The sequence below is a fragment of the Musca domestica genome, unplaced genomic scaffold (genome assembly GCF_030504385.1).
Source record: "Musca domestica strain aabys unplaced genomic scaffold, Musca_domestica.polishedcontigs.V.1.1 19, whole genome shotgun sequence".
Taxonomy (NCBI): domain Eukaryota; kingdom Metazoa; phylum Arthropoda; class Insecta; order Diptera; family Muscidae; genus Musca; species Musca domestica.
The window spans coordinates 9693340-9981697 of record NW_026712245.1 but is presented as its reverse complement, the minus strand read 5'-3'; the positions used below and the strand labels follow the sequence as shown (position 1 = coordinate 9981697).

At 36.0% G+C, this 288358-nt stretch overlaps 23 protein-coding genes and 3 long non-coding RNA genes across 49 annotated transcripts; 11 read left to right on the top strand and 15 right to left on the bottom strand.

The window, feature by feature from the left end:
* Positions 1 to 3189: 3189 nt before the first annotated feature.
* Positions 3190 to 4517, bottom strand: LOC101893362 (tissue factor pathway inhibitor). The gene has a single exon (XM_005182628.4). It carries the CDS (start codon positions 3916 to 3918, stop codon positions 3412 to 3414), a length of 507 nt encoding a protein of 168 aa, XP_005182685.1. The 5' UTR covers positions 3919 to 4517; the 3' UTR covers positions 3190 to 3411.
* A 2629-nt stretch (positions 4518 to 7146) lies between these two features.
* LOC101893529 (kunitz-type serine protease inhibitor Hg1) lies at positions 7147 to 8003 on the bottom strand. 2 transcript variants are annotated; one of them, XM_020036460.2, is made up of 2 exons: positions 7750 to 8003; positions 7147 to 7691 (listed from the first exon to the last, which is right to left on the bottom strand). In XM_020036460.2, exons 1-2 carry the CDS (start codon positions 7862 to 7864, stop codon positions 7366 to 7368), a joined length of 441 nt encoding a protein of 146 aa, XP_019892019.1. In that variant the 5' UTR covers positions 7865 to 8003; the 3' UTR covers positions 7147 to 7365. The 2 variants fall into 2 exon arrangements, with proteins under 2 accessions (XP_019892019.1, XP_005182687.1); XM_005182630.4 differs by having other exon boundaries at positions 7147 to 7688; positions 7750 to 8000.
* Positions 8004 to 18976: 10973 nt separating this feature from the next.
* LOC101893980 (uncharacterized) lies at positions 18977 to 25566 on the bottom strand. The gene is made up of 2 exons (XM_005182632.4): positions 25091 to 25566; positions 18977 to 19450 (listed from the first exon to the last, which is right to left on the bottom strand). The coding sequence occupies exons 1-2, from the start codon at positions 25152 to 25154 to the stop codon at positions 19233 to 19235; spliced, it is 282 nt and encodes a 93-aa protein (XP_005182689.1). The 5' UTR covers positions 25155 to 25566; the 3' UTR covers positions 18977 to 19232.
* Positions 25567 to 31527: 5961 nt separating this feature from the next.
* Positions 31528 to 32429, bottom strand: LOC101893806 (kunitz-type serine protease inhibitor homolog beta-bungarotoxin B chain). The gene is made up of 2 exons (XM_005182631.4): positions 31899 to 32429; positions 31528 to 31830 (listed from the first exon to the last, which is right to left on the bottom strand). The coding sequence occupies exons 1-2, from the start codon at positions 31987 to 31989 to the stop codon at positions 31622 to 31624; spliced, it is 300 nt and encodes a 99-aa protein (XP_005182688.1). The 5' UTR covers positions 31990 to 32429; the 3' UTR covers positions 31528 to 31621.
* Positions 32430 to 39121: 6692 nt separating this feature from the next.
* LOC101896820 (chromosome transmission fidelity protein 18 homolog) lies at positions 39122 to 48486 on the bottom strand. Its single transcript, XM_005182650.4, has 11 exons — positions 48214 to 48486; positions 47201 to 48152; positions 46779 to 47137; positions 46366 to 46714; positions 46204 to 46306; positions 45796 to 45929; positions 45502 to 45736; positions 44719 to 44894; positions 44265 to 44655; positions 39649 to 39712; positions 39122 to 39400 (listed from the first exon to the last, which is right to left on the bottom strand). The coding sequence occupies exons 1-11, from the start codon at positions 48299 to 48301 to the stop codon at positions 39300 to 39302; spliced, it is 2952 nt and encodes a 983-aa protein (XP_005182707.1). The 5' UTR covers positions 48302 to 48486; the 3' UTR covers positions 39122 to 39299.
* Positions 48487 to 50362: 1876 nt separating this feature from the next.
* Positions 50363 to 80187, bottom strand: LOC101894158 (alpha-tocopherol transfer protein-like). Of its 2 annotated transcripts, none has more exons than XM_005182634.4 (7): positions 79958 to 80187; positions 53508 to 53737; positions 53358 to 53449; positions 51422 to 51575; positions 51050 to 51354; positions 50837 to 50987; positions 50363 to 50764 (listed from the first exon to the last, which is right to left on the bottom strand). In XM_005182634.4, exons 2-7 carry the CDS (start codon positions 53692 to 53694, stop codon positions 50718 to 50720), a joined length of 936 nt encoding a protein of 311 aa, XP_005182691.1. In that variant the 5' UTR covers positions 53695 to 53737; positions 79958 to 80187; the 3' UTR covers positions 50363 to 50717. The 2 variants fall into 2 exon arrangements, with proteins under 2 accessions (XP_005182691.1, XP_005182690.1); XM_005182633.4 differs by having other exon boundaries at positions 79818 to 80186.
* On the top strand, positions 74983 to 83478 carry LOC109612416 (uncharacterized). 3 transcript variants are annotated; one of them, XR_002194501.2, is made up of 6 exons: positions 74983 to 75615; positions 76445 to 76587; positions 82836 to 82884; positions 82962 to 83144; positions 83205 to 83307; positions 83364 to 83478. It is a non-coding gene; the product is annotated as an uncharacterized LOC109612416 (long non-coding RNA). The 3 variants fall into 3 exon arrangements; XR_002194500.2 differs by having other exon boundaries at positions 83359 to 83478; XR_002194502.2 differs by lacking the exon at positions 76445 to 76587 and having other exon boundaries at positions 83359 to 83478.
* Positions 83479 to 92427: 8949 nt separating this feature from the next.
* On the top strand, positions 92428 to 101834 carry LOC101894431 (retinaldehyde-binding protein 1). Of its 5 annotated transcripts, none has more exons than XM_011293837.3 (5): positions 92428 to 92704; positions 95641 to 95771; positions 95877 to 95987; positions 100972 to 101433; positions 101510 to 101834. In XM_011293837.3, the coding sequence occupies exons 2-5, from the start codon at positions 95646 to 95648 to the stop codon at positions 101690 to 101692; spliced, it is 882 nt and encodes a 293-aa protein (XP_011292139.1). In that variant the 5' UTR covers positions 92428 to 92704; positions 95641 to 95645; the 3' UTR covers positions 101693 to 101834. The 5 variants fall into 5 exon arrangements, with proteins under 5 accessions (XP_011292139.1, XP_005182692.1, XP_058977248.1 ...); XM_005182635.4 differs by having other exon boundaries at positions 92431 to 92704; positions 95635 to 95771; XM_059121265.1 differs by lacking the exon at positions 92428 to 92704 and adding an exon at positions 92848 to 93003 and having other exon boundaries at positions 95635 to 95771.
* LOC101894593 (dihydrolipoyllysine-residue acetyltransferase component of pyruvate dehydrogenase complex, mitochondrial) lies at positions 101826 to 108779 on the bottom strand. Of its 3 annotated transcripts, none has more exons than XM_011293838.3 (8): positions 108437 to 108779; positions 105732 to 105913; positions 105255 to 105662; positions 104959 to 105131; positions 104747 to 104895; positions 104477 to 104676; positions 102724 to 102826; positions 101826 to 102654 (listed from the first exon to the last, which is right to left on the bottom strand). In XM_011293838.3, exons 1-8 carry the CDS (start codon positions 108556 to 108558, stop codon positions 102525 to 102527), a joined length of 1467 nt encoding a protein of 488 aa, XP_011292140.1. In that variant the 5' UTR covers positions 108559 to 108779; the 3' UTR covers positions 101826 to 102524. The 3 variants fall into 3 exon arrangements, with proteins under 3 accessions (XP_011292140.1, XP_005182693.1, XP_005182694.1); XM_005182636.4 differs by having other exon boundaries at positions 104959 to 105179; positions 108437 to 108778; XM_005182637.4 differs by having other exon boundaries at positions 105351 to 105662; positions 108437 to 108778.
* Positions 108780 to 111173: 2394 nt separating this feature from the next.
* LOC109612418 (uncharacterized) lies at positions 111174 to 124809 on the top strand. The gene is made up of 3 exons (XR_002194504.2): positions 111174 to 114652; positions 124450 to 124589; positions 124666 to 124809. It is a non-coding gene; the product is annotated as an uncharacterized LOC109612418 (long non-coding RNA).
* Positions 124810 to 127474: 2665 nt separating this feature from the next.
* LOC101894865 (histone acetyltransferase KAT7) lies at positions 127475 to 158014 on the bottom strand. Of its 2 annotated transcripts, XM_059121263.1 has the most exons (6): positions 156264 to 158012; positions 155823 to 156195; positions 145377 to 145464; positions 129197 to 129354; positions 128971 to 129066; positions 127475 to 128884 (listed from the first exon to the last, which is right to left on the bottom strand). In XM_059121263.1, exons 1-6 carry the CDS (start codon positions 157922 to 157924, stop codon positions 128768 to 128770), a joined length of 2493 nt encoding a protein of 830 aa, XP_058977246.1. In that variant the 5' UTR covers positions 157925 to 158012; the 3' UTR covers positions 127475 to 128767. The 2 variants fall into 2 exon arrangements, with proteins under 2 accessions (XP_058977246.1, XP_058977247.1); XM_059121264.1 differs by lacking the exons at positions 127475 to 128884; positions 128971 to 129066; positions 129197 to 129354; positions 145377 to 145464 and adding an exon at positions 150883 to 151034 and having other exon boundaries at positions 156264 to 158014.
* Positions 158015 to 159470: 1456 nt separating this feature from the next.
* LOC101895139 (probable G-protein coupled receptor 158) lies at positions 159471 to 202710 on the bottom strand. Of its 7 annotated transcripts, XM_059121261.1 has the most exons (14): positions 202625 to 202710; positions 197463 to 197651; positions 184136 to 185559; positions 178112 to 178348; positions 176611 to 176789; positions 176464 to 176544; positions 176055 to 176403; positions 175918 to 175986; positions 175450 to 175851; positions 172832 to 173026; positions 169130 to 169308; positions 168855 to 168966; positions 166284 to 166304; positions 159471 to 163339 (listed from the first exon to the last, which is right to left on the bottom strand). In XM_059121261.1, exons 3-14 carry the CDS (start codon positions 185351 to 185353, stop codon positions 163142 to 163144), a joined length of 3240 nt encoding a protein of 1079 aa, XP_058977244.1. In that variant the 5' UTR covers positions 185354 to 185559; positions 197463 to 197651; positions 202625 to 202710; the 3' UTR covers positions 159471 to 163141. The 7 variants fall into 7 exon arrangements, with proteins under 7 accessions (XP_058977244.1, XP_058977245.1, XP_019892013.1 ...); XM_059121262.1 differs by lacking the exon at positions 197463 to 197651 and having other exon boundaries at positions 202625 to 202703; XM_020036454.2 differs by lacking the exon at positions 202625 to 202710 and having other exon boundaries at positions 197463 to 197745.
* Positions 172926 to 209087, top strand: LOC101895478 (small ribosomal subunit protein uS2m). The gene is made up of 3 exons (XM_005182642.3): positions 172926 to 172944; positions 208115 to 208189; positions 208252 to 209087. The coding sequence occupies exons 2-3, from the start codon at positions 208165 to 208167 to the stop codon at positions 209034 to 209036; spliced, it is 810 nt and encodes a 269-aa protein (XP_005182699.1). The 5' UTR covers positions 172926 to 172944; positions 208115 to 208164; the 3' UTR covers positions 209037 to 209087.
* On the bottom strand, positions 205232 to 207618 carry LOC101895309 (vacuolar fusion protein MON1 homolog A). The gene is made up of 3 exons (XM_005182641.4): positions 206809 to 207618; positions 206379 to 206732; positions 205232 to 206319 (listed from the first exon to the last, which is right to left on the bottom strand). Exons 1-3 carry the CDS (start codon positions 207432 to 207434, stop codon positions 205680 to 205682), a joined length of 1620 nt encoding a protein of 539 aa, XP_005182698.1. The 5' UTR covers positions 207435 to 207618; the 3' UTR covers positions 205232 to 205679.
* LOC101896992 (GATA zinc finger domain-containing protein 4) lies at positions 209077 to 210498 on the bottom strand. Its single transcript, XM_005182651.1, has one exon. It carries the CDS (start codon positions 210496 to 210498, stop codon positions 209077 to 209079), a length of 1422 nt encoding a protein of 473 aa, XP_005182708.1.
* A 1619-nt stretch (positions 210499 to 212117) lies between these two features.
* On the top strand, positions 212118 to 229181 carry LOC101895660 (KH domain protein). Of its 5 annotated transcripts, XM_020036457.2 has the most exons (11): positions 212118 to 212234; positions 216948 to 217563; positions 217632 to 217890; positions 218112 to 218183; positions 219953 to 220013; positions 220074 to 220375; positions 220442 to 220515; positions 220584 to 220839; positions 220911 to 221066; positions 223286 to 223404; positions 227977 to 229181. In XM_020036457.2, the coding sequence occupies exons 2-11, from the start codon at positions 217171 to 217173 to the stop codon at positions 228103 to 228105; spliced, it is 1821 nt and encodes a 606-aa protein (XP_019892016.1). In that variant the 5' UTR covers positions 212118 to 212234; positions 216948 to 217170; the 3' UTR covers positions 228106 to 229181. The 5 variants fall into 5 exon arrangements, with proteins under 5 accessions (XP_019892016.1, XP_005182700.1, XP_011292150.1 ...); XM_005182643.4 differs by having other exon boundaries at positions 220074 to 220515; XM_059121260.1 differs by lacking the exon at positions 212118 to 212234 and adding an exon at positions 215566 to 215586 and having other exon boundaries at positions 220074 to 220515.
* A 2077-nt stretch (positions 229182 to 231258) lies between these two features.
* LOC101897168 (putative uncharacterized protein DDB_G0282133) lies at positions 231259 to 246596 on the bottom strand. Its single transcript, XM_011293852.3, has 15 exons — positions 246446 to 246596; positions 246278 to 246391; positions 244580 to 244803; positions 244306 to 244513; positions 244028 to 244138; positions 243832 to 243965; positions 243580 to 243767; positions 242028 to 242313; positions 241633 to 241963; positions 241435 to 241509; positions 241323 to 241368; positions 233478 to 235007; positions 233365 to 233412; positions 231656 to 231905; positions 231259 to 231591 (listed from the first exon to the last, which is right to left on the bottom strand). Exons 1-15 carry the CDS (start codon positions 246509 to 246511, stop codon positions 231390 to 231392), a joined length of 3813 nt encoding a protein of 1270 aa, XP_011292154.2. The 5' UTR covers positions 246512 to 246596; the 3' UTR covers positions 231259 to 231389.
* Positions 246597 to 247331: 735 nt separating this feature from the next.
* On the top strand, positions 247332 to 249719 carry LOC101896120 (glutathione S-transferase C-terminal domain-containing protein homolog). The gene is made up of 2 exons (XM_005182646.4): positions 247332 to 248449; positions 248517 to 249719. The coding sequence occupies exons 1-2, from the start codon at positions 247679 to 247681 to the stop codon at positions 249489 to 249491; spliced, it is 1746 nt and encodes a 581-aa protein (XP_005182703.1). The 5' UTR covers positions 247332 to 247678; the 3' UTR covers positions 249492 to 249719.
* Positions 249594 to 255326, bottom strand: LOC101897344 (histone-lysine N-methyltransferase 2C). 3 transcript variants are annotated; one of them, XM_011293849.3, is made up of 10 exons: positions 254529 to 255326; positions 254336 to 254458; positions 254096 to 254265; positions 253847 to 254037; positions 251732 to 253784; positions 251603 to 251676; positions 251050 to 251531; positions 250777 to 250979; positions 250600 to 250717; positions 249594 to 250535 (listed from the first exon to the last, which is right to left on the bottom strand). In XM_011293849.3, exons 1-10 carry the CDS (start codon positions 255169 to 255171, stop codon positions 249808 to 249810), a joined length of 4785 nt encoding a protein of 1594 aa, XP_011292151.1. In that variant the 5' UTR covers positions 255172 to 255326; the 3' UTR covers positions 249594 to 249807. The 3 variants fall into 3 exon arrangements, with proteins under 3 accessions (XP_011292151.1, XP_011292152.1, XP_058977242.1); XM_011293850.3 differs by having other exon boundaries at positions 250621 to 250717; XM_059121259.1 differs by having other exon boundaries at positions 251741 to 253784.
* A 4864-nt stretch (positions 255327 to 260190) lies between these two features.
* LOC131801994 (uncharacterized) lies at positions 260191 to 261963 on the top strand. Its single transcript, XR_009341998.1, has 2 exons — positions 260191 to 260988; positions 261052 to 261963. It is a non-coding gene; the product is annotated as an uncharacterized LOC131801994 (long non-coding RNA).
* On the bottom strand, positions 261775 to 268025 carry LOC101895953 (major facilitator superfamily domain-containing protein 1). Its single transcript, XM_005182645.4, has 8 exons — positions 267870 to 268025; positions 265883 to 266601; positions 263648 to 264175; positions 263424 to 263589; positions 263052 to 263363; positions 262811 to 262929; positions 262646 to 262745; positions 261775 to 262461 (listed from the first exon to the last, which is right to left on the bottom strand). The coding sequence occupies exons 2-8, from the start codon at positions 266064 to 266066 to the stop codon at positions 262377 to 262379; spliced, it is 1494 nt and encodes a 497-aa protein (XP_005182702.1). The 5' UTR covers positions 266067 to 266601; positions 267870 to 268025; the 3' UTR covers positions 261775 to 262376.
* Positions 268026 to 268814: 789 nt separating this feature from the next.
* On the top strand, positions 268815 to 270899 carry LOC101896287 (etoposide-induced protein 2.4 homolog). The gene is made up of 4 exons (XM_005182647.4): positions 268815 to 268998; positions 269087 to 269385; positions 269465 to 270139; positions 270208 to 270899. The coding sequence occupies exons 1-4, from the start codon at positions 268984 to 268986 to the stop codon at positions 270590 to 270592; spliced, it is 1374 nt and encodes a 457-aa protein (XP_005182704.1). The 5' UTR covers positions 268815 to 268983; the 3' UTR covers positions 270593 to 270899.
* LOC101897509 (transforming growth factor beta regulator 1) lies at positions 270722 to 271994 on the bottom strand. Its single transcript, XM_005182654.4, has 2 exons — positions 271801 to 271994; positions 270722 to 271741 (listed from the first exon to the last, which is right to left on the bottom strand). Exons 1-2 carry the CDS (start codon positions 271912 to 271914, stop codon positions 270914 to 270916), a joined length of 942 nt encoding a protein of 313 aa, XP_005182711.2. The 5' UTR covers positions 271915 to 271994; the 3' UTR covers positions 270722 to 270913.
* Positions 271995 to 273911: 1917 nt separating this feature from the next.
* LOC101897682 (transcription factor grauzone) lies at positions 273912 to 276140 on the top strand. The gene is made up of 4 exons (XM_011293853.3): positions 273912 to 274240; positions 274296 to 275134; positions 275191 to 275385; positions 275442 to 276140. Exons 1-4 carry the CDS (start codon positions 274124 to 274126, stop codon positions 276112 to 276114), a joined length of 1824 nt encoding a protein of 607 aa, XP_011292155.1. The 5' UTR covers positions 273912 to 274123; the 3' UTR covers positions 276115 to 276140.
* Positions 276141 to 276923: 783 nt separating this feature from the next.
* LOC105261757 (transcription factor grauzone) lies at positions 276924 to 279159 on the top strand. The gene is made up of 4 exons (XM_011293851.3): positions 276924 to 277300; positions 277354 to 278156; positions 278226 to 278423; positions 278485 to 279159. The coding sequence occupies exons 1-4, from the start codon at positions 277196 to 277198 to the stop codon at positions 279134 to 279136; spliced, it is 1758 nt and encodes a 585-aa protein (XP_011292153.1). The 5' UTR covers positions 276924 to 277195; the 3' UTR covers positions 279137 to 279159.
* Positions 279160 to 280704: 1545 nt separating this feature from the next.
* LOC101896459 (kelch domain-containing protein 3) lies at positions 280705 to 284578 on the top strand. The gene is made up of 7 exons (XM_005182648.4): positions 280705 to 281028; positions 281106 to 281244; positions 281320 to 281452; positions 281516 to 282015; positions 282078 to 282273; positions 283630 to 283782; positions 283853 to 284578. Exons 2-7 carry the CDS (start codon positions 281145 to 281147, stop codon positions 283914 to 283916), a joined length of 1146 nt encoding a protein of 381 aa, XP_005182705.1. The 5' UTR covers positions 280705 to 281028; positions 281106 to 281144; the 3' UTR covers positions 283917 to 284578.
* Positions 284579 to 288358: the final 3780 nt, after the last annotated feature.

The following is a 288358-nucleotide window of genomic DNA, read 5'->3' as shown; positions in this document are numbered from 1 at the left end:
ACTTTATTGTTAACTACAATTAATTGTTGTGATTAAATTCCAATTAAATATTGTTGCAATTCTAAATCTTAAAAATTTCCAATCTTTGAACTATGTGATAAATTCGTTATAGCTTCAAAGAGGCCGCATTAATTTTTCTCTATATTAGAGTTATTTTGGACCGTTAATATCTCCTGAGAGTTTCTAAAACATATTTTCAGTCCACCCCCAAAGATTGCTTAGACACAAATTAGATAAGCAAGTGGATTAATATACCCTCAAACTTGTGGCTCCAGAGGATATATATTATTGGATAGGCTAAAATGTAAATTGTTTTCCGGATATTTATTGTCAATCCATGTGTCTGTCCGCTGCCCAAGATAATTTTTGAAGGGAGTAGCCGATGTCGTCCAAGTTTGGTACAACAAAATATTCCGAACTTGGTTTGAGTTCGGAATGTGGCCAAATCATACCTTCTCCACCCCAAAATGTTAACGTTTTCAAAGAAAATCTAATCAAACATTACAAATCTTAATATTTGAATCAGCCATAGGTTAGCTGAGAAAATAACCGCAATCGGTTCACGCCTTCTTTTACCTCTCCTACAAAAGAAAGAAATTTTACAGGAATATCGTATGACGCGTTTGTACCTCCCCCACAAAAGTTCAAAATTTTGAAAAATAAAAACTCTTTTAAAACGGGAAATAAATTTCCTATTCTCTTCTAATTTTTACAACACAATATATTGGGTAAGTTAGAACAGGTGTGAATAAGGAATGCAATGATTCACACTATCCGGCAAACTCCCCCAAATTTTTTTTTTTTTAAATGTCGAAATATGATGTCGTCGTCATTTATATCAAATTTAGATCAAAAAAGAGCCAAGGTAAATATGGGACAACTCTTTCTCGAACCTTAAAAAATAAAATCCATATAAAGAATAGCTTCAGCCCGACCACATTTCGTAGATTCATTTCCTAAAACTCCCTTCAGCTCTTAAAACTCCCTGCAGCTCGTCTATAAAGACTCCGCTTAGCTCGTCTAGAAGACTCCGCTTAGCTCGTCTAGAAGACTCCGCTTAGCTCGTCTATAAAGACTCTGCTCAGCTCGTCTATAAAGTCTTCGCTCAGGTCGTCCTGAGACCCCGCTTAGCTCGTCTATAAAGACTCTGCTCAGCTCGTCTATAAAAACTCCACTCAGCTCGTCTATGAAGACGGCCTTCAGCTCGTCTATAAAGGTTCCTTTCAGCTAGTCTAGAAATACTACATTTAGCTCGTCTAAAAAGACTTTCTTTAGAACGTCTATAAAGACTCCTTCCTTCCGCCAACAGCTCTTCGAAAAAGACTTGCTTTAGATTCACTTCAGCAAGTCTAATAAACCTCGCTTAAACTGCTTACATTTAATACTAAAAAGTTTGTCTTTAGCTCGCATAAAAACCGCCTTCAGCTCGTCGAAAAATACTACCTTCAGCTCATCTTAAATGATTTCCTTCACATGACCCAAAAAGGATCCTTCAGTTCGTCTATCAGCTAATCTATTCTTTAAACATGCCTATTAAGCCTATTAAGAGGTAATCGACACTTTGGTATTTTTTAGTGCCAACCTTGCTTTCCAAAATACTCCAGACACAATAGTCCAAGGAATATGGTATCCGGAGATTTTGGTGGCCATTGTGCGCTGGAATGTAAGCGAGGATCCCAATTTTGTAAACATTCTAGGGTGGCGCGTGCTGAGTGCGATGGTGCTGAATACTGTAGGAATGTCCAAAGTCTGCGACCAAAATGTTTGCGTGCCCAAGCCTTTAATACACCCTCCAGAATATTTCAGCGATAATATTCGGCATTTACTCTGATGCCACGGTTGATTAATACGAGCGGAGACCGACCATCGGTTGTTATGACGGCCTACACCATCACCATGGCCGGCGCTTGAGATCTGGTGGCCAACCGAAGGTGCACATTTTCAGCTGACCTCTTTGGCAATTAAACACCACCATTTTGTTTGTTTACAAACTGCTGGACAACGAATGTTTTCTTATCGGAGACGAAGAAAACCAAATTCGGCAGTTCACCACTTTCGACCAAGCAAAGTAACTCTTTAGCTCTTTTGAATCTATTTTCTTTCTGTTGCGGTGTAAGTTCTTGCACTTTTTGGAATTTCAATGGCTTTATCCTGAGCTCATTTATTCATACTTGCAGAATGGAACATTGCGATATGTTCCGCTCACGAGCCATTTTTCGGCCACTGCGACGCGTGTTTCGATCAAGTCGCTTCGTTAATTTTCGAACCATTTCTGCTGATGTTGCTGTTTTCTTCCGTCCACTTCCATGACGTCGGGCTACGCTACCAGTATCACGGTAACGAGCGATGGTACAAGACACAGAAGATTCATTCACATTTTAATGCTGGAACGCTCTAACGATAGCCTCTTGTGGTTTTCCAGCCAAATATAAAGAAATCACACTATCACGCTCAAATTCCATCACGAATAATTTTTTTTTCTGGAAAGTTCTCATCAAAATGCATTTGTACGCTTGTAAACAATATAATAAGCTGGAATAAGTTTAACAGCTGTCGGAAGAGTGGCTTAGAAATGACAGCAGTCTGAAGTCGTCTAAAAAGACTGCCTTCAGCTCGTAAAAAACCGCCTTCAGCTCGTCTAAAAATTCATCCTTTAGCTATCCTAGAAAGGCGTCCTTCAGCTCGTCTATAAACCTTCCCTCCAGCTCGACTAAAAAATCCTGTATCCAGCTAATCTGAAAGACGTTTTTCAACTCGCCTATGAAACCTTTTTTTTTAGTTCGCCTATAGAAACTAGTTTTATATCTTATTCGAAAACTTCATTCAGCCCACCTAAGAAGACTCTCTTCAGGTCTCTTATTAGGAAAACATTTGGCTTATATATGGAGACTTCCTACATCATCTGTAAAAACTGTCATCTCCAACTTGAGCTCATTTGTTAATGTTATAAGATAGCCTCCAAAAAATCCTTACATGTCATTTAAAAGATATATTTTGATAGTTTATACAACTACTTTCTGGTGGTCTATTAAGAACATTTCCTAAAGGCAATTATGTGTATTTTTTCCATATTGAAATTGAAATAGAAAGAATTGTACAGATCCTACGCTTTTAGTAAAGTAAATTCGATTATCCGACTTCCCTCAGATCCTATAACATTTCCCATTCATCAAAAATGTGTTTCTCGTTTTTAATTTTTTTTTTTTTTTTTTTGTTTATTTTTTAATTATTTACTCATTTTATTATTAACTTAAATATAACAATTATAAAATCACTTAGCAGGTAACAAACGTTATGGGCGATGGGCGAATGAATGAATGGAAAACACCTTTGCTTTTATCTATGTCATGATGTGTGTATGTACGAATGTGTAAGAATGTAATATTGCCAACAGAATGAAAAGTAAACACTTTACGATGATTCAGTTACGGCAACTTTCTCAGTGCTGCTCGTCTCAGCTTTGGGTTCCTCAGCCTTTTCGGGCAAAACGGTGGTTACAGCATCAACAGTTTCTTCCTCAGTTTTCTTTACTTCTTCCTCTGTTTTCTTTTCTTCTTCCTCAGTTTTCTTTTCTTCTTTCTCTTCCTTTAAATCTTCGGCCTTCTTCATGCACTTCTTTTCACAATCTTCCTTGGATTCGAAATTGTTTGAGTTACCGGCACAGCCGCCATAAATGAATTCGACACATTCACGTTTCTCGACGTCATAGGCGAAACGATAGAAAAGAGCAAAGCAACGGCCAGTTTCCTTGGGTTGGTGGCAATCTTCATCGATCACCAATTCCATTTCGGGGGCAGCTGTGGCAGCATCAGCTGGCTTCACATCGGTTTTCACCTCTTCGACGACGGGTTCCACTGCGGCAGCATAAATTCCGGCCACCAAACAGGAGCACAACAAGACACAGACAAACGATTTCATTGTTATCCAATTGATAAATAAACACGAAAATGCGGGAGGAAAATGGAAGCTTTGAAACTCTGTAGAAGTTTCTCTGAGGACTGACTAAGACGAAGTGTGTTCAACGCTAGCGTTCGGACCACATTAAATAGCCACTTATCGATTTGCCAAGCTCCCACCAATTGTTAATGAGCAAAATCAACAATGAAACGCTCGGTAGGTAGTTAGGCCCGTGATGATGAAGCAGCTCTGCCCCAGCTAGCCTACCTTGTTTGCTTAGCGTTTTGGGATTTTTGCCCATATTTTGGGCATGATTTTGTTTTTTTTTTTTATTTGTTTTTAAGAGCGCCATCACATTTGCATAATTCGAAGCTACGAAGAGAAAATCATAAATCCATTTAGCACGTCTCTTCTTGGCTATGAATGATCAAAACGATTGATGTTTTTGTTGTTGGCCGATAAGTAGTGACGTTGTGGCGAACGCATACGGGAAGTAATGTACCTAGAATTTTAATTGCGTGGCTTGAAGTTTAAATGACTTAGAATTTTTTCTGTTTTGGTTCAATTTCTTGTTGCCAATCAGGTGTTGGAGGCGAACAGAGACGTAGCTAACTTCCGGAATTGGAAGCGTGAATGGGATTGCTTGGAATTATTATTTCTTGTTAACTGTAAACCCAAGAACTTCAGACAGACAAAAATTACTAAACGAATACCGTTGGTCGGTAAAGTCTTCAAATCAAGTTATGACCGACTTATCTTTACAAAGTCACCCCTTAACAAACGCATAATGATGTCAGACGTACTTAAAATTCCCTTTGTGAGTTGGTAATAAAAATTCTCAATTTTTCAACTCCTTCTACGGATCTATAGACACTTCTTTCAGCTCGTCCAAAGATATTCCCTTTAGCTCCTCCATATAATCTTATATTGACCTTAAATTTGGATTCTTTCAGCTGGCCTATAGAAAGCCTCTTCAGATCGCGTATAAAAACTAAGGACTAAAGACTCGCTTTAACTGGTCTAAAAAGACTCCCTTCGCCCAACAGACTCGCTTCAACTCGTCTATAAAGACTCCCTGTCAGCTCGTCTATAAAGACTCCCTGTCAGCTCGTCTATAAAGACTCCCTGTCAGCTCGTCTATAAAGACTCCCTGTCAGCTCGTCTATAAAGACTCCCTGTCAGCTCGTCTATAAAGACTGCCTGTCAGCTCGTCTATAAAGACTCCCTGTCAACTCGTCTAAGAAGACTCCCTGTCAACTCGTCTATAAAGATTCCCTTTTAGCTCGTCTATAAAGACTCCCTTGCAGCTCGTCTATAAAGACTCCCTTGCAGTTCGTCTATAAAGACTCCCTGTAAACTCGTCTATAAAGACTCCCTGTCAACTCGTCTATAAAGACTCCCTGTCACCTCGTCTATAAAGACTCCCTTTCAGCTCGTCTATAAAGACTCCCTTTCAGCTCGTCTATAAAGACTCCCTTTCAGCTCGTCTATAAAGACTCCCTTTCAGCTCGTCTATAAAGACTCCCTTTCAGCTCGTCTATAAAGACTCCCTGTCAACTCGTCTATAAAGACTAACTGTCAACTCGTCTATAAAGACTCCCTGTCAACTCGTCTATAAAGACTCCCTGTCAACTCGTCTATAAAGACTCCCTGTCAACTCGTCTATAAAGACTCCCTGTCAACTCGTCTATAAAGACTCCCTGTCAACTCGTCTATAAAGACTCCCCTTCAGCTCGTCTATAAAGACTCCCCTTCAGCTCGTCTATATAGACTCCCCTTCAGCTCGTCTATAAAGACTCCCCTTCAGCTCGTTTATAAAAACTCCCCTTCAGCTCGTTTATAAAGACTCCCCTTCAGCTCGTCTATAAAGACTCCCCTTCAGCTCGTCTATAAAGACTCCCCTTCAGCTCGTCTATAAAGACTCCCCTTCAGCTCGTCTATAAAGACTCCCCTTCAGCTCGTCTATAAAGACTCCCCTTCAGCTCGTCTATAAAGACTCCCCTTCAGCTCGTCTATAAAGACTCCCCTTCAGCTCGTCTATAAAGACTCCCTGTCAGCTCGTCTATAAAGACTCCCTGTCAACTCGTCTATAAAGACTCCCTGTCAGCTCGTCTATAAAGACTCCCTGTCAGCTCGTCTATAAAGACTCCCTGTCAACTCGTCTATAAAGACTCCCTGTCAACTCGTCTATAAAGACTCCCTGTCAACTCGTCTATAAAGACTCCCTGCCAACTCGTCTATAAATACTCCCTTTCAGCTCGTCTATAAAGACTCCCTGCCAACTCGTCTATAAAGACTCCCTGTCAACTCGTCTATAAAGACTCCCTGTCAACTCGTCTAAAAATATATCCATCACTTTTTTTATAAATACTCATTTATCCTATCATCTCGCCTAAAAAATCTCTTCAGCTCGTCTAAAAAGATTATCTTCAACTCTTCTAAAAAAAATACCTTCGCCCATCAGACTCCATTAAACTCGTCTAAAAAGCTTCTTTTAAGTTAATCTATAAATACTCCCTCCAGCTGGTCTATGAATACTACCTTCAGCTCGACTAAAGAGTATTTAGTACCTCTAAAGCCCATCTATAGGGACTTCCTATTGTTAGTCAAAAACCACTTTGCAATTGCATCTCCGATTCGTCTTAAAACTCATCCTACAGCTTATCACAAAGACTCTCCTTACCTCGTCTAAAAGATTCCATTCAACTCGTTTAAAAAGATTCCCTTTAGCTCTATGAAATTCCCTTCAGCTGGTCTAAAACGAGTGCCTTAGTTCCTTAAAAAATCTGCTTCATCTCATTTATAAAGATTTCTCTTCGGTTTCTCTAAAGAGATTCCCCCTTCCTTTTCGCTACTACCTTTGGATGAGCTATTAACGTTCCTTTCTGGTCTTATGTTAAATTCCTAGTCTTCCTTCAAATGGTATAAGAGATTCCATACGGGTCTTCCACAAATAATCTCTTTTAATAACCCGTCTGAAATCCCATAAAAGATCTTCAAAACACAACTTGCTAATTTCAAAATATACCCCGCCCCTCCTAAGTCACGTTTCTGCTTAATGGCGTGTCAATCCAATAATATGAATTTAAATATGCTATTCCGGCTATAATTCCGAATATTCAATGAGGGACGGCTAAAACGTTCAATCAACTTTAGTGATGAGCATGGATTTTCGCACGATGCCATAGAGACGAGCTACTCCAAGCTTGGCGACAAACACTCAAGCAGCTCAAAAGTAAACAATCGTGATTCATGAAGATATCTGGGAATCGAGGCAAGTAGGTACGCATAACCACTACGGCACAATTGTTTATTTTATTAATTTATTTACGTTTTTTTTTTATTATTTTCGTAAAGCGTGTGACAAACATGGCGTATTTATCAAAAAAAAGGAAAAGAAAAACCCCAACATTTTCGTTGAAGCTTTTAAACAATTCTACCGAAAATCCCCTTCGCATGAATTCTGGTTTATTTCTTGACAGTGGTAGTACTTGGAGTTTTGGCTGTTGTAGTTGTCGACGTCGCACTGGCCACTGTTGGCTTCTCTGTAATGGGAGTGTTGGATGTCAGCGATTTCAAGGTGGACGGATTCATTTTCTTGGAAGTCAGGGGAGATTTTTTGCAAGCCGCTTCACAGGTCTCCTTGAAGCCAAATGAATTCTCATTGCCACGACAGCCTCCAAAAACAAAGGTTTCACAGGAATCTGTTTCGGCATTGTAGTAATAACGCTCCAAACGCATGCGACATGGCCCAGGTTCTTTGGGTAGCAGACATTTGGAATCTTTTTGCTCTGCTTGGATGGAAAGAGAATTATACAAATGTATATTCCAAAAATAAATGTCTTTATTTACCCTTGCTAGTTGCTGGAGTGTTGACCAAAGCTTTGGTTCCTGCCATTGCGGGAGTTATAGCTACCAAAACAATAGCCACCAAAATGGCAAAGTGAAAAGTTTTCAATGGCCACATATTTTTCGGGAAAATAATTTCAAATTAATTTTAGTTTTTAGCCGCTATCAAAGTGTGAATATGTTCTTCCGCTTTTCAAAATTAGGTCTGTGCTCTCTAGAATCTCAACCAGTGACTGCAGACAGAATTGTTGTTGGTTAGTTGTTTGGTTTGCCAGGGAAAGTATGTGGGACGTCGCGCTTTGTAGATTATGGTGATGATGATGACAATGATAATAATTGCTCTTCTAACACACACAAAAAATGTGTGAAAAACAATAACAAATAAAGAGGGGCTTATGGGAATTTTCGGAAAGACAAGCTAGAGGTAGTCATAATAGGAGAGGGAGTCTTTTTAGACGAGCTGAAAGGGAGTCTTTATAGGCGAGCTGAAAGAGTATTTTTAGACGAGATGAAAGAGTATTTTTAGACGAGATGAAAGAGAGTATTTTTAGACGAGCTGAAAGAGAGTCTTTTTTGACGAGCTAATAGGAAGTCTTTATAGACGAGCTAAAAGGGAGTCTTTATAGACGAGCTGCAAGGGAGTCTTTATAGACGAGCTGCAAGGGAGTCTTTATAGACGAGCTGCAAGGGTGTCTTTATAGACGAGCTGCAAGGGAGTCTTTATAGACGAGCTGCAAGGGTGTCTTTATAGACGAGCTTCAAGGGAGTCTTTATAGACGAGCTGCAAAGGAGTCTTTATTGACGAGCTGCAAGGGAGTCTTTATTGACGAGCTGCAAGGGAGTCTTTATAGACGATCTGCAAGGCAGTCTTTATAGACGAGCTGCAAGGGAGTCTTTATAGACGAGCTGCAAGGGAGTCTTTATAGACGAGTCTTTTGTAGACGAGCTAAGGAGAGTCTTTCTAGACGAGCTGAAGGGAATCTCATTGTAGACGACCTGAAAGGGAGCCTTTTTGGACGAGCTGAATGTGAGTCTTTTGTAGACGAGTTAAAGGGAGTCTTTCTAGACGAGCTGAAGGGAGTCTCTTTATAGACAACCTAAAAGGGAGTCCTTTCAGACGAGCTGAAAGGGAGTCTTTATAGCCGTGCTGAAAGGGAGTCTTTATAGCCGTGCTGAAATGGAGTCTTTATAAACGAGCTGAAAGGGAGTCTCTTTATAGACAACCTAAAAGGGAGTCCTTTCAGACGAGCTGAAAGGGAGTCTCTATAGACGAGCTGAAAGGGAGTCTTTCGAGACGTATTTGAAGCGAATCTTTCGAGACGAGTTGAAGCGAGTCTCTCTAGACGAGTAGAAGCGGGGTTTTCTAGACGAGTTGAAGGGAGTTCTTCGAGACGAGTTAAAGGGGTCTTTCGAAGCGAGTTGAAGGGAGTCTTTCGAGGTGGGTTCATGGGAGTCTTTTAGACGAGTTGAAGGGTCTTCATCTTAAACTTAAAGGGCATCTTATTCATTAGTCTATATACGAGCTGAACGAAGTCTTTCGAGGCGAGTCGAAGAATAAAGGGAGAATTTTGAGGAGAGTTGAAGGGAGTCTCTCGAGGTGGGTTGAAGGGAGTCTTGAGAGGCTAGTTAAGGAAGTCTTTTGCGGCGAGTTCAAGGCAGTTTTTAGAGGCGAGTTAAAGGCATTCTTCTTAGTCGAGTTGAAGGCAGTCTTTTTAGGCGAGTTGAAGGCAGACTTGCGAGGCTTTTTGAAGGCAGTCTTTCGAGGCGGGTTGAAAGAAGAGTTTCAATTTTAAGAATGTCTTACAAGGCGAGTCTTCTTCAGTCTCTATTCTATTATTGAGGAATGGAATTTAGTTTGTATTCAGAATCTTAAGACGATTCTCTGAGAAGATTCTGTTTAGCCCAACAAAATATTTGACATTGAATTCCTTTCAATTTTCAATTGAACTTTAAATTAAGAACTAAAATCGAATGCAGAGGTATTCATTTTCCTCTAATTCTCATATGACCCTCGTTTCCATTTATAAACAAGAGATTAGCTTATAATTGACACTCTGCACTCTTAGACCTTTTGCTGATGATGCAAAAGCGTTTCAATGAAATAAATTAATTTGTTGTTGTTTTTGTTGTACGGTCGTACAAGTTTGTATTTTCATCAGTTTATAAATGTTGACCACTATTTTGAAACTTTCAATTTTTCACTTTTATATTTGAGTGATTTGTTTAGATTTGAATAGTTCAGCATGGATTCAGAAAGGACTCATTTATCTGCCTTTGGTTTTCTGAGCATGGAAGTGGTCTATCAGTGTAAGCTATTCCGTTTTGCTACTGAATTTTCTTGACAGATTAATGGTCCCGATATGGTATTAATAATTGTGGGATAATGTTTTTAGTATAAATTGAGAGTAAATATTTCCCTCTACTTCTCCATATTAGTCCTTGAGGTTAAATATTTTGAATAGTCAACAAATATTCTTTATTTTCTGGTTTTGCAAACCAATTAAATTTAAGCCACAAAAATTACTTAATTTGAATCAATATTTTCCTTATTTTTCGACAATGATTTTCATTTTCAAATATATTTATCTGCATCGAAAATCTTCTACTTCCTTAATAACCAGATATTTTTTTTATTTTTTCATTTTTTTTTTCGAACATAACGAAGCCTTTATTTAATTACCAGAAATGTTTCTTAATTAAATATTATCTGTTGACGAATCTTTAGGGAATTTCGCAACCGTTTCCTTATTTCATTTTGAAACAAGCCTGTCTCTGACTTACACACTCGGCCTGATAGCAACCCATGATGACAGCTGTTATTTTTAAATAATTTGTCAGTTTGTCATTAATTTATAGCAGTTCTAGGCGGATTTGTTTTGTTTGGACAAGATCTGAATATTATGATTTAAAAAAAAATTCCATAAATTTTGAATATTTGGGAACATTGGGGATATTATAGAATTCTCAATATGAGTCCAGGATTTCAATTTATATTTTTGATTTCACAAACAAACATTGAACAATTGTTGTTTCACTCTCTCTCTCTCTCTTTTCTCTTTCAGCACACACGCTTGACTTTTATAATTTAATTAAAAAAAATAAAGTGACATGCGTTTTTATTAACGGCCTGGAAGTTTACTTTTTAATTGAAACAATTTAATGCAGCATTTAGTTTGAGTCAAGCGTGCCACACTTGTTGTAGTTGTCTGTTCGTGGCGACAGCAGGGACAGACACTAATTTTGTGCTATTGGAAGGATTTTTGAATTTTGTACGATGTCATGACCAATCGAATTGGAATCGTATTCCGATTTGAAGAAAATCTTATAGGGTCTCAACTTCAGGTTGTATGGAAGAAGGAGAAGAATATAAATTATAAAATGGGTTTTTTCGCTCGGCATTGAGAAAAACAACAAAAGGTGAGAATACATAAAATGTTTTTTTTTTTTTTTTGACTGGCTTAGGTCATTGGCTGGCTTCTTCGGAAAAAAACAAAGGAGCATACGGCCAAAATCGAACTAAATCAACCTAAAACTCCGTTATTCCTCTACGAAGAAGCCAGGCGATGATTTAAGCCAGTCAAAAAAGCTTTTTATGTACTCTCATCTTAAGACCTGCCACACATACAGCAATACTTCAGGTTGAATAGAAGAGGGGGGAGAATGTCAATTTTAAAATGGATTTCTACGCTCTGAATTCAGAAAAATTGCTAAGACCTACCACCCATATAACAATACCAAAGATTGACATAAACAACCAAGCAAAAACAAGAAAAAAGCAGCTAAGTTCAGCCGGGTCGAACTCCACCACTTTTAAGAATCTTGAAAAATTAAAAAAAAAACGTCGAAAAAATACCGCTTAAATGAAAACCATTAGATGGGAGCTATATGAAGACGAGGTCCTGCATAAGTAATTATTTGTATTAGGCTGTAGTACCGATTCCGAACTTTAAATACAAAATTTGAAACAAATCGTTTGAATAATGTCGCTAATATCAACAAAACACCGAATAAGGGAAGTACCGTTATATGTGGGCTATATATCATAGGCTGTAGTATCCATTACGAGATTTAAATACGAAATTTGAAACAATTCCGGTCAAATATGTCGCGAAAATCAACAAAATACCGAATATCGGGAGTACCGTTATATGGGAGCTATACGATATCATAAACCTATATAGTACCCACAAAGAACTCCTTGTGCGAATTTTCAGATCATTCCATTGAAAAATGTGGCTACAATCATCAAAATACCGAATATTGAGAGGTACCGATATACAGGGTGAGATAAAAAAACTGCAACAAAGTCAAACACCATAATTTTTACATTTTTTTTTTTTAAATTTTATTGAATTAAAGCAAAAGATGTCGAAATAGCATCAAATTTTAGAATTAGTTAAGATTTGTTCGAATTGGTCACCTTTGGCACGAATTATGTGTTTCCAACGGCCAATGAAACCGTCACACGTGCCCGAGTGTTGCTCTGCGGTATTTTGGCGGTATTCCCGGCGAAACGCTTGCTTGAGGTGATCGACACTTTGGTATTTTTTAGTGCCAACCTTGCTTTTCAAAATACTCCAGACATAATAGTCCAACGGATCGGTATCCGGAACCACATTTTGTAGCAATTCTTGGGTGGCGCGTGTCGAGTGCGATGGTGCTGAGCCCTGTTGGAATGTTCAAGGTCTGCGGCCAAAATGTTTGCGTACCCAAGGCTTTAATACACCCACCATAATATTTTCGCGATAATATTCGGCATTTCGAAGGTGCACATTTTTAGCTGACCTCTTTGGCGATCATTTTGTTTGTAAACAGCTGGACAACGAATGTTTTCTCATCGGAGACGGAGAAAACCAAATTCGGCAGTTCACCACTTTCGGCCAAGCGAAGCAACTTTTTAGCTCTTTTGAGTCTATTTTCTTTCCGTTGGGGTGCGGTGTAAGTTCTTGCACTTTTTGGAATTTCAATGGCTTTACCACTGCGTCACTGCGACGCGAATCATTTCTGCTGATCGAATCATCGAATCATTTCTGCTGATGTTGCTGTTTTCTTCCGTCCACTTCCTTGACGTCGGGCTACGCTACCAGTATCAAGGTAAAGAGCGATTGTACGAGTCACAAAAAATTTATTCACATTTAAATGCTGGAGTGCTCTTTCGATAGCCACTTGCGGTTTTCCAGTCAAATATAAAGAAATCACTCTATCACGCTTAAATTCCATCACGAATAACTTTTTTTCTGGAAAATTCTCACCAAAATGCTTTTGTACACTTTTAAACAATAAAATGAGCTGTCACTGGAATAATTTTAACAGCTGTCGAAAGAGTGGCTTAGAAATAACAGCAGAAGTTGGTTGCAGACAATAGACAATTTTCTGTCATAGGTTGAGGTACCATTATATGGAAGATATACGATATTGCGGACCTATATAACTAATTCTCTTACAGGCGGTAAAGTGCCCACAAAGAACAATTTCAGACAATTCCATTTAAAAATATGGCTAAAATCATTAAAATACCGAATATCGGGTGTATCTGATATAGGGGGGCTATACGATATGGTGGAAAGATATAGCCCATTTTCGAACGTGACATGCCTGCACACGAAAGTCTGATCTATGCAAAATTTTAGCTTCTTGTCTTAATTCGTTTGACTCTAGCGCGATTACAATTTTACGCTGATCAAGAATATATATATACTTTTTTAGGTCTAAAATTATTATTTCGATGAGTTACAAACGGAACGACGAACTCAATATACCCTCCATACTACGTAAGGTGAAGGGTATAAAATGATACCCTCAACCATTAGAGAATGACTTAATATACGAATACGTATAATTATATAATTCTACTGAAAACACTTGAATCCCCTCTCCCATGATAATCTATTTTAGAGCAAATTTCTTCGTTGCAGAAAGATTTCAATATCTAAAGTACTAAAAATAAAAAATAAATGCATTCTATATTTACTTTACAAAAATATATAATTAATTATAAATATATTTTCTATTTATGTCTAATTGATTAAACAAAAATCTATATTCATTCAAAAATACATCAACTCAAACACACAAATATAAACGTGCATATATATACACATACGAGTACATACTTCCATGTGTATGTAAGCATGTCGGTCGGTGTTCACATATTTACATTATTAATAATTGAAAAACATAATTTGATATTTGGCACGCTTCGAAGATAGATTTAATTACTAAATTAAGTCAATATTACAACAAAAGTAAAATTCAATTTTAACAACTTTTATTGTCGAACTGTTCGCAAAGCTTGTGGTGGGGGAGGGGCTACTAACATTGAAGGGCAGACAAAACCAATTTGTAGTAATTTACATAAAATAATAATAATTAATAATTCACATAAACATTTCTATGGAAAATATATGAGACTAGCAAGTACTTGCTACTTCGTCAGCGAAAAGTCCATCTTAAAATTATAGATCAGTTCCAACAGTTTATGGAAGGCCTCTTTAGGTACATAAAATGCACAATTTGCTCAGTTTGACAAAATGTTATAATTAAATCTTCATATATCGTACAAAATTTTAAGACTTTCAAGGTTTTATAGATTATTTAAGGGTTTCCTTTCTTGCTAAGAATAATTGGAAAATCTTTACCTTCTACAACAACACCAATTTTTAAACGTCTCTATATGTTTACCATAGAATCCAACAATGACCTCGATACAAATTTCAGAATTTCAGCTTTGTCCCCTCACCCAATACCCAATTTAGTACCACCTAGTTCTTCTCGAACAATTATAGCACACATTTCAATAACCACCTCCATCCATATCTTAACCACAGACACCTAATACCTAATTTAGTATCAAATAGTACTTTTCGTACAACTATATAGTACATATTTCAAACCACCTACATATCTCAATTCCAGATACCAAAAGAGACTTCAATATCAAATTTCAAACTTCAACCAATACAAAATTTAGTACCCTTTAGTACTTTTCATGCAAAATAGGACGCATTTTCAAACCACAGCCAAATCTCAAATACAGATATCATCACATATCAAATTTTTGAATTTTGAAAACCTATACCAAAAATAGTACCATTCAGTACTTTTCGAACAATTATATTATGCATTTGCGAAACCACATTCATAAGTCTACGCTACACATGAACAGCGACCTAATAACAAATTTCAGATTTTAAGCACTACCTGCTTACACAAAACCCAATTGTACCAAATATGGTACTATTTATTACTTTTCGTGCACTTGTAGTACTCATTTCCAAAACCATCTCTTTATGACATATCTACCAAAAGGCCCATCTTTATCCCTTAACCCTAAACGATCTATACCATCCGTTAACCCTAACCGATCTCTACCACCTTTATAACAGCTCTGCGTTGATGGAAATATTGAGATGTAGCAAGTCTGAATAGAGGTCAATTTTGCGTTTTATGAGCTTCATGGATATCCAAAATTTCGACCCTTTGTGAGGGAGGTACCAGAGGGAGGGTACCGATATACCCACATCTTCACAGCGGATCTTGAGTTAGTAGTAATACTGGGATTTGTGAAATATGAGGAGAAGTGGGTGCTTATTTCGGATTGTATAATCCTTTTGGATATTCGAAACGTTAACCCTTTGTGGAGGAGGTACCAGAAGAAATGGACCGATATCTACCATCACTATAACAGATCTTGTGTTGATAGAAGTATTGAGATGTACCAAGTCTGAATGGAACCGGATGTTAATTTGGCATTTTATGAGCTTCTCGAATATTTAAAATTTTGACTCTTTGTGGTGGAGGTACCAGAAGGAGTGAACCGATATATTCCATCGTCACACCAGACCTTGGGTTAATAAAAATATGGTGATGTGTGTAATTTGAAGACAATCGGACACTTTAATCGCATTTTATAAGAGTTATAATTATTCAACATTTTGAAACTTTGGGGGATAGGTACTTTATGGAGTGATGGAAAAATTAGGATTTGCAAAGCTGGAGCAAAATCGAATCATTCTTTCTGTGCAATAAAATAATTTTTTGACAATGTTGATCTTTTGTAGGGAAGGTACCAGATGGATTTGACCGATATTGTACATTTTCGCACCTGACCTAGCACTGATGGAAATATTAGAATTTGCAAAGGTGAAACAAAATGGGATTATCCTTTCTTTTTCTGTGCAATAAAATATTGTCTTTGAAAATGTCAATATTGTGGGGGGAGGTACCAGAAGGAGTGGACCGATATTGTCCATCTCCGAACTTGATCTAAGTTTGATAATAATATTACGATGTGCCAAGTTTGAACCAAATCAAATACTCCCTTCGAGAGTAATCGTTAGCACCTAGTCGCTAGATCGACACCAAATGTCCTAAAACGGATTTGCTCCAAAGAGACCTAGGGGTAAAATCGTTATTTCGACGAGGCACGTTTTGACCGTATCAAATGATATATACCCTCTTTAGATACGTAATGTAATTTTATGGTAGATTTATAGATTTTCTAGCAGAAGATCTGTAGATCTCCCTTTAGACCTGTAGGTCTTCCTATGTCTCATAAGATTTTTCTCGTAGAAAATCTTCTTGTAGAAGATTTGTAGATCAGCTCGAAGACCCGTGTATCTTGTCATAAATATACAGAAGATCTATACAATTTATAAAAGTATATCTGTAGATCTTCTCATAGAAGATGTGTAGATCCTCTTATAGATTATCGATGATATACATATCTTCTTATTCACATTGGTATACAAAGATCTTCACGTAGAAAATGTGTAGATCTTATTTCTGGTTTATAGATCTTTTCATAGATGTACAGAAGATGTGTAGATCTGATGGTAGAATATGTGCAAATCCTCTCGTAAAAAATCTGTAGATCTTATGGTAGAAGATATGAGGATAATTTTTTAAAAGATCTGCTTATAGATAGAACGGAAGAGTTTTAGATCTTCTCCTAGGAAATCAGTAGACCTTTTAGTACATACACATAAGATCTGTAAATGTCATGGTAGAAAAACTACAGATCTCTTTGAAGCTGATCGTATTGATATATCTGTAGATCTTCGCATTAGATTGCATCTGTAGATCCTCTGCTGGACTATCTGTAGATCTTCTCAACAATATATCCAAATTTCTTGAATCTTTTCTTAGAAGATAGGCAGATCTCCATGTAGATGATCTATAGATCTGCCGATAGTCTCGTAGACAATCTATGGATATTATCTCAAAAAATTTGTTGATCTTTTAACATGCTATTTATGGATCTTCTCATATAAGACATGGATGGTCTATTTGTTATTTCTATATGGGATGTAGTTGGTTTATTATAATTTTTTTGTGGAATACCTGTATTAAAGATCTGCACAATAATGAGAAGAAAATGTCAGATCATCCTAGCTAAGTGTTCTTGTGCAAAACTGCAACACATTTCAAAATTTTTAAAGATTTTAGATAATTATCGACCCACCCTAATATACATTAATAAAATAAAGAATGAACACCCTAATAAACAATTTCACATTATTATTGTTATTAAATACCTATTTACACTACACATAAATAAATATGTTTATGTGTTTTGGTTTAGCATGTTTGGCTTATGTGTGCCTACATAAATACTCACACACACATACACCCGTTACACACACACATATGTGATGACCATTTCGATATTAGTCGTTTAACTAAATTAATTAATATTAATTAAGTTGTAATTGCACAAGTGCAGGTGTTTGTAATGTAAAATTCAAAACATTCTTCGACACTGCAGGGCCCATATTCCTTCCCAGTCTCCGCCCTGGACCGCTTAGTCGGCATTCCAATGGCAATGGTGTTAATTATGTTAATGCCGATTGCAAACTGCATAATTGCATTGGCAATTAGAACCAAAGAATTCCATCAGCAGTGAAAAGCTAGGAAGCCCTTGTTGGAATTATGATAAGCAGGGAAATATGTGCGAAAAATAATGTGAATTAGTTATGAATTTTTGAGAAGATGTGAGTGGGTGGGTGAGTGTGTGTGTGTGTGTGTTTGTGTGTGAGTGCTGCTGCATGTGTGGTTTGTCCAAAGTGTTGTGAGGATAATGGTTATTAGGTACACTACTTCGATGTGATTGTATGTGGTTAAATGTAATATAATCTTCGAGGAAATTACGGAGAAAATTTAAATTTATTTTTAAGACATAAATTTTGGGGCTACTTCGACTTCAATACAAACAAATTTTAACAAGTAAAAAGCTGTAAGTTCGACTGGACCGAACTTTGAATATCCTCCACCATTTGGAACGGCTTTGGCAATTCCCAAGAACAATAAAATCTATTAAAAATTTGTTAAAACCTTAAAAATACCGAATGTAGCTATTATATTAGGGTCTATACGACGACATAGACCTGCATAGGTTGCTTTTGTCATAAGCCATTACAATATTCAAATGCGAAATTAAAAAAACGGGAGGTACCGTTATATGGGCGCTATACGAAGACGTGGACCTGCACAGATAATTTTCTGTCTTAGGCTGTAGTATCCATTACGAACAACAAATGCCAAATTTGAAAGAATTCCGATGAATATTGTCGCTAAAAATCAAAATACCGAATATCTGAAGGTACCGTTATATGGCAGCTATACCAAAACGTGGACCTACATGGCCCATTTTCAATACCAAAAGTCCTGCAGACATAATATACATTTGAGTAAAATTTTATCAATCTACTTCAATTCGTTCGGAAGCTAGAATGATTTCCACAGACGGACAGAGGGATAGACGGACAGACGGACGAACATCGATAAATCGATATAGAATTTTATGCTGATCAAGAATATATATACTTTGTGGGGTCTAAAATGTATATTTCGAGGTGTTACAAACGGAATGACCAACATAATATACCCTCCATACTATGGTGGAGGGAATAAAAAGGTCAACTTATTAAAAGGATTTGTAATTTTTAATAAATTTTTAGTACATATTTTTTTGGATGAATTTTTGAATAATTTCTGGTACACTTTCTTTTCCGCAGCTCCCTTAAAGGTGCAGATTATCATCAGACATAATTACATTACCACACGCTTTTGAACTAAAATGCCACAGCTATTGATAACATTTTAAGGATGAATCTTTACAATAGCAGTAATAATTATTTAAAAAAGAGGCAAACAAATCATTAATTATTATTAATTAAAAATCATATTTCATTTCACTTTTAAATCGGTCACTTCATTAAAACGTAAAAAATTGCATTCGTTCGTTATCTACAAAATAATAAATTACGATTTATTTATATTTTTTATTCTTCTCACACACAACAACAATAACATCAATACTCCGAAACTGTACAAAAACAATTGCAACTGCAACGGCATTTTGAAATCTAAGTCAGGGTCATCGGTAATACACGTCGTTTAACTTAAAACTCTACAAAAGTGTAGTCTAGGAGGAGTATATCTTTGGTATCCGTCATAGTTGACTAATTGGCTGCCTGCTGCGCCATCTATATTTGATTTCTCGATTGGCGATTTCGACGATTCCTTCTTCTCTTGCTATTGCAAATCTTCTCACAATCCTCCAGCGAGGTAAACAACTTCTTATCGGGACTGCAGCCAACATAGCGACAATGTTGCGTCTCAGCATCATAATAAATACCCAGGGTAGATGTCAAGCATAGACCGGTAATGGTGGGCTGACGATCACAAATGTCAACGGCAGGACCTGATAAGGGAATCGAATTTAAATTGGTAAAAATTGAAAAAAAAAAAAAAAAAAAAAACGTAAAATCGAACATGTGAAAAATGCAATGAACGTTGAGTATTCGATACCGGAGTAGTCAAGGGACACATAAGACACACCATATGGAAGCATATAAATGTTAACTCTGCAGAACTACAAATATTGGCAATTTTTAACGGAATGAGGGCAGTGCAATAAATGAACGAAGTGGACAAAAAGAGATTTTTATAGACTGAGTATCACTTGTAGACTTGTAAAATCTTCTTCTTCTGCGGAATGATTATCATACAAACTGACCTTTAAACTGACGAGCTCAGTCAATAAAAATTCACTGAAATGAACTTGGAAACTATGTTCAGATAAAATAGATATCCGAGTGACACATCCAAATCGATGAGCTATTGAATTAATGAGAAAAATATATTATCACAAATTCGACTAAAAAAGAAACAAGAATGTAAATGTCCACTATAAATTCGGGAAGAAATATTATGTTTGGAAAGCTAACCCAGGAAATGAAAAGAATATAATATAAACTATTTCAATTGACATGTGAACTAGTTTAAAGCCTCGATCTATGGGATAAAATTACGAAAGGTACGTTAGAACGAAGTTATAAGTAGGCGGTCAATTCGGCTGGAAGGAACTTAAATAATTTCAAAAAAAAAAATCTGTGAACCAGTTAAATGGAAACTGTTATATGGGGACTATGCCAAGACAGGGACCTGCATAATTACAGACATAGGCTGTAGTACGGATTCCGAACTTCAAATACGAAATTTAAAGCGATTCGCTGTATGAAAACGGCGACGGAAATGGCCCATTTATGAACATAACTCGGACACCTTTCATATAACACTGAGTGAATAAATGAAAAATTACCACTACAAGTGAGCCAGTATGGTGAAAACATCAACTGGAAAATGAACATTGTTGGACTGAAAGAACAGAACAACGAATTGTCAAAAGACTGACCAATAACGAAAATGAACTCATGATGAAGAAAGAGTTTTCGGAAGCAAATCTTCGAATGGTTCGAATTTGAGAATACAAAAATCTGATTTTAGCGGCATCTCGAAAGGAGGAGAAGTTTTCCTCATAATATTTGGCGCCACTGAGTTTTGGTGTTATATTGGAAATTGTCTCCCCTCTAGGAAAGTAAATTTTAATTAATCCTCGAGCACATTGAAAAGGTAGCATCCCCGCATTTAATGGTGAAAAGAACTTCAAATCGCTGTTCGATTATTGATACAAATTTGACAGATATTATAATGATGGTCTGAAAATTTCATGATCTCACAGATGTAGATGCTTACTAACCTAAGATTCACGGTTGAACGTTCAATACCCATTTTAGATTAACTCCGAGATGCAAGCTACCCTCGAGACAAATCATATATTTTTTGCTACACTTGGGGGAAATGGCGCCCAACGTTAAGCAAGCGTGCACGCACAAGCAACATTAAACCGAAATATGTCTTTCTAAACGCTAAACACGATTCGTGTGGAATCAAAATTACTCATTACCACAAATTACTTATTATCCAACTGAATCTGGTAATTGGTGTACAAATTCTAAAATAAGATTGTGAACTTAGGCCATTTGCGAAAACTGTTGGCGCCCAACATATTCCAAATTCTTACAACTAGAAACAACCACACTTTAAGTGTTACGATATAACTGCCCAGGAGATAAACATGATAATATACGCAACTGTCTTATGTGGCTAGGCAGGGGCACTTAGCTGAGAACACATTTGCTGTAGCAGTCGTCCATAATCTGACCTTAAAAAACACAAGAGAGGCGTTTACAAAAGCAATAATCTCTTTTTCTTCCTTTGTTAATATTGATCTCAATGTCGGTTTCAAATTTAGATATTTTGCTCTTGAGATTAAAAAATGAACATCTCGTGTAGTCATATTCCATAGAAATGCTTATTTATGTTCGTGGATGCTCTTATGAACCAATAAAGGTGGATGACTTTTGGTTCCAAAGTGCTATTCAGATTATTTGGCTTTAAACCGCCAAAAATTGCTGTAATCGTAAACCGCCAAAAATTGCTACGTTCTTAGGTGTCTAATTGTTCAGTAAAAATTAATGGCGCCCAATCGACGGCATCACTAAGAGAGGATAATAGATATCTTGAGACATTACAATGTCGTTAGAGCCTAAGGCCAATCAACTGGCCAGAATTTAATCGAAGCCAATGGACCTAATTAATAGTTTTATTGCAGATGGATTTAATATAAAACTCCAAACTATTGAAAGACAGTAATAAAGGGTTTCTAAATAGGATAGGAGCAATCCTTTAAAAAAGCAAGTGAGAAAGCCGACCATGTGATACTGTAGAACACTAAAATTTACCGCAAATGTTCGTAACTTAATTCATTTTGAGTAAAATATATTAAGAGACTAAAAATAACTCAAAAAATTATTCCAATTATATAATAATATCAGATTATTAGGTGCTATAAATAATGTGTCTATTTCCAATTTAAAATCAGATATTATGATTATATTGTCCTCCTTGGAAATCAACCTCATAGATCTTAAACTTATATATTCTAAGAAGCTAGGATCTCTAAAAAGTCCACATTCAAAACTAATTTTTCCCAGTAGTGATATAAGTGACTCGATAGACATTTCACGTCTATGTCTGTTTGTGGTCCATTTCATTCTTGAAATAATGTCATATAGTCAAGGCTTGGTTTCTGACAGGATCCACGGGATCATCAACGATATCTTAGCAATTGCGCTATAAATATGTCGTCTGTCATTCTAATGGGAATACTTGAAAATGTAGTTTCCGGTATATAGTTTCCTATAACTCAGAACTCTCTCTATATACCTTAACGAAATCAACATCGATTTCAAAATCAGAATTGCCCTTTTTATACCCTACAACACTATGTGTTGGGGGTATTATAAGTTTGATTGGGCCAGAATTTATGTAACACCTCGAAATATTGGTTTCCCATATAGGAAAGTATATATGGATCTTCCTAGCTCGCCGAGCTGAGTCGATCTAGCTATGTATGTCCGTCCGTCCGTCTGTCCGTCTGTCCGTCTGTCCGTCTGTCCATGTTAATTTGTAATCACTCTACAGGTCGCAATTATGGCCCGATCTTCACGAAATTTAGAATGGAGGTGGGGTTAAGGTCAGAATAGAACCCTATTTCTTTTGAAGATGATCGCATAATATTTAGGGGTTAAAATGGACCAAAAACTGAAAAAATGTCGGATTTTGCACTAGCTATACAGGTCGCAATTATAGACCAATCGACGCGGAATTTCGCATGTAGCTAGAGTTTAGGGCGGGGAAGAAGCCTACCAATTTTGATCATCGGATAATATTTAGCGGGTAAAATATACCATATCTTTTTTGTTGAAAAAATTCAATATTGTTCATTAAACCGCGAATATTTTAAATCCCGGCGAAATCACAAAATCATGACAAGGTTACTTCTGAACTTTACATTGATGTTCACATACAACAAATCGGATATATAGCAAAATATGTGCGATATATGTGTCTATCAAAGAAGATATGCTTGAAAGATCTCATATATGTCGAGAACGGCTGAACTGATTTCGACAGTTCTCATTAATTCAGAATGGCCTCTTGGCAGGAAAGAAAAAACGTCTAAAAAAATCGCATAAAAATATCTCTCTCAAGATGAAAATATTGATTTTGTAAAATTTTCTCATATTTTTTCAATTTTTGTCATATTTTTGGCATATTTTCATTTTGAATTAAACATTTGGTAATATTTCTACAGCTAACAAAACTAAGTAGTTAGGATATCAAGATATGATATACAGATCGCATTTATGGCCCGATCCTTACGAAATTTTGCAAGGGTATAAAATGAGGGTCAGAATAGAAGCCTACTCTTTTTGGAGATGATCGCCATATATTTAGCGGTTGAAATGGACCAACAAAACTGCAAAATTGCCAGCAGGTCGTAATTATCGCCCGATCCTCATGCACATTTGAATGGGTGTTACCGGTCATTGCAAAAGCCAAGCAGTTTTGGATGGCCATCCAAAAATATTCATTGTGTGAAATAGTTTGCCAACTTTTGTAGACAAAATAAGAAAATGTCCATTCCAGTGACTTTTTGGAAAGACGCACTTCTGACTATTTCGTTAACGCCGATTTCGTTGAAGAATATAGCCAAATGTCTGTATCTCATATAGATGCGTTTCAGTCAAAAACCAATAATAAATGTTAATCTTTCTGAGAGATTATAGGTCTTTGGGAAATATTGGTTCCAGAGACCATTTAAGTGCAACATCTACCAATAAATTGGAAATGAGCAAATTAGTTTAAGTTGCTATTATTCGAAAATTAGAGAACGAAACCTGATGGTTTTCTTTTATTATTTGTCACAATATCTTGTGGAATTCTTTCGAGTATCTCGCCTATATAAACTGTATCGTTTATTATAGTGTTGTAGGGTATTCAACGGTCGGCCACGCTCGACTGTAGCCTTTGCTTACTTGTTATAAATTTTGAGATTTAGTCGGGTTGTGACTTTCAGCATCAAAACTATCGGTGGTTAAATGGACAATTTTAAAAATTTTCACAAAAAAGTTTTGGCATGTCCCCCACCAACGACTATCTAAAATACAGGGCATCCTCCGTGTCCTCAACTCTTACTCCATGTAGAATTCTGAGTCGATTGGTCAATAATTTTGATCTGTAGAGTGACTGAAAAATCATGAAAAATTCTGTTTTGATACATTTTATCGCCTAAATATTTTGAGAATATCTCCAAAACTATAGGCTTCTATTCTGACCCTAACTCCATGCAATAAAATTGGATCATAACTGCGACCTGTAGAGTGGTTAAAAATTAATGTGTGGCAGACGTATGAACGGACACACAAAATTAGATCGGCTCAGCTCGGCTAGATAGGAAGATCGATAAGATGATTACATAGAGGGTCAAGGATCAATTTTTAAAGGTGACTTTTTAGGTATCATTACCCTCACAACATAGTGTTTTAGGGTATAAATATAAATTTACACCAAGTTCACTACCCCCAGAATAACAAACACCATGATTTCAAGATTTTCCGATTTAGGAAAAAAATATTTTTCATTATAATTCCAACGTTTTTGCGTAAAGTCAAAACGAATTAACCAATGAAAGGTCAGATACGAAAAAATTGAAGGGAACGCGAAATTGCAAAGCAAAAAAAAATCACTAAAAATCAATGCTTGGAGATCACACTGGCATTTACTACGCTGCAAGGACTAAGACGGATACAAATAAATCACAAGAAAAATAGGACAGGACAATGCTTACAATGGCAAAGCTTTGATTCACGAAATCACAATTAAATAAACGGCGTGAATATGGCGCCCAACACACAGTAGCATATGCTCCATTTCAAACGTTCATTGCTTTAAAGATTCTAATAATTTAAAATAGGAAATTTTGAGAATACCAATTAAGAAAAGTATTTTACGGTAGGAGTTTTATAACAATCGAATAAACTGGATCAAGTATGGCAACAGAAAGTATTCCAGACTTCTCTTTAAACATTCATTGCATTTTCGTTTTGTTTTTTTTTTTTTTTTACTATTTGCAGTTATATAAATAAACACTTACGAGATCTGGCTTCACTAAATCCGATCACTGCTAACAGGAAGTAACACAGTGTCATAAAATTCATGGTGGCTATATTTTTTTTGGCTTGTTGTTAAGAATACTGATTTACGGAAGGAGGCAGGATTTTATTACACAGGACCACTGTTATCTTCTTCTTTTTTTTTTAATTCCACAATATTTCGTTGCTGTTGCCTCAGGTTTTATAATACAAAATAATGTCTGATTTTCGTATGAATCGAAAGTGAAAACGATTTCCCATTTGAATTTCACTTTTCCCGCTTGAAATGTTTTTTTTTTTTTCGATTTTTATTTTTGTTGCTGTTCTTTTGTTTTCTTCCTTTCAACTATTTGAACAATCTCACGAATGCAAGCGTAATGCCATGGATTTCAGAAAAACGTTAATACTTATTTTTTTTCCTTTAGGCTTTACGCTGCCGCTCAGCTGCTGGATGATCACCATCACCAATACCAGCAGACATTTGAAGAGAGCTTTTTCGATAACCGAACATACATATGTAGTTAAATACAAGCTTGGCCTGCCAGTGGCGAACGATAGACATTCTTTGTTAGATGTTTTCTTTGATCGCTGTGATCAGAGCGTAAACTCGTGCTTCAAAACAGAGATTTGTGGTTGTCTGTTTTTTTTTTCTTTTCTCGCTCATGCTTCTTCTTGTTCTTTGGAAGCGATAAGAAGAGATCAATGGTACTGACTTGGTGGACTGTCACACACACATGTATGTAATGCATGACCACACACTTTTTGAAGAACCCGTATGTTTTGTTGGTGTATGTAACTACATAACAATGTAAAAAAGAAATGAAACTTATTTTACGGAATGTTCTCTGGTCGTGTGATAGATAATGTCACATTAAATGGTCCATCACAGATCAAAGATCACATTTGTATTGGGGCGAACCTAATGTCGCCATACTATCTGCTATCAGAGAACAGAATTAAAAAAGCAAAACAAACAATAAAAGAGATTAAATAACTGATTATAAGCGCCTGGCAACCGGTTATAACCATGTTTTGATAATTACTAAAATTTTTAAATTTCGGTCAAGATCAGAACGAACTTGGGATCCATGTCCGACCATGCCCTTCATGTATTGTTATACGTGACAAAACATCAACGAAAAGCGTAGAAGCTGTGCCGAAAATTAAAGTTTCAGGGTACTAACTAATATTCATCAAGCCGAATTGCTTTAGTATTATTATTTACGGTCACAGGTTCAAGATCTCGCATTGGACAAATATGCTACTTGACAAAAATGAAGTTTGGGTGGTCAGTAACAGGTGGCAGTAGTGCGAAAAAAAACTCGAAATCCAGCCACGGTCTAAATTGTTTGCATTTATTTAAAGGGCTCTGACGGCACTTGAATTCAAGCTACACAGGGTGATATAAAACAACTGCAACAAAGTCAAACGCCATAATTTTTACATTTTTTTAAATTTTATTGAATGAAAGCTAAAAATGTCGGAAATAGCATCAAATTTTAAAATAATTTAAGATTTTTTCGAATTGCTCACCTTTGGTACGAATTGTGGCCTTCAAACGGCCAATGAAACCGTCACACAATGCCCGAATGTTGCTCTGCGATATTTAGACACATTCCCGGCGAAGCGCATGCTTGAAGTGATCAACACTTTGGTATTTTTTAGTGCCAACCTTGCTTTTCAAAATAATCCAGATACAATAGTCCAACGGATTGGTATCAGGAGGTTTTGGTGACCATTGTACGCTGGACATGAAGCGAGGAACCTCATTTTGTAACCATTCTTAGGTGGCGCGTGCTAAGTGCAATGGTGCTGAGTCCAGTTGGAATGTCCAAAGTCTGCGGCCAAAATTTTTGCGTGCCCAAGGCTATAATACACCCTCCAGAATATTTTCGCGATAATATTCGGCATTTATTCTGATGCCAATACAAGCGAAGAGCGACCATCGGCTGTTATGGCGGCCCACACCATGACCATGACCGGAGCTTGAGTTCTGGTGGCCAACAGAAGGTGACCTCTTTTGCAAGTAAACACGATCATTTTGTTTGTTTACAAACTGCAGGACAACGAATGTTTTCTCATCGGAGACGAAGAAAGCCTAATTCGGCAGTTCACCACTTTCGGCCAAGCGAAGCAACTCTTTAGCTCTTTTGGGTCTATTTTCTTTCCGAAGCGGTGTAAGTTCTTGCACTTTTCGGAATTTCAATGGCTTTAGCCCGAGCTTATTTTTGAATATTTGCCAAATGGAATATTCTGATATGTTCAGCCGACGAGCCATTTTTCGGCCACTGCGACGCGGGTTTCGATCAAGCCTCTTCTTTACTTTTCGAACCATTTCTGCTGATGTTGGTGTTTTCTTCCGTCCACTTCCTTGACCTCGGGCTACTCTACCAGTATCACGGTTACGAGCGATGGCACGAGACACAAAAGATATATTCACATTTAAATGCTGGAGTGCTCTAACAATAGCGACTTGAGGTTTTCCAGCCAATATAAAGAACTCACAGTATCACGCTTGAATTCCATCACGAATAACATTTTTCTGGAAAATTCTCACCAAAATGCTTTTGTACGCTTGTAAACAATATAATGAGCTGTCACTGGAATAATTTTAACAGCTGTCGGACGAGTGGCTTAGAAATGACAGCAGTATACTACTTGACAAAAATTATTGGGTCGTAAGAACAGATGGTGGTAGTGCGAAAGACCCGCAGTGAATGTTAATCTGTTTAACCGCGGTCTAGATTTATTCAATTCATGTCGAGCGGTAGGTCGTCACTTAAACAAAATGCTCCAAATAAATTAAAGCTATATAGACCATGGTTAATAGATCCAAAAATCACTACCGCCATCTGTTGCTGACATTGTAGATTCTTATCAAAATTAAGATAGACTTCTCTTCATTCATCAATATCTCAGTAGAAGCCTTATGCATTGTAAATCTAAAGTAAATTTCGCAAACTTGAATGATGTCCTACCAATTTCTTGCATACACCCAATAAGCTACCTCTACTGATACGTCTGCTCGTAAATAATCTAAAATTTCATTTTCGATTTCATCTTCGAAAACAAAAGCAAAAGCATCGATAACAGACGTCAATATGAAACTGGCCAAAAGTGGAAATGACAAGACAAAACTAAGATGCTCAGCAAAGGAAGAGCAAACCATAATATCAAGATGAGAACAAACTGGAATTTCCTTTGAAACAATAACCCTGGACATAAATGCCTTGATGGGTGGCACTGAAAATGGCCAAGGCAAGAATGCATCCCCTTGTAATTGAGAGGGTTATACAACATTGGGCGCCAAATTTTAGAGTCCATGTATGGTTAGATAAAATCTATTTTAGAAGTCTTGCAATGGATCTACCTACGTCCATTGGTCTATCTTGCTAGCACAATTGAGTAAATTAAATAACATTAGTTTTAAAATAAGGGGTTATTTCTTAGAAAATGTAACGAAACACACCTTATTTTTCGCATTACCAAGTAATGGGTAACGTCTGGAGTGAGTTTGAGACTCGGCATCAGCAAAATTAAAAAGTATCAGTCGGTTGTGCCTACAGATGTATACCCTCAGCTTTGTGTTATGATTTTTTTAAACTGTTGACCCTTTATGCGGGGAGGTTCCGAAGTAGTATTGTCCATTTCGTATTTGACCTAAATCCGATATTAATCTTACAATGTGCCAGATTTGGAATATATGGACTTCTTCCTTTACAATTTATAAGGTATGTGATAATCTTTGTAAGATGATTGAATATGCATGAGACACCGAAGTGAAGTGGAATACCTTCATCTAATACTGATGAAAATATTGACATGTTCAAAATTTTAAGAAAATCGAACATTTATTTCCACTTTTATGTGAATAAGTGATAATCAAAATGTTGAACTTTTGGGGGGGTACCAGAAGGAAAGGACCGATACAATCCCCCTTAGCATCAGATCTTTCATTATTGGGATGTGTGAAATTTAGGGAGAATCGGATGCTTATTTCTTTTTTATGATTTTTTTTTATTCAAAATTTTGGCGCTTTGTGGGGGAGGTACCAGAAGGAGTGTGTCGAAATCTATCATCTTTACACCAGATCTTGTAATAATAAAAACATTTGTATGTTTATAAAGTTTGGATTGAATCTGATGCGTATTTTGCATTTTATGAGAGATACAATTATTCTAATTATTCAAAATGTTGATCCAGAAGGAGTGGTCCGATAAATTTAATCTTCATACGAAATTTTGTGTTGGTCAAAATATTGATATGCGCGAAACCCGAAGACAATCGGACACTTATTTCACATTTTTTAAGAGTTATAATTATTTAAAATGTTGACCCTTTGTAGGGGAGGTACTTCATGGAGAGGGTTGATATGGTCCATTTTTGGCATCGGCCCAACACTCATACTAATATTGAACAGAACTTGAACCTTTCTTGTTGTAATATATAATTTATATAAAAATTTTGAAACTTATTTAAGGCTTTTATACATGGTGATATGAAAAAACTGCAACCAATTTCAGACTGCTGTCAATTCTAAGCCACTCGTCCGACAGCTGTTAAAATTATTTCAGTGACAGCTCGTTACATTGTTTACAAGCGTACAAAAGCATTTTGGTGAGAATATTCAGGAAAAAAAAATATTCGTGATGGAATTTAAGCGTGATAGTGTGTTTTCTTTATATTTGGCTGGAAAACCACAAGTGGCTATCGTTAGAGCACTCCCGCATTTAAATGTGAATAAATCTTTTGTATCTCGTACCATCGCTCGTTACCGTGATACTGGTAGCGTTGTCCGGTGTCAAGGAAGTGGACGGAAGAAAACAGCAACATCAACAGCAATGGTTCGAAAAGTAAAGTAGTGACTTGATCGAAAAATGGCTCGTAAGCTGAACATATCGCAATATTCCATTCGGCAAATATTGAAAAATTAGAAAATCGGGGTAAAGCCATTGAAATTCCAACAAGTAAAAAAGCTGTTAGTCCGGCCGGGCCGAACTTTAAATACCCTCTACCATTTGGTACAAATTTGGCAATTTCCAAAAAAAAATAATAATAAAATCCGTTAAAAATTCTGTTAAAATATTAAAAATGCCGAATGCCTATACGACGACGTGGACCTGCATAGGCAACTTTTGTCATAAGTTATCACAATATTTAAATGCGAAACTTGAAGAAAAATCTGTTTATAATGTATGTTAAAAACGGAAAAAGGGCTGAATTCGAAGTTACAAATGTATCTAAAAGCATCAACATACCGAATATAGGGGGTACCTTTATATGGGGGCTATACGAAGACGTGGACCTGCACAGACAATTTTCTGGCATGGGCTGAAGTTACGAACTTCACATGCGAAATTTGAAACAATCCCGGTAAATAATGTCGCTAAAATCATCAAAATACCGAATATCGGGGGTACGGTTTATGGGGGCTATACGAAGACGTGGACCTACATGGCCCATTTTCTGTTTTACGTGGACCTACATGGCCCATTTTCTGTTATTTCAAACAATTCCGTTAAATAATGTCGCTAAAATCATCAAAATACCGAATATCGGGAGGTACCGTTTTATGGGGGCTTTATGATAACTTAGACCTACATGGTCCATGTACGAACTTAACCTGCCTACTGGCAAAATATACACGCCTGCAAAAATTTAGCCTTTTATCTCAATTTGTTCGAAAGATAGCGTGATTACAACAGACAGACAGACAGACGGACATGGCTAAATCGTCTTAGGATTTTACGCTGATCAAGAATATATATACTATGTTGGGTCTGACATGAGTATTTCGAGGAGTTACAAACGGAATGACAAATTAATATACCCTCCATGGAGGGTATAAAAAGTGCAGAACTTACACCGCAACAAAAAGAAAATAGACTCAAAAGAGCTAAAGAGTTGCTTCGCTTGGCCGAAAGTGATGAACTGCCGAATTTGCTTTTCTCCAACTCCGATGAGAAAACAAGAATAAATGCCGAATATTATCGCGAAAAAATTCTGGAGAGTCTATTATAGCCTTGGTCATGCAAACATTTTGGCCGCAGACCTTTCACATTCCAACAGGACTCAGCACCATCGCACTCAGTACGCGCCACCCAAGAATGGTTACAAAATGAGATTCCTCGCTTTATTTCCAGCGAACAATGGCCACCAAAATCTCCAGATACCAATCCGTTGGACACAAACATTCTTAATTAATATGAAATTTCGGAATGGTCAGATATACTTCAAACTGTTTTTATATATGAGGTCATAAGTTGAGGGTGTGCATATGTCGACCAAGCCAACAGATACATTCTAACTTTTTTTAATACATTGTACAGAATTTGGCCGTAGTTTTGGTAAAAACAAAAAATATATTAGCTCCATGAGCCATTATGAACAATCTGCATATCTATACAAATATACTCCGGTTCGACAATAAGATCGATGGTTCTCTACAACTGCAACATTTGGATTCACATTTATTTGTTTATATTTTGTTAAACTAATAAAACTTATTTCATAAACTGCCCACAAACCAAAAACTAATCATGTCGGATATCTTGAAGACGTCGGGTTCCATGGATGCAGGTGGCCAGGCAATCTTGTTGAGAGCCAAAACTTTGGCCACCGGTCAGACGGCAACCGCCCACTGTGTATTTCTCGCAGTTATTTTTCTGCAGGTCATAGTAGTAGCCCTCGATTTCCAGAGTACATACGCCTTCGGAGCGCGGTGGAGGTTGTAGACAAATATCTAAGACAAAAAAAAACATTTTCAGATTTATTAACAACAACAAAAAGACTCACAACAATAACACTTACTTGGAATACCCCATTTACGGGATTCAATGGAATTAACGCAGAGCAGAAGAATTGCTACTGCAACAACAATTCGAAGGAATTTCGTCATCATTTTTGTTTTTCGAACGAGAATTCAATCTGGATTTTACCGGCAATTTAATTAGCTTTAGTTTTCTATAAATGAAAATTGTTTTATTGAAAATAGTTTTTTTTTTCTTCCTCCTGATCGACGGCTTCTCGGCGATTAACGACGCAATCAACCAAACGACGCAACGAACTGAACTGTTTTTACTCTTTCTTGGAGAATGAATTGTTTCACTTTGAATATTACAGAAGGGGATTTCGAATGACAGACAGACTGTCGGACGGTGGGACGAATGTATGAACGAGCGGTCATTGGAAGTTCTTATCAGCAAGCAAGCAAGCAATACGTAAAGCAGTAAAAAATCTCCAACGGAAAGAATGAAACAAACCACAAGTTTGACGACGCACACGAATCTAGGCAGAGCTGTGGAAGGCACTTTTCTCTTACACCACACTGCAGTCGCAGCAGCAGCAGCTTTCTATGCCGTAGCCAGTGACTAACTATTTAGTTGGTTAAGCCACCGCTGACACTGCTTTGTTTTATTCTAAATATTTTGTTCAATGAAATTAACGCCTCCTCATTATTTACGCACAGGCACACTGGTCTACAGAAGCAGATCTAAACATTTGCAGTCAGAGGGGAGAATTTTAAATATAAACTTGAGTAACCAGGCGTTAATACAAAACAAATTGTCTCAAATCAGAGTTGTCGTTTAATGCAACATACACTCAATTACACTGTGCGACAGAAAATTGTTTCTAAATAATTAAGGGTAAATTATGAAAGTAGAAAATTTGCGTCCTAAATTGACCTAAATAGGGGGATGAAGTTCCTCCCTCCTCCACATATTTTTATTTTTTCGTTTTAAGATTCGTTTTGTTTTTCAAAAGAAGTGCCAGAAGGAGTGCGCCGATATATCCCATTTTCACAGCAGACCTTGTGCTAATAGAAATAATGGAATGTGTGAAATATGAAGAGAACCGAATGCTTATTTCGGATTTTATAATTCAGAATTTTGACGCTTTGTGGGGGAGGTACCAGAGGAAATGGTCCGATATCTACCATCTTTATAACAGATCTTGTGTTGATAGAAATATTGAGTCTGAATGGAATCGGATGTTAATTTCGCGTTTTCTCCTCGTGGATATTCAAAATTTGACCGTATGTGAGGGAGGTACCAGAAGGAGGGGACCGATATTGACAATCACCGAACTCTATCTAAGTTTGATAAAAAACAAGTAAAAAACATTAAGTTCGGCCGGGCCAAACTTTTAATACACTCCACCTTAGGGTAAAAGAAACATTAGAAGAAATGTGGCATAAACCGAATATCGGGAGGTACCGTTATATGGGGGCTACATCAAAACGTGGACCTATAATTACAATGTTTTGCCACACGGACTAGGACCCATTATGACCCACAAATACCAATTTTTAGACATATCAGTGAAAAAATGTGGCAAAAACCATCAAAATACCGAATATCGGGAGGTACCGTTATATGGGGGCTATACCAAATCATGGACCCATACATGCAATGTTTCGCCACCGGAGCTGGAACCCATTATAACCAACAAATACCAATTTTTAGACAAATCCGTGAAAAATGTGGCAAAAACCATCAAAATACCGAATATCGGGAGGTACCGTTATATGGGGGCTATACCAAATCATGGACCCATACATGCAATGTTTTGCCACACGCTCAGGGACCCCTTACGACCTACAAATACCAATTACCAGACAAATCCGTGAAAAACTCTGGCATAAATCATCAAAATACCGAATATCGGGAGGTACCGTTATATGGGGACTACACCAGAACGTGGACCGATATATCTCATTTTCAATACCAACCATCCTAGACACAATGCAAATAGCTCTGCTAAGTTTTGGCGCTCTACGTCAGATAATGTGGACTGTATCGTGACTTCAACAGACAGACAGACAGACGGACAGACAGACAGACGGACATTATTAAATCGACTTAGAATTTTATGCTGATTATGAATATATATACTTTATGGGGTCTAAGACGAATATTTAAGGATGTTACAAACGGAATGACAAAGTTAATATACCCTCCTTTCCAAGGTGGAGGGTATAATTACGATTTACAATTTGGAAACATTTTAAAATATTTCGTCGAAAAATAACGTTTAAATGAAACCTATTATATGGGAGGGCTAAACGAAGGCGATGATGATCTGCATAAGTCATTGGCTGTAGTACCGATTCCGAACTTCAAATGCGAAATTTAAAGCAATTTAAAATACCAAATATCGGGATGTACAGTTATATCGTGGTGATACGAAGACGTGGACCTGCATACGTATTCTTATACCCTACACCACAAGGTGGTCTGGATATTATGTCTTTGTGCATTTGTTTGTAACAGGCAAAAGGAAACGAGATAGACCCATAGTTCCTTTTGATGATCTGCATAGAATCACATTCTTAGTCGATTTATGCATGTCCGTCCGTCTGTCCATATATTTTTGTAAACAAAGTACAGTTCGCATTTATTACCCGATCCAGATAAAATTTAGCACAAATCATTTGTAATGGTAAAAAATTAGATATAGCTTGCATATATATATCTTCGTCCGAATTGCCTTTTATTGTGAACCAAACGTGTAATATCAGCCCGAATAGTATGGAATTTTGCACATACAACCAAATTAGGCCTGAAAATAAGTATGGCAAATTTGATCGAAATCGGTTCAGACATAGCTATAGCTCCAATATATATTGTACATCCGATTTGTTATTTTAGTCCTCCGCAGCCGAAATATGCACTCTGTAACAACAATATTTGGGGAAATATATCAAATACAGCTCAGAAATACCTTTGCTAAATTTTATCGAGATCGGTTCGGATTTGGATATATCTCCCATATATAGAACTTCGTCCGATTTAACTTTTATTGTGCACCAAACGTCTAATATTTGCCCAAATGGCATGAAATTTGGCACTTACGACCGAAGCTAGTACGCCAAATTTGGTGAAGATCGGTTCAGATATAGCTTTAGCTCCCATATATATTGTTCATCCGATTTGTTATATTTGTTACCCACAGCCGTAATATGCACTCCGTAACAACGATATTCAGGGAAATATATGAAATACAGCTCAGAAATATCTTTGCCAAGTTTTATAAAGATCGGTTCAGATTTGGATATGGGCAATACAAGTCCGAATTTAAAAGATACAAATGCTTCGGGTTTTTTTTGGTCTTTTGAACTTTAAATAAAGACTTTTAATTGTTATGTGGATCTCTACTAAATTAGCAAAGTGGTGTGGGGTATCATAAAGTCGGCCCCGCCCGACTTTAAGACTTTCTAGCGTGATTACAACAGACGGGTGGACATCGCTAAATTGACTTAAATTTAAGCCGATCAAGATTATATATACTTTGTTGGGTCTGACATAAGTACCCTCCATAGTATGGTGGAGGGTCTATAAAAGTTGACATTTTGTTCGGGAGGTACAGGGTTGCCAATATTCGACGGACCCAGCTGGCAACGCCATAACTTTTGACAGAGATGTCACATCGCTTAATGACATACCGCGTTTGAAGCGTCAGTCCAAGCAGATTTTTACCATGAACCAATACACGCCACGCGAGCGCTCTGAAATAGTTGAAATTTACATTCAACAGAAGAAGTCAATTGTGAAAACTCAGCGTGCTTTTAAAACATTAAAAAATGTGAGAAGTGCGCCTTCTAACAACACCATTAAGCGTTTATACGAAAAATTTTCGGCTGGTAAGGCTCTTTCTAATCCGAAGAGGCCATATAAAAGTCAACCAAGGCGATCGGCCGAGAATATCGCTGCCGTACGAGCCAGTGTTGAGAGGTTCCCAAGAACATCCCAAAAACGCCGTTCTCAACAGTTGGGCATGGCTCGGTCCACTTTACAACGGATTATTCGCATTGATTTGCATTTGTTCCCGTACAAAATTCAATTGACGCAATTGTTGCCTGCGGACAAGCCTCGTCGATTGGAATGGACCCAAAGGTCCGTCGAATATGGGCAACCCTGTACTTGTCCCTCATCCTGACGTATGTCTTATAGCCATAAGACTGGGGGTATAACGAACTCTGCTCTCAAAAACATTCCATACTGAAAAAAATCGATTTGTTCTGGTATAATGCATTGAACATACCACACGAAATATACCTAATGAGCCGCTTGGTCTACATCGTATTGTATGATTTTCAGAATATCAGAATTTACTGTCAATGACTCAAAACAAAAAAAATTGCCGGGATCGGCCACAAAGTCATTGACTCATTCATTGCTTGGATGCACTGAAAAAGTATTTTTGATTGGTTTCATCACTTGACGTTTCAATTTGCGATTCGTTTACCTGCCGATTGCTAACATTAATCTGTAGACTTAGATCAAAATGTCGAAAAAAATATTCCATTTCAACAAGAAGACAAAGTTCAGTAGATTAGACATGTTGTCGTTGTTGTATAAATTGATGGGAATTTTCCTCTTTCAACCAGTCCGGTCTGGTGAATTATTTGGCACTTTTATTCATAAGGAGATCCATAAAAAAGATTTTCACTTATTTATTGATGCAACTTGCGATGAAACATAATTGTCTAAAATTACAGTCTGTTTTGAATGCCTATAATAATTTTTCGATAGAGGTTAATGCTCTAGAAAGTTTTAAGTATACTGAAGGTCCGAAGAATTATTGGTCCCCTTCTTCTGGTACCTCCCACACAAAAGGTCGACATTTTCAAAAACAACATTTTACTGCACAGAAAGAGAAAGGATAATCAGATTATGCTACACCTTTGCAAATCCTAATATTTGCATCAGTGCTAGGTTAGGTGCGAAAATGGACAATATCGGTTCACTCCATCAAGTACCTTCCCCACAAAGCGTCAAAATTTTGTCTTCAAATTTCTCACATCCCAATAATTTTATTAACCCAAGTTCTGGTGTTAAGATGGAATATATCGTTCCACTCCTTCTGGCACCTCCACCACAAAGGGTCAAAAATTGAGTATCCATGAAGTTCATAAAACGCGAAATGACTCTCCGATTCCATTTAGGCCTGGCACATCTCAATATTTTCATCAACACAAAATCTTTTATAAAAATTGTAGAGATCGGACCATTCCTTCTGGTACCTCCCCCATATAAGGTTCGAGATTTTGAAAAACAAAACGCTCAAAGAAAGCGAAATAAGCTTCCAACTCTCTTCAAATTTCATAAACATAAACATTTTTGCTAACACAAGATCTGTTGTGAAGATGATATATATAGGCTAACCCTTTCTGGTACTTTTAGCTGTCAAAACTTGAGAAACAAGTTGAATGGAAGCAAAAAATGTCGGAAATAGCATCAAATTTTAGAATAAGTTTAGATTTGTTCGAATTGGTCATCTTTGGCACGAATTATGGCCTTCAAACGGCCAATGAAACCGTCACACGCTGCCCGAATGTTGCTCTGCGGTATTTTGGCCCATTCCCGGCGAAGCGCTTGCTTGAGGTGTTCGACACATTGGTATTTTTTAGTGCCAACCTTGCTTTCCAAAATACTCCAGACACAATAGTCAAACAGATTGGTATCCGGAGATTTTGGTGGCCATTGTGCGCTGGAAATGAAGCGTGGAACCTCATTTTGTAGCCATTCTTGGGTAACGCGTGCTGAGTGCGTCCTGTTGGAATGTCCAAGGTCTGCGGCCAAAATTTTTGGGTGCCCTAGGCTTTAATACACCCTCCAGAATATTTTCGCGATAATATTCCGCATTTATTCTGATGCCAAGGTCGATTAATACGAGCGGAGAGCGACCATCGGCAAATATGGCGGCCCACACCATCACCATGGCCGTCGCTTGAATTCTGGTGGCCAACCGAAGGTGCACACTTTCACCTGCCTCTTTGGCAAGTAAACACGATCATTTTGTTTGTTTACAAACTGCTGGACATCGAATGTTTTTCTCATCGGAAACGGAGAAAACCAAATTCGGCAGTTCACCACTTTCGGCCAAACGAAGCAACTCTTTAGCTCGTTTGAGTCTATTTTCTTTCTGTTGCGTTGTAAGTTCTTGCACTCTTTGGAATTTCAATGGCCTTATCCCGAGCTCATTTTTCTATATTTGCCGAATGGAATATTGCGATATGTTCAGCTCAAGAGCCATTTTTCGGCGACTACGACGCTGGTTTCGTTCAAGTCGCTTCTTTACTTTTCGACTCCCAGCGTCGTTGCTTCTGACACTTTTCGATAAAAGTAAACTGGCTTTGTTAAAATATATAAGTCAATCTTTGGGGTTAGATAATGTACACCTTATGGTCGTAGGTCATCAATCGAATTACATACTTAAAATCTGTTCTATTTGGAAATTTGAAATCAAATTCAGTAGTCAGAAGTGATTATTATTTAATTGGTGAAAATTGTGGACATTGAATTCCTATTATTTAATAAGTTTGGGTTGGGCCCCAAGTCATTCGCAATGGCAATTTCAGCTCACGAGCCATTTTACGACCACTGCGATGTGGGTTTCGATCGCTTTTTTACATTTCGAATCGTTTCTGCTGATGTTGCTGTTTTCTTCCGTCCACTTCCTTTACCGTTACCAGTATCAAGGTAACAAGCGATGGTACGAGTCACAAAAGATTTATTCACATTAAAATGCTGGAGTGCTCTAACTATAGCCCCTTGTGGTTTTACAGCCAAATATAAAGAAATCACACTATCACGCTTGAATTCCATTACGAATAAGTTTTTTTCTGGAAAATTCTCACCAAATGCTTTTGTATGCTGTCACTGGAATAATTTTAACAGCTGTCGGACGAGTGGCTTAGAAATGACAGCAGTCTGAAGTTAGTTGCAGTTTTTTCATCTCACCCTATACATCTGTCGGCAAACCCAACTGATACTTTTTAACTTGTTTTTAAGTGCAAATATAAATTTCTCTGACCACGAGTATAGTGTAGAACATTATTAATAATGTAGGTCTGTGTAATACGGCTAGTTAATCCACAACAACAATATGCAAACAACAATAAATGCATAATGTAAATAACTGAATGAAAATTGAATCATCAAAAGGCAAACAAAAACACATTCCGAGAAACATGTCTTTAACTTAAAAAAAAATTTACAATTTTTTGCTGCAAACATTCTAAGCAACAATTTCAGATATTAAAAAAGAATAAATAAACAAAACTTTATTCATTAAACGAAATACCTTAACATTACAATTATTGTTAGTATTATTATTTATTCGTATCAATAAAAAATAAAAGTGATTTAAAAAAAAACTTAACAAAACTAAAATAGCCACAGTTGCGAATTGTTTGTTTACAACATTTTACAACAATTCGTTCATGTGAATATCCTTGCGTACGGCATTGTTGAAACCCTCCTTGTAACGATACCAAATGGGACTCTTGACAATTGGATCAGATTTAGCTGGAAAAAACACACAGAAATGAGAGTGAAGCGTAAAATTAGTATTAAACAAACAAATAAAATGTTGCAAGGGGTGGCTGGATGGCAAGCAGGCGCACACCAATACAATTCTGATCTCGCCCGCAGTACAAAACAAACAAATGTAATACAAAATTATTGCATTGCAATGCTTGAGCTGATTTACACGAAGGTGTTTTATAGCCAGCCCTCCAACCAGCCACCCAACCAATACGATATACACCACTTACGTTCCTCCGCCAATTTTTGTGCTGGTGTTTTACGTTGTATGCGTCCAAAGAAATCCTTAGAGACCTAAAAGCAAAAAAACACACAGACACACAATCATACATTTGTTTCAGAAAACGAATTTGAGGAGCTATGTAGGTAGGTAGGTAGGTGAGTGTTGTGCTAAATGCATGTTTGCGAAACGAAATTGATAGCATTATTATTCGTACGTAAACCCGAGAAACAATGCCATTCATGATTCCTGGTGCCATCATCGTAATCATCAGCCTTGATTGTTGCTTTTGCTTATTCTACGAGAATGTATCATTTGATTTGAGGCAACTCCCAACATTGTTAGATTTCATAACAAATTGTAAATAATATTTTGTAAACTTTTTCTTATCATCCGCATCATCATTGTCATCATCTGTGTTCTTTCTGTCAATTGCCCGCCTCTGGGTCCTGTTATGGTTTTGCTTGGTTGCTTAGTTTTGATAACTTTCTTCTTTGTTTTTTTTTTATTTTGATTTTGTCTGAATAGAATTTTATTTCCAATTTAACTTTGAGCTGTGTATGTTTTGCTTGTTTTTTTCTCTCTTTTTGTTCTTTAACTGAAATGAAAACAAACGGATATTGTCGTCACTGATACACCAACCAACCAACGAGAACCAACCAACCTACCTTATTCCCAAGTAAATTCCACACTAACTTTCTTATTGGTTATTTCGTATTGCACACTGAGATTTGATTTCAATTTTATGGCTCAAGTTAATGGTTTTATAAATTTATTCCTTGAGAGGAGCGACATAAATATTTATCCAGCCAACAATTTTCCAATATTATATTTTCTTTTTTGTAAATTGAAATGTTTTTAGGTTATGCACGACTGATTATCCTTTAGGTGAAATTAGTTTTAACATTTTGATTTGATATTTTATTTGAACGTTAAACAAATACACAAAGAATAGACAAATGCAAATTGAGAATAGACTACTCAAATATAGTCCAGTGATTTATATCCTCAGTAAGTATTAAAAGAAAATAAATAATAAGAAATAAAATTTTTAAATAAATATTAACAAACATCAGGACAAAAAAAAACCCTATGAAAATATTCAAACCAGAGAAGTGCAAATATTTCTTATGTTTGACAATCAGGTGTACGATTTAAGACTCTCAAATTATCCTCAACCAATGACATTGTCCATTATGTAAAAAAAAAAAAAACAAATGCGATCCACTTTGATCCACGAAATCAAATTAATTTTGAGAAACTGTACAATTTAGATCTTACCCCTATCAATTTGATGGTATATTTACTAGGTCGCACTGACTGAGCTTCATAGTCCTGTAACCTATAGATATACTGGATATTTGTCCTTCGACACGCCAAATTATTGGAGGCGACACTTTCAATTGCAAAGCCTGGACCTATAATCAAGATATTTTACGGGGATGTGTTCTACTCATTAAGATTCCAAATTTGACCGAACGATATTTTTATTCTCGCCTATTGAGAACTAACAAATAACAAGCTGTAAGTTCGGCCGGGCCGAAGTTTGAATACCCTCCACCATTTGGGACGAATTTGGCAACTGCTTATATAACACCTTTTTGTGTTTTAAGAAAATCTTCCACGTGGAGTCAACAGTCTTTTTGAAGGATGTATTTGGAAGAGTTTCAGGGGATTTTTTATTATAGTTGTTTGGAATTATATCTATCTCTTCCACAAGAATATTAATTTTCCAATTGTCTCAGGACTTCCTTTATCTCCAATGATGGTAAAACCACTAAAAACTTAAATTGGGGAAATATATATCTTAATCGAGTCGAGTTATTTTTTTATCACTCGGACTCCAAATCAAGCAAAATTATTCCACACCGTCTCCGACACTGAAACCCTAGTAAGAACACCCGATCTCCAATCATTACCGACTCCCAGCGTCGTTGCTTCTGACACTTTTCGATAAAAGTAAACTGGCTTTGATTACTACTAATCAATCTTTGAGGTTAGATGATGTACACCTTATGGTCGTAGCACATCAATCGAATTCCATTCTTAAAATCTTTTCTATTTGTTCTGTTCTATTTGGAAGTTAGAAGTGGTTATTATTTAATTGGTGAAAATTGTGGACACTGAATTTCTATTATTTAAGAAGTTTGGGTTGGGCCCAAGGCATTTGCAATAGCAATTTTGAAAGAGCTAGAAGAGCCGGGAGTCAATTACTTTACTAAAGGCCCCAACTTGGAAAATGGAATGAAGATTTTCGAGGGAGTACTCCTCCTCGTCATTAGAGAAAACTAAAACATCAAAATCGATTCTTTCAGCCACGTAGTATCACAATAGCATCGAGTTCCATATCCTCACATATTAGTCAAGGACTCAACCAAACAAACCGTGCATTGAAATCCGTTTGATGGTGTCGACAAAACTATTCTTTGTCCGTGTTTAAAACGTTCGATATTTAGTTATGTATGGAAACCAGTCGTAGGTAAAATTCCGCTGGATCATATTGTTGATGGTAAGGTTGAAAACCATATCATAGATCTGGCTGCCTATCTTGAAGCGAAGAATAAAAAAATATCCCAATATCCTCCAGTTAATATATTGATATAGCGGAAAAGTTTTACAAAGTCGCAAGCCCACAGAAGTCCTTGCTGATTTCTTTCAACACGATGGACCGGTCTAGGTTTAGTTATGCGCCAAGTGTGGTCTGTGAATACTAGTGCTGACAGTAGAGAAGTATTCAAACCTGTCTGGATAAGCCGACGAAGACTCTTCCCATAAGTCAAAACGATCGGATGTTTCCGTATTCTTGGATGTTATCGTGTGAGTTATAAAAATCTGAGTAGAACATCAGCTCCACCACCAGAACATGACGCCCAGGCATGTAAAACAAGACCTTCATGATCTAGAGAAAGGTACGGAGGTATAAGAGAGAGTCTCTATATCGGCAGGCCTATCAAGCAGGACTAAATGGTATACACTTTGATGCAGTCACAGAATTCATGGAGAAATACTGAATGAATACCATAACTCAGATATGATCCCCCTACAATTGAAACTGAAGAGGGGTAGCTGCCTCGACAATTTCGATCCGGATGGTGCAGCCTCTTCAATTCGTACTGGGCTGAATTGATAGCAGTGGACAGACAACATGCCCAACATGTGGCACAAGCACACATGACACGCTGCACTTCAGTAACTACACAGCCCAACCCACTCACAAGACTAGGTTATAGAAGAAATAGGACGAAAACAGCAGTGGGAGGTGCTACAACAACAACTATCTGGAGAAAGGTGAGGTCCAACGTAATAGTAGATTCTCTAGATCAATAGACTAGTAAAATTCTCACCAATGCCAGAAAAACAAGGGTATGGGTTTTCAGTTTGTATTAGTCTCTATTCATACGCTGCATTTTTTCAACTGCCCAGCCAAACCTACACAACTCGCTCCTTAATTATATATGGCTATGAATTAGCTATCCTATTGAAGTAACTAGATTTTTTAATTTGGAGTTAGAGCGGACAATTACCTCCTGGTAAACCTTACCATCTTTCCCCACTAATAAACAAACGTTCTTTTTATAAAAACAACAATAATGAGATTAAGCCTGACTAGTTTGCAAGAGCAAAATACTACGGTATCCCGAACAAACATGCCAACACTGTCCTGCAAACAATTTGATATAACTGCTTAAAAATTACAATTTAGTGCAATTTGTACTATTTGTGGATCAATTTCGTCTACGTTCTTTTATACCAGTAAACATTGGCACCAATTGAAAACATTACAATTTCAAATTTTCTTAATATATACGCTTTCAATTAATAATTTTAATATACTAGAAAATATAAAAAAATATTTTAATTACAATTAGAGCAATTAAAGAACTCAATAACGCAAATCTTTCCGTTCAAGCATTCAAAAATGTTATATATCACAACAGAAGAAGTTTAAAAAAACATATTGCCAAAATAAAGAAACCAATGCAAAAATATTCTCACCCAGATCCTTTTACATCGAAAATTTATCAGTATTTTTTACACAAAAAATTTGCACACAAAAATTAATTCATTAAACAAATTATATATAAAACATGTATTCCAAATTAAACACATGTACAGTGTATGCATAAAAAAATATTCCTCTAAAATTCCCCAGATAAAAATTATGAATTAAAGCAATAATATTTTCAAATCCATTATTCAACAGTTATAATATCAAATATATCTAAAATTTCCATTTGCACATTGAAGCCGTTTAATCCATTCAAAATTCTGTTTGCTTTGTGAGAGTGGCAGGAAATAATTAAATCTTTTGCCCACTTAATGTTTCTACTTTGCCAATAAGTTCAAAATAATACTCAAACTTTCAATTCGTTCAGCTCCTAACATCAGTTGGTGTTACCAATTTGCGATTATGCATACAAAGCAAAATTCCAACAAAATATCCTTACTAAATGTTATATAAGGCAAGCGGTAGTTTGTTATGCAAATCCAATGCATCTTTTAGCTTCTCTTAGCCACTTTTCTTTGTAACAGTTTGATTTGTAATGACAGGCACGTAGTTGGTTTTTTTTTCATGAATGTGCATTGATGTTGAATGGAATGAATAAAATTGATTGAACTACTTACCGTTTCGCTAGCTGCCTTTGAACTTTCAATTCGTTTTGGTTTTAAACGTTGCAAGTGATTGGGTAAATTTGTGGGTGAAGTTGCATTGGTATTGGGTTTGGCTGAAGGTTTGCGTTCTTGAGGTTTCTTATCCGTTCGGGTGTGAGATTTGTCATTTTGCTCTATAGCCTTGGGTGTCGAACGATGTATACGTTCCAATTCAACTTCACGTGCTACTAGTTGTCGACCAAAATAGGAGAGGGTGACACCGGTATAACCAGGGAATTGAGCCAGTGCATCTAAATCTGGTTCCATACGGAAAATATAAGGGCCTTCGGCCGATTTCACTTGATGATATGTAATACCAAAATCTGCCATAATTTCCACACAATGTTTTAAGTCACTTTGTTCTCTGAAAGGAATAATTTCTTTTTAAATATTTCTTATTTTTCAATAAATCAGATTCATAACTTACTTTTGAGACAACAATTGTACAGCCACCGATCTCAGTTGTGGTGATAATATTTTCTTGAGAAGTGGCACCGTCTCCAGCAACACAACATGACCCTGACCCACACCAATTGCACCACATGTTAGGGATTTTCTCAAAGATTGGAAAATGTTTTTCTGTGTGGTTTGCTTTTGATTAAACTACAAAAATAACAAAGAGAAACAAAATGGATGCAATTTAACAAAAATGAAAGTTACAAACGATTCGATTAACGTTGAACAGGAAAGAGGCAGGCCTTTCAAAAGTCTGCGTAATTAAAAACATGCCAATGTAAACAAGCATTTGTTAAGTGTGACCACCACAAAAGCCCTGCTTAAGAAATTACAAAGTGTAATGAGAATGTGAAACAAATAACAACCACCGTTTCCTCTTTCATCGAGACCAGGCATAGAATTATGTTTGCATTATGTTTCTACACATTTAATCTCTTGATTGCATTTTATTCATTAAAATGATCATAAAAAATCTACTTATAAACTTCCTAAGGACGATGCAGCCCCTAAGCTAAAAATTGTACACACCATGCCGGGCAACTCACACACACACACACACACACTTGCTCATACAACTTAAAGCCCATTGAAAAAATATGAAAATGACATTTAGAGAAGGCAAACAAAAAAGCTGCACCTATTCATAAACGTTGAATTGAATTATAAAACATTAATGATATGATGCTAGCCTGGTCATACAAAAGAAAGACGGTCCATTGAATACAGAGAGACAGGAGATGAAATGCAATCTTACCTCAAACGATTTGCTGGGGAAATTTATTTTAGGCCAAGCCAATGAGGCAAACAACATGTGCCATATCACAAAGCCATACTGCAGATAGGGATATACTGTATAATTCTGCTGCTGATGTATTTGTCGTTGCAGTGTATCGGAGAAACAAAACCATTGGTTAGCCTCGACAATTCCATTTAGATTTGGATCGGGCATTTTTTGTTGCAAATAGTTTTCATAAACACCTTGCATTAGCCTGTAAGGAATGCAACAAAATTGATTATTTTATATTATTAATAAATAATATTGGCTTACCGTTCATAATCACCGCCCGAATGTACCACATCCAGAACATGCCGCACACGGGTACTCATTGACATATCTGTCATGGTGACTTGAGCCTCTTCATCACCTTTGGCTTGGGTCAACTGCTTCTTCGGCCTTTGAATCTAAAATTCAATAAAAATTAAAAAATATTTGTATAAATTTTTTAATAAGGATGGATTTTGGAATTCTCAATTTCCATAGAGACTAAACTATAAATTTATGAAACTTGATATGAATACTATACGAGGCATCAAAGTTGAAGTATGTACAAGAATTTTTTGAGCCGTTTCATAAACTGAAAATTTAAGCTATGGAAGTTGAGTATGTTTAACTTCATTATCCATATACTTCATTCCCATTCCATCGACTTAAAATAATATAGTCATTTCAATTTACCCTAAATATTGCACCCCACACTTCAAACAGGCCTTGATGTCGGTCTTTTTGTCCCAAGTTATTGTTGAGCACATCCTGAAGGGTCAAACCCTTCTTTTGGGCACTGAAATATTTAACAATTATTACAAGACTAAATTACTATTTCAAATCAAATCTACTTACTTAAAGAATTGCATTGTTGAAATGCAACAGCGGACATCATTGCCAGATTTTTCCGCCAGCGCTATAAGCGAACCAAAATCTGTTTTCATTCTTTCATTTTGCGCCACTTGCACTAAACGTTCAGCAAGGCGGGATGAATCAATTGGTGGGAAGGTAACAACAAAGGCTATTTGTCTCAAGGGTCTTAAGGCAGGGTCATAAATATCATTACAAATACAAATAATAGGACGCTTTAGAATATTATGAGCCCCTTTACCAGCACCCTTGCCTTTGCCCTTAACAGGCACACTGTCGGTTACGAATTTTACCAGAAATTCAATTGACTGACGTGGTGCACCATCGATTTCATCTGAAACAGAAATATAGTATTTTTGGTAATTTTCTTGGAATATTTGAAATGTTTTCGAACTTACCCAGTATAATACAATTCGGTTTCTTGCTCTCATTCATTACCGAAGACATTTGGGTACCGTTTTCGAGGGCCATCTTGAAGGCTTCTGGACTACGATCATCAGATGCATTTACTTCTCTCACATTGTAACCAGCATGTCGAGCTATGGTGTGTGCCAATGTTGTTTTACCCAAACCCGGAGGACCACATAGCAAAGCCACCTTTTGTATTGGCCTACCCATTTCATCAACATTGGTATTTAAAAATTGTTTTGTTTTGCGGGCACGCCAACCTCCATTTGACTCAAATTTGCCAGTACGCTTATTAAAGTTACTCATCTCGCCATTATTCGCAGCATTGGCCTGCAATGCTTTAAATTCTCTGAAAATGTAATTTAAATAATCTGTTAATTTGCTTATAATTTTCAGCAGATTATTGTCGTACTTGCCAAAAACAACTTTGTCCCACATTTTCAACCAATACAACAATGATCGATTGGTCATTTCGTCCGACAACAGATCAATGTATTTGCGGGGCTTATATTTTTCCACCCAAAGGCGTGTATCATCGTTCGATACAGGTTCCACAACAATGGGGGCATGTTCATGACTCGCGCCATCTTTGTTGGAGCTAAGTCTTTTCAGAACTAACTCATTAGCTTCTTCCCAGATTTTCTCCTTATGCTCTCCTAGAAGACCACCAAGTCCAGAGGCTGCATGTATTTCATTGATGGCCTTTGTCTCGTATTCCTCTGAATGGAAGCGCACATAAACACGTTCATCATCACTCCGTCGCAAAGGCAAAAACGGCCACTGTGGTATATTATAAGATAGATTACGCATTTTAAAGGCATGTAGAGCTTCCAATCGAGCCAAACTGTCTGGTCTAACAGCTTTACTTTGTTCACGTAACTTGCGCCTCGTCTCCAGGATTTTTTCAATGGCTTCCAAATCTCTTTCCTCTTCAGTACGAGCTTTTTTGGCCTCTGGATCTTCATAGGTATCATCACCAAACAAATCGCCTATATCGCCAAATAAATCTCTTTCTAACCGCTTGCGCTTGTTATTGGCCTTTTGCAATTCCTCGAGAGCTCTGTTGGCAGTCGATGGTCCCATATCCAGGTCTTCATTGTCCAGACCATTCAAATCCAACACCTCTTGAATGGGAGCCATTTTTTGCTTACTGACAAAAGGTGTTGAGGCTCCACGAGTAGGTGGCTGCTTGGGTGTACCAAATAGACGTCTGTTAACCGGTCCCCCACCACCCCCCAATGAAGACAAATGTGAGTCGTCAGCATTGAAACTTATTTGAGACAATTGAGGAGAGTTCAAACTGCCCTGAGATAGGATAGGCGCTGGATTTACAATAGTTTTGTTTGGCAAAGCAGGAACAAAATCTATGGGGATGCATTTTATTATTTATGATATCTTAACAATTGTGGAATATGCAACACATACCATTTTGCTCAGCAAATTCATCCATCAATTCCAGCTCCTCCTGATATTGTAACTCAAACTCTTCATTTTCATCGGGATATTGATCCATTTTGAAATGTTTGATACTTATTTTTTATCAGACAATGTTTCTTTTTCATAAACTCTTGAATTTATTGCTTAGTTCTTCGATTTTTCTTAATTTAACAAACTACTCTTCACTTTGTTTACATCGCAAAATTTGCGCCAAATGCAATAGTTCTTCTTGGCTATTCACATTGCATTGATAGCATTTGCAATGAATAGAAACTCACTTTGAAGTGTCATCACAAATAAGGGCTCCCAAAGCATGGAAATTAAGCAAATAAATTTTGTTTCAAATTAAATAAAACATTGGCTTTTTAATTCTCAAAATTTATTAGCGCTATGTTTACAATATACACATTATTTTCAAATATGTAACTCAGAACTGGATATTTAACATAAGAATAAACTTTGAATGCTTATTTTTATGCATTACTCATATGTAGATGGCGCAGGTGTAATCATAACTGTGGTGAAATAGAAAACACAATCCAAATACAAGGCTGGTTAAGATAACTGCGGGAATCTATAGCCTTTACCCTTTGTGGAATTTTCTAAATCAAAAGCTTAGAAAGTAAAAATAGTACACCTTTTGGGCAAGTTGAAGACTTTTCCACTCTCTGATATTTAAAAATGTAAGGGACAAGAGAGTTGTTATATTACTTTTACATTGGTATAACCACATATGAATTTATCTATTAACAAATGAGCTTATTTTCCCGTTTTAGGTTAGGCTTCTACCAGATGAGTAACGGAAATGCCCTTAACAATAAAACTGCAAAATATGGGAAAACATTAAAATTTTGTACCCAACACCATAGTATGTAGTTGTAGGGTATATTAATATTGTCATTCCATTTGTAACACCTCGAAATATACATTTTAGACACAACAAAGTATATATATTCTTGATCAGCATAAAATTCTATGTCGATTTAGCGACGTTCTTCCGTCTGTGGAAATCACTCCAGCTTTCGAACGAAATGAAGTAGTCTGATAAAATTTAACTCAAAAGTGTTTTATGTCTGCAGGACTTTTGGTATTGAAAATGGTCCACGATTTGGTATAGCCCCCATATAATAGTACTTCCCTTTTTCGGTATTTTGGTGATTTAAGCGACATTACTCACCGGAAATGCTTCAAATTTGGTATTTGAAGTTCATAACGGATACTGCAACCTTTGACAGAAAATTGCCTGTGCAGGTCCTCGTCTGCATATAGTAATAGTAACTCCCGATATTCGTTACCTTGATGATTTTATCGACATTATTTACCGGAATTGTTTCAAATTTGGTATTTGAATACCGATATTCGGTATTTGGATGATTTTAGCGACATTATTCACCATATTTTCTTATCCAAGTTTAGCATTTGAGTATTGTATTGGTTTATGACAGATCCACGTCGTCGTATAGAACCTAATATAACGACTACATTTGGTATTTTTAAGATTTTAATAGAATTTTTAACGGATTTTATGATATTGAAAATTGCTAAAACCCTTCCAAATGGTGGAGGGTATTCAAAGATCGGCATGGTCGAACTTATAGCTTTTTTACTTGTTTATAGTAATGTAGGTAAAATATTTCAAAGGGCAAAAGCAAAATTTTGGACAAGCATATCAATTCGTTTGAATTAAATCGATTTTAATATTTAATCTGTTCAGTGTATATCTATTTTTTAGGGTCTAATATTCGCACAACGTCGATATGCAAACGGAAATTGGGCATCAGTTAATGCGAAAAAAATTATCTACATTTTCAGATAATTGTGGATGTATATGAATTGTTGCATGGTTAAGACCCTAGTTCTTGGGCAATAAAAACTTATAATGTGTCCCATAAGGTGTATAGAACTTATAGGGTGTGTTTCTGTATGACGAAAGGAAGAGAAAATAGCAGTAACTTTTTTCTGCCCATATTTTAGCTTTTACATACCTTTCTCTTTTCAGTTTAAATTTTACGTTATTTACTCATTGTAACATGACGTAATTGCATGTTTAACTAAAATAAATTCTTCTACGGTGTTTGTTAAAAATAAGACAAAGATAATTATCACCCTAATAAAAAAAATTCCATTAAAAAAAACAAAAAGAAAAAAGATTAAAACAATTCAATTGTATTTACATATGGAAACTACATTGGTTCAGAGTTTCATTCACTTTTATTACACACTATTAACTAGAGGAAGTACGATAGAGATATAACATTGTATTGATGATAATTTCAAAATTAAATAACAACCCATACTTAATTTGTATGCACTAAGATCGGTATGTTTTGCTACCGAACAATCAAACAACATACATGCACTTAATTTTTAATGCGAACAATATCACAAAATACTATACAAATTAGAAAAAATAAAGAAAACAAATACATCTTAACAATTAGTGGGGATGAGAACCTAAAAAACGACACAATAATTTAAGGTACGCCAGGGCATTACTTTTTGATTTTGTAACCATCTTTCCAACCATAGCTGGCGGCCTCTAAAAAAAGAGAAATAGGGATAATGTATTATAAGATTTTTGAAAAATGGAATTATTTTATTTGGCACTTACTTTCAAAATCTGGTGTGTAGGATGTGAAAAATTCGCCCAACAATTTGCCAGGTGGCATTTCCCATGTAGCACTGCCACCATATTTGGCGGGTAGGACAGCAGCATCAATGTGTTTTGTCAAGGATTTCATATCCTTGCCATGGAAGAAAATCTAAAACAAATATAAGAACAATTAAAATCCATTTGTAAAATGAATAACTCTCCAATACATACCCTCTTCCTGAGTTTCTCCCGAATGAAAGGTTTGAAGATATTGAATAATATATTGAAAATATACGAATTATTGACAATGTGTACAGCTTTTAGACGCACACAAATACACTCCTGAACATAGTCCAATAACATGGCGGCGAAATTTGGTGTGAAATGCATAATATGACCCATGGGTAGACCTTCAACATCAATAATGACAACAGCACCGCAAATTTGTGACAATGGCTCAACCATGGAGCCCAAAACGGTAAGTTGTATGCCACGGAACATATCGACCAGCGAAACTTCAGAGGGTTTCCATTTTTCTGTTGGAAGACAGAAATTACTGCTGTAGTTGTTGCAATATTTTAAATTAGTTTTTATTTTACTTACTTCCAGCTTGCAATATCAATATTCTACGACCATGTTGATCACGATTGGGCAAAAGCGATAAGAGCTCAGCTTCAAAGACATGTTGCACTTTGGAAGGGACTATATCACGACAAGCTTCGCCGTATTTTTGTAGCATATTGTAAAAGTGTTTTATCTGGAAAAAAGGAAAGGGAATATATAAATATTGGTCTCTTTAAATTTTATACAGAGATATAGACAACTTCTAAAGGATTTTTAGTAAAATATGTGAGGTGATACTATTTTATGCGAAAAATGTATGCCTCCCGTGTTAAAAAAAAAAAAAACAAGATAACATCGTTTTTACATAGAGTAAACTTCTCCCTAAAAATGTATTCGGGGAGACCCCACTAAATCACAAACGAATCCGCAACATCTAAAATGGAGCAATGAAACTTCGAAAGGACTCGAAGCATATTTTGTGTTGAAAATCGCACCTCCCGATGTTCCGTATTTTGCACACCATAATTACCAACCAAATAAATTTGATATTTCTAGATTTCATTTGAATATCTCCTTGCAAAAATATACTACTAATTGTTGAGCGGTTTCTTTTGAATTAGCTATTACAAACCAGTGATACCCTACACCACCCACTGTGTATATTTTGTAGAGCTCCCGTAACAAAAGAAATTATTTAGAGCAGTTATAGTTTGTTTCAGAGGGAACTAAAATACGGGAGGCATATGCAATTCTGAAGAGGTCTCTTCGCTTGAACTCAATATATGATTTTGGAAATTTTTGTGATTCGATTTCAATTGTATTTTTATCTACGCGGACGTACATATTTCCATATTTCTCGCAGGGGAGAAGGTTCTACACCATAGTATGGAGGGTATATTAGGTTTATCATTCCATTTGTAACACCTCGAAATATACATTTTAGACCCCACAAAGTATATATATTCTTGACCAGCGTAAAATTCTATGTCGACCGTCTGTGGAAATCGCTATAGCTTCCGAACGAAATGAATTAGGTTGATAAAACTTTACTAAAATGTATATTTTTCCTGCAGGACTTTTGGCATTGAAAATGGGCCACGTTTTGGTATAGTCCCCAAATGATACCTCCCCATTTTCGGTATTTTGTTGATTTAAGCGACATTATTCATCGAAAATGTTTCAAATTTGGTATTTGAAGTTCGTATTGGAAAGGTCCACGTCTTAAATATTATGGTACCTCCCTATTTTCGGTATTTTGGGGATTTAAGCGACATTATTCACCGGAAATGTTTCAAATTTGGTATTTAAAGTTCGTAATGGATACTACAGCTTAAGACAGAAAATTGTCCGAGCAGGTCCCCGCCTTCGTATAGCCCTCATATTGTACCTCCCGATATTCGGAATTTTGATGACTTTCGCGACATTATTCACCGGAATTCTTTCAAATTTGGTTTTTGTGATTCGGAATGGATACTACACTCTATGACAGAAATTGTCTGGATAATTAGAATTTTCATGATTTAAGCCACATTATTCACTGGAATTGTTTCAAATTTGGTATTTGAAGTTCGTAATGGATAATACAGCCTTAGACAGAAAATTGTCTGTGCAGGTCCAGGTCTTCGTATAACCCCCATTATTCGGCATTTTGATGATTTTAGCGATTTTTTCAAATTGGGTATTTGAAGTTCGCAATGAATACTACAGCCTAAGACAGAAAATTGATTTTAGCTACATTATTCACCGGATTTTTTTCAAGTTTCGTATTAGTAATGGCTTATGACAAAAGTTGCCCATGCAGGTCCATGTCGTTTAGCAGCATTGTTAACGGATTTTATTTTTTTGAAAATTGCCAAAATCGTTCAAAATGGTGATGGGTATTCAAAAATCGGACCGGCCGAACTTACAGCTTTTTTACTTGTTATTTTAATAATCATATAGAAAATATGTTTTTTTTTTTTGCGAATTAACTCACCCTTTTCAAAGCACTCTCGGGGTAATAATGTGTTGGTCTCAAAAACATTTTCAAATAAAAATCATCTGTGGGCAAGTTCAGTTCAGTTTCAGCTGGAAAATACAATTTTAATAAATAACAAGTAACGCATCGGAATTTCACTCAACTTACCCTCAATCAATTCTTTCAACTTCTTTTTGGCTTCCTCAGCAATCTCGGGTGTTTCGCGCAATTCTTTGCGTGCAATTTCCAATGCCCATTGCGGCGGCTCCTCGGGTTCCATGCGGATAATTGCCGAGCCTAAATCAATCACAGCCATGTTATTGCTGTCGTATGATAATGATTTTGGATTTCCCATTGTTTAGCTTTTGAGAAGTGGTTGTTGTCGTTGTTTTTGTAATCTGAAAAGATAAAAATAACCATCATTATTTTGCTGTAGTTGTTGTAAAATAAAACATCTAAATAATCGTGTTTTACGTTTTAAGCGATCTTCATCAATTGGCAAAATGAGTATGTAAAGGCTTTTGAACCTCTGAATATTTGAACGAATTGTATTTCAGGGTTGAATGGTTTCATGAAAAATGGCGAAATGAATGTTTTAATTTTGCCGAGAATTTTTGTGCGGCAAATATAAATATATTTCGTTAAATGTATAAATTAAGTTTTTGTGACGGCTGGCATAGAAATTTCATATCATTTAATACCCATTAAACAATGGGGATGTGTCCAGTTAAAATCATTATTTTTTATAAAAAAATGACAAAATATATGTTGTAATGGTGATAAGAGGTTATACATATCTAAAATTATTGGTCAACCATATCAGCAAGGGGTTAGTAAATTTTAAATAAATATTGCTTAATACTTTATTTGTTATTGTTCAAAATGATCATATTTGATTTAATAATTGTGAACAACAATTGCAAAAAAGTGGAATTATTACAAACAAATAACAAAGTACTACAGTTTTGTTCCTTTTCGCCCACTGTAACCATGTGCCAATGAATATTCTCCAAAAACAATGTCAATTAGAATTTAAACTCATTTGAATTTGCGTATACCTAAAACACACACACGAATTTAATTATTTTCCGTTGGACTTGGAAAAAAACAGGTTCTGGACTTTACCGAAATAAGTTCGGTTTAGATTCGATAAAAATAAAAATGTATAATGACCCACATTTTCGAAGGCCTTGTTCTCTTTTGGCGAATATAATAGCAGTTTACGTAAAATATCTGAATGGAAGAACGCTTTCACCATTTTACAATATTATGTTGTCGTGAGAGGCTTATCGGATAGTGGAGTTAACGGCAAAATCTTTGCTAATAAATATTTTAGTTAAAATGCCTTAGGGCTCGGAGAGAAAAAAAATATTGGTAGAGAGCAAAGTTTACAGTCGATTAAAAACCTTAACCCTTAAAACATTCAATATTTATAGAAACCGTTATCATAGCCCCCACATACCAAGTGAATTGGTACAATTAATATGTTCTCTGCATACAGGTAGATGCAAATTTAGAAAAAGGTGGACAGAGTATTTTGTCTTTGTGCATTTGTTTGTAACCGACAAAAGAAAACGAGACAGACCAATAGTTCCTTTGATGATCTGCATAGAATCATATTCTGAGTGGAGTCACATGCCCGTCCGGCTGTTCGTGTATTTTTGTAAACAAAGTACAGGTCGTATTTATTGCCCGATCCAGATGAAATTTTGCACCAGTCATTTGTTTGACCCAAAGACGACCCCTATTGAATAATCGGCCAAAATTTAGATATTGCTCCCATACATATCTTCGTCCGATTTGCCTTTGTGCACCAAACGTTTTTTATGGTTACCTTTGGCACAAATTATGGCCTTCAAACAGCCAATGAAAACGTCACACGCTGTCCGAATGCGGTATTTTGCCCTATTCACGGCGAAGCGCTTGCTTGGGGTGATCGACACTTTGGTATTTTTAGTGCCGACCTTGCTTTCCAAAATTCTCCAGACACAATAGTCCAACGGATTGGTATCCGGAGATTTTCGTGGCCATTGTGCGCTGGAAATGAAGCGGGGAACCTCATTCTGTAACCATTCTTGGGTGGCTCTTGCTGAGTGCGATGGTGCTGAGTCCTGGAATGTCCAAGGTCGGGTTTAATACACCCTCCAGAATATTTTCGCGATAATATTCGGCATTTATTCTGATGCCACGGTCGATTAATACGAGCGGAGAGCGAATATCGGCTGATATTGTGGTCCACACCACCACCATGGCCGACGCTTGAATTGCGGTAGCCAACCGAAGGCGCCTATTTTCAGCTGACCTCCTTAGCAAGTAAACATGATCATTTTGTTTCTTTACAAACTGGTGGACCACGAATGTTTTCTCATCGGAGACGGAGAAAACCAAATTCGGCAGTACACCACTTTCGACCAAGCGAAGCAACTCTTTAGCTCTCTGGAGTCTATTTTCTTTCGGTTGCGGTATAAGTTCTTGCACATTTTGGATTTTAATGGCTTTACCCCGAGCTCATTTTTTAATATTTGCCGAATGGAATATTGCGATATTTTCAGCTCACGAACCATTTTTCAGCCACTGCGATGCGGGCTTTGATCAAGTCGCTTCTTTACGTTTCGAACCATTTCTGCTGATGTTGCTGTTTTCGTCCGTCCACCTCCTTGACGTCGAGCTACGCTACCAGGATAACGGTAACGAGCGATGGTGCGATACACAAACGATTTATTCACATTTAAATGCTGGAGCGCTCTAACAATAGCCGCTTGTGGTTTTCCAGCCAAATATTAAGAAATCACACTATCACGCTTGAATTCCATCACGAATAACTTTTTTTCTGTAAAATTCCCACCAAAATGCTTTTTTTCGCTTGTAAACAATATAATGAGCTATCACTAGAATAATTTTAACAGCTGTCGGACGAGTGGCTTAGAAATGACAGCAGTCTGCAGTCTCATCCTCCATTTGTTAGAAGAATACAGGTAAACGCATCGACACAGCTGCTGGGATAATTTTGGAATTGACATTTTTGAATCAAAAATTATTCAAATTTGTAAAAACTTTTGAAAAATTATAATTACCTCCGATTGACGGAGATATATTTGAAAAACATTTTAAAATTTTTTATATATCAATGTTGCCAAGTGTTAATGCATCTACCTGTATTCTTCTACCATGCTTTGATGTCACACTAATAGTATGTTTATAATAGAGCTATTTGTCAAAACTCCTGTGACATAGATGCAATGAAATTGACAATTATCATTCCATCATTTTTACCAAATCCGTTAAACTTTAAAAGCATTATTATTCTAATTTTCATGATTTGTCCCAGTATGCCCCCCTCACATTTAGCCAATAGATCTTAGCAAGTCATTTTTGATGTAAATAAATCCATAATTGAGTTAATACTCGCAATTAATACTTCACTAAATTTGAATAAAAATGTAAATCAAACAAATCGAAAGTTGATATATTTTTTATTATAACAAATGCAAATGTTAATAAACAAAGATGCGATAAATTATACATTTATATCATGCAGATGCGTTTCTGATTAATATTCCAACGTCACTTTTCGTTTTCATTTGCATTTTTTAAGTTAAGTTTAACGGCTACTTAAAATACGTTTAGGTAGTCACAAGAGATAATAAAAAAATGACAGATATACGAAAACTATTTTTTTAGACAAATTGATGTGTAGACAACGAAATGCACAATAATATCGTTTATATTTGAAAAAATCTCATTTAACAGATTTGGTGTTTTATGTCACTCAGCAAAATTATTAAAAATATTTAAGAAACAGAGATAAACCTAATAGGTTTTTGACACACTATTTGTTTTTCGACCACATTTGCCTTCGTTACACTCCAATATTCATTTAAATAACAACAACATTCGGTTCAATGTTTACTTTAGTGCAAATTCCTAAAACACTTCGTATTGCCATTGAATACTAATTAAATAAGTTACTTGGCCAGTTACTTATTTAATTTGCAAGTCACATTAAATTAAAACCAAATGAAATAAAAAACATTATTAAAAAATCTAACGATATTTAGAGTCGAGTTCTTACTAAAGATTTATTAAGTCAGTTCAAAGTCAAGGTCGAGAGAGATGTGATTACAAAGCCTGTTGGAATATTTTATATGTAAATGTAAGGTAAACACCTTGTCACACAAATTTCATTTTTACGTTTTACGCCGTGGATATTCCCACAAAAAAAAAAAAAAAAAAAAAAAAAAAAAAAAAAAAACAGTAAAAGTACGTTTACACTTACTAAATTGAGTGGATTTCAAATGTCGATCTCATTGCGTATAAGTCAAAGTAGATTTTTTATGTTTTCTTATACGATGCCAATCGGAGGTTGTTATGATAAATATTTTTCAACAATTTTTACAAATTTGAATAATATTTCATTCAAAATTTTAAATTCCAAAATTGGTTTGACAGTACATTGTTCCAACAGCTGTGTCGATGCGACTCCCTGTATTCTTCTATCATGCGTCAAATCATGGTCGAAAAATACAGATAGATGCATCGACGCTTGGGAACATTAATATGGCAAATTTTTTTGATTGATGCTTGGTCAAAACGACGCAAATCGGAGGTTGTTGTATGATATGCATTTTTCAACAATTTTTACAATTTTCAATAACTTTTCATTCAATATTTCCAATTCTAAAATCGGTTTGACAGTACATTGTCCCAATAGCTTTGTCTTCTACCGTGCGTCAAATGCACTCTCACTCTCTCCAATGGATTTCGTTTAACATATACGCAATGGAATTGACAGTTGAAATCCACTGGATTTATTATGTGTGCGTACGGCGTTTAAGTAGAGTACACATCATTGAACATGTGTTTACATTTTAACTATGGCATAATAATTAGGTATTCTACCTGGCACAATCAATATGGGCTCCATTTGCTGCAGCTGATCGCTTAGACTAGTTGTCAATGCATTTATTGTGATTGAAATCACAGTAAGAAAGGTAAACAAAATGTTGACGGTTAATTTGGATAAGCTGTAAGCTGGCAGCTGTTCGTTTATCCAAGTGTCTAGTAAGTGAGAGCGAAATGAGAGAGGCAATTTATTATTTATTAGTTTTATAATGAAAATGTAAACAGAAATAAACTGCATCAAAATAGTTCTGATGCTAAGATTTGACTCATAGCTGTTTTGATGGATCATCTGTTATATTTCAAATGTTTTTTTTATACCCTCCACCTCGGAAAGGAGAGTGTATTAACTTTGTCATTCCGTTTATAACATCCCTAAATATTCGTCGTAGACCCCATAAAGTTCATATATTCATAATCAGTGTCTGTCCGTCTGTCAAAATTTGTCAGAACAATTGTATTGTGTCTATGATGGTTTTTATTGAAAATGAGATATATAGCCCCATATAAAGATATCTCCCGACATTCGGTATTTTGAAGATTTTCGCTACAATTTGTTTAAAAATTTGTATTTGTAGGACATAATGGGTTCCAGCTCGGGTTGCGAAACATTGTATGTAGAGAGGGTGAGACGAAAAAAACTTCAACCTACTTCAGACTGCTGTCATTTCTAAGCCACTCATCCGACAGATGTTAAAATTGTTCCAGTAATAGATCATTATATTGTTTAAAAGCGTACAAAAGCTTTATGGTGAGAATTTTCCAGAAAAAAAGTTATTCGTGATGGAATTTAAGCGTTATAGTGTGATTTCTTTATATTTGGCTGGAAACCCGCAAGTAGCTATCGTTAGAGCACTCCAGCATTTAAATGTGAATAAATCTTTTTTTGTGTCTCGTACCATCGCTCGTTACCGTGATACTGGTAGCGTAGCCCAATGTCAAGGAAGTGGACGGAAGAAAACAGCAACATCAGTAGAAATGGTTCGAAAAGTAAAGAAGGTACTCCTGCTCCCGAGCTGAACATATCGCAATATTTCATTCGGCAAATATTGAAAAATGAGCTCGGGGTAAAGCCATTGAAATTCCTAAAAGTGCAGCAACTTACATCGCAACAGAAAGAAAATAGACTCAAAAGAGCTAAACAGTTGCTTCGCTTGGACGAAAGTGGTGAACTGCCGAATTTGGTTTCTCCGATGAGAAAACATTAATTGTCCATCAGTTTGTAAACAATCAAAATGATCGTGTTTACTTGACAAAGAGGTCAGCTGAAAATGAGCACCTTCGGTTGGCCACCAGAACTTAAGCGCCGACGATGGTGATGGTGTGGGCCGCCATAACAGCCGATGGTGGCTCTCCGCTCGTATTAATCGACCGTTGCACCAGAATTTATGCCGAATATTATCGCGAAAATATTCTGGAGGGTGTATTAAAGCCTTGGGCATGCAAACATTTTGTCCGCAGACCTTGGACATTCCAACAGGACTCAGCACGCGCCACCCAAGAATGGTTTCAAAAAGAGGTTCCTTGCTTCATTTCCAGCGCACAATGGCCACCAATTCCCCGGACTACTGTGTCTGGAGTATTTTAGAAAGCATGGTTGGCACTAAAAAATACCAAAGTGTCGATCACGTCAAGCAAGCGCTTCGCCGGGAATGGCCCAAAATACGCAGAGCAACATTCGAGCAGCGTTTGACGGTTTCGTTGACCGTTTAAAGGCCATAATTCGTGCCAAAGGTGACCAATTCGAACTAATCTAAACTTATCCTAAAATTTGATGCTATTTCCTACATTTTCTGCTTTCATTCAATGAAATTTAAAAAAATGTAAAAATTATGTCGTTTGATTTTGTTGCAGTTTTTTTTATCTCACCCTGTATTTTTGACTTGTCAAATAATGCCAATTTCAACACATCGCAAACAAATCGATTTCAATTTTCCAAAATCGAAAGTACAAAATATGAGTAACCTCAAAATTAAATCCCTAATAGTTTTTGGACGTAAAATCCCTTTACAGTTAGCTGTAACCAAAAAAGAATGACTAAGCAAACTGGCGATAAAAGCCGTTCTTTGTTCAAAACTCTGTTAACAACATGGACTTTGTTGCGCAAATTTGCAGTCTCATCACTTTAATTAAGCAATGACATTGTGATACATCGAAGATCAAACTGGTCTTGGCCCATTATTGTGCGGTAGACAGTCAGTCATTACGATCTGAAGTTACATTCTTCATACAATTCAGCCTTCATAATTTGAACGTACTCTGCTTTGGGCATGAGTTTTTTATTCTTCTTCTTCCCTCTGTTTGAACAATTCGGCTGAATGGCTGACTAAACGAAAAAAAAAAGATCTAAAGCGTCATTTAACATTAGCGCTAACTGTTGGGTGTTTTAGTCATCGTGTTGTTGTTGGTGTTGGTGTGGTGAAGTCAAGGTCAAGGTTTTTTGGACTCATTGACTGACTTTGCTGACTCGGAACATATTTTTACACAGTGACTGAGTGAGATGTATGTATGTGTGTGTGTGTGTGTGAATAGTCAATATTTTTGTTATTGTTGAGATTGTTCTTTTTTTCCGACAGCGGCGTTTTTAGTAACTTAGCTGGAGCTAGGGCCGGTTTAGTTTTTCTTGTTTTGTGTTCTGTTTTAAAGCCGTTAACTATGAAGTGTATACATATTGACGCCAATCAGCTGCTGGTAGGTGATAAAAGCTTGGCTTGCCATTCGGCACTAGTGCTGAGGTGTTCTCTCCACTGCGTCAAAATGAAACCAGTTTGGTTAAATGACCGGGAAGTTTTGTTTGACAGGCACTTCAAATTAAATTGTTTTGATTAATATTTGTTGAAAACATTTGTCAATCGCTTTTTTTTCTATTTCTTTTTTTATTCAATATTTGTATTTAAATTAACAACAAATTATCGTAGCTTCTTTCTAAATAATAAGATTTCTGATCTGTGTTGTGTTTGCCTCAAAGGGAATACTTGTGATATCCGCCTGAAAACTGTACGTGTGAAGTTATGGGTTTATTATAAATTTGTTTTATTTTTAATTTTTTCCTTAACATTTCCGGTTATGTAAATGGCCATCAACGCATGTTAACTCACATAAACACCCCACAATCTATTACATCAATTTTAATACACGAGTTCAATCACCTTTGTCCGAAGAGTTCAAGAATATATTTTTATATTGATATTCTTGTGTTTAAGGCAAATGCTCTGAGGTTATTTCGGTCTTTTTTAACTTTTGGAAATTAATGAAATGATTTAAATAATAAAACACGGCTTGGAAAATCGTTGTATCCTTTCATTAAATAGGTATTTTCGTTGATAATATTCTCAAGAAATTCCCACAAAAAGATTCGCGGAAACAAGGGAAGGGCAAGGTATACTCATTCGGGGCAAAAAACGAATTTTCGAATTCACCACAAAATGCCCCCAACGAATGTCACGAAAAATATATTTTTACACAGCTGATCGGCTAGACGAGTTGTCAAAATAGTTATTGCGGTTGGAATCACGAAAGATAAACAAATATTAAACAGAACGTAAACAAATTTTGACATTTCATCCATAAAATCCAATAATGACCCTTAATATTAATTCAATATTATCCGTTATATAATTTTTGAATTTTGGTTGTGTATTAATAAACAAACATGGTAAAAGAATGCATGTAGACGCATCAACGCTTGGGAAAATTGATATGTCAAAATTTTGAAAATGTCTTTCAAAAACTCGATTTTTATAAGTTTTCTTTGCGACACCAATGTGAGGTTGTTACGTTACAATATTGGTTTGTCAGTTCATTCTACGTCGATGCGACTACCTGCATTCTTCTACCATGTGCATAAACCATTAATATAGCCTATTTAGACCAGTAATTTAAATCGGTTCTACTTCTTCTACCTGTTTAGACCAGTTAAAAATAATATAAATCTCGTAGGGAGTATCCGATTTGGTTCAAACCTGGTATACGTAATATTATTATCAAACATAGATCGAGTTCGGAGATGGTCAATATCGGTTCACTCCTTCTGGTACCTCCCTGAGAAAAGGTCGACATTTACAAAGAACATATTTTACTGCCCAGAGAGAGAAAGGATAATCCGATTTTTCTCTAAATTTGCAAATCCTAATTTTTGCATCAGTTCTAGGTCAGGTGCGAAAATGGGCCATATTGGTCTACTCTAACAAGTACAACAATTTCGAATAATTATAACTCTTATACAAGTAAAAAAGCAGTAAGTTCGGCCGGGACGAACTTCGAGACACCCCACAATTTGGAACGAATTAGGAAATTTTCGAAAAAAAAAATAAAATCCATTAAGAATTCTGTTAAAATCTTAAAAATACCGAATATCGTAAGGTGCCGATATATGGGGGATAAACGATATTGTGGACCATACGTATGGTGGAGGGTATAAAAATATGATGTTCAATTATCTTCAAATTACCCACATCACAATATTTTTCTTAGCCCAAGGTATGGTGCGAAGATGGAATATGTAAACTCACTTCTTCTGGTACCTCCCCCACAAAGGGTCAGAATTAGGAATAGCCACGGAGCTAGTAAAACGAGAAATAAGCATCTGATTCTTTTCAAATTTCACACATCTCAATACTTTTACTAATACATGATCTGGTGTGAAAATGGGATATATCGGTCCACTTCTTCTGGTACCTCCCCCACAAAAGGTCACAATTTTGAGCATTCATTAGGCTCATAAAACGCGAAATTATCATTCGATTGCATTCAGACTTGGCATATCTCAATATTTCTATCGACACAAGATCTGATATAAAGATTGCAGAAATCTGACCTTTTCTTGTGGTAAGTTCCGAACTTCTTCAAATTCCACACAAGCAAATGCTTGCTAACACAATATCTATTGTGAAGATGATATATCTGCCAACCCCTTCTGGTACCTCACCTACAAAGGGTCAAAATTTTTGAAAACTTTTATCTCTTATATCTTGCAAAACAAGTCAGCGATTCTTTACAACTTTGTATATCTAAATGTTTCCTTCAACCAGAAACCTGAGATGAACATTGAGTTTATGATTTCGCAAAAAAATTAGATATAAATATTCGATTTTCTTGTAATTTTGTCAATTTCCATATTTTTATGTATATTAGATGAAGTATGAATATGGAATACTTTGGTCCGTTATATCTGGTACCTCACGTATATTTAATACTTTTTTAAACAATTATCACATATCTCATATACAGTCATGGAGATAGTCGATATAGTCCAAATCGGGCACATCGCAATATTTGTATCATATTTATTTAGGTCCGATACGAAATGGACAATATTGGTCCATTCCTTCAGAACCGACTCCATAGAGGATCGAAAATATGAATAATCATAACAAAAGTCAAAATATATTTAATTAATCGAACATTGGTTGAGGGTATGAATCTGTCGTCCATTGATACTTCTTAACTTGTTTTATATTATTTTTAATATAATAAGCATTTAGTATTGTATTATACTATTAAAAAAAATCATTTCCACTGTAACAAATATAATTTTGATTGGACTTTCTCAACAGTTTAAAAGTGTAAAGCATTCCCATTTTTGAAACAGCTGGTTTCTTGCTCTCAGTAGAAGTTACAGAGTGATATTTACTGGAAAAACTTTCGTACAAACCGTAATTTATTAATTTTCTGCAATTTCAGGTCATTGCGCTAATTTTGAATTAATAAACGAATATTTTTTCATCTAAGAAATTGAGCTGACTTTCAAAGTCGCCAACTCCACATTGCCATCATTTCATCCATTCATTGGCTTTATTTAGGTCTACCACGTTTTGTAGATATCGACCTCATTAAAAATGTGTAAAATACACTTTAGATAAATCTTGACACGTTTTTGTTTAAAGGTAGCATTGACCTTTTTGAGGCATTAAAGTCAACAAGTTTTCGTTTCAATTTGTAAAAAATGTTAAAAGATTCTCCGAATTCATTCGATTCACGTGGGCTTACGACTTATCTGACAGCATCTATTTTTCACATGTGGCTACAAAAAGTTTCAAACAAGTTAACTGAGGTTGGGAATAATTATCTTGGGCAAAGTGAACATCGGCTTGTCACCCTTGTTATACATTTTTTTTTAAATATATTCATTAATAATGTAAATGATCACGTGTTTTATTAAAGCACGTTTAAACTACTAAATCCCCTTGATTTTAAATGTCAATTTCACAGTGTATAGGTCACGTAAATCGTATGCATAAATCCAGTTGATATTGCTTGACGAAAACGCTATGGAATAGACATCTGAGTTCGAGTAGATTTTGTAAATTAAAAGTTATTTTTAGATTCAAACATAAAAAGACATTTGATCAGATATTGGCATAATAAATGGGCACATAACTAATCGCAGCTGATTATTTTACTTTTACTCATAGTACAAATACAACAAGAAAACATCATTTCAAAAAAATTGAAAATGAAAAAAGCATACATACAGGGTGAGATAAAAAAAACTGCAACAAAATCAAACACCATAATTTTTACATTTTTTTAATTTTTTAATTATTTTTTGAATGAAAATAAAAAATTTTTGGAAATAGCATCAAATTTTAGAATAAGTTTAGAATTGTTCGGATTGGTCACCTTTGGCACGAATTATGGCCTTCGAGCGGCCAATGAAACCATCACACGCTGTCCGAATGTTGCTCTGCAGTATTTTGGTCCATTCCCGGCGAAGCGCTTGCTAGAGGTGATCGACACTTTGGTAATTTTTAGTGCCAACCTTGCTTTCTAAAATACTACAGACACAATAGTCCAACGGATTGCCACCCGGAGATTTTTTGTGGCCATTGTGCGCTGGAAATGAAGCGAGGAACCTCATTATGTAACCATTCTTGGGTGGCGCGTACTGAGTATTTTTAGAATGTCCAAGGTCTGCGGCCAAAATGTTTGCATGCCCAGGGCTTTAATACACCCTCCAGAATATTTTCGCGATAATATTCGGCATTTATTCGGATGCCATGGTCGATTAATACGAGCGGAGAGCGACCATCGGCTGTTATGGCAGCCCACACCATCACCATGACCCGCGCTTAAGTTCTGGTGGCCAACGGAAGGTGCACATTTTCAGCTGACCTCCTTGGCAAGTAAACACGATAATTTTGTTTGTTTACAAACTGCTGGACAACGAATGTTTTCTCATTGGAGACGGAGAAAACCAAATTTGGAAGTTTATCACTTTCGGCCAAGCGAAGCAACACTTTAGCTCTTTTAAGTCTATTTTACTTCTGTTGCGGTGTAAGTTCATGCACTTTTTGGAATTTCAATGGCTTTACCCCGAGCTCATTTTTCAATATTTGTGTCGCGGGTTTCAAGTCGCTTCTTTATTTTTCGAACCATTTCTGCTAATGTTGCTGTTTTTATTGACGTCAGGCTACGCTACCAGTATCACGGTGACGAGCGATGGTACGAGACACAAAAGATTTATTCACATTTAAATGCTGGAGAAATCACATTTTGACGCTTGAATTCCATCACGAATAACTTTTTTCTGGAAAATTCTCACCAAAATGCTTTTGTACGCTTGTAAAAATTATAATGAGCTGTCAATGGAATAATTTTAACAGCTGTCGGACCAGTTGCTTAGAAATGACAGCAGTTTAAAGTTGGTTGCAGTTATTTCATCTCACCCTGTATGATTGCCGGCTACCTTCTGATGTTTCCATGTTTTTCAAAAATATTTTTGTGTAAGATATTTTGGTTTCAATGTAAACGACATCTAGTTGTCAGATATTTTTTGTTGCTACGTTGCTAATTAATGATTTCCCATTAACTGCGTCAGAATAAAAATACACCGCGAATTAAGTGAAACCTTTATTTTGGACTTTAGAATGCCACAATTATTGTATTAGCCGTAAATTATTTCATTAATTTTCGAATACTTCATTAAAAGGCAATTATTGGCGATTTTTACAATATTCTACTATTTTCTTACTTTGCGGAACTATTAAAAAAAGATAAATCGTTGTACCTCGTGAGATATACAATAAAAAATGTTTACTTAACTGGAACTTAATTGTTTACAACTTATGGTGAGGAAATATGCATTGAGATTTCGGACCTTATTTCCTTATGGAAGGAAAAATATGAAATTCTAAACTAAAAATTCTGCTCGACAAATTTAAGCAATTACAAATTAATAGCATAATTACCTAACTTATAAAGGATTAACATCAAGTTTTTATATTTTATAGCTAAATGGGAGCTATTGGAACATAGAACTTTAAAAACGTTTTCAGAAAGAGAAAGTTCATATTCATTACAAGCGCCATGCAAAAAATATTACGATTCCGAACTTCAAATACGAAATTCGAAACAATTCCGGAGAATAATGTCGCTAATCTTATCAAAATACCTAATAAGGGGAGAAACCGTTGTATGGGGGCGACGCTAAGACGTGAACCTGCATAGACAATTTTCCGTCATATGTTGAAGTACCCATTACGAACTTCAAATACGAAATTTGACGCAATTCCGGTGAATAATGTCACGAAAATCCTGCAAGTATCGAATATATCGGGGTAGCGTTATATGCGTGCTATACTAAAACGTAGGCTTATATAGACAATTCTCTTTCAGGTGGCAAAGTCCTGAAAGGAAACTGCTTGTGTGGATTTTCAGACTGTTCCATAGAAAAATGTGGCTAAAATCGCCAAAATACGATATCGTGGACCTATATAGACAATTCATATTCAGAGATAAAATACTCACAAAGAACTCCTTGTGTAGAATTTCAGACAATTCCATTGAAAAATGTGGTTAAAATGATCAAAATACCGAGTATCGGGGGTTACCGTTACATGGAGGCTATACGATATCGTGGACCGATATAGCCCACCTTCGAACTTGACCTGCCTGCAGGTAAAAGACTAATCGGAGCAAAATTTTAGTTTCCTATCTTTCTTCGTTTTGACTCTAGTGGGATTGCAACAGGCGGACGGACGGACAGAGCTAAATCGTCTTAGAAAATTGCAACCAACTTCAGACTGCTGTTATTTCTAAGCCACTCCTCCGACAGCTGTTAAAATTATTCCAGTGACAGCTCATTATATGGTTTACAAGCGTAAAAAAGCATTTTGGTGAGAATTTTCCAGAAAAAAGAGTTATTCGTGATGGAATTCAAGCCTGATAGTGTGATTTGTTTATATTTGGCTGGAAAGTGGCTATCGTTAGAGCACTCCAGCATTTAAATGGGAATAAATCTTTTGTGGGAATAAATTTTTGTGGTAACGAGCGATGGCGTTACCCTGATACTGGTAGCGTAGCCCGACGTCAAGGAAGTGGACGGAAGAAAACAGCAACATCAGCAGAAATGATTCGAAAAGTAAAGAAGCGACTTGATCGAAATCCGCATCTCAGTGGCCGAAAAATGGCTCGTGAGGTAGACATATTCCATTCGGCAAATATTGAAAAATGAGCTCGGGGTAAAGCCATTGAAATTCCAAAAAGTGCAAGAGCTTACACCGCAACAAAAAGAAAATAGACTCAAAAGAACTAAAGAGTTGTTTCGTTTGGCCGAAAGTGGTGATCTGCCGAATTTGGTTTTCTCCGTCTCCGATGAGAAAACATTCGTTGTCCAGCAATTTGTAAACAAACAAAATGACCGTGTTTACTCCCCAAAGAGGTCAGCTGAAAATGTGCACCTTCGGTTGGCCACCAGAACTCATGCGCCGGCCGCCATAACATCCGATGGTCGCTCTCTGCTCATATGAATCGATCGTGACATTAGAATAAATGCCGAATATTATCGCGAAAATAATCTGGAGGGTGTATTAAAGCCTTGGGCATGCAAACATTTTAGCCGCAGACCTTGGACATTCCAACAGGACTCAGCATCATCGTATTCAGCACGCGCAACCCAAGAATGATTACCAAATTAGCTTCCTCGCTTCATTTCCAGCGCACAATGGCCACCAAAATCTGCGGATACCATTCCGTTGGACTATTGTGTCTGGAATATTTTGGAAAGCAAGGTTGGCACTAAAAAATGACAAAGTGTCGATCACCTCAAGGTGATCGTTTGAAGGTCATAATTCGTGCCAAAGGTGACCAATTCGGACAAATTTAAAATTTGATGCTATTTCCGAAATTTTTGCTTTCATTCATTAAAATTAAAAAAAGGTAAAAATTATGGCGTTTGACTTTGTTGTAGTTTTTTTATATCACCCTGTATATAGTTCATTCGTGTCAAAAACTGCGATATTCGTAAAGCGTTTAAAAACAATTAATTATTAATAATAGACTTAAGAATGAAGCTGCAAAAAATCTACGAAAAGCTCTCTACAGAATACATGTAGTTAATACTAAACGTAGACGATAATTTTCCACTGCCTCCGATGAAAGGTTAATTTTTTTGCAATGAGTTGTTAAATTCTAATAATTAATCCGTTAACCGTTACAGCATACAAAAACACAACAAGTCGAATAAAAAATCTGTCATTTCATTGTCAAGTTTAAGAAAATAAAAACAAGACATTAATTTTGAAGTTAATTATCTTTCGGGTCTAGGTGAGCTATAATCACTGTAAAACTTTTTGCCAATAAAAACAACATGAGGTTTTGTTGTTCTGAAGAAATTGTTTTGTTGGTTTTAATATTAAAGCCATTAAAGTCATTAAAAATAACAACAAATATTAATTAAGGAACTGTTGTAGAAAATAAATGACCTTGTAAATCAAAATAGTTTTTTTTTACGATCGGAAGATTTTAGTCCTGCGATCCCATATATTTATTTTTTTTAAAAGAGCTTTTAAAATCATTTTCTGTTTTTTATTATTCTCCTAGTTTTGTAATGAAATATGGAAAATATTCCGCAAATAAACGAGTTTTGTAAACCGCAGAATACATCTTTAAATGAACGGATATTCATCGGTTTCTCATCTTGCATAGCAGTAGTTTCACTTTTAGTCACCGGTTTTCTACATTTCGTTTTTTTTTTTAATTAAATACAAATTTGCATAATTTGTGATTAAATAGAACTCAAACTGGGTAAGTCAATTTCCAAAGAAAGGCATGTGCTTTTCTTGTTCCCATTAAAAATATTCAAAATCGTATTTTAATTAAATACAAAATCAAAGTTCACAATTGCGAACTAGTTGCTAGTCGCTTAAGAAAGGAAGAAACAGGATATTTTCTAATTAAAAAAAAATATCAGGTTTAGACTGATATATATTTAATTGTTGCCATTTGGGATTCATATGAGTATTATTTAATTGAATAAATTTGTCTATAAAATTGTCTAGACTGCAAGAAGAAGAATTCATGCTAGTAATTAAAACATTGTTCTCTTGTTTTAAAATATTCTCAATTGAGACAAACGGTCCACACTTACGAGAGAAATAAGGGCTAATATCGCGTTTACATAGATGAGTTAGCATTGATAAATATAATCACAATAACCAGCATCAGATTTATTGTGATTGTTCAATTATCAGTGTTAACCCTGAAAAGGATTTATATGTAAACGTATTATAACCTTACATTTACAACATGGTAGAAGAATACAGGTAGATGCATCAACGATTGGGAACAATGATGTGTCAAATTTTCTTTTTTTTTCAAAAATAAATAGATTTTTATAAGTTTTCTTATACGACGCCAATCGGAGGTTGTTATGATATGCATTTTTCAAGAATTTGTACAAATTTAAATAATTTTTCATTCAACGTTTATTACAAAATCGGTTTGACAGATCATTGTTCCAGCATCTGTGTTAACGCGTCTACCTATATTCTTCTACGATGGTTTACAACATGGCATGGAAGAATGCAGGTAGTCGCATGGACAAAGTTGCTGGAAATATTAACTGTCAACCCAATTTTGGAATTAAAAACTTTAAATGAAAAAATATTCAAATTTGTAATAATTGTTAAAAAAACGCATATCATAATAACTTCCGATTGGCGTTGTATAAGAACACATATAAAAACACTTATCAAAAATATATTTTAAAATTGTTTGACATATCAATGTTCCCAAGCGTTGATGCATCTAAAAGAAGAGTGGCAATTGATTGCAAGAAGAAATTTGTACGGCAAGAGTTTGCAAACTCTCAGAAAAAGAACTGTCAAAAAACCGCTCTCCTTTTCAGAACCTGAAAATTAACAAACGACAACAGTTGTTACAAATTTTAGTGTGACCAGACACACCTATTGTATTGACTCAGAGTTGCATTTTCCTTCGCCATATTTACACCAAAGAAAGTTTTCATATAACGCGCTGTTTCGACTGTAAATTCCTTTGATTGTACGTCAAATAAATTATGGATCTTCGTAAAAAGCATAATTAGTTGTGGGTGTGAACATGATAAAATAATAGGGATAGCCGCATCAACACAGCTGGGGGTACAATGAACTGCCAAAATATTTTAGGAACTATATTTTATGAATGAAAAAGTATTAAAATTAGCAACATCTTTTGAAAAACGCAAATGTCAAAAGTCAAATTCGGAAAATAACTCTGCACAAGTTTCCGATTCTGATGTCGAATTCGGAACGAACTCGGAAGAAAATTGTGTGAGATTGTCCAAGATTCTGAAAGTTTTTTTTTTTGGAAAAATGTCGGAAAGTAAAGTAGGGTTTCGTGACGAATTTGATTAGAATTCGCATAAGAAGCCAGTAAGAAAAAGGCAAAAGTCGATCGGGGCCGACTACACCAATATGATCCCGTAACAAAAGAATTTGTTTGAAGTAGATCATACCACCTACCAACATTTGGTTTTAGAGCAGTTATTGTTGAGTTCCAGAGGGAACTACTATATGGGAGTCATATCCAATTCTGAACCGATTTTTACTAAATTTGATGGAGATCTTTTTATCTTTTATACCAAATAACATTGTTATAGAGTGCATGATATCACTTCGAGAAGGATTATATACGTTATAGGATATATAGGATTATTATACGTTCCGAAATTCACTCCATTTGGGATGGTACTAGCCATTATTTGGACAATAAACCTTAAATCGGATTAAGGATATATATGGAGCTATATCTAAACCTGAACCGATCTTGATAAAATTTGACAGAGGGATTTCTGGGTTGTATCTGCTATCTGGTACCATATATTATTCTTGTGGAGTGCATATAACACATAAATGGGAGCTATCTGCACAAATTTTCACAAAAGATGGTACATCTACATCTGATCCGATTTCAATAGGGTTCGTCCTTGGGCCAAAGAAATATTGTTTGGAAACTTTCATCTCAATCGGATAATAAATGCGACCTGCATTTTGTTCACAAGAATACTTTGACAGACGGACGGACGGACTTACATGCATAAATCGACACAGAAAGTGATTCTATGAAGATCTCCAAAAGTAATTATGGGTCTATTTCGCTTCCTTCTTCATGTTACGAACAAATGTATGTATGTGGTGTAGGGTATAAAAAGAAAAATTCGGAACGTTTTAGTATGTTTGAAACGAAATTCGCCAAATTGTCGGATGTTTGATCCGAAATTCAGAAAAAAATCTGAATTTGTTCTAAAGTTTTATCCGAAAATCATTCGAAAACCGGAAAAATATAGGATGTTTGATAAGAAATTCGGAAAGGTGTTGGATGTTTGATTCGAAATTCTGAAAATTCTCGGATGTTTGATCCGAAGTTCGGAAAACATTCGGATATTTAATTCAAAATGCGGAAAATATGAATATTTTCGATAGTTTTATCCGAAAATCCTGATAAAAATTCTTTAAATATGTTCGTACCAAGGCCAATTTAATAAGGTCGCATGTAGTAACAGTGCAGGCTTAAAGGTGGAGATACATAAGACAATTTATTTCTGTCATACGTCACCGGTTGGTTTTTTTAAATAAAAGTTATAAGTGGACATAGTCCAATTTTGGGATTGAGATTCTCTTATGTATGGCTATTAGAAGCTAATAATTACCATAAAGCCATGTCCAGTAATAAATCTTCTTGAACCGCTCAAATATTTTTATTTATTTATTTTTTTTTTTTTTTTTGGCAGAAAATTTTCCACTGTTTTGTTATTGTTTTGCAATAATTAGAATTACAAAACCGTGCATACAATAAATCTAATCGATTTATTACACTGTGTAAACAGTCTATGCAACGACGCAACAAAGTTTTCCAAAGCGTAGCGAAACCTGTCAGTCGTCAGGCTGTTGCAATTCCATTGGCTTAAGAAGTTGTCCCTGATATACTTGCTTACTTGGTTGTTTGAAGAGTTACAAAATCTGAAAGAACCACTCTTGGCATTAGACATACATACACACACACACACACGGATACGACAAATGATACAACAACGACTATTTGCGGACAATCTGTTGGTGTGTATGAATTGTGTGCAGACCGGAAGAGATTTTTTGGCAAATTGAATTAAGCCGCTTTAATGATGAACATAAAGGTACATATCTGATACAAAAGAATCCATTATCTTAGTAGAGACTCGGAAGCAGCCGTAGGTTTGGGAAGCCTTGGGTGAATTCTTAATATTATTTTCCAAATTTTTCATTTGGTATTATTTTATAAATGTTTTCATTTCACATTTTCATAAAATAACAATAGAATATCCCTTCGAAGAAAAAAAGGGTTTCACATTTTATAAAGAAAATGTGAAGTGACCTTTTAATACAGATTTGAACATTTCGTCTTATTTGTTGAATCCCAGACTAATAATACAGGGTGAGATGAAAAAACTAACCAATTTAAGTGGACGGTAGAAAAAAGCAACATCAGCAGAACTGGTTTGAAAAGTAAAGAAATGACTTGATTTAAATCCACGTCGCAGTAGCCGAAAAATGGTACGTGAGCTGAACATATCGCAATATCCCATTCGGCAAATATTGAAAAATTGAAATTCCAAAAAGTGCAAGAACTTACACCGCAACAGAAAGAAAATAGACTCAAAAGAGCTAAAGAGTTCCTCGCTTGGACGAATGTGGTGAACTGCCGAATTTGGTTTTCTCCGATGAGAAAACATTCGTGTCCAGCAGTTTGTAAACAAACAAAATGATCGTGTTTACTTTCCAAAGAGGTCAGCTGAAAATGTGCACCTTCGTTTGGCCACCAGAACTCAAGCGCCCCCCATGGTGATAGTGTGGGCCGCCAAAACAGCCGATGGCCGCTCTCCGCTCGTATTAATCGAACGTGGCTTCAAAATAAATGCCGAATATTATCGCGAAAATATTCTGGAGGGTGTATTAAAGCCTTTGGGCATGCAATCATTTTGGCCGCAGACCTCGGACATTCCAAAAGGACTCAGCGCCATGAGGTTCCTCGCTTCATTTCCAGCGCACAATGGCCACCAAAATCTCCGGATACCAATCCATTGGACTATTGTGTCTGGAATATTATGGAAAGCAAGGTTGACACTAAAAAATACCAAAGTGTCGATCACCTCAAGCAAGCGCTTCGAATGGGCCAAAATACCGCAGAGCAACATTCGGGCAGCGTGTGACGTTTCATTGGCCGTTTGAAGGCCATAGTTCGTGCCAAAGGTGACCGATTCGAACAAATCTAAACTTATTCTAAAATTTGATAATATTTCCGACATTTTTTGCTTTCAATCAATAAAACTTAAAAAAATGTAAAAGTTACGGGGCTTGACTTTGTTGCAGTTTTTTTTATCTCACCCTGTATAGGTCCACGATATCGGATAGCACACATACAACGGACTCCCTGATATTAGATATTTTGACGATTTTAGGGACATTCTTAACCTGAGTTGTTTCATATTTCGCATTTGAAGTTCGGAATCGGTACTACAGCATATGACAAAAAAATTGCGTATGCAGGCCCACTTCTTCGTATAACCTCCATATAACGTTAGCTCCCATATTCGGTATTTTGATGATTTTCGAAACATTATTCACCGAAATTGTTTCAAATTTCGTATTTAGAGGTCGTAGTGGGAACTACAGTCTATGACAGAAAAATTGTCTATGCAGATCCAGGTCTTAGTATAGCCCCCATATAATGGTACCTCCCAATATTCGGTATTTTGATGATTTTAGGTACAATATTTACCGAAATTTTTTGAGATGTCGTATTTGAAGTACCTAATAGGTACTACAGCCTGTGACAAAAAATTGTCTACGTTTTCATATAGCCCCCATATAACGGTTTCAGCGACATTATTCACCGAAATTGTTTCAAATTTGGTTTTTGAAGTTCGAAATGGATACTACAGCCTAAGACAGAAACTTGTCTGTGCAGGTCCACGTCTTCGTATGGGCTATATAACAGTACCTCCCAATATTCGGTATTTTGTTGATTTTAGCGTCATTATTTACCGGCGTATTTAGAGTTAGTAATGGGAACTACATTCTGCGACAGAAAATTGTCGATGGAGGTCCATGTCTTTGTATAAGCCTCATATATCAGTACCTAATAGGCACTACTGCCTGTGACAGAAAATATGATGGTACCTCCCTATATTCGGTATTTTAGTGATTTATATATATTTCACCGGATTTTTTTTTCAAGTTTGGTATTTGAATGTTGTTTATGAGAAAAGTGGTCTATGCAGGTCCACGTCTTCGTAGAGACCCCAATATAACGGTTATATTCGTTATTTTAAGATTTTAACCGAATTTTTAATGGATTTTATTTTTTTAAAAAATATCCAAATTCTTTCCAAATGGTTGGAGGGTATTCAAAGTTCAAACTTACTGCTTTTTTCGATTGTTGTGACTTATATTTGTGTGTGTGTGTGTGTGTGTGTGTGTCTTACCATATCAATGGCTATAGGAGAGAGATGCTCCCTCGAAGTTCAGTGTTTTGCTTATAACCATGATTCGATCTTTTTTTCTTATTTCATCATGACATTTCACTTCCCATCTTCATGCAAATCATCATGGAAATGAACAACGCTTTAGAATGTTGTTGGCGATTAGAAGCGTGTTATTTTTGCTGTTGTTGTTGTTTCGATTATTAAGACGCAATGGAAAGTCCAAAGTTGTTAAACCGATAAAACAAGTTATTGATAATAATGTTAATGCTTTTGTTGTTCCCCGGAACATTTTTTGTGCAATTTTCTAACAAATACTACAGAGAATTTTCAGTTGGCCACATTCATCGATTCAAACGTGCGCGCGCACACACACACACACACACATTTACATTTGACTACAATGGTCAGACAAGTTTACATTCTGAACCGCACAAAAATAGATATCAATGGCTACGAAAGTGAAACCAGACAAGTAATCGGAATATTTCCTAATACAAACTAGCACCATCGGAAGCAACAGCAACAAAACACAACATCATATGTCTTAAACGTGTCTTGGCAATAAGGTCGACAACGCTACCTTCTCTACTACCGCCGTGGCTGACTGGCTGGCTGGCTGGCTAAATCAGACCAAAAGTAAGCTGTATGAATGAGTGATGGTCATAAAATACAAACAAACCACAACAAAAAAAAAAAAAAATCATGGCGGCTTGGCTGACAGTGTTCAGATGGGTTTCTGGTTTTAATTGGCCACATTATTTGGCAACAAAAACCGTTAACCTAAAAATCATCTTTTGATTAATTATTTTGAACTTGAAAACAAGTAACAAAATCAGCAAAAATATGGATTAGTTATGAATTTCGCGTGTGTGTGTGTTTGTATTTGTTGTGACACATTTTGACATTGTCAACCAAGATGGAATGTTACTTCCTTGTGTTTGCCTACAGCTACAAGTCTTCGAATGGCCATTCAGCAATTGTGACTCATTTGTTTTCAAGAGACTTAATGTCATTAGCCACACATATGGCCATTAATATTCATGTTACATTTTATTCAGGTTAGGGTCAAAAGGTCATGGGTCATAGGTGTTGTGCCAATGAGGTCAGTTTTTAAAAAGACATTTATTAATTATTGTCCAGGTAATTGAAGCTGTGACTTATTTTTATTATATTAATTAAGGTAATTTCAGTTTTGTAACACTGTGAGTGGTAGCACAATAACTAAACAAACATTCGGAATTTCATAATTTCAATTGCGCTATGTCCGTTTTCAACAGCAATTTTTGTTTTAGTTTGGTTAAAATTAAATTAACAAAAACAATAATTGCAATTGCAGCATGAAAAATCACGCATTGGTCATTGTTAACTTGTGTGCCTACAAAGCACATGGAGAGTATACTATGTTTGCTTTTTCCTTTTGTAACAATGGGGAAATAATAGGTCTGTCTGGTTATTTTTTCTACAGGAATTGTCCAGCAGCTCTGGTAAACATACAAATGTTTGTCTAGCAAAAATTGGCGAGCACTCAGTGAAATAACTCTCTGGAATCACTCTCTTTTGCTAACCGACTATTTTTCAGTAAAATGTCTTAATCAAAGTTTTTACCGGGTGAGTTTTCAGACTGCTGTCATTTCTAAGCCACTCGTCCGACAGCTGTTAAAATTATTCCAATGACAGCTCATTATATTGTTTACAAGCGTACAAAAGCATTTCGGTGAGAATTTTTCAGAAAAAAAGTTATTCGTGATGGAATTCAAGCATGATAGTATGATTTCTTTATATTTGGCTGGAAAACCACAAATGGCTATCGTTAGAGCAATCCAGCATTTAAATGTGAATAAATCGTTTGTGTCTCGTACCATTGCTCGTTACCGAGATACTGGTAGTGTAGCCCGACGTCAAGGAAGTGGACGGAAGAAAACAGCAACATCAGCAGAAATGATTCGAAAAGTAAAGAAGCGACTTGGTCGAAGCCCGCGTCGCAGTGGCCGAAAAATGTAACGAATAATGTAAAAATATTTCATTTGGAAAATATTGAAAAATAAACTCGGGGTAAAGCCATTGAAATTCCAAAAAGTGCAAGAACTTAAACCGCAACAGAAAGAAAATAGACTCAAAAGAGCAAAAGAGTAGCTTCGCTTGGCCGAAAGTGGTGAACCGAATTTGGTTTTCTCCGTCTCCGATGAGAAAACATTCGTTGTCCAGCAGCTTGTAAACAAGCAAAATGATCGTATTCACTTTCCAAAGAGGTCAGCTGAAAATGTGAACCTTCGGTTGGCCACCAGAACTCAAGTGCGGACCATGGTGATGGTGTGGGCCGCCATAACAGTCGATAGTCGCTCTTCGCTCGTATTAATCGACCGTGGCATCAGAATAAATGCCGAATATTATGGCGAAAATATTCTGGAGGTGTATTAAAACCTTGGGCACGCAAAATTAGGAGGGTATATTAAAGCTTTGGACACAAAAAGAAAGGATAATGCGACTTTGCTCCAATTTTGCAAATCCTAATATTTCCATTAGCGCTGCGTAAGGTTTGAAAATTTACAATATCGGTCCATTCCATCCAGTACCTCCCCCACAAAGGGTCAACATTTTGAATAATTACAACTTACAACTTATAAAATGTGATGTAACTTGTCCGATTGTTTTCAAATTTCACACATCCCAAACATTTTATTAAACCAAGGTCTAATGTGAATATAGTATATTTCGGTCCACTCCTTCCGGTACCTCCCCCACAAAGGATAAAAATTTTGAATATTCGTGAAGCTCATATAACACAAAATAGACATCCGATTCCATTCAGACTTAACACATCTCAATATTTTCATCAACACAAGATGTGTTATAAAGATGGTAGAGATCGGACCATTCCTTCTGGTACCTCCCCCACAAAGGGTCAAAGTTTTGATTATCCAAAACGTTTATAAAATCCGAAATAAGCATCAGGTTCTCTTTATATTTCACACATACAAACATCTTTGCTAACACAAAATCTGTTGTGAAGATGGGACATATCGGTCCTCTCCTTCTTGTACCTCCCCCCACAATGGGTCAATGTTTTGAATAACCAAAACGGCCATAAAATCCAAAATATGCATGCGGTTCTCTTCATATTTCATACACCACATTATTTGTACAATAATAGATCAGCTGTGAAGATGGAACATATCGGTCCACTACTTCTGGTACCTCCCCCACAAAGCGTCAACATTTTGAATTTTAATTCTCACAAAATGTAATGTAAGAGTCCGGTCGTGTTCATATTACACATATAACAATATTTTCATTAACCCAAGGTCTGGTGTGAAGATGGAATATGTCGGTCCAGTCCTTCTGTTACATCCCCCACAAAGGGTCAAAATTTTAAGTATCCATGAAGCTCATATAACGTTTAACGATTTCTTTAAGACTTGGTACATCTTAATATTCCCATCAACACAAGATTTAAAAATAAAAAAAATGGTAGAGGTTGGACCATTTCTTCTAGTATCTTCCCCACATAGGGTTCAAAATTTTTAAAAAACAAAACGTTAAAAGAAATCGAAATAAGCATCCAACTTTCTTCAAATTTCACACATACAAATATTTCTGCTAATGCAAGATCTTTTATGAATATGATATATATCTGCGAACCCCTTCTGGCGCCTCACCCTAAAAGGGTCAAAATTTCCAATACTCATATCTGTCATAATTTGCGATTCTTATATCTAAATATATCTAAATATTTCTCTTAAACAGAAATCTGATATCGATATGTCATTTATCGAAATTTATGATTTCGCATAAAATTGGTTATAAATGTTCGATTTCCTTCCAATTTTGCACATACCAATATTTTTTATCTGGAATATTTCGGTCCGGTATATCTGTTACCTCACGCATATTTCCACATTTTCCAAAAATTTACCCATATCTCATATAAAGTATGGGAAGTAGTCGATATAGTCCAAATCTGGCACATTGCAGTATTTATATCAGTGTCAGATAAGGATTGGTCAATATTAGCCAACTGCTTCGGAACCTCCTCCCCCATAAAGGGTCAACAGTTTGAATAATCATAACTCAAGGCTGGGGGTACACATCTGTCGGCAAAACCGACTGATACTTTTTAATTTGTTTATTGTTTTAAACTGTTTAACCACCAAATAAATGACCAGGTTTGAATAATTTTCTACCCAAAATTAGTATTATGGATTATCAAAACGTCTTAACCAATGTAAACTTACTTCCTATTTGCTTTTTTGATTATATACCCCATATCTCAAATAAGTGTTTATATTCCAAACACAGAAAAAGTCTATAATATTTTCGACCCCACTAAACTTGGTCTCTAATTAACATTTAGCAGATGGACAGAGCAGCGTTTACAAATGACAGACCAAGAGTTCAAATGTTTTCCATTTGGGCATGAGAATGTCTGACAGAGAGAGGGTTAAAATACGTTTTACACGAATTGCGGTATTTGCTCAATTCAACGAACAAGTGGCATGTGTTTGTTTAGTTTTTGTTTTTTGGGTGGAGGGGACTACGTCATTCTGAGTCGGTTTGGCTGGCATATCGTCGTCGTCAACAACAACAATACACACGAATTACAAACAAAACAACACTTCATTCACCAAAACATGGCATAACATTTCCTCGCAGTAAACCCCAAATAGAAACGCCAAACAAAATTGTTGTTGTCATTACGGAAGTTTCGTAAATCCCCAAAACAGCTACAGCTATTTTATCCAGTAGGCCAATTATTTATTTATTTTTTTTTTTAATATTTCCAAAAGCACCAGCCGCAGCAATTTCCATTCAATTTAACCACTAAAGATAACTTCACTTACCTATCACAATATGTATTGGCGTATTGGCCACAACTGGCGGTGTTTTTGGGGTTTTGGATTTTTATTTCACCAACTCACTTAACTAGAATCACAACTTACAACTAGCGAACGACTTGTGTCGACAAGTGAACAGAACGTACCGAATTTATAAACAACGCACGCAGCAGCAACAGCAGCTAATCCAAATGCACTTTTAACTGGCTGGCTAGGCTAGGCTAACTATAATCAGAAAGAAACGTCTTATCCGCAACTGGAAGCAAAGCAATAAACAAATAGAACCGATGACCGATCAACAGGCGACAAGACGAACTAAACGCGTTTATGGCAAGCAGGTAACTGACGTTCTACTCCGGTGAACCGCTTCAGATGAAGGTAAAGCAAAACTCTGTTCGTTTATCTTTGAATTGAGTCAAGCTTAGAGTTACAACAATAATTCAAGCGTAATGCGAGTGAGCTGTGAACTGAGTGGCTCAGATAAAAAACACACACACACGCACACTCATATGTGTATTTGTTTTGAGTGTTTTGATATTTAATCAAAGTTACCAGATTGTATTAAATCTACTCATTTTAACTACTAACCGATAACCGATTGAGTTATTATCAGAAATAGAACATTTGTATAATCTTTCAAAGATTAGTTTTTTGCAAAACATGAGCTAATCTAGTTATCAAGTCCTTGAGATGTATAAGTACTTTTATGGCCATGTAGTTTTCTACACCATTTTCATATTTCAGGTGTAATTTAAGAGTTTGTATTCGAAAGCTGACAATTTTCAGAGAACAATTGGGGTTAATCCGCCCTATCATAATTATATAAATCTATAATATCCCTATTAAGTTTCCTTTCAATTTTAAAATTGTTACGAACGCCTAAAAGTATGTTATAAATAAAATGTGAAAAAGTAATTTTGTGAATGACTAACATAATGATTAAATCATGGTAGAAAACATACGGGTAGATGCACCAACGCTTGGTAACATTGAAATGTCAAACATTTTTAAATGTTTTTCAAATATAAGTAGATTTTTATAAGTTTTCTTATACGATGTCATTCGGAGGTTATTATAAGTCGCGTTTTCAAAAATTTTTACAAATTTAAATATTTTTTCATTCAACATTTTCAATGCCAAAATTGGTTTGACAGTTCATTGTCCCAGCAGCTGTGTCGATGCGTCTACCATAATTCTTCTACCATGGTTTAAACTGACCTTAACCTTTAACTGGCGAGGTGACATATTTTATAACATTTTATAACAAAAAAAAAAAAAAAAAACAAGTTAAAAATTATCAGTCGGATTTGCCGACAGATAAATACCCTCAGTCAATTATTTAAATACATTTGTACTTCTGTTATGATTATTAAAATGGTTAACCCTCTATGGAGTAGGTTCTGAAGGAATGGCCCAATATTGTCAATTTCGTATCGGACCTGAATAAATATTATATAAATATTGGTATGTGCCAGGTTTGGACAATATTGGTTACTTACTTCACTTTATATGAGATATGTGATCATTTTTATAGTCGACCGAAGTATTCCATTTCCATACTTCATCTAATACAGATAAAAATATTGGTATGGGCAATTACAAGAAAATCGTACATTTATATTCAATTTTATGCGATTTTTTTATTTACATCAAATTTCTATATTCACCCCAGACTTCTGGTTGAGAGAAATATTTAGATATAGAAAAGTTGTAAGGAATCGCTGATTTGTTTCGCAAGTTATGAAAAAGTATTGAAAATTGTGACCCTTTGTAGATGAGGCACCAGAATGAGTTCGCAGATATATATCATCTTCACAGAAGATCTTGTGTTAGCTAAAATGTTTAGATGTGTAAAATTTGAAGCGAGTTGGATGCTTATTTCGCTTTCTTAGAGCGTTTTGTTTTCTTGAACCCTACCAGAAGAAATAGTCCGATCTCTACAACAGTCCGATCATTATAACAGATCTTGTGTTGATAGAAATATTGAGATGAGCCACGTCATGTAAATGTAATCGGATATATATTTCGCATTTTATAAGCTTCATGGATATTCAAAATGTTGACCCTTTGTGGGAAGGTACCAGAAGGAGTAGACCGATATGTCCTATCATCACAGCAGATCTTCTGTTAGTAGATATAGAGAACCGGATGCGTATTTCGGATTTTATGATTGTTTTGGTTATTCCAAACTTTGACTCTTTGTGTGGATGGTACCAGAAGAAATAGTCTGATCTCCGTCATATTTATAATAGATCTTGTGTTTATGGAAATATAAAGATGTGCCAAGTCTGAATGAATTCGGATGTTAGTCTCGCGTTTTATGAGCTTCATGGATATTCAAAAATTTGACGCTTTGTGGGGGAGGTACCAGAAGGAGAGGACCGATATATTCCATCTTCACACCAGACCTTGGTTTAATAACAATGTTGTTATTTGTGTAATTTGAAGACAATCGGACCCTTACATCACATTTTGTAAGAATTATAAATATTCAAAATTTTGATCTTTTGTGGGGGAAAAACTTGATGGAGTATCCATTTTCGCACCCGACCTAGCACTGATACAAATATGAGGATTCGCAAAGTTTTAAAGCGTCCTTTTGGAGTATTCTTTCTCTTTCTGTGCAGCAAAATTATTTTCTTTGAAAATATTGACATTTTGTCTGGGAGGTGCCAGAAGAAGTGGACCGATATTGCCCATCTCCGATTTAATTTTGACAACAATATTACGATGTGAATTTCGTGAGTTATCGTGCGCACCAGCCAGACAGACAAACGGACTGACGAACGGACATCGCTAAATCGACTCCAAATGTCCTGAATCGGATTTGATCCAAAAGGGACCTAGGGTCTAAAACCGTTTTTTCGATGAGGCAAGGTTTGGCCATATCAAATGATATATAACCTCTCTAGCCATATATTTGAGGGTATAAAAAGGGGGAAAAATTGTAAAATAAATGATAATTTAAAAACTAATTGATTCATTAGATATACATAATAATATTATTTTCTGCTTCTCTTCTAGTGGCTTTAGAATCTTCAGGATTTTAAGATGTTGTCGCTTATTCCAAATTGTAAGTATGCGTATGTTTGTTGTGGTATCGGTCTTTTTAGGTTAAGGAAATACTTTACTTACTCAATTTTCTTGCAGCACTAGAAATATACCCACTTTGAACTTTTTAACCGGAATGTCATAAATTGGTTCAATTATAGACAAAGCCAATTTATTACCGTTGCTATCAGTACTAGACATACACATCATTACCTTGATGAGTAGATCGAGCTTACGTTTCCTTTGCTGAATTAATGAAAAATTTCAAAGTTTATATAAAATGTACGCATCAACTCTTAACCACATGAATAAATAAGTTTATTTTATAACCCTTTATTTCAGTTTTATCTTTTACTGGGGTCAATTACTCAATTTGAGTATGAGTTGTAGCTCAAAAGAGTATCGTATTTTGATAACAGCTTTTGTGTGAATTACTCTCCATAAAGTATGTATGTGTGTATGGAATAATATGTCTCTTAATTGTCATTCTCCATAGCAAAGATGACGATCGACACTTGACTCAAACCCCCCCCCCCTAAATGATCGCAAAACAATGTCTATAAAACTTGGAGATGTGACAAAAATTGAACTGGATTCTGTTGTGTGATGCGTATATAAGAATATAATTAAATAAACAATTGCAATTAAAATTATTTAATTTGTTTGTGGTTTATAATCAATCATATTGTTTTCTATCTTCCAGTTTAGTTTTTTCCTAACGATAGAAATAAAAACAAATTTATTTATTTACGGAATAGATACATCGGTAAGTACATAACCGACATTAGGCATTCAAGTCACGTTTAAAATTTTGAACGTGTTGTAAGAGAATTGTACCTGTATATACTTATACTATATGTATGATAGGCTGGATTATCAATTATTTATATACAAGTTTTTTTTTATGATAAAACTATATTTTTTATTATGTAACAATTTATTTTCGGACATTTTTACCCAGGTTTAGGTTTAATTTTCTCAAAACAATTTTTGCAGAATCACATAGTAACGTTAGTATTTCAAACGTATTTTATCTTCTTCTGTTTTCACCGACACTAAATTGTGGCCTGGCATGGACGATTTGATTACCAAAAACGATATGCTAGATACAAGTTACATATTGGCGTTATTACAACATTTGGGGAAAATGAATGGCATGAGGGAGTGAATAATATTGCAGACACCTTCGAAAAGACATATGTAAAGACGTCTTATGAAGTTCCTACTAAAATGCACTATATTCAGTTTTTAGAATTTTGAAGTTTGGAATGAGAATCACAGATGGAGTGTAGGATAAATGTTGAAAAGCTTATTTGGAAATTCAAACTCTAAGGTTATGAAAAGTCCATTCACGAAAAACACTAAATGATACAAAATTTGGTATTGAGTGAAGGGATTGAGGGTGAGATAAAAAAAAAAACTGCAAAAAAGTCAAATGCCATACTTTTTACATTTTTTTTTTTTTAATTTTATTGAATGAAAGCAAAAAATGTCGGAAATAGCATCAAATTTTAGAATAAATTTAGATTTGTTCGAATTGGTCACCGTTGGCGTTGGTTATGGCCTTCAAACGCCAATGAAACCGTCGCACGCAGCCCAAATGTTGCTCTGCGGTATTGCTTGAGGTGATAGTCACTTTGGTATTTTTAATTGCCAACCCAGCTTGCTTTCTTGCTGAGAAACCCCATTCTTGGGCGGCGCGTGCTGAGTGCGATGGTGCTGAGTCCTGTTGAAAGATCCAAGGTCTGCGTGCCCAAGGCTTTAATACACCCTCCAGAATATTTTCGCGATAATCGGCATTTATTCTGATGCCACGGTCGATTAATACGAGCGGAGAGCGACCATCGGCTGTTATGGCGGCCCACACCATCACCATCACCATGGCTGGCGCTTGAGTTTTGGTGGCCAACCGAAGGTGCATATTTTCAGCTGACCTCTTTGGCAAACACGATAATTTTGTTTGTTTACAAACTGCTGGACAATGAAGGTTTTCTCATCGGAGACGGAGAAAACAAAATTCAGCAGTTCACCACTTTCGGCCAAGCGAAGCAACTCTTTAGCTCTTTTTAGTCTATTTGCTTTCTTCTTGCACTTTTGGAATGGCTTTACCCCGAGCTCATTTTTCAATATTTGCCGAATGGAATATTGCGATATGTTCAGCTCACGAGCCATTTTTCGGCCACTGCGATGCGGGTTTCGATTAAGTCGCTTCTTTACTTTTCGAACCATTTCTGGTGATGTTGATGTTTTCTTCCGTCCACTTCCTTGACGTCGGGCTACGCTGTGCTCTAACGATAGCCAGTTGTGGTTTTCCAGGCAAATATAAAGAAATCACACCATCACGCTTAAGTTCCATCACAAATAACTTTTTTTTTCTGGGAAATTCTCACTAAAATGCTATTGCACGTTTGTAAAAAATATAATGAGCTGTCACTGGAATAATTTTAATAGCTGTTGTACGAGTGCCTTATAAATGACAGCAGTCTGAAGTTGGTTACAATTTTTTCACCCTGTACTCGTAAAGATAAGTGAAATCGAAAGTATCTGTAATTCTTTCCTGAATGAAACATGGATAAATCTTGTGAACCAAAGAAAATAATTAGGGGACTCATGAAATCCTTAAAAACCCCGGGGTTTCGAGATCGCTCTCAGTAATCGATACGTACTCCATGTAATTTTTTTAAGAAAAATTCGCGCTCTATGTCTTTGCTATTCTTTTATCGCTTTTATATTATTTTTAGTTATATTAAATTTATTTTGTTTGTTGATTGAAAATAACTAACTAATATTTATAGATTTACTATCTACCGATCTATAATCCCAAACAAACCATTATCAAAACTATTATTATTTTCTTGGTAAACAAAAGCATTTGCTCTCTATTAAAAACAACTTCATTGCTGGGGGTGTTTTGGCCCATTTTTTTGAAGGTGATCGAAATCACTTTCGCTGGAAATGATAATTTTCGTTCTTCATGCGATCTGCTCGTTCTTGCCACCTAAGAAAAAAACCCAAATAATAAATATATGAGCTAAGCGATAATTTTAAAGAAGTACCCATTTACTCAATGTTTACACAGTATTTATTTAACGAAATTAGGAAGAGATAAAGCAATGGCCGAAACAGCGAACATTTATACTCCTTCTTATCAGACATTGCCTGCTCGCTCGCTCAATTTCTTGTCGATAATAAACACTGCAAAAATTACAGATATGTAGGCATATACTTATACATATGTGTGAAGGAAGGTAGTGGTTGAAATGAAATATTGATAACTAAATTCAATTTGTTGACAAAACAAAAACAATGTCAAATTGGAACTGGAACTGGGGAATTGTGAAAAACAAAACGACAAGAATTTTTTATTTCATTTCAGCTTTTGGACTTTGCCCTATGAGTCTCTACGAGACCCCTTAGAATTTAAGTGGTTTTAAAGCGAATCTATCAGATACCACCCTGCAAGCAATTGTTCGGCGTGAAATAAAAACAAATAAATAATACTTATAACAAAACCCTTGCAATTATCAAAACACTCTTTGGGCATTCAAGACAAAGAGAGTTGGTCGGTGGCGATCGGCACATTTTCTCTAGTTCTATTGTTTCAAAAGTGAAATGAAATTTGAAAACAAAGGCTTGTCGTTGTGCTGCAATTACAATTTCGATAACAACAATACTAAATAATACGATCACGAATAGGGTATTTTGAGGGAATGGGAGAAGTTTTTTTTTTTCTGTAAATTTTAAATTTTTTATATGCCCTTAATTTAAAGAAAGAAAATTGCGAAACCAATATCATAATTTTGAGAGTAGATTTTAATATTTTACGCCACTTGAATGGGCATTAATAAAAATAACATAAAATTAGTCATTAAACCCAAAAACGTTCCATTGTAATAATAAGTGAATATGGGCATAAATTAAGCGCCCAGCGATAAAAATGTGTACAGGTCACACAGTGTAAACCAAATACTTGTATAGTATTAATATTATATTTGAAATTAAAAACTGTAATCTGAATTACATTGTTGCCTAAGAGAATCGAAAATATGATTTTTATGTCCCACACCACAAGGTGGTCAGGGTAGTATGTCTTTGTGCATTTGTTTGTAACAGGCAAAAGGATACGAGATAGACCCATAATTCCTTTTGATGATCTGCATAGAATCACATTCTGAATCGATTTATTAATGTAAACCAAGTACAGGTAGCAATTTATTGTCCGATCCAGATAAAATTTTGCAGAAATAATTTGTTTGACCCTAGGACGAACCCTATTTAAATTGGAGATAATCGGTCAACATTTAGATAGAGCTCCCATATATATCTTCGTCCAATTTGCCGTTTATTGTCCGCCAAACGTATAATACCAGCCCAAATAGTATGGAATTCTGCATATACGACCTGGAAATAAGTATGGGAAATTTGATCGAAATCGGCTCAGATATAGCTATAGCTTTCACATATATAATTTATCCTATTTGATATTTTTGTCCGAGTCCGATTGTCCTAAAATTACACACAACGCAATATTTTAATTAACCCAAGGTCTGGTGTGAAAATGGGACATATCGGTACACTCCTTCTTGTACTACCCCACCAAGGGTCAACATTTTGAATATCCATAAAGCTCTTAAAACGAGAAATTAATATCCGATTCCATATCCGACTTGGCACATCTCAATATTTCCATGGACACAATATCTGTTATAAAGATGTCCTTTTGTATTCCTTCTGGTAACTCCCTCACAAAGGATCGAAGTTTTGAATACTCAAAATGATCATAAAATCCGAAATAAGTATCCGGTTCTCCTCATATTCATTCATTCTTCATTCATGTCCCATTATTTCTAATGACACAAGATTTCCTGTGAAGATGAAATATATCGGTCCACGCCTTCTGGTACCTCCCCCACAAAGGATCAAAATTGTGAATATCCATGAAGCTCATAAAACGCGAAATTAACATCCGATTCCATTCGATTTGGTACATCTCAATGTTTCCATCGGAACATTTCTTCTGGTACCTCCCCCATATGGGGTTCAAGATTTTAAAAAACAAAATGCTCGATGAAAGCGAAATAAGCATCCGATTCTCTTCAAATTTCACACATACAAAGATTCACAGTTTTCAATACTTTTATCTGTCATAACTAGCGAAACAAGTCAGTGATTCTTCAAATCTGGCTATATCTAAAAATTTTTCTTAACCAGAAACCTGAGATGAATATGGAATTTATGAGTTCCCAAAAATGTTCGATTTTCTTATAATTTTGGCCGTACCAATATTTTTATCGGTATTATATGAATCATGAAAATGGAATATTTCGGTCGACAATATGTGGTACCACACGCACATTTTAACATTTTCTAAAAATTAGTTCATATAATGTGAAATAAGAACCAATATAGTCCAAACCTGGAACGTCGCAATATTTATATCGCATATATATAAGTCCGGTATTAAATTTACGATATTGACCCATTCCTTCGGAACCTACTCCATAGAGGCTCAACATCTTCACTTCTGTTATGATAGTCAAAATATATTTAAATAATCGATCATTGGCTGAGAGTGTCCATCTGTCGGCAAAACCGAAAGATATTTTTTAACTTGTTTTTTTCCCAAATTTCGTTTCTCAGTCCGAATTTCATAGGAATCGGACATACATAACTCGGCCGAAAATATATATGGGAGCTATATTCAAATCTAAAACGATTTCAATACAAGTTGACAAAATTATTTTTGCTCCAAATTCAGTTACGCACTCCAATTTTGAAGATAATATATGTAATCAGTCAATGTATATGTGCATTCAAAACCCAAATTTTATGAAGGTATCTTCAATTCTGAAGCTACATCTCCCGTTCGAACTGGAATTTCAAAATTGTATATAGCCTATGTTACTTTCTGACTATGCTGTAGTATATTTGGGAATTTTCAGGAAAATCTGTTCAGCAGTTTTTTGAGTCCATAAATTACAAACAAACAAAGGTACAAACAGTTTTCTATTTAATAGGTATAGAAGAAGATTCAATTTTCCAAATATGAATTGAATATTTTGAATACTTCTTCTTCAACCTATAAGTATTAAAAAAACTTGATTCTTCCCTAACAAAATATTCAAATATCGCATAAGCTTAATGTACAATTAGTAGCTAATTAATACACCTCACTATAATTTGTAATAAAATTTATGACGGTTTTTTGTAGTCCCTTTTTATCAATACTCGTAGCTACATTTCTAATTATTTCCTGGTTTCTAATTGCCGCTATAAAATACTTTCTTTGGCGCAACAGCTGTAAAGGTAATTGGAAAAGAAAATTTGGTGGTCAAGATATAAGAAGCGTGTTATAATAATGTACCTGACCAAATTGGACTTATTAAATACTCCAAAGTTAGCAACAAAACGATATGATTTGATAAAAAAGCCAACAGGTGAAAATGGTGTTTGGTCAGACGGGCCGAAACTTTTATAACTGCCACCTTAGGGCAGCTAATAAGGAAAAAAAAGCAATGATGGGCAGTACAGGCTATATGGTACCCTATGAAACTCTGAGTATGTGAAAGAAAGCTTAAAAAATATGATGTTTTAAAATCGGATAAAACATGTGTATTTTGAAGCTATATACAGGGTGAGATGGAAAAACTGAAACCAACTTCAAATTGCTATCATTTCTAAGCCACTCGTCCGACAGCTGTTAAAATTATTCCAGTGACAGCTCATTATATTGTTTACAAGTGTACAAAAGCATTTTGGTGAGAATTTTCCAAAAAAAAAAGTTATTCGTGATGGAATTCAAGCGTGATAGTGTGATTTCTTTATATTTGGCTGGAAAACCACACGTGACTATCGTTTTGTGTCTTGTATCATCGTTTGTTACCGTGATACTGGTAGCGTAGCCCGACGTCGAGGAAGTGAACAGCAACATCAGCAGAAATGGTTCGAAAAGTAAAGAAGCGACTTGATCGAAACCCGCGTCGCAGTGGCCGAAAAATGGCTCGTGAACTGAACATATCGCAGAATTCCATTCGGCAATTATTAAAAAATAAGCTCGGTGTAAAGCCATTGAAATTCAAAAAAATGCAGGAACTTACACCGCAACAGAAAGAAAATAGACTCAAAAGAGCTAAAGAGTTTCTTCGCTTTTCCGAAAGTGGTGAACTGCCGAATTTGGTCGTCTCCGATGAGAAAACATTCGTTGTCCAGCAGTTTGTAAACAAACAAAATGATCGTGTTTATTTGCCAAAGAGGTCAGCTGAAAATGTGCACCTTCGGTTGGCCACCAGAACTGAAGCACCGACCATGATGATGATGGTGTGGGCCGCCATAGCAGCCGATGGTCGCTCTCCGCTTATATTAATCGACCGTGGCATCAGAATAAATGCCGAATATTATGGCAAAAATATACTGGAGGGTGTATTGAAGCCTTGGGCACGCAAACATTTTGGCCGCAGACCTTGGACATTTAAACAGGACTCAGCACCATCGCACTCAACACGCGCCACCCAAGAATGGTTACAAAATGAGGTTCCTCGCTTCATTTCCAGCGCACAATGGCCACCAAAATCTCTGGATACCAATCCGTTGGACTATTGTGTCTGGAGTCTTTTGGAAATCAAAAGTGTAGATCACCTCTAGCAAGCGCTTAGCCGGGAATGGGCCAAAATACCGCAGAGCATCATTCGGGCATAATTGGCCGTTTGAAGGCCATAATTCGTGCCAAAGGTGACCAATTCGAACAAATCTAAACTTATTCTAAAATTTAATGTTGTTTCCGATATTTTTCGCTTTCACTCAATAAAATTTAAAAAAAAATGTAAAAATTATGGCTTTTGACTTTGTTGCCGTTTTTTTATCTCACCCTGTATATGGTGTTGTCGGAAATGTGTACTGTAATTGTTCGAAAAGTACTAAAGATAGTATTGGTTGAAGGAATAGAGCTGTAGTCCTAAAATTTGATAAAAACGTCACTTTTGGTGTCTTATTGAAGATATAAAGATGGTATTGAAAATGTGTACTATAATTTCTATAAATGTACTAAGTGGTACTAAATTGAGTATTGGGTGAAGGGATAGAGATATATTTCTGAAGTACTAAATTTGGTATTAGGTGAAGGAATAGACCGGCAATTTGATAAAAATGTATATGTTGGTGTGTTATTTATGACATGAATATGGTATGAGAAATGCCTACTATAATTTCTGAAAAAGTACTAAGTGGTACTAAATATATATTACTGATGGTATCTGGAATGGAGATATGGAGGTGGTATTGGAAATATGTATTATAATTGTTCAAAAAGTACTAAATGGTATTAAACTTGGTATTGGGTGCAGGGATAGAGCTGAAATCCTAAAAATTGATATGGATGTCACTGTTGGGGTCTGTAGTTGAGGGAAGGTGTCCGCTTTGGTAATGCTTACTATAATTGTACTAAACGGTAGTGTGGGAAATTACAGAGCAGAAATCCTGAACTTCGTCCACCCATTCGTCTCTGGGGAAAGCCAGAGAAAGTGAGTTTAATTTCTTTGGCAGGGTAAAATAAAGAAAACTTCATAGCTGTTTATGTTTACTTAAAATGAGGCTATCTTCAAATAATTGTACCATGGATCGTATATATGTCATATTTTTTATTGCTTCTAAATTGATTATTTCGATTAGTCACAAATTAGGTGGCAAAACTTAGTATACCTTCCACTTTATACAAATGGCTATAATTGAAAAAAAAAACAATGTCTTGCTCATTATTCTGCGAGTCCATAGATCAATTTGAAATGGGGAACCGCAAAATGTTCATTTTTGTTTCATTAGATAATGATAATGTGCGAAGGTGGTTGGAAGTAATCAATTTTAAACTTTTTTCGCCACTTTTGACTGATAAGCCATGGAAATATTCGATTGTTTCAGAAAGAGAGAGAGAGATTGGGAGAGAAAGCGAAAGCCGAATTTATTGATTGCTGAAATAATGGAACGCAGAATTGATAAGACGCTTCCTTGCTCAATTTTGAAATTAATTTTCAATTATGAAATTGAGAGTTGAATGTAAGTGTTCTTGATATTTATATATTATAAATGTTTCGCAAGACCTCGATGCTGTTTTGTTTTATTATTTCAGAAAAAATCTGTGGAAATATCAAAGTTCGTCATGGCATAACATTTAACTCAACTGGTTGTTTACATTTGTCATCGTGACCGAGGTAATGAGTGAACGCCTAACAATGTGAGTCTGCCTACCCTTTGGACTTGATGGTAAACCCAGCACCCGGTACTGAGAACAAGAACTGTGCTGGAGACATGTTGTTGGCAATTATCAAATGAATTTAATTGCCAATGGGAATGACCGGGTGATTCCCTCTCTCCCACTTTGCGCTGTTCTCTCTCTCATTCACATATTTATCAGGTTGCTCAAAATAATGTTATAGTTTCGCCACTTGATTTAATATTTGTTTGTTCATTTGTATTTTGAAAATAATTATTGCTGAATTTGATAAGAATTCAGAACAACAACACAAATCAGAGAACGACAACGACGGCGACGCCGTCTTATTGGACAATCTTCTTAAAGGCTGGACTACATAAACGTGCTGGCACAGCGTTTCAGAACTCACAAGGGATCAACATTCATTCCGAACAATTAGTCGGTTGAAACAACGTGTCGATCGATGATCAACTAAAATATCAAAGCCAAAGTAAAAAAAAAACACCAACGCCAATTCCGTCCATTAGAATCGAATTTTTCTATAGGACTCAGCCAACAACTGCCTAGAACCTTCCCCCCAAATCCTGTGATAATTTCGAACAAATTTTAGAAAATCTAAACCGAAACTAAAGAAAAAAACGTAAGTGGTGATCAAAACTCAACTCAAAGTGCACGCATTTGAATTAATTTGAAAACTAATCAAAGAATAATTTTGCATAATTTCCATTGCATGTGAAAACTAATTATTGAATCCGAAATAAAAACAAATGTTTGTTTTATTTTGCATTGTCAAGTAATTTTTGGTGATTTTCTATTAAACGACTCGACTTGACGACAAGTTTTGAAGTGTTCTTTAGACATTGTGATGTAGCGTGGAAATTGTGTCTGAAAATACAAAAACAGTTTCAAAAAGGATATTGTTCGGGTCACAAATCGTCGGTATTAGAGAAATAATATTTTGAATAAATAATAAATGTTTAACGGTCCAAGTATTTACAAAATTAAAGTGATATGCCAATAATATGGCACAGTTACAAAAACAAAAAGTTATTCCTAGCACAAAATGCTCGAGAATTTCAGAAAAGAGAAAATCCCAAAATTATTTGAAGAATATTTTTGAATAGATTTCAAAATTTTATGTGACATTTTTTTAATTTGACGATTAATTTTTTGTGAAATAAAAGATCCATATGTCCTTTTAACGGCATAAGGATATGAGGTTCATTGTGACAAGTTCAATTTGAACAGGCTCTTTGAGAACATTTCGATTTCTTTGAGAATAGATAGAATAAATTCCTTGAAGATTATAATTTTATCCTTAAGGATATGTATACGTGTATATATTAATTATAAGAGATAAATATTTCTGAAAAAGTTTTTAAAAATATTAATTTACTCCATATTGGAAAAAAGTTCTCAGTCTGAAAATTGTCGCATGAAATGGTTCTCTTTAAATAACTTTGCCTTTAAATCCAAAACACAATTTTTCTTTGAGAGTAAAGGTGGCAGTAAGCGCTTTTAAGGCTGGTTTTAGGTTGAATTAGTTCGATTTTAGATTACTGATGGTATCTGTGCTTGAGATTTGGCAAGTCTGGATAAAATCGTTTTTTTTTTTTTTTTGCATTTTATGAGCTTCATGGACATTCAAAATGTTGACCCCTTGTGGGTAGGTACCAGATGGAGGGGACCGATATATTCCATCTTAACGCCAGACCTTGGGTCTGGCGTGATGTGTGAAATTTAAAGACAATCGGAATCACAAACATCACATTTTGTAAGAGTTTTAATTGTTCAGAATTTTGACCCTTTGTGAAGGAATTATTTGCCCATTTTCGCACCTGACCTAGCACTGATGCAAATATTAGGATTTGCAAAGTTGGAGCAAAATCGGATTATCTTTTCTCTTTCTGTGCAGTAAATTATTTTCTTTGAAAATGTCGACATTTTGTGTGGGAGGTACAAGAAGGAGTAGACCGATATTGCCCACGTCCGAACTCGATATAAGTTTTGACAATAATATTACGATGTACCAAGTTTGGATAAAATCGGATACTCCCTTCGAGAGTTATCGTGCGCACCAGCCAGACAGACGGACGGACAGACATCGCTAGATCGACTCTAAATATCCTGAAACGGATTTTTATTCACAGAGACCTAGGATCTAAAACCGTTATTTCGATGAGACACCGATTTTTAGATTTATTTAAATTTTTAAAATCAATTCAATTTAAATTTTAAATCAATCAGGTTGAACGAAAGCATAACAAGTGGAGAAAGATGAAAATGTTTATAAGTGCGGTTGTAAGATTTAGAAGACTTTCCAAAAGAATTTTAGTTTTATTTAATTCTTTGGTTCCTCTTCTATTGAGCTTACGATCTCGTCACTTGGGTAAAAAATGTTTTTTGTCATAGAAGTTATTTTAAAATAACTTCTGGGGAGAATATCCCAGACAAAAAACAAGGGAACTGATGAGGATTGGTGACTCTTTCCGAAACCTAGGTATTCCCTGCCTTACCCCCTGGTAAACATTACCATCGTTCTCCACTAATAAACAAACGTTGTTTTTATAAAAACAACAATAAAGGGATAAGCCTGACCATTTTGCAACAACAAAATACTACGGTATCCCGAACAAACAAGCCACACTGTTCTTTTTAAATCAATCGAGATATCATTTGTGTGTTTAAATAAAAAAATAATTTCCTTGACTTTCTCTCCATGGCCTATGAAAAGTAAACTCTTTAAGTCGAACTGCTTTTTACAATGTTTTCTGCTTAAAATAATACGTATTTTGATAAACAAATTGAAAAGAATTGATTCAATTGTTTATGTTGAGGTAAATATTCACAAAGCCTATGCGTTATACCATTAACACGCTGTTGTCGTTATCTTATCGCACAGATTTATTCAAAAACAAAAACAAAATAGAAAGAATGAAAAATATTTTATCGTCTCGATAAAATATTAACATTGATTATTGAAATTTTAAATGTCTATATTTAAAAAAAATGTAAACATGTTTATGATATTTAAAATAAGTTAGGAACATGTGTCTTATCTTTTAGATATCATGCATAGGCATTACAAAAATATCATACGATCGAATAAGGTTGATGTTTTGTTCCATAAATTATATTACTACTGGAGCAGGTGTTATTCTTCGAAAATTAATTTGCCACCTGGTCCGAACATAACAAAATCGCTTGCTAGATCTTATCAAATCTACACTTGAACATAAAAAACTTCCCAGAGATTCGTTATAATAATAAAAACCCATTAGAAATTACCTACAATGCCTTTTAAAATAATTCAAAATTAGTTAATTTGAAACTGCTATTTGAAACACGATACTATATTACTATCGATTTTTATCATACACTCTCAATTCTAAGCTTTTTTCCCCTCAACACCATCTCATACTAATCGCATAATCTAAAGCCCCCATAATTGCACGTTAAAGCCTAACTTAAAGCTTAAACATTGTGTTGTTATTTTTGTTGTTTGGAATATTCAAAACATTATTTCAACGATCATTTTTGTGTTATTATTTTCATACCGTCCGAAAACAGCAACAGTCAACATGTCAAACACAAACAGTGAAGAAGCTTTCAATATTCGTACCGGCTTTGTTAAACCCGAAACCTTGGAAATAGCCAAAAATGAATTACGTGAGACACCAGAAATTAAAGAAGCAGCCATTAAAGAGGTAATTGTCGAAACATATTTTGGATTAACATTTGAAAAAAAAAATTCCATGACCATTTTTAAGAATCGTTCTTTAGATAGAAAAAATATTTTTTTTTAATTTCAGTTGCGTGAGCTGTTAAATGCCTGCCCCGATCTCAAATACAGAGATGATGATGAGTTTTTGATCATTTTCCTGAGAGCCTGCCACTTCTATCCACAGAGTGCATTTGAAAAGGTATGTAGGAATATGGAATATTTGCTAGAATAGCAGATAGGAAAAAATATATGAAACCCGGAAGTTTCTATCACCAACGGTAGTGATTGTTGCAATATGGCGTATATCGAAAGGATAATATTAGGATAATGTCATAAAACGGAGTAATTTGATTTAAAAACGGCAATCATTTTTATTTTACTTCAGGCAAGAAACTGACAATGTTTCATTTTGTATTCGACGGCTTTGGCCCTCTATCAAGGCCTTTATAAGGTCGGCCAGTAAGCCCATCTAACTACCAAGTTTGTTGTCAAACACACATAAATGGGATTTAAAATTCACAGAAAGTCTAAATTAAAAACTAGTAACTTTATTTTCAAAAATAGTCTTGTCCGACCTTATATGGGACATGCTCTCTACAGAGTGAGATAAAAAACTGCAAAAAAGTCAAACGAAATAATTTTTACATTTTTTTTCGGCAGTTCACCACTTTCGGCCAAGCGAAGCAACTCTTTAGCTGTTGAATTGGTCACAATGATATTTGCTACCAGATATTTTAGAGAGCTTGGATATACCTTTGCCAAATTTTATCGGGATCGGCTAAGATGTGGATATAGTTCCCATATATATCCTTAATCCGATTTCAGGTTAATTGTGCAAATAATGGCTCAGATGAAGTGAATTTCGGGACGTACATTTCGATTTTGTGGAACTCGGTCCGAAATATATTTTTTTAATATAATCCTTCTCGAAGCGATATCATGCATTCTATAGCAATATTATTTGGTATAAAAAATAAAAATGTCTCCGTCAAATTTAGTGAAAATCGTTTCAGAATTGGATATGCCTCCCATATATTATATATAAGTTCCTTCTGAAACCAAACTATAACTGCTCTATATCCAAATGTTGATAGGTGGTATGATCTCCTTCAAATAAATTGTTTTGTCACGAGAGCTCTACTAAATATGCATAGTGGTGTAGGGTATCATATAGTCGGCCCCGCTCGACTTTTGACTTTTCCTTACTGGTAGTATGTTTACATTAGAGATTTTTGTTCTTTTCAAAACTTTATCCGATCAACTCCAAATTCAGTTTTGTAAGTGAAAACCAATGGCTATTATAAATTGGACTCAGCAAATTCGAAAAATTGCTCAATATCGAAAAAATAATACAAAAATGCATCTGGAATAGGTTCTTTGGACAAATAATGCATTCTTCCCTTTTGATATGTGTGCATTTTTCTTGAATTATCACAGACTCTGAAGGTTTAGTTAAAATTCCATTCAAAGACATCATCTAACCTAGAGGTTTCTATTGTTTAGAAACAAATTTTAAGATTTTTGCATAAAAACGGTAGCAATTCTAGCATCATTTGCATTACCGGATAAACGAGTGTTTTTTCAAAACAAACCCAAACAGACATTCATCAAAAAAAAAAAAATTTGTCATATCAAAAACTAATTTTAGAAGTGGCCTCCTTTAAAAAGAATATTCACTTTTCACAATTGCATTGGCAGTTTAAATCAACCGGTTTTACTTAATTCGGTAAAATATAAACAAATTATTATTCTTAGTACGACTTTCTGAGACTAATTATCACAAACCCTTAAGTTTTACATAGAATTCCATTAAAAAACATCTTCTAACCTAGAGGTTTATAGTTTTTAAAAACAAATTTTAATATATTTGCATAAAAACGGTAGCAATTCTTGTGTCATTAGCATATACCGGATAAACTGGTGTTTTTTTTTTTTTTTCAAAAAAAAAAACAAACAAAACATTTATTAAAAAAAGCCTTGTCATATCAAAAACTAATTTTAGAAGTGGCCTCCTTTAAAAAGAATAACAATGCAATTGCATTGGCAGTTTAAATCAGCTGGTTTTACTGAATTCGGTAAAATATAAACATATTATTATTATTCTTAGTAAGACTTTCTGATACTATTTATCATTCATAGACCCTGAAATTTTAGTTAGAATGCCATTCAGAGACATCATCGAACCTAGAAGGTGAAATTGTTTTCAAAAACAAAATTTTAATTTCTTTGCATAAAATCGGTAGCAATTCTAGCTAGCATCATTAGCATATTGTTTATCCGGTGTTGGGTCAAAACAAACCCAAACAAGACATTCATCAAAAAAGCCTTGTCATATCAAAAAATAAAACAGCTTTTTAGAAATGACCTCCTTTCAAAAGAATATACATTTTTCACAATACGTATGTGTATTATAATTATAAACTGTTGAGACCATTTGATCTTTGTTGTCTTCTTTTTGGTTCAATTGGACAGACAGACGGACGGTGGTGATAAGAAAAACATTCTGTGTCTAACGACTGATATACAGTTCGCGTTGTTGCTACATGCATGTGTGTATGGCCATCATAATTAGCATTGATTCAAAATGGAATTTGCAATGCCGATAACGAGCCGAACCAATGAACGCTCCGCTCCGTGTACACCTTTGACATGGTTTAAGTCGATTCTGAGACATTAAGAATAAGAAGCAGAAGCAACGGTCACAGAAGAATCACAAAACATGAGATAAGAAACAGTCTATAAATAATAAAATAATTACACTATACCCATCAAAAAGGTGGTCGATAGTCTTGTCGTCGTCTTCGCTTTGACACTTCAACTAATGAGATCCGCATACATATATTATAATTTCGAAAACACTTTAAACATTTCGCTTATCAATAAACCAAGAAATTTCCATTGTTAGTTGTGAAAAACAATTACTAATCTTCAGTCGTTTTGATTTGTTTGCTTTTGATTTTGTTTTACTGTAACAAAATATAAATTACAGTAAAGAACAATTGAAAACAATTTTTATAACTTCAGAACGTATTGCTATGGAGAGAACATACACGAACCATACATATATATGTATAGCCGAAATCACTTTCAGAGAATTTGATGATTGGTAGACGGATACTCACAATACGTTTGGAAGGGTTTCCTACCTTTTGTTCAATTTTTTTTGTCCTGGGTAACTTCTGTTACCACCCCTAAAAAAGAAAAATAACAGACTCTTTTCTAAGAGTTATAAGAGACAACCACCTCTTTTTTTCTTAGGTCTCTTTAGTTTTCCCAATACCAATTTTGGAACGATCAACGATCGACACTTTGGCATTTTTAGTGCCAACCTTGCTTTTCAAAATACTTCAGACACAATAGTCCAACGGATTGGTATCCGGAGATTTTGGTGGCCATTGTGCGCTGGAAACGAAGCGAGAAACCCAAACTTGCCGAGGCATTTGTGCCTTTTTAATTCGGGCTTGTTCTATCCTTTTGGTGCACAATTAACTTGAAATCGGATTAATATATATATTGTTATATTGGAGCTATATCCAAATCTGAACCGATGTCGATAAAATTTGGCAAAGTTATTTCTGAGCTGTATTTGATATATTTCCCCGAATATCGTTACTACCGAGTGCATATTATGGCTGTGCAGGACAAATTCAACAAATCGGATAAACAATATATATAGGAGCTATAGCTATATCTGAACCGATTCTCATCAAATTTGACATACTTTCTGTTTCTAGACCCAATTTGGTCGTAAGTGCCAAATTCCATCCCGTTTGGTCCACTATAAAAGGAAAATCGGACGAAGATATATATGGGAGCTATATCCAAATCTGAACCGATCTCGATAAAATTTGGCAAATGTATTTCTGTGGTATATTTGATATATTTCACCAAATATCGTTACTACCGAGTGCATAATATAGCTGTGCAGGGCAAATTCAACAAATCGTATGAACAATATATATGTGGGAGCTATAGCTATATCTGAACCGATTTCGATCAAATGTGGAATACATATTTCCAGCCTTAAGTTGGTCGTATATGCAAAATTGCTTCCTATTTGGGCTAATATTACACGTTTGGTGCACAATAAAAAGGCAAATCGGAGGAAGATATATATGGGAGGTATATATAAATTTTGACCTATTATCCCCAAATTGAATAAGGTTCTTCCTTGGGTCAAACAAATGATTTGTGCAAAATTTCATCTAGATCGGGACAATAAATGCAACCTGTACTTCGTTTACAAAAATACATGGACAGGCGGGAAGACGAACGGACATGTATAAATCGACTCTGAACATGATTCTATGCAGATCATCAAATGGAACTATGGGTCTATCTCGTTTCCTTTTGCCTGTTACAAACAAATGCACAAAGACATAATACCCTGACCACCTTGTGGTGCAGGATATAAATATTTAAATAAACAAACAGTTCCTGAGGGTATACATCTATCAGCAAACCCATGATTTCAACTCAGGCAAATTTCTTTTTAGTTGTAGACCAATAAGAAGATGAGATAGTGGATAGTTCGAACTCTTTGCTACACAAAATTTCAATGTAGGGTCCCACATCTATTCAATGACCACGAACTAATATTTCGGGAATATGCCATCCTCACCTTTCCACTTTGCAAACAAAGTCTTTGTTATCTTGTTTACATGTCATAGCCCTAATAAAACAATCTTGGAAAATTTAAAGCCATTGCATTATACTAAACATCAACTATGTGATTATAACTCATAATTGCAAAATGAGTCGAAATTCTTCTAAAGAAAGGGTTATAAATAAATTTCTTTTCCGCTCTAAAAAAACTACTTTTATTTGCGAAAAACCCAACATTTATCTAAAAAGTCGAAATTCTTCTAAAGAAAGTGTTATAAATAAATTTCTTTTGCGCCCAAAAAAAACTACTTTTATTTGCGAAAAAACCCAACATTTATCTAAAAATTGCTACTTTATCTACAAAAATTTTCTTGAGCACAAATATAACGATAAATACCAGATGGTCATAATTGTCGGTTTTATGACTTCAATTTTCTAATCTACAAATGGCCAATGTGACTAAACTACTCAATATTGGCCATAATGGTTACGTCACAATGGTTATAAAAATAAAACAATAATTATTAATCGTTTGATAACCAATTACCTTTGTCCTTTTCGATATTTCTTTTTTGCAGATGAAGACCACTGCTTCGTTCCGCAAAGAAAATGCTGCTTTGGTACATGGCTTGTGTGTCGAACATGTTCGTGAACAATTCACCAATGGCAATGTCATCAACGTCCTGAAAAACTGTGATCAATTGGGTCGCCGTGTTCTCATTGTGAACTGTGGCGAATTATGGAATCCCAGTCAAGTGCCAGCCGATGATGTCTTCCGTATGCTGTACTTGGTGCACATTGCCGCCCAGCTAGAAATTGAAACACAAATTCGTGGTGTTGTATGCATTATGGATTTCGAAGGCTTGTCGATGAAACAAATCAAAGCCCTGTCGCCCACATTCTCGAAACGTTTGCTGACATTCATTCAGGATGCCATGCCATTGCGTACCAAGGAAATTCACTTTGTAAAGCAACCTTTCCTTTTCAAAATGGTTTGGTCATTGTTCAAGCCTTTTGTCAGAGAGAAATTGAATAAGAGAGTAAGTTGGATTTTTGAAAACGATTGCAGCCTTTGGCATCAATGACTAATTAAATTGTTTGTTTCTTCAAATTTAGATGCATTTCCATGGCAGCGACATGAAATCATTGCAAAAATTCCTTTCACCCGAAATCCTGCCTGAAAATTACAAGGGCAAATTACCAAAGATTGACTATAACGGCAAGGATTGGATTCAAGCTGTGGAAAAACACGAAGATTACATCAAAGAATGGTCTGAATTTGGACCTGCAAAATGGTAAATTTTACCATTCATCCATTGCTTTGTAGTTTTAAGTTTCACTAAATCATTCCTTCCTTAAGAACCTCTTATTAGATTTGAGTTTGTTGCTTATAAGTACCTAGAGTGTAAATAAAAAAAGAAAACGTTTTAAATAAATTTCATCTGAGTGTCTTTCTTTTTTTGTAACTAAATTTATTCGTACTTTCTCTGGGGTTTTCTATACGAAACATAACAACAATATTTTCTGTTTTAATATCTCTTGAAAATGCCAATGCTTTTTGTGAACAAATTTAATGTTTAGAAGAAACCACATTCTAGTTTTACCTAGCGCTGTAGGTATAAAATGAAAAAGTTAATAAATCTTAATGACAATATCCACCATTTCGTTATTTCAATTCATATTAATATTTCTATGAAAGGGGGAAATTGATTGGCATAACAATAATTGTTGATTGTTTCTGAGGGGGGTTTCTTTCACTTTGTTTTTTTTTTTTAAACAAAAAACTAGTATTAATAAATATGTATGTAGTACTTTGCTTTTGGCATAAAATAACAAAACAATAAAATAATTACAATAGATAAGCTAGTTCCAATTAGGCATTAAGAGTGGTTTCCACATTTTGCACATAACCTCAATTGTGTAGGTAATTGTTATTAGTTTGGGTTGCCGATGATGGTGGTGTTACATTATTCTAAAATGTGAGTGTTCCGTTGGAGTCTTTGTTGTTGTTGTATTTATGGTATTTATATTACTCCTCCCTCCTGATGATCGATGGCAGGTTTATTTCTTGTTGTTGTAATAATGGCATAATATCTATTCAAATGAGTTCTTCTTGTGGAGATTTTATGATTTATAGAATCATATTGGCTGGATCCTCAATAAAGTCACGGAAATATTGTAGCCATTTGGCTGCAACGGCACCATCAACGGTTCTGTGATCAGCGGAGAGTGTTACATTCATTACATTAACTTCTTTGAAGCTGGGGGAAAAAGAACAATTTGTTATTATTTACAAATCTAGAGAGCTGCATAATTTTCACAGCACTTACCCCTTAAGACTGTCTGGATCAGGCAAAAGTTTCTTGGATGTGGTGCCTACTGCCAAAATGCAAGACTGTGGTGGATTGATTACAGCACAAAATTGTGAAACGCCTAAAATTATGCAATAGAAACATAAATAAATCAATAGAGTTTTTTTTTTGCAAACAACCATACAGTGTTTAAGGATGGTACTGTATTGTCAGTGTCAACACATGTGGTGAATATATAGTTTTAATTCTATTCTAAAATACAGGGTGAGATGAAAAAACTGCAACGAAAACAGTGGCCGAAAAATGGCTCATGAGCTGAACATATCGCAACATTCCATTCGACAAATACTGAAAAATAACCTCGGGGTAAAGCCATTGAAATTACAAAAAGTGCAAGAACTTACATCACAACAGAAAGAAAATAGACTCAAAAGAGCTAAAGAGTTGTTTCGCCGAAAGTGGTGAAGTACCGAATTTGGTTTTCTCCGTCTCCGATGAGAAAAAATTTGTTGTCCAGCAATTTGTAAACAAACAAAATTATCGTGTTTACTTGTCAAAGTGGTCAGCTGAAAATGTGCACTATCGGTTGGCCACCAGAACTTAAGCGTCGGCCATGGTGATGGTGTGGGCCGCCATAACAGCCGATGTTCATATTAATCGACCGTGGCATGCATGAATAAATGCCGAATATTATTGCGAAAATATTCTGGAGGGTGTATTAATTTTGGCCTCAGACCTTGGACATTCCAATAGAAGTCAGCACAATCGCACTCAGCAAACGCCACCCAAGAATGGGTACAAAATGAGGTTCCTCGCTTCATTTCCAGAGCACAATGGCCACCAAAATCTCCAAATACCAATCCGTTGGACTATTGTGTCTGGATTATTTTGGAAAGCAAGGCTGGCATAAAAAATACCAAAGTGTCTATCACCTCAAGCAAGCGCTTCGCAGGGAATGGACCAAAATACCGCAGAGCAACATTCGGGCAGCGTGTGACGGTTTCATTGGCCGTTTGAAGGCCAAAGGTGACCAATTCAAACAAGTCTAAACTTATTCTAAAATTTGATGATATTTCCGACATTTGTTTTCGTTCAATAAAATTTAGAAAAAAATGAAAAAATTATGGCGTTTGACTTTGTTGCAGTTTTTTATCACACCCTGTATATTTGCCGCGTACATTTAAACTTCCAAGGCCGCACTTATAAGCTGACTTAATACCACTTTATATTATTCACAGACGACCTTGCATCGTATATTGTCTATAGAAGATCTTGGGGGGCTTTGTTGTCTACAGACTTTAAAGCCTATACAAGAACTTTGATCTCACTGAGTCTTCTATTGTCCCTATGAACTTCTATTGTCCTTGCAAGACATATTAGGGAAAAATTGTCACATTCGATATCGAAAAAAATTTGATAGGAATAAAATTAGCGAATGCGCATTTAATATTGATTATTATAAAAGTTATTTTTTTCTTATTTTTGACCCTAACATTCGAACTTTAGCCTATTACGATCGAATTTTTTTTAAAAACGCTCGTAGGAATTTAGCCTTTGCTTTTCACTTTTCATAAAAGAAGTCGAAATATCAAAGTGATTTTATAAAATAAGGAGATCTAATATTGTCCTCAGAAAAAGACGGAAACGATTTCTAAGAATTCGGGGCTTAACAAAAGACCTAAAGGCTCTCTATTGGTTACATAGACTTGACTTGTAAGAATGATTAAACGTCGTCTATTCTCGTGGAGTAAATCAATTGTTGCAGACTTACCGAACATGCCCAAATTGGAGACACTAACAGTGCCGCCTTGGAATTCTTGTGGTTTGAGTTTGTTTTCTCTGGCCTTGACGGCCAACTCCTTAATTTCCTTGGAAATGTCAATGACACCCTTGCGATCAGCACTGAAGACGATCGGGGTAATTAAACCACGATCGGTTGACACGGCAACAGAGACATCAACATTGTCGAATCTGCAAAAATTAAAAATATTGAACACAATAAATGCTAAATTGTTTTAATTATAACTCATTGCTTGCTTACTGTCTAATAACATTGCCCATCCAGTAGCTATTGGATTCAGGTACCTTGCGACAAGCAATGGCAGTGGCCTTGATAATGAAATCGTTGACGGATACTTTGACACCTTGCTTTTCATATTTCTTATTGATTTTCTCGCGGAGTTTCATGAGCTAAAAAATTTAAGAAAATATATGTGAAATTTTTAATATTTTTACGTGTGGATAGTAGCTTACATTGTCCACTTGGCATTCAACGGTAACATAGTAGTGAGGTATTTGTTGCTTGGACTCCAAGAGACGCTTGGCAATAACACCTCTAATGTTACTGACCGGTATATCGATATAGCCACCTTGTGGAGCAACTGGAGCAGCAGCGGCAACACCAAACGAGGGCGCAGCAGCCATGCCTGCAAGATCGGAGGATTTTATTGAGCCATAAACACCACTGCCACGACCTACATGCAAAGGTATGGAATTAGTCAATTCAAAGCGGCACAGTTAAAAACACAAAAAGGATTTCAATAGTAAACCTTCTAAACGTAATTGCTGGGCTTCGGCCAATTTCTTAGCCATTGGACTGGCGTAAACGCGAGGACCACGTTGTTCAACGGCGGTCATGGGCCTACCTCCGGCTGGGGCTGCGGCTGGTGGAGGTGGTGGGGGAGCAGCCACAACTACTGGTGGTGGTGGTGGTGGGGGTGCAGCAGCAGCGGGAGCTGGAGCGGCAGCAGGTTTGGGTGGAGCAGCAGCGGCTCCTGTATCCTTGAAGTCCTTAAATGCAGCAACATCGGATTCTTCTTGTACGATAATACACATCAATTTGCCAATTGCCACATCTTTTGTACCGGCAGGAATTATGATTTTGGCCAAGTAGCCTTCTTCAGGTGTCTCAAAACCCATAGTTGCCTTATCGGTTTCAATTTCGGCCAAGAGGTCACCTAAGAAAAAAATTTTAATTTGAGGCATTTTTTTGTAAAAATGGTACCAGGGGGGATTTAAACACGAACCTTCGTTCAGCTTGTCACCTTCCTTCTTTTCCCAACTGACAATTGTGCCCTGTTCCATGGTAGGCGACAATGCGGGCAGTGATACCTTTATGTGATCGGGATAATCGGCATAAGCACGCACCAAATTCACGCTCCATGCTCCCAATGGCTTAGTTGGTGCAACCAAAATTTGTCTTGAGGCTCTATAAAGAAAAAAAGGGGATCATTTTTATAAAATTAAAATAGAACAAGTTAAATGAAATCAGAGGGTATTAACGACAGCTGCATTCCCTCATCCCAATGTTCGATTATTTAAATATATTTTGAGTTATGTTATGAATATTTGAATTGTTGACCCTCATGGATATTCAAAATTTTGACCCTTTGTGGGGGAGGTACCAGAAGGAGTGGGCCGATATATCACATCTTCACATCAGATCTTGTGTTATAAGAAATAATGGGATGTGTGAAATAAGAAGAAAACCAAATTTCTATTTCGGATTTTATGATCGTTTTGGTTATTCAAAACTTTGACACTTTGTGTGGGAGGTACCAAAAGAAATGGTCCGATCTCTACCATATTTATAACAGATCTTGTGTTGTTGGAAATATTGAAATGTACCACATATGGAATGGAATCGGATGTTAATTTTGCATTTTATGAGCTTCACGAATATTCAAAATTTTTACCCTTTGTGGGGGTGATATCGGTGAAAGAGTGGACCGATATATTCCATTTTCACACCAGACCTTGAATTAATAAAAATATTACGATGTGTTTAATTGTGAGACATTCGGACACTTACACTGCATTTTTTAAGAGTTATAATTATTCAAAATTTCTCTCCCTTTGTGGGAGAGGTACTTGATGGAATGGACCGATATTGTTCATTTTCACACCTGACGTAGCACTGATGCAAATTTTAGGATTCACAAAGTTGGAACAAAATCGGATTATCCCTTATCTTTCTGTGCAGTAAATTATTTTCTTTGAAAATGCTGTGATTTTGTGGAGGAGGGACCAGAAGGAGTGGACCGATATTGTCCATCCCCAAACTCGATCTAAGTTTGACAATATTATTACGATGTATCAAGTTTGGATCAAATCCACAAGCCACCCAGCCAGACAGACGGATGGACGGACATCGCTAGATCGACTCCAAATGTCCTGAAGAGGATTTTGTCCAGTTAGCTAAGGCACTGAGTTCATTTAGTATACTTTATTATAATTATACCTTACATTTCTCCTTCGCTCAATTAAACTTCAGTTTTAAGGGACATAGTAGTAGTAGTATTTTGGAAAGGTAAGAGCAATAATTTGGCGTCAATTTGGTTGACCCCCATAATGGGCCCTTTTTCGACTTTTTGGCGGTTTTATAAAAAATCCTAGTCCAAGAAATAAATAATTTGACTACAACTACCGAACCGCTAAAAATTGGCGTTCCAGGTCCGTCCCCCAAGAAAATAAAAATTGTTTCCCGGAATCAGGGTAAAAATCGATGAATTTTTACTAGAGTAACATCTGAACATTTATTTTCCTATGTACATTGAAAGCCTCAACTTCTTGTAAAATTATGTATAGCAAAGGTCTACCACTCTCAAAAAAGTTATTTATAGGCATAAGCGTCGCCATTAGTACACTATTACAAGAGAAAAATCTCTTTCCGTAAACGGAAAACACACCTACTCAAAAAAATGTGGACTTGCCAATTCTGATTACTTTGTCATTTTCTCATTCAAAAAGATATTAAATCTATTGGCCAAGAATTGGATGTCAGCCATAGTTCACAAAGAAAGGCTAACAATGTAATCAAATGATTTAACATGGTCATCTTATTTAGATCTCTTTAGACAATACAATTTAGCAAATTCAATAAACTTAAAAGGATATATAAAGGATTCCTTTGTGCTTCCATGGGCCAACACCATGGTATCAGCTGATTTAGTAAATTGTTACAACGACGTCAGCGTCTTCCTCATCATATGTTATCACATATATTACAGAATATTGGAAAATTTTACCGGCTTTTTTTGATAATCCGCTAGTGGTACAATAAATAAATACATATCTCTTAAACAACCAATAATACATTATCGCATTATCAAATAAATATGTATGTGGGGCCACCAACTAAACAATAACAAAACAATATGTAAACAAATAAATTGTTTTAAGTAAACATATGTTATAAACTAGGAAAAGAAAAAAATAGAGAGATAGCAAACTACCTATGTAGACCCCCCCCCCCCCCATTCTGGCGCTTTTTCCATGCCACTAGCGAATGACATCAATGACGACAACACAATGTGACTGATAATAATCAGGCATCATTCGACTAACGAATGTTGTATCGAATCATTAATATGGAAAGCAGTTTTTGTCGTTATGCTTTTTTTACACTTCACCCCTTTCTGACCATAACATGCCCCTCAGCGATCAGCTTTCTATCAATTAACTTTGAAACAGCTATGCCGACTAAATGTTATTGCAAATTAGGGAAAACTAATATTTTTTGTTTGTTAGCAGACATCAACCCCACTCCGCCGTAGCGAAAAAATCACAATTTTCCCTGTCTTTCATCACCAACGACAACCGACTGACATTGAGATTACACAACAGTTTATAACCTTAAAAGTGCAACAAAAATTGCACTTGCACTCCCGGCCACCACAGAGGCCTCCTGGCAATCTATGCCGGAGTAATTACATTGTTAGTAGGAGCCCACCTGATTAAGGGCACAGTTCTGGCGACTTGTGAACTGAGTGCTCGAACAGCGGCTGAACGTGATGCCTTGGACGCAGCGCTGCGAAGAATCCATTCGTTACGGCTTGCGATTGTCCTCAACATTTTTGCACACGAGAACACTTCTTCCTTTCTAATCGAGTTATAACAGCACTTTTTCTCGTTACGTTTCGCTTTCTCGGCAATCGACACTTTTCGTTTTATCTACAATGTTTTTGTTGGTTGTTGGAAAGTAACCCAATCGAAACCCGATTTCCACCGACCTTATAAAACCAGCAGTAGGTCAAATTCGTATCGAACTACAAAAATTTTAGCAAAAAAACAGTTGTCAAATGACTGTCAGAATGTGCAAATTGATTATGCTGCTTCTTATTCTCGTTTAAATGGAACGTGAAACAGATAACACGAGCGCATAGCGTCCAATGAAGTGGCATTTGACGTGTGAATAGACGGCGCAGATGGGAAGTGTTAATTTCATAAAAAAAATATACTTTGACAGTGTTTCTTGTTTTTCGATATGACGCGGTGCAATAATTTTACAGCAAAGATCTAAACCAGGCCGATGCAATTGTCGGGCATTAACTAAGAGATGTCGCTAAGTGTCATGGTGACAATTATTTATTCAGCCCAATCATAAGTATATTCCCCGAATTCTTTTCTCACGGAAAACATATTTTTCGAAATATCATTCCCCTAATCAAAAATACTTGGAGAGAGATATTTATTGGGCAAACTTAAAATTAGAAAAAATATGTTATAATACCATATAACTTCTTATCAAAGTTATCCAATATAAAAATTGGACATCCTCTTACGATAACCGATAAATAAAGGGAGTAAAGGGGAAATCGGTTATCGTAGAAAAAAACTTTTACATCATTTCAGTTCTGGGACAGACTAGATTTATCCTCGCAAAGTCTGGTTTATTTGAGCTGCAAACATGGCACAATAAGGAGGTATAACAGCTTCGTAAAGCTACAGAAATGCAGCCCTGAGGTTAGGCCCGCTTCCTGTTAGACTCATTCAAAATTATTTGCAACAAGTTGTTTTAATTTTTTTCTTTATTTTTCATCATTTTTAAAATAAGTTAAATAGCGCAAAAACTGAATGAAATGCCTGGATTTTTGCTAAAAAAAAATATGATCCAAACTGTTCAATCTTTCAATTTCATGGTTAAACTGGGTTAAAAGCTTTAACGTGCGACGCGCAATCGACGTGTCTTGCAATTATTGTTTTTGAAAATATTTTGTTTTCATTTTTCATAACAATAAATACATACACAAAATTGGCAGAAGTCGGGTACACTTAGAAAAAAATGTAATCAGCTGTACCATGGATATTACCGAAATACGTATAGCGCATGGTAGAAGAATACAGGTAGTCGCATCGACACAGCTGCTGGGACAATGAACTGTCAAACTAATTTTGAAATTTACTATTTTAAATGAAAATTATTCAAATTTGTGCAAATTAAACAAAACATGGTAGAATAATACAGATAGACGTATCGACACAGCTGCTGGGATAATGAACTGTCAAACCAATTTTGAAATTAAAATTTTTGAATGAAAAATTATTCAAAAACACATAAAAATGTACTTATTTTTGTCAAAACATTAAAAAAAATTGAATGAAATTTCAATGTTCCGAAGTTAACTGTATTATTCTACCATGAAACAGAACAAAGCTTATAGTATGTTTACAATTGGTCTGTTCCAGACAGAACAAAGCTTTTAGCATGTTTACAGTTGTTCTGTTCCAGAATGTAAAAGCTTTTGCTACGATCACCGATTTTCTCTTTATGATATCGGAGAATATTGCAAAACTAGTAAATTATTGATGGTTCTGGAAGAGACCAAGTATATTTTGCTGAGATAACCTCATTTATCTTGGTATAAATATAGACAATAGACAGGTAACTACGTAACTACGACTGAAATACAACCCTGACAACATGTCCGTTTTTTGTCAGATTTATTAAAAATTACAAAAAAGTAAGTTTTCCCATTATTCATTTTTCTTCATTTTTAAAATTAACTAAAAATACTTTCGAAGCCATAAAATGACAACCAGCACAAATTCAATTAACAAAAAAGCACTTAAGACCGGGGGCCGGAACTTTTGATACCCTCCACCAATAAGAATACAAAACGAGAAACGAAAATACAGGGTGAGATACAAAACTGCAACAAAGTCAAACGCCATAACTTTACACATTTTTTTTTAAATTTTATTGAATGAAAGCAAAAAATCTCGGAAATAGCATCAAACTGCTGGACAATGAATGTTTTCTCATCAGAGAAACCCGAGCTCAATTTTAAATATTTACCGAATGGAAGATTGCGATATGTTCAGCTCACTAGCCATTTTTCGACCACTGCGACGCGTGTTTCGACCAAGTCGCTTCTTTGCTTTACGAACCATTTCTGCTGATGTTGCTGGTTTAATTATTATTTTTTTTTTCCAAACAAACAATTCATGGTGTATTGTAACGTATGATCTATATAATAACAAGATATTTTATCAAGTATTCGACAGTCGTCGATAGTTGCAAGGAATTCTGTTACAAGATTTCTTTATTCATAAGATTTGAGAGTATCACCCAACCACATCACATGTTTAGATTATTTATTTTTATCTTTCAGGTGTAACAAACAAGTTAAATCTGTGACTATTTTATAGTTATAAATAATTGATAAAAAAAAATCAATATAGGTACATTTTAATTTCAAATAATTGGAGAAAAATATTAATTTAAGATATTAACATTCATGCTAAGATTGCCACTTCTTTATATATATAAAATCAATTAATAATCAATGCATTTCTTAAAATTAGATATTCGCACAACTTATATTCACAATTTTTCTAAATTTTGTCTAAATCTTTTTTATTTGTTTTTGCATTTTTTGTCAATTGTATCCCATCATTTGGATTATCGACTTTACAATATTTAAAAGGGAAACCATATTGAATTTTTGTGAAGATTAGGTATTTGGTTATAGTCTGGATAATATCATGTACTTTCACTAGGATCCAATATTTCCGTAAAATGTGTACTTGGGGTGAAAACCAACATCATATCCATTTTTATAAGCAATGACTGCATATTCCGTTACATCTTCATTTGGGTGTTGGTTTAGGTAAGCAAAGACGCCGTGTCACATTAATTCCTTTTCTGTGAGGAGATGCCTAATTAAAAAAATAAATAAATTATAAGTTTTATTACACTTTTTTCGTTAAAAATAAAATCCAACAGTATCCATATACTTTACTTATTTACTTCCATAGTTCAACTCCTTTTAGTTCCGTTTAAGTATAGCCCCCATTTGCCACATACACTAAAAATTTGATATACGAAGGACATTTTTGATTTATGGAATCCATCCTTCATCCAATGAGTTTCGTCCCACATTGAATGTACTTCAACATGTGCCGGGTTGTAAATGCACCAGAGCACCTGATGAAGTACAATAGACATGGGACATCTGACTAGTTTGGTCACACTACATCCATAAAGCGCCAAGAGACTGAATGTCGAACTCCTTTTTTTGCATTTCACATTTTTTCTTTTGCAACGAAACTATTCATGTAGGCAGCTCCATGATGTCAGTGACTAAAACTTCGCGCGCTACTTCAGGTACCTGACTGCACTTTTCAATATTCAGCCCCGGTCTCTGATTAGCGCGCAGAGTGATAGACATTTTTATTAAGGAAGTCATTACTATTTTTTTTTTTTTTTTTTTGGTTTCTTCTATTTTTGGCACTAAACTTTGACACTCACATATATTGTAATCGGCCACACTTACGAACACACTCACCTGAAGAAATCGTAGTTATGTTAAGCTTTTTGAGTTGTGCCATTGCATACATACAGCGTGTGTGTGTGCGCGCCAGTGAGATGGAGAGATAGAGAGAGCAAGACTTATTATTCTCTTGTGCGGTTTGTTGTACATACGACCTTGTGTCCGCGCCTTGTAAAAATGGTTAAGGTCAACGATCTACACATTAAAAAAAGTTCGCGGCGGCAAAATTGCGCAGATCAATGCGCGTGCGGCATTTACTGGCTTCAACGTCGTCGGCAAAACCAAATGAGCAAAGACTCTGGGGTATATGTGCATTGACGTATGTTTTTCGCTGTTGCGGTTGAGGTTTCTGCGCTGTCCCCGACTTGTTTTTTTTTTACAAAACTCATGAGCCTTACTCACCACCATTCCTACAGTTCGTGTCAGTCGGCTGATTTACATTTGTGTGGAAAGCTTAGTTTTCGTTTCTTTCTTTTTTTCGTTTAAAAAAAGAGCTAAAGAGAGAGAGAGAAAGGGGAATTGTGTTAATGAGTCGATGCAGAGTTGCCAAAATTTGTATTTAATTAAACGAGTTTTAATCTTCCTCCCGGAAATGCCATTCACAACCGTACAAACCTATGTATTTTTGTTGTTGTTGAAATTAATTTGTGTTTCAAGTTAATGAACTACTTGTTTTTAAATTATTTTTTTACGATATTTTATGGTTCATGTGGTACTTCTATGGAAATTTGGTGTGTGTTGGGTTTATTGAAATATCTTTTCTCAATTGCTGTTTTTTTTTGCCTCCATTGGCAACGAAACATCGAGTTTTATACAGTCGACTCCGAATAATTTATGTTTGTAAATAGAGGTTTCCCAACAAGGGTTTTTTCAGGTGCAATTTCTTAACACAAATAAAATTTTTTTTGGCATCCTGCGTCTATTTTTAAATAAACAAAACACTTAAATTATTTATGTTAAAAAATGCAACATTTAAGGAATGTAGTGGCGTATTGCTGCAGGAATATAAAGGCGTATTGCAGCCGATGATTTAAAACAATAAAAAACTTGTTTTTTGTATTTTGCATCGTTTTTAGTCTTCGCCCGGGCCCTCCACCATTTCGAAGGAAATTGAAAAAATTAAAAAAAAAATCCGAAAACCGCTATATGGGGCTTTACGAAGACGTGGACCTGCATTTTTTTTTTTTTTTTTCATGGGCTGTAGTGCTCATTTCGAACTTCAAATACGAAATTTGTTACAATTACGGCGAATAATGTCGCTAAATTCATCAAAATACCGACTATCGGAAGGTACCGTATTTTGGGGGCTATACGAAGACGTGGACCTGCATACGAAATTTTTTATCATAGACTGTACCATCCGTTACGAACTTCAAATACCAATTTTGAAACAATTCCGGCGAATAATATCGCTAAAATCATCAAAATACCGAATATAGGGTGGTACCATTATATGGGGGGCTATACGAAGACGTGAACCTGCTCAGACAAATTTTTGTCATAGGCTGTAGTACTCATTACGAACTCCAAATACCAAATTTTAAACAATACCGGTAAATAATGTCGCTAAAATCATCAAATACCAAATATATATAGCTATACGAATATGTGGTAACGACCTGGCCCATTTACGAACTTAACCTGCCTACTGGTAAAGTATGCATCTATGCAAAATTTTAGCCTTCTATCTCAATTCGTTTCAAAGATAGCGTGAATTTTACGCTGATCCAGAATATCTATACATTGTAGGGTCTATTATGCATATTTCGAGGAGTTACAAACGGAATGACAAAGTTAATATACCCTCCATAAAAAAATGGTGGAGGGTATAAAAACCGTGCGTTTGACAATAAATAGAGTACGCAAACAAAAAGAGCTGGAGGGAAGATTACATGTTTGTGAGTGTGTTTTACTCAAAATTAAAGTTCCTCAAATAGGTCATGATAATGCAAAATAAACATAGGCGTATGGTGGTTATGCGTCATACGCTTTTCGCGTTATTGAATCTTTAGCCTCATTGGGAATCCCAACAGAGAGCATAGATTGCCATTTTTGTTGACATTTCTTTTTTTCTCATTTGACGTTTTTCGTGATACTCCACCCAAAAGAGAAGTAGGGGAAACAAATGTAACAAATCTCTGCTTTAAGTATCAATTGCTTCGCTGTAAAATGTAAAACTACAAATTAAATTCCCGTTGCAAAAGAAAAACCATTCGATTTCTGCCTCTTGACTATTTTTCCATTTTCTTCTTCTTGAAAACTAAAAGAAATTCCAATAATTTATATGCATTTCAATTAGCTGGAGTCGACTGTACACGAGCAAGAAGTTTATGTACAATGATCGCGAAATTTAGTGTTGGGCGGACAAACGATGTTGGAACACAGTAATTGCGGTGAGTAATACGAATTCTAAGTAATTGCGATAAAAGGATATGACGTCATGCCTTGAAAAAATAATGTACATATGATCACGCATGCACACATACACACACCCCGTTGAGTGTAGGGAAAATAAACTTCATTTGAAAAGTGATTAATTAAAGGAGATTTTTAATTGCTATCGATGTGATGATGCTGCTCTGGCCCATTGAAAATTATGTTTTTCATTTTCCTTTATTAACTTTTTTCACATGCTTAGCATATTTACTCTTGCCGACAAGGTAAACCCAGAAACGACCCTGATTTTCTAAATTTGAAACATTTGCATGCTGGCAAACACGCCAGTCAGCCTGCCTCCTATGCTTGGGAAAAACGACCAATAAAAAGATCACTTCTCTCTTTTTCATGATTCCCATGATATACCTACCACTTAGTAGCTAGTCAGCCAGCCAGCCAGTCCCAAGCACCACCACCAACCATATGGTTGGCTGACTGGTTTTCTTGCTGTACTCCTCCTTGCCGGTCTTCGGCTGTTGCACCAATCTTTCTTGTGGTGTCTTTCGCCGCCTTTCAGCGCTTGAATTTTTCAATAACCAAAAGAAATAAAGAAGAAATGTTCAAGTTTTTCTCGCCGTTGTTACCAGGCAGCGGAATACGTGAGCTGACTGACTGACGGCTGGCTGGTGGTAGCGGTGGCTGGCTGATCATGTTTTTTCTACACATTATTTCTGTTTTTTTGCTTTTTGCTTTTTGAAATGAGCACACAGGCGGCCTCAAACTTATTTCGCTTTACAGATAAAGATTCGCAATTTCTCTCACCAATACCAAGGCTCCAATAATACAAAACACGTGCCCCACTACATTGGCAAAAATGGCAAACATTTTATTTTATTTTTTTTTTTTTGTTTCTTTTCGTGGGTACTATTGTTTAAACAAAATTTCTCTGATAAAGTTGCTCTAGCTACAGATAGTTAGTTATTTGTTGTATTTTGCAAAATATCATTGGCAAAGAAGCCGAAGCAGAAGAAAAGCTCTGGTGGTGCTTAGTCATGAGCGAAGCAAAGATAAAATAAAATAGAAACTCCGGGTTTTTTTTTTGCACGAACTGACAAACATGTGGCTTTTCGAAAAGTTTGCAAAATGCCAGTGATCGTCAGCAGCAGCAACAGCAGTTAAGAGTTGCCAATTTTTTATTTTATTTGTTAATGGTTTGCATGGTTCGCAGCAGATGATAGATAGGTACGCATTGTATCTAATAATTATGTTGTTTGCAGAATACTGATAAACGGCTGTGTGGTTGTGTGTTTAATTTTTTACTGAAAAAATGGCAGCTCTTTCTCTTGCTGCTGCTATTTCTTCCATCGAATATGCCTTGTTTTATTTCGCCCAACAAATTTATTATATGTCCACATACATACCCCGCGAATGTACCATATGTATGTAGAACCATATAGCAATATATTTTATATGATAGATACAAATATATGTATGAAAACGATGTGTTGGTTTTTTCGATGATTCTTCGTAGCTTGACTGGGTGGGGCACTCGGATCTTTGGGGTTTTATAACCTCACATTATTTTTTCTTTCTTTGCTAGGTTTGGTAACTCTCACAGACAAACGAAAAGTTATTAACACTTGTTTCGCGTTTTCTTTTTTTCTTATTTTGTTTCGGAATTTTTCAGACACTTACCGGCAAATTTTTTCCCGAGATTTCAAATTACAGACTCTCACAATTGCAAATGCACACAGATACACTCTTTTGCCGTGCTGTCTTTAATTCTTACCCTTGCCGTCGACTTGACTTTTTTCCTTTTGTTCTGCAAGACCAGCGCAACCGTTGCTGCTCACAAGCAACCCAGCCATATGATTAGCTAACTCTAGACTGGTGGTGCTGCCTTGATATTCGCGAGAACTTAAGCCCACCGCACCTTATACGAAACAAAATAGCAACAACAATATTCATCATCGTCTTCGTCATCATCATAAAGCAAAAAAAGAAAAATAAAACGAAACGAAAAGACCGGTCGCCCGCTCACTCGTTTGTTCGTTCGCCTGTTCGGTCTCTCGTCGTTTCGCCAATAAGTAGCCGAAGAATGTTGAAATTTCGAACAATCCAACATCTATCTTTGAGCTATGGCACTCTTTTCATTTTGTTGTTGTTTTTTTTTAAAGAGTCTACATTTTGCGAGAGAGCAAATCGAGAGACAGGGATACCAACAGCTGTTGAAAAGAAATGTGGCAACTAAAATGGGGAATCATTTACAGGTCTATTAACTTTTGAATATTTCAAAACTTCTTGCTTCTGAAATGTGGGAATTTTCCAGGTTATTAAGAAGCTAAAAATATTGCAATATGACCTAGACTACTCAAAAATATTGAAATTGAAAAATATTTATTTTTTTAACAAATGTGCATTTAGTATTGTAAGTGATCTGACTTCCTTTACCGAAGGCAAGAAAACTGAAGTCAAACAATCAAAATGGCTCCCGAAAATTGCAAAACCACAAATCTTATGTGTCTTTCTACTGCTTTTATGCTTCTTTTTCCGTTCTTTTTTTGTTCCTATGCACATACGTGTAAAGTTTGCTGCAGCGATAATACGTGGAAACGCATGGAGTTGAATGAGGCTAATATTCCTTATTTTTCAAAATTCCGTCCCCCACAAAAACGTAGTTTTTTTTTTAGCAAACTTTGCATATTGGAGTAGGGATCTGACAAATTCCGATAACAGCTATTTATCGATATTTGAAAATGTCAAAAAAAATATTTTTTGTTGATTTCTATATACTGTGTGAACCTAATGTTAGACATTTTATAGAATCGATTTACACTTGGCAGTAATAATTGAAAAGTCAGATATCAGACACAAAAACAAGTTGAATTTATTTTCCTCACAATGCACTCTCTCTCTATTCAAATGACAACTGACAGATACAGAAAATTATATAAGGGAATAATGATAAATTCAATATCCGGAAAATTTCTATATCAGTTTTGCAATTTTTGATCCCCTATTCCCCCAAAAATATATAATTTTGTATATTTTTGCATCATTTTTAAGAGAAACATTGATGGCAGCCCATGTACGTTGTCATGACGGATTCCAACTTTGTATCTCATTTCTTTACTAATCGTTCTATATCAATGCTACATATCTCTTGAAGTCTGAAGGAATCACTCGTTGGCCTAACTTCATATTACTAAAGTTAAATCTTTGCAACATTTGCATGGATGGGCAAGTGGGGGCAATTATTTTATAGAAACAATTGTTAAAAATTATTACCGGCAAGAGAATGGTCACTTGGCTTATTCAGCTTTTCTCTTCTATTAAATATATATATATTTTTGCAAATTTATCGATATCTTATAAAACTTTAATATAATGCAAACGAATATGGCGTCCATGTTATTACTTCTTAGCAAAAAAAAAAAATGGATGGGTGAAAGATAGTAGCCTGATTTTCAACAGCTGATTGGCTATGACAGATATGTTGGTATTAAAAAATCATCATCTGGTTTTGAGACAATTGGTTTCCCCCATTGTAGAAGAAGACGGGTAGTTGCACCAACGCTGGGAACTTTGATATGTCAAATTTTTTAAAACGTGTTGTCAAAAATAATAAATTAATATGTTTTCTTATACGAGGCAAATCGGAGGTTGTTTCAATCATTTCAATTCCAAAATCGGTTTGACAGTACATTATCCCAGCAGTTGTGTCGATCCGACTACCTGTATTCTTCTGCCATGGTTTCCCCATTCCGTGTTGCCTTGGCAACTGAGTTCTCTTAGATCAGCAATGCGACTTTGTATCTAGTTCAGAATAATAAACAATGAGCATTATTTATAACTGCAATTTTTAATTGCATACATGTTCGGCAATTAATGACATTTTTCGGTAGGATAAAAAAAATACCGCTCAGATTTGACGTTAGGAACTATAATTTTAATTTTTTTTTATAATTTTAACACGATCCTTTATCTGACAAAACACAAAAAGTTAAAGAATCCGCACTAAAAAGTAAAAAAAAAAACAATGAAGTAATTTATTGTTATTCGATTTTAGCCAAGATTAGCATGAAGCTACTTTAGTCTACTCCAAAATGTCCAAGGTACTTGTAATTTGAATCTGAAAAACGTGGCGTGTTATTTTTTGCAAGGTATTTTTAATGAGTGGCTGTAAATAAAGACAATAAAACCTGTATTTTTCCAAAGCCGAAAACCCCTACCTTTCTAAAAACAATTCAATACGATTCAGACCCACTTTTAAAACTTTTTAAATTTATACAAGTACAGGTTTTTTATTAATTCACTGTTTTAAACGTGTGTATCCCACGAATGCTAGTCCTCAAATGCGGTGAAGTTTCTCCGATCTATGCCTACGGAGTATTTATAAGAATCTTGTTGAATCTAAAGTTGAGAGCACATAAGAAGCTTTTTTGGACGGGCTTAAGTCATCGGCTGGCTTCTTCGGAAAAGAACAAAGGAGCGTAGGGCAAAATTGAATTAAGTCAACTTAAAACTTCTTTTTTCCTCTACGAAAAAAAAAACAGACAATGACTTAAGCCATTCAAAAAAAGCGTTTATATACTCCAACCTTGAGGGTGTAAGTACATACGAAGCTTGAAGTCATGACTAGGCATATTTTGTGACATTTCATAAAGGGATTTAAGAGTCGCACTAAAATCCTGCCGTCGTTTTCCATTATAAATTGAAATTAATATATCTAGCCATGACTTCAAGCTTTTTATGTACTTGCACTTCAAGGGTTATTTTACTTATTGATGATAAACGTAATAAATGGACATAATATAAATGTATTTTAAAACATGCAAGGAATGCTAGCATTTAAATATTTAACAAATATTGACAATAAATGAAAGAAATCAGTAACAACATATCACTAAATATTTTGCGTTCGATTTCATAGCACATGTTACGTTAATTGTTTTTTAGTTTTTATAATGCAAAACTCCCGATTTAATAAAAAAAAATTACACTCACGGAGCTAGCAACGTAACTCTTGAAACCGCTTCGAGTAACTGTTTGCGGCCAAATGAAAGTTGATGGCTTGGCTCAAAAAGGACACATTTTTCTTGAATTTCCAACACCCCTCAATTTGCAAGCATTCCTCAAACTTGGCAACCCTTGCCAAAACAAACAACGATCACATTTTTGCAAATTAAACACACAAACCGAAGACATTTTTTCCAGGTTGGCAATCTCAACACAACTGCAACAGAGATCTCGCTATGCTCTCTGCGCTCTTAAGAAATGTTCATGTGTCACTCTCTTTTCATTAACACCCAGAGCCGGCATTTTTTCCATTCATTTTAATTTTTTTGTTTTTTTTTTTTTTTTTGCACTCAGACGACTTGTGGCGTACGACGTTGACGTCGTACAGCACTTCGAGATACAAAGGAAAGCACACAAAAAATAATGCGTAAGTGTGGGTAGGTTTGATTTTTCTTTCTTCGGCATTATTCAACCAGAATGTTTGAGAATGTGATTCGCAAACCAAATCCAAACAGATGATGTTATATGCAAAGAATTTGTTGTTATTGTGTTTAGCTATGCAAGCGATAGCAGCAACGACAAAAAACAACAACAACAACATCGGCAAACCTTGCACTTGCGTCATTTTTTTTTGTTTGTTTGTACCCAGCTAGCTAAGCGAGCGAGAGCAGCACCAGATAACTGTCGCCGACAGATGTTTGGGGCCATGACTGAGCGGACAGTGCCAAAATGATAGACAATGAATGTATCTTTTTGCCTGGCCTGGCCTGTCTGCTGTTGCTGTCTTTCTTTCATTTCATTTTCCCGTACACAATTAGCTTTTAATAAAACATTTTTGATAGAAAATGATGTGATGCGATGGTGGTGCTGCTTGTCGCCGATGCCCGCCTGTCGGCTATAAATAACCGATTTGCAAATGTGCTTCGATTTAACTTTTTCAATGAGTTATCGGGAAAGTTCCATATGAATGACCGACCGGCACCACAAACAAAAAAAACAACAACAACACAATACAACGACCGACGACCACATGCATACGTACACCATGAAATGAGAGCTTTGACTGTCTGTCAGCAGTTCAATGTTTTTATTGTTTTTGTGTTGCTTCTTCAACGGAGAGAAGTTTGAATGTTACTGTCGGTGGCCGTGGCGGCGGCGACAACGACACCGCGCCACTGTCCGTGTGGACGATGACAATTCATTTACTTGACTGTCTGTTGGATGGATGAAATGCCGGTTTGAATTTCACAATTCCACTTATTGCGTTTTCTTCTCAGCTGTAGTACATTGCCACTTTTTGGTATTTCTTTTATTATTTTTTGTTTAAGTCGCACACACACACACACAGTCTCACAGCCATTGAGTCAATAGATGCGTCACCAAACAGACATTTCTGTTTCCTTTTCATTTGTTCGGCTGGAATAAAGGTGTGGGTACATAAGCAGTTTGAAGTCTTCGCATGGCTTGAGGCATATCACAAAGGGATGCCAGAGCCGCACTCGAATTCTGTCCTCGTTTTCCTTACAATTTGACCAAGCTGCTTATGACCCCCCACACCTTAGCCGAAATTTGCGTTCAAAACGACAAGTCACATCGTTCAATATTGTTTTGTTCGATTTACAGTTCAAAATGTTTGTGTGCAGCAATATTTGGAAACACTGAATAATTTGGATACTTGAACAAATCTTATCGTTTTTTTTTTTAAGAACAAATCCACTGAGTATTTTTTTTTATTATTTTCTTAAAACAGAAACACCACAGACCACACATTGTCAACAAATTCTTGATAACCGGAGCTAACAAATTCCTTAAGACCGTTCAGACCCGCTGTTGGCGATCAAATGATGGTATTCAATGTCGTCGTTCAAATCAAAAGCCAAAAAGTTTGCAATATGCCAGCTTGCTCGCCTGCCTGCCTGCCTGCCATGCACACACATTGATGCCGGCACGCTGTCTCAGTCGACGTTGGCGCAGGCTGACGAAGCTCTTGCTCGCTCTTTGTGTGTTGTCGTCGTCATCATCGTCGTTGTCGTCGTCGTGCTTTGGCAAAAGTGAGTGGACTTGATGGTGATGATGATGACTACACCACGTTCGTTTCGCCTGGTTTATTCGTGGTTTCTGTTGTTGTTGTAGTCGTCGTCGTGTGTCATTCTTATTTCTCAGTGTGTGCAGCATAGCATTAATGTTGTTGCTGGCTGGCTGACAGGCTGTTGGCCGATGTTGCTGTTGCGACTACTGCTGCTACTGCTACTGCCAGTTGCGTTCTGTTCTGCAAGAGAAGATGGAAAGATGAATACCAGACACAGTCATCGAATCAGACAATAAAAACGCGAGCATATACTTTATAATACACTACACTTCCCGCATACGGTGCCAGTCAGCAGTACTGGCTGCTCCACACTCATCGCCGCCTGAGACCGCTGAGCATATTCATCATCCACGTTCGCGGTGTTCAGGTTCTCGCCCAGTTAGTTTCGACGGTCGGGCGCGTTGTGGCAAATATGATTGTATTTTATTGTAATTCATTTCTTTGTAAATCGCGTGCATACTTGGCTGCATACATACAGACAGCCATCCATCCATCCATCTATGTGCCTATGTATGTGCATGCACCGAGCAGCATGTACCATATGTACTAAGTGCAAGGTATTCCCATTCTGAAGGTTAGGCCCCATGTTTTCTTCTGTTTTTTGCCTTTGTTCACGGCAGCCAGACGACGGACAACGACTCGTGCTGGCTCGTTGGGGAGAAACTCAGCTGTTCAGCTTTAACGCCGCCATCGGTTCGATGGTGCTGGTGCAATGTAACATTCCTCGAATAATTGGGAAGCTATGATCGTTTAACCAAAATGCGAGAGGTATTTCGAACGATCTATGCTTGTAGGTATATGCTGCTTCATTTACTTGGTTGGAAATAATCGAAGACCAGCCAGGTATTTGGGTAGGAAATTTCTCAACTAATAATTATCATTAACATTTCAGCATACAGTTCCATAATTAGTTAAATGCCAATGGGAAGTGTAGCTAATTGAACATTATTCAAGAATTCGATTTGCGAGATTTGAAATTCGAGAGAATTGAGAGACATCGTAGCAGGCTTTAGCTCTTTTACACGTATAATGTCACTTGGGGGAATAATTCTTCTAAAGCTATGGTACAACGAATTATAACTTATCTTCTATGGGCAGAGGTCCTTTGGAAATACTTTAGACAAGTCTTCTAAATGGTGGCTCAAAAGAAATGTTATAAATTTTCCGATTGGACCCTAATGTCTTAATTACAGGCGAAAAACATCGGAAATTATTGTCAAACTTAGATCCAGTTCGGAGATGGGCAATATCGGTCCACTCCCCCTGGTACCTTCCACACAAAATGTCAACATTTTCAAAGAAAATAATTTATTGCACAGAAAGAGAAAGGATAATCCGATTTTGCTCCAACTTTGCGAATCCTAATATTTTCATCAGTGCTAGGCCAGGTGCGAAAATGGACAATATCGGTCCACTCCATCAGGTACCTGCCCCACAAAGGGTCAAAATTTTGAATAATTACAACTCTTATAAAATGTGATGTAAGAGTCCGATTGTCTACAAATTTCACACAAACCAATAATTTTATTTACCCAAGGTCTGGTGTGTAGATGGAACGTATTGGTTCACTCCTTCTGGTACCCCCACACACAAAAGGTCGAAATTTTCAAGAAAAATTTTTTGCACAGAAAGAGAAACGATAATCCCATTTTGCTCCAACTTTGCAAATCATAATATTTGCGTCAGTTCTAGGTCAGGTGCGAAAACGTACAATATCGGTTCACTTAATCAAGTGCCTCCCCCACAAAGGGCCAACATTTTGAATAATTACAACTCTTATAAAATATGATGTAAGAATTCGATTGTCTTAAAATTTCACACATCCCAATATTTTTATAAACCCAAGATCTGGTGATAAGATGGAATCTATGGGATCTGTTATAAAAACGGTGGATATCGGACCACTTATTCTGGTACCTACCTCACAAAGGGTCAACGTTTTAAATAACCAAAACGTTTATAAAATCCGAAATAAGCGGCAGATTCTCTTTATATTTCACACATCCCATTATTTCAACTAATACAAAATCTGTTGTTAAGCCTCCACAAAGGCTCAAAAATTGGAATATTCATGAAGCTCATATAAAACGAAATTAACGTGCGATTTCATTCAAGACTTGGTACATCTCAATATTTACATCAACGCAAGATCTGTTTTAAAGATGGACCATTCGGACCATTTATTTTGCTACCTGCCCCACATTGGGGTTAAGATTTTGAAAAACAAAACGCTCAAAGAAAGCCGAATAAACATTCAACACTCTTCAAATTTCACACATACAAACATTTTTGCTAACACAATATCTGTCGTGCACAAGATATGTATTTCAGCGATTCTTTACAACTTGCTATATATAAATATATCTCTCTTTGCCAGAAATCTGAGATGCATATGGAATTTAAGATTTTCCAATAATTGGATATAAATGCCGTCTTTTTCCATTACTTGGTATGATAATCCTAATGTATTTCAATTTGAAAATATTATAAAAATAACTCATTATTTAGGCATATACGTTTACCAATTTTTTACTGAATTATAAGGCTGTCCGAATTGTAATACATCTGCAATTTTTTTAGAAATGTTAATGATCTCTTAAAATTTTTTTATTATTTTTATTTTATAAATTAATTATAATTCTCTTTTCAATATACTTTCACATATTTCGGAGTTCAACACTTCTTTTCCTTCAACACCAAAACTAGATATTCCCACATGTTTATTTTTGGACGGATCGAACGATGCCACCAGGCAACAGTAGCAGCAGCGGCCACAGCGAATTATTAACAAACACAACATGGAGTATGGGATTTTGGGTTTGTCTGCACTCACACTTAACGTCGAGGTGAGTACGTGACATTCATATGTCACTATGTAGTCAAATTATAAAGATTCATCAAACCCATGCTGTCTGTACCTAGGTGGGTATGTGGAGAGTTTAAGGTAAAATTGCAAAGAGTATAAATCGCAAATTTGGCAACAATTTGGAGCGTGTCTGATGCAAAAGAACGTAAGCCCTCAATCAATATTGGATCATTTAGTAATAAATTATTATTTTTAATAATATGGTGAATTATACATTTTTAATTTCAATAAAATATTGTATTTTTTCGTTTTACGCTTTTAGTTTGTGACAATTTGATGTGTCACCTCAACGGATGTGTAGCCTAAAAGAACGGATGTGGGTATGTGTCTGGGTTTGTTTTACAACATTTTACAAAATATTCGTGTGTTTGTTTTCGGCAAATTTTAAACTTCATTGTGGTTTGAGCCCGCCGAATATTGTACGTAGAGAGTGGACAACACCCATACATATGTCCATATGCATTTGTATTAGTTGGGGGTATTAATCATATTCCATGCTCTGTACAAATGTCCTTTTTCTGTTAATTTGTCAAAGATGAAAAAAGGCGAACTGTACACTATATATATTATAAGCACTGTATATTTGATGGGAACACTTAAAATTAAATTAGCCTTGAGTTATGATTACTCTAATTGTTGACCCTCGATGGGGGAGGTTTCGAACCAGTTGGCTAATATCGTATCTGACCTAAGACTGATATAAATATTAGAACGTGCCATATTTCATGTACTTCCCATACTTTATATGAGATATGTGCAAATATTTTGAAAATGTGGAAATATACGTGAGGTACCAGTGAGGTAATACAGATAAAAACAGGTAAATACAGATGAAATCGAACATTTATATCCAATTTTATACGAAATCATATGTTCCGCTTAATTACATATTCATATCAGATTTTTGGCTAAGGGTAATATTTGGATATAGCCAGTTGTATAGAATCGCCGACTTCTTTCGCAAGTTATGACAGATATAAACATTGGAAATTGTGACCATTTCTGGTGGAGGTACCAGAACGGGTTGGCAGATATCTATCATCTTCACAATAGATTATGCGTTAGCAAAATATTTGGATGTGCAAAATTTGAAGAGAGTTGGATGCTTATTTCTCGTTTTATGAGTGTTTTGTTTTCTTTTTTTTAAGTTTTGAACCCTGTGTTGGGAAGTACCAGAAGAAGTACGCTGATATATCCCATTTCAGATCTTGCGTTAGTAAAAATAATGGTATATGTAAAATTTGAAGAGAACAAGATGCTTATTTCGGGTTTTACAATCGTTTTGGTTATTCAAAATGTTGACTCTTTGCGGGGGAGGTATCAGAAGAAATGTTCTGATCTTCCATCTTTATATCAGATCTTGTGTTGATAGAAATATTGAGATGTGTCAAGTCTGAATGGAATCGGATGTAAATTTAACGTTTTATGACCTTCATGAATAATAAAAATGTTGACGATTTGTGGGGGAGGTACCAGATGGAATGGGTCGATATATCCCACCTTCACAAGAGATCTTGTGTTAGTAGAAATAATGGGGTGTGTGAAATATGAAGAGAACCAGATGCTTATTTCGGATTTAATAATCGTTTCGGCTATTTGAACCATTCGCCTTTTGTGGGGGGATACTAGAAGAATTGGTCCGATTTCTACCATCTTTATAACGGATCTTGTGTTGATAGAAATATTGAGAGGTGCCAAGTCTGAATGGAATCGGTTGTTAATTTCGCGTCCTATAAGCTTCATAGATATTCAAAATGTTGACCCTTTGTGGGGGAGGTAACTGTAGGAGTTGACCGATATTGTCCAACTTCACAGCAGACCTTGGTTTAATAAAAAATATTGTGATGTGTGTAATTTGAAGACAATCGGACTTTTACATCTCATTTTATAAGAGTTATAATTATTCAAAATGTTGACCCTTTGTTGGGAAGGTACTTGATGGAGTGAACCGATAATGTCCATTTGCGGACCTGATCTAAAACTGATGAAAATATTAGGATTTGCAAAGTTTGAGCAAATTCGAATTATCCTTTCTCTTTTTGTGCAGTAAAATATTTTCTTTGAAAATTTCAACCTTTTGTGGGAGAGGTACCAGAAGAGTGGACCTATATTGCCCACCTCCGAACTCGATCTAAGATTAATAAGACCATTACGATGTATCAAGTTTGCATCAAATCGGATACTCCCTTCGAGAGCTATCCTGCGCATCAGCCAGCCAGACTGACGGACGGACATCGCTAAATCGACTTCAAATGTCCTGAAACGTATTTGGTCCAAAAAGACCTAGGGTCTAAAACTTTTATTTCGGTGAGACACGTTTTGGCCGTATCAAATGATATATAACCTTTTCTTGTTGCAAAATGGTCAGGCCTAATCCCTAATCTATATCTGAGGGTATAAAAGTTATGACAATGAGATGTCAAATGAACAATTTAAAAAAAATTGTAAACATATAATTGCATCACTTTACCTTCTTAATTCTACCATGGATTGCACTTTCAAATTAAAAAAGAGTTCTGAGAAAATCTTTAGAATTTTTTTCCAGAAATTTTCCGTGATCAAAATAAACAATGATGAAACAATGAACAATGATGATTAACGAAAAAATAATGTTGACCTCCCATGCAATGATGCCTGGTATAAAAACAACATTATCACCATTCAAAATATAATTAACATTTTAACTATTTTAATATTCGACCTAAGATCACATAAAGTTCCTAGAAATATCTGGTAGTTAAATCAAACCTTTTTACTTCAAAACTATTACAATCGATGACAACTAAAATTGGTCGAATGTCACACCTTTACACTCTGCTGTCAATTGGTCCCGGCAACATAACCTTGCAAAATAATTACAACATATTTACAATAGTTCTTATAATTTTATTACTATTATTTATTTATTTGCTGAAAAATATCAACGAATGAATTTACAAAATGTCTTTTTGTTGCTGTTCCTGTAAAAATCTACACCTAAAGAGTGAGTTTCGGCTTTCTTTATACTATTTTATGTTTTTGTTGTTAGTTAGTTATATTTCATTTTACTATATAATCATAAGTATATATATTTGTATGTAGTATATGTATACGGGGTATATGTAGGTATGTATCGACGCTATGTAACAATATTTTTATTATATACTATAAGTTCTGAGCTGCAACTTTGATAGTTTTTGGGCGGACTGCAGCACGAAGAAAATTTGTAAAAACCGGCAAAAGTTGAAAGAGACATGAAACCGAACCCGTAGGAGGAGAAAGACAGCGGGGAGGAATGAACTGACTTGAAACCAATGTTTCATTTCGTGCAGCAGTCAACAACAATGTAGGAGAAACCCATGTGCAGCAAGTGAGCTAGCGGTGATGTACTTATATGCAGGCAGGCAGGCAGGCGTTTATGTACCAACAATCCATGTGTACGAGTGGGTACATAAGTAGATGTACATCGGGTTGGTCGGCATGTACCTGAATAAGCGCATGTGTGACTAATCACTGCCAAATTCTCAGCACCACTGTTCAGTGCTTTGCTTTGTGTGTGCTTTTCGATGATGTATCTGTTCATTGTTCGTCCATTTGCTTTCTTGCCTGCCTGCCTGCTTGCCTCTCTGTTTGTCCAGCGAACGATTGGTGTCTGACTAAAGCTTCCATTGAATGCAAGCAATACACCATCCATGTAAAGCGAACAAAGAAACAAATAAAGAAACTCAAATGTGTGGTTGTTGCTGGGTACGGGGCAGTGCAGTGCAATGGAGTGAAGTGGAGTGGAGTCGAGGAACATGGGAGGATATTGTGTTGTGACCTTAAAGTTAAATATTTCTTTTGTTCATCAAATTCACAATTGGTTCTTTTGGTTACATACCAGCCGAAAAAACAACAAAAAACAAACAATAAATAATAATCGTTTGGAAAAATGAAGAACAGGAGAGAGAGAGAGAGTGGGCGACAATAAAAATAATTACACAGTGCTACATTGAAAATTGTAAAGTGTCGCATTAGTTTTCAAGTAACTGTGTTGTTGTTCATTTGTTTTCGAATATAAAAACTATTATTTTTCTTCAAATACTTCCACTTTGAAATTATTCGAAGATTTTCTCAAATTATGTAGCATTGTGTAACAGACAAAATAAAGACTTAATCATAGTTAGGAATAACCCTTTTTCAGGGGGAGCTATTGTTCTGTGCCGGCACAAAGGGAATCCAACGCAAACAGCTCTCATCGATTTTGGGGAAAGTGCCACGCCGTTTGATGCGTTCTTCATAGTCGTCCAGGACATCCTGTAATGAAGAATAAAAACCAAAATGCCGGGTTGAGTATTTAACTCTTTTCGCTTCTCGCTCTCTGGACACAAACAATACGTTACCTGTTTTTTGAGCACAATATGTTTGCCTTTCCAGTACTTCATCATACCCAGAGCTTGCAGAGTGCTGACAATGTCATATGAATAAATGGCCATTTCCTAGAATTTTGTAATGAATCAATGAGTGAGTGTTTGCATGGAGTGTTGTTATTGTTGTTATTCTATAAATTATCACTTTTGTTGTTATCAAGTCAAGTTTCATCTTTGTCTGCGGTTTTCATGGTCTTACCTGTGACACATCTTTAATACTTAAAGTATTTCCTGTGCGATTGCATAAATACTCCAGCAGTACATCTTTCCAATACGAACGATATGAGATTAATCCCAAATCCGAGAGGGGTTTTTCGGGCGAACCTATTTTTCCCTCCACCCTGGTCAGAAGATAACCTTAAATGAAAGAAGAGAAACATGAAATTAAAAAAACCAAGTAAAAAAATGTGTTTATTTTGATGTTCCATTTGGGATAATTATTTTTTAAAGAAGAAGCTAATCGTCCCACAAAATATCAAATTACTGCATAATTGTTTGGAAATAAGAGAGATGGAGAGAGAGAAAGAGAGAAGAGAAATTTTCCATATATCAGAAGGATCTATACCAAATTTGTAAGATTGATACAATTAAGAACGCTTTCTCAAAACCAACATCCTTATGTCAGGCAAGGTTTTTAACTTTGATTTCCAAAAAAAATTCAATATTTTAACTCCATTAATTAAAAACAACATGTTATCAAATTTACAGGGTGAAATTAAAAACAGCAACAAAGTCAAACGCTATGATTTTTACATTTTTTAAAATTTTATTGGATGAAAGCAAAAAATGTCGGAAGTAGCATCAAATTTTAGAATAAGTTTAGATTTGTTCGAATTGGTCACCTTTGGCACGAATTATGGCCTTCAAACGGCCAATGAAACCGTCACACGCTGCCCGAATGTTGCTCTGCGGTATTTTGGCCCATTCCCGGCGAAACACTTGCTCGATCGACGCTTTGGTATTTTTTAGTGCCAACCTTGCTTTCCAAAATATTTCAGACACAATAGTCCAACGGATCGGTATCCGGAGATTTGGATGGCCATTGTGCGCTGGAAATGAAGCGAGGAACCTCATTTTGTAACCATTCTTGGGTGGCGTGTGCTGAGTCCTGTTGGAATGTCCAAGGTCTGCGGCCAAAATGTTTGCGTGCTCAAGGCTTTTATACACCCTCCAGAATATTTTCGAGATAATATTCAGCATTTATTCTGATGCCAAGGTCGAGTGGAGAGCGACCACCGGATGTTATGGCGGCCCACACCATTACCATGACCGTCGCTTGAATTCTGGTGGCCAACCGAAGGTGCACATTTTCAGCTGACCTCTTTGGCAAGTAAACACGATCATTTTTTTTTTTGTTTACAAACTACTGCGCAACGAATGTTTTCTCATTGGAGACGGAGAAACCCAAGTTCGGCAGTTCACAACTTTCAGTCAAGCGAAGCAACTCTTTAGCTTTTTTGAGTCTATTTTCTTTCTGTTGCGGTGTATGTTCTTGCGCTTTTTGGAATTTCAATGGCGTTACCCCGAGCTCATTTTTCAATATTTGCCGAATGGAATATTGCGATATGTTCAGCTCACGAGCCATTTTTCGGCCACTGCGACGCGGGTTTCGATCAAGTCGCTTCTTTACTTTTCGAATCATTTCTGCTGATGTTGCTGTTTTCTTCCGTTCACTTCCTTGACGTCGGGGTACGCTGCCAGCATCACGGTAGCGAGCGATGGTATGAGACACACGAGATTTATTCACATTTAAATGCTGGAGAGCTCTAACGATAACCACGTGTGGTTTTCCAGCCAAATATAAAGAAATCACACTATCACGCTTGAATTCCATCACGGATAACTTTTTTTCTGGAAAATTCTCACAAAAATGCTTTTGTACGCTTGTAAACAATATAATGAGCTGTCACTGGAATAATTTTAACGGCTGTCGGACGAGTGGCTTAGAAATGACAGCAGTCTGAAGTTAGTTGCAGTTTTTTCATCTCAAACTGTATTCTTGAGCAGCATAAAATTCTATCTCGATTCAGCGATGTCCGTCCGTCTGTGGAAATCTTTCTAGCTTCCGAATGAAATGAAATAGGTAGTTAAAATTTTACTCAAATGTATATTTTGTCTGCAGGACTTTTGGTATTGAAAATGGACCATATATAGCCTTAAAATGGTACCTCCCTAATTTCGGTATTTGGGCGATTTAAGCGACATTATTCACTGGAAATATTTCAAATTTGTTATTTGAAGTTCGTAATGAATAGTACAGCCTATGACAGACAACTGTCCGTGCACGCCTTCGTATAGCCCCCATACAACGGCACCTCCCGATAATCGGTATTTTAATGATTTTAGCGACATTATTCACTGGAATTGTTTTAAATTTGGTATTCGAAGTTCGTAATGGATATCACAGCATATGACAGAAAATTGTCTGTGCAGGTCCACGTCTTCGTATATCGCTCATATAACGGTACCTCCCGATATTCGGAAAGTACGAAATTGGCCAAATTCGTTCCAAATGGTGGAGGGTATTCAATGTTAGACAGCTTTTTTACTTGTAGCTTGTTGTTGCTTGTTATCATATATGAACTTACATCCACAAATTTAGAGCTCAGAGCTACCAATCGCTAAATATTAATCTCACTTCCGTCCCCATGATTCAAATTTCAATATAGCTTCTACCGTTTCGTCTGGTTGTTGATGAATTCGTCAGTCAGTGAATCAATCAATCTCTCAACTTCAAAAAGGTGTGATATCTGTGTCTTTTACCCGAAGAAGACCTTTAGAAGCCACCAGCCTCCAGCAGAGTTCTTAAAATTGAAGATTATTGGAACGAACGCCTTCTATCTTTCGGATGTATTCTACCGTTAGAAGGTCTTCTTCGTATAGAAGACTTTAAAATAATGCCCTTAAAGACTTTTATAACGCCCTTAAGAAACCGATTTTTAACAGATTTAATATTTTTATAAACCCTTAAGAGGACCTTCAACATTCACAAAACCTTTAGCAGGTCTTATACGATTAAAATTCCTTTGGAAGATATTTTGTCCATGTTAGAACTGTAAAATATCTTCCATCTATAAAAACAACTTTTAGAGGTTCCTCTATCTACAGCAAACGACATTTTTAATAACACCTTAGAAATGTTTGGTTTTACTAGGCCTAGAAAAGGTGTTTTATCTTTGAAGGTATTTTCTTGAAGATAAATAAACATATTCAAGCCGCAGAATGTTCACAGAAGATATTTATATAAATAAGACTTAAAATGATATATCACCAAAAGACGTTATAATGCACCTAGATCATCTTTTAATGGAAGACATATCCTCCAAAAATGTCAGAATTACTAGCAATGACAACCACATACCCGGTACTCCAAAAATAATGACAACTACATATCCTCTGCCTTACCATTAAACTAAAAGTAATGAGTTATTGCTAGACAGCTTACAGGGCAAAATAATTTACTTATATTTTACCAAGTACTGAATAATGGCGGCACAGAGCAAACACTCCCGTCTTCAAAACAATGAGAAAGTAGGCCCAACTCCTAATAAAAAGGACATTTGCTTTTCTGGTCTCATTTATTAGCTCTTGGTGGCAGTTTTGTGAGTATTTACTTCCAATGCTATGTCAATTAATAATTTAATTAATTAAAATATAATCGAAATCGAACGTCTTTTATCTTTAGGACACCCACTAGGCTTCTTCAATGTGAAAAATTCCCCATACATTTCTTTGGCGAAGTACCTGTCGATTTCCATGCATTGAATATCTATCATATTTTTAGGTGCTAAAATTTCCACTTGGATCACATCGCAACATGCATGGATACGCCGCGAACAACAAAAATCTATGAATGGCGACAAGAATACATTTTGCTCGTCAGGGTGCTATTTTTAGACGGGGATTAATTTTAGACTTTAATAATATTTTTATACTCTGATTAAATCAAACAATCGCGGATTCAGTGGCGTAACCAACGCAAATTCAAACCAAAAACAAAAAAATGTGCATTGTTATCCATCGTTGTTGTCGTCGCCGCCGCCGTCATCATCACCGGTCGCGTTGTTGCTGTTGTTGCTATTGCCAAAGTGGAGAAGAAGAAAAGAACAAAAAAAATTGTTCACTTGTCTAGACAGTAACAACAACACCTCCACCGTCGCCCCCGTCATAGTCACCCACCCGTGTTTCATTCTTCATTCCTTCTTTCATTCTTTGTTGCTCGAGAATTGAGAATCGCTGGCGAAAGAAGTAGGTATGAGCAATGAAATAAACTGCAAATGACCTCTTCTTTTGCCGAAGCACTCACCGCACAACGCGAGCGATGAGAAGTGAGAAAAAAAAACAAAAACAGAAAACTCTTTGACGCTCGGCATGCCACAGCACAGCTACTATCTCCTTATGCTGCTGCTGCTACCATCGCCAATCTGTCAGACCGTCTTTCAGCTGGTCGGTGTTTTGGTCTCTCATGCTGATGATTATAACTCATTCGGATTGAGGCATGTAAAACGTTTTTCGATTTGGTACTCTCTACCACTCGTTGTTGTTGTTGTTTTATTGGGTTTAACCGCTGACAGGGTATAAAACATGTACGGTGTATGAAATGTCAAAAATGTATGAAACGTCATTTGAAATAATAGATACAATAGGTCATAGAGTCCAACGGATATATGCTTCTTGTAGCATTTCATTAAGGAGTCTAAAGGTATGATCAGATTCTGTGAATCCTGATTCACAGGAACTTTGTAAATTGTCCAAACTTTCGTAAAGAATAGTCTAGCATCTACATTATTGACCATCACAGGGAACTGAATATCAACCAAAAACTTTTTGTACAACTGAATATGAGGGATACAGAATCCCAGTTTGCTTTAATTTCTGATGGTTGCGCCCAATCTGATGAACATATTTTTTGAAATTTACTGCAGATTTTGATGTAAATTTAGAAGACCCTGTATCTATAACAAAATTTAAAGGCCCTTATATTCTCAGAAAACCTTTTGAAGACCTTTTTCTATTCCCTAACAACACGAATAACTAACAGCAATAAAGTTTTTTAAGAGGACCCCCAATTGAAATTTGAAAAGAGAGTCACTAATGGAGAGTAGGATAGATGTACCAAAGTGTTTTTGGAAATTCGAACTTTAAGGTTACGAAAAGTTCTAAAATGGTACTATTTGGTATTTTGTGGATGGGATTGGTACGGATAAAGCTAAACACTTGCAATTGGTATGACAAGGTTGGAAAGTAATTTTGATGTGGTTTTGAAAATGTGTACTAAGTGTGCAAACTGTACTAAATGGTACTAAATTTAAAACAATGAACTAATGACTCAGGAATTTTGAAATTTTGTATTGGGGGTAGGTTTGTGATAAAGAGAGGAGTATGGTAATGTGTACTGCAAGTACACGAAAAGTACTAAATAGTACTATATTTGTTATTGGGTAAACAGATAGTGTTTGAAATCTGAAATTTGAAATTGAAATTAGGGTTGCTGCTCATGTGTAGCCTGGAAATATAGAGGTGGTTTCGGAATTGGTACAAAAAGTACTGAATGGTATTGGGTGAAGGAATAGATATAAAATTCTGAAATTTTACATTTAGATGACTGTTTGTATCTAAGGTGGGTTCGGAAATGCGTACTATAGTTGTTCGAAAAACACTAAATTGAATATATTTTGTATTAAAAGGATAATTTGGGTAAAGGGATAGAGGTGGAGTCCTCAAATTTAATATTGAGGTGTCTGTTGGTATCTGGAGGTTTGGGAAAAGTACTTAATAGTACTATATTTGGTACAATTTGATATTAGGTAAATTACGTATATATGAACTACGGGGTGAGATGAAATAACTGCAACTAATTTCAGATTGCTGCCATTTCTAAGCCACTCGTCCGACAGCTTTTAAAATTATTCCAGTGACAGCTGGAAGCGTACAAAAGCATTTTGGTGAGAATTTTCCAGAAAAAAAGTTATTCGTGATGAAATTCAAGCGTGATAGTGTGATTTCTTTATATTTGGCTGGAAAACCTCAAGTGGATATCGTTAGAGCAATCCAGCATTTAAATGTGAATAAATCGTATGTGTCTCGTACCATTGCTCGTTACCGTGATACTGGTAGCCTAGCCAGACGTCAAGGAAGTGGACGGAAGAAAACAGCAACATCAGCAGAAATGGTTCGAAAAGTAAAGAAAAGACTTGATCGAAGCCCGTGTCGCAGTGGCCGAAAAATGGCTCGTCAGCTGAACATCTCGCAATATTCCATTCGGCAAATATTGAAAAATTAGCTCGGGGTAAAGCCATTGAAATTCCAAAAAGTGCAAGAACTTACACCGCAACTGAAAGGAAATAGACTCAAAAGAGCTAAAGAGTTGCTTCGCTTCAGCGCACTATGACCACCAAATTCTCCGGATATCAATCAGTTGGACTATTGTGTCTGGAGTATTGTGATAAGCAAGGTTGGCACTAAAAAATACCAAAGTGTCGGTCACATCAAGCAAGCGCTTCGCCGGGAATGGGCCAAAATACCGCAGAGCAACATTCGGGCAGCGTGTGTCGGTTTCATTGGCCGCTTGAATGCCATAATTCGTGCCAAAGGTGACCAATTCGAACAAATCTAAACTAATTCTAAAATTTTATGCTATTTCCGATATTTTTTATTTTCATTCAATATAATTAAAAAAAATGTAAAATTATAGTGTTTGACTTTGTTGCAGTTTTTTGTCTCTCCCTGTATTTCCAATTCCATTTTATTATGACTTTTCATTGTTAATTTTCACACCCTAAATATGAGTAGCACCCCTCGTAAGGGGCTTTTTCATGTCCAAAAATCCACAAACATATGTATGCTGGGATATTCGAAATACGTTACACTTTACGATGAGCCCCATCAGTTTCTCTCTGATCTATATGACTAAGACTACGACAACAATAAAAATAATAATAGCGATGACAACAACAACAGAAGCAACGACCAAGTTTAACTTCAGTCCATTCAACCCGACAGACGAGGAGTAACAAGAACTTTTCGTTGTTTTCGAGTTCTTTTGAGCGACGACGATGACGACTGTGAGAGCAAACAACTGTCGTCGTTATCGTTGTCGTCTACCGACGATTTGGCCAGGCGCTAGCCGCCCTTATGCTCAATTGCATTGTTGTTGCTGTTGCTACTTCTGCTGGCACCGTTGCCACGGCCATCGTTTAATGCAGTCTGCAACTTTCACATTATGTGCTACAAAGTTTAAAGTAGCCAGCCAGCCAGACAGTCAACCATCCAGCCATTCATCCAACCGTTTGTGCCGAGAGACCTACAGTCAACCCAAACAACCTAACCATTATGTGGATGGACTCACGGGGAACTCCATTGACTGGCGGCGTCATCATCACTGCCATGCAGGTTGCCGGCAAATGATTTGATTTCGAAGGGTTGTTCAGCCAATTTCTTCTCTTATGTTCATGTTCTCTCGCGCGTTCTCGTTTTCTCTCTCTCTCTCTCTCTCTTTTTGGCTCCCCTCCCCAAACCTGCAACCATTATCGCCCGCACATAACGGCTTATGATTTTATTTGTTTATTGCTTTAAAATTCGATGGCGTCTAAATTTCTACAGAGCCACCTCAGAACTCATTTCAGGTTCGGCGAATTACTGTAAGCGGCGCCCTTCCAAGGGGTTGAATGAAATTTGTAAAACGTAGACAGTATCGCCGTCGCACATTGCCCACCATTACCGTTTTCGCCATGGCTAAAATCCACGCACAAACACACCCACATACCAAAAACAACTCCCCGTCAACCTACCTCCCACCCAACAACACCCACCTGGCCATAATCGCCAAAGCAAAGCCATATTCCTCCACGACAGCGTGTCGCGACATATAGTTCTTGTGCGTTACCATATAAACGTTAAAAACAATAATGCAATCATCGAGGGACGAACGAACGGGAGGACAGACGACACCAGCCAGCCAGGGAGTAACGTCAACGTTACCATCATTTTTCCTGGCTGCATTTTTTCGCTTCGTTTTTGCCATTTGCGATTTCTATGCAATGAGCACTGGCTGAGTACTGTTTTTGTTGTTGTTGTTGCTGTTGTTGAGTGCATAAGAATGGGAAGAAACGTCGAGACAATTTTATCGATCCATGCAAGCAAGTGTTGTCCACACACACACACAGGCACGCGTATTCCTGCTACACGGATAAGTTTAACCATAAATCGGATTTCCGCCTCCGTGTATTCGGGTTTGCCATAAACAGGAGTTTGATTCGATTCCACCACAGCTTATCTGCCGTATGACCCTGAGTAAGATTATGAAGCAATTTGGGGGAAAATGTATAGATTTGAAGAACTAGGTACTGGTAGCGTATGAAAATGGAGATATCAGTAACTCATACGCCTCTATCAATCAGTAGAGTTTACAATGTGACTTTGCAGATTACTTTTGTATAAACGGTCCTGTAGGAGTTATTTAAAGAGGAAGAGTTTTAAGACCAGTAGCTGAGAGAGTTTTTAGAAGATGGATTGGAAAACTTTATGGATAAGGTCGACAAAAGCTAGTCTTTGCGGAAGACAGGAATATATTATTATGGCAATAACCAGCTGTAAAAAGAAGCTAAAATAGGTCAGAAGGCTATTTCATAGCTTGCTAAAGTGGGCGTAATAGCTGAGCTTGATCGGGATCTTTTTGACGACTCCTTGGAAACGAAAGAAGTAGACGACCTGCTAGGAGTGTCCATACACGAGCTGCTCGGAGTCACTATAGACGAGCTCTCGCCTATTGGCGAGAAGCCAGGAGTCTCTATAAACCTGCTGTAGACTAGCTAGTGGGAGTCTCAATAGACATGCTGCTTGGAGTCTCTAGAGATGAGCTGCTGGAATTTGTACAGTCCTAATAGCCATAGTGAAGGTGGAAGAGCCCAAATAAGCTAAAGGTCGTGTCTTTTAAGATAAACTGAAAATCGTCTCTTTTTAGACGAGCTGATCGTCTCTTTCCAGACGAGTTTAAGTTTGTCTCTTTTCCGACGACGAGGTATAGTTATAGCCTCCACCCCTAGGTGATCAGGGTATTATGTCTTTGTGCATATGTTTGTAACAGGCAAAAGGAAACGAGATAGACCCATAGTTCCTTTTGATGATCGCCGATTTATGCATGACCGTCCATCCGTCTGTCTGCCCATGTATTTTTGTAAACAAAGTACAGGTCGCATTTAATGCCCGATCCAGATGAAATTTTGCACAAATCATTTGTTTGAACCAAAGACGATCCCTATTGAAATTGGAGATAATCGGACAACATTTAGATATAGCTTCCATATATATCTTTGTCCGATTTGCCTTGTATTGTGCACCAAACGTGTACCATCAGCCTAAATAGTATGGAATTTTGCACACACGACCAAATTAAGCTTGGAAATAAGCATGTCAAATTTGATCGAAATCGGTTCAGATATAGCTATAGCACCCATATATATTGCTCATCCGATTTGTTATTTTTGTTCTCCGCAGCCGTAATATTCACGCTGTAACGATGATATTTGGGGAATTATATCAAATACAGTTCAGAAAAAACTTTGCTAAATTTTATCAAGATCGGTTGAGATTTGGGTGTAGCTCCCATATATATCTTCTTCCGATTTGTCTTTTATTGTGTGACAAACGTGCTAGCCCAAATGTAATGGAATTTGGCACTTACGACCAAATTGATTCTAGAAACTAGTATGTCAAATTTGGTGCAAATCGGTTCAGATATAGCTATAACTCCCATATATATCCGATTTGTTATATTTGTTCGCCACAGCCGTAATATGCACTCCGTAACAACGATATTCAGGGAAACATTTCAAATTTAGAAATACCTTTGCCAAATTTTATCCAGATCGGTTCAGATTTGGACATAGCTTCCATATATATCTTTATCAGATTTGAAGTTAATTGTGCAAATTCTCCATAAGAACTACTAAATATGCAAAGTGATATAGGGTATCATAAAGTCGGTCTTCATTTTAGACGAGAAAGCGGACGGCCTTTTTCGACGAGTCAAATGTCATTTTTCCTATGACTTATGTTTGTCGATTAAAGAAATGCATCGGCAAACCGAATTCAGCGCCATCGCTGTGCTAAACCTTTTCTGCCACATCACTATGCAACATGGTCGACGCCTTTTCATTATGACCTATCCTGACCTTTGTTGCTAGTAACACATACATAAATATGTATTTGTATATTTCGTTGTCGGCGGCGGCATTTGAATGAATGTGTGTGTGTAAGTGTGAAACATGACCATAAGGACACGCATTTATATCTGTCTCTGTGTGTGTGTGTGCAGACGCATTCGTAAGCTATGTCTGAAAAAAACGATATTATTTTCATGTTTTCCCCCAAAATGAAAATTGAAATTGCCAGTTACATATGAACGAATGTGGCCAAACGTACAACATGCCCTATTAAAAAGGTGTCTGGCGTGCCTAGACTAGACATGAGAAACGAAACAGAAAAAAGAAAGACATTATTATTAAAAATTTATATTGAAAATATAACAAGTAAATCATCCGATGAAGGAATTGAGGAATGTAAAGTAAGTTCTTAAAGCGACGACTGGTCCATAAACGATTAAAGGTAACACTTTAAGTCTATTCCAACAAGGTACGACTAAAAGCGGGAATGTGAGAGCTTCAGAAGTGAACATTTTTAAAATTTCAGATATGTTTACATTATAGTCAAATTTAATGGCCAAAGGTATGGGTGTTCAGGTTAGTTTTAGCAGGGATCATTGGTTTGTTTTTGATATTTTCACAAGCCCATGTGTTAATTTAGTCTAGCAGTGACACTGTTGTTTATACCCAAATCAGGGGTCGAACGTTGGGTGACGAGAAGTAATCATTAAATGAAATTCGAAGTAGGGTGCTGGTTGATATATTGTATTAAAACACCGGACAGTTTCCTAGGTAAGTCCTCGATTCCTCAAATAAATTAAACATGGCTTTACAGGGCTAATGATGCCCCACAAGAATTGTAGAACCCATTACCACCACTTTCTCACTTAAACGAGAATTTTTACGTCATTTTAAGTATGCGGATCTAATCATAGAGAAGCTGTAATGATTCCTGGATCTTGGAACTCTGCCATAACCTCCTGAATCTCGGGAGCATATATATATTAATAAAATAGTTGAGTGATTGACTGACTGAACGCCCAGACGACTAAAGCTTGAATCTTGAACTTTTGAGTAAGGATCAATCTTGGGTTGGAGATGCGAGATAGATTTTTGGGCCAGATTTTTGCAAATTCGTACTAGAAGCGTATTAAAAGGTACTAAATAGGGTTCTATTTGTATTGGACAAACGAAAAACTAGTAAAGAAAGTCCAAAGTCGGGCAGGGCCGACCTTATGATACCCAGGGCAGGACCGACCATATGATACCCTACACCATTTTGCATATATAGTAGGGCTACATTTCTGATTTCTGAATGTGTATTATTCAGCAAAATCCATATTACACTTTTTAGGGACAACCATTTGGTGCACAATAAACTTGAAATCGAGTAAAGATATCAGATCCAAACCTGAATCTATCTCGACAATTGTTTGGCAAAAGAATTTCAGAGATGTATTTGACATATTTCAAATCGAGTGAAGAATATTTATGGGAGCTATAGCTATATGTGAACCGATTTCCACCAAATCGGACACACTTGTTTCAATTTTGTTATATTTGCCAAATTCCGTCCTATTTGGACTAAAATTACACATTCGGGTCAAAATAAAAGGCAAATCAAGCGAAGATATATATGGGAGCTATATCTAAATTTTGACCGATTACCTCCAATTTCGATGGGGTTCGGCCTTGGAGTAAACTAATGTTTTGTGAAAAATGTTATCAGCTACTCGTCCGACAGCTGTTAAAATTATTCCCGTGACAGTTCATTATATTGTTTACAAGCGTACAAAAGCATTTTGGTGAGAATTGGGTGGCTATCGTTAGAGGACTACAGCATTTAAATGTAAATAAATCTTTTGTGTCTTGTACCATCGCTCGTTACCGTTGCCGATACTGGTAGCGTAGCCCGACGTCAAGGAAGTGGACGGAAGAAAACAGCAACATCAGCAGAAATGGTTCGAAAATTAAAGAAGCGACCTGATCGAACGTCGCGTCGCAGTGGCCGAAAAATGGCTTGTGCGCTGAACAAATCGCAATATTCCATTCGGCAAATATTGAAAAATGAGCTCGAGGTAAAGCCATTAAAATTCCAAAAAGTACAAAAATTTACACCGCAACAGAAAGAAAATAGACTCAAAAGAGCTAAAGATTTGCTTCGCTTGGCCGAAAGTAGTGAACTGCCGAATTTGGTTTTCTCCGTCTCCGATGAGAAAAAATTCGTTGTCCATCCAAAGAGGTCAGCTAAAAATGTGCACCTTCGTTTGGCCACCAGAACTCATGTGCCGGCCATGGTGTGGTGGTGTGCCGAATAAATGCCGAATATTATCGCGAAAATATTCTGGAGGGTGTATTAAGGCCTTAGGCACGCAAACATTTTGGCCGCAGACCTTGGACATTCCAACAGGACTCAGCACGCGCCACCCAAGAATGGTTACAGAATGAGGTTCCTCGCTTCGTTTCCAGCGCACAATGCCGACCAAAATCTCCGGATACAAATCCGTTGGACTATTGTGTCTGCAGTATTTTGGAAAGCAAGGTTGGCACTAAAAAATACCAAAATGTCGATCAACTCAAGCAAGCGCTTCGTCGGGAATGGACAAAAATACCGCAGAGCAACGTTCAGATTCATTGGCCGTTTGAAGGCCATAATTCGTGCCAAACATGACCAATTCGAACAAATCTAAACTTATTCTAAAATTTGATGCTATTTCCGATATTTTTTTGCTTTCATTCAATAAAATTTAAAATAAATGTAAAAATTATGGCGTTTGACTTTATAGCAGTTTTTTTTATCTCACCCTGTATATGCATTGTGAAGTCGAGTAGTTAAAATTAAAATTGACAAAATTAACATACACTCCATTTTATTGTGGAGGGTATAAAGGAGGAGAAACGTTAGAAAAAAAACTTAAAGGTAATTTTGTTCGAACAGAATTCGGGCTGAAGTCTGTCAGGCGCAGCGGAACTCCCTTCATTATTCCTCCTTCAACCCCGCTTGACTTCAAACATGGTTACAGGTAAGTTAATTCATATATTCGTGAAGAACTTTTCTGATAGCAAATTCCCAAATTTTGAATTCCGACTTCCTTGAAAATTTTCGGTGAAACTCAAGTCATGTGTTATTGTGTTGTCTGGCAGTAACCCCTAAATATCTACCTCTTGAATGTTTGCATGACACCGCTGCACTCCTTCTCCGTACATGCATATGAATACTACGTATGTATGTGTGCGGGTGTGTGTGTGTGGATGAATCCGCGCGGCGGTTAGCAACACGAATGCAGTGTGCTACAATGAGCTTGGGCACTACGAAATTTTTGCCACGAATATCAACCAAGCGGCAAATAAACAATACAAATTTTGTTGTTGTCAAATTATTGTAACACCACCCCTCACAACAACGACGACAACAAGAACAACACTACAAGCGATGTGCAACCAAACCCAAACCCAGAATTTCATGAATGGCCACAAAACGTCGCCGTTTTTTGGCCGATGGCTACTATTCGCTCGCTGCCACTTATGACGAAGTTGGGCAAAATCGAAAAATCTTTGTTATGTTCAAAGCATATTTATGAAATTTCCTAGCTAGCCGGACAGCCCGCCACAACCCACCATATGTGGTGAATGCTCAGAAACACACACCCGCGGCCACACAGACACAATGGGCGAGGAAAATATGCATGTACCGACCGAACAACCGACTGACTGCTGCTGCTGCTGTTGCTGTTCTTTATTTTGCTTCGTGTGATATTCCCCGTACATGCAATCGTTGCTGCAACAAAAACAACAACAACAACATCAGCAAATAAACAGGCAATGTCGTCTAAGGTCAATGTCACTTAAAAAGTTTCTCCCTATGACTGCTGCGGTCGTCGTCTCTTTGTTTTAGAATGTTGGGGTGTTGGAGGTGTGTGTGTGTGTGCGTCTGTGTGTGGTCTGGCGAGGACCATTGCTAAGTCTGCATGGCTAGTCGCCGCTTCGCTCTGCTTGACCGCTTCTCATATTGGCCAAATATACTTTTGTATGTATATTTTAGCCAGGGTAGTTAGCATTGCTTTCTTCCATAATTTCCATTGTTTGATTTTTTCCTACTATTTTTATTGTTGTTTTTTGCTTTTTTCTTGGTTTCCTGGCCTGCCCCAATCTCCCGCTCCGTTTCTAATGGCTGAAAATAGCTCTTAAACTGTCTGACTTTGTCTGCAGGCATTAACACGGAAAGGTAGACTTTATGCCACAGACATGTCTACAAGCAAACAAACACACACACTCACACACATACATACAAACACAATCATGCATACGAGCAGCAATATCTTCGACGCTTTTTCAGTAGGAAAAAAATCTGATGGCGTTGAAAAGAATGAATGGCCCGGCCAAACGACCAGACAAAGGAATGAATGAAAGACTAACTGACTGACTGATTGCAAGACATTTTTAATTGTTTGCAATAAATTTTCACGAAAGCGTTTTTTTTTGGAATCTCTTTTTTCTATGAAAATCCTAAGAAGTGTAGGCACACGAGCTTAAGAAGCGCCATCAGGAAATCGCCAAGACAGCAGGTTTCTGACAGTGTCCGGGCTTGATTATGACGAAATTGTGAGCTTAAAAGCCCAAAACTAACACAAACGACGAGGTGAAAGTCGTCATTATAGACAAACTGAAGGTCAGACGTCTGTATTGATTAATTGAGGGTTATACGTCTCTATAGACGAGCTCAAAGTCGTGCCTCTGTAGACGAGCTCAAGGTCGTGTCTCTATAGATTAGCTCAAGGTCGTGTCTTTATAGGCGAGTTCAAGGTCGTGTCTCTATAGAGGAGCTCAAGGTCGTATCTCTATAGATGAGCTCAAGGTCGTATCTCTATAGACGAGCTCAAGGTCGTGTCTCTATAGACGAGCTCTCAAGATCGTCTTGATAGACGAGCTCTCAGGGTCCTCTTGATTGACGAGCTCTCTAGGTCGTCTTGATAGACGAGCTCTCAAGGTCGTCTTGATAGACGAGCTCTCAAGGTCGTCTTCATAGACGAGCTTAAGGTCGTCTCTATAGAAGAGTTCAAGGTCGTCTTGATAGACGAGCTCTCAAGGTCGTCTTGATAGACGTGCTCTCAAGGTCGTCTTGATAGACGAGCTCTCAAGGTCGTCTTGATAGACGAGCTCTCAAGGTCGTCTTGTTAGACGAGCTCAAGGTCGTCTTGTTAGACGAGCTCTCAAGGTCGTCTTGTTAGACGAGCTCTCAAGGTCGTCTTGTTAGACGAGCTCTCAAGGTCGTCTTGTTAGACAAGCTCTCAAGGTCGTCTTGTTAGACGAGCTCTCAAGGTCGTCTTGTTAGACGAGCTCTCAAGGTCGTCTTGTTAGACGAGCTCTCAAGGACGTCTTGTTAGGCGAGCTCTCAAGGTCGTCTTGTTAGACGAGCTCTCAAGGTCGTCTTGTTAGACGAGCTCTCAAGGTCGTCTTGATAAATATAAGGGCTCAAGGTCGTCTGATAAATATAAGGGCTCAAGGTCGTCTTGTTAGACTAGCGCAAGGTCGTCTTGATAGATATGAGGGCTCAAGGTCGTCTAAATAAATAGAAGAACTCGAGCCTAAAGTCGTTCTACATCGACGGTCTGAGGGTTGTCTCTACATCGACAGTCTGAAGGTCGTCTCTAGACAGGCTGAATGTTATTTCTACATCGAAAGGCTAAAGGTCGTCTCTAGACAGGTTGAATGTTGTCTCTGCATCGACGAGCTGAAATAGTTTTAATGGACGGACCGGTTAGAGCTATTATAGATAAGTCCTACGAAATCTCATGAAAAGTAAGATGTTATAGACGAAAAGAAGAAAGTCTTGGCAAAAGGAAATATCAACAAGGGAGCTGAAGACAATCCTTAAAGACGGGCTGAAATTGGCATTTATAGACAAACTGATGCAAGCCTTTATAGAATAGCTGAATGTATTATTTGTAGACAAGCGGAGTGGAATAGTTTTGTACTGAAGGAAGCAGGCGTTACTGTAATAGCCGATAAGAAATTTAAGAGGATGATTTTTTAGTCTTTCAATTTTTGCCAACATTTGCCTGGCAAGTATTATCGAATACGTCGAGATTCCAAAAAAAGAATCCCATATGCCAGCACACATCGTAGCTTCCTCTTTTGCCACATTCTTCAAACGGATACTAAAATTGATCACCGATTCAGAAAATTCAAAATTTAAGACTAAAAATGTCAAAAAAAATCTTACTTTTTTTTACTTACTGAAATCGATGAGTAATCTTCCGTAACCTTTCCTTTGATATGGCGGCAGGGTAAGTATGCAGGACACATTGTAAAAGGAATTCTTTTCCTGAAATTGAAGACATTATTACAGATTAGTTTTAATTATAACATGTGTTAAATTAATACCTATATTTCAACAGAAGCTTGCATGGTAGCCGGATTTTTGAGGAATATCAAATTTGTATTGTAATTTGATTCGAACTATGGTGAGTGGCTCAAGGCCTTATTCAAATATTGGTAGCTGATCAATCGTGTCTGTATAATTCTGAGTACATGGTTGTTCCCATTTTCGATTGTTTATTTTAATGCACTTTTATGAAGCATTGTCTTTAGAGCATGGAACGATATTAATCATTTTTCGTAAGGCGAGCTTCCTTCCAATAAGAATTAAATTAAGGGACCGATTTGTTCCTAGATATCTTTGATTTTTTTAATTGAACTTATTTTAAAATAAAAAAACTGGTTGATTTTGAATTTGAAAATATTATTTTATCCGATAGGATTCCCCGATATTTTTTCACACTACCACCATAACATCGCCTTTGTTGTTAATTGACAATTATTAATAAAACATTTGAAAAAAAATAAAATAATATTAAAAAGATTCCCCAACCAAGCGGAATTTGCACTAAATTGAAGCTGTCAAGTGATTCAACCTCCATCGGTAGCATTCCCTTATTCTTTCTGCACAACCTTACCACACTCTTTAAATACAAATTTTGGAAGTTCAATGACCGTGGCTTTAAAATGTATCTTCTTGTCGTTTTGGCAAGTGATGATGGTGATGATGATGACGGTGTGTCTGGGTGTACCCATCATCAACCTCATTCCATATTAGACGCCTTCATCGTCCATCCAACCATCCATCTATTCATCCATGCAGACAGTCAACCAGCCAGCCAGCCAGGCAGCCAGCCATTCATTCACGTATGTACTGTCGTAGTACCGACGCAGAGAAACTTTTGTAAATAAATGTGCGCAGAATAATACATAAATTGTACATAAAAAGGATGCAGCAGACACATAAAAAGGACAGACAGCCAGGCGGCAGACATACCCAGACATAAAACTTTAAAGGACAACAGCCATCCAGCCAGCCAGCATCTTTGTATAGTTGTTGCCGGTTTTATTGCTGATGGGTGTTTTGGCTGCTGCTGGCTGCCTGTTAATGTTGTGGATGGTTGTGGATGGTGTCTGTCTGTGTATTCCTGATTCCAGCCAAATCGAAATGGGTTTAGAGTCGAGTAGTAGACTGCATTAGAAGGAATCACAGGAATGCACATTCTACTACTCCCTACAACTTGGTGGTGTACATAGGATACCGTACACATACATATATGTATATGTGTACATATCTAAGGAGCATAGCAAGTAAGTAACTACACCGAATAGTAAGTACATATGAAACTATCCGCATTATTATTAACAACGACAGCAACAACAGCAACAATACAATTCGACAGCAGCGTAAAGAATAACAACAATTTCGTAGTTTATTAGATATACAAACGAAATTATAGTAATAGAACACCGCACTCATACACCATACTCACATTTATGTCCCCATCGTAGTATGAGTTGTAATATCTTACATCGTTTGTTTCATACCAACATACCTAAGAGGGCTACACACTGCCAAATAAATAATGTGTTCCCGGGTACAATGGATTTCTCCTACCAGGACACCGTAAATTCCTTTAGACTTTGATGAGAAAAGTGAATGGGATAGGGAACACTTTCATAAGCGAAGCGAAGGACCTTCTCTTTGTCCAGGGTAGTACTTAAAATAGTGATCGAATAGTCTCGATGAGCTCAGTTCTCTCTCGGCTTATTCTATGTTTAGTTTTAACCTTGATTCTCGGTTGGATTATTCTTGCGTGGGAAAAATTGAAAAAAATACAATCAAATCGGTTTGACCCTTTTATACCCTCCACCAATGAGAAAACCACACCTTTCTACATTCCATCAAAATTGCACAGACTATATGAAGATGTATTTAATTTAAACCCCGTCTTGAATTCGAATGTGACCCCTAGGATCTCTGGATAGTTGGTGAACGCAAATCGCTACACCTTCAGACGACCTATTGCGCAATTTAAATAAAAGCTTAATTTCGTCAAATCGGTTGGTAAAAAGTCTCTAATGGTTGTTATATATGGGGAGTTTGAATTTCCAAATTAACAAAAACAACAAAAAAGCTATTATTTCGGCCGGGCCGAAATTTGAATACCCTTCACCATTTGGAACGAATTTAGCAATTTTCAAAAAAAAAAAAAAATAAATAAATAAAAACAAAAAAAGAAATAAAATCAGTTAAAAATTCAGTTAGAATCTTAAAAATACTGAATTTAGCCGTTATATCAGGGTCTATACGACAACGTTGACCTGCATAGGCAACTTTTGTCAGAAGCCATTACAATTTTCAGATGCGAGAGTTGAAAATAAATTCGGTGAATAATGTGGCTAAAATCATCCAAATACCGAATTTAGGGAAATACCAAAATATGGGGGCTATACCAAAACGTAGACCAGCACAGACAATTTTCTGTCATAGGCTGTAGCACCCATTACAAACTTCAAATACCAAATTTGAAACAATTTCGATGAATATATTCGCTAAAATTATTAAAATACCGAAGAAAGGGAGGTACCATTATATGGGGGCTATACCCAAAACGTGGACCTACATGATCCATTTTCAATACCGAAAGTCCTGCAGACATAATACACGTTTGAGTAAAATTGTATCAACCTACTTCATTTCGTTCGGAAGCTAGAGTGATTTCCACAGACGGAAAGACGGATGGACGGACATCGCCAAATCGACATAGACTTTTATGCTGATCATATATATAGCCTCGCACATTAGCATCTTCAGTACCTTGTTCTTACTTTTCAATTTATGGGCCGATATTAGAGATCTTTGTACCTGACACAAGTCCGAAACAGATATTACTATTACTATGCGACATTTTCTTCCATTATGCCAATAATATTTTTAATTAGGGTGATTTTTCGAGATCTGGGAGATTTAGTTTAATGAAAATCTGAAGATATGTCAAGGACATTCAATATATATAGGGCTATTGCAAAACCTAAATATACACTGAACGTTCTTCAACCCAATAAGATCCTAAAATAAGGAATTACAGAAACTAGTCCTGAAATATGAATATTCAAAAAAAAAAAAAAAAAAAAATAAAGACCTGAAATTTTAAATTATCGCCGACTTACTTTTATATTGTGGCTGAATAGAAATCAACACGGAAACTCAAAGGTAGACCGATGGTGCCTATTTAAATATCAATTATGACAAGTTGTGCAAATTTCTGCATCAAATGGAAAATCTCTCCAACAGGTTGATATATTTTGTGGGGTAACCATAGCCAAGGTGTTTGTAATTGGAATGACATACTGGAAGGTGTAATAGCTAGCAGATAAGTAATTTTACCCAATTGAAGGTCCTATCAAATACATCTCCGGTTTTATGACAATTTCTTTTTTGAAAAATGTTTCAAGATATTCCGGCCAAACAGACGATATTAACATGCCATTCATTTTTTTCTGGAAAACATATTAAAATAATCATAAATCATATTTTAGCTTAAATTTAGTAGACGGATACAAGCCTATATCGATTCCGGATTTTATGGCGACCACAACCTCTAAGATATTTCCAGGCGACAATATTATAATTCTATACACCGATCGATACAATAACAGGTATGGGTGACTGGTATAATTCGAAAATAAATCATTATCCTAACACCAAAATGTATCCCACAAATATTTTACAAAAAATCCCCTTTCTACTCTATAAATAAGCATGGCCGTTTTATTTGATTTTATATTAAAAAAATCACTCTGGAGGAGGCATTGACAAATCATCCAGGTCTTTGTTTTGTTTGCATACCCTAAAATGGCAATAGAGGTCCACGACCTCATTACAGTTACAGCAATATCAAAGAGCAAACGATGACTACGCACAATCATCTCAGGATGAACCAGACAGTTTTACACAAAAAAGAAAAAATCCCCCAGACCCAACCATGTTAGACATACTCGACAGACGACAAAGGACTACTAAATAATGATAAGGAGTAGAAGAACAACACCCATGTTACCCAGGCTACTAGCATAGACAAACATGTGCCAAAAATACAAGAGATTCAAATAAAATGGGCATCACTTTTATAACCGAAATTATACAACACCAACAGAGGGGGAAAACAACTTGTTCGTGATATGAGTATTTAGTTTTTTTCTCTTTTTTTAGTTGCTATCACCTTACAATTCTAATTTTAGGTATTTTCATTTCTGTTCTTGCAGCATTTAAATATTAAAAAGTAATATGTAATTTAAATACAGTTTTGTTGCTGTTGTTGTCGTTGTTGTGAGCATTGCCTGATTAAAGTAAAGTACTAGACGGGTTTAACCACTTCACACAGAGGAGTGAATGAGTGAGTGTGCCGGCCTCTGTGTATGGATGTGAATGCGTTTGTGTTCTTCCATTTTTTTGTTCGGTTGCAAAAATCCTAGACAGTTGTTATGTATGTAAATATGTGCTGGGCTGTGCGACGACGACAACGACGATGGTGGTGATGATGATGTTGTTGTTGATGATGACTGAAGTACTGACTGGTATGGAGGGTAGAACTGAAAAGTCAACGGCACGACATGCGCAATTTGTAACACAAACCCAGTCTGTTCTGTATTCCATGTCGTTGATTCATTCATTGTTGTTGTTGACGGCATCGTCCCTTTGAGGGCCACATTTCATTACACTACATTGCCCTGCCCTACCTTATTTTTTTGGCGTCTGTGTATTTCTCTCCTCTTTTCAGTTCCTTTTTTCGTATATTTTGCCTCCTTTTTTTGGAAAAAATCCACTTTTTTTGCAAGTCCTACAACAATTTTATGTTGTATATCTGGGTGGATATGTCTCCTATATTTTTTGTTGCTTTTTTTGGCGTACAGCTGTTGGCAGTTAGGTTAAAGTACTTCAAACAAAAGGTTTTACATTTTTGGGAAGTGTAAAACATGCATTTTTTGCTCATTCGCACACTCGCACATACATACACAGAAAATGTGCATATATGTACATACGTATGTATGGATGTATGTACCTATATATAGCATTAATATAGACATCGTCGGCAGACAGACAACAACAAGAACAACAAATGTTTTGCAGATAGACAAAACAAACCCAAAAACAAAATATTAAAATTGTCTATATACAAATATACATACATACAAATTGGTATACCCATATACATACTTGTATATGCTTCCAGGGGCATGTATACAAAAAGATACAGACAGTCTACTCCAGACTAAACTACTTAACTCTTACTTGGCATGTTAATCGAATATTTTTGGGTATGGTCAAGAACGCACTAGAAGAGTACACACACACACACATTCAGAGCGACGAGGGCAACAGCAACAACAATAACATCTCATTCAGTACCATTGTTACGTAGGTGTGTGTGCACAAACCTTGTATTTGCACCGCGACCAACCGACCGATCGAAAGCCCGTCCAACCAACCCATCTTCCCGTGGAATGGGTGGGAAATCCATGCAGGACTGTTGTTATTCACATAGTCACAAAAGTTCAAACACTCACCAAACTCTACAAAGGAATAGAAAAAGAATAGAGGGTAGATTTAGTTAGTTTGTAAAAATTTGTAGAAATTATAAATATTAAAAGATGATTTTTTTTGGATTTGTTATATGCGATGGTCGAAAAAGAGAATGATTAGACAACAATAAAGATGATAGTAAATAATTTGAAAAAATAATAAAAATAAGCAATTTTAATGAAGAAGCAATTTTAAGAAGATTTGTTTACATATATTTCACTCTGATGATGAGTGAAATGTCTATTTATAAGAATCGAAATAATCGTTTTAGAGCTTCAACTCTATTTAAACATAACCTATAATTTTAAACACTGGTCCACGTATGGGTTTAGCTTGGATCTAATATTGGTGAAAAAATCAACAACTTTTGTACAACTTTTTTGGCAGAAAATCATTCCCTTGTTTAAAAAACAATAACGGGATTAAGCCTAGCTGTTTTGTAACAACAAAATACTACGGTATCCCGAACGAAAATGCCAACAGTATTCTAAAAAAAAAAAACAAGTAAAAACATTAAGTTCCGAACTTTTAATACCCTCCACCTTAGGGTAAAGGAAACATTAGAACCCATTATGACCCACAAATACGAATGAGGCAAAAATCATCAAAATACCGAACATCGGGAGGTACCGTTATATGGAAGTTATACAAAAACGTTAACCTTTACATACAATGTTTTGCCATCGGAGCTAGAACCCATTGCGACAAACAAATACCAATGTAAAACAACTTAGAAAATTTTGAGAGAAACAAAAAGTATGGCGCTGCCTTTTACAGTTTTTATACCCTCAGTCATGTGGCTAGAGTGGGTATATATCATTTGATACGGCCAAAACGTTCCTCATCGAAATAACGGTTTTCGACCCTATTTCTCTTTGGACCAAATCCGTTTCGGGATATTTGTCCGTCCGACCGTCTGTGTGGCTGGTGCGCACGATTTGATCCAAAATTGGTAGATCGTAATATTATTGTCAAACTTAGATCAAGTTCGGAGATGGGCAATATCGTCCCCGTCTTTCTGGTACATCCCACACAAAATGTCAACATTTTCAAAGAAAATAATTGACTGCACATAAGAAGAAAGGATAATCCGATTTTTTCCAACGAATCCTAATATTTGCATAAGTGATGGGTCAGGTGCGAAAATGCATGATGTAAGAGTCCGATTGTCTTCAAATTACACACCTCCCAATATTTTTATTAACCCAAGGTCTGGAGTGAAAATGGGATATATCGGTCCACTCCTTCCTGTACCTTCCCCACAAAGGGTCAAATTTTTGAACATCCGTGAAGTTCATAAAACGTCCGATTGTCTTCAAATTACACACGTCACAATGTTTTTTTTTAACCCAATGACTGGCATGAACATGGGATATATCGGTCCACTTCTTCTGGTACTTCCCCCACAAAGTATCAACATTTTTTATTTCATTTCATTTCATTTATTTTTTTAATATCCATGAAGCTCATAAAACGCGAAATTTACATCCCATTCAATTCAGACTTGGTACATCTCAATATTTCCATTAACACAAGATCTGTTATAAAGACGGTAGAGATCAGATCATTTCTTTTGGTACCTCCCCTACATAGGGTTCAATATTTTTGAAAAACAAAACGCACAAAGAAGGCGAGATAAGCATCCAACTCTGTTTAAATTTCACACATCCAAATATTTTGCTAACGCTAGATCTGTTGATTTACATATATCTGCGAACTCCTCCTGGTACCTCACCCGCTAAGGGTCACAATTGCCAATTCCTATATCTGTCATTACTTGCGAAACAAGTCGGCGAATCTTTACAACTTGCTATATCTAAATATTTCTCTTAACTAGAAATCTAATATGTAACCATAACTCAAGGCTGGGGGTATAAATCTGTCGCAAAACCGACTGACTGTTGTTAAAATTTAAATTAAAAAATTACAAAAATAATTAATTTTTGCTAATAACCCAGAGACGTTTGATGGAAATAAGTAGAAGCATTTTAATTGTACTCGGTAATGGTTTAGACTGGAACCAATGCGTTGATCGAATACTATAGTAAACCCTTGAAATCAACAGTAACCTCAATATCAAATTTCAGCTCTATTCACCCAATAACAAATTTAGTAGCATTTAATTCTTCTCGAAGAATTATAGAAAGCATTTAAAAAATAATAACAACTTCAGGATTTTATCTCTTTAATTTCCCCCATTTCTGAATTTTGTGCAATTATAGTACGAATAGCCAAAATCAGCTCCTTCTTTCAACCTAAGATACCAACAGTGACATCCATATCAAATTTCAGGATTTCGGTTCTATACCTTCACCCAATACCAAATTTAGTACTATTTCGAACTTTTCGTTAATTATGATATGAATTTGCAAAACCACCAACGGACACCTCAATATAAAATTTCGGCATTCCAAGTAGTACTTTTCGAACAATTATAGTGCACATTTCCGAAACCGCCTCCAAATCACAATCGAGGATGCCAACAATGACATCTATATTAAATTTCTGGATTTCAGCTCTATCCCTTACTCCAATACCAAATTTAGTACTATTTAGTACTTTTCGTACTAATATAGTGCATATTTCAAAAACTATATATAAATTCCAGATAGCAACAGAGGCCTCAATATCAAATTTGAGGTTCCAGCCTTATCCCTTCACCCAATAACAAATATATTTTTTACATACAATTATAGAACACATTTCCGAATAATATTTAATACTTTTCGTGCACTTGCAGTACAAATTTTTAAAACCCGCTCTTTATCACAAACCTATCACCAATACACAATTTCGAAATTTCAGCTTATCCGTTCACCCTGAACTAAACTGTTCCAAATTTAGCACTATTTACAGTTCTCACACTTAGTACAGTTTTCCAAAGCCACTTTCCATTTTAGAACTTTTCATAATCTTAGTTTTCGAAAACTTTTTATTAGATCTATCCTACACTACATCAGTGACTCTCATTCCAAACTTTAGAATTCTGGCTCATTCCGTTTGTCAAATACCATGTATTCAATTTTTACATTTACATTTTAATACTTTTCGTAACAGCTTAGTACTAATTTCTTCAGGAAAGCTGTAGAATTTCTAATAATAATAATAATTTCTAATGAATCGTACAGTTGAACTGAACAGACCGGTGACTGATCTATGGTAGTTCTAAAGTACAGGATTGCTCTGGAAAAAGTGAAGTCCTTTTTTAAGCTCTGTTTGGTTCCTGATCACAGTAACATTTCTGGCAATAAACCTGCTGATGAATTGGCAATAAGTAGATCCGAGTCAACTGTTCTAGAGATTGAGAGCTCGGCGAAGCCACCCTTGTGTCGCTGATTCCAGATAATACATTATTGTGGAAGATTTCAACATAAGTGGCTAAATGCAAAGGGCTATATTCAATGGCAAAGTCTGGCCTAAAACTTGTGGTAGTCTAAATCACAGGTCACTGTAATATCAGGGCCGTGACTTCTAAGTGTGTGTGTGACTATTTTAGGCTTTTTCAAGAGGAGGAAGTGATAGAAACTGTGGAACCCTTATTGTGTCATTGCCGAACTCTTTTTAGAGCCAGACAGAGGCTCATGTATAGGCAAACACTGCATAACCTGCCTTCACTCTCCAATACAAAACCATCAATAATTCTCCAGCTAGCCTGAAAAGTACGAATTTCCAAAAACCTATCCTTATCACACGCCTACGCACCAAGATCGTCCCAGTGCAAAATTTCAAGATTCTACGTTCATACATGGTTAGATGAAAAAACTGCAACCAATTTCCTAGACACTAACCAACAAATAGACTCAAAAGAGCTAAAGAGTTGCTTCGCTTGGCCGAAAGTGGTGAACTGACGAATTTGTTTTTTTTTTTTCGGTGAGAAAACATTCATTGTCCAGCAGTTTGTAAACAAACAAAATTATCGTGTTTACATGCCAAAGAGGTCAGCTGAAAATGTACACCTCCGGTTGGCCATCAGATCTCAAGCGCCGGTCATGCCGTCGCTCTCCGTTCGCATTATTCGACCGTGGAATCAAAATAAATACCGAATAGTCTGGAGGGTGTATTAAAGCCTTGGGCAGGCAAACATTTTGGCCGCAGACCTCGAAAAATCCAACAGGACTCAGCACGCCTCACCCAGGAATTGTTACAAAATGAGGTTCCTCGCTTCAGTTCCAGCGAACAATGGCCACCAAAATCTCCGGATACCAATCCGTTAGACTATTGTGTCTGGAGAATTTTGGAAAGCAAGGTTGGCACTAAAAATACCAAAGTGTCGATCACCTCAAACAAGCATTTCGTCGGGAATGGGCCAAAATACCGCAGAGCAACATTCGGGTGGCGTGTGATGGTGTCATTGGCCGTTTGAAGGCCATAATTCGTGCCAAAGGTGATCAATTCGAACAAATCTAAACTTATTCTAAAATTTGATGCTATTTCCGACATTTTTTGCTTTCATTCAATAAAATTTTAAACAAATGTAAAAATTATGGTGTTTGACTTTGGTACAGTTTTTTTTATCCCACCCTGTATACATACGTTTTTCTGGTTTAATTCATGGGCGGTTTAATATATTATGGACCGAAATTGATCTTGTCGGGAATGTGAGTATATGTACGTATATAAAACTATTTTCGGACCAAAAGGATCATAAAGATTTCACTATAAATGAATTTTAAATATTTGTTCTCATGGAGAAACTTCTATGAGGTATGAATGCGAGTGTAATAACATGCACGTATATGCTATTTTATGATTTACAACATTTTATACATCACACTTACTTTACTGAAGTATCCCACTATATGACATCCATCGCTGTCGGCCAAGGTCATGATATAGAACAGGAACGGCTCAACGTCATAGTAGAGGGTTTTGTGATCCAAAAAGAATTTCGCCAAAAGACATAAATGTTGACAGTATTGCTTGTGACGTTTTCCATCGACTTGCCAAACTTGGAGCTTGCCCTTGCGGTAAATTTCATCACCGGGAGGATGACGCCAAACACACTTCTGTGCATGGCGTTTAATGCCGGTCTCTGATTTTTGGTAACGCAAGCAAAATTCGCAAATGTACATCTGTGGCAGGCGAGAAACATCTTCCGGATAGGGTGATTGATACCACACTTTCATTTTGTATTTTCCCATGGTAATGTACCTGCACGAAAGAGAAAAAACTCAAAAATTATACGAATTTTTAAGGCTATACTTTAAATGATTGCTCACTTGATGCCCTTGCCAATGGGTAAGTCTTTCACTTCCTCCTCTATTTTCTCACTGGCCAAAGCCTGGGCGTCCCGAAACAGTTGTAAATCATAGTCTGGCACTAGACCCACTAAATTCGCTTCACGATCATCATCATTGCAGTCTTTCTCCAATTTTACTTTGTCACTGTTCACAGCTTCGGCAATTGGCTTGAAGCGAGCCCGCGATTCCTTGATTCTATTATAGAATTCCCTCTGTTCTGGCGTTTGAGTATGTTTGGAAAATGGCACCATTTTTTGTCCATCCAAATTATTGGTATTCGATGCAAACTTGGCCCGGGCTTCCTCTCGCAACTTACGTTCATTGGCCCTCTCTTTACATTCAGAGACAGACATGTTGTGGTAAATGGGGCAGGCTTCAGGAAGAAAATGACGATCCAAATTGCCACTTAAATGTCCCGAAGAATCACAGCCTTCAACAGGACAACGTTTCTCATGTTGCGGTGGAGACGGCGCCCGTGGCATGTGAGCAAATCCGTTGTTGTTTGTGGCCTCTTTCTTCACAGTGCATTTACTCAAACTACCACCCAAGCCAAGGTAGGCCTTCTTTGTTGGTGTCTTACAATGGCCGCGCTTTCCAGATTCCCCATTGACGATCTCCGACTCACTATCCGTACAAAATTGTCCTGCACCAGCTGATGATTTCAACTGCTGCTGGGAACGTCTATTGCTCAGTGATCGTGTAAGTTTTCTATTCTTTACGTCTTTGGGAGCATTACCGGCATCATCCGAGTTGGATAGGTCATTTTTGTTCTTGGCCGCCTGAAGTCTGGCCTTTGCCCGCTTGCCTCTTCCCGCCTTCGAGGAATATGATGTATCACTGCTATCAGTCTCACTACTTGTTGTGCTGGTCTCATCTTCCGATCCTGAAATGCTATCATATTCAGACTCATCGGAACACTTTTTCTTTGCCGCTGTTGGAGTACTCTTTGGGGGAGGAGGTCCATTGCTACGTTTGGCTGGTGGTTGTTTACCTTTGATAGTGGGTTCGGGAGGACAGTTATTGTTCGATGTCTTTGCTGCTGCCTTGGTCAGCGGTGGTTCATTTGGTTTACGTTTAGCAGTGCCAGTTCCTGACGTTGTTGGCTTTTCTGATTCTGGAATCTGCGCCACCACCGGTTGTGGCTTTTCCTTTTGTTCTGAGACGATTTTGGGAGTCTTATTTTCATTGATGGCAACATCTTCTGCCTGAGCGGCTGTCGTTTTATTCGCCTGGGATTGTAACTTGGATGCAGTTAGAGTAAATGTCCCAGAATTCTTTCTACGCTGTTGGCTGGCCGTTGTCGTTGGTGTAGTTGTTGATGTTGTGCTTGTTCTCTTTACAGGCTTCTTAGTTGGTGGTGTATCTTCGTCACTGGAATATGAACAGGGTTTATTCGATTTTGTCCCGCCATTTGGGGGATTGCCTTTAGAGGGTGTTTTCATATCCATCTCATTTTGATGTCCTGTTCCCTTTTCGGAACTTTTGCGCCTTGTTGTGGGAAGTTTTGGTTTGTTGTCATGTCCACCACTTGAAGATGTTTCGGTATCCGAAGAAGAGCCTGTAGTGTCGGAGCAACTAGTACTTCCGCTGCTGGAGGTGCTACCAGACGACGAGCTGGACGTGGAGCGGCTGGAATTCATCGTCAAAATTGTTAAAATTTCTCTTAATTAATTTCTTTCTCTAATACGCTTTGCTTCTTTCAATCAATCTAATAGGTAGGTATATAAACTGGACGGCAATACTTCCGAACGAATTGAAAATACTGGCAACGCTGTACACAAATGCACTAACAACAGATAGAAACGAAAAAAGAAAGAGAAAACAAAATGAATGTATAGAAAGTGGAAGAGGCAACAAACTGCAAACAGCTGTGTTTGTTTTGTTCTGGTACAACCAAAATTAAAAACGTTCCCAGCGTCCAAAAAAGAAAGACAAAACAATATACCCGATAAAAATTTGAACAGAATTCCAAATTACGAAGGAGGAGCAGAAACAAAAAGTTTTATGGCGATACAAAATAACTGTAGACTGTGATGAAATTTACGGCGTTGACGGCTTATGGCGTCGGAGTTTCTGCCAATCAGACTGAAATGATAAAAAACCAGAGACATTCACCGTGAAATGATTTTAAATGCTTTGAATATAATATTGGATGATTTTAAATATTTAATACATACTGTAGTAACGTGTAAATTGATCTAATTTGATTTTGTATATTCGTTGTCCCAGATACAGTCGCTGCAAGATACCAGAAACGAATCTTACTGGAAATATGGATTGACTAACGATTTCTTAGAAGCTAGTTTTAAACATATTAGTTTTAGAAAGGCGGAGCACATATAAAAAATAAATAAAGTGAGTTTATAAACAAACTGACTTCACATAAACCAAAGGGTCCATTTTGACAGTCTATAAATAAAGATACCACTGACTACAATGTATTCCATAAAAAACGGTTCGAATCACACTTGTGGATGAAAAAATAATTATTTGGTTGAAAATCAAACTATATTGTTCAACAATTTTGATTAAATCTGCATTTTTATTTTATTAATATCATCGCAATATTACATTTGAGTTATTATTATAATTTTTGGATTTCATATTTTTACAATTTTGATGTTTTGACGTTTTTTACAATATCGTTTATGTATATACTTTTGCTTTATTAATTTGTTCCAGATAATCTACAAATATTCAATTAATACATTTTTCTTTCAACAATTGTAAATTAAAATGTTTTTTGTTGTAATAAACAATTAAAATCATTTACCGCTCAACAGTCTAGAGAGGTTTCGTGTTAACGCTCTAGTTACTGAGGTACGATTAAAACATTGAGAGAGTCAGTTCAAAACTTAGGTTTAATAAAAAAAAAAATTGTAGATAAAAAACACAACTTTTTCTAAATAATTATTTCCAGATTGAAATGTCCGCAATAAAAAAATAAAATAGTTCATTGTTCATGAGGAAATAAAGTATAAAAAATTTTAATTTTAACCATACCCAAATAAGGTTGGACTGCTAAGATGTGAAATGTCGAAAATTATCAATGTCGAACTTAAGATGTCTAATTGGTTGAGGAATTGCCACCATTTATTTTAAACATTATTATGTAAATGGCACCTGGGCTCCAAATATTCCTTCGATACATGCGAACTTTATGAATTATTAAATTTATTACTTGAGTTTCTTTTTTTTTGTTGCAAAACAAAATTTGGGTTTTGCATTGGCCTTGGACAAATGTAGTATTGACATACCACTACACATGTACATACATACGTATGTATGTATGCATGTAAGCTGATGGTAAATGTAATGGTGGGCTTAATTTTCTATTTTTAACTATTTAATTATTTTTGTTTAACAATTTGTTTTATTAATTATTTATTTATGTAGATTCATTATAACTATCACACGTTTTTACATTTCGCTTTAAAGTTGTTCTTGTTACTTAGTGTTTTTTTTTTTTGTTATAATTAAACTATTGTTTTTTTTATTTAAGTGGTTACACTTGTTTGAGTTATTCTTTTTCTCAAAAATTAAAAAAAGAATTCCACAAAACGTTATTAAATATTGGATTTCTTTCCTAGTTGGTATAAATACATGTAGATATTCATACACATAAAGTAGAGCATGTATACATTGGCTTATTTATATATATAGTATAATAATGTATAAATCTATATAAATATAGGAGGGAAATTACATTTTGTTGTCTTTCATTAAAGAATTTGTTTTTTAAATAAAATAAAAAAAATCGCATATTAAAAAAGATAGAAATTGGTGTTATTTTTTTGTATAAAAAAGAACATAAAAATGTAACAAGTATTGTGCTTATATTCACTCAACAATTGCATAAAATAAAGTTTATAAGAAAATCAAATTTGATTTTTTTTAATTTCTTTACTATGAACATGTGTATGTATATATGAGGAAACAATGACAATAGTATTAGTGATAGTAGTTAGTATTAGTATAATAGTATGACTAATAAGCTCCAATTATACAACTGATTATAATTTCCATTGAAAAGGCTTTAAAGTTCTCAGCTTCAAATAAAATTCTCTTTTATTCAATGGTTATTGAATGGTTTATTGAAATAAAAAAATTGTTTTGATATTTTTTTGTAATTTATTTTTTTATTAAAAATCAAGAATGTTTTAAGTTTTGTCCATAATACTTATACGTGGAGATCTTCCAATTATATCAAAACATTCCAATGGTACCATGGCTCAATAAGAATGTTTGGTCAACTTCAAAGAAACAAGAAAAATGCAACTCTGTGCTGGAGTCTTATAGTGTCAAATAGACTTTGCAACAGTTGGCTTTGTTTATTTAAAAATTTTTAACAAAATTCTTAGATTGCCGAGAACCTGCGAAACAAGAATGGAATTTTGGTGATTGAATCTAAAATAGCAGGACAATACAGTTTTATCCCAATATTGTACAATGTGTGACGAAAAAACTGCAACCAACTTCAGACTGCTGCCATTTTTAAGCCACTCGTCCAACAGTTGTTAAAATTATTCCAGTGACCGCTCATTATTGTTTACAAGCGTACAAAAGCATTTTAGTGAGAATTTTCCAGGAAAAAAAGTTATTCGTGATGGAATTCAAGCGTGATACTGTGATTTATTTATATCTGGCTGGAAAACCACAAGTGGCCATCGTTAGAGCACTCCAGCATTTAAATGTGAATAAATCTCTTGTCTCGTATCATCGCTCGTTACCGTGATACTGGTAGGGTAGCCCGACGTCAAGAAAGTGGACGGAAGAAACCAGCAACATTAGCAGAAATGGTTCGAAAAGAAAAGAAGCGACTTAATAGAAACCCACGTCGCAGTGGTCGAAAAATGGTTTTTGGGCTGAACACATCGCAATATTCAATTCGGCAAATATTGAAAAATGAGCTCGGGATAAACCATTGAAATTCCAAAAAGTGCAAGAACTTACACCGCAACCGAAAGAAAATAGGCTCAAAAGAGCTAAAGAGTTGCTTCGCTTAAAATTCGAAAGTGGTGAACTGCCGAATCTGGGTTTCTCCGTCTCCGATGAGAAAACATTCGTTTGTAAACAAACAAAATGATCGTGTTTACTTGCCAAAGAGGTCAGCTGTAAATGTGCACCTTCTGTTGGCCACCAGAACTCAAGCGCCGGCCATGATGATGGTGTTGGCACCCATAACAGCCGATGGTCGCTCTCCGCTCATATTAATCAACCGTGGCATCAGAATAAATGCCGAATATTATCGCCACAATTTTCTGAAGGGTGTATTAAAGCCTTGGGAACGTAAACAGTTTGGCCGCAGACCTTGGACGTTCCAACAGCACTCAGCACCATAGCACTCAACACGCACCACCCAAGAATGGTTACAAAATGAGGTTCCTCGTTTCATTTCCAGCGCACAATGGCCGCCAAAATCTCCGGATACCAATCCGTTGGACTATTGTGTCTGGAGTATTTTGGAAAGCCAATACCAAAGTGTCGATCACCTCAAGCAAGCCCTTCGCCTTGGATATGACAATTTTAATCTAAATCCATTGGGATAACCCATTTATATGTAAACTTACTGTTATTGCCAATCTGCATGTGACAGTTGAATACAACCCCTGTTGAAGACAAGTTTGGTCTGTGTAAACTCCACATTAGTAGTATCATGAACAAAACATGGTAGAAGAATATAGGTAGACGCGTCGACACAGCTGCTGGGACAATGAACTGTCAAACCAATTTTGGAATTGAAAATGTTGAATGAAAAGTTATTTAAATTTGTAAAAATTGTTGAAAAACACGAATTTTAATAGCCTCCGAATGACGTAGTATAAGAAAACATATAAAATTCTACTTATATTTGAAAAAAAAACATTTAAATTTTTTTGACATATCAATGCTCCCAAGCGTTGATGCATCTACCTGTAACAAAAGCTCTGTTAAACAACTATTAAATATGGTTTCAGTCATGGTAAAAGAATACGGGTCGACGCAATGACTCAGCTGTTAGGGCAATGAACTGTCAAACCAATTAAATTGAAAATTTTGAATGAAAAAAGTTTTTAAACTCGTCAAAATTGTTGAAAAAGACATATCATAGTAACCTCCGATTGGCGTCGTATAAGGAAACATATCAAAATCTACTTATTTTCGAATAAAAAAACATTTTAAATTTTTTGACATATCAATTTTCCCAAGCGGTGATGCATCTATCTGTTTTCTTCTACCATGGTTTTCAGCTTTCACACAGTTTTTGTAGACTAGTGTAATACAACTTTTATTTTTAATATAAAAATTAGTTTTCCATTGCAAATGATTTTTGTTGTTATAATTTCGGTTTCTGTTTTTATTCTCCAATATTATCAAACATTTTTTATACAAATATTTTGTTTTATATATTTCATATATTTTTATATAAATATTGTATTATTATATTTTCAATGAATATTATTATACGTTTTTTTTTTCATTTTGTTTGGTTTTATAAAATAAAGTAATTAATTTTCTGGCCACTTTATTTAATTTTGTTTTATTAGGTTTATTTCTCTTCTTCTTCATTATTCATTTGCTCAAATAAAAACAAAACATGTTCCTATATAACGTTTATTTTTCTTTTTGGTTACATTTTTATATATGTGTATATAACATATAGTTTTAAGTATGTATATATAGATTTTGTTTTTTTTACTTTGTATAATATATCATTTAAGTTTATTTTTATTTACAATTTAATATTTTTGCTGGTTTTATTTGTTTGTTTTTTTTTTTTTAATAATTATTGTGTTGTTTGTTTAGTTTAATGCTCTGTTGCTGCCGCAGTTGGATTTTGTTTTTGAGGATTGAGAGTTGCCAGGTTGTAGTTTTTTTTACTTGTTATGCGATGCCATGGAATGAGACACAACCGAATGACTTAACATGGAATGGGAAATGCCAGATATTTCCGCATAGGTATCTGTGGGTCCTTCATTGCTGCACACTGAATCCTCCGGTGTTCGCGATGGTTCTGCTTCGGTAATTTCAATATCCTGATGGTGTTTATTACTGCGATGCTTGGCACTCAGGGCCTAGAGTGAGGAAGAAAAACAAATGAAGGATTAGTAGGAGTAATATATATCGATCATTCCAATATATACATATGAAAACTATAAAGTGTTTTTTATAAGAAACATGCTTGGTTTGTACTAGATACATACATAGATGCACATATCGTGGAAGGAGGGAAATAAAACATAATTTAAATATAAACTAGTACGTTGTTGTGATATTTGTACGATAGCAATATTAATGTTGTGAAGTCGTCATATTCTAGAGGGATGTTTACATGAAGAAACTAGGTGGAAGGATGTATACAAAAACAAATCGTGTTCCAATCACAGGGTTGCTTATTGTACTGATTTTGATTTTTTGTTTTAAACAAATGATCCTGACATTTATAGTATGTTTCAGTTTTTGCCGGTTTAACCCCTTATGATCGATTATTACATCTTGGAATGTGAACTTTATACTTCCCTTTTCTTAAAGTAAGGAATAACAAAAGTGGACTATAAAGGCAAGATATAGGAACGGGCCTATGAGGATTTATTCACAAATCCACAAGTTTTACAAAATCCGGTAAACCCTAAACGTACCATTACTTAATCGAAAGATAACTCACAGGATTTGAAAGATCCGAGATATATCCTACCTTTTGTTATAAAACGTTAAGGTGAGAGTATATAAAATGCTTTTTTGAGTGGCTTAAGTCAGAAGAATATAGGTAGGTGAATCAATGCTTGAAAACATTGATATGTCAAAATTTTTAAAATGATTTATCAAAAATACCTATATTTTTAAATGTTTTCTTATACGACGCAAATCGGTGGATGTTATAATATTCATTTTTCAACAACTTTTACAAATTTCAATAATTTTTTATTCAACATTTTCAATTCCAAAATCGGTTTGACAGTTCAGCAGCTGTGTTGATGACACTACCTGTATTCTTCTACCATGCTAACAACAGAGGTATTTTCACAGGCTTGCCATATTTTGACTTTGTTTTGTCCTATCTTTACACTCAGATTTCTTTGAACAAACATAGGAGTTTTAGGTTTACTTAGTTTGATTTTGGTCCCTCGTTCCTTTGTTCTTTTCAAACTATTCAAAAAAGCTTTAAAGCTGGGAATACATAAAGCGCTTATCTGGCTGGCTTAAGTCATCGGCTGGCTTCTTCGGAAATGAACAAAGGAGCATAGGGCCAAAATCGAACTATGTCAACCTAAAACTCCTTTGTTCATCTATGAAGAGCCAGCCGATGACTTAAGCCAGCCAAATATGCTCTTTATGTATTTCCAGCCTTAGTGATAAGTTAATATCATGATAAAATAATACAGGTAGATTTGATGCATCTTGGGAACATTGATATGTCAACATTTTAATTTTTTTTCAAATATAAAAATATATTTTGTGTTTTCTTATACGACACCCATCGAAGGTTGTTATAATATGCATTTTCAATATTTTTTACACATTTGAAGAATTTTTCATTCAAAATTTTCAATTCCAAAATTGGTTTGATAGTTAATTGTCCCATCACCTGTGTCGATGCGTCTACCCGTATTCTTTTACCATACTATTAACCATGTAGATGCGTTAAGCCTTGGGAACATTGATATGTCAATACTTTTTATTTTTATTTTTCAAAACTAAATAGATTTTTATACGTTTTTTTTACGACACCAATCGGTGGTTGTTATGATATGGATTTTTCAAAAATTTTTACAAATTTGAATAATTTTCCATTTAAATTTTTCCATTTCAAAATTGGTTTGACAGTTCAATGTCCCAGGAGCTCATAACAACCTCCGATTGGTTTCGTATAAGAACATATATGTAAATCGGTTGTAAACAAACATCAGCTGACTGTCTACTGAAACAACATCAAAACCATGATAGAAGAATGTAGGTAGATGCATCAACGCTTGAAAACGTTGATATGTCAACATTTTTAAAGTTTTTTGTCAAAAATAATTAGATTTTATTTTCTTTTACGACGCAAATCGTTGGTTGTAATGATATGTTTTTTTCAATAATTTTTAAAAATTTCAATAATTTTTCATTCAAGATTTTCAATTCCAAAATCGGTTTGACAGTTTATTGTCCCAGCAGCTGTGTCGATGCGACTACCTGTATTATTATACCATGGCGCATACGTCAAATATGATCCACTGTATTTATGAATACGAATTACGTGACGTATACACTATGGAAGGGACATTTGAAACCGAGTGGATTCTAAAGTGCTCCTAAGCTGGGAATATATAAAGCGCTTATTTGACTGGCTTAAGTCATCGGCTGGCTTCTTCGTAGAGAAACAAAGGAGTTTTAGGTTGACTTAGTTCGATTTTGACCCTAGGCTCCTTTGTTCATTTCCGAAGAAGCCAGCCGATGACATAAGCGCTTTATGATTTCCCAGCTTTAGGTCACCGATTAAACACTCCTAATATCATCTTTACATTGGAGTGGATTTTTTTTTAAATTGACAAATCTATTAAATGTGAACATGACACCTGAAAATACAAACTTTACATAAAATCAATATAATTTGGTTTTTATATGATGCGTTTTTTAATTACGTTTAAAATTAAATGCCCTAACACAGGTTCCTTTAATTTTATTTAAATACAAAATGACAGGAAAATAATCTAAAACATAAAGGAAGTGAAAGGATACATTTAGATTTATAACGACAAAGGACACATGTAGGAGGTAAGTGAAGAATTATAGACAGGATAGGTGAGTCAGCGCTATAACCTTGGAAGTAGGGAAAACCAACACACACAGCACAAACATTCAGGATTGGATTTACACCAAAAACTGACAACTAAGGATAGGTGTTTCTTTTTTGTTCTCTTATGTGAGGGATTTAGGATTTAGTTGCATAGATTTCATTTGGTGTTTTTATTATTTCTATTTTTTGTTTTTCGTTTTTTTTTTTTTCTTATTCACATGATAGTCACACTGGCTTACCTTATCCTTGCTTCCCTTTTTCTTAGGTTTGTTGGGGAACATATTGTTATTAAAATAGTTTACAACAAAATTGCCGGAGGGAAGAAAACGAATTTTTGTGGTTCGAAACATGATTTTGATGAATCACACAACACATGGAAATGTACATAATTTAATTTAATATTATTATAAATGTGTGGGTAAAAATATTTAATTGAAATCATATATAGATAAGGGATTTGTTTACAATATGTGTTTTTTTTTTTTTTGGTATTGATGTCTGAAATAAAGATACCTATGTAAACAGCGTACAAAAAAATGGTTTTAATTTCAAAAACAATTTTGACATACACTTGAGTTATTTATATACAGGATAATACAAATACAAGACAGAATTTGTCAAATCTTTGATTTTGGTTTGGATCTTGGTTTGATGGTTCTGCACATGGCCCAATTAAAAGGTCCCCTTTTTCAAAGACATCTGATTATCAAATTTAATGTCAAAATGTATTATTGTGATTGAAATCGGAGAACAAAAGATAAACAAGTTGCCAACAAAATGCTGTTGCTTTGTGGTTCGTTGTATAGCATTGTACTGGTTACTATATAACTGAGGTCATGTCTACACAATTTTCTGTAAGTTGTGATCTTGGTTCGCCATTTAAAAAAATACGTTTTATAGAGTTGAATTTTCAAAACACTTTTGCAGTGTAAATGTATTTATTTTTGTTAAAAAAAACACAAGGTCCATTAATAATGTCATCCAAGAACCACAGCTTATTTTAAACTGGTTTCAAATGGTCTGTTCCAGAACTGCAAGAACGTAGATATTTTTAGGACCATAAATTTTATATTCTGCAAGTGTTTTAGCCTTAAAGAGTAAAACACGTTCAGCTCTTAGCTTAAATTTTCTGCTTGGCTAATCGATCGGAGAGGCAGTTTTTTTATACCCTCCACCGTTTGTAACACCTCGAAATATACATTTAATATATATACACAAAGTATATATATTCTTGATCAGCATAAAATTGTATGCCGATTTAGCGATGTCCGTCTGTGGAAATCACCCTCACTTCCGAACGAAATGAAGTAGGACTGCAGGACTTTTAGTATTGAAAATGGTTTAGTATTGAAAATGGTTTCAGTATAGCCCCCATGCAATGGTACCTGCCGATATTCGGTAATTCGAAAATTTTAGCAACATTATTCACCGGAATTTTTCCAAATTTAGTATTTGAAGTTCGTAATGGGTACTTCAGCCTAAGACAGAAAATTGTCTGTGCAGGTCCACGTCTTCGTATAGCCCCCATATAACGGTACCTCCCTATATTCGGAATTTTGATGGTTTTACCGACATTATTCACCGAAATTGTTTGAAATTTGGTATTTGAAGTTCGTAATGGATACTACAGCCTATGACAGAAAATTGTCTGTGCAGGTTTACGTCTTCGTATAGCCCCAATATAACGGAACCTCCTTATATTCGGAATTTTGATGATTTTAGCTATATATTCACCAATTTTTTATTTAAGTTTCGCATTTGCATATTGTAATGATTTATGACAAAAGTTGCCTATGCAGGACCACGTCGTCGTAAAGACTTTAATATAATGGCTACATTCGGTATTTTTAAGATTTTAACAGAATTTTTAACGGATTTTATTTATTTATTTATTTTGGTTTTTTTTTTTTTGAAAAATGCCAAATATCTTTCCAAATGGTGGAGGGTTTTTTTACTTGTTTATGTTTCCATAGACAATGAAGAAATTACGCTGAAAAAATACAGTCCTGTTGGGAGCTTGTCCGGTAATCAGCTGGAGTTCTTGGATGACCTAATATTATAACTAATTGACCTTGATTTTAATTTTTTTACGCGGTTTCATTGTCATGGGTAGATATAAACATTTATTGCCAAATTGTCGTTTTCATTTTGAAAAAACGTAATATGAAGTTAAGCCAATGGGAGAATGCTCCAGACTCAAACAATCTGCTGTTTGAAACTTTAACAATTGCAAACATGGCAGAAGAATATAGGTAGATGCATCAATACTTGGGAACATTGATATGTCAAAAAATTTTAAATATTTCTTCAGAAATAAATAGATTTGTATATGTTTTCCTATACGACACCAATCGGAGGTTGTTATCAAATGCATTTTTCATTGGATTTTAAAAATGTAAATAATTTTTCATTCAAAATTTTCATTTCAAAATTGGTTTGACAGTTCATTGTCCCAGCAGCTGTGTCGATGCGACTACTAGTATTTTTCTACCATGATTACAAACAAAAATATAATTATTTACATCATATTTTTAAAATTGTATAACTTCTGATCATGATTCTAATTAAACAGGGAACAAACTACCTGGAAGTATGAACTACTGGGTAATTTTAACTCTAATAGCTGGGAGTACCATATAGCCTAAGAATATCACTGAAGTATATGTATATACCTTACAATTTTAACTACATAATAAATGAAAAGTTTCGTCTCAAATTTAAACAATTGTAGAATTTTATATACATTATATATAATTTTATAACAACCCATTGTTAGTCTAAAAACTTCACTACTGCTAAATGCCGCCTACCTGTAGAGAGAAACGTCTATGGCCGGCTTTACGTCCACCACGTCTTTTGCTGATATGTGGATTATCCTGGCGTAAAGTTTTGTTTTTCAATATTTCTAATTGGGTATACAGTCTGGAAAATAAATTAGAAATATAGATTTGAATTAATTTTTAATCATCCAAGCACCAAATTAAAGAGAGTAGTTAGTAAACATTAATCCCAAATGGAAAAAAAGAAGAAGCATAAATTGAGAGAACTCTCGGTTTATGTTTTATACTCTCTTTTTTAAACTCACCTTTTGAGTTCAGCACGTATGTCTTCAGGACTCATTTCCGATATTGTCAGTTCACCGATATCCGGGTCACCCAAACATAGGCCGGCATAGCCACCACCCAAACGTTGGCCAACATCATGAGAACCCTTGAAAGCATCCACAGGTAAACGTAAGGATAGATCATGGGCAAGGGAACGGACCTGCAAGCTATGAAGATGCAACCAAAACACCGCAAAACACACACACAGAGATAGGAAAACAAAGAAGAAGAAGAAGAAGAAAAACAAAACAAACGAAGAAAAAATCCAAAAAAGGAAAATAACAACAAACCAAGGATGTGGAGGTCTTCACACAAAAATGTGGCGTTCTTAGGTGGAAAACATAAATTGGTTTAAACTTGTATAGCAGCTGCAGAGAAACAGAAAAGTGATGACTGTTGAGTTCACAGGGGAGGGCATGGTGGGTGGATAGGTGTGGTGTAATGATATGTAAATATGCTTGTTGTGGGTGGTATTTTTGTTTCTGTTTCAAACATTGTGTCTATGATGGGCGCGCTAAAATTAAAAAAGAAATGAAAATAAAATAAATAAAAAAATAAATTCACTTTTTCAAAACTCACATGGAAATCATAAAAATAAAGTCCAAATTGTTAAAATTCCAACACAAACAGAAACGAACTTATCAAGGATATAAATTTTATTTGAAATAGAAGTCATAGACGACACTGAGGTTTTGAAGAAAAATAGTTGAAGAGTTGAGAAAGAGTTTTATATATTTTTTTAATTGTTGCTTTCTAATTTTGCACTCTAAAAGGAAACCGATTTTTATTTTTTAATTTTTTTGTTATCGTGTTTTGTGTAGCATTACAGAGTTTTGTGTGTCAGTGTTTCATTCATTCAGTTAGAAAGAGAAAGAAATAGTTTTGACAGTCAAGGGAGAAAATAGATGAAGTTACAAGAAATTTACAGCATCATTACATTTTTAAAGGAAGGAAGATTTTATTTGGAAAGAGGGGTAAAGGGAACATCTATTTCGAAACATGCACTACACAATCTTGTATTGTAAAGGGTAATTTTTTGGCTATTTTCTTTTTGGCAACACTGCAACTCATGCAAGTATCACTGCCAATCATCTTCAGTTTGGTCTATAATTTAAATCATTGAATGTTGTTGAAAATGCGTGCTCTGAGAAGAATTTTCATCTTGAGCCTCTTCCATTGTATGGTCAATAGGTAAAGCGGCTATTTTAATTAAATTTCACACCAATTCTACATTCAGATATGGAAGAAAATATGGCAGCCAATGTTAATGCTGGCCATCAATTATCGATTCGTCGCCGTGCGTATCAATTGTTCCTTCGTTACTAAGCAACGATTGAAATTAAAAAAAAAAAATGGTGGAAGAATTAAAGTCGTACGACCTACCGTGCGGCAGAATTTTTGTTCTATGTCCTCTTGGAAAGTTGGCCGAAGATAAACTTTTTTTTATCGAAAAATTAGGTTCTGCGACAGAGCTCATTTTTGGCTCAGTTTGTACGTAAATATGGAGAACTTTTGATTTTGGAGTGAGTTTTTTTACCTTCAGCCATATGGCTAGAGAGGGTATATATCATCTGATAAGACCACAACGTGCATCATCGAAGTAAACGAGGGAGCTTCAATTGACGCATTTGGATCGTACTATAAATTCAAATAAATAGCTCTTAAAAAATCACCCTTTACCAGACCTTTCCAGAGACAATGTACAGAAAATATTGTTAAAGCAATACCTATATCTAAAACATTTCGATATGAATAACATGGTACAATTATTTCAAGGTAACCTCATCAATTCGAATAAGAATACCCTCTGGATTTTTATTCTATACCCTCATAGTATGGAGGGTATATTAAGTTCGTCATTCCCATCAAAATAATAATTTTAGACCTAACAAGGTGTATATATTCTTGTGGCCAAGCGAAGGTGCACATTTTCAGCTGACCTCTTTGGCAAGTAAAGACGATCATTTTGTTTGTTTACAAACTGCTGGACGGACAACAAACCCAAATTCGACAGTTCACCACTTTCGGCAACTCTTTTGCTCTTTTGAGTCTATTTTTTTCTGTTGCGGTGCGGTGTAAGTTCTTGCACTTTTTGGAATATCAATGGTGTACCCCGAGCACATTTTCCAATATTTGCAGCTCAAGAGCCATTTTTCGGCCACTGTGACGCGGATTTCGATCAAGTCGCTTCTTTACTTTCCGAACCATTTCTGCTGATGTTGATGTTTTCTTCCGTCCACTTCCTTGACGTCGGGATACGCTACTAGTAACGGCAGCACGATAACGAGCGACACAAAATATTTATTCACATTTAAATGCTGGAGTGCTCTAACGATAGTCACTTGTGGTTTTCCAGCCAAATATAAAGAAATCACGCTTCAATTCCATCACGAATAACTTTTGTTCTGGGAAATTCTCACCAAAATGCTTTTGTACGCTTGTAAACAATATAATGAGGTGTCACTGGAATAATTTTAACAGCTGTCGGACTAGTGGTTTAGAAATGACAGCAGTTTTTTCATCTCACCCTGTATAGGCCCCATATATCGGTGCCTCCCTATATTCGCTATTTTGAGTATTTTAGTTATAATATTCACCGAAATTATTTGAAATTTCGTATTCCAATATTGGCTTATGACAAAAGTTGCCTATGCAGGCCCACATCTTCGTATAGACCCCAATATAACGGCTATGTTCCGTAATTTTAAGATTTTACAGAATTTTTAACGGATTTTATTTTTTTTTTTTTTTTTTTTGAAAATTTTCAAATTCGTTCTAAACAGTGGAGGATGTTCAAAGTTCGGCCCGGCCGAACTTACTGCCTTTCTATTTGTTGTAATTTGTTTTTTTTTTTAATAAACATTGTGATCATAGATTTCGACAATGAGATGATGTGAAAAGTACGATTTTAAATAGAAATGTAAATATATCACTGCACAAGGTTACCTTTATAATTCTACCACATTTAAGCACATTTGTATGTTCGAAAAAAATATTTAAAAATTCAAAATACACTAACAACAGTGTTAACATATAGAACTATGTAATATATTAAGAAAACCATAATATTTTGAAAATAAATTAATAATACCAAAACAATACATTTAGATGGCATGCAATTGAATATATCTACATAAAATTACAAACACCACAAATATTTATATAAAACAAACTAAAGAAGGAAAATCTAAAGAAGAACAGTTGGAAAGACAAATGAAGAAATCATAAGGAAATCTCCAAAGAAAACACTTGCAGCAACTTCATAGCTCGGTTAGTATATTACAAATGTATACAAAGGCAATTGTATACGAGGAGTTTTGTTTTTTTTTTATTATTCAATTTAAATGTTTAAAAATAAATAAAAATTAAAACGAAAATAATGTCTTCATTATGTTTTCAATAAAAGCACATATCTGTCTTTGTTTTCGCACATTTTCATTGTTTCACTTTTTTAACTGTACAGATAAAAAACCGATTCCCATTTTTTGTTTTTTATTTTCAAATAATTACAATTTACTTTTGTTCATATTTTTCAACATCATTTTGAAATTTTTAATACTTTTTTCTTTCTTTTCAAATTCAAATAAATTCTTTTTTTGTAAAACTTAAAATTGATAAATTTCAAACTAAAACGAAACCAAAAACAAATCTCATCTCCTCCAACAACAGCAACTTGAACTCACCTGCTTGTGTTGATACCACAACTTTGGCACAAATATCAAACCCAATGCAATGGTATTGGTTAGCTGAGAACGTATGAAGAGGGCCAAAAAGATGGCACTCGGACTCATGACAGGTAAATATAAATATCGTAGAATATAAAATACTGAGGATACCACGAACTCAATGATTAGAGTTATTTCCAGAAATTGTCGCTCCTGAAAACGTGAGAAGAGAATATTTTGAGTTAGAAATGTGTATTTAACATATATAAGTTCGAAAAGATGAGGGTCATTACTATAATGGAGTGGAACGATAAAGCGCATTTTAATACCCTACACCACATAGTGGTAAGGGTATTATGTCTTTGTGCATTTGTTTGTAACAGGGAGAAGGAAGGGATATAGACCCATGGTTACTTTTGGGGATACGCCTAGAATCACATTCTAAGTCGATTTATGCATGTCAGCCCGTCTGTCCGTCTGTCCATGTATTCTTGTGAACAATATGCAGGTCGCATTTATTATCCGATTGAGATGAAATTTTCCAAAGAATATTTGTTTGGCCTAAGGACGAACCCTATTGATTTCGGGTTAATTGTGCACCAAATGGCTAATATCAGTCCAAGTGGACTGAATATCGATAATTACGCTTGAATTCATCCTGGAAACCAGTACTTCAAATTTAGTGTAAATCGGTTCAGATGTAACGGTTTAAAATTGACCTAGAGGCTGACTGCATAAACTCAGATGGAGTGTGGCTTTAACCCAAAAACATTATTTTTTTAATTTTACCGATTTTCTGTCTTTTATATAAGTACTAGCAAATGCCCGCTAATTCGTCAGCGAAAAGTCCACCAAAAATTTTAGATTCGTTCGAAAAGTTTGTGTAAGATTTTTTTAACACTCAAAATTCACAATTTGCATACAGGGTGAGATGAAAAAACTGCAACCATTTTCAGACTGCTGTCATTTCTAAGCCACTCGTTCGTCAGCTGTTCAAATTATTCCAGTGACAGCTCATTATATTGTTTACAAGCGTACAAAAGAATTTTGGTGAGCATTTTCCAGAAAAAAAGTTATTCGGCATTCAAGTGTGATAGTGTAATTTCTTTATATTTGGCTGGAAAACCACAATTGGCTATATAGAGATATATAGAGAGCTACAGCATTTAAATGCGAATAAATCTTTTGTGTCTCGTACCATCGCTCGTTACGCTCGTGGTACTGGCAGCGTAGTCCGACGTCAAGGAAGTCGACGGAAGAAAACAGCAACATCAGCAGAAATGGTTTGAAAAATAAAGAAGCGACTTTATCGAAACCCGCGTCGCAGTGGACGAAAATGGCTCGTGAGCTGAACATATCGCAATACTTCATTGAATTATAAACAGAGCAAGAACTTACACCGCAACAGAAAGAAAAGAGACTCAAAAGAGCTAAAGAGTTTCATCTCCGTCTCCGATGAGAAAATATTCGTTGTCCAGCAGTTTGTAAACAAACAAAATGATCATGTTTACCTGCCAAAGAGGTCAGCTGAAAATGTGTACCTTCGGTTGGCCACCAAAACTCAAGCGTCGGCCATGGTGATGGTGTGGGCCGTCATGACAGCCGATAGTCGCCAATTCGAACAAATCTAAACGTATTCTAAAATTTGATGCTGTTTCCGACATTTTTTTTGCTTTCATTCAATAAAATTAAAAAAATATGTAAAAATTATGGCGTTAGACTTTGTTGTAGTTTTTTTATCTCACCCTGTATATATTGTACCTAATTTGCTATATATCCGATATTTTGGATATCAGGATCAATATATTGGCCCGAAGTAAGCTCTTGTTAAATAAAAATTGTCGCATTTTCTTACATAAAAGTTAGGGTCTATTTCACCCGCTAAATATTGCCGATGACCATCCAAATTGGTAGGCTTCTGTCCAGGCCTACCATCAAACTCCATGCTAAATTTCGCGTCGATCTATAATTATGGCCTGTAAAACAACAAAAAATCAGGAACATTTTCTGTTTTTTGTCCATTTCAAGCCTCTAAATAGTTTGCGATTATCTTCAAAAAAATAGGCCTCTATTCTGTATTTCGATCGGACCATAATTACGACCTGTAGCTTGATTACGAACTAACATGGACAGACTGACAGACCGACGGACATACATAGTTAGATCGACTCAGCTCGGCGAGATAGGAAGATCCATACACAGTTGCCTATTTCGGGGACCAATATTTCGAGGTGTTACATACTTTTTGGCCCAATCAAACTTATAATACCCCCAACACATAGTGTTGTAGATTATAAACATATAACAATTATCCTGTTGTAAACTTTTTGTTCTACTTTCAAAATCTACTTATATTTTCCTGCAAATTTGAAGAAAAGATGCGCAGTGTAATCATTGAGATATCCGTGATACCAAGAGTTCTAAATGGGCCAGCATCTTGTTGTTTGTTCGGCTACATTGAAAGTTCTCTGGCTCAGTTATGATTAGAATTTATAACAAAAGAAAACGTTTCCACAGGCAACCTAGCGTCCTCATAATATCGATGAATAAAACGTCCCCTTACATATAATAAACTACCAGATGTTATTTAATTCTTCTTCAGCTTAATAATAAAACCGCCAAACCTCAGAACTCACCCTGAATTGTGTATTGGCATTGCGACTGGCATAGGCTAAGTGTAGACCAAATATCAAAATGAGTATTTCACTGTGCTGTGTCACGTATTCCCAGTTGAGGGGTTGGCAGGTATTTGTGTTCACCTCTCGCAAACTATCCAAGTTGGCGATTTTCAAGAGATCCAGCGACGAGGCGGTAAATGCCGCCATATAACAGGCCACGGCAAATACCATTGTGCCCAGATATTTGAGTAGGTCGACGTCACGCAGCACCCAGCGATGGGCCTTGCGTGTACGAAAGTCAACCAAATGGCGGTATAATTTCAATATTATGGCACCATAACAGGTAATAAAACCCAGCTCACGCAGCCAGGGTTCGATGATGCAGCGTTCCGTAGAGGCGGGGAAGAAATGGATGGCAACCTGAAAAACAAAAATACACATCAAATAAATTGAATTACATCGCTGACAATGGCAATCATTACTTACCGAGGCATACAGTAAAACAATACCCAATAGAATAGTCTCCAGCACCGTCCACATGCCCGATGCAATGGCCTTCAAGAAAAAACCACATGACAATTCGTTATTTTAAGGCTATCGATTTTTTTGTATCCTTTACATACCTTGCATTTCCTTTGGCGAAAGACAATTATACTTAGAACCAGACAACATAGGATACAGGCTCCCAACACCGAGCCCACCGACACCTTTAACAGACTCTCTAAGGAGACCGCCTCCTGATCTTCACCAAACAGACAAACCCCATTCGAATCACAATTCGAACAACCAGCCGGACAGGGTATACAGGAGTAGTTATCAAAGCCCTCCGACATCTCAACAATGTCGCCACGGAAGCCTTGCAGCGTGGAATTGGGTAAATAGTAGGACTCGCGACAAATGCAGGTGTAGACATCTCTGGTGGCGGCGGGTTTATTTTCGGTTAATAGACAAAAGGTGGTATTACGATCGCAACTGCAAGGAAATGGAGGGTTAAGAAGGATGGAATAAAAATATAAATAAATTTGGGCTTACCCATGTTTACGTCCAAATATCTGTTCCAAACCATCGTTACAGACATCTTCATCGGCGGCAATAAAGGCAGCTGCCACAATTCTAGAAAAGTTGATTTTTTTAAATAAATTAAATTAAATTCTGAGAATTTAGGCTCCGATTGCTTACTTAAATTTTGATTCCACCAGCGATATCCTGAATGGCCACAACCAACGATTTACTAATAAATTACAGTCTCGAAATGGTGCACCCCATTCCTGTGAACCTTCGGTGCTATTCCAGGCATGTCCCAGTTCACGCCAGTATGAACCTAAAAAGCCACGATTGTGCACCTGATCGGGCGGTATCTAAAATTACAAGAAGATGAAGCTTAGCATTAAATAATGTTGAATGTACGGAAGAAGTATATTGGCCTATAATATCCTTAAAACACGAAGAGATCTCGTAGGAAGTCTTCCAGAAATAGAGTGATATTAACATTCTATATGAGAGTTGTCATAGATCTTCCTCTTCCACACATAGGAGACCTTTAGAAGGTCTCATATACATAGAATTCCTATATAAGGTATGCTACATATATAATTCCAATGGAAGGCCTCCTTTAAATAGAGAACTTATAGAATGTCTCATATACATTGAGGATCTGTAGAAGGTCTCCCCGACATAAGAGACCTATAGAAGGTATCATATACATAGAGGGTATTTAAAAAGTCCCCTATAGAAAGGAGATCTATAGAGGGTCTCATATACATAGAAGAAGTATAGAAAGTCTCCTATACATAGAAGACGTATAGAAGGTTTATATAAAAGATCTCATATACATAGAGGATCTATAAAAGGTCCCCTATACATAGGAGACCTATAGACCTTTACATTAAAAACCTATAAAACGTGTCTAACAAACATATAAGAAGGTCTTCTGTACATAGTACACCTTTTTATACATAGAATAAAATAAAAGGTCTCCTATTTATAAATAGTCCTATAAAAGTACATAAGACACCTATAGAAGGTCTCTTATATACAGAAGATTTATAGAAGGTCTCCTAAGCATGAGAGACCTATAGAAGGTCTCTTATATACAGAAGATTTATAGAAGGTCTCATATACATATGAGACCTTAGAAGGTCTCCTATACATAACAGTCCTTTTTACACATAGAAAACCATAAAAGGTCTCCTATTCGTAAATAGTGCTACAACATTTCTCATAATATCTTCTATTGATAAAAAAAATTGGCATTCCTCTTATAAGACCTATTGAAGGTCTATAGATTACCTATAAAATGTCTTTTTTATCTTTTCAAACATAGGAGACCTTCTGGGTACCATAGGTGGGCTCTTATGCATGAAAAAGCTAAAAAAAATATTTTAGAAAATCTTCTACTAGTTGAAGAGCCATATTTGGAAGACCTCCACTAGTTGTATTCTAATAATACAAATCCCACTGGAGGTCTTCTTCTTTCATCAGCCATGCATTCCCATGACCCTTCTAAACTATAAATCTCTTTTTAATTTAAACTCAAAAGAAAAACACCAACAAAATCTATTAAAATGTCATTTGCGATTATCATGGTTTGGCTCTACCGACCTCCTCTACTTCATACACAGGAGGAGACATAGACGACAAAAACAACAACAATAAACGATAAAAAAACCGACAAACTCACCGTAACATTATCTTTAAATTTAACCACAACCGTATGGGTGCTCGGTGCTGCCAAAGCGAATGCCAGCAAATGCTCATCCTCATTGAGGGCACTGCTGGCAATGCTGTTGGCACGGCGCCTCACTTCGTCACGTATTTCATCGGTGATTACCGCGGGCGGAGATGTTGGAAATCTAACGGATAAAAACTCGGCAAATTTGCGGGCAGCATCTTCGGCAATATCGGCAAAGTCGTAATACTGAAAAGAAACAAAACAATCAAAGAAGAAATATGAAAATTAAAGGCTAAATGTAATGATACATTTTAGATATGGATATGAAATATATACTTTGACTTGAATTTGGTAAATTGAATCTGGTTAGTTTTTTTAACAAAGGGAGATTAACTTCTAATTTGACATTGCGCGGCCATTTTGGCGTATGATAATTGAGGTAGTTATATATGTTATTCATACGCCACCCTGTGCCACTAATTGGCTGGGCATTTTCAAAAAACTCCAACTCGTAATTTTCCAAATAAAAATATTAATCATACATATTGTATGTCATACCGAAATGTAAACAAAACACGAGACACAAATAATAAAAATAACACCTAAACAAATACAAGATACTGCAATAAATAATAATAAAAGAAACACTTGCTATTGTATTCACTCTCCACGCTCACGCCCACCTTCAAAATAACCCCAAAAATAAAATAACAAAACAAGAGAAAACAAACAAAACCCCCTGCAAAGCACACGGCGTCTCTCTTCTCATTTGACTCGTTTTATTTGGCAGACAAAAACAAATACTCACTCGCACTCAACCACATACCACACACACAAATACTCACAAATGTTGTTTTTTTTTTGCGTTACAATGATGTCATCATGTCATCATCACCGTCATCCTCTCAGTAGAACGTTAAAGCACTTGGCTTGAGAAAATAATGGCAACGTCAACGACAACAAAAGGAGGTGAAACAACCAAACGAACGACGGACCCAAAGAACGAACGAACGTACGATGGATAAATGAATGAACGAATGGTTATTGTTTTTGCGTTTTCGTCAAGTTCTACAAATTTGCAATAAATTTTAAGCGATTTGAATTGTTTTCCTTGAAAGTGGTAATGCAAACAAAAAAAATAACAAACCAACAAGAAAAACGTTAACCTGGATTTGTGCAAAAGAGCTCTTGTGCAGTGCAACACACACACACACAAATGCACGCACTCACTACACTTTCGAATGGGGCATGAGGTTGTTGAGCAAGCCAATATCGAATTCAGGGTAGGGGTTATAAAAACACAATATCGCAGCAATATGAAATGGCACTACATCAGAAATGCGAAAACAAAAAGAAACCTCTATTTTTGTGGTTTGCAAAAAGAAATCATTTCAGATACTTGACATATATATATATATGTGTGTGGGTGTGTGGGTGTGCATTTGAAATCCACAATGCAGACGTAGGCAAATGCATTTGTATTAGTTATTGATACCGACAAATTAGTGTCTATCCAAACATGGGACGTTATGGTTTATTTATGAAAGCTAATATCCTAGATTTATTGCGACGAAGTAGGCCAATGGAGATCAAAGTCGAAAGATTAACAAGACATGAAAATGAAATAGGTCAACAAAATAATCTAAAAAAAACATCCGGAGTTTTCTGACAAAAAAGAAAGACTCCGTTACACAAAGGAAATTGTTACAAGCAGTATTGCGGAGGTGAGCCATTTTTGATCTGGATCTGAATTAAGAGTCGTATTGTTGAATGATTCCGACTCTGAAATCGATTCGATATCAGAATCCGACATTTATTTTAATAAAAGAATTGGGTGATTGGTTATCTTGACTATGACGAAAACTCCTGAAGATAGGTGCGGTATAAGACTGGAGGCATAGATGCGGTATAAGACTGGGTTTTTGGATATTCGAAGATAGGAAAAGTACAAAAAGTCACTAATTATGGTCTCGTTAATGTAAAATAATTAGCATACATAATTGGGAGGGTATTAAGTTCGTCATTCCGTTTGTAACTCATCGAAATAATAATTTTAGACCTAACAAAGTATGTATATTCTTTATCAGCGTAATATTCGGAAACGATTTAGCCCTGTCCGTCTGTTGTAATCACGCTGGAGTCAAAACGAATAAAAATAGGAAGCTATAATTTTGCACAGATCAGTTTTTTGTCTGCAGACAGTTTGAAGATGGGCCATATCGGTCCACGATATCGTATTGCCTCCATATAACGGCAGACCCCGATATTCGGTATTTTGTTTATTGAAGCCAAATTTTTCAAATACTGAGTACTTTACCTCCTGGAAAAGTATTGTCTGTATAGATCCACGATATCGTATATCCCCCATATAACGGTACCTCCCGATGTTCGGTATTTTAATGATTTTAGCTACATTTTTCACTGGAATTGTCTAAAAATCCATGCTAGAAGTTCTTTCTAACACCCTGGAAGAGAAATGTCTATAGAGGTCCACAATATCGCATAGTCCACACACAACGGTATCCCCCGATATTTGATATTTTGACGATTTTAGGGACATTATTCACTGGATTTCTGGATTTAGAATTTGTAATGGTTACTACAGCCTTTGACAAAAATTGCGTATTTAGGCCCCCGTCTTCGTAGAGAATCCATATAACGTTATCTTCCAATATTCAGTATTTTAATGATTTAAGCGACATTATTCACCGGAGTTGTTTCAAATTTTGGATTAAAAGTTCCTAATAGTAACTACAGTCTATGATAAAAAATTGCATATGCGGTCCACTCCATTAAGTACCTCCCCCACAAATGGTCAACATTTTGAATAATTACAATTCTCATAAAATGTGATGTAAAAGTCCCATTGTCTTAAAAATTTCACACATCCCAATTTTTTTTTTAAACCCAAGATCTGGTGGTAAGAAGGAATATATCAGTCCACTCCTTCTGGTACACCCCCCCCCACAAAAGGTCGAGATTTTGAATATCCATTAAGGTCATAAAACGCGAAATTAACATCCGATTTCATTTAGACTTGGCACATTTGAATATTTGTATTAACACAGGATCTGTTATAAAGACGGTAGAGATCGTACCATTCCTTCTGGTACCTCCCCCACAAATGTCAAAGTTTCGAATAACCAAAACGTTTATAAAATCCGAAGTAAGCATCAGGTTCTCTTTATATTTCACACATACAAACATTTTTGCTAACACAAGATATATTATTAAGATGGGATATATCGGTTCTCTCCTTCTGGTACCTCCTCCACAAAGGCTCAAAATTTTGAATATCCATTAAACTCATAAAAGGTACATCTCGATATTTCCATCAACACAAGATCTGTTATAAAGATGGTAGAGATCGGACCATTTCTTTTGTTACTTGCCCCACAAAGGGTTCAAGAGTTTGAATAATCAAAACAGAAGTCAAAATAATTCTAAATAATCGAACATTGGCTGAGGGTATACATCTGTCGATAAAACCGACCGATACTTTTTTTACTGCTTTTTTTTTTAAATTTCCATGTTTTTCCAAATGGGGGGGGGGAGTATTCCAGGTTCGGCCGGTCGCGCTTACTGTTTTTTTTTAATTTTTTATTTATTTATTTGTTTATTTTTTCGAATCTTTTGTCCCACGAACGGAGAATTCATTAACACCGCTCTATCAAAAATATTAGTCGGTGACACCTCTAGGAAACATATAAGTGCATGTGTATATGCATTGAATAAATCCAACTGTAAACATAGCTATCAATACGATGCACGACAGTCATCCTCTACATATTTACACAATGCATGAATGCAGTGACAATGTAAATCTGACATGGTGTGACTGTATTTGATGGCTTCCAATCAAAAATCAATTTTCACCAATTGGAAAATTGATGAAGATGGGTTTGTGACATGTCAAGTTATGTGCCTGGAGGGCAGACAATTTGATGTCAAATAATTTGCAGTTGGTAGAAAAAAAAGAATGCCAAAAAACTTCATTAGACTATTCAAATTATTCAATATAATGTGGACTAGTTGTAAAAAAAATGTTTTAATAGTTATATTTTGCTCAAATTAAAGTTAAATATTATTTGTATTATTATTAATAATATATGCGCCAAAAAAATTTATGTACACAACTTAAAATATTATCAAGTAGTTGTAATATATTCTCCCCGTAGTTTTCTCCTAATCCCTTAGGTGGGAATTTGATATGTTTTCTCCCCAATTTGTGTGCCCCAGCAAAATCCTTGCTTTACAATGCAAAAACACAAACGCCCCACCCACCGACATTTATTTTTGTGACAACTTTCTCTCTCGGGGGAATGAAAGAAAAGGAATGGCATTCGTTTTCATTTCCATTTTTTGCAATAACAAAAATACTCTTCCTCTGCGAAATATGATTTGTTGGAGCAAAACATTTCTGTGAGTGACAAATAACTTTAACCCAAAAAAAAAAACTTTGCATTGCTTTTTGTTGTTATTGGGTTATGTTGACGTCCCAAATTGGCACAGAAAAAAAAGAAAGTAGAACGTAGGAGTACATGGCCATTGAATTTAACTTAAAGGAATTACAAAAGTTTGAAGATCAAAGCTAATAATAATTTTTTGATTTTTATGCGAATGGCATTCAAGGATTTAAAGCAAGACGTGATGTAGGCGAAAGTAATTGAAATTTATCAAAAATTATCAATATGTCTAGCCTTTTGTGCTTTCTCCCACACATGTGAAGGGTGCTATAATTAAGAGCACTTAGTTGGTCAAATAATATAAGGTCAATCTTTTTGCTTAAGGTCATTTGGAAAGGAAATAAAATTACAGGGTGAAATGAAAAAACTGCAACCAACTTCAGATTGCCACTCGTCCTACAGCTGTTAAAATTATTCCAGAGACAGCTCGTTATATTGTTTACAAGCGTACCAAAAGCATTTTGGTAAGAATTTTCCGGAAAAAAAGTTGTCCGTGATGGAATTCAAGCGTGATAGTGTGATTTCTTTATATTTGGCTGGAAAACCACAAGTGGCTATCGTTAGAGCACTCCAGCATTTAAATGTGAATAAATCTTTTGTGTCTCATACCATCGCTTGCTAACGTGATGTTGGCAGCGTATCCCGACGTCAAGGAAATGGACGGAAGAAAACAACAACATCAGCAGAAATGGTTCGAAAAGTAAAGAAGCGACTTGATGGAAACCCGCGTCGCAGTGGCCGAAAAAATGGCACGTGAGCTGAACATATCGTAATATTCCATTCGGCAAATATTGAAAAATGTGTTCGGGGTGAAGCCATTGAAATTCCAAAAAGTTCAACACCGCAACAGATACTGGTAGCGTAGACCGACGTCAAGGAAGTGGACGGCAGAACACATCAACATCAGTAGAAATGGTTCGAAAAGTAAAGATGCGACTTAATCGAAACCCCCGTCGCAGTGGCCGAAAAATGGCTCGTGAGCTAAACATATCGCAATATTCCACTCGGCAAATATTGAAAAATGAGTTTGGGGTAAAGCCATTGAAATTCCAAAAAGTGCAAGAACTTACACTGCATACCAAATACCAAAGTATCGATCTTCTCAAGCAAGCGCTTCGCCGGGAATGGGCCAAAATACCGAAGAGCAACGTTCGGGCAGGGTGTGTCGGTTTCATTGGCCGTCTAAAGGCCATAATTCGTTCCTAAGGTGACCAATTCGAACAAATCTAAACTTATTCTAAAATTTGATGCTATTTCCGACATTTTGTGCTTCTGTAAAAATTTGGCGTTTGACTTTGTTGCAGTTTTTTTATCGCACCCTGTATGTACCTTGACGAATCTAAAATGTATATTTCGGGGTGTCAAACTTAATATACCCTCCATACTATGGTGGAGGGTATACAAATTTAAATTGTCAGGTATTCAAATGTTGGATCTTTAATAGAACGTCCGACAGCAGTTACTTTACAAAGTTCCACCAAATTTTTTGAGCATTATCAATGAGAATTTCAACCAGTTACAAACGTATTCTGAAATAAACACAAATCCATTACATTTTGCCACTTACCGGTTCCGCTGGTATTTCATCCAATACTTTCGGTTCACATTTCTCCTCCGGTGTGGCAGTTGTCAATACTTTTGCCGTCGTTGTTGTTGCTGCTTTGCTGGCCGGGGTTGCCGTTGAAGTTGCCACGGTACTACTTACCACTGGGCTGAGCGTGCTGGTAGGCACAGGCGATGTGGGACTTGAACGCTTTGTGGTGCTACGCTTTGAGGCTGTGCTCTTCTTTTGCTTGGACGAGTCTTCAACCAAACTTAACGAGGATATCACATCGACGGTAGGAATAATATCATCAAAGTGTAGAGCTGGCCTCAATGTTTCGCGTTCGATGTCACGCTCTTGGTGATGGTGTTTGTATTGCTGTTGCATCTGCATCTGCCGTTGTCTTCGCAATTCATCCTCGTGTTCCTTTTGAGCTTTCTTGTAGTAGGCCAACAATTGCTGTTCATTGCTATTGACATCAATGTCCTCGACGGTCATGCCGTCATCTTCCCTATGGACAATGTCATATTTGATAATGGGCTCATAGGTGGAGGCGCCAGCAACAAGCATGGACCCCCGAGTGGCCAGCGAAAGAGTGGTGGCGGTGGTGGCCAGAAGCGGTAGAGCGGAGCCTTTTAAAGGATTTTGACAAATTACGGAGGATGACAAACAGATAAGGGCAATGGCCACACTAAGCCACATGTGCTTCCTACAATTCAATTGGAGGGAACCCCATTTGAGTAAATGTCTTCCGCCACTCTTGCCGGCGACGGCCAAGCGATTCAGTGATTTATTCTCTTTGTATTTCTGTGACAGAATGACTGTTTCCGGCCTGTTTAATATTTCCGTTGTCGATTTAAATTCACTTTCTCCATTTGTCGTCCTGGCATTCGTTTCGGTACTACAACAATTCTTTGCATTGACTTGGCCTCTTGGAATGACGACTGGGGTGGCTGAGGTGTGGGAGTGTGGCTGTGATTTTCGTTGATGTTTCTGCGAAAATTGTTGTTGATTTGGTGTGGCGATTGTTGCTGTTACTGTCAATGGGAGAGATTGTTTTTTCTTATGCTCGCTGTTGTTGTTGCTGTTTTTGTTGTATACTGCATGTGGTGGTAGGATAGTTGCTCTTGTTGTTATTGGTTCTCCAATCATCCCACTAGATTGTCTGTGATGACATTTTCGATGGGTCTGTTGCAATTGTAGCGAATTGAAATCGAAGGAGTTTCTCTTTGTCACGCCCATATCACCGCTTGTTGCCAGCTGCTACAGGTCGGCGATGGTGTTAAAGTTGGATTCGGATTTGAAAAAATGAAAAGATTTAGGAAACTGCTGTGTGGGCAACACGCCAAGGATGACAATGTCTTGAGATGCTGGCTACTTTCTAAATGAAAGCGTAGAGAGTTCGAAGTAAAGATGTCAGCAATGATGATCGGCGTGATCGTGGTCATCTGAAAAAGGAAGTGGAAAGGAAAGACTATTTTTCTGTTTTGCGAAACAATTCCGTGATTTTTCTCAAATTTCGAATAACTTTTTATTCCTACCATTTATATATCTAAATATAAGATATGTCGATCCACTCCTTCTGGTACCCAAACCGAAACGTGTTAAATAAGTGTTTGATTTCTTCGAATATTTTTTCCCTACCAGATTAATACATATAATCAAATATCTATGTATATATATATATAAAAGTAAAATAATTGACTGACTGAGAATCAAAGCCCAAACGAGGCGGTCAATGGTGCGTAGAGGTAGAGTGATGAGTCTAGGTTTTTGAAAAATCCCACTAAAAAGTACGAAAAGTACTAAAATGTACAAAAAAAACAAGTAAAATTAAATCAGTCGGTATTGCCAACAGCTGCATTCTCTCAGCCAATGTTCGGTTATTAAAATATATATATTTTAGCTTACGTAATGATTATTCAAACTCTTAACCCTTGATAAGAGATGTTCCGAAGGAGTGGGCCAATATTTAAATCTGATAAAAAATATTAAAACGTATCTGATTTTTATTCGGATTATTCTTTCTCTTTCTCTACAGTAAACTATTTTTTGAAAATTTCGACCTTTGGGAGGGGGAGGTAACAGAAGAAGAAGTATTAAAATTTTAAAATCGTACCATTTGGTAGTATGTCAACGGGTAGAGCTAAAAACTTTGGTATGAGAATCAAGATTGGAAAGTAAGTTTAATATATGAAGGTGGTTTTGGAAATGTGTACTGTACTAAATGGTACTTATTTTGGAACAGTTTGGTTTCGGGGTGAAGGGAGGAAGTTGAAATGTTGAAACTGTGTATTGGGGTCCCCGTTGGTGGTAGGCTTGAGAATTACTTGCCAGAGAGGTCAGCTGAAAATGTGCACTGTGCACGGCGCCATAACAGCCGGTGGTCGCTCTCCGCTCGAATTAATCGACCGTGGCATCAGAATAAATGCCGAATATTACCGCGAAAATATTCTGGAGGGTGTATTAAAGCCTTGGGCACGCAAACATTTTAGTCGCAGACCTTGGATATTCCAACAGCAACATGGCACCCAGCACGCTCTACCCAAGAATGGTTACAATTTGAGGTTCCTCGCTACATTTCCAACGCCACCAAAATCTCCGGATACCAATCCCTTGTTGAACTATTATGTCTGGAAAATTTTGGAAAGCAAGGTTGGCACTAAAAAATACCAAAGTGTCGATCACCTCAAGCAAGCGCTTCGCCGGGAATGGGCCAAAATACCGCAGAGTAACATTCGGTCAGCGTGTGACGGTTTCATTGGCCGTTTGGAGGCCATAATTCGTGCCAAAAGTGACCAATTCAAACAAATCTAAACTTATTCTAAAATTTCATGCTATTTCCGACATTTTTCGCCTTCATTCAATAAAATTGAAAAACAAATGTAAAAATTATGGATTTTGACTTTGTTGCAGTTTTTTATCTCTCCCTGCATATAGTTTTACCCGTACCCCAAATGCCATTGTGTATTTTTGAAGTACAAAAATACGGATGCTTCGCAATTAATGCGCACAATTTTCCAAGAATACAAAACCTACTTTAATTTTCCATTGCAGTGCATAATTATTAAATTCGCCTTCATACAACCTTACATATTTCTGAAACATTATTTAAATACTCCCCATATTTTATATTCACTCAAGGACTCAAGTAGGAGCATCCTACGACATAAAAATGAAACACGTTCATGCATGCCTTTCTGAACGCTGACACACATTAGATTGTGTCTTAAAAAAAACTAATTAAAAACGACGAAAACAAATGTCTACGAATATTTACAGGTTGTTGTAGACATCAATAAACAACAGCAACAACAACAGTTACGCGGAAAATTCTCTCATTTTTATTCGAAACAATTTTGTGGTTTTCTAATTAAAACCAATTTCACCATTGCCAGCCAAGAACTACTACTGACTTTTAAGCAAATTTCACTTAAAGGGTTTCAAGGCCCACCTCCACCACCCTGTTGGCATTTTCAAAAAGCAGCGCTAAAAACACGTGAGAATGTGTTGTTGTTGCTGCCATTAATTTTTGTTAATTGAAATCAAGGTGAACAGAGCTATGAGCTGTGAATAAATTATGATTTTCCATGTGGCAGACTTCATTAAAACATCCACCGGGTGAGCAAGAATCTCCATCCAATCATCTATGGATCCAGATGCTAATTTCATTTATTTGAAATTCAAAATTCTTCCAGTAATTAAAATGAAGGCGTCCAAATGGTTAGGTAGGCATGTAATTAAAAGTAGATTAAATCTAAGTGCCGCTGATGTTCGGTAATGTATGCGTATCGCGCCGAGAGAGAGGTGTGAACTTGAACTTTATGTAGATTAAACTATAGGCTCTCATAGGTTTGAAGAAAGCATATTTTTTATGAAAAATTAATGGACGATTGAAGTGAACGGGAAGAGGCAATAAGGTATATGTGGTTCCCTAGGTGGAATTGGTCAATGGCAAACAATTCCGAAACGCTTCAGCAAGCGAGGTTTGCAACGAAATGAGTGCAAATACAGGAGTCTCAGAGAAAAAAAATTGGATCTGTATGAGCCGAATTACCAGTGGTTTGAATATAATGGGTTACTCCATAAAAATTACAATGGTCGTATATCTACCATGTAGAGAGTACCGTTGGCAGGGAGTATGCGCGTCCAACTAAAAAACCTAAGGCTCTGTGGCTTGGTGTCGGCAAACGAAGAAAAAATCCATCAACGAATTGACAAAAACTAAAGACAATAAAGCAGACCACCAAAAACTGACTCGAATTCGATTAAAAATGGCTACTCCTTCGAAAACCAAATACGTTTAAAAATATTCTCGGTAATCTATACGAACAAAGCTTATTGCTTTTTGCTTTTGTACACTAAATCCACCGGACCATTGCTCTACCACTTTTCGCTTCTTTGATTTAATATCGCTGCCCTCCTTCTGGTACCTCCCCCACAAAAGGTAGAAATTTTCAAAAAATATATTTTCTGAATAGAAAGAGAAACGATAATCCGATTTTCCCTAACTTTGCGAATCCTAATATTTTCATTAGTGCTAGGTCAGGTGCGAAAATGGACAATATCGGTCCACTCCATCAAGAACCTCCCCCACAAAGGGTCAACATTTTGATTAATTACAACCCTTATAAAATGTGATGTAAGAGTCCGATTGTCTTCAACTTTCAAACATCCCAATAATTTTATTATCTCAAGGTTTATTATCTGGTACCTAGTCCACAAAAAGTCAAAATATTCTAAAAAAAAAAAAAAAAACAAAAACAAAAAAATATTTTCTGCACAGAAAGAGAAGCAATACTCCGATTTTGCTCCAACTTTGCAATTCCTAATATTTCCTTCAGTTCTCGGTCAGGTGCGAAAATGGACAATATCGGTACACTCCATCAAGTACCTCCTCCACAGAGGGTCAACATTTTGAATAATTATAACTGTTATAAAATGTGATGTAAAAATCCGTTTGTCTTAAAATTCCGTTTGTCTTATAAACTCAAGATCTGGTGGTAAGATGTAATATATCGGTCTACATGTTCTGGTATCTCCCCCACAAAGTGTAAAATTTTTAAATATCCATTAAGCTTATAAAACGCGAAATTAACATCCGATTCCATTCAGACTTGACACATTTCAATATTTCTACCAACACAAGATCTGTTATGAAATTTTAAATATCTGTGAAGGGCATAAAACGCGAATAAGCATCAGCTTCTCTTTGTATATCGAACATCCCATTATTTCTACTAACATAATATCTGTTGTGAAGATAGGATAAATCGGTACACTCCTTCTGGTACCTCCCCCACGAAGTTGCAAAATTTGAAATATTCATGAAGCTCATAAACCGTCAAATTAATATTGGATGCCATTCAGACCTGGCAAATCTCATTATTTTTATTAACACAAGACCTGTTATAAAAATGGTAGAGATCGGACCATTTCTTCTGGTACCTCCCCCTCATAGCGTTCAAGATTTTGAAAAACAAAACGCTCGAGGAAACCGAAATAAGCATCCAACTCTTTTCAAGTTTCACATATCCAAACATTTTTGCTGGTGTGAAAGTGACATATATCTGCCAACCCCTTCTGGTACCTCACCCACAAAGAGTAACAATTTTTAGCGATTCTTTACAACTTCCTATGGCTGAATATTTCTCTCAACCAGAAAGCTGAAATGAATATTAAATTTATGATTTCACATAAGATTTGATATAAATGTTTGAAAATGGAATACTTCGGTCGACTATATCTGGTACCTCACGCACATCATAAGATTTTCTAAAACTTATCACATATCTCATATAAAGTGAATGAAGAAACCAACCATAGTCCAAACCTGGCACGTCACAAAATTTATATCGTATTTATTTAGGTCTGATACGAAATGGACAATATTGGTCCATTCCTTCGGAACCAACTCCATAAAGGGTCAACAATTTCAATAATCATAACAGAAGTCAAAATATATTTAAATAATCGAACATTGGCTGAGGGTTTATATCTGTAGGCAGAACCGACTGATACCTTTTATCTTCTTCCATTGAATGTAGAAACCTTTAGATACCTTTATTACAACAAAACACCCGCACATGTAAAAATATGTATGTCTGCCCATGTTTATGTACATAAAAATCTTCATTACAATTAATTCCAAATTATAAATTTCCTTATCTGATTTTCCACCGTTTTCCACCATTCGACATTTTTTGTGAGTATGTGTGCGTTTGTTTTGTGTTGTTGCCTACTTGGATGTTTTTTTTTTTTTGGAATCTTGTCAAATCAGTGTGCGTGCGTATTGGGTCCCTATACATTCTATGCGGCTCGTTCCTGTATGTGTCAAGGATAACAGCAGCAGCAGCAGTGGCAACAACAACCATATTGTTGCCTTCAAACCTGATTCCATGCATCGTTTCTTTTCTTTTACTTTCGCCTCCTTTTTTAATTTCGTTATCTAGGCTTTCTTTAGGCCAGTGAGCCATTCAGTCAGTCAGCCATTGAAGTGATTGCTTGGCGGGCATGTACACACACACGGCCGCACATTCACATACATTTCTAAGGGAGAAAAATGTGATGATTGTGTGTATGTGTGTGAGTGTGCGTGTCTGTGTACATGGGAATTTTTAGAATTTTTTATTAATTCCTTAACATCCATCCATTGCCATGCAAAAGCACTCAGAGGAGCAGGACAATGGAAAGTGGCGTTTGCGAGCGGGAAATACTTGAAGAGTTTTTTTTTTGGTTCAGTGTCATATTTTGTTAATTTTGTCTTAAGTCCAGGTATTTTTGTTTTTAATTTGTGCGTCTATGTACGCGCGAGTGTGTGCGTGCGTGTGTAATTGTAAAGGACTTTATTGGTATAATGACATTTACTTATTTATAGAGAATAAATTGAATTTTTAATTTAATGGATTTCCTTTAAATATCATAGGGTGTCAAAGCTTAAATGTATTGAATATTTTTGTCGCATGCCATTAAAAGTCTGTAACACAGAATTCCATAAATGTATTAACATCATAATGTTGAGTTAACCTTTAATGGCGAAGTGTGCGAAATGTGAGACTCACCCTGAGATGACTTCCCGAAAGTAAATGAACAAAATCTTGTCAAAATAAGACGACTATCTTTCAAAATTAACATATTAGCCAATCAAAGCTGACGATAATGCTACCACTTTATTCTCAGCTTAATTATACCCTCCTCCTTGAAAGGAGGGTATATTAATTTTGTCATTCTGTCTGTAACATCCCTAAATATTCCTCGTAGACCCCATAAAGTATATATATTCATAATCAGCAAAAAAATCTAAGACGATTTAACGATGTCCGTCTGTCTGTCTATTGAAATCACAATACAGGCCACATTATTTGAAGTAGAACGTCAAAATTTTAGCAGAACCATTTGTATTGTGTCTAGGATGGTTGTTATTGCAAAATGAAAGCTGGGATTTGTTGGTCATAACGGATTCTAGCTCCGGTGGCAAAATATTGCACGTATAGGTCTACGGTTTGGTATAGCCCCCATATAACGGTACCTCCCGATATTCGGTATTTCGATGGTTTTTGTCACATTTTTTCACGGATTTGTATAAAAATTGGTACTTGTTGGTCGTAATAGGTTCTAGCTCCGGTGGCGAAACATTGTGTGTATTGGTCCACGTTTAGGTATAGCTCCTATATAACAGTACCTCCCGATATTCCGTATTTTGATGATTTTTGCACATTTCTTCGCGGATTTGTCTAAAAATTGGTATTTGTGGGTCCTAATGGGTAGCCTCAATTGTACTTTTACATCATCTTCACAACAGACCTTGTGTCGGCAAAAATATTTGTACGTCTGAAATTTGAAGGGAGTTGGATGTTTATTTCGTTATCCTCTACCGTTTTTTATGTAGGTGAGGAATCAGAAAAATGGTCCGATGTTTACCATCTTTAAAACAGATCTTGTGTTTATGGAAATATTGAGATGTACAAAGTCTGAATGGAACGGGATGCTAATTTCGCTTTTTATAAAATTTATAGGGAAGGTACCAGAAGGAGTGAACTGATATTTGATGTGTGAAATATGAAGATAACCTGATTCTTTTTCCTGATTTTATAAAGGTTTTGGTTACTCAAAAATTTGACCATTTGTGGGGGAGGTACCCAAAGGAATGGTCCGATCTCTACCATTTTTATAAAAGATCATGTGTTGATAGAAATATTAAGATGTACCAAGTCTAAATGGAATCGGATGTAAATTTCGCATTTTATGAGCTTAATGGATATTCAAAAGTTCGACCTTTTGTGGGGGAGGTACAAGAAGGAGTGGGCCGATATACTCCATCTTAACACCAGATTTGGGATTTGTGAAATATGAAGACAATCGGACTCTTACATCACATTTTATAAGAGTTTTATTATTCAAAATTTTGACCCTTTGTGGGGGAGGTACTTGATGTAGTGGACCAATATTATCCATTTTTGCACCTGACCTAGAACTAACGTAAATATTAGGTTTTGCAAAATTGGAACCAAATCGGATTATTGCTTATTTTTCTGTGCATAAAATATATATTTTTTTTGGAAATGTTGACCTTTTGTGGGGGATGTACCAGAAGGAGTGGACCGATATATTCCATCTTAACACCAGACCTTGTGTAATTAGAAATATTGGGATGTGTGAAATTTGCAGACAATCGGTTTCTTACATCAAATTCTATAAGAGTTGTAATTATTAACCAGTAAAGAAAGTCTTAAAGTTGGGCGGGGCCGACTTTATGATACCCTACACCACTTTGCTGATTTAGTAGAGCTGCGCATAACAAATTAAATTTCTATGGGAGAATTCAATCATACACGCTATGATTATAATTATAATTTAAAGTTCAAAGAACTAAATATGCCGAAGCATTTGTATCTTTTAAATTCGGACTTGTATTGCTCATTTGGTTCACAATTAATTTGCAATCGGATAAAAATATATATGGGTGCTATATCCAAATCGGAACCAATCTCGTTAAAATTTGGCAAAGATATTTCTGAGCTGTATTTGATATATTTCCCTGAATATCGTTGTTACGGAGTGCATATTACGGCTGTGGGTAACAAATATGACAAATCGGATAAACAGTATATATGGGAGCTATAGCTATATCTGAACCGATCTTCACATACTAGCTTTTAGACTCAATTCGGTCGTAAGTGCCAAATTTCATCCAATTTGGGCAAATATTAGACGTTTGGTGCACAATCAAAGGTAAATCGGACGAAGTTATATATGGGAGCTATATCCATATCTGAACCGATCTCGATAAAATTTAACAAATGTATTTCTGAGCTGTATTTGATATATTTCCTCAAATATTGTTGTTACAGGGTGAATATAACGGCTGCGGAGCACAAAAATAGAAAATCAGATGAACAATATATATGGGTGCTATAGCTATTTCTGAACCGATTTCGGTCAAATTTGGCATACTTGTTTTTCAGGTCCAATCTGATCGTACGTGCAAAATTCCATACTATTCGGACTGATATTACACGTTTGGTGCACAATAAAAGGCAAATCGGACAAAGATATATATGGGAGCTATATCTAAATTTTGACCGATTATCTCCAATTTCAATGGGGTTCGTCCTTGGGCCAAACAAATGATTTGTGCAAAATTTCATCTGGATAGGACAATAAATGCGAACTGTGCTTTGTTTACAAAAATACATGGACAGACGGACGGACATGCATAAATCGACTCAAAATGTGATTCTATGCAGATCATCAAAAGGAACTATGGGTCTATCTCGTTTCCTTTTGCCTGTTACAAACAAATGCACAAAGTCATAATAGCCTGACCACCTAGTGGTGTAGGGTATAAAAATGTTGACCCTTTGTGCGGGAGGTACTTGATGAAGTGCTCCGATATTATCCATTTTTGCACCTGACCTAGAGCTAACGTAAATATATAGTTTTGCAAATGATTGCTTCTCTTTCTGTGCAGTAAATTATTTTCTTTGAAATGTCGACTTTTTGTGGGGGAGGTACCAGAAGGAATGGAGCTTTATTGCCCATCTCTGAACTAGACCTAAGTTAGGCAAAAATATTACGATGTACCAAGTTTGGACCAATCGCGTGATTACAACGGACAGACAGACAAACGGACTTCGCTAAATCGTCTTAGAATTTTATGCTGATCCAGACTTTGTAGGGTCTATCATGAATATTTCGAGAAGTTACAAACTTAATATTAAAGTTGATATACCCCTCCATAGAATGGAGGAGGGTTTAAAAAAATCCTTTGACAGCGTCACAATGTATATTCATGAATCCACAGGACATAAATAATTTGAAATGACGTTACAGTGTAATAATTGTACGTTCTGGACTAACTTCGATAACTTGGTACATCGTAATATTATTGTGGAATTTATTACCAAAAAAATGAATTTCCTCTCTGAAACAAACCTCCACACAAAAGGGTTAATCATTTAAGCGTGGAAACTTATCCTTTTGTCTGAGCGATATGGGATGGCTAAAACAATGTAAACAAAACACTTGAAAGCTATTGTATTTCCAATTTCATTATTATAATTATATTGGTGTGTTCTTGTTGTTTGCGGCTGATTCTCAGTAAATACTTTCAAAAATATATAATTTATTTGATATGAAATGGTTTTTATTGATGAGTTTTTGTATCATCATCAGCGGCGTCATCATCCTCATCCCTCCGTCGTCATGGTGTGAGTAGGTGTGTAATTGTTTTATTTATAGAACATCTATCTATTCATCAATCCATCCATCTATCCCTTCACACACACTCACACACACAATTCTTCTACATACATATGTATATCTAGTAAATTGTTTAATGACTTTAGTTTGTAAATATTAGTGCAGTCTTTTGTTTACTCCTTCATTTATTTATGGGAATAGCAACAACATCATCAACAACAACGACAACAACAACTAAAGCAGAAATCCATTATGAAAGATGACTAAAAGAATGTCTCCATTATTAATAGATGGATAGATACATACATACTAGTATATGTTTGTATCTTTCCGTTAATAAAACACTATTAAAATGTCAGACAGTTAATGAAAATGAGAAATAGTAATGATGTCCTTTTTACACAGCACGAGTATCTTGCCCAGTATGAATTCCTAGGTGGGGGGGGCTTATAAAAAGTGGGGGGTTCAACATTTCTTATATAAGAAATTTTGATGTTCAATGTGTGAAAGTATGTAACAAAAATTTGTGGTAGTTGGATGAACTCTGGTATTGCCCTTGTCAAAAAAAATGCCAAGAGCCCTATTTTGCCCAAACACGTGACTATTTCTGGACTCATTGATTGCTTTTGCAATGCTTCTGGCTGATCTCCACTTCAAAATCTACAATTCTTCTTATTGAGTCAAAAATGCAAAGACAATCGGTAAAAGTCCACTCTTTATATAGTTTATAAAGTATAGCGCATGGTAGAATTAAGAAGGTAAAGTCATACAATCATATGAGTATTCTTCAAAATTATTCATTTGACAACATCTCATTGTCAAAATGTATAAATCCATCGTACATTCATATATCCCAAATGGCGACCTGCTTTCTATGCAGTGAAATTTCACAAGGTAAATTATATAAAATGCAGAGATGCTTATTTGAAATGACTTTACCTTCTTAATTTTACCATGGTACAGCGTTACTTTTAAATTTGATTAATTATAACCATATGGCTAGAGAGGGTATATATCATTTGATACGTGCGTAATCGACCCTAGGTCTCTTTAGACAAAAACCGTTTCAGGGCATTTGGAATCGATCTAGCTATGTCCGTCAGTCTGGCTGGGAGTATCCGATGTAGTCCAAACTTGGTACATCGTAATATTATTAATAAACTTAGAACGAGTTCGGAGATGGGCAATATATGTCCACTCCTTCTGCTACCTCTCCCACAAAATGTCAAAATTTTGAAAAATTATAACTCTTATAAAATCTGTCGTAATAGTCCGATTATCTTAAAATTACACACATTACAATTTTTTAATTTACCCAAGGTCTGGTGGGAAGATGGGATATATCGGTCCACTCCATTTGGCACCTCCCCCACAAAGGGTCAACATTTTGAATATCTATGAAGCTCATAAGAAATTAACATCCCATTCCATTCAGGCTTGACACATCTCAAGATTTCTACCAACACAAGATCTATTATAAAGATGGTAGAGATCGGACCATTCCTTCTGGTACCTCCCCCACAAAGGGTCAAAGTTTCGAATAATCAAAACGATCATAAAATCCTAAATATGCCTCCGGTTTCCCTCATATTTCACACATCCCATTATTTCTACTAACACAAGATCTGCAGTGAATATGGAATATATTGGGCCACTCCTTCTGGTGCCTCGACCACAAAGGGTCAAAAATTTGATAAGACGCAAAATTAACATCCGATTCCATTCACAATTGACAAATCTCAATATTTTTACTAACGCAAGACCTGTTATAAAGATGGTAAAGATCGGACATTTCTTCTGATACCTCCCCGAAAAGGACCAAAGTTTCGAATAACAAAAACAATCATAAAATCCGAAATAAGCATCCGTTTCTCTTTTTATTTCACACAAACCATTATTATTACTAACACAATAACTGCTGTTAACGTATCGAAAATGTGTGGATGTATCGGCGCACTCTTTTTGGTACTTCCCCCACAAAGGATTCAACATTTTGAAAACCAGAATGATCATAGAACGAGAAATAAGCATGTGATTTCTTTATATTTGGCTGGAAAACCACTAGTGTCTATCGCATTTAAATGTGAATAAATCTATTGTGTCTCGTACCATCGCTCGTTACCGAGATACTGATAGCGTAGTCCGACGTCAAGGAAGCTGACGGAAGAAAACAGCAACATCAGCAGAAATGCTTCGAAAAGTAAAGAAGCGACCATTCGACAAATGAAACCCGAGTACTACCGCGAAAAAATTCTAGAGGGTGTATTAAAGCCTTGGGCAACATTCGGGCAGCGTGTGACGGTTTCATTTGCCGTTTGAAGGCCATAATTCGTGCCAAAGGTGACCAATTCGAACAAATATAAACATATTCTAAAATTTGATGCTATTTCCGACATTTATTGCCTTCATTCAATAAAATTTTAAAAAATGAAAAAATTATGGCGTTTGACTTTGTTGCAGTATTTTATCTCACCCTGTATGTACCAACATAGGAATTAGAAAATATCACCAATTGCGCTGTAATTTCCCGTAGTAAATGCAATTTCACTTTAACCCATAATTCATTACAAATCGCTTTTAATGGAAATCATACATACATACATGCATACATACATACCGACACAGATACAAACATATTTAAAATACAAACCTATTTTGTCCACAGCAATTATAAAATACGGGAAATTGCAATACAAAAGATGTCGGCCTCTCTTTGCTCCATTGCCGTTCTTCCTTTAGCACTTGGTTGTCGTCGTTTCTGTCGCTTTGTTTTCGGTGGTGACACAGTCAGAAGCAAATATCATTTTTTTCATTTTCTTTTTCACTGTTGCTCTGTTCACTGATGAAAATGGTGGCAATAAATTTTACGGCAACGAAGACCAGTTTTACATTGAGCCTTTCACGCGCGTTAAACGCATGAAATTCTCTTTTGATCACCCTTCGAAACGCAAGATGTGTTTACATTAATGGTTTTAACGCGCGTTTATAATTTGGAAGATTTGACATTTACTTATTTATTTCTCTTTGCAATTCATTCATAACAAGTATTTTTATAAACAAGGATGGATAACTTAGAAAAAGAAGAATTGATTGAGGAAATATTAGATTTAACAGAATTTGCTGTGGACCATTTAGATATGGATGATCGGGAAAATTTGGAAATTATCCTTACATTATTGGATTTCTATGAGGAAGCCGAAAACATGCCTAACAAAAGAAGAAGAAGGGAATGGGTGAAACCATGGCGGAATGAGCGGGAAAATATGGGGTCGTTTCCTTTTCTTATGAAAGAACTTGGCAATGATGAATTGTCTTTCTATCAGTACATCCGGATGGACTGTGAAACTTTTAACTACATCCTACAGACTATAGAAGGCAGCATAAGAAAACAGGATACATTGTTAAGAAAATCTATATCTCCTGCAGAAAAATTAGCAGCAACACTTCGATATCTTGCTACAGGAGAATCTTACAGGAGTACCAATTTCCAAACAAGATTATCAGAATCTTTTCATTCCGCTGCAGTCCCTGAAGTTTGTGAAGCTATTTGGAGTTGTTTCAAAGACAAATATTTAAAGGTTTTTATTTTGGTTTAGTTTTGTGTTACAATTTTTTTTATTCACTTAAATTTTGAAATTGTATATAATATTAAAACTTAAAATAATTGTTGCATTGTTTCATCATCAAACAGTCGATCTATAGACAGTTGTAATATGTCTGGGGTTCTGGGCATTGGGTTGGAAGTAGTACTTGTGGAGTCTAATTCTTCTACATGTGAAGAGCATGCTGAATAGTCTTCTGAATTGGCGTCATCACTCTTCTCATCCTCCATTATTCCTTCTCTTAGCGCATCTTGGATTTTCCATATTGTCCTTTGCTGATTTTTTTTCGTTTTTGATGTAGTTCAGCTGCGCCACTACTTCCTTGCCGAGCCAGTCAAATTTTGGTTCATTATCCAATTTCCTAAATATTTTTTCGTTATCAACAACTCCACTAACTCCTGGGTCTACATTAATTTATTAATTTTTTTTAAACCACACACCTAAGGAATTAAAATTATAATCACAATTATACAATTTTTTCTGAATAAATCAAAACTCACCTGTTCGCCCGCCATTGTCTGTAATTTGTCTGTTGAAAAACGAAAACATATGAAGCAACACATAAATAACACGAAACACAAGAAAGAGAAATGTCAAAAGTTCCCCCTCAAACTTTCGATCGAGCCTGCTGGTCTACCCCGCAAGCACCTTACATCCTCTTACCCTCAACCTTAGAAACGCAAAGCGTGGGCACGCGCGTTAAAACGCTTAATGTAAAGTGCCTCGAAGTCTACTGCTTCGATAGCTTTACACACCACACGTCCTGACAATAACGAACGGATGCTTCATACACGTCTGTTTGTCTATTCGGCAAATGCGCGACGGCGAGTTATTAATAATCCGTAATTTGTGAAATTCCAATATTGTTTCATGTCGATTTAATAGCATTTAATAGAATTCTTTTTATATTTTTCCGAAGCAAACACCACGTCGTCGCATAGCGTGTTTACACAGGAGGAAGTCGGGTGGTGGCGTGTACATGTTGATGAAAATACCGGCATTAACAACTACAAAGTGAGGTAGTCCAATACAACACACAACAAAGACGTTTACAACTTGATTGGCTCCAATGTATGGGTTAGTTTACGAGCGTGTTTCTGTCAAGGGGAGGGAGGAGATCACGAAACGTCAATATAATACAACAACACAAAATATAACAACCACAATTGTATGCGAATCCACGGGCGGCCAAAAGGACACAATAGTTGTGCTAATGTTTTTGAATGTGGTGCTTTCTTCTTTGCCGTTTCACTTAAGAATGTCATGCAAAGTTGACGCTACAGAATTTGACGAAGAAACATTCAAAAGAGAGAGAGAGACCGTATACAGTGCTGTTAACTTTGCGGTTTTTTTGCCTAAAGAATAATTTAATAGAATTTTTATTTTTTTATCCTATGGAAGATTAATTTTGCCATTTTGCTTGTAACTCATCGAAATAATTACTCTATACTCGACAGAAAAATTCTAACTTGATTTAGAAGTGTCCATCCGTCCGTCCTTCTGTTATAATCACACTAGAGTCCAAACGAATAGTAATTGGAAGTCAAGATTTTGCTATGCGCAGCAGACAGACCAAATTCGAAGATTTGCTATATCGGTCCACGATTTGAGCAAATTTAAGAGATATATTTAGTTATAGCCACAACAAATACTGCTTTAGCAAAAATATTTGGATGTTGGGGGGTACCAGCAAAAGTGGTTGGATCTCTATTATCATTACAACAGATATGTGTTAATAGATATATTGAGGTGTACCAAGTCTGAATGGATTTGGATGTTAATTTTTATGAGCTTCATGAATAATTAAAATGTTGACCCTTTGTGGTGAAGGTACCAGAAGGAGTGGGCCAATATATCCCAGACCTTGGCTTAATAAAAATATTGTGAAGGGTGTAGTTTAAACAGAACGGGATGCATATTTCGGGTTTTATGATCGTTTTTGTTATCCAAACTTTGACCCTTAGTGTGGGAGGTACCAGAAAGAATGGTCCGATCTCTACCATCTTTAGAACACATCTTGTGTTGATAGAAACATTAAGATGTGCCAAGTCTGAATGGAATCGGATGTTAATTTCGTCTTTTATAAGCTTCATGAATATTCAAAATATTTACCCTTTGTGGGGGAGAGGTACCGGAAGGAGTGGACCGATATATTTCATCTTCACATCAGACCTTGTGTAAATAAAAATATTGTGATGTCTGTAATTTGAAGACAATCGGAGACTTACATCACATTTTATAAGAGTTATAATTATTCAAAATGTTGACCCTTTGTGGGGGAGGTACTGGATGGAGTGAACCGATATTGTCCTGCTGTAGCACTGATGGAAACATTAGGATTTGCAACATTGAAGCAAAATCGAATTAATCTTTCTCCTTCTGTGCAGTAGATTATTTTCTTTGTTGACATTTTGTGGGGAAGGTATCAGAAGGAGTGAACTGATGTTGACCATCTCCGAACTCGATCTAAGTTTGACAATAATGCTACGATGTACCAAGTCTGGATCAAATCGGATACTTTCTTCGAGAGTTATCGTGCGCACCAGCCAGACAGACAAACTGACGGACGGACGGACATCGGTATATCGACTCCAAATGTCCTGAAACGATGTACCAAGTTTAAATTAAATCGAATACTCCCTTCGAGAGTTATCGTGCGCACCAGCCAGACAGACAGACAAACGGATGGACATCGCTAGAGCGACTTCAAATGTCCTGAAACGGATTTGGTCCAAATAGACCTAGGGTCTAGGACCGTTATTTCGATGAGGCACGTTTTGACCTATCAAATGATATATACCCTCTTTACCCATATGGCTGAGGGTATAGTGAGTACTTATCCCTCTGGCAGAAAATTATCCTATAGGTCGATTTGATCGTATATTCCCCATTTAAAGGTACCTCCTAATATTCACAAGTTTCTAATGGGATCCAATCCTTTCGAAATAACGGTACTTCCCAATATTCGCTATTTTTATTATTTTATTCTGGCTTTTCATTGAAACCGTTTGTAATGGGTTCGTAATAATGGCCAACGGGCACGAGTTGATAGGTTTTCATTTCGATTACTAGACGTAGTATGGCCTCGTGCTTGAAAAACGTATTCAAAAATTATGGTTACGCTAAAGGTGGGAATGCATAAAGTTCTTATTTGGCTGGTTTAAGTCATCGACTGGTTTCTTCGGAAATGAACAAAGGAGCATAGGGCCATTTCCAAACTAAGTCAACCAAAAACTACTTTGTTCCTCTACGAAGATGCCAGCCGATGACTTAAGCCAGCCAAATATGCGCTTTATGTATTCCCATCCTAAGGACATTGAATAAATTGCATGTGGCCTACGACAATTATTTCGAGTGGTTGGCAGCGTTTGTTTTTCAAAAACTCTGCAATGACAACACTGACATCATGCGTGTTCAGAGACATATCCGCGAGAGAGAGAGAGCTTTTGATGTCAAAGGCGCGCGTAAGATTAAGAAATTCATAAATATAATTTTCAAAAACAGCTGCTACAACTATGGGGAATATACAACCGCTCGCTCACTTACACATGCACACACACACAAATACACACCCATACACAGACCGATTAAACAGTATGAAAGATACATGCATACAATTTTACAAGACTGCCGAGTCGAGTGAGTCTTTGTGTGTGGCTGTGTATCCCTGAATGTGTGTTAAAAGGATATGCACATACTTATGCATAGCTACATACCTACACGAATATACATACATATGTCCTTAACACCCTAAAAATGTGCTACAATACTGAACAGGTCGCAACCTTATTGTGTGGAAGAAACCCTGCAAAAATGGAACGACAACTCCAAACATGATGGTCAGTGTCCATTAAAGTTTTTTAAGGTTAGGGTTTCGACATTAAAAATCCTGTTAATAATGAGCATCAATACAAATACTCGCTCGCACACACACACAAACACACGCAAGCACATACACATTCGCCATGTAAAACACCCAAAAATTCTCTAAGATTGAAGCGCAAGAATTTTTTTCTTGATTATTCTTCCAACACTTTTTCATTTGTGTTTTAACATTTTTCACATAAAAAACTGAATTTTTCACTTGGATTTTCTTTAGCTCTCTTATCACGCGTGTAAAATTTGATATTTTTTCTTATAATTATTATGTTGGGGAAAATATTTTCCACTTTTTTACAGAGGTATATAATTTTTTCCTTTTTTTCTTTACTTTATATCCTTTTGCACTTCATTCGATAGTTTACTCGACTTTCACTGTCGTTCCTTACTTCACGCTTTACTGATAGCCACTAACCACCATATTGTGGTATATCCTCTTTTCAACTGACAGCTGCACACCGAACGACTTGGTTTAAACTTCCGCGTTGAATGAGGCATCAGTGAAGCTTACGTTGACAGAGCTTTTCCGATACAGAGTTGTATTGCATGGATGTGGACATTTGGTACAGTGTTTTTTAGAAAGTATCTGCAGATTTGACGATAAAAAATATACCCTCAGTCTATGACTACTCAAACACACATACAAACTACAAACTACATGGTGCAAAAGGGAAGTAGAACAGTCCAGAGGCTATACCCGCTTTATTTTTGAATTTTTCTAAATTACATGCAACAAGTTATTCGTATTTATTTATGATATTTATACCCATATGACTAGAGACGGTATATATCATTTAATACGGTCAAAACGTGCCTCATCGAAATAACGGTTTTAGGTCTAGGTCTGTTTCGACCAAATCCGTTTCAGGACATTTAGAGTCGATTCAGCGATGTCCGTCCGTCTGTCTGGCTGGCTAGTGCGCACGATAACTCTCGAAGGGAGTATCCGATTTTATCCAAACTTGGTACATCGTAATATTACTATCAAACTTAGATCTCGGAGATGGGTAATGTCTGTCCACTCCTTCTGGTACCTCTCACACAAAAGGTCAACATTTTCAGAGAAAATAATTGACTGCACAAAGAGAGAAAGATGTCCGATTTTGCTCCGACTTTGCAAATCCTAATATTTGCATCAGTGCTAGGTTAGTTGTGAAAATGTACATTCTCCACAAAGGGTCATAATTTTGAATAATTATTACTCTTATAAAATTTGATGTAAGAGTCTGATTGTCTTCAAATTAAAAAACTCACAATATTTTTTATTAAACCAAGGCCTGATGTGAAGATAAAGTATATCGGTCGATTCCTTCTAGTACCTCCCCCACAAAGAGTCAAAATTTTGAATATTCATGAAGCCATTAAATACGAAATTATGCAATGATCCCATTCAAACTTGGCACATCTCAATACATCCATAAACACAAGATATGTTATAAAGATGGTAGATATCGGACCATTTCTTCTGGTACCTCCCCCACAAGGGATTCAAGATTTTGATTTGTTCGAATTGGTCACCTTTGGCACGAATTATGGCCTTTAAACGGTCAATGAAACCGTCACACGCGGCCCGAATGTTGCTCTGCGGTATTTTGGTCCATTCCCGGCAAAGCGTTTGCTTGAGGTGATCGACACTTTGGTATTTTCTTAGTGCCAACCTTGCTTTCCAAAATATTCCACACACAATAGTCCAACGGATTGGGATCCGGAGATTTTGGTGGCCATTGTGCGCTGGAAATGAAGAGAGGAAGCCCATTTTGTAACCATTCTTGGGTGGCGCGTGCTGAGTGCGATGGTGCTGAATCCTGTTGGAATGTCCAAGGTCTGCGGCCAAAATGTTTGCGTGCCTAAGGCTTTAATACACCCTCCACAATACTTTCGCCACAATATTCGGCATTTATTCTGATGCCACGGTTGATTAATACGAGCGGAAAGCGGCCATGGCCTATTATGGCGGCCCACACCATCACCATTGCCGGCGCTTGAGTTCTGGTGGCCAACAGAAAGTGCACATTTTCAGCTGACCTCTTTGGCAAGTAACAAATGCTGGGCAACGAATGTTTTCTCATCGAAGACGGAGAAAAACAAATTCGGCAGTTCACCACTTTCGGCCAAGCGAAGCAATTCTTCACCTCTTTTGAGTCTATTTTTTCTAAAGCGGTGTAAGTTCTTGCACTTTTTGAAATTTCAATGGTTTTACCACGAGCTCATTTTTCAATATTTGCCGAATGGAATGTTGCGATATGTTCAGGTAACGAGGCATTTTTCGGCCGCTGCGACGCGGGTTTCGATCAAGTCGCTTCTTTACTTTTCGAACCATTTCTGCGCTGATTTTGCTGTTTCCCCCGTCCACTTCTTTGACGTCGGGCTACGCTACCACCACCACGGTAACGAGCGATAGTACGAGACACAAAAGATTTATTCACATTTAAATGCTGTAGTTCTCTAACGATAGCCACTTCTGGTTTTCCAGCCAAATATAAAGAAATCAGACTATCGCGCTTGAATTCCATCACGAATAACTTTTTTTCTGGAAAATTCTCACCAAAATGATTTTGTATGCTCTTAAACAATATGATGAGCTGTCACTGGAATAATATTAACAGCTGTTGGATGAGTTGCTTAGAAATGACAGCAGTCTGAAGTTGGTTGAAATTTTTTCTTCTCACCCTGTATTTGTAAAACTTCTTTTACTTTTCGCTCAAGCCCCCATCAAAAAACTCATTACAATTTGGATTACTAACCTATTATTTTAACATGAGGTCTACCCTTAAAATTCACACGAGTAGGTCGAGAAGTAATAAGCTATTCTTTGGCTACTACAAAATATAACTACTTATTTGTCGACTTTTTTGTGATCAAGAAATAACAAGTTAAAAGCTAGCGACATGCCCATGTAAAAATAATTGATTAATAATCCTCCTTTGTAAAATATAAATTAGCCAAAAACAGTGTTTTGTACATTTTATTTATTTAGAATAACTACTTACATCTTTACAATTTGAGAATATTTCTTACATACAGTTGGGTTGAAAGTGTTTTGGAAACAAGACTCGAATGAGAAACTAAAGAAAAATAACAACTATATTTGCACCCAACAATAGATGCAACGAATAGTTAAGCAATTATGCAAACCCCCCGATTTGATTTGTTGACTATGCTACGATATATGCAAAATGCACTTACCTCTCTGTAGAGTAGCATTAATTTTTAATGTTGAACAATAGTATTTCGTCGTTTTTTTAATAGTTTAGATCACAATTTGTTTATCGTTTACAAGAATACTTATGGTTGCGTTTCATTCAACTTCAGCTTTTTCCACTTTTTCCTTTTTTGTTTTCAACTAAATACTAAATAAATTTCTTTAAAATTTCCATTTGTTATCATCAAAACGTTGGATGTGTACGTATGAAGTATGTATCGTACTCTTTTTCTATCCACTTGATTAACTTGTCCACATCTTTGGTGACGGAACTTTTCTGTGTTAGCGGATCAAAGACAACGAATAACTCATAGTATTCCGTAGACCAAGCCAATGCCACTTCATTGCTTCTAGTCTCCAGTATCAGTTTGAGGGGGCGTTTACTGTTACGTATGCGTTCCAATAGATCACAGTACAAAGATTCTAAACGTTCGAAGTCCAACAGATTCGTATAGGGAGCAACAATTTCTGAGCAAAGAATCTGGGCTGCCGATTTGGGTTTGTACAAGAAATGCCTCAATTCGGGAATACCAATCGAGTTTAGTTGTTGTTTTCCTCTCGTGGTCTGCATTACAGCTTCATTGATTGCTTCAATACATTGTGAACGTTTGAGTTTTTCAGTTATCGCCTGCTTGGCCTCGGACAAAACAAAAAATGCATCACGATCCACGGAAAGCAGCAGAAGACAAGCTGGCGAGTTTTCTTCTAAATAGGAGACGTGTGCATGCAAATAGCCATTCATATCGAACTTGGGCAAACAGATGGGTGTCCAATTCTCTGAAGGTTTAAATGATTCCGAGCATTCAATTAAATTTACAATCAGCCTGGAATAGAAATAAATTTTGAATAAAGCAACCGGGAGAAATATTTGAGGGAAACGTACCTTAAATCCGCCGGATGTATTGAATATTTCTTCATTTGAACTAAGGATACTAATCTATTCTGAGCTAGCAATATAGCAAATACTAAATTTTTAATTTTAGAACAATTTTCTTTGATAGCCTGTGATATGGAGGTCCTTACCGAGGACTGTAGCGGCAAAATTCGTATTGAATTGGTGAGAAATGCAAACACATTATTCGAAATCTTTTTGCCACTACTATCGTTGAGAAGCAAATTGTTGATTAGTCGCTCACTGCCCTCGAGCAGGCGTCGCAAGTCGAAATTTTTACGTTGATTGAAGATTTTCGTCAATTGGCTATAAGTGAGTGTGGATATTATTTGATTGTGAGCATCGCTGGAAAGATATGCAAAAGTTAGTGGTCGGCTGTGATGGAAATCACATGGGTTCTATGACTGTCGGTTGAACTTACTTTAACTGCATTTGCAATTGGGCAACACTTAAATGTGTCCTTGATGCCGCCACAAAAATCAAATTGCTCTTGACCATAAACACAAATTGTATGCCCCTGGCTTTTATTGATGTTATGACATCTTGGCTATTCTCAACGAAACTAACCAAGGCCTGTATTATACCAAATAATATGGCTAACTTATCCTCGTTTCCATGCAATGAGTATATGGGTTTTCCAGCCTCACTCAGAATGAAAATATGCTTCTTTTGGCCCTTCCATGTGGGATCGTGTGACATAATGTTCACCTCTGTGTCCACACTTTCATGTAGGTCCAAGGCTTTTGCCAGGGGTCTGGACGATGATGCTGTTGTTGCACTTTGTGGTTTATCGACCGATGCCTCCTCATCCGTTAGTGTTGTTGCTGTCATCGTCTTGCAAACGCTGGCCATTGGCATGAAATGTGTTCCATCATCGTCTGCAGTTAAATTTTTCGTCGTTTCATGTCCATTGAAATTATCTGTAACTGTAGTGCTGCAACTGACTTCAGCTTGATCTGAATCTGCTTCATTTTCAGCATCAAAATAGATCGTGGAATTGGTGGAATTTGATGAGGCTGTTGGCGGATCCCAATTAACTTCAGACATTTCAGGCCTTTTCTTAATTTCGAGGTGGAATTGTTAGTATTGCCCTACATCAAACCACTAATTTTTAAGTTTTAGTCTTCACTAGTTTCCCTAAAATCCAATTGTTTCAATTGTCACGACTGACCAAAACAAGACTTGACCAGCCAGCCTTGCAGTTCTTCTCCGAATAACCGTAACACAATAAACCAAGTAACCAACTCAACACATAGAAAAATTGGTTATAGCTATGGTACAATAAGAAGGTATGCTAGAGCCATCAACTGATTACAAATTTTTTCTGAGTGAATCCAACATCTGCCAATTTTGTGTATTTTGTATACATTATTATTATATTAAATTGCAGGTGTTATATATACAATTTATACATCATTTTAAATATTTACAGAACAAGAATTGCGACTAAAAAACATATAGAAAATATACTTATTTTTGATAAAACATTTAAAAATTTTTGACATACCAAAGTTCCCAAGCGTTGATGCATCTACCTATATTCTTCTACCATGGCATGAACCGAGAAAGCTTCATGCACTCGTACACGATTTTGATGTCATGCATTTTGATCGTCTACGAGCACTTAACGTGACTACCGTAAAACGGAGCAGAAATGTTATCGATTTCCCGACCATATCGATTTCTTACTTAAAATTAAACAGCAATCGGAATTCTTACCTCTCTAGATTGAATAATACAAAAGAACGAGGGTCTGGTTTCCGTGAAAAGTGTCAAAATGTTGATGAATTGTTTGAAAAATGGTATGACATGAATAAAATAGTATTCCAAATAATGTTACTAACAAAATATATTATCTTTTTAGGCAGACTGGCCCTTTTGAGACAGATCCGCACGCAATCAACTGCGGCTGCGACCGCAACTACTGTGAACGCTGCCAACGAACCCGAAGAAATTTCCGTCATTGAACAACGTATTTTGGAACACCCCGATTACTTTCAGGTGCACAATTTATTTACAGTTCGGGATCTGTTCAATGCCCGTGTACACTATGGCCACAAGGAAGGCTCACTGGATGATCGCATGCGACCTTATATCTACGGCAGCCGTTTGGGACACCTAATATTCGATTTGGATAAAACAGCGGCTCACTTGAGAGATGCTCTGAACTTTACAGCGCATATTGCTTTCCGTGATGGCATTATCTGTTTCTTCAATCGTAATGCACTGAATGCCCACCTGGTTGAGAAGAAGGCAATGGAGGCTGGAGAGTTTTCACATACAAGATTTTGGCGCGGTGGTATCTTCACCAATTCCAACGTACAATTTGGTGCAGTGACTCGCCTACCAGATCTATGCATATTTCTGAATACGCAAAATAATGTTCTAAGCCAACATACGGCTGTGAGAGATTGTGCAAAAATGGCCATTCCAACTGTAGGCATTGTGGACACAAATTGCAATCCAAATTTGATTACTTATCCTGTGCCCGGTAATGATGATTCCCCCGCATCTGTGGAACTCTATTGTGAACTCTTTAAGTCGGCCATTTTAAGGGGCAAACAAAAAAGACGTGAAGTGTTGGGAGAACCCGAACCGGTAAATAACACTAAAAACTCGAGCAGAAGAAGAAACAAAGTTTCCAATTAATTTTTCTTTATTTGTTAATTCATTCTGAAAATAAAATTGTTTACGTAGATACACGATCGTTAGTTGATGCTACAGAAGTCATTACTCCACCAGAGACGAAATAGGGATATTTTGTTCCACCGCCTAATATTTTTCTTCCCCATGTATTATTAGTTTCAATCTTGCTTTTCGACTCTACCGGCGCGTCACCAATATTTCCGAAATTGCCATAGTTTGCATACGGCACGTGGCTTGCAGTTTCGTTAGGAGCTGATGTGTTTAAAATTGTTGATTTCGTGTGATTCTGACCATACTTTTCTTCAAGCTTCTTCTTGTAAGCAGCCATTTTCTCCCTGGCTGCCTCCAAACGGAGGCGATCTTTTTCTTCTAATTCGCTTGGATCTTTCTTACCCAATCTCTGGACAACACGTTTGGCATTATAAAATTCTCTATTTTTGTATGGCTTGACTGCTTGGTTGTACTCTTTCCACATTTGTTTACGTTCTGAGGGAGAGCTAGCGTTTACATCCGGAGGCTTTGGCAGTGGTATGTAGGGCTTATTTGGTTCATAGCGTGGATTTCGGACGTATACTTCAGGTTCCGTTTTTATATCCGAATCTTCTGTGAAAGCAGTTGATTTTTTCACATCAATTTCCTTCTTTGCAGCCTTGGGTTTATTTTTGCCCGTTGCTGGTGCTGTTACAGCCCTTTGAAGTTCATCAAGTAGCCTCTTAGCTCTAGGATTGTAACGAAACGGATTCATTTGAATAGTTTCTTTAATCATATCTCTTTGTCTAAATAAGGTGTCAGTTTTGAAAAAGGAATCGGATGAATTAGTATTCCTTGGCATGTCGGATCCATTGGGTCTGTTTCCGTTCTGTCTATTGAAACCACCTTGTGCATTAAAACTATTTCCACTGTTTAGAAAATCCCAAGAGTTATTACAGGAAAAATTCATATTCATACCATTGTTAAATTGGCCATTGAAATTGTTTCCTCCATTGAAATTGCCCGAATTAAAATTATTTCCAAATTGGTTGCCATTGAAGTTCGTTGCATTATTCAAACAATTAAAACCGAAGTTGTTTCCATTGAAATTCATTGACCTATTGTAACCATTGTTTCCATTGAAATTTATGCTATCATTGCCAAAATTGTTGTTATTGTTATTGAAATTCATACCACTATTACCAAAATCGAAATTATTATTGAAGTTCATATTCATGTTACTGTTATTTTGAGAATAGTTCCATCGTTTCATATTCATTTGCGGATTATTATTGTTGTACATATTACCAGCAATTAATGGTGGGGGTGGTGGAGGGGCAGAAAGTTTTTTAGATCTAACAGCTTTATTTCTGGTGTTGTCTGGTGGATTGTTCGCTGCGGCTTCCTTCTCTTTTTTCATTTTCCAATCTAGGAAGGACACCTTCGGACCAATATCATCTTCTGCCGCTTCCGAATTAACCTTTTTCCCGGACATATTAACTTTTTATTGGTCTTCCTCTCAAATTGTTTTTTCAGGTGCGTAGGGATCTCCAAGTCGATTTTAGGATGAGTTTAAACGGCTAAGCAATATGTCAATTCTAACAAGGGAACAGTAAATCTACACTTTCCCTAAAACAGAAGCGGGCAAGGTAGAATGAATAAATAAAAGTGTAATAATTAGCCTCGCATTATTTCTCTTAATAATATTTTAAAACTGATTCGACCAAAAGGGAACATGTATTTTTTGGTTTCTTATAAATAAACTTATACTTTCTATTTGGTTTTCATTTGTTACTTCTTTTTTTTTATCGGAAAATGACTTTGTTTTTAAATATTGAGAATTTAACCAAGGTCAATCATCAAGGTCATTTGGGGTGAATTAATTGTACGCATATGCAACGATTTTGGTAGAAGTCTGAAGGTGGAATTATTTCATATAGTTTTCTTTGATATTTAAAAACATATTCAAACTTTGTATTTGTTTTCACTGAATCGGTCACCAAAAAATAAACATATATTTGACATATCTACTTAAAAATCGAAGTTGAGAACAAAAAACGCCAACTTTCCCACCATTTTACAATACTTTGTATGGATGTATTAATCTATGGTAGATTTTTTTCAAAAATATGATCTAAACAGTTTGATCTTTCAATTCTATAGCAAAACTGGCGAATAGTTTTAATGCGCAACCGCACTGCGTGTTTCTTTCAATCATTAATTTTGGAAATATTTTGTTTTTATTTTTCAAAACAATAAATACACAAAATTGGCAGAAGGTGGGCGCATTTTGAAATAAATTGTAATCAGCTGATAGCTCTAACTTATTGTTGTTTTGTCTCTCATCCTAGGTTTGAATTTTGTTCCACAGAAAACTGCAAACAAAAGAGGCAATATTTTCAAGATATCTATATCGGCAGAAAAAATATTTGACAAGTGTCTCTTTAGCAGAATTTAAAAATAGAAAAATACAAAAATATTATTAAAATGTCAACATTTACACAAAAAGTTGAAAACATGAATGAAAATTGTTAAATTAATGATATAATAAGTCTTTGGGAGAAAAACAAGAATTTCTTCTATCATATAAGAGAGAATTGCATGTATTTTCGTATAAATTCCCATTAAAATCAACAAACAAAATTTTTGAAGAAAGGAATTATTTTAGCATGAATTACGAATCGTGCCGTATGAACGAGTTAATTCGTGTACCAAATTCTGAGAGCGAACAACGTGATTAAAAGTGCAATGAGAACATAGCATAATGCTGTTAGACTTATCATGGTAGAAGAATATAGGTAGATGCATCAACGCTTGGGAACACTTTTATGTCAAAATTTTTAAATATTTTATCAAAAATAAGTATATTTTTTAATGTTTTCCTATACGACACAAATCGGTGATTGTTATAATATGAATTTCAATAATTTTTACAAATTTCAATAATTTTTCATTCAACCTTTTTCAATTTCAAAATCGATTTGACATTTCATTGTCCCAGCAGCTGTGTCGATGCGACTACATGTATTCTTCAACCATGTAGACTTATTGTACCTCCTGTTATTGTACTCTGGGTACGATATTTGTTCGGCTCTCCAAAGTATTAATCGATATTGACACAAGAATTGAAATATCGATTCCATCGATAGTTTGTCATCTCTACTTTGGATTGTCTGCGTTCGTCGATTTTTTCTGTTCGCAAGTGAAATTAATTTTGCTAAAAAAATTCTGGTAAGTTTCACGTTAAATTCCAACTTTAATTCTGCTGCCAAACAATGGGCTCGATGTGGAAAACCGAATTATGTATAGAAATTTGTTAGGAATGGTTTGAAAACGCCTGGAGAAGTCTCCGAAAAAATCAGTTGTGTGAGAATTTTGTGAATGATTTTTTTTGGTTAATAGTTCTGTTTGCAGAGCTGCCAGCTGAGCGAGTATGGATGGTATGGTGATTGCTTGTCGTCGGTTGTAAATGTGTTTGTTGCTATTCTCGACAAATGATTCAATTCAATTTTTGTTTTGGAAGGGCGGAAAAGTATGAGGGCGAGGCAAACATAATATGTTGCGTTGTCTTTCTTTTTTCACTTTGCTTATTTGTCTGTCTGTCTGTCTATGATGTTTTCAGTGTGTTCGTCAGACAATTTGGTGGGCAAAGTGTGACGAGGCTAAAAACAATACATATTTAAAAAAGAAAAATAGAAAATTGAATTTACTGCACACAAAAAAGTTAAACAACAACAACAACGAAAGGCAGCATTTTTTGTCGCCGCCCAAATAGCGAGTTGAGGTTGATGGATATTAACTTGGTTCCTTTTAAGGGTTTGCATTGAAATATTTAACTACTAATATTTGTTTTAACAAATTGAATACTAATTTTTATATTTTTTAACCAAGTAGATTGTTAAAGACGGAACATCCATAGAAAAAAGTGCGCAGTTTGCAATATTTTTGTGAGTTATTTTTTCTATTTCCATCTTTGGATATATGTACGTACGTAGTACATACGTATGCAGTGTAGTGTGTTATTCTTGTAAATCGTTTTTCGGCTCTCAAAGATAATTTTCTGCTAAATGCAAAGCGTATTATTGCTGTTTATTTGAAACAAAACGTGTCTAATTTCAGTCAACAGAGCAAGAAGTCTGCACGTTGGAATGAAAATTTTCATTTATTTCATAGATGAAACATGTGAAGATTTCCCGCATAACGGTTATGTTGAATTATGAAAATCCTATTAGAATCTTGACAAAAAACAGAAAGACACATTTCCCCATTGCAATGCAGAAAATTTAATTCTAATTGGAAAATGGTATGAGGTGTTTAAAACCAACAAAGTTGAAGTTGTTTACCCACTGTTTTAGTTCTGTTCTGATGATCTAATTGTAGCTTCTAATTGGAATTGTACGTGAACCACGAATGGGCGGTAAGGAATTTACAATAAAGAAGAAAAAAGGAACGGGAACAATCATCACATGAATTTAGGTATAAATTTTGGAACTAAGATTAATTGTCAAAAAATGGAAAAAGCAAAATTCTCAAAACAAAGTAGTATAATGTGGTCTATACCTCGCATTCGATATCTAACGAATTTCGATCGAAACGAAATTGTGCATGTGCAAAAATTAAAATTTTGATCAGTTTTTGGTGACTCATTTATTTCTACCAATTTATTTAATTTACAGGGTGAGATAAAACAACTGCAGCAAAGACTAAATACATAATTTTGACATTTTTTTTAAATTGTATTGAATGAAAGCAAAAAATGTCGGAAATAGCGTCAAATTTTAGAATGACTTTAGATTTGTTCGAATTGGTCACCTTCAAACGGCCAAAACCGTCACACGCTGCCCGAATGTTGCTCTGCGGTATTTTGGCCCATTCCCGCTTGCTTGAGGTGATCAACACTTTGGTATTTTTTAGTGCCAACCTTCCTGTCCAAAATACTCCAGACACAATAGTCCAACGGATTTGTGTGGCCACGATCGATTAATACGAGCGAAGAGCGGCCATTGGCTGTTATGTCGGCCCACACCATCACCATGGCCGGCGCTTCTGGTGGCCAACAGGAGGTGCACATTTTCAGCTGACCTCTTTGGCAAGTAAACACGACCATTTTGTTTGTTTACAAACTGCTGGACAACGAATGTTTTCTCATTGGAGACGGAGAAACCAAATTCGGTAGTTCACTACTTTCGGCCAAGCGAAACCACTCTTTAGCTCTTTTGAGTCTATGTTCTTTCTGTTGCGGTGGAAGTTCTTGCACATTTCCGAATTTCAATGGCTGATTTTTCAATATTTGCTGAATGGAATATTGCGATATGTTCAGCTCACGACCCATGTTTCGGCCACTGCGACGTGGGTTTCGGTCAAGTCGCTTCTTTATTTTTCGAACCATTGTCCAAAATGCACAATTTGTTCAGTTTGATCCTCCAAGTGTTTATATATTATTCAAGTTTTTCCTTTTTCGTTAGTAATAATAGGAAGACTTTTAATTTTACACCAAAAAATATATCCAAAATCGTTTATTTTGAAGCTTACCGAGGAAAATATTAGTCTTCAACGTCTCCAATATGTAAACCCTAGAAACCAACAAATTTCTGCTCCATTCCCAATACTAAATTTAGTTATATTGAGTAGGCATATCCAAAACAATCTACATCTTTCCATTCTAAACACCAATAATGATCTAAAATTAGAACTATTTTGTAGATATCGTAAAATTACACAATTCCAAATACTCCTTCATATCACAATTCCTGATACCAACAGGGACCTCAATATCAAAATTGAGGATTCCAGCCCATCGCATTTCCAAAACATACCACAAGCAGGGACCCCAAACAAACTGTTCCAAATTTAGATTCTTTTAGTACAGTTCGCACCCTTAGTCCAAAACCACCTTCATATATCAAAGTTACTTTCCAACCATGATTCCCATACCAAATTTTACGTTCTAGCTCTATCTTTATCAGAAACCTACAACAAGCAGGGACCCCAAGCAAACTGTTCCAAATTTAGATTCTTTTAGTACAGTTCGCATTCTTAGTCCAAAACCACCACCATATATCAAAATTACTTTCCAACCTTGATTCTCATACCAAATTTTACTTTCTAGCTCTATCACAGCCAGCTGCTCTGAAACAAAAATAAAAATTTATATGAATCGAACACAATTATTAAAAGGTTCTATCTCCTCAAACAGTGAAGGCGTTGCTTAACTATTTCAATATCTTAAAGATGATTCTAATAGGAACATCTCCTCCGCTGTGTTTTGTGTGTTTAGTGATAAATCTTATCAAAAATGCGAATAGTACGTTCCGATAAAATTTTGTTATACACATACCGATATGGCAAATAAATAAAGAGAGGACATCCTCATCTCCATCATAGTAGAAGTTGACATAACATTCAGATAATGAAATGTCGTTTCAATTACAATATTGAGATGATTTAGTCTATTTCTACCTCTCTTCAGTGCTACTAACTACTTACACTCTGAGGAAGTACATTTTTTATCAAAATGTCGTTGCTATCCTATAGAAATAGGTGCTAAATTTGAGAAAAAAAAACATTCGAAATGTTGAATTAGGTGAATCTTTTTTATGGAAACTTGATGCATATATACAGTGTGAGATGAAAAACTGCAACTAACTTCAGACTGCTGTCATTTTTAAACCACTCGTCCGACAGCTGTAAAAATTATTCCAGTGACAGCTCATTATATTGTTTACAAGCGTACGGAAGCATTTTAGTGAGAATTTTTCAGAAAAAAAGTTATTCGTGATGGAATTGAAGCGTTATTTCTTTATGTTTGGGTGGAAAGCCACAAGTGACTATCGTTAGAGCACTCCAGCATTTAAATGTGAATAAATCTTTTGTGTCTCATACCATCGCTCGTTACCGTGATACTGGTAGCGTAGTCCGACGTCAAGAAAGTGGACGGCAGAAAACAGCAACATCAGTAGAGATGGTTCGGAAAGTAAAGAAGCGACTTGATCATAACCCGCGTCGCAGTGGTCGAACATATCGCAATATTCCATTCAACAAATATTGAAAAATGAGTTCGGGGTAAAGCCATTGAAATTCCAAAAAGTGCAACAACTCACACAGCAACAGAAAGAAAATAGACTCAAACGAGCTAAAGATTTGCTTCGCTTTGCTGAAAGAGGTGAACTGCCAAATTAGGTTTTCTCCGTCTCCAAAGAGAAAACATTCGTTGTCCAGAAGTTTGTAAACAAACAAAATGATCGTGTTTACTTGTCAAAGAGGTCAGCTGAAAATGTGTACCTTCGATTGGCCACCAGAACTCAAGCGCCGACCAAGGTAATGTGGGCCGCCATAACAGCCTATGGTCGCTCTCCGCTCTTATTAATCCACCATCCATCAGAATAAATGCTGAATATTATCGCGAAAATATTCTGGAGAGTGTATTAAAGCCTTGGACGCAAACATTTTGGCCGAAGACCTTGGACATTCCAACAGGACTCAGCACGCGCCACCCAAGAATGGTTACAAAATGAGGTTCCTCGCTTCATTTCCAGAGCGTACAATGGCCACCAAAATCTCCGCATACTAATCCGTTGGACTATTGTGTCTGGAGTATTTTGGAAAGCAAGGTTGGCACTAAAAAATACCAAAGTGTCGATCACCTCGAGCAAGCACTTTACCCGGGAATGGGCCAAAATACCGCAGCGCAACATTCGGGCAGCGGGTGACGGTTTTATTGGCCGTTGAAGGCCATAATTCGAGACAAGGGTGACCAATTCGAACAAATCTAAAGTTTTTCTTAAATTTGATGCTGTTACCGACATTTTTTTGCTTTTATTCAATAAAAATGTAAAAATTATGGCGTTTGACTTTGTTGCAGTTTTTTTATCTCACCCTGTACATATGAATATTTCGGCTTACATAAATATAATGTGTCCTCTCTCTCTCTCTTTGTTTTTGCAGGGGGAGGTGCGAACGATTAACCAAAGAAACAGTTTTGTCTGTCTTTTTTACTACGATTTCATACTTGAAGCGATCGATACTCAAATCCTCCATAATTTGGGTAATTTTAATTTAACCAAAACAAAACCCCTTGTGACTGATAGATAAAACGACAGCATTGTTGTGTGTACTACCTGCAACCTGATACAAATTATAATAAATTGAAGCAACAATAGACTTTACAATGGCACATCTTGGACGTTCCGTTAAAAATGTTGAGGCTCCACGGCCCTTAAAGTCACAGTCACGCTCCTCTTTGAAGAACAATTTAATGCTGATCGAAGAGCTAATGCAACTAATCGAGAATGTGGCAATTTCATTGCAAAACGGAATTAACAATACAGAGCCGATGGCCACGTTGGTGCAAAATCTTCGCATACATGGACCACAATTGGAGACGGTCTCAAAGGATACCTTAGATAGAGCATTTGTGGTATTTCGTAATGCTTCGCAGGACGAACGCTTAAATATAATGACACGTCTTAATTTGCTTGAATTGATTGAGTTGAGAGCCAAAGGATGGGAAGATACTGGTATTAATAGCTATTACAAAACTAAGCAGGCAACAAATGCTGAGGTAAGTAGCAGCAGACTACAAACGAACATGTCAATTATGTGGCTTTTAATACATTTTCTTCCTTTCAGTTAAATGATGTCCAGAATCATGTTGATCCAACACAAACGGCATTTTTAAGCACCTCCCCCACATTTGGTGGTATGAATGCTGGAAATGCTGCTGCTGCCGCTGCCATTGCTTCTGTGGGTTCGGCTAATCAACAACATTTGCTATTGGGACCGGGTGAAGTTATTCGTAATTCTGGAAAATTTCCAAAGCCTACTAAAATCCCTGGCAAAACCTATTGCAAGGATGAGGTTGTGATACGGAATGCTGATTCAGGCAAAGGTATAGTCTCACTTTCCATTTTAATGCAAAAGAAAAGAGTGTTTGCTTCCAGTTTGAGTACTGGAAAGCGAAAAAACAATACCTACCGATAATTTTCTAAACGTGTTTCCCAAGTTTTTTTCTAAACATTTTTATAATTTATTTTTTCTTAAAAACTACGTCCATTTCGCCTTACCCAAACCTCTTACTTGTTGATATTTATATAAAAACCCCTACTTAAGTAATGGGTATCAAAGGTCGTCGTGTCCATATGATTGAGGAACTCAGTGAAACAATCATATCATTCCAAAGAGGTAAACTACAATAATACATGGTTCTAATTTCATCTGTTTAACAGCCTTGTTTTGCTTTTTCATCTTCATTGGCATGGCAAAGATTAAGTTTTTTTGTTTTTCATTTTATTTTTATTTATTAATTTTTCATGTAGAACATTGAGGGAGGGAGGTTATACTACTGCATGTCGACAATATAAATATATGGTTCTTAATATATGTCTATTTTTCCACAATCATTTTAAAGCACAATCCAGAAAGATATTCAAAAGACAATGCAAATCATTTTGTACTCACTAATATTTAACTAATTTAGGTACAAACAACTAAAAAAAGCTGCAAGTTTGGAACGATTTTGGCAATTTTCACAAAAAAAAAAAATAAATAAAATACGTTAAAAATCCTGTTAAAAACTTAAAAAATACCGAATGTAGCCATTATATTAGGGTCTATTAAAAAACGTGGACCTGCATAGGTTACAATTTGTCATAAAGCATTACCATATTCAAATGCGAAACTTGAGTAAACAATTCGGTGAAAATGTAGCTAAAATCATCCAAATTCCGAATATAGGGAGTTACCGTTATATTGGGACTATACAAAGACGTGAACTTGCACAGACATAGGCTGTATCATCCGTTACAAATTTCAAATACCAAATTTAAAACATTTCCGGTGAGGTGCTGTTCTATGGGGGATATATGAAGACGTGGACTTGCACAGACAATTTTCTGTCATAGGCTGTAGCATCTGTTACGAACTTCAAATACCAAATTTGAAACATTTCCGGTGAATAATGTCGCTAAAATCATCAAAGTACCGAATATCGGGGGGTAACGTTATATGGGGGGTATATGAAGACGTGGACCTGAACAGACAATTTTCTGTCATAGGCTGTAGTACTCGCTACGAACTTCAAATACCAAATTTGAAATAATTCCGGTAAATAATGTCGCTAAAATCATCAAAATACTGAATATCGGGAGGTACCGTTATGTGGGGGCTATACAAAGACGTGGACCTGCACAGACAATTTTCTGTCATAGGCTGTAGCATACATTACGCACTTCAAATACCAAATTTGAAACATTTCCGGAGAGTAATGTCGCTTAAATCACCAAAATACCGAAAAAGGGAGGTGCCATTATATGGGATCGATATCAAAACGTGGGACTGCATCACCCATTTTTAATACCAAAAGTCCTGCAGACTTAATACACATTTGAGTTAAATTTTATCAACCTACATAACCTAACCTACTGACGGAGGAACATAGCTACATCGACTTGGAATTTTATGCCGATCAAGAATTTGTGGTGTTTAAAATGTATATTTTGAGGTGTTACAAACGGAATGACAAACTTAATATACCCTTCATACTATGGTGGAGGGTATAATAAATAAAGGAAAGTGTTGTATGATCCTAAGTGACTGCCGCGTAAAAAGTAAATCAAAAAGGGGACGTCACATTTTGGAACAAATAAAATCTTATTTGCATGTTCATCCATTAATTGCGTTAACATTAAAAGAAGCTTGTACAAAAAAATTGCAAGGTTATTTTACATTTTGCAATCTATTCATTTATATCAGCTATATGACTAATAAAAATGACCCGGTTTTTTTAATTTCTTAACTTATACAAATTTCCTTTAAAACTCATTTTTTGTTGTTGTTGTTGAAACTAAAAATCATGTTCATAACCCGCTTTAATTTAATTTCCCATCGTATTACATACTCTGTGTGGTGTGCATTTTAACTAATCTGATAACATTTTAATAAAAATTATCAAGTGAATCCGGGAGCAAAGGAACGTTTGGTACAGATAACCGGTCCTGCTGAAGATAAAATCAAGTAAGTTTAATTTAATATGAATTGTTTGCGAAATGAATTCTAAACTGCATCTACTTATAGCTATGCCAAACAGTTGATTGAAGACACCATACGTCGTAATGCTTCTCCGGTGCGTTTGGATCCAGCCATGGGCAGTGGCCATGCTGGTGGCTCGTGTTCATCATTGGCCTCTTCAAACTCAGACGAGGCGGTGCAGACACGAACCCCAGGCGCCAGCAATTTGGCCAATCGTTTAAGCTTTAATTCAGCCCAAAACTTTATGACTGCTGCTGCGGCATCCCAACAGATGGTCCAACAACAATTGGCAAATGTTCCCGGTTTAAATAGCTCAACGCCTGTGGCCAATACTGCTGCTGTCGCTGGTAAACCGATACGTCCTCATACGCAAATGTTGTTGCATTCATATTCAACAAATGATGCTTCTTTAGGTGAATACAAGTTCACTTGTAACGTGGGTCAACATGTTATCAAAATCACCGGAGACTGCTGTGACTTAGTTAGGGTAATGAATAATTCAATTGAATAATGTAATACAAAGGGTGGGTAATTAGACTTCCTTCTGCTGAACAGGTTGCCAAATTGGTGTTGGACGATTATTTCAGCAGTGCAGAGTTTTTGGCATCTATGGAAGCAGGGGCAGCCTTTGATGGTTCTATGACCAGTCCTATTTCCACACCAACAACACCAATGACGGGGGCTCCGCAATTTATTATGGGTACACCGTTGGCAACGGACAGTGGTATTGGTCTGAATTACATGTCTGCAGCTAACAACAACAATAACCAGGATGTAGATGATGATGTCTTTGTTGATAGCAGTAATTTATGTAAGTACTCCATAATGCACCAAATAACCTACTTAAAACAGGTATTAATGAGTCACATTTCTCTCTTGTAGCCAAATCAGCATCACAAAATAATGGCCTAGCCCGTTCACGTAGAAGTCATTTTTCGCGTAAGGATTCCACTCCCGAAGCTCCAGCAACGCCAGTGACACAGTTGGTACGTCAAAAGAGTGAGGTCGGCACTGCTGTCAACAACAATGCAACAACAAGTAAGTACGGCACAGATGTATGTTGTGGAAAATTTCGAAGTATGTTTGTTTGGAATGTTTTTATAGTTGGGCATAAATAATTAACAAAGGTATAGGTGGCCATTTGTTTCTCACTCATGTGTCTAACATCAAGGAATGTCGTCGTTATTATTTCAAAATTGTTTTTTTGTCCGGATGACGCAAATATGTATATTTTTATTTATTAGCTGGATTATGAATAGCAATCAAATTTTAGTTACCTTTCCACTTGTCTCTGGGATCGTAAGGCAAACCTAAATCTATACATGGAAACCCATGGGACAATCAACACTTTCGTAAAGTTAAACGACAATAATTTGAGAATTTTTGTCTTAAATAATATTTATACCCTACAACAGAAGGTGGTCAGGGTATTATGTTTTTGTGCATTTGTTTGTAAAAGGCAAATAGAAATGAGATAGACCCATAGTTCCTTTTCATGATCTGCAAAGAATCACACTCTGAGTCGATGTATGCATGTCCGTACGTCCGTCTTTCCATGTATTTTTGTAAACAAAGTACAGGACGCATTTATTGCCCGATGAAAATTTGCACAAACCATTTGTTTGATCCACGGACGAACCCTATTAAAATATTGAGACAATCGGTCAAAATTTATATATAGCCCCCATATATACAGGGTGAGATAAAAAACTGCAACAAAGTCAAACGCCATAATTTTTACATTTTTTTAAAATTTTATTGAATGGAAGCAAAAAATGTCGGAAATAGCATCAAATTTTAGAATAACTTTAGATTTGTTCGAGTTGGTCACGTTTGGCACGAATTATGGCATTCAAATGGCCAATGAAACCGTCACACACTGCCTGAATGTTGCTCTGCGGTATTTTGGCCCATTCCCGGTGAAGCGCTTGCTTGAGGTGATCGACACTTATTTTTTAGTGCCAACCTTGCTTGCCAAAATAGTCCAACGGATTGGTATCCGCAGATTTTGATGGCCATTTTGCGCTGAAAATGAAGCGAGGAATCTCATTTTGTAACCTTTCTTGGGTTGCGCGTGCTGAGTGCAATGGTGCTGAGTCCTGTTGAAATGTTCAAAGTCTGCGGCCAAAATGTTTGCGTGCCCATGGCATATTCGGCATTTATTCTGATACGAGCTGAGAGCGACCATTGGCTGTTATGGCGGCGGCCCACACCATCGCTTGAGTTCTGGTGGCCAACCGAAGGTGCACATTTTCAGCTGACCTCTTTGGCAAGAAACATGATCATTTTGTTTGTTTCGAAACTGCTGGACAACGAATATTTTCTCATCGGAGACGGAGAAAACCAAATCCGGCAGTTCACCACTTTCGGCCAAGCGAAGCAACTCTTTAGCTCTTATATGTCTATTTTCTTTCTGTGCGGTGTAAGTTCTTCCACTTTTTGGAATTTCAATGGCTTTACCCCGAGCTCATTTTTCAATATTTGCCGAATGAAATATATTGCGATATGCGAGGCGGGTTTCGATCAAGTCGCTTCATTACTTTTCGAACCATTTCTGCCGATGTCGCTGTTTTCTTACGTCCACTTCCTACGCTACCAGTATCACGGCAACGAGCGATGGTACGAGACACAAAAGATTTATTTACATTTAAATGCTGGAGTTCTCTAACGATAGTTACTTGTAGTTTTCCAGCCAAATATAAAGAAAATTCTCACCAAAATGCTTTTGTATGCTTGTAAACAATATAATGAGCTATCACTGGAAGAATATTCCTCCCATATATCAGTTCCTTTGGACTTTAAATTATAACTATAATCATGGTTGGTATGATTCAATTCACACAAATTCCCCATAAGAACTTTTATTTATTCTGTGAAGCTCTACTAAATATGCAAAGTGGTGTAGGGTATCATAAAGACGGCCCTGCCCGACTTTAAGACTTTCTTTACTGGTTTTTATTTGGTATTTCCATTCCAGTTTGGAAGATTTACAAGTTTGTTATAGATTAGAACTCTAAGATGCCGGCAACACTCTCCGTTGGTTGGTGGGGGTCATTAAAAGTTAATCTCGAAAGAGAAAATCGTTATCAAATTTAGTGTATATTGATTCGTACTGATCAATTTACTTCTCCGCTCCAAACATGTCCACCTATGCAACATCGACATTTTTGTTTTGTAGTTTGTTAGTGTTGAATACTTCGGAATTGAAAACAAAAAAATCTATTGCTTTTTTTCTTATGAATTTGTTTTGTTTTTAGCACGCATCGTTCATCAGTATGAGCATTTGCTCTTTTATGCTAAGAGTCCTCATTCCTGGGCATTGCCAAATGAATGGCAAAGAATCTGTGAAAAATTTCCGGCCATAATACGTAATAAGGTAAAAACAACAACAACGCATGTTGCTTCTTGTAATGCTAATGTAAACTCGGCTATCACAAATCCCACTACTTATATTACTACTACTACTACTACCGCTCCCTACTCCTCCTATATCAATTTAAAAGCTTGTCCATCATTAACGCTACGTGTTGCTTGCAATAATGCTGCCGCACATTCAAGTTACGCCACAACTACCGCCACCACGAACACCACAACTTCTACTACATCATCAGCAGTTGCTATCACCAACAACACCACCTCCCACTTCACTACCGCTCTCAATGATAATAATATAAATGAAGTAGATTCGAAAATAGGAACCGGCAATGTCACTAACAATATTGTACATAATAATGTCAGTTTTAGTTTTAAACATTTAAATAACATGATGAACAACAATAATAACAATGAAGTTGTGCATCAGCAACTACAACAACAACAGGTACAGCAGGAACCAATCGTCGAGAAATGTATTGAACAAAATAACGCGCCAGCGACTCCAAACATTCCAAGTCTATTTAAATTTAATCATTTCGTGGCTGATATGCCTTTGAACATTAAACGCAAAGGCTTCTTTGGTCGTTTAACCTATAGCATCGATGAAGATGGCAGCTATGAAGCCATGATGAAAACTCCCTCTCCCGGTGTTGAACCGCCACCACCACTAACATCGACAATTGTGCCAACTCAAAACAGTCCCTCAGCAGCACCTACCCTCACTGGGGGCAGTGGCCGTTTAAATAATATCCATTTAAATCGGGCATTAGTTTCCATTCGCACCGGTCCAATGACTGCAACGCCGGTTGCAATGACGACAACTTCAAACAATGAGTTTTCATCAACTGCACCGCCACAACCTGAAGTTAATACTACTCGCCAAAAGTTGTTGAATAAACAAATAAAAATTATATCCGACATTATGGTGGAGAGCAGTAAAACTGGCAACAGTAAATCTTCAGAATCTCTTAAGATGGTTACGGCAAGTGAACATGGTGTCAGGGACACAAAAGAACAAGAACATCATAACAACGACGACGACGATGATGGCAGTGATGATGTGCAAATTGTTGCCGTGACATCGCCACCATTTGTCAACAACGACAATGAAACTAGCCCAAATACCACCACCACTCATTCAAATCAAAATTCTCGTCCAAAATTAAGCTATGAATTTCGTTCGTATTCAACGTGTGACTAAGAAAAAAAACGAAGGAAGCCACGATCGATTTATTTGCCTCCATTCAAGAAGGCAACGTTTTTTTTCTTTTTTTCAAAGATATCGTTTAGTTTTTTGAGGTAAATTGTTTATTTGCAATTGCGTATTTAAAACCGCTGTGTTTGTTTAATGTGCACTTCTAAACCACCAATTGATTTTCCAGAAAAAAACCAACATTTAATATACCAATACATATGTATATGTATGTAATACTTTAGTTATACTATAGGTGTGTCTGGTTACCCTAAAATTTGTAACAATTGTTACAAAATTGTTACTGGAAGTCATCTCTTAACCCGAAAGCTCTGCAAAAGAGAGCGTTTGGAGAGAGAAAAATGTTGACAGTTCATTCAGTGAGAGTTTGCAAATTCTTGCTGGACAAATTTCTTCTTGCAATCACTTGCAACTCTTCTTCTCATTCATCGACATTCAGTCAGATGTTTCTATTGTTTGTTTATTTATTTTTGTGATTTCTATTTGAAAATGTTTGTTTTTGGAATTAGCAAGACTAATTGTTTTTAGAGAACAACTTCGCAAAATGTGAAAAACGTAAATATTAATATGCAATTAGAAAAAAAGACTATTTCCAACATTTTTAGAAAACGTCATTAGCAGCACACATCAAATATATCTTTCTTTTATTTCTCATATTTTTATTTTATTGCTAATATGCAGCAATACCGCCTGTTTGCTTGTCGCATTTTCCTTGCAGAAGAGAATAAAAGAAAGAAGTTTCTGGACAATTCCTGCTAGAAAAATAACCAGACACACCTTATGCCCACTTTTTTTTGGTGTTCAAAGGAATATTTGAAAAGTTAATTTTAGAAGAATGTACGAAAATGACATCTCATGTTCGCATTGGATATAAAATTCGTATTTTTTATTGATAACCTTCAATTGGTAATGTAGTACCAAATTTAAATAATACGGCCATCGCTAATTCGAATTGATATTGCCTTCATCAAATGAAAACATCAAATTTGTGTTAAACGAATTCGCATTAATTTAATTAGTTTTTGATCGGGTGTTGAACACCTGTGTAGTTTCTTCGAGTAACTTTAAAAAAGTTCACAACTTGATGGTGGTGACTGGGCATTCACAAACGTTTAAAATATTTTCTAAAAATATAGTTTTATGTTGTCATATCTACAATACGACGATATACCTTTGGATATACATCAACAGCTACACTATGTCTGTATAAGTGTTGCCAACTCTAGTCATTGTTTATCGCATTGCCACATTAAATGAATTTGCAATAATAAGTCGTTGGCGCATACAACACAATGAATGATACACAGGAATCGAAAATATGAATCTCTTTTTTGTTATTATTTACTTTATACACTACACTACAAAATTATTTTTATATAATCTGTGTTTTGGCTGTGAAACAGATTAATTTATTAGTTGAATCAACACATGAAAAGTAACAAGATCTTTTATTTATTTTATTTAAAAAAACACAGTGTATTAAAAATACCAAAAAAAAAAAAATGAAAAGAAAACCAAAATGTTAACCAAACAAACAATATATATATCACCAAAAACAAATGTATGTATTTATGTAATGATGTACTTAATCGATACTATTAACCAAAACAAAACCAAACTAATGTATATTCTTTAATACTTGAACTTTACTATTAATGATTTTATTATTATTCCATACTTTTCATGGCACAAACAAGTGTAATTTATAATTAGTAGGCGTGTGCGTGGGTGTGTAATGTGCGCCAGTTTAGAAACAAAAATAACACAAACATGAAAAGAAACAAGTTTTTAAAATTATATACCCATTATTATTACTTCTACTCCTCCTACCTACCTGTATGAAGGGTATTTTACAAAAATACTTTTAGTCGTACTTGGTAATAAAAAAATTAAAATTAAAAAATAAATATCTGTAATAATATTAATTTTCTACATTTAATCATATGCTATGAAATGGTGTATTTGTTGGAATGTTTACTCGTGCTTTATGTGGCTATTGGTGGGTTATGGTCATGGTAAAGGGATTTGTTGATGACAAAACAAATGCTCCTCAACTTCACATTTAATCCTTAACAGCATTTTTGTATTAACCACCATTCATTGTCATTACTTCTTTGTTTTGTTTGTTTCATTCATTTTTCATTTATTTAACCCCGAACTAATCCCACCGTTAGCACCATCATGTTGTTCATGTTCATCATTTATTCGAGAGAAGAGTGAATTACAAAACCCATTAAAATTGAGCTTAATTGACATTTTGTAATAATTGTATCGTACAAAATAAAAAAAAAAAAAAGAATGCTAGTCATAACAAATAATCCACTTTTCAAGATCGTGTTTAACATTAACATTGGTTTAAGGTAAGATTAAGACCCTTTTTTGCTTTTTATTACTAAATTTGAAAAATTATGTAGTATGGATTTTGTGCAACAATGAGACATGTAATGTGTGTGATTCTCTTTCCAAAAAGGCGGAAGTCAAAGGCCGAATCGGTAAATTAACTTCTGTTTAAACCAGTTTTTCTTTCCTAGGCATAAAGTGTCCAATATGCTCACCCACAGGATGAGATAAAAAACTGCAACAAAGTCAAACGCCATATTTTTTTAATTTTTTTATTTTTTAATTTTATTCAATGAAAGCAAAAAATTTCGGAAATAGCATCAAAGCCCGAATGATAAAGAAGCGACTTGACCGAAAACCGCGTCGCAATGGCCGAAAAATGGCTCGTTGAAAAATGAGCTCGGGGTAAAGCCATTGAAATTCCAAAAAGTGCTTTCGCTTGGCCGAAAGTGGTGAACTCCCGAATTTGGTTTTCTCTAAACTTATTCTAAAATTTGATGCTATTTCCAACATTTTTTGCTTTCATTAAATAACATTTACAAAAATGTAAATATTATTCTGTTTTACTTTGTTGCAGTTTTTTTTTTATCTCGCCCTGTATGTTTAGCTGTTACCACAACAATCCCATCTTCGTAGGCAATAATGTTTATAGCAAAACTATCAAAAGATGGATATCATTTTATATGGACTGTTTCAGTACGACGATACGAAATGAAAACACCATTCCTGAAAAATACTGAAAATCAATTTTTAGTCGTCTACATTCTGTTCTTTGAAATCTACAGCTTAATGCAAGGCCGTTTCACAAAATGTTCACTTCAATATTGCCCCCAATCCATATACCAATGTCAAATATTTCAAAATCAAAGCCTTAAGCCGTTCCAATACACTCCGCGCTAAATAGACAAGTCATTGTCTCAGCAAAAGAAACGCACACATTGATGTCACGCTTATTGTATTGAACCCTCATTTGCTATATTCTTTCACCATACATTTTTTCGTTTTCTTTATTCCCAATAGGACTTGCAAGATGAGAGCAATCGTTTTGATGGTGATAAATATTTGGAATTGGCTAAATCATCCGGTAAACGTAATCTAACAACTGTTGACGACAGCACTACGGATAACGATATACAAGAAAACGAATAAAAAACAAACCACCTCCCTTCCCCATTTTGAGTCCAATAGAAAAACAACAACAAATAAAATAGAAAATTATATTTTCGTTACTTAAATATCGAAAATAAACCAAAAAGTAAAGAAAACAAAGGAAACGGAGCAGTCGGCTATTAGTATAGCGATTTTATACTCCTTCTTCTCTTCTGCTCCCAAAAAAATAAAACGTTCTTTTGTATTGTTTCAAAATATTTTGATTTGAAAAAAACACACACCAAACAGGAATGGAGAAACTATAACAAAAAACAGAACGAAACCTAATGTAATGAAAAGCTAACTGAAATTAATTTAAGTCAGATTGGAAATTTTTATAAAAACCGCAATATTTATTTTTAGGGACATTTAATAAGTATACAAAGAATCTACGAAACTATATACATATATATTTAAAAGAAATATATATGTATACTATAACGAGAAAATGTTTTGTAATGGAATTACTAAAACAAGAACAACAATCACAGGATCTTGATTACATTGTATTTGATTTATATAGGCAATATTTTTTAATTTATTTATTATTATCATTATTTTTTATTAAACATATATTTTATATTTAACAAAGCGCTCTAGTAATTACTCATTGTGTTTTTTTTCGTACTTTTCATAATAATTTAATTTTGCATTTTCCAAATTAATTTTCCTATTAACATTATTTACGTATATGGATGATAAAGGACGATAAGGATGATAGGGGCGAAACAACAAAATATGTAACTCAAATGGACTTATTTTTGCTTTGCGTCTCCTCTTCCAATGTAACTAACATGATTTTTGAACAAGTATTTATGTAATTTAGTCTTATATTTTAATTATAGCATGTTTTCTCTTGTCCCCTACCTACTATGTCAGTAAGTCAGTTGGGAATATGTTTTTCTTTTTTGTTGTTTTAATTTTGCTTGTCCTCCACCACTTCCATTTATACAATAATTTTTTTTTAGTTCGTTTCTTTTGTTATCTAAATTTTTTCTAGTCTTTTTCTCAAATTATTTTAACCTTTTAATAATAGAAATCAAATATATATTTTATTTTTGAAAAACTCTATAAAATGTTTGCATTTTTAATTAATTGAAATGGAAGACATTATGCCTCACTTTTTTCCACTTTCGAAATCTCAATAATTCTCGGAACGGTCATCCGAGCTTTAAATCTCTTTGAATGTTTGTCGAAAAAAACCCGATAAACTTTTTTCGATAAACTTGTACATTAACAAGTAAAATAGTATCAGTCGGTTATGCCGACAGATGCACAGGGTGAGATGAAAAAAACTGCAACCAACTTTATACTGTTGTCATTTTTAAGCCACTCGACCGACAGCTGTTAAACTTATTCCAGTGACAGCTCATTATGCTGTTTACAAGCGTACAAAAACATTTTAGTGAGAATTTTTCAGGAAAAAAGTTATTCGTGATGGAATTCAAGCGTGATAGTGTGATTGCTTTATATTTGGCTGGAAAACCACAAGTAGCTATCGTTAGAGCACTCCAGTATTTAAATGTCAATAAATCTTTTGTGTCTCGTACCATCGTTCGTTACCGTGATACTGGTAGCGTAGCCCGACGTTAAGGAAGTGGAAGGTAGAAAACAGCAACATCAGCAGAAATCCTTCGAAAAGTAAAGAAACGACTTGATCGAAACCCGCGTCCCAATGGCCGAAAAATGGCTCATGAGCTGTACATTTCGCAATACTCTATTCGGCAAATATTGAAAAATGAGCTCGGGGTAAAGCCATTGAAATTCCAAAAAGTGCAAGAACTTACACGGCAATAGAAAGAAAATAGTCTCAAAAAAGCTAAAGAGTTGCTTCGCTTGGTCGAAAGTGGTGAACTCCCGAATTTGGGTTTCTCCGTCTCCGATGAGAAAACATTCGTTGTCCAGCAGTTTGTAAACAAACAAAATGATCGTGTTTACTGTCCCAAAGAGGTCAGCTGAAAATGTGCACCTTCGGTTGGCCACTAGAACTCAAGCGCCGGCCATTGTGATGGTGTGTGCCGCCATAACAGCCGATGGTCGCTCTCCGCTCGTATTAATCGACCGTGACATCAGAATAAATGCCGAATATTATGGCGAAATTATTCTGGAGGGTGTATTAAAGCCCTGGGCACGCAAACATTTTGGCCGAAGACCTTCGATATTTGAACAGGACTTACAACATGGCACAACGAATGGTTATAAAATGAGCTTCCTCGCTTCTTTTCCAGCGCACAATGGCCACCAAAGTCTTCGGATACCAATCCGTTGGGCTATTGTGTCTGGAGTATTTTGGAAAGAAACGTTGGCATTAAAAATACCAAAGTGTCGATCACCTCAAAAAGTACTTCGCCGGGAATGGACCAAAATACCACAGAGCAACATTCGGGCAGCGTGTGACGGTTTCATTGGCCGTTTAAAGGCCATAATTCGTGCCAAACTCGAACAAATCTAAAGTTATTCTAAAATTTTATGCTATTTCCGACATTTTTTTATCTCACCGTATAGGGTCTAAACCGTTAATTCGATGGAGGCACGTTTTGACCGTATCAAATGATATATACCCTCTGTAGCCATATGACTGAGGGTATAAAAATTGAGGTTTGAAAGTAAGTTTGATATATGCAGGTGGTTTTGGAAATGTGTACTAAGTGTGCGAACGGTACTAAATGGAGCTAAAGTTGGTACAGTTTCATTTAGGGTTAACTGATGAAGTTGGAATATTGAAATGTTTTATTGGGGTCCCTGTTAGTGGTAGGCTTGAGTTCGTCTGCAACATTGAACCATATAACGATACTTCAGGATATTCGGTATTTTGATGTTTTTAGCCACAGTTTCAACGAAAGTGTTTCAAATATGCTACATGAAACTTAGAATAGTTAACAAATTCAAAAGTTGAATGTTGTCAAATTAGTCTCACGTATTGATATAACACCCCTATAAGGGCCCTGCCCACTTTTTGATAAATTGAAGATTCTCCAACCAATTTTTCTGGCAAATTCAGTTTTAACTCGACTTTATTTGAATATTGGATTTCGATAATTTACTTTACTTTATGGTAGAGGGTATTAAAAGTTTCGTTCCACCCGCTTTTTTACTTGTCACAATCACTTTCTGTGTGTTTTTTTAGATTTCAGTCAATAAATAGAGGGCAAGTGCTGGTTTAATTTTATTGAGAAAGTATTGGTTTATTTTTAAATATTAACAAATAACATCTTTAAATATATTCATGATATATAAAACAGTATCTTTGTATCTAGTAACTTCTTTACATATGTATATAGCTATTATATATTATCAAAGAGCTTCTGAATGTCTTTTTCGATGGTTTGATTTTTTAGATTTAAGTATTTTGTTGAAATCTTTTTTCGAAGATTTTGTTCCAAAATTCTAAATTGGTTTATAAACTGAGTGCACTCGTTATTCGCATTGAGTATATCCCCGTCTGTTGATATTACCTCTAGGATGTTTTCAATGTTTTCCTGACATCTACAAAAATATTTTATAAGATACGTTAATTTTGAAAAAATAATAAGAAGCAATAAAATAATACCTCTCAAATTCATCACTCTTGGTTAAATATTTTTCACATTGCTTTTGCATTGTATGTATGATTTGCTCCATACTCCGCCTAAGCATATCTAGTTTCTTACGTTGTTCGACAGATCTGAGAAAATTTTCATTCATTTCACACATTATTTCTTTGATTATATTAAAATAATTCGTTAGACATTTCCCGTACAGTAGTTCAACATGTTTGGTGTTAGCTTGTGATTTTGTGATTGAGTGCTCCTGAATTTCGGCTGGGTATGTAATAATATTGGGAATTAATAAAAAAAGCAAGTAAAATATTACCAGTCGGTTTTGCCGACAGATGTATACCCACAGCCTTGAGTTGTGATTACTCTAACCGTCTGTGATTACTCTAACTGACTCAGAAGAAATTGTGCAATCTGTACCATTTTTATAACAGATCTTGTGTTGATGGAATCATTGAGATGTGCCAAGTCTGAATGGAATCGGATGTTAATTTCGCGTTTTATGGCCTTCATGGATATTCAAAATTTTGTCCCTTTGTGGGGGGACGTACCAGAATTAGTGGACCGATATATTCCATCTTTACACCAGACCTTGGGTTAATAAAAATATTGTGATTTGTGTGGTTTGAAGGGAACTGGATTCTTATTTCGTATTTTATGATCGTTTTGGTAATTCAAAACTTTGTCCCTTTGTGAGGGAGGAACCAGAAGGAATGGTCCGATCTCTACAATCTTTATAACAGATCTTGTGTTTATGGAAATATTGAGATGTGCCAAGTCTGAATGGAATCGGATGTTAATTTCGTATTTAATGAGCTTTTAGGGATATTCAAAATGATGACCCTTTGTGGGGGACGTACCAGAATGAGTGGACCGATATATCCCATTTTCACATCAGACCTTGCGTTAATAAAAATATATTGATTTGTTTGGTTTGAAGAGGACTGGATGCCTATTTCGGATTTTATGAACGTTTTAGTTATTCTAAATGTTAACTCTTTGTGGGGGTGGTGCCAGAAGGAATCCGATCCGATCTCTATCATCTTTATAATCGATCTTGTGTTGATGGAAATATGGAGATGTGGCAAGTTTGAACGGAATCGGATGTTAATTTCGTGTTTTATGAGCTTCATGAAAATTCAAAATTTTGACCCTTAATGGGGGAAGTACTAGAAGGAGTGGACCGATATATTTCATTTTCACATCAGACCTTGGGTTAATAAAAATATTGTGCTGTGTGTAATTGGAAGACAATCAGACACATCACATTTTATAATAGTTATAATTATTCAAAATTTTGACCCCTTGTGGGGGAGATACTGGAAGTTGGAGCAAAATCGGATTATCCTTTCTCTTTCTGTGCAGTAAGTTATGTTCTATAAAAAATGATGACATTTTGTGGGGGAGGTAACAGAAGGAGTGGACCGATATAGCCCATCTCCGAACTCGATCTAAGTTTGACAATAATATTACGATGTACCAAGTTTGGCCCAAATCGGATAATACCTTTGAGAGTTATAGTGCGCACCAGCCAGCCACACAGACGGACCGACGAACATCGGTAGATAGACTCCAAATGTCCTTAAACGGATTTGGTCCAAAGAGACCTAGGGTCTAAAACCGTTATTGTGAAGAGGCACGTTTTGGCCGTATCAAATTATATATACCCTCTATAGCCATATGGCTGAGGGTATAAAAACAAAAGCAGACACTAATCACTTACCCTCCAATTTAAAAGGATTATTTAAAGCTGGCAGTGAATTGTCTGAATCTAAAACATTGATTCAACATTTTATAATAAAATTTGCCTATGAAAAATTAAAACCATTACATTACCTTTGTTGTGTTGTTGTTGCGTGGAAACTCCATAAGATGAAGAGTCTTCGTACAAATGATCGAAATTATCAAAATTATTTGCAAATGGTTTCTTCTGTGCTTTGTCTTCTTTTGAGGTATTGTCGCTGGAATTTTTCGGCTTAGTGTTCTTGCAAAGTATTTTCTTCGCAACGTTGGAGTTAGGTTCATCTTTATGTTCCAGATCATTGGGTATTTTGGAATTACATTTCGACTTGTTTTCCTGATAATAATGAAGCATCTCAACAGTTTCCATATTTGTATGGCCCACTTCCGACACGATTTCGTTAATATTGCTTGTATTAGCAATTTCGAAAATATCTATATTTAAATTTGATATTTCATTCCTGTTTTCCTGCTGATATTGTTTATTTGTTACATCTGTTATTGTAGCAGAATTGGAACGGCATATTGGTCCTGGACGTTCTGGGATGTTAATGGAATTCATCTTCTCCTGACCTATGACAATGGCTTTTCCGACAGTTTTGAAGCTACTTTGATGCTTTGAAGATTTAACGTTTTTATGGTCCACATGATCATAAAGGTTTGTATTCGAATTTTTGGGTCTCTCTCTCGCTGTAGTATGTAGAGTACGACCACTCGATACTAAATCTGATATTTCTTGCAAATTGGACACGTTATTTCTTAACACATATCTTGTGTAACAAGTTATTTCAAGTATTTCGTTATTTGTGGATTTTTTACTTATGTTTGTATGTGATAGCAAATCTGGATATCTGAGTGCTTCGTTTACCTTCTGAAAATTATTATGAGATTTTAAATTCGATTGACATTTTTCCCCTTCATTAATAGATTTCTGTTCCAAAGGGAACATTGGGTTTAGTCCATAACTGTCGGATTTTCTTAATAATGACGAAGTAACAGTTCTTTGTGTCATTGCTCGGGATTCATTGTTGTTGCCATTATTCAAGGTATAATTTAGATTATCAGAAATAATAACATCTGGACTGAAATTCACTTGTTTCATCCTCTGTTCAGTAACTTTTGAAGGTAAAACAATTGAATCGGTGTTGGATTTATTAGCACTCATCTTCTTGTAATCATGTACCATTGGCAACACGGAGACCTGTGGAACTTGTTGCAATTTTTCTGAGTTACGTTTATGCTGTTGTACAACATTTGTTTCCGTATCACTCGTTTCGCTATCACTGCTGTTGTCACTCAACCGATTTTGATAAATTACACAATCATGGAGTGCTTCACAATTTGCAGTAGTTTCGACAGATTGAAATTTAAATGTTTCCTTGTTCTCGATTTGAAGGATTGGTTTTATATCACCAAACTGTGGATTGTCATTTTTGGCTCGGCTATTTATCCCAAAAAAAGTACCATTTTTATAGATATCTTCTGATACAGCCGTTGGTGTAACATTGATATCGGATACAGCCATGTTTATAGGTGATACTGGTGTTCGTGGTATGGAAACGGGCGAATTCAGCGGTGTTGAAATGTTATCTCCAAATGTATGTCTTTTGGCGGCTGCAGGAGAATCTTTAAACAAACAATGCAATAGAACTTTAAGACAGTAATTAATCCATCAACGTTCGTAAAAAAAATGACTTGTGCAAAATTTTATCTGGATCGGGCAAAACTATATGGACAGACAGATCATCATATCATCAAAGGGAACTTAGGTGTCTATCTCGTTTCCTTTTGCCTGTTACACACAAATGCACAAAGGCATAATACCCTGACCACCATGTGCTGTTAAAAATCACCAAAATACCAAATATTCGGAGGTACTGCCGTATGAGTGATAAAAGAAATGATGAGCCCATTCACGCAGTCTTCTGCCACAGAAGACAGAACCCATTACAAAACCTGCATATCGAATTTTAAACGATTCCCCTGAAAAAATTTTCTAAGACCATCAGAAAACCGAATATAGGAAAAACCCGAAACATGGAGGGTATAGCAAAATGTGAACCTATACAGCGCGAGATAAAATAAAAAAACAGGGTGAGATAATGAAACCGTCACACGCTGCCCAAATGTTGCTCTGCGGTATTTTGGCCCATTCCCGGCTAAGCGCTTGCTTGAGGTGATCGACACTTTGGTATTTTTTAGTGCCAACCTTGCTTTCCAAAATACTCCAGACGCAATAGTCCAACGGATTGGTATCCGGAGATTTTGGTGGCCATTGTGCGCTTGAAATGAAGCGAGGAACCTCATTTTGTAACCAACCGTAGGTGGCGCGTGTTGAGTACTGATGGAATGTTCAAGGTCTGCGGCCAAAATGTTTGCGTGCCCAGAATATTTTCACGATAATATTCGGTATTTATTCTGATGCCACGGTCGATTAACATGAGCAGAGAGCAACCATCGTCTGTTATGGTGGCCTACAGCAGTTGTGGCCGGCGCTTGAGTTCTGGTGGCCAACCGAAGGTGCACATTTTCAGCTGACAAGTAAACCGATCATTTTGTTTGTCTACAAACTGCTGGACAACGAATGTTTTCTCATCGGAGAAAATCAAATTCGGCAGTTTTCCACTTTCGGCCAAGCGAAGCAACTCTTTATCTCTTTTAAGTCTATTTTCTTTCTGTTGCGGTGTAAAATCATGTACTTTTTGGAATTTTAATTGCTTTACCCCGAGTTAATTTTTCAACATTTGCCGAATAGAATATTGCGATATGTTCAGCTCACGAGTCATTTTTCGGCCACTACGAGCTGGGCTTCGACCAAGTCGCTTCTTTACTTTTCGGGCCATTTCTGTTAATAGTTAATTTATATAAACACTCAAATCAACATTGTAATTAACTGTGAGGACACTTAATGTTTATGCAAATGTCTACAACTTTGAAATTTGTGTCATACGCCATTATATGTACATACACATTTTCTTTTCCTCATTACTTCTAATAAACTGATCTCAACAACAGGTTATGGGCCTACATTCGCGTAATTAAAATCGTTTTTTTTATTGGAAGTAAATTGATAAAATCATGGCTGCATCGTACACATTATTTCCCAAATTGTCAAATACTAATTACCATGTCTGGAAATTTAACATGGAGTTGCTGCTGCTGGAGAGGGAATTGTGGGATGTTGTTGTTGGTAATCTGCCTGAGGAGCCGGATGAAAAGTGGTTGATTCGTGATGGGAAGGCAAGGGCTGCTATTGGGTTGGCTGTGGAGGAATCACAGAAAATACTCATAAAGCAACTGAAGACGGCGAAAGCTTTCTGGGACGCCTTGAAGAAGCATCACGAGAAGTCAAACATAACCAACAAAGTTAGTCTGCTTCGCCAAATGTCGTCGAAGAGGCTGGTTAGTGGTCAAAGTATGGAAGACCACATTCATGAATTTTTATCAATTGTGGACCGTTTGCGTGATTTGGGTGAGAAGATGGAAGAACACAAAGCTGTTGCATTTTTGCTGGGCACTTTGCCGGATGATTACAACCACCTAATTTCATCATTAGAAATGCGTTCGGAGGAAGATCTGACGCTCGATTTGGTGAAGGAGAAGTTGCTACAGGAGTTCAGGAGAAAGATGTCAGGTGAACATCAAACTGAGGCTGCTTTTAAAGTGCAGAAGAAAAAGTTTGTGCCAAAATGTTTTTCATGTGGAAAGCCGGGCCATATGAAAAAGGATTGTACAAACAAAAATCTGCGAAAACAACAAAAGCCAAACGACAATCGGGCCAATATTGTTAAAGATGGCAATAAAAATGTTTGTTTTGGTATCACAAATGTAAAAGCAAATGGCGATTGGTTTATTGATTCTGCTGCAACTTGTCATATGTGTAGTGAGGAGACATATTTTGACAAAATTAATAAGCAAGTGGATGAAATGGTGTATTTGGCAGATGGTACAATGTTGAAGGTGACTGGTTGTGGTGACTGCAAGATATTTTGTGAAGGCAAGGAAATTCGTGTTCAAAATGTACTATTCATACCAGAGCTGGACGGGAGTTTACTGTCAGTTCGGAAACTAACTGCTGAAGGTTTTAAGGTGTTTTTTGACAGAAATGGTTGTTCAATTTCTCTGGGCGGACATGTTCTTGCGAAAGCTACTTTAAGGAACAATTTGTTTGTGCTGAATCAGTCTTACAAAGCAAATATGATATCGAAATGTAAGAGTGACTGTATTCATATTTGGCATCGTCGTTTTGGCCACAGAAGTCATCAAGCAATTAGCTCAACCGTTACTAAAGAGCTTATTCGAGGTGTGAGCATAAAGAAATGTGCTTGTTTGTTTGATTGTGAGGTTTGCTTGAGAGCAAAGCTTACACGAGCACCCTTTCCAAAGGCATCGGAATCTAGATCGGATGAAATTTTAGATTTGGTACATTGCGACTTATGCGGCCCCATGCAAAATACAACCCCTGGTGGAAATCGTTATTTTTTAACTCTGATTGATGATCACAGCCGTTATTGTACAATATTTTTCATTGCATCAAAGGATTTGGCCTACGACAAAATTAAAGAATTTATTGAACAAAATGAGAACCAATTAGGAAAACGTCTAAAAATTCTTAGAACTGATCGTGGTGGAGAGTTTTTAAATAAAAAGATGCAGAAGTTTTTCAAAAATAAGGGTATAATTCACCAGCTCACTGCCCCCTATACTCCTGAGCAGAATGGAGTTGCAGAGAGGAAGAACCGGAGCTTAATGGAGATGGCCAGGTGCATGCTATACGACGCGAATATTCATATCAAATTCTGGGCTGAGGCTGTCAACAATGCGAACTATATTCAAAATCGACTTTCATCAGTTTCTGTAAATAAAACGCCTTTTGAGTTATGGTTTGGCAGGCCTCCAAATTTGAGCCATATTCGTATTTTTGGTTCCGCTGCTTACGTCCATGTTGAAAAACAAAAACGCAAAAAGTTGGACGATGTGGCTGTCAAATGTATTCTGGTTGGATATTCTGAGGAGAGCAAAGCATTTCGTTTGCTAAATACTGATACCAATAACATCATAATAAGCCGTAACGTGAAGTTTTTGGAATCAAACGATTTTCTTGATGTTCCGAAGAAAGATAACAATTCTGACGAAAATATGGTAATATCTGTCTCTACAATCAATTCTACTAATGTTTCGCCTCTTGCTCATGAAGAAGAAGATAATAATTCGATAAGCACAGAAGAATTTTGTGGCTTTGAATCAGCTGGGGAATTTTCATCGTCTTCTGACGAGGAAATTTTAAATAATGACGTAACAATTAATCCTGATGATACTCCTCGAACTTCTTCAAGATCAAACAAGGGTATACCGCCTAAAAAGTATGGGTACAAAATTTGCGTTGAAGATGATCCAACAAATTTTGGAGAGGCTATGTCCAGATCGGACGGCAAGAGATGGTTGATGGCTATGGAAGAGGAGATGAGGGCATTGCATGAAAACAAAACGTGGGACTTGGTGGAGTTGCCACGTGATGGCAACTTGGTCGGCTGTAAATGGGTCTTCAAAGTTAAACATAAATTTAATGGTGAGAAGGAGTACAGAGCTAGACTGGTCGCAAAGGGATTTTCCCAAAAATACGGCGAAAACTACGACGAAGTTTTTGCTCCAGTTGTAAAGCAAGCTACTTTTAGAAGCCTGTTGGCCATCGCAAGCTATAGAAATATGAAAGTTCGTCACGTTGACGTCAAAACGGCGTTTCTTTATGGTGATTTGGACACCGATATATATTTGAAACAACCTGAAGGTTTTATTATACCTGGAAAAGAAAATTATGTTTGTAAATTAAACCGAAGCCTCTATGGGCTGAAACAGTCGGCAAGATGTTGGAATCTTCGTATCAACAAAATCCTAATTGATTCTGGATTCAGAAGGGGAAAGGCTGAACCCTGTTTATATGTTAAAAGTGATACGAACTCAATCACATACGTTCTGATTTACGTCGATGACATTATTGTTGCATCTAAGACTGATGAGCAAATTGAAGATGTTTTACGTATTCTGAAATCCCACTTTGCAATAACGGAATTGGGTGATTTAAGACTCTATTTGGGGATAGAAGTGAGCTACAATAATGGTTTATATTATTTGTCACAAGAACGTTACATTGAAAAAATATTAAATGAGTTTGATCTTCAAGATGTTAAGATTTCTTCAATACCCATGGATCCTGGATATTTGAAGGAAACTACGAATAATTTGCTTGAAAACAATATCTTATACCGGAAGGCTATCGGATCACTGCTGTATATCTCTAACAATACACGTCCAGATATTGCATTTGCCGTTTCAATATTATCTCGAAAAATTACTTGCCCGAATGAAAGAGATTGGACTGAAGTCAAAAGGGTTCTAAAATATCTAAAAGGGACTAAAGACTTGAAATTGCTCGTTGGATCTAAGAGTGAATTGGAGTTGAACGGCTTTGCTGATGCTGATTGGGCAGGCGACATCAATGACCGAAAATCTACAAGTGGGTTCATTTTTAAGCTTGGTGATGCTGTCATCAGTTATGCTAGTCGAAAGCAAGCAAATGTAACTTTATCATCTACCGAGGCAGAATATGTGGCTCTTGCTGAAGCATCTCAGGAACTCTTATGGATTATGCAATTAATGAAGGAATTTGAAATCAACATATCCAGTCCGGTCATTTTTGAAGACAACCAGAGTTGCCTCAAGATACTTCAAGATGAGAAAATAAGCCCTAGAAGCAAGCATATAGATGTTAAGTTTTACTTTGTTCGCGACTTGTATAGATCGAATAGCGTATTATTTAATTATTGTCCAACAAAGTCTATGTTAGCAGACATTCTAACCAAGCCTTTACAGAAGGTTAACATATGTAAATTTCGAATACTGATTGGATTATGTAATTTAGATTAATTCGTTATTTTTATATACATACATATCTTTTGAGCTTATATAAATTAATTTTAAATAATATTTGTAATATTAAGAAGGGGTGTTAATAGTTAATTTATATAAACACTCAAATCAACATTGTAATTAACTGTGAGGACACTTAATGTTTATGCAAATGTCTACAACTTTGAAATTTGTGTCATACGCCATTATATGTACATACACATTTTCTTTTCCTCATTACTTCTAATAAACTGATCTCAACAACAATTTCTGCTGATTTTGCTGTTTTCTTCTGGCCACATCTTTGACGTTGGACTACGCTACTAGAATCATGGTAACGAGCGATGGTACGAGACCCAAAAGATTTATTCACATTTAAATGATGGAGTGCTCTAACGATAGCCACTTGTGATTTTCCAGCCAAATATAAAGAAATCACACTATCACGCTTGAATTCCACCACGAATAACGTTTTTTCTGGAAAATTCTCACCAAAATGCTTTTGTACGCTTGTAAACAATATATTGAGCTTTCACTGGAATAATTTTAACAGCTGTTGTAATTTTGACAGCAGTCTGAAGTTGGTTGCAGTTTTTTTTCATCTCACCCTTTAGGTCCACCTTTTCCTATAGACTCCATGTATTGCTACATCCTGATGTTCCGTATTCCAATGATTTAAAATTCATTTTGTAATTGAGTTGTTTAAAATTTTGTACTTGGAGTTGGTAATTGGTTCTACCTGCTGTGTTCTGCCGTTATAAACTATTAATTTAATTTTAAACGATTTTTAAACGAAGAAAATGTGATCTAAATCGTCAAAATACTATTAAAATAATTTTAAATTAATACTATATTAAAAGTTTATTACCAGTTTTTTTCTATGGCTAATGCTTCTTACAAAAGAACAAAGACAAGATATGATGACCTCTGTCAACCATTGCTAAATGAAATAGACTACTCTCCTACAAGTTCTCTTTACTATACCACATTTTCTAAACAAAATATGAAATCATAGTAGGCTTTTAAAATGCTTACCATTTGGTTTTGGTTTGTTTTCCTTGTTGTCTTCATTAAAAATATTCTAAAACAAAAATTTGCAAAAATAAAATCATGTTTTTTCATATTTTTTTTAATCACACTTTCTCACCTGTGGTGTAACTTTTCGTTTTCGCAATTTTTTTGCAAATATTTCATCCATGTTTGATGTTTCAGGCGGCATATTCTGTAAGCAATGCTTATAAATTATTTATACTTAATTCTTTTCACTTTTATTATTTCTTATTTTACTGGTACGGAAATAAGTCAAGCTCATATTTTATTAACATAAATTATATCTCTTACTTACATTCTTTTCATTCGCCAAGTTTTTGTTTGAGATTTGTCTGAAGTCGACACTTTTTGGGTGTTTTTCTACTGGACGAAGCTCTTTAAATTTGCTATATGACTGGCAAAATTTTTCGTTTATATTATTCGATTTATAATCATATATGTCATCGTTTTGGCATACATCATTCACCCCATCTTTTGATAATTTTGTATATTTCTCATTTAGATATTGCAATGCACAACCATTATCCTGCAGCTTAGAGTTTTTCAATTTGTTTGGAGATTTCGTCAAATCGACAATGGGAATCACAGCACATACTGTCTTCCTTTCAGGTCGAGGATTTAAAATTCTTAAAAACAAAACACATAGTAAATTTAGGCCTGGGCTTTGTTTTAATATTACTGTGTGCTAACCTTGTTCTTTTGGCGCTTGAGGTTTTTTTCTTTCTAGCCGTTTCCTTCTTAGATGTCTTTTTCTTTTGAATTTCCGTTGCTTCTGGTTCTTCAATGTAATTAAAAAACTTTCGTTTAAGTGATTTCGGTTTATAATTCTCAGATTTTTCCAAACTGCAATTGGGATCTTTTGCAATAGTTATAGTGTCAAATTCAGTGTCCTCTGACGTAGATTCTTGTCGCATTGAATTTGGAGTATTAGTAACGTTGTTAAGAGGCCATCTTTCGTTGGTTTCATTTTGCATATCTAACGAGGAATAAAGTTGTTTTAATATCATGCAACAAATACAAACTGCAGGTTCAAAAGATAATTCTATTAAAAAGATTTGTAACATCTCGAAATATACATTTTAGACCCCACAAAGTATACATATATTTTTGATCAGCATAACATTTTATGTCGATTTAACGATGTCTGTCTGTCCGTCTGTGGAAGTCACTCTAGATTCCGAACGAAATGAAGTATAAGTATGGTAAAATTTTACTCAAATGTATATCATGTCTGCAAGACTTGTGGTATTGAAAATGGGCCATGTACCTACATACCACGTTTTGCTATAGCCCCCATAAAACGGCACCTCCCGATATTCGGTATTTTGATGATTTTAGCGACATTATTTGCCGGAGATGTTTCAATCTTTGTATTTGAAGTTCATAATATATATTACAGCCTATGACAGAAAATTGTTTGTGCAGGTCCACATTTTGGTATAGCCTCCATATAACTGTACCACCCGCTATTCGGCATTTTGATGATTTTAGCGACATTATTTACCGGAAATGTTTCAAATTTGGTATTTGAAGTTCGTAATGGATACTGCAGCCTAAGACAGAAAATTGTCCTTGTAGGTACACGTTTTGGTATGACTCTCATATAACGGTACTTCCCGATATTCGGTATGGTGGTGATTAAAACGACATTATTCACCAGAAATGTTTCAAATTTGGTATTTGAGGTTCGTAATGGATACTACAGTCTATGACAGAAAATTATCTGTGCAGGCCCAAGTCTTTGTATAGCCCCCATATAATGGTACCTCCCGATATTCGGTATTTTGATGATTTAAACGACATTAATTAACCGGAAATGTTTGAAATTTTGTATTGGAAGTACGTAATGTATACTACAGTCTATGACAGAAAATTGTATGCGCAGGTCCATGTTTTGGTATAGCCCCCTATAATGGTACTTCGATGATTTTAGCTACATTATTCGCAAGTTTCGCATTTAAGTATTATAATGGCTTATGAAAAAAGTTGCTTATGTAGGTCCACGTCGTCGTATAGACCCTAATATAACGGCTACATTCGGTATTTTTAAGATTTTAACAGAATTATGACAAGTTTTTTTTTTTTTTTTTTTTTTTTGAAATTGCCAAATTCCTTTCAAATGGTGGAGGGTATTCAAAGTTCGGTACGGCCGAACTTACAGCTTTTTACTTATCTGCTATCAAATATTAAAGTTCACAATATGCATGATTTCTGCTCCTTGTACCCAAAATCTCTAAAATACCTTTGTAATTGGTCTCATTTTCATTTTTGAAATATTCGAGCATTTCGTTGTTTGCTTTTATTCGATGTTTTTCCGCTGTGGGTAAATAAATTCGCATAATATTGAGATGTTTTAAGTCTGTTTGCATGTTATGGGGCAAGGATAAAACGCTTGACTTGTGAATGGTAATTGATAAATAATCAACCTCCCTGCAATAGATGGAAAATAACAATTATTTAAAGAACAATTAAACTTTTTATTATTGACACTTACAACTCAATCCGATTCCATTTCAAAATAGTATTAAAATCCTTCAATTTATATGAGTTGCACTCGGATTTTATGCGACATTTAAATGAAATAGTATGGGAATAGTAATTCAAATCTATCCAAAACTGTTCAGAGTGCTGAAAATGCGACAAAAGTAACTATAATTCAAACATATATATTTATATTGTGCAATACATACCGGATGAAAAAATTCGTAGTTATTGAAGACAACCTTTTTGCAGTAGAACGAGTATACCAAACATTTATTTGATAAATTCATATTGAAATTATTTAGAAAATCCCGGCAAACCTGGAAAAGTCATAGAAAAAATCATAGCATATTTGATTTTATTTAAAAGCACAATAGAACTAATGTAGAATATTCAACACTCAATTTAATATTTTCATGTATTTTCATTTAATACAACTAATGTAGAATGTTTAACACTCGATTTAATAATATTTTCATTTACTTACATTGTAAAAAACGTCCAATCGTTGGGTTCCATCGACTACTTTTTGTAGACTCTCTCTAAACTTTTTCAATTTAATTAGTTGTATCATTTTTAGTTCTTGCTCCCTTTTAGTATAGCTAAGGCTATTCAAAAGTTTTGAATAGATGGTTAAGGCCAATAATTGTGTATTGAAATCTCCAACAAATGAGATGGTTTTCCATAAGCATGATCTGTATAAAACATTAAGCTCTAGATTAATAGAAATAGAGCTGGCGATAGCAAGAAATAGGACTTACATGGTTCCTCTCTCAAACTTCTCAAATTCCTTTAAAACATTTGGTTGAGAGTTACACAAAATTGTATTCATTATCTCTAACAAAGTAGAATGATAATTTGGTGCATCCTTTGCCCTAACTTTATATTGCAAGCAACCAATTATATAAGTTATTGCTTTTGGTATAGTCAGTTCGAATTTTCGTATAAGTTGGACATTTTTCGGATTCATGGATACTTGCATTTTCTGTAAAATTGGGAATATTTTCAGTTCAACTCACACTTTGGCACAAAAAAAAGTGAAGGATTCACATCAGCGTTACTTAAAATTTGACGTACTCAGTCGAATTTTTTCACCACACAATTTTAATACATGTATTTTTATGAGAGTTACCCCAATTATTCAAATTTATAACTTGTATAATTTCAACATTGACAATCAAACAAGTTAAATACAGGGTGAGATAAAAAACTGCAACAAAGTCAAACGCCATTATTTTTAATTTTTTTTTAATTTATTGATTATTGAAAGCAAAAAATGTCCGAATTACCACCAAATTTTAGAATAAGTTTAGATTTGTTCGAATTGGTCACCTTTGGCACGAATTATGGCCTTGAAACAGCCAATGAAACCGTCACACGCTGACATAATGTTGCTCTGCGGTATTTTGGTCCATTCCCGGCGAATCATTTGCTACAGGCGATCGACACTTTTGGTATTTTTAGTGCCAACCTTGCGTTGCAAAATACTCCAGACATAATAGTCCAATAGATTGGTATCAGGAGATTTTGGTGGCTATTGTGCACTGGAAATGAAGCGAGAGACCTAATTTTGTAACCATTCTTGGGTGGCGCGTGCTGAGTGCGATGGTGCTGAGTCCTGTTGCAATGTCCGAGGTCTGCGGCCAAAATGCTTGCGTGCCCAAGGCTTTAATACATCCTTCAGAATATTTTCGTCTATTAATACGCGCGGAGAGCGACCATCGGCTGTCATGGAGCCCTCCCCATGGCCGACGCTTGAGTTCTGGTGCACATTTTCAGCTGATCTCTTTGGCAAGTAAAGACGATCATTTTGTTCGTTTACAAACTGCTGTACAACGAATGTTTTCTCATCGAAGACGGAGAAAACGAAATTCGGCAGTTCACCACTTTCGGCAACTTTTTAGCTATTTCCTTTCTGTGGCGGTGTAAGTTTTTGCACTTTTGGAAATGTTAATGACTTTACCCCGAGCTCATTTTTCAATATTTGCCGAATGGAATATTGCAATATGTTCAGCTCAAGAGCCATTTTTTGGCCACTGCAGCGCGGGTTTCCATAAAGTCGCTTCTTTACTTTTCAAACCATTTCTGCTTATGTTGCTGTTTTCTTCCGTCCACTGCCTTGACGTCGGGCTACGCAACCAGTGTCACGGTAACGAGCGATGGTACGAGACACAAAAATTTATTCACATTTAAATGCACACTATCACGCTTGAAATCCACAACGAATAACTTTTTTCTGGAAAATTGTCACCAAAATGCTTTTGTAAACAATATAATGAGCTGTCACGGACGAGTGGCTTAGAAACGACAGCAGTCTGAAGTTGTTTGCAGTTTTTTCATTTCACCCTGTATATGCTCTCTAGCCATATGGCTGAGGGTATAAAAAGTCTACCGTCCTAAACCTGAGCCCTATTGGGATTTATTGAAATCAGTCATTCACACATAGCTACAAAACTTACCAAATATAAACGAAACCATTTCACTATGAACACATAAATTCCCGGAGTTTTGTTATCCAAAAGTCTTGGTAAGTCAACAAAGCGCCCAACAATTTGTTTCAGATGAATTTCTCTCTAAAATTTCCATTCTCGTAACCAATATAATTTGATATTAACAAAAAAACTTACCGGTTCATCTAAAGTTTTTGCAATAGTTTCCGCCAAAGTATCCAATTCTTCAATTGTAGACTGCATTTTAAAACAATTTACTACATAACATAAATGTTTTAAGCGTCACTTCAATTAACGGTAATTTTTGATTTATAGGAACATGTAAATCGAAAATTCCAAAAGCAAAGGATTGCTCAAAAGGTAGATTATCAGGTACTCGTAAAAATAGATTCACCTTGACTGCGGCAAATTTGCTAACCAATCAGGAACAAGATGTTTGTTTACTTATTGTTGTATACCTTGTATTTGTCGAACGCACTCAGTAATTCGAAATTAGAAAACTAAAAAAAGAATTTATATTCTAAAGGAGCACCGAAAAAATAAATTAACAAAATAAAATAAACGAAAATATGTTTTTTAGAATTGGTAAAATATTTAAAAACACATATTTTAACAACCTCTGAATGGTATTGCGTAAAAATGCAAGTAAAATGCTTTTAGAATCAACAAATTTTTGTAAACATTTTTGTATTGTATTTGATATTTCAGTATAGCATGTGCTGAAGCATCTACCTGCATTCTTCTACCATGGTATTCGCCGTCGTTTGGCTTCGTTGTCTGATTGAGTAAATAGCGCCTCCACGCTGACAGCTGTGAGAGAGTTCTTTCCATTGTGTACAGAAATGGGATTGTTGGCCGACTTTATATTCGCCATGTTAATGGCTAATAAATCATACCAAAATAAAAACCTAGTTACAGTTACCAATTAAATACTAATTTTGGTTAAGTTTTACCAACTACGGCAACCGTGCACAGCACCGCCGCAACTAGTTCCGCGGCTCATTTAATGAATGCTTTCAACTGAACACGTTTTGCTCATGTCTCATTCGTAAACAACCAACACACTCGGGGATTTAGCTTTCTCTTCATTTTTCATCGTCCATTCCTTTTTGCTTTCTTATTTGTTTTGTTGTTTGTTTCATTTTCATTTGGTTTTCCACGCGCCATGATCTCGGCCTATAAGAAAAGAAATAAAAATAAAATAGATAGAAATCCGCGCTTTTATAATAAAAACGAATAAAACGTTTATACAAATTTTCAGATTTCCTTTACATCCAAGAACAAGTCAAGTTCGGGCGCATCGGGGAGCCACTGCGCTACTCGAAATCCAGCACGTGGTTTTTTTCTTTGGCTAAAAAGAAGTTGGCGCCTAGAATTAGTGGATAGTGACAACTAGGATCACAACTCAAAATGGATCACTTATACGTCGAAATTTTCACGAAAGATGAACACATCTTTACTAGCATCAAGTCTTACATAGCTCTTTATGTGTACTTGTACTTGGAACAACCACAAAATATTAAGCTTCATTTTGTGCTCTCTAAATCATGTCCTGACAATGGAAAAATAAGGCTTAATGCAGATTACTTGAATTTCAGTTTAAACGATGATCGTGTAATTTACAAGGACACCACTGAAGAAGAGTCTCTGTGGGATTTGCATTTGCCGGTTTACAACAAGGACGGGGACACATTTATTGCAGGAATGTGCGCTGTATGTCGGGAGATTTTATTGAAACATGGCAGCGAAAATAGTCGAAAGTTATTAGGTTTTAAGGAAAGTTGTTTGCTGGCAACAACCGAAGCCTCTATGTGGACCCGCTTCTGTGAAGTGAATATAGTATCTGGGCTGTCGAATGTCATAAAGGCGATTGAAGGACAATGTGATCTTGTCGAACTTCCTGTGGAATGTGTGCGTTTTGAGAACCATATGGCTGAACCTGTTCGTATGCATAATATCTATAAGCTGGCACGTGAAAAGGCAAATGTCGAATCAAAGAAGAAGGTCACAATTGAAAGCTGCATACCAAAAGATAAACTAGCAATAGACCATACGTTTTCCGAAGGTGTACAGTTTACAATTGCAGATTTAATACTTTATCCCTGCATTCGCCTTATCTTTATGGGCTGCGGTATGACTATACTGGACTATTTTCCATTAACCAAGAATTGGCTAAATAAGGTATGTAAAGAAGTAGTATCCAAATGCTATACAAATCAAGCTACAGATATGCCTCTTCTATTCTTAGGTTGACACATATGATCCGAAATGCTTGCAAATTCTAAACGAGTCTTGTCTACTTCCTGCCAACAAAATCAAAAATTATTTGGAAATTCCCAAATGCGAGGCTACAAGTCTTTATAAAAGTGATCCCAAAAGGTATAAGCCACGAAATCGCATTTTTACCGACCAAAAAGGGGTAGACGCTGCACTCAACAAACTGCAAAGTTTGAACATTCCATTCACTAGTATATCAGAATGGACTTATGACAATTTTACTATTAACTGGCAAAATATTGAACCTTCCCATGCAAAAAGCTCGGCGTTACCCGAAAAAAGATTGGCAAGAAAACGACAACAATTGGAGAACTTGGCGAATGCTGTTGTAAAACTTGCCAAGCCGGGGGATCGTATAGTTGATTTTTGCAGCGGCACTGGACACTTGGGTATCTTGCTGGCTCTGAAGCTTCCCCAGTGTACTGTGATTTTGTTAGAAAATAAATCGATTTCCCTTCAACGAGCCAAGTGCAGAACGACAGAGTTGCAATTGAAGAATGTAATATTTTATCAATCTAATATAGACTATTTTGAAGGAAAATTCGATATTGGTTGTTCGCTGCATGCCTGTGGAACTGGAACGGACATTGTTCTGGCACAGTGTCAAAGAGCAAAGGCCAATTTCGTTTGTTGTCCCTGTTGTTATGGTTCACTGCAACCAATGCCGCACATTAAATATCCCTTGAGCAAAGAGTTTCGGTCTGTACTATCGGAGAATGAATATATGTATATTGCTCACACGGCTGATCAAGCACATGCTTTGGGAACATTAAACTGTTCAGAGGAACACACGAGGCAAGGCCAATTGTGCATGGACATTGTGGATACAGATAGAAAACTGAAGGCTGAAAGTGCTGGCTATAATGTTATTTTAACACGGCTAAAACCCGAAGATTGTACACCAAAAAATAGACTGCTGGTTGGTAGAAAGTCCATAGGGTCCTAACTTCGTCATATGATTTTTAGTTTAATTTTTATTTTCAAGAAACCCAGCCTTTTTTCTTACAAATGGTAGTTGCTGTAGTTTAATTCCGTAAACAACAACATATTTATGTACACAACTTGCGATATATCTTTCTTTATTGATATTGTGTGATCGATACCCGTACTTATATGTATGTATGTATGTATAAAATATATGTATGAACAAATCAACGAATTCTGTTGCCAAAAATGTATTAACGTCTTTATATTCTCGTAGAACTATTGTTTTTAACTTTAAGGCTTCTTTAAGGATTGTAGGTGTATCATGGTTAATGTTTTTAAATGGGCTTTTGGCTTTCATCAAAATCTAGTTTATTTAAGAGATTTTGACTGCCGTTTATTTCGTCCAATTCCGGATCGGCATATTCTAATATATTGAAATCATCGCCAATTTCCGCAGTCAATGATTTGAGTATTTCGTCATCATCACCCTCACCAAACCCTCCCAGAATGTCACCAAAGGCACCAGTTTCATCGGCCTCAAGCTTATCAACCGCAACATTGTCTTTAGGGTCTCCTAATTTGCTGACCCCTGGCCAATTTTTATCCGTTAGGAATATGTCATTACGTTCACAAAGCTGTGAAGCGGCATCTGATTTATTGGAGCCATATGCTTTTGATAACTCATCCATGGTCGAAGCGTTAGTATGCTGTTGTTGCATGGCTGTGTTGGAATGAGAATGCATTTGTGGATTAAAATTTGCTACAAATTGTGTTCGGGGCGGCTCTTGTTGCTGCTGCTGTTGCTGTGGTGGTTGTTGGTCCTGCTGTGGTGGCATTATTTGTGACAGAGTCGGTTGACTGCATTCAGAAATACTCATGGGATTCATTTGTTGTTGTTCCGTGGAATGATGCGGCTGTTTTGAAAGCTTGTTCTTCGAGTGATCACCACTTAACATATTCAAATCATACATGGATTGTGGTTGCTGCTGCTGCTGTTGCAGCTTTTGATTGATAACGGCAGGTTGGGGTTGCGGCTCCGTCCGGTTGTAATCACCAACAAATGCTGAATAGGATCGAAAGGAAATTGAAAAATAAGATACTGTTTGACTAAATTCTAATATACTTACCGTTTTTATTGAATTTATTACCATATGTTTCTTTATTCTTTGCTTGGTGTTGCTTCCAAACCCTTTCCTGTTCCTGTTCTTTAAGTGACTTTTGTTGGAAATACAGCTTTTCGGGTTCCTGTTTAAAATATACAAGATATTACAATGAAAATCACACAGAAACGTTCACAGCAATACCTGTTGTGTTCTTCTAAGCCGTAGAACGGAACGATTGTCCTTGGCCTGTTGAAGGAACGGTGCCTTCATTTCGGTCGACAATGATCTCCATTTTTTGAGAATCTGCTTACATCGTTCATTCCAATTGGGATACAAATGTTTCAATTCCGGATGTTGAGTGTTGGCATATAAGACGGCCGATATTGTGGCCATTTCCCCTAAATCTGAAGAAAACCAATTTATACCAAGTCATGCAATCAGTTCGTATGTAAAGCGAAAAGTCACGGAACATACCTTCATCCTTGCGCATCTTCTCAGCAGTTTTTTGTGTACCGGCCACAACTGCTTCCTTGGCGGGCTCTTCAATGGGCATGGGTACATCAACGGCCGTATCTGGCGCCATCTGCTCGTTTACATTCACAACTTGTGATAGCATTATGTCTCTTTCAATTTTTATTTGACTCAGCATAGGATCCTCCGATTTTTGGGTCAAATATTGTGCCGGATTTTTATTAGTTGTTGACTGCATAGCCATTGGATCGTAGGATGTTTGGTATGTTAAAATATGCTGTTGCTGTGTTTGATGTTGTTGTGGTTGTTGGAGAATTTGTTGCTGTTGATGCTGCATTTTCTGTACTCCGCCACTGTTAACATTCATGTTGTTGGTGTTGCTTACATTACCTTGTAAGAAACTTTGCTGTGAAAGTTGCTGAGGAGGGTTAGCCTGAATAACAACGGGATTAGTTTGTACCATGGGAACATTATTGCATTGTTGCCTGTTACAAAAAAAAACAACAAAATGGGTTATTTCAAGTATAACGTTTATGAGCAAAGTAATAATAGTTACCCTATTTCCATTTTTATTGAGTTGATGTCCATCATTTCACTATTGGATGACATACCACAAGTTTCATTCATAATCTAGAAAAAAAGACAATGCAGTTTTTTTTCCAAAAAACAAAAATAGACGGCTTACCTTATTGACATTATTTTCGGAAATCATTGCATTCAATTGTTTTTCATCAACCTGACAACTATTCGCAGCAAGCAGATCATTGTTATTAGTATTGCTTTGCATACAAGCACTTTCTTGTTTCACATTAACTTCATTTTTGACAACATCCAATGTTGGCGCAGCCATTGATGTGTTCGCAGACGTGCCATCGTTAGCAGATGCTGCAGTCTCGACAGATGAACGCGCCTGTTGCAAAAGGTATGATTGTGTTTCCATTGTTATGCCACAGTCATCTGATGAATTGGATTCGTCGCCAAAGTCAACTGACGACTTATTTTCCAACAACGACTTTCCAAAGAAGGCCTCCTGCAGATAAGAAGGATAGGATTCGCATATTTTTGATTTAAGTTTTTTCTTGATGATCTTCTTCTTTTTCTCATCCGTGAGAGAGGGATTCTCCAATGTGCCCATGTAGATGTCTTCGTTTTCTTTGCGTATGCCCCGCATACGCACATTAAATCCACCAATGCCAAGTTTTTGTAAATTACGCTGGCGCTTCTTCCGCAGAATGTTGACACCCTCTTCATTTGTGGAAATAGAGAAGCCTTCTGGCTGGCTGCCATCTTCACCTAGCCACACCATGCCGTCTTTGTATGTGGGTGTCGTATTGCCATCTACAGCCGCATTTCCTTCGCCGGCATTTGCATTGCCCGCCACAACAGAATCTATGGCTGACATTATGCCTGCATCCTTTTGATTGATGTCCGATTTTAGTTTTCGCTTCTTCTTTATTTCTGTCGTTAAAGTGCGTATCATGTTGAAACCGTGTTCACTAACACAAACTCCATCTATCCAGAAAGTATTATCGGTGTTTTCAAACGATTCACTTGGTGTCGCCACAGAAGCCGCCGTTGCATTCGAATTATTTGCACTACTTTCTTGATTGGCCGATTGCTGGGGTGTAGTTGGGGTAGCTTTGTGGGAGGCATTGGCGGATTCTGACTTGTTTGCCACCGCTTTCGAAGGCTTGTCCTCTTTTCGACAGGCCTTACAATGATATTCAACTTCCTTCAAGAGGTCTTCTTCCGTTTTTATGTTGTCGCACATGCCGTGCGACCACCTTTCGCAATTATTACACTGTATTATCAGTTCATTTTCATTGTATGCCTGAGAACATACAAAACACTTGGCTTGGCTGGCACAAGGGCCACACTCTAAAAATCCATTAAACCATTGAGAGTTTTTGCCCGGCGAATTGCGCCCACACTTATGACAGACCGCACATAAATTACACTTCCAGTTTCCATTTGGTACTGCATCCAGAGGTGGATTCATGCAGTATATGTGGTAAGAAATATCGCATTCGTCACACAACAGCAGACGGCTTTCGTCGTTTTTCTGACCACATCCTTCGCAAACGGTGCAATCCAGACAACGCCATCCTTTTTGTAACATGGTTTTTGATAACGTCACATTAGCACAGTATGGATGATAACATTGGCCGCATTGGGCACATGAGATAAGACAAGCCTCCTGATCGGTTCCCAAAGCCCCACACATTACACAAATATCTTGCATGAGGATAAATTTATCCTTGGCTGAGCAAAGAATAATTTTCTTTTCCAAAGACATGTCGTCTTCGGAGCACTGGGTGTTACTGTGATCATTATTCGAGTTAGATTGCATCGACGAGGCACTTAACATTGGTAATGGCCGGCCCTTACCTCTCGCACTGCGTTTGCGGTTAATCTGGCTTAGGAGGCCTCCCTTTCCCATGTACAGCCTTCCGACTTTGCCGCCTCGGCCAAAGTCTTTTAAATTTAAACGTTTCTTTGATATTTTAAGCGGGTCAACGGCATTTGTAATTTCCAACGCATCTTTATCGTAAAATTCGGACTCTAAATCTCGAGGAAAGCCATCAGCAGAACCTAAAATTGGATCCAATGCACCGAACCCCATTATATGTTTGCCCGATTTGCATGGTGGACAAATGTAGTCATAGTCAGGATTGGATTCTTTTTTGACGTGATAAGCACTCAAGTCAGCTTCCCCATCGCAGCCACTGTGAACAAAGCTGGAAGAAAACCTCATATAAATTTAGGAATCGTAGCAGACATACTAACGTAGAAAAATTACCGATTGCAATTACTACATTTGACCATTTCCTTGTGCGATGCCGCCCGATATGCTTTATGACAAATGGGACAAGAGAATCCTTTATTGCGCTGTTGGTAGCAGGAATCGCATATGGTGTAGTGGCAATGCCATCTGGAAGAAGAACCGGCTCCTGGTGTCCTTGACCCACAATCGGTGCAGACACGACAACGCTTTAAACGAAAATATATGTAAACATGTGTGTCATCCAAAAAGACGTGAATTACTTACATTACACTTCCAACCATATTTCGGAACCGATGAGATAATTGGCCTCAAACAATTTGTGTGGTATAATTTTTGACACTGCTCACACTTTACTGAACGGTTTTCTCCACTATCCGACTGGCGGCATATTAGACACTTACAGCACTGTTGGCAATTCCAGCCAGAACGAGAATCTACACAAAGTGAAATTTTTGAAATCAATATTTTATGTCAATTTTATTCTTTTAAAAGGAAATAGGTAACCTGGAAAATTTGCCAAACCGACGCAATAGTTATGGTAATGGGCACCACACGTTGAGCACATAAGAAGTTTGGAAATGTCTCCTAATCCAAAACATTGCCTGCACTCGATATTTGTGTCGACAGCTGCAAAAAAACGCACATAATCTGTTAGTATTTATCTTTAGCCAACTGAGTTTAGGAAGCAACCTATTACCTATGAAGGGCACTTGACTGACATGTTCCACACAAAATGCTTGAAAAGATTCAATAATAAGAAAACAACCTGCTGCAGCAGCACAGGGCAGATGGAAATTCTTGGGACAACTCATACGACAATTTATGCTGGCTCCATAACGCAAACAATACGAACATTTCCTTTGCAAACTTTTCACTACCATTTCTTCGAAATTCGTTGTGGCCTCCTCCTCGACACGCTTTAATTGCAGACACCACATCGCGCACTTCGTGTGAATGTATAGAAAACAACCATCGGTTGCAGTTATAGTTTCTTCCAGAGTTGGAATTTCTTCACTGCCCACAACATCCAGCTCATTTATCAGTTCATTATTTATAGTCACTTTAGGTTTAACAACTGCTTTCTTTCTCGAGGGGCTTTCTTCTGCTGAGGCAACATCGCTGGCATCTGCGGTTTTTGTGGCGTCCAAAGCACTTATAAGAGACTTTAATGTTTGCGCATTAACAGGAATCCTGAGCATATCTCCTTGTCCCAATGCCGATTTTTCACTTAAATTGCATAAACAACAAAACTTTCCCGGATATTTTTCCGTAAAATAAGGTAGCTCATCCATATTCCAATTCGTCGAAGACGAGGACGATTTACTTGAAGGCTCTTCCATATTTTACGCTGAGATATGTATAATTTTAAAAAGACTATAAATTCATGGATTTTTCTTAAATATTTAACAAACACGGTCAATTCCCGTGTTTTTGTTGGTATATTCTTTTGTGTTTTTTCGTTTCAATAATGGAGACGCTGTCACAAACTGTGCCTGCTCGTTTCGAGTAACGAGTACTCATGGTACAATAATATCGGTAGCTGCAGCAACACCGATAACTACTATTTTTTAATTAAAGGGTGGTAGTTTCGCACAATCAAACGATGATATTTATTCATTTATTTATTATACAGTGAAATATAATGAAGACAATAAATAATAATTATAATTTTAAAGTAAATGTGAGGGTACATATGCAGCTTGGTATTATGACTATACATATTAATGTCAAATTATAAGGGGAAACGAAGGCAGGATTCGAGTGCGGCCCTGACATCCCTTTATGACGTCATTCGAAGGTTATTATAATACGCGTTTTTCAGCAATTTTTAAAAATTGAAATATTTTTTTTTCATTCTCAATTTTCAATTCCAAACTTAGTTTGACAGTTTGTTCACGGATAAGTGAACATGTTTTTATAATAAAAGAGAATAGCGGGGCTAACTAGTGTAGATGAGAGGGATTTGTTAAACAGGGATCTTTTTAATACAGTCCATAATATATAAGATAAGAAAATGTGGTGAACAGACCTTTGAGTTAGAAATAAATAATTCAATTGCTGCATGTGGTATGTTTGAGTTAGATTACTGGATGAAATCTTAACTCATACTGATAAGGAAGTGCAGCATGTTTGCTTGCCACAAGTGAGATAGCTACGCATGTTTTATGACCTCCCCTAGAATTTATGGCGGCATGGTGCACAGGCATGAGTAGAAATGTATCGCTCTATTTCTCTCTCTCTCTCTCTCTCTCTCTCTCTTACACTTTATGCTAGACTAGGTTAAGAAAAATTATCATAAGTAGAACTTAAGAATTATTTTAAATGAATAAAAACAGTGTAGTAACAAAAGTAAATCGGTGCATACATTTCTTCCGCGTACATCTGGTCCATCGAGCCTTAACGTAAAAAAAAAATAATAATAAAAGAACCAGCAAAATAAATGAAACGTATAACAAAATGGACAAAACTAAAACCCTGATAAAAAACCAAAGAGACATAGTCGACATTCTGGTGATAATTGCGCAGCAGCTGAAAGATCCAATGCGCACTTGTAGAGTGTCCGTAATGGAAAGAACTGCTAGAGGAATATGGGACATTTTCCTAAAAAATCACGAGATATTGATGTCGAAACCGTTTAAATATCTTGACTATTACAAAAAAGATGAATACGGCTACACCCGAGAATTGATGCAGGAAATTGAAAAAGCAATTGATGAAATTAAAACAGGAGAACTAAGATCTCAACAATTGCTTTCGGAAGACTCAACAGAAGCTGAAGAAACTGGAGCAGACAATAAATTGATGGCGGCAGACAATAAGGATGATAAAGGAATGGAGACTCAAAACCTACGTCCCGAAACAGAGGAAAGGGAAGAATTGAGTGCAAGGAGCATTCAATGGAATTTCCCTAGTATGCGGAGTCAAAAGGAGATTGCGGCAAGAGAAACGGCGGTGACGGCGAGCAGACACGATGAGGGGGCCTCACATCTGGGCAAAAAGGCGTCAGACATAAGGGATGTGACTGTGGGGTCATACTCCCGGGAGGACGATTCGTTGGAAAGCTCGGCATCGACCAAGATCGAGTTAGAGGCCAGAGCGATCATCCGAGATATGGAAGAAACGGCGGTGTTGGCGAGCAAAAGCGACGAGGGGGCTTCAAATCTGAACATAAGGGAGTCAGACAAAAGGGATGTGGCTGTGGGGCCATACTCCCGGGAGGACGATTCGTTGGAGAGCTCGGCACCGACCAAGATCGAGTTAGAGGCTAGAGGGATCATACGAGAGGTGGAATGTACCATGATACTGATGGATAGCCTAGAGACGGAAAAGGATATAGAGTTAGCATTTGATTTTATCGCAAAACTTGTGAAGACCGCGGAAAGGGAGATACTAATCGATCCAGAAATTCAGGAACAATGGAGACGACTGTTAATAAAGAAATCAAAAATGTTAGCATCGATCAGAGATGCTCAGTCAAAAATAGCAGAAAAGGTGGAGCAGCCGTACAGCATCATCAATAAAAGGGAAATTGAAGTTCCCACATTCAATGGTGATATAAGTGAATGGGAATCGTTTCATGATCTTTTCAAGAGCCTAGTGCACGATGCACCGTACTACACCAACGTGGAAAAAATGCATAGGCTAAAGGCGGCGGTAAAAGGAGAGGCGAGTCATATAATACAACATCTAAGGACGCAGGACAACTCTTATGACGAGGCGCTACAGTTGTTGAAATTAACATACGAGAATCGGAGGGTGCTATTCAATAAGATGGTGGATGACATTTTGGATCAGCCAACAATGGATAGTGAGTCCACGAAGAGCGTGAAGCAGATGCTGGACACAACAAAGAATAGCATTCAAGGCCTTAAATCCATCAATATACAATTGGAAAACACCGAAATATTTTTCGCAAGGGTTATTTTAAAGAAATTTGACAGAAATGGATTAAGGCTGTACGAACAGCAAACAAGAAAGCCAAGAGAAACACACAAGTTAAGTGACGTTATTCAGTTTTTGGAACAACAATATTTGGCGTTGGAAGCAGAGGTCGAAGATAAGCTGTTTACAATCGAGATGAAGAAGAACAAGGATATCCGTCTGTATCGCTGGGGCAATAAGGTGCTGAAGGAAGCGAAAGTTGCCATGAAGATGCCTGGTGGAAATCATGCAGCTAGAAAAAGGCAGGCTGGAGAGACAAGAAATTATGAACTCTGGGGCGATAAACTTTCAAAGGACTGCAAGATGGCGTTGCAAGAGAACGATGACATTTTTCGCAACAGAAAGAGGACGATGCATAAAACGGATTCAGCCTGGAAATTAAAGCCGGCAGACAAAGGAGGTGGGACGTTCAAGATAGACCGGCTGGAAAGATGGAGGAGTTTCCTGGGTGCCATAACTTAATTTCTTTTCTCTTAAAATGTCTGTTCCCTTAGATTTATTTGACTTTTTATAATTTCTATATTTTATACGTATTTTTGCCCCTGCCAAGAATGTTCACGGATAAGTGAACATGTTTTTATAATAAAAGAGAATAGCGGGGCTAACTAGTGTAGATGAGAGGGATTTGTTAAACAGGGATCTTTTTAATACAGTCCATAATATATAAGATAAGAAAATGTGGTGAACAGACCTTTGAGTTAGAAATAAATAATTCAATTGCTGCATGTGGTATGTTTGAGTTAGATTACTGGATGAAATCTTAACTCATACTGATAAGGAAGTGCAGCATGTTTGCTTGCCACAAGTGAGATAGCTACGCATGTTTTATGACCTCCCCTAGAATTTATGGCGGCATGGTGCACAGGCATGAGTAGAAATGTATCGCTCTATTTCTCTCTCTCTCTCTCTCTCTCTCTCTCTCTTACACTTTATGCTAGACTAGGTTAAGAAAAATTATCATAAGTAGAACTTAAGAATTATTTTAAATGAATAAAAACAGTGTAGTAACAAAAGTAAAACGGTGCATACATTTCTTCCGCGTACACAGTTCATTGCCCCAGCAGCTGTGTTCATGCGTCTACCTATTTTCTTCTTTTGAGCAAGACTCAAAAGTATCAGCGCAATTCATTGTCGCTTCATTGCAAACATTTTATTTTGAAGATATTCCTTAAATATGGGAGTAGAACAGGCAAATAATAGAAGTTTATTGCGGTAATCAATTGTTTGGCATAAGTTGAGTTTAGGGGCTATGCTTGGATTGACCTGAAATTTTTACCGCAGGTAGGTATTTGTAACCTGATTACGGCAATATAATTTTTTTGTGGGGAAATACCCGGTTACCCGGTTATTCGACCCAAAAGTTCGGATACAACATCCGGTTTATATCCGGTTCTACGTAACCGATATCAATAATATGGGTATCATTTGAAAATACCTATCCAACAAGTGGTCACATGACGGGGTAACTGGAACCTGTTTCGGAGAAATTTAGGAAAATGTGCATTTTTGTATGAGTAATTTTTGAAAAACCCATAAAAACTCGAAAATGGACCCATTATAGGGTCTTAAAATCTATACACTATATTATAGCTAACACTATTGCCTTTCCAAAATGGTGTCATATGTGTTGATATCTTTTGTAGTTCCGAAGATATTGACTTTTAAAGTCGTTTCTTATGAAAGCAGTTTGAGTGAACCCAAGTTTTGTGTCGGGTTTAACGTTCTTGTTAATCTGCTTTGTTTTTAATTTGGTGTTGTTAGAATATTATGGATCGCGTAGTCGGTGTTGGACATATCCCAGAGGAGAAAATCTTAAGCCCCGGCCGAAGGCCGGCTACTTACAAAAATTACAATTTTTAGAAAAACTATGGATCGCGTAGCCGGTGTTGGACATACCCTAGAGGAGAAAATCTTAAGCCCCGGCCGAAGGCCGGCTACTTACAAAAATTACAATTTTTAGAAAAACTATGGATCGCGTAGCCGGTGTTGGACATACCCTAGAGGAGAAAATCTTAAGCCCCGGCCGAAGGCCGGCTACTTACAAAATGTACAATTTTTAGAAAAACTATGGATCGCGTAGCCGGTGTTGGACATACCCCAGAGGAGAAAATCTTAAGTCCCGGCCGAAGGCCGGTTGCTTAAAAAAGCTATAAAGGTCAAAGTCAAATGCATCTAGACTGGAGAAAAATATAATTTAATGAATTCTATCTCTTATATCCACGGAACCACAAAAGATATCAACACATATGACACCATTTTGGAAAGGCAATAGTGTTAGCTATAATATAGTGTATAGATTTTAAGACCCTATAATGGGTCCATTTTCGAGTTTTTATAGGTTTTTCAAAAAGTACTCATACAAAAATGCAAAATTTCCTAAATTTCTCCGAAAACCGGTTCCAACAACCCCACTTGTTGGATAGGTATTTTCATAAGCTTTCAAATGATACCCATTTTATTGATATCGGTTACGTAGAACCGGATACAAACCGGATGTTGTATTCGAACTTTTGGGTCGAATAACCGGGTAACCGGGTATTTCCCCCACAAAAAAATTACATTGCCGTAATCAGGTTACAAATACCTACCTGCGGCATAGACAAATGAAAATATAGACAACGAAATGCTCTCACCATTTATCTTCGAAAAAAAACGGATCAGCAGATGTCGTCCATATCGTTTCAGGGGTTTGAGTGGGAATTTTGAAGTCACTCAATTCAAAAATGTTAAAAATAACAAAAACTGTAGGATATTTGTCAGTTGAAAATTATTTCATAATACAAGAAATGTGAAAAGTACGTGATGACATCGAAAAATATGGGAATATTCCAGTGAAATTCTTGAAAAACGATAAAATGTGTTTTCGAAGTCGAGTGGCTTGAACGCGTAAATCAGGATGTTGACTATGCAAAAAATGATGAGAGCCACCTGGAAAAAAGACAAAACTAACTTTTCGTTGTCTATATTTTCATTTGTCTATGCCTGCGGTAAAAATTTCAAAATGATCCGAGCATAGCCCCTAAACTCAACTTGCTCCAATTGTTTTAGTCAAAATTTACATTAGACGGGTTTACTTGCTGCAAGTCTCTGTTAATAGAAGAGAGAGATAAGGGAAATGGAAAAAAGTTGCTGTCTGGAAATCTTCAGGCAATTCCTTTTGTATACAAATAACAATGGCAGAAAAGGCAATGATGGAAAATCATGCTCTATAGAGGGTGAGATGAAAAAACTGCAACCAACTTCAGACTGCTGTCATTTATAAGCCACTCGTCCGACAGGTATTAAATTTATTCCAGTGACAGATCATTGTATTGTTTACAAGCCTACAAATACATTTTGGTGAGAATTTTCCAAAAAAAAAAGTTATTCGTAGTGGAATTACAGCGTGATAGGGTGGTTTCTTTATATTTGGCTGGGAAACTACAAGTGGCTATCGTTAGAGCACTCCAGCATTTAAATGTGAATAAATATTTTGTGTCTCGTACCATCGCTCCTTACCGTGGACGGAAGAAAACAGCAACATCAGCAGAAATGGTTCGAAAAGTAAAGAAGCGTCTTGATCGAAACCCGCATCGATGGTCGCTCTCCGCAGCCGATGGTCGCTCTCCGCTCGTATTAATCGACCGTGACTTCAGAAAAAATGCCGAATATTATCGATACAAATCCGTTGGACTATTGTGTGTGGAGTATTTTGGAAAGCAAGGTTGGCACTAAAAAATACCAAAGTGTCGATCACTTCAAGCAAGCGCTTCGCCGGGAATGGGCCAAATTACCGCAAAGCAACATTTGGGCAGCGTGTGACGGTTTCATGGCCATTTGTATACCATAATTGGTGCCAAAGGTGACCAATTCGAACAAATCTAAACTGATTCTAAAATTTGATGCTATTTCCGATATTTTTTGCTTTTATTCAATGAAATTTAAAAAAAATGTAAAAATTATGGCGTTTGACTTTGTCAAAAAATAACTTACGATTGGAAAAAAATATACAAAATGCAATCTTCAAATATTTATGTAAATTTTATTTTTTCTTTAACGAATCACAAAAATTTTCGATACTACTTGTTTTTATCTTTTTTTTTTTTTTGATATATGCATATTTTACACACAGACATTTTCGTATATATGTGTATGTAGGTCTAAATAATTTGAGAACATTTCTTTTAGTTCATAGTGGGATGGTTTTTTTTTACAAAATTTCTTTTTTTGCATATAATATTAAAAGCCACAACATTATTAATAAATAAACAACAAATTTAGCCTTTTACATTGCATAATTTCAGTAGTACAATAATACCCTTAAATATATAATATGTTATCTTAATTTTCTAAATTGGTATATAATTTTAATAAAATGATAACGAAATATATAGGTACATAAAATAAAATCCTTTAACGGCGGCAATAATTAAGATTCGAAGCATAGTGTAAAAAACATAATCAAAATAAAAATAAAAAAATGTGTAGATGGAAATGTGTTAAAATGTAAAGCTTTGTAATGATGACAGATATGTTGTTGTAGCGATTAGCGATGAAATTTAATTTTTTCTTATTATAATACAGAGATAGTACAGATGAATCGTAAACCATGTGCCTGCACAGCCTAGTTATTTAACAGTGGTTCTTGATCACTGGCGTACTCATCTGCGTTAGCACCATCACCCGGAGTCAACATTCTTTGTGCAGCTCTATTTAAAATATACAAGAAAATATTTTTTATGTGTTAGAGAGTTGTGTTAATTGAAGACATGATGTTCGAAAGTTTTAGTTACAAAAATAGATGAATAAAGAGTTTCTTGTTTGTATAAAGGTGTTGTTATTCTTGTGACAAATTTTGATTAAAAATATGGATGTGTTTAAAAGTTGGCATACATTTGATTAGCATACTCCACACGCTGAGCTGGCGACATATTCAGGTTTCCTTTAGTTTTACGATCATATGCAAATATAACACATGTGGCAATCAGGGCAACTAGAAAAAAAGATAATTCAGAATAATTGTTTTCACATTTAATATGTGTGTAAAAAGTCGCTTACTTGTGAGCCAGCCCAAGAAGAATAATTCCAACCATGTGTGATCTCCATTACTCTTGTCAATGATCATACCAGCAATAATGGTTATTACAGCTAGACCTAAGTTTTGTACTGATTGGCAGCTGAAAATGGTGTTAAATTTTAATTGCAATCTATATATATTTTTTTTCTTAAATTACAGAAATCTTAATGTCAAATGTTCGCAACATGATATGCAAAATGATTTTCTATAATTTATACTCACAATCCATATGCGGTTCCAAGTTGATATTCGGGAATAATCAAAGCCACCAGTGGCCATAAACTTGCTGCCAACATCGAATAGGACAAACCCATTAAAACCATGCCAACATACGGATTCAACATAGTAAATGCTAATAAGGAATGTGCACCAATTGTCGAGCAAGTAGCCAAACAAATCCATGATACATTACGGCCTGTAACATCAATCAGGAAACCAAATACTGGTGAAGCCACAGCTGATATAAGATAAACAATCGAATTAACATTATTGGCCTCCGGAGGGGTGAAATGAAATTTCTTCATAAAGAAATCCCTAAAAAAAGAAACATAACGATGCACTGAATTCTAGCTTCTTCCAAGAACAAATACTTACTTTCCCAAGGCAATAAATGGAAATATGGCCACATAATATGCCACGCATATCACCGAAACCATCCAGAATGTGACTTTAAATGTGACTACATCGCTTAGCTTGGCTATTTCGCCCGAAGGATTTGTATTGCGTTGCAAAATACGTTCAGCCCTCTTGTCCATCCAACCTGCAGAATATTTCATTAAAATTAAGAGTATTGAACAATTTACCAGTTTCTAACGTACCCAATACTAGAGCACACATCAACGATAGGACACAAGTCCCGGCCGCCAATAAAAGGACTACACCCAGAGCATTGTGTTCCTTGTAGATTGAATGGACGTAGTCATAGATGGGCTGCATTACCCAAAAATTCACGGTACTACCGAAACGTGCCACAGATAACTGCAGTCCAAATACCATATTTAATTCCTTGCCCTTAAACCATAATACTGCGTAGTTATTTTGGGCCACCGCCAACGATTCTGCTCCAATGCCAAATATAAACCGGCCCACAATCATTATCCAGAATGTGTTCATTAAACCACCCGTGGCAAACAGTAGTTGGCCTATTAGAAGTATAAACAAATAGATGATGGTTCCTAGGCGAATGCCAAAAACTCGATCTATTAAAAATCCGCCAACAAAACAAAGAACAACATTCGGCCAGGAATATATGGAATAGATCATAGAAAACTGTGTGCTTGTTATATTGAGTTCTTCTTTGAAGACTTCTTGAAGTGCTCCGGGATTGTCATAACAAAAATATGAACCTGGAAAAAACAAAAAAAAATAAATTTACTTTATTCATAAAATAATAGTTACATTAAACACGATTTTGGTTTTTTATATTTAAAAATCCACAATAGCTTGTACGAAAAGAATCGAGCATATCCAATTTTTCGATCTTGCTCGAATATGAGTGAGCATACAGGGTGATATAAAAAAAGTGCAACAAAGTCAAATCCCATATTTTTTTTAATTTTATCAAATGAAAGCAAAAAATGTCGGAAATAGCATCAAATTTTAGAATAAATTTAGATTTTTTTGAATTGGTCACCTTGGCAAGAATTATGGCCTTCAAACAGCCAATGAAACCGCACACGCTGCGTGAATGTTGCTCTGCGGTATTTTGGTCCATTCCCGGCAAAGCGTTTGCTTGAGGTGATCAACACTTTGGTATTTTTTAGTGCCAACCTTGCTTTCCAAAATACTCCAGACACAATAGTCCAAGGGATTGGTATCCGGAGATTTTGGTGGCCTTTGTGCGCCACCAAAACTGTATGTCAAATGAAGCAAAGAACATCAATTTGTAACCATTCTTGAGTGGCTGAGTCCTGTTGGAATGTCCAAGGTCTTCGGCCAAAATGTTTGCGTGTCCAAGGCTTTAATACACCCTCCAGAATATTTTCGCGATAATATTCGCATTTATTCTGATGCTACTGTCAATTAATACGAGCGGAGAGCGACCATAGGCTGTTATGGCGGCCCACATTACCATGGCCGGCGCTTGAGTTCTGGTGGCCCACCGAAGGTGTACATTTTCAGCTGACCTCTTTGGCAAGTAACACGATCATTTTGTTTGTTTACAAACTGCTGGACAACGAATGGTTTCCAGCCAGTTTTCGACCACTGCGACGCGGGTTTCGATCAAGTCGCTTCTTCACTTTTCGAACCATTTCTGCTGATGTTGAACGAGACACAAAAGATTTATTCACATTTAAATGCTGGAGTGCTCTAACGATAGCCACTTGTAATTTTCTAACCAAATATAAAGAAATCACACTATCAACATTTTTTCTGGAAAATTCTCGCCAAAATGCTTTTGTACGCTTGTAAACAATATAATGAGCTGTCACTGGAATAATTTTAACAGCTGTCGGATGAGTGGCGTAGAAATGACAGCAGTCTGAAGTTTGTTGCAGTTTTTTCATCTCACCCTGTATTTTCCTCGTTTTTGAGTGGGAGCAAATTTCGTTCAAAATCGAGTAGATTCTACTCTTGCCGAGCATTATTTGAGTTTTTGTCATAACGTTGTATTTCCGCAACAAGATCACACAACCACCCCTCCCCCCCCCCTCCACACCATCTTCCCCTCTCTATCCACCACTTCTACAGTACACTGTAACATAAAAATCGGTAATGCTCTCACACAAAACAAAAAAGTGAAGAGTAGACTTCGTAAAATACTTCGTGTATTCCTGATCGCGAGCAAGCATCGCATCAGAGTCATGCTTAAGTGCTCCATTCCAAAAAAAAAAAAGAAACTGGAGTATAAAACACTTCAGTATGATACGTACGCTATGTTGATGCCGTCTACGTCTATGCCTACGATCACATTTTTACCGACAACTTTGCAAAATTAACATATGTCTCGGTCAAGTACGATAAAAAAAAAAAACATTTATCTCCGTAATGTCAATGTGGCTGCTTTCATTTTAGATTCTGAAACAAATTGTATACTTGAATATCAAACTTACCAAATCCCAAAAGACACATAAATATCAATGCAAGGAATCGATGAAATCCACTATTGGGGTTACAGCAGGCCGATCCACCACATCCTGCTGGTTCTGGATCTAATTCGTTGTCTTGTGGCCCACGACGGGTGGTAGTCGGCGAATGTTCTTCATTCTCCACAATTGGCAAGCGATCATCGCCCATTTTGTAAGCTGTTATGTGAATTTATTTAGTCTTTACGCCACCACCGAACGAGTGCCAGTAGCCGAGAGAACTTGATGCGTTGATATTCCGAATATGACTGGACACAAAATGCAGTTTTGCCTTATGATTATTGGAAGTTATCGGCCAGCGTGAAACAATAATACAGTCGCAACTGATTTGTGGTATGACAATGTGGATTTGAGGGCGTTTAATTTTAAGTGGCTTTCTCGCAGAGAAATTTATCTCAATATTTGAATTGCCGTACCGTACTCTGCACCCCAGCCAAATCGATCAGAAGCCAGTAGAGATAAAATCGAGGGGTATTAAGACGATTAGTAGAGTTGTAACTTCTATTCAGGACACAAATTTTTCCATTAAAATTCCTTATCATTGAATTATTGCCTTTGTTCGCTTATTTGATGTTGTTTTTGTTGAAGCTTATCGATGTTTTTTAATATGCCCGCATCAGATGCTATTTCATTTCTAAATGATGTTACGCTGTTTAGTTCCCATTGAATAGTTCACGTACCTAAAACTAATAGATAATGTTAATGTCAGTATTTTTGTTGTGTTTTGTTTTAGAATACAAATGTAGGTATATTATTTGCTTAATACTCTATCTCTTTTTTGTTGATACACATTTAAAAAATGCCCTCTATTTGAAACAGTGGCTTTGAAATGAAGTGTGTCCCCTAGTGTGCATTGAATTACACCATATTTCAATAAAGGCGGACATGTGATATGGAAATGACAGACAAAGCAAAGATTAAGCCAAATCAAAGCTCAGCAAAATGAAACTTAAGAAATCGAATAAAGAAAGAAGTCGCACTGTGCTAATTATCGTAAAACAAAAACAACACAGTAATAATTTTTTATCCATTCAAAAAGAAATGGCTCATAATCTATAAAAGTCCATTCTTTGTTGGTTTCTAAATAGTTATGTGGGTAAAATAACAGAAAATTAATGCATATAAGTTGCAGGATGTAATTTTTGTAGTCTTTATGTTAAAGGACATCAAATAGAATTAGAGCCCCAAGATGCAAATATAATTAAAATGTAGAACTGGTTGTGATAAATAATTTTTTAATAGTACTTGAATAAAAGTGTGTTGGACCGAAACGCAATAGAAAAGGGACATGGGATACTTTTGACTTGTTCGCAAATAACTGGTAATAAATAGCTGATGCAACTTGTTCAAAATTACTCTATTATACAATACAATTATGAACTAGACTTGGGAATTTCCTCAAGATTTAAGTCACACATTTTAAGCAGAGCCTCCATATGGAAGGTAATTTTTTATCGCTTTAAATTATTCACGTCCCCATTATTTGGTTTTAAGCAAAAAAATCAACACAATAACAACAAATTTATAAAGAAAGTTATTGACATTTAATTTAGATAATTTTTTCGCAACACATACAAAACTGTTTATTATGATACGCCATTGCCCCCATACTACCACACACAATTATGCATAAATCTACAGCTAAAAGCAAATAATGCAACAAGTCATCAACATATCATTCCAGTCCCCAACTAAAATAATCCATATGTTATGAATATACGGACATTTGTACGTAGGTCTCCAAAGCATTGTAGACAAAGAAATTAGATAAGAGATCTTTGTTTAAAACATAAAGAAAAGACGCTTAATCACTAACATATAACAAAAACAAATTTATTACTTGATAATTATCAAAAAAAAAAAAGAAAATTTCGGATATTTTAAGTTTGCACTAACTAACAAAAATGTTCTGTATTAATGCAAAAAGGCACGTCGAACATAAGAAATCACTTACCGTTGTCTTGTAATCTATTGTTTAACAACTATAATTAAAATAATTATGGATCCAAAATATATCTTATCTTTTTACAAATCCATCCAACACACTAAAAAAGTTGGGGGAGAACAAAAACAAAAAATCGATTGTTAGTGAAAATACGAAAACAAATCACTAATCGATAAATTTGACGGCGTTGGAATTTTACCAGAGCACAGATGTGTTTGTTTTTACTCGGAAGCGAAACTTACGGCGGAAATGCTTTAAGAATACTAGTTTCATACAATTCGCTATTTTATTTTATAGCGCGTTTATATACGAAATCTTTAGCCGAGTTAACCCTAATAATTGACCAATCACAATAAATTGAACTATTCATGGTAGAAGAATACACAGCTGCTGGGACAATGAACTGTCAAACCAATTTTGGAATTGAAAATGTTGAAGGAAAAATTATTAATATTTGTAAAAATTGTTGAAAACCCCAAATTATAATAACCTACGAATGGCATCGTATAAGAAAACATATAAAAATCTACTTATATTTGAAAAAACATTTAAAATTTTTTGACATATCAATGTTTTTCCAAACAGCGTACAGTAGAAATGAGGGATCAAGATACTTGTAATATTAGGACCATTGCGAAAATACATAAGAGGTGCCCAACCTTGTTAATATTGTACAATGCGTTAAACCATGCGTGGTAGAAGAATATGGGTAGATGCATCAATGTTTGTGAACATTGATATGCCAAAATTTTCAAATTGTTTACGTAAAGTTTTAGGTGATTTCCAATCGTAGGTTGTTCTGATGCGGGTTTCAACAATTTTTAAAAATATCAATTATTTTTCATTCAACATTTTTGATTTCAAATTGAAAAATGCCATGCATTTTGACAACACAAAGAAGATCAGCTGGTCTTATCGGAGAACCCCCTAAAAAACCTTATTGTTGTCATTCCTTTATTTCTTTGTTAATCAAAATAAGAAGAAGACCTTTCGTATTCCAAAACGCAAAAATAAAAAATTAATAAATAAATAAATAAGCAAATATTATTTGTTTCTCTCTATATAGCAATTTGATCGTCCAGTTTCTATGTACCTTTCTTACTAATGTAATGAATGTTGAAATATGGATTCGATAAAGGTAAGCGTGTATTCCTATATTTAGATTTTTCGGGATTTCTAACAATTGTATTTTTGTTTTTTTTTTTATTTTTGTCAATCAATTTTAGAGCATATCATTAGGATTTTTATATGGCTTATGGGACAGTATAAAGGGCATGAGTCTTGTTTTTTACATTGATGCTGAGATTCACAGGTTAAATGCAGAAAAAGAGTCTGAGCGTCAACATCGCTTGCAAGAATGCCAACGTATGATGCGTCGTAGCCCATCGCCGATTCCTTCATCAGCGTCTGCCATGTACGAGGAAGAGTGCGCTCGTGTAATAGCAGCCAGGGACGACAACCCAGATGAACGACGTTTAGACAATTTGCCTAAAAAACAGAAAGCAGAGGCATCAATACCTTTTAAGTAAGTGATGGAAGTCCTACCCCATTGTGCCAATAGGTGACCGTCAGAAAAATAACATACACTCAATATTTATTTTCAGACAAAAGAAAATAGCGAAAAAGGTTTTAAAATCATGTGCCCTAAATGGTGGCTTTACCTGGATGAGCATTATTTTATTTGAGCGCATTCTTCTGCCTACATTGAAGTTCATTTTAACCCTGTGTTATGGTGACAAGTCACAGGATCTACACATGATTTGGGGCTGGCTTCAATCAATCCTCTCAATAATTTTTGGCATGATGTGGGTTTTGCCAATCTTTCTCTTAAGCAAAATTGTGTCATCGCTTTGGTTTGCTGACATTGCCAACGAAGCATACAAAGTTCGAAAAGGCAAACCTAATCTTATACCTAGCATAAGTAAATTGGTGGCGGATTTCCTTTTTAATTTGGTCGTACAGGCACTGTTCTTAATTCAAAGTATGCTAGTTAATTTGTTACCAATACCCTATATCGGCGGATTTTTATGTTTCATACATCTCTGTCTGCTCTATTCGTTGTATTCCTTTGAATACAAATGGTTCAATATGGGCTGGGAGTTGCATAGACGTCTTAACTACATTGAAATTAACTGGCCATATTTTCTTGGATTCGGAGTACCCCTAACTGTACTTACCAATATGTCATCATCGATAATTGTGAGCAGTTGTATATTTTCTATATTTTTCCCTTTATTCATTTTGAGCGGTAATGAGGCTAAGCCCATTGTTGGAACAACGTAAGTGGCAATTAAATGTTATACTTTCCTTGGTAATTTGTTTATTTATCGTTTTGTTTTTTTTTTAGTGAGACACCTTTACGTCTATTTTCACCTGTAATATTTGTTTCGAACATAATTTTCGGGGGACGCAAGGTTCCAAAAATAACTGCCAATGTTAAAAACGCACAAACAAAGCACACCGTGTCTCAATACCAACAACGACCACAACACCAACAATCACACCGTCGACATCCTCAGCAAGCAGAAGAGTCAACCAAGCACAGGTTAGCAGACATACGTAGTCAACAACCGCAATTTCGTTACCCTCAGCCTCCATCACGTATCAGTCCAGCTCGTTTAACGCCCACTCCCGAGCGTCAGATTAGGTATGCCGATGGCAGCCGCATTCTCTTACCAACACCTGCTCCCGGAGTTGCGGCAACCGTTTCAACCAAAAGCCAACGTAGGTAACTCTGAAGGTAATGCTGACCACAATCCATTGTGCACGACTGAGTATCAAAAACAACAATAATAAAGAATTTGCTGTGCTTTCAACATTTTTTAGCTAGAACTTTTTTGTATATACTTTTAAGAGCATGATTTCATTTGGTAAATTTTAATTTATTTTTGAAGAAATGAAATTTGAAAATTATGACAAAGATTTTATGATTATTTATACGCTTAGGGAGAAATACAATTTATTTCTAAATATACTAGCATTAGTAATCTTTAAATTTTTTATATATTAAATATAATTTGACGAAGATATTTTATGAGAGTTGTGTGCGTGTTTTAATTCAAGTCAAACAACTCATCTGGTGGTTCATCCTTAATTTCTGGCATGGTATGATACGCTGACATGGCGATTAGGGACAAAGCCTCATATGACATGGTGGGATCCTTGTCCTCTGGTATGTTACAACCAGGAATATCGTTTTTATTTAGAAACTCTTTAAAAATATGGCAAAGTTTAAATGAAGGATCCTGCTTTAGAAGTGATTGCACAACGCTATTCGACAGGCCAAAGAATTTCTCTCCTTGAACATTTAAAGGCAACTTCGTACCTTCCGACAGCGATCTTCTTAAGGTCTCTAAAAGAGCACGATGGCAAATGTCAGCAGTTTCGCCAAAGAAAACACTATCCAAATCATTGTCTGGAATCATTTGAAACTGAGGATAACCGGCATTGTTTAAAATCTTACAAGTGAATACACATTTTCTCTGTGGATCCTTTGGGTGGGCATAGATTCGTGTGGCCACGTAGCCAACCGGATAGATCCAATTCGTACTTTGAAAATTTGGATTAGAGGGAAGAATTTCACCCAATGAATGTATCAAAACATTCGATAAGTTAATAGGCATTTTAGGCTTTCCCAGTGCGTCAACCTCGACTTTGTCCTCACACATAAACTTCAATTTGTCATTTTCTTCCACCAAATTATTACGTTTTTTAGGCCCCCGTTTCTTTGGAACGTTAGTTGTTTTATCATTGGCTTTATCTGTGCTTTCATCAAATCCCTCATGGCGCATAAGTCTTTTTATCAGGAACCTTCTTTCCTCACGTGCAATTTTTAAATCCAATTGAATCTGTGACACTTCATCACATAACGAGGCGTTTTCCTAGAATAAGTGTTTCTTTCAGGATACATTTGAGGTGCGATGTCAGGGGATATACTTACAAAAACCATTTGTTTTATTTGTCTCTTCAGTTTTTTATATTTTGTTTTATATTTCAAATTCATTACCCTTGAGTGTTGAGTATTTTGATATTGATTAAGCATAGAAGAGGACATAGCGGTTGTCTTTAAAAATAATTCCCTTCTCACTGAGTTATTTAGAAAATCTACAACTCCCCCTTCAAGTGACGGGCTCTTTTTTCTTTAGTTCATTAACAATGCGTCGGAAGCCAAATTAAAAAACGTCCCCAACGAATGGAATATGAAATGAACGATAAACAATTAAAGAAGTAAACAGAAAGCAAAATCTTCGAGTACTCTGTTGTTTACGAATGAGACATGAGGAAACGCAATCAGCTGGACACATTCACTAAAAGAACCCGGGTCTAGCACTAATGAGACTTATTAGCTAAGGTTCAAAAACCTAGTTCGGTTATTACATCTTTCCGATATATAAAAAAATGATGCTGTTGGACACATGGTACAATGATATCAAGGTAGGGCTATGATACCATATGATTTAAATTTTTTCATTTTCTTGGCATAATATGTCATCTTTATTTGTTTATGTATGTGTTTTCTTTTCAATAACAAAAAAATTGTTCAGAAAACATTCAAATTCGGATGTTTTCAAAATGTTTATTTCATCGCATGCATCGACAAAATCTAGAGTTTTTGTAGCGAAATAATCCTTTAGAGATATATAGAACCTGGTTTTGAAAAGAAGTGTTGACCTTTCATTCAGTTTTCGCGGTATTCAATTATTTATTCAAAATAAATGCAACAAGTTGTTTGATTTTGTTATTGTTTTGATACTATTTCTGACATTACAAGCCAAACAGGTAGACCTCTATACTTGCAATTGTTTCAAAGTTGACCTACCTTCTTTTCATTGTACCATGGTTGGACACATAAATTGTTTTTCATTATTACAAGTTTCATTTAAGTATGAACTGCCAGATAAGCAAAAGGCCAGACCATCTTCCATTTATCTTTTAACCTAAAGTTTATTGAATTCATGTTGCCATATATTTGATTGATAATATGGCTATAACAGCAAAATTTGTTTAAATAAAAAAAATGGATAATGGATGGTTTAGTTGGTGATGGTGGTTTAGTTGGTGTAGAGTTTGAGTTTCTTGTGAATTTTCAAGATAAATTATTAGGTTTAATATGTTATTTGTGAAGTTTGAATTAATCATTGAATTTGAATTATGTTAGGGTATTGTAGATAGATAATATAAGTTATGGGCCCTGTGGGCTTATTTGTATTTCTTTGTAAGTAAATAAATGAAATTAAATGACGCAAATCGTTTATTTTATATTGAAGAACTGAATTATAAATTTATTTCACGAAATTAGTTACAAATTCGCATTTTATTTATTATTCTTAAACTAAAATTAAGATGCCATTGTGAAAAAAATGCAGTGAATACCTGTTACTTTTAAAAAAGCTTGCCATATCTCTGTAAAAAAATCCATATATTTTAAAGGAAAGATGTAATAATGAGACCCCGATAATGTGAACTTTTTACTTCACTTTTCCTAAAGTAAGGGATAACTTAGCATAGTGGGGAAGTGGAATATTTGTGTACACTACCTTGAATTTTTAGGCAATGCTTTAAAACTACCAAGTGTATTGTCAAATTCTTGTCAGAAGTAGTCTTATGCCTATGCATCCACTCTTTAATTGCTCTGAAAATCGGTAAAAATTTTAAATTCTTGCAGTTCTGCATGGTAAAATTAAGAAGGTAAACTCATTTCAAATAAGCATTACCAACTCTACATTTTCTGTAACTTACCTTGTCAAATTTCACAGCAAAAATACAGGTTCCCATCTCTGAGTTGTGTGTGTACAATGGATTTATGAATATAGATTTTGACAATGAGATGTTGTCAAATGAAAAATTTCGAATTTTTTTCGAAAAATTTTATCATATGATTGCATGACTTTACCTTCTTAATTCTACCATGCAGTTCTGGAACAGAACAAATGTATGCCATTATATCTGACTGAGTACCTGAAAAAGAAGTTTATGCAACTAGTTCCGAAATTCCTTATCAATGAATCTTATAGCCAATCGCTTTTTCGACATATCTCATTCGTAAACAATGGTGGTTGCCCGCGTTATGCATTTTACTACTTTCGTAAACAACACCCTTTCGCTTTCTCTTTATTTTTTATCGGGAATTATATTATGAGTTTTCTTTCTTATTTGATTCGTTTGGGACGGATGAAACGAATGTATTGAATGGTCAGAAGTGAAAAAAGTTTTGCATACCCAGTTTCCAACAACATTTTTTAAATTATAAAATCATAATAATTATGGTGATATGTTGCTTGTGTTTGAAAGAATCCGAAGATGTTACAGATATATTTGGGGATCTCGATGATCGGCCACCGAATGTTGCAATTGTTATAGCAAAGCATTTTTGGTTTGAAGTATATTGTAGAATCAATGTATAAGCAAAATAATTAAATTTACCTTTGTTTTCAGCCTCTCAAAGATGACCCAGCCTTTACAGCAATCTGTATCATATGTTGGAGGAAGCTTATGGATTTTCATGAGTTCTATGAAATGGTCGAAACTGCCCATCAGCGTAATAGCAGACCTGAAATTGTTACTGTAAAAACAGAGACTCCCGCATTGGATACTAAAGATGAACCCAACAACGAAGCCTTTGAAGAAATGGATGAGGTGCCATTTTCTGCCAACATGATGGCGACAAATAAATTAACTTCCATGACCTTAATAGCAGACGAACTGAGCTACAGTAGGCAGTCGGTAGACGACAATGATGATCACAGTTTTGATAAGGGTGATATGTGTTTTAAAGATGAATCTGACGATTCGGATCCTTTTGATGACACGGAAATGGAAGCAAATAACGATGATATACCTTTATCAAAGTTGCTGGGATTGTCTAAAAGCTCAACCAAAGATAAGAATTTATGCGAAACAGCAGTGCAAGAAAATGTAGCCCAAAAGCCTAGACGAGGCCGGAAAAAGAAAATGAAAACGGAGTCCAACATTGATGAAAGTTCAAATCATAAAACAAGAAAGACGAAATCTAAGGAGAAAACAGTTAAGGATATCGAAGAAGAAAGTGCGTACAAAAACAAAATGAAGTCATTCGATCAGGAAATATCACAGTACATGGGATTGCATTGTGATGTTTGCAATATAGCCGTAGAGAACTTTGCTGGTATTAAAAACCATATGCGTTTGGAACACAATATAGACAATGGCTACGTAAAATGTTGCGATAAAAAATTCCACAAAAGAGCGAATCTTTTGTATCATGTGCGTCACCATGTCGATCCAAATTGTTACAGGTAAGGTTTATATCTTTTTAAAATATATTCCAAATTATTGTAAATTGTGCTTGCAGATGCGAAGAATGCAACCAAACATTTTCTGATTACCAATCTCTGCGTAATCACCTTAATGTGAAACATCAAAAGGAAGAGGACAAAATATACAAATGTACAGAATGCCCAAAAAAGTTTGCCAGGAAATATTTACTGGAACAGCACAGGACATTTAAGCACAAAGACCACAAGCAGTGCAAAATGTGCAATAGAAGGTATGAATTCGGAATCTGTAGTTCGGGGCTTATTCAAAATTGAAATATTTTCACAGATATAAAACCATAGAGGAATTAGAAGAGCACAATAAGGAACCCTGTGCGGTAGGGATTATGTGCGACATATGTGCAAAGGTTATATTTGGCCCTGGAGCATTTAAACGCCATCAATTGGAACATGATGGTAGCCAGTCACATAAAGTTCAGTGCGATATGTGCGGATCATGGCATAGAGACAAGTATGCCCTACGGAAACACAAAAGGCGCCACCTGGAACCGAAGACGCCACATGTCTGTGACATTTGCCAAAAAGTATCACCTAGTCGTGAAGCCATGGTTAGCCATAAGAAATATGCCCATCGTTCTGATAGAATATTCGAGTGTGAATTCTGTCACAAATCCTTTAAACGACCTATATCTCTGAGAGAACACATAACCACACATACGGGAGCAGTGCTGTATACATGTCCCCATTGCCCAAAAACATTTAACTCAAACGCCAATATGCATTCACATCGTAAAAACGCCCACCCCATAGAATTTGAAGAAGCCCGTAAACGGCGCAAAAGAATTGGATATTTGGGAGATCAAAAATCAGTAACAACTTGTACAGAAACGGAAACAAATGTGCAACAAAGCATTACCCAAAATTATTCAACATCTACTAAAGTTGGGAGTAATGATCCCATTCCTTATAACAATAATGACGATAATAAAGTAACACCATGATTCTAATAAACCCTGTGCATTTGTCAAACAAAGTGGCGTAAGTAAGCGTAGGATAATCAAAATTGTATGCTTAAATCCTAACAAAAGCTATTTTAGTTCTGTTCCGATTTCGCTACATACTTGTGTTTTACAAGTAGATAGATATACCGATTTTGAAAATTATCCGACGTAATGTCACACGAAGTTTACTGTGGCTTAATTCGTAATGTGATTCTCCATATAAGAATGTACAATTAATTAATCAATTGCTAATTGGAAATTGGGTACAACCATGGTACAATAAAAAGGTAAGGTGGAGCTACCAGCTAATTCATTTTTTTCTAAGTGTGCCCGACTTCTGCCAATTTTGTGTATTTATTTATTATTATTATTTTTTTTTTTTTTTTTGAAAAATGAAAACAAAATGTTTTCAAAACCAATGATTAGAAGGAACGTATATTACGGCTCGCGAATTAAAGCTATTAACCAAATTAGCTATGAGCAAAGGATTTCTCTTAAAAAAATCGGAAAATACACGTGTCATATAAACGTCCGCGACTGAGTATCGAGGGTACCATGATAATAGAATACATTATACATCATATACATGCTTAAATTCTAAAGTTTTAAATAAACTTGCATAATTTTTCATTAAAAATTTTCAATTTCTAAATGCGTCTACCTTTATTATTTTGCTATGGAGATTACTTCCAAGAGGGCACTGTCGTATAGAACATGCATATGTTATTAGTTTGAAGTGCATGCATATGATATTAGTTTAAAGTGAATGCTGCAGTAAAGAACAATTAGCTTTTTTGCCTTTGACTACCGTTCGTAAACACAATCATTATGCTTCGTACTCATTCGTAAACAGAAACCGAAACCGTTTTGTTGTTGTGTACTTCTTTGTTAGCTTCCATTCTTCTTTGTAATTTTCTTCGTGTCGCTTGGTTCAGTGTCTATCCCTCTAATCCTCTAATGACAGAGATTTAATATTACCAATTAAATAAACCCGAATAGATAGAAATACTGTGATTCAAATTGTACTTTAAGAAACGCATTAATTAGTTTTTTGCACATTTGCATTTTTTACGATATTAATATGTTATGCTGCTTGTGCTTAAAGGAATCAAATGATGCTACAAATATCTTTGAAAATTCCAGGCAGGACATTGCAAAGATTTTGGCAATACATTTTTGGTTTGAAGTAAGTTATAAGTTATACACATTATAAATTAATAAGCTGAATTCTATTACTAGCCCCTCAAGGATGACCCAGCGTACTCAGCCATTTGTACGGTTTGTTGGGGAAAACTTATGGATTTTCATGAATTCTATGAAATGGTGGAACAAGCACATCGGCGTTATAAGGAACCCGAAATTATTACAGTGAAAACAGAGGCAGGTCCCTTAGAATACTCATCAAGCAAAGATGAGCCCATCGGAGAACTTGAAGAATTAATGATGGAAGTGCCGGAATCATTGAATAAGACGTCCGATGATGTCCCAGATACAAACGATGATCAGTCTTGTGACAGTGACAAGTTCGACTTCTTCACCAATGAATCACAACATTCGGATCCTTTTGATGATGCAGACGGCAAGGAACATTCACAGGACTTCACAGGTCCAATCTCAACAGCAGAATCACAAAAAAGTCATGAAAGTGCAGCGGAGAACGACTTAAAACTTGAGGCACCGGTTCCTGAGAAACGTAAAAGAGGCAGAAAGCCTAAAAATAAAAGTGAAACTTCTTGTAAGGAAGGATCACAGATTAAATCTAGAAAACCGAAATCTGCTAAAGACAAGGCAATCAACAAACCGGAAGAGGAAAGTGCATACAAAATAAAAATGAAATCTTTCGATGAAGAAATTGCCCAGTATATGGGACTGCATTGTGATGTTTGTAATATAGCTGTAGAAAATTTCGCAGGTGTAAAGAATCACATGCGAACAGTTCATAACATCGAAAATGGCTACGTGAAGTGCTGCGACAAAATGTTCTACAAAAGAGCAAATCTGTTACATCATATACGCCATCACGTTGATCCGAACTGCTACAGGTACTGAAAACAAATCAATATCGTACTTGATATTAATATTTGTATATTGTATGTATGTATATTTTCTAGATGCGATGAATGTAATCAAATATTTTCGGATTACCAATCTCTTCGCAACCACAACTTTATTAAACACCAGAAAGAAGAGGATAAAATATACGCGTGCAATGAGTGTCCCAAAAAATTTGCCAAAAAATATCTTTTGGAACAACACAGAACGTTTAAGCATAAAGATCGCTTCAAACAATGCAAAACATGCAATAGAAGGTATGTAATGTAAAATGTATTCTTTTGTTCCAACTCATAATCAACATTTTATGAATTTCAGATATAAAACTCTGGAGGAGCTCCAAGAACATAACAAAGAACCTTGTGCTGGAGGCAGAATGTGTGATATTTGTGCTAAAGTCATATTTGGTCCCAGTGCCTTTGTGCGGCATCAAATGGAACACAACGGTCAGGCAAAAGTACAATGTGATTTATGTGGTTCATGGCACAAAGACAAGTATGCATTGCGGAAACATAAACGTCGCCACATGCAACCAAAAACGCCACATGTTTGCGATATTTGCAATAAGATATCACCAAGTCGAGATGCCATGGAAAGTCATAAAAAATATGCCCACCGAACCCCGGACAAGGCATTCGAATGTGAGTTTTGCAAGAAATGCTTTAAGCGTCCACGATCCCTGAAGGAGCATTTAAGTACGCACACAGGTGAATTTTTATACACCTGCCCGCACTGTCCAAAAACATTTAATTCTAATGCCAATATGCATTCACATCGTAAAAATGTTCATCCCGTAGAATTTGAGGAAGCACGTAAGCGAAGAAAACGTGTTGGTTATTTAGGAGATCAGCTTCCAATTATCGAACCCCACAAAGTTGCAACCAATAATGCAACTGACACAGGGACCGATAATAGCAATTCCATAGTTAATGTCTCTCCGGATAAGTCAAATGATATTACAATGCTTTAAAATAAAAATTGTACCGATAAAGATATATTGTTTTTAAAGGTGCTTCAATTCCAAATCAATTTGTTCCGAAGAAAATTACTGTATTAGAAATTAAAAGTACAGTGAAAAATTAAAAAAATTAAGTTGCATGAACTTATGTGTGTTTGTTTGCACGATATCTGACAACAATTGTAACAAAATGTTACTCGCTGCTCTCTGTTTACACAAATATTCAGTAGAAGAGAACTAATCTGAACAAAAAATTTGACCGTTGTGTTACTGAGAGTTGCCGGATTTTTCGAGAATATCTAGCAAGTTTATCCAGGTGTTATTTTCAAATTTGAAAATTAAATTAAAATATTTAATTACTTAAGAAACACTGGCATTTTTCATTCATGCATAAAGTTAACTGAATTTCTTGCTAATTCTTATTGAAACGCATCTGTTTACTTTATTTCAAATTTTAGTTTGAGTGAAATTGACTGTGTATGCACAATGGATTTATAAGTAAACATTTTGGCAATGAGATGAGATGTTGTCAAATGAATAATTAAAAAAATTGTGATTATATGATTGCATGACATTACCTTCTTAATTCTACCATGGTTGTACTTTGCATTTGTTTAATTGTTTTCTTTTTTGCAGTGTTAATGTATTTTTATACCAGGGAATAGCGGTTACTAGGTTCATAATTTCATTACAGTGAATAATTGAAGGTATGCATCCTTAAAGCACATTTATACTATAAATTTATTACGGTTATTAGATCTTTCCGATAGATAAAAAGTTATGTTGTCGGACACCTAAATCGTATTTCATTATTACAAGTTTCATTTAAGTACGAACTGTCCGATAAGCAAAAGATCAGACCATCTTGACATTATTTTTAACGCAAAGTTCACCGAATTCAAGTTCCTATATTTTATACTGATAATATGAAAATAACAGCAAAATTTATTTGAATAAAAAAATGGATAACGTAAATCATTTATTTTATATTGACGAACTGAATTATAGGTTATTTCACGAAATTAGTAACAAGTTTGTTTTGTTTATTATTTTCGAACTAAAATGAAGATGCCATTGTGAAAAAAGCAGTGACTACCAGTTACTTTTACAAAAAGCTTGCCATATCTCTGTAAAAATGCATATATTTTAAAGGAAAGAAAGATGTAATAATGAGAACTCGATAATGTGAACTTTATCTTTCACTTTCCCTAAGTAAGTGGACTATAAAGGAAATATATGAGAACGGGCCCCAGTGGGTTAATCTTGGGTGTTTAGATATACGCATTGTAGAAGAATACAGGTAGATGCATCAACGTTGGGGAACATATACATGTAAACTTTTTTAAAATGTTTTTTCAGATATGTCGCAAAATATTTCGACATATTAAGTTCACAGGTGCTGATGCACCGATCAGTATTCTTCTGTCATGATTACAACAATAAATACAAAAATACAAAATTGGCATACGTCGGGCTCAGAAAAATATTAATCAGCTGATGGCTCTACCATACCTTCTTATTATACCATGGCAATAACCAATATTTCGATGTGTTGATGTGGTTACTGAATTTATTGTGTCACGGTTATTCGGTTTACGAAAATAAAATTGTACATATTTCATTTCATATTTTTATCTTTATCGTATTAGTTAAAATAATGTTGGGCTACACAACAAAATAAATAACAACAAATTGATGATAAATTAAATATATAAGTCAACTATATATATATAAAAATCAAAAAGTGTATATTTGTATATGGAATAGACTAAGCAAAGGGAGGAGTCTATTTTGGACAAAAACCAGAGGAACACACAAAAAGTCTTGGAATATCCTATATCCTGGGTGGAGGAGGCGTACCAAAACAACATTTGCAACAACCAGGCCTAGTGCAGAAGTAATTGGTAAAAAAAACTGATGACTTGTACGACTGACGACCTTCACCCCGTTTTCTTTATTTTTTCTTTTCGTCTATTTTTAGGAAAGCAAAACAAATTATTAATTTTTCGAGTTTTAAAATATGCGTTGGACGGTTCATTTGGATGGTGGACCTCGCAGAGTAAATCATGCCGCCGTTTGTGTTGGCGACTTCATATTTTCCTTTGGTGGATATTGCACAGGTAAATTCCAATGAGATGCGGCCTAGAAAATTCAATGGATTTTTGTTGTTGTTTTTTTCGTATCCAACACTACAGGTGATGATTATCGGTTTAGCGAGTCGATTGATGTTCATGTTTTAAATATACAGACTTTAAGATGGACTCTACTACCGCAAAGAAGGGACGAAAATGGAACAGTATTGAAGTATCCGGAAGTACCGTTCCAGAGGTAATTACTTGTTATATTATCATTATTATGTGCTAATAACTTTATATATTTTTTTATTTAAAGATATGGACATACTGCCGTGGCCCATAATGATAAAATATATATCTGGGGCGGGCGAAATGATGAGAGCCTTTGTAACGTTTTATATTGCTTCGATCCCAAGACTTTAAGTTGGTCAAGGCCACCCGTTACAGGTGCCATACCCGGTGCTAGAGACGGACATTCGGCGTGTGTCATAGATAACTGCATGTATATTTTTGGTGGTTTTGTTGAAGAAATCAACGAGTTTTCTTGTGATGTACACGCTTTAAATTTCGATACAATGGAATGGCGATATATTCAAACATTTGGTGTTCCACCATCGTTTCGGGATTTCCACACAGCTGAACATATACATGGGCGAATGTATATATTTGGTGGGCGTGGCGATAAGCATAGTCCATATCACAGTCAAGAAGAAATGTATTGCCCGGAGATAGTATATTTAGATCTTAAGACGAAAGTTTGGCATAGACCATCTACAACGGGAAAAGTTCCAGTTGGTCGCAGAAGTCACTCAATGTGTATGTTACCATTTACTCCATGTTACATTTTTTAATTTACTAAAACTCCTCTTGTCTTCTAGTTATATACAACAATTTAATATATGTTTTCGGTGGATACAATGGTCTATTGGATCAGCACTTTAATGATTTATACACGTTCGACCCGAAGGCAAATTGTTGGAATCTTGTTAAGCCTCATGGGAAGCCACCGACGCCTCGTAGACGACAAGTTGGCATTGTTAAAGGATCTCGTTTATTTCTGTTCGGTGGTACTAGGTAATTGAAAATAATATAAGTACAGGGTGAGATGAAAAACTGCAACAAAGCCAAACGCCATAATTTTAAATTTTATTGAATGAAAGCAAAAATGTTGGAAATGGCATCAAATTTTAGAATAAGTTTAGTCCCCTTTGGCACGAATTATGTCCTTCAAACGGTCCGTCACACGCTGACCGAATGTTGCTCTGCGGTATTTTGGCCCATTCCCGTTCAAGCGCTTGCTTGAGGTGATCGACACTTTGGTATTTTTTAGTGCCAACCTTGCTTTCCAAAATACTCCAGACACAATAGTCTAACGGATTGGTATCGCAATAATATTCGGCATTTATTCTAATGCCACGGTCGATTAATACGAGTGGAGAGCGACCATCGGCTGTTATGGCGGCCCACACCATCACCATTGAGTTCTGGTGGCCAACCGAAGGTGCACATTTTTTAGCTGACATCTTTGGCAAGTAAATACGATCATTTTGTTTCTTTACAAACGGCTGGACAACGAATGTTTTCTCATCGGAAACGGAGAAAACCAAATTCGACAGTTCACCACTTTCGGCCAAGCGAAGCAACTCTTTAGCTCTTTTGAGTCTATTTTCTTTATGTAGCGGTGTAAGTTCTTGCACTTTTTGGAATTTCAATGGCTGTACCCCGAGCTCATTTTTTAGTATTTGCCGAATGGAATATTGTGATATGTTCAGCTCACGAGACAATTTTCGGCCACTGCGACGCGAGTTTCAATCAAGTCGCTTCTTTACTTTTCGAACCATTTCTGCTCATGTTGCTGTTTTCTTCCGTCCACTTCCTTGACGTCGGGCTACGCTATCAGTATAACGGTAACGAGCGATGGTACGAGACACAAAAGGTTTATTCACAATTAAATGCGGGAGTGCTCTAATGATAACCACTTGTGGTTTTCAGCCAAATATAAAGAAATCACAATATCACGCTTGAATTCCGTCACGAATAAAATTTTGTTGTGGAAAATTCTCACCAAAACGCTTTTATACGCTTGTAAACAATATAATGAGGTGTCACTTGAATAATTTTAACAGCTGTCGTACGAGTGGCTTTGAAATAACAGTAGTCTGAAGTTTGTTGCAGTTTTTTCATCTCACCTTGTAATAAAATATTTTTCTGGGATTTATTACATTACGTATTTCCACGACGTTGGCGCCACAAAGGTTAAATTGTAAAACAAATGTATTTTATTTATTTATTTTTCAATTTATAACCCTCCACAGTAACATTGTTTTTATTTGATTGGTCCAGGGAAATGGGCTATTTATTTTTGTACATTATCATACACTATTTCATAACTTAAAATTAATAAAAATATAATAATTTCACACCTTTTAGTCCTTATCCTCACGCAACGGCTCAGGAACAAGCATTCCTCATTGACAATAATGACACAAATGTTTTGGATTTTGAACCAACTTTGAAAACATTAGCAATACTGGCAGTAGTTGAACATCGAATAGATACCACATGGCTGCCCAGAGAGTTAAGGTAAAACATGCGAACTCTAACCAATTCTAATTAATTTTTTAATTATTTAATTTTATTTCTTAATTTTTAGACTGGAAATTAAGGCCATGACACAGCCAAATTCCATAAGCCGACCCATCAATCATGCTGGTTGAACAAAATGATAATTCAGTCATCGCACATTTCTATTTTAAATATAAAAGTGTAGAAAGTAGTGTGGGGGCGTCCCATAATCCATTGAACAAAAAATGAAGGCAATCGTTTTAGGAAAGTGTAAAAAGTATTAAGTATCCAAATTTTATAAGAAAAAAAAGGAAAACAATGTATAGAATCAAGGACGTAATTTCGTACTTTTACTAAACGATTTACCTAAGACAACATTTCCCATGTTTATTATGTATGGTGGATATACCCTTTGCAAAAAACAAATTTCCAATAAGTCTGGTCACACATCGTTAAAATAGCGCAATTACACACAAAATAAAACACGGTAGCTACTAGTTAAAAGTATAAAAATTGTTTTGAGAAACTTGCAAACTGCCAACAATACAATTGTTTCTTTTGATATCTGTTTTATAAGTTTTTTTTTTAATTTCATATATCATTTAATAGATTCTTTATTTATTTTCTCTCTAACGTGTAAAGTTTGCAAACGAAAAGTATTTTAGAAATTAAAAACAACTTGTTTTATTAAATCTTTTTTTTTTTTTTTTTTCTATGAAAAAAATTCAATATATGTACAATACTTTTTAAATAAATCTGTGAGATACAATAAATCTCGATTCAAAAATAAAATTTTTCTTGCAATTACAGCTTACATCTCAAATAGTTCGATTTGGGCTTTGTAAAACGTAAGGAAGGAAATCCCCTTCGAAGGTAAAAGATTATAACAAAATTCGAATTGTTTTAGAAAAAACATCCGAACTTTTTATTGGATACTTGAAACAATTTATGCTAATTATTAAAGTATGCTGTCTTCTTGTCCTAACAGACCTACGATTAGGATTAAAAAAAATGAATAAATTATATATACTACTGTATAGAGTATATATTATATATAGGGCAAGAAAAGATTATGGCGTGAATTCACATCCTGCGTCACGCCATTAAATTGGTCTTGCTTAAACCCATTGAATATACAGGGTAAGATGAAAAAAATGCAACCATCTTCAGATTGCTGTCATTTCTAAGCCACTCGTCTAACAGCTATTAAAATGATTCCAGTGACAGCTCATTATATTGTTTACAAGCATACAAAAGCATTTTGGTGAAATTTTTCCAGAAAAAAGTTATTTGTGATGGAATTCAAGCGTGATAGTGTGTTGCGTGCGTACCGCGATTGCGAAAGATTAATTTTCTGTATTATCGGCTGAGCGAGAATTTACATTTGTAATTACCGCTCCAGCCGATCTTGAAAAAATGAATGAACCGGATACGGTTGGGTGTCAAGGTGCTGCCAATGTTCCTCTTAGTACATGGTACTAAGATCATATGCAACCATGGGTAACGATAGGGCTCGCTAAGTGCGATCAAAGAGGAAGAGAATAAACAAGGGAGAACAAAAAAAAGGAAAAGTGGGAAGATTGCGTCCAATGGCTGCCGTATAAAAGGGGTAACGGACAGAAAAATTCGCCATTAAAGTTTTGGTAAACGGGCAAGGAAAAATTTTTCTAAGCTAAAATTTAAAAAAGTGATCCCATAAAAACACCAAGATAGTGGAATTAAAGTTTTCGTAATTTTTTTATTTTTATTTGCCGATTGTTGTGTATGTGTGGGTGTGACCAAAATTTCGTAAGTTTCTGTTGTTCTAATAGTGTATGTCTTTTTGGTGTTTCGATGTTGTGTTTTTTCTTTTAAGATAACACCCCAACAAAAGACGGCTAGATATCTGACCCCTCCAAGTTTTCGGTGGAGGAGGTCAGCAAATTTTTTATATAAACGCAAGAGAAGCGCTGCTGCCCAGAAAGTCCGTGAGTGAGGCCAAGCCCCGGTCCGCCAAAGTACCGGTATTCAAACAGTGGTCGGCTCGGTAGGTCTGATGCCGAAAAGGTCAAAAAGATCATCAATATCTGGAAAGAAAAGAAAATATATAAGTACAGAATCTCCAGGTAATAATTTGTATTATTAAAACTTACCGAGTCCTGAACGGTTGGTGCGGCCAAGCGGCATATATATATATCTTCCTCCTGCGGCCTGGAAAAAAAGAAGAGAATTTTGATTAATGATTAATTTGAATGAAAAATGGAATGACACCAAAATTTTATACTGACTAGTTTAATTTAATGTAATTGTCTGTAGTTTAAGTGTGATTGTCCTTAGTGTATAGAATTTAGGTTAAGATTTTTATATTGTGAAAATTTCTAACGCCCGGTTATATACCTGAGCGTAGGGTTAGACCGTCATACGAAGGGAGAATTCCAGTTTATTGGTAATTTTGGACATAAGGTAACGTCCATAATACCCCCTTAACAGAGCTCTATTAGGGAGGGAGTAGATGCAAAAAGTGGTCAGATTGGCAAAAATTTTTATGTACTCTTCGTAGACTGTAGTAGCCCGAGCAATTGGCTCACATAAAGACAGATTCAGGTGTTAGGAATTTTAAATTCAACATTGTGCAAATATTTAATTGTTAGGATTAAGTCAACTCTCGATATGTCAATAAATTGTTTATATGTGTAAATGTTAATAGTCGATATGATGTGCTAATTTGTAAACTCTTGGGGGAATATAGGGTGTAAATTGCGTGGTAAGTGTTAGTGGAATGCGGGGCCCTTAAGATATTTAACGATTATTGGACATAAGGGTCAAGGTTGGGTGGGCCAAGTGTGGGTGCAATTTCCACCAAGCACCCTTGTCACCGGTGTATGCAGTGTTTGTATTTTTGTTTGTTTTGATGTTGTAATATGTCCCCTTTTTTTTAATTGTTAGGTCCCTTGGACTGTTGGTGTCAGGGTTGGAACCGACCCTGAGCAAAAAGCTCCCCTGAGCAGCTGGATACACACCACAGTACCGCATAAGGTGGTAACCATAACAATATGGCGCCCAAACTGAAACGATAATAATCGAAATATCCAGTGCAATAACACCGAGGCACTGTTCAATAGACCATTTAAGAAAATAGATTAAAAAACGAATATCGCATTTTTCTTGCATAGCGAATATCGCAACCACAACTTCGTGATCGAAGTCGTGTTAAATGTGCAATATTAGCTGTAAGTCTGAGAAAAATTAGGATATTCGTTTCCAAATCGAATGGGTCAAGTGCAATAGCTCTTGTTCGTCTACTGTAACAAATGATGTATTGTGTGATGACCTGTACTGTTTACGTTTTTGTTTGTATTTAGAGTAGATTAAATAGTCTGTAGTAGACATAAGGGAATAAGTGCAATAGCCTCTGGGACGAAGTGAGTCGCAAGAGCATTGTATTTTATTACTCTAAATACGAGATCTTTTTCCTTCGCAAGAATTAGGAAATTGCCGTAATGTCTATTTACATGTAATATGTTTTGTCCACTTGTTTAAATCCACGTCTTACAATACACCGTGACAACCTAAAAGGACACTTTTCGTAAAAAAGCTTAAAATTATATAAATCAAAACCACACACTTGCCAGACAATTGAAAACACATCCTATTACCTCATATTTTGAAGAAAGTAATATTGTTGTAATATCTGTCTAGTTCTGTTCAGTTTAAAATATATACATATACATTCTTTTTATTTTTAGTTGATATTTTTTTTTTTTGTTCATTCGTATTTATGTTATTTATGTTTGTGTTATCATAAGTTCTTATTGTGTTGTGTTTGAATTGTTTTTTTTATGTTATTATTATTTTTACTTATTGATAGATTTCTATATTTATTTTTAAATTTTGTGTTTTTTTTTGATAAATAGATACTAGTTAAATTTCCGTTTTCTGTTTTAAATTTACTGATATTGTCCTTCCATTTACGGTTCGCATTTAAATAGATATTTAATTTTTGATATTGTGTTTTCTGAATTTTATGCATTTTTGATCATTCTAATGAGTGAATATACATCAGGGAAAAGACAAAGTAAAAGAAATAGAGTTTTAGCGTTTGATAGTAGCAGGTTTCTGACTCAAACACCAAAGCCGAAGAATAAAAAGAAAAGAGGTGAAGAAACAATGGAAAATAGAGATAGTACTGTTCGAGATCTGTCCGGGACTATTAATAACCCCAATAATTTGCCTAACTCTGGTATCCAAAGGCCATTGAGCATGCAACCTGATCAAGTAAATCCGCCTAACGAGATGGATCAGCTCATAAGGGGGATGGTCCAAGAGAGTGTAAGTGACGCTCGCAATAGTATAAGGTCATTAGTTCAGGAGAGCGTAAGTCAGGAAATGGGGAAAGTACATGCTGCGATACAACATTTGAATGAAGTAATCGCCAGGTTATCTATAGATAGACCCCCGACGGATCAAACCCAGGTACCCCACGTTCCTCCACCCACTACTCAGCCTCCACCCACTACTCAACCTCCACCTATCAACACCGAATACCAGACACACTCAAATCGTCATGCCACTGTAACACCGTCAATTTATAGACTGGGACCCAATATGGGAATAA

What these genes read in the sequence shown, in the direction of transcription:
- LOC101893362 (XM_005182628.4), bottom strand. Translation starts at nt 3,918, where the DNA reads ATGAAATCGTTTGTCTGTGTCTTGTTGTGCTCCTGTTTGGTGGCCGGA.
- LOC101893529 (XM_020036460.2), bottom strand. Translation starts at nt 7,864, where the DNA reads ATGTGGCCATTGAAAACTTTTCACTTTGCCATTTTGGTGGCTATTGTT. An exon ending in CACTCCAGCAACTAGCAAGG is followed by an intron (nt 7,692 to 7,749) that starts GTAAATAAAGAC and finishes TTTCCATCCAAG; the next exon opens with CAGAGCAAAAAGATTCCAAA.
- LOC101893980 (XM_005182632.4), bottom strand. Translation starts at nt 25,154, where the DNA reads ATGAATTTTATGACACTGTGTTACTTCCTGTTAGCAGTGATCGGATTT. An exon ending in ATTTAGTGAAGCCAGATCTC is followed by an intron (nt 19,451 to 25,090) that starts GTAAGTGTTTAT and finishes TTCCCTTATCAG; the next exon opens with GTCCTGCCGTTGACATTTGT.
- LOC101893806 (XM_005182631.4), bottom strand. Translation starts at nt 31,989, where the DNA reads ATGATGACGAAATTCCTTCGAATTGTTGTTGCAGTAGCAATTCTTCTG. An exon ending in CCGTAAATGGGGTATTCCAA is followed by an intron (nt 31,831 to 31,898) that starts GTAAGTGTTATT and finishes TTTTTGTCTTAG; the next exon opens with ATATTTGTCTACAACCTCCA.
- LOC101896820 (XM_005182650.4), bottom strand. Translation starts at nt 48,301, where the DNA reads ATGGATCAATATCCCGATGAAAATGAAGAGTTTGAGTTACAATATCAG. An exon ending in GACAAAGTTGTTTTTGGCAA is followed by an intron (nt 47,138 to 47,200) that starts GTACGACAATAA and finishes TTACATTTTCAG; the next exon opens with AGAATTTAAAGCATTGCAGG. An exon ending in TCGGGCGGTGATTATGAACG is followed by an intron (nt 45,737 to 45,795) that starts GTAAGCCAATAT and finishes CATTCCTTACAG; the next exon opens with GCTAATGCAAGGTGTTTATG.
- LOC101894158 (XM_005182634.4), bottom strand. Translation starts at nt 53,694, where the DNA reads ATGGGAAATCCAAAATCATTATCATACGACAGCAATAACATGGCTGTG. An exon ending in CCGAGAGTGCTTTGAAAAGG is followed by an intron (nt 51,576 to 53,357) that starts GTGAGTTAATTC and finishes CCTTTTTTCCAG; the next exon opens with ATAAAACACTTTTACAATAT. An exon ending in CTACACACCAGATTTTGAAA is followed by an intron (nt 50,765 to 50,836) that starts GTAAGTGCCAAA and finishes CTCTTTTTTTAG; the next exon opens with AGGCCGCCAGCTATGGTTGG.
- LOC101894431 (XM_011293837.3), top strand. Translation starts at nt 95,646, where the DNA reads ATGTCAAACACAAACAGTGAAGAAGCTTTCAATATTCGTACCGGCTTT. An exon ending in AAGAAGCAGCCATTAAAGAG is followed by an intron (nt 95,772 to 95,876) that starts GTAATTGTCGAA and finishes TTTTAATTTCAG; the next exon opens with TTGCGTGAGCTGTTAAATGC. An exon ending in CACAGAGTGCATTTGAAAAG is followed by an intron (nt 95,988 to 100,971) that starts GTATGTAGGAAT and finishes TCTTTTTTGCAG; the next exon opens with ATGAAGACCACTGCTTCGTT.
- LOC101894593 (XM_005182636.4), bottom strand. Translation starts at nt 108,558, where the DNA reads ATGTTGAGGACAATCGCAAGCCGTAACGAATGGATTCTTCGCAGCGCT. An exon ending in TTGAATGCCAAGTGGACAAT is followed by an intron (nt 104,896 to 104,958) that starts GTAAGCTACTAT and finishes TAAATTTTTTAG; the next exon opens with CTCATGAAACTCCGCGAGAA. An exon ending in CTCCAATTTGGGCATGTTCG is followed by an intron (nt 102,827 to 104,476) that starts GTAAGTCTGCAA and finishes GCATAATTTTAG; the next exon opens with GCGTTTCACAATTTTGTGCT.
- LOC101894865 (XM_059121263.1), bottom strand. Translation starts at nt 157,924, where the DNA reads ATGAATTCCAGCCGCTCCACGTCCAGCTCGTCGTCTGGTAGCACCTCC. An exon ending in TAGTGGGATACTTCAGTAAA is followed by an intron (nt 145,465 to 155,822) that starts GTAAGTGTGATG and finishes CTTCAATTTCAG; the next exon opens with GAAAAGAATTCCTTTTACAA. An exon ending in AAGATTACTCATCGATTTCA is followed by an intron (nt 129,355 to 145,376) that starts GTAAGTAAAAAA and finishes CTTTCATTTAAG; the next exon opens with GTTATCTTCTGACCAGGGTG.
- LOC101895139 (XM_059121261.1), bottom strand. Translation starts at nt 185,353, where the DNA reads ATGGGCGTGACAAAGAGAAACTCCTTCGATTTCAATTCGCTACAATTG. An exon ending in TTCGCCAAAGGAAATGCAAG is followed by an intron (nt 175,987 to 176,054) that starts GTATGTAAAGGA and finishes TTTTTCTTGAAG; the next exon opens with GCCATTGCATCGGGCATGTG. An exon ending in ATAGACGTTTCTCTCTACAG is followed by an intron (nt 166,305 to 168,854) that starts GTAGGCGGCATT and finishes AACAAACCTAAG; the next exon opens with AAAAAGGGAAGCAAGGATAA.
- LOC101895309 (XM_005182641.4), bottom strand. Translation starts at nt 207,434, where the DNA reads ATGTCTGAAGTTAATTGGGATCCGCCAACAGCCTCATCAAATTCCACC. An exon ending in CAATTGCAAATGCAGTTAAA is followed by an intron (nt 206,733 to 206,808) that starts GTAAGTTCAACC and finishes ATATCTTTCCAG; the next exon opens with CGATGCTCACAATCAAATAA. An exon ending in ATACATCCGGCGGATTTAAG is followed by an intron (nt 206,320 to 206,378) that starts GTACGTTTCCCT and finishes TTTCTATTCCAG; the next exon opens with GCTGATTGTAAATTTAATTG.
- LOC101895478 (XM_005182642.3), top strand. Translation starts at nt 208,165, where the DNA reads ATGTTGATGAATTGTTTGAAAAATG. An exon ending in GATGAATTGTTTGAAAAATG is followed by an intron (nt 208,190 to 208,251) that starts GTATGACATGAA and finishes TTATCTTTTTAG; the next exon opens with GCAGACTGGCCCTTTTGAGA.
- LOC101896992 (XM_005182651.1), bottom strand. Translation starts at nt 210,498, where the DNA reads ATGTCCGGGAAAAAGGTTAATTCGGAAGCGGCAGAAGATGATATTGGT.
- LOC101895660 (XM_005182643.4), top strand. Translation starts at nt 217,171, where the DNA reads ATGGCACATCTTGGACGTTCCGTTAAAAATGTTGAGGCTCCACGGCCC. An exon ending in AGCAGGCAACAAATGCTGAG is followed by an intron (nt 217,564 to 217,631) that starts GTAAGTAGCAGC and finishes TCTTCCTTTCAG; the next exon opens with TTAAATGATGTCCAGAATCA. An exon ending in CCTGCTGAAGATAAAATCAA is followed by an intron (nt 220,014 to 220,073) that starts GTAAGTTTAATT and finishes ATCTACTTATAG; the next exon opens with CTATGCCAAACAGTTGATTG.
- LOC101897168 (XM_011293852.3), bottom strand. Translation starts at nt 246,511, where the DNA reads ATGCAGTCTACAATTGAAGAATTGGATACTTTGGCGGAAACTATTGCA. An exon ending in AAATGGAATCGGATTGAGTT is followed by an intron (nt 243,768 to 243,831) that starts GTAAGTGTCAAT and finishes CATCTATTGCAG; the next exon opens with GGAGGTTGATTATTTATCAA. An exon ending in AAATGAGACCAATTACAAAG is followed by an intron (nt 242,314 to 243,579) that starts GTATTTTAGAGA and finishes ATTCCTCGTTAG; the next exon opens with ATATGCAAAATGAAACCAAC.
- LOC101896120 (XM_005182646.4), top strand. Translation starts at nt 247,679, where the DNA reads ATGGATCACTTATACGTCGAAATTTTCACGAAAGATGAACACATCTTT. An exon ending in CCAAGAATTGGCTAAATAAG is followed by an intron (nt 248,450 to 248,516) that starts GTATGTAAAGAA and finishes TTCTATTCTTAG; the next exon opens with GTTGACACATATGATCCGAA.
- LOC101897344 (XM_011293849.3), bottom strand. Translation starts at nt 255,171, where the DNA reads ATGGAAGAGCCTTCAAGTAAATCGTCCTCGTCTTCGACGAATTGGAAT. An exon ending in AAATGTAGTAATTGCAATCG is followed by an intron (nt 253,785 to 253,846) that starts GTAATTTTTCTA and finishes GTTTTCTTCCAG; the next exon opens with CTTTGTTCACAGTGGCTGCG. An exon ending in TCAATAAAAATGGAAATAGG is followed by an intron (nt 251,532 to 251,602) that starts GTAACTATTATT and finishes TTTTTGTAACAG; the next exon opens with GCAACAATGCAATAATGTTC.
- LOC101895953 (XM_005182645.4), bottom strand. Translation starts at nt 266,066, where the DNA reads ATGGGCGATGATCGCTTGCCAATTGTGGAGAATGAAGAACATTCGCCG. An exon ending in CCATTTATTGCCTTGGGAAA is followed by an intron (nt 263,364 to 263,423) that starts GTAAGTATTTGT and finishes TTCTTTTTTTAG; the next exon opens with GGATTTCTTTATGAAGAAAT. An exon ending in CTTGGAACCGCATATGGATT is followed by an intron (nt 262,930 to 263,051) that starts GTGAGTATAAAT and finishes CACCATTTTCAG; the next exon opens with CTGCCAATCAGTACAAAACT.
- LOC101896287 (XM_005182647.4), top strand. An exon ending in GAGGCATCAATACCTTTTAA is followed by an intron (nt 269,386 to 269,464) that starts GTAAGTGATGGA and finishes ATTTATTTTCAG; the next exon opens with ACAAAAGAAAATAGCGAAAA. An exon ending in AAGCCCATTGTTGGAACAAC is followed by an intron (nt 270,140 to 270,207) that starts GTAAGTGGCAAT and finishes TTTTTTTTTTAG; the next exon opens with TGAGACACCTTTACGTCTAT.
- LOC101897509 (XM_005182654.4), bottom strand. Translation starts at nt 271,914, where the DNA reads ATGTCCTCTTCTATGCTTAATCAATATCAAAATACTCAACACTCAAGG. An exon ending in AAATAAAACAAATGGTTTTT is followed by an intron (nt 271,742 to 271,800) that starts GTAAGTATATCC and finishes CACTTATTCTAG; the next exon opens with GAAAACGCCTCGTTATGTGA.
- LOC101897682 (XM_011293853.3), top strand. Translation starts at nt 274,124, where the DNA reads ATGGTGATATGTTGCTTGTGTTTGAAAGAATCCGAAGATGTTACAGAT. An exon ending in CAAAGCATTTTTGGTTTGAA is followed by an intron (nt 274,241 to 274,295) that starts GTATATTGTAGA and finishes CTTTGTTTTCAG; the next exon opens with CCTCTCAAAGATGACCCAGC. An exon ending in TGCAAAATGTGCAATAGAAG is followed by an intron (nt 275,386 to 275,441) that starts GTATGAATTCGG and finishes ATATTTTCACAG; the next exon opens with ATATAAAACCATAGAGGAAT.
- LOC105261757 (XM_011293851.3), top strand. Translation starts at nt 277,196, where the DNA reads ATGTTATGCTGCTTGTGCTTAAAGGAATCAAATGATGCTACAAATATC. An exon ending in CAATACATTTTTGGTTTGAA is followed by an intron (nt 277,301 to 277,353) that starts GTAAGTTATAAG and finishes TTCTATTACTAG; the next exon opens with CCCCTCAAGGATGACCCAGC. An exon ending in TGCAAAACATGCAATAGAAG is followed by an intron (nt 278,424 to 278,484) that starts GTATGTAATGTA and finishes TATGAATTTCAG; the next exon opens with ATATAAAACTCTGGAGGAGC.
- LOC101896459 (XM_005182648.4), top strand. Translation starts at nt 281,145, where the DNA reads ATGCGTTGGACGGTTCATTTGGATGGTGGACCTCGCAGAGTAAATCAT. An exon ending in CCGGAAGTACCGTTCCAGAG is followed by an intron (nt 281,453 to 281,515) that starts GTAATTACTTGT and finishes TTTTATTTAAAG; the next exon opens with ATATGGACATACTGCCGTGG. An exon ending in TCGCAGAAGTCACTCAATGT is followed by an intron (nt 282,016 to 282,077) that starts GTATGTTACCAT and finishes CTTGTCTTCTAG; the next exon opens with TTATATACAACAATTTAATA.